Source organism: Paroedura picta, chromosome 6 (genome assembly GCF_049243985.1).
Source record: "Paroedura picta isolate Pp20150507F chromosome 6, Ppicta_v3.0, whole genome shotgun sequence".
NCBI lineage: Eukaryota > Metazoa > Chordata > Lepidosauria > Squamata > Gekkonidae > Paroedura > Paroedura picta.
In genome coordinates, this window is record NC_135374.1 from 59,708,462 (window position 1) to 59,996,819 (window position 288,358).

The 288,358-nt window shown below is 41.5% G+C and overlaps 7 protein-coding genes across 13 annotated transcripts; 4 read left to right on the top strand and 3 right to left on the bottom strand.

The window, feature by feature from the left end:
- The first annotated feature begins 10,558 nt into the window (after positions 1-10,558).
- On the top strand, positions 10,559-92,885 carry DOP1B (DOP1 leucine zipper like protein B). Of its 2 annotated transcripts, none has more exons than XM_077342657.1 (37): positions 10,559-10,712; positions 15,506-15,676; positions 24,081-24,262; positions 24,389-24,559; positions 28,340-28,529; positions 30,220-30,318; positions 36,355-36,478; positions 38,235-38,344; positions 38,744-38,858; positions 41,417-41,537; positions 43,823-43,942; positions 48,658-48,763; positions 49,015-49,206; positions 51,459-52,149; positions 52,493-52,764; positions 53,432-53,584; positions 55,529-55,629; positions 58,570-58,760; positions 59,199-60,813; positions 61,255-61,366; positions 61,897-62,082; positions 65,068-65,193; positions 66,747-66,881; positions 67,909-67,964; positions 69,458-69,562; positions 69,653-69,719; positions 71,838-71,982; positions 73,509-73,591; positions 74,251-74,360; positions 74,986-75,132; positions 76,132-76,193; positions 76,378-76,506; positions 80,021-80,157; positions 80,348-80,403; positions 83,057-83,215; positions 86,703-86,832; positions 89,292-92,885. In XM_077342657.1, the coding sequence occupies exons 2-37, from the start codon at positions 15,539-15,541 to the stop codon at positions 89,544-89,546; spliced, it is 6,891 nt and encodes a 2,296-aa protein (XP_077198772.1). In that variant the 5' UTR covers positions 10,559-10,712; positions 15,506-15,538; the 3' UTR covers positions 89,547-92,885. The 2 variants fall into 2 exon arrangements, with proteins under 2 accessions (XP_077198772.1, XP_077198773.1); XM_077342658.1 differs by lacking the exon at positions 10,559-10,712 and adding an exon at positions 11,411-11,431.
- Positions 92,886-101,590: 8,705 nt separating this feature from the next.
- On the top strand, positions 101,591-139,719 carry MORC3 (MORC family CW-type zinc finger 3). Its single transcript, XM_077342659.1, has 17 exons — positions 101,591-101,701; positions 112,360-112,432; positions 115,853-115,985; positions 117,012-117,226; positions 118,398-118,545; positions 120,454-120,604; positions 123,695-123,826; positions 125,393-125,512; positions 127,144-127,241; positions 129,300-129,401; positions 129,527-129,649; positions 129,745-129,813; positions 132,117-132,159; positions 133,969-134,141; positions 134,285-135,128; positions 136,760-136,911; positions 138,659-139,719. The coding sequence occupies exons 1-17, from the start codon at positions 101,660-101,662 to the stop codon at positions 138,810-138,812; spliced, it is 2,772 nt and encodes a 923-aa protein (XP_077198774.1). The 5' UTR covers positions 101,591-101,659; the 3' UTR covers positions 138,813-139,719.
- A 2,403-nt stretch (positions 139,720-142,122) lies between these two features.
- Positions 142,123-158,544, top strand: CHAF1B (chromatin assembly factor 1 subunit B). 3 transcript variants are annotated; one of them, XM_077342662.1, is made up of 14 exons: positions 142,123-142,144; positions 143,444-143,571; positions 144,037-144,169; positions 144,522-144,639; positions 146,345-146,448; positions 147,201-147,297; positions 147,537-147,621; positions 149,755-149,848; positions 151,064-151,133; positions 151,219-151,310; positions 151,996-152,152; positions 153,265-153,684; positions 156,829-156,914; positions 157,897-158,544. In XM_077342662.1, the coding sequence occupies exons 2-14, from the start codon at positions 143,446-143,448 to the stop codon at positions 157,998-158,000; spliced, it is 1,686 nt and encodes a 561-aa protein (XP_077198777.1). In that variant the 5' UTR covers positions 142,123-142,144; positions 143,444-143,445; the 3' UTR covers positions 158,001-158,544. The 3 variants fall into 3 exon arrangements, with proteins under 3 accessions (XP_077198777.1, XP_077198776.1, XP_077198775.1); XM_077342661.1 differs by lacking the exon at positions 142,123-142,144 and adding an exon at positions 142,370-142,546; XM_077342660.1 differs by lacking the exon at positions 142,123-142,144 and adding an exon at positions 142,651-142,812.
- A 10,790-nt stretch (positions 158,545-169,334) lies between these two features.
- On the bottom strand, positions 169,335-171,503 carry CLDN14 (claudin 14). The gene is made up of 2 exons (XM_077344246.1): positions 171,459-171,503; positions 169,335-170,670 (listed from the first exon to the last, which is right to left on the bottom strand). The coding sequence occupies exon 2, from the start codon at positions 170,552-170,554 to the stop codon at positions 169,847-169,849; it is 708 nt and encodes a 235-aa protein (XP_077200361.1). The 5' UTR covers positions 170,555-170,670; positions 171,459-171,503; the 3' UTR covers positions 169,335-169,846.
- A 76,803-nt stretch (positions 171,504-248,306) lies between these two features.
- On the top strand, positions 248,307-259,952 carry LOC143839922 (uncharacterized). 4 transcript variants are annotated; one of them, XM_077342665.1, is made up of 5 exons: positions 248,307-248,719; positions 248,824-250,669; positions 250,788-250,931; positions 251,038-251,112; positions 253,593-259,952. In XM_077342665.1, the coding sequence occupies exons 2-5, from the start codon at positions 250,642-250,644 to the stop codon at positions 257,738-257,740; spliced, it is 4,395 nt and encodes a 1,464-aa protein (XP_077198780.1). In that variant the 5' UTR covers positions 248,307-248,719; positions 248,824-250,641; the 3' UTR covers positions 257,741-259,952. The 4 variants fall into 4 exon arrangements, with proteins under 4 accessions (XP_077198780.1, XP_077198781.1, XP_077198779.1 ...); XM_077342666.1 differs by having other exon boundaries at positions 248,849-250,669; XM_077342664.1 differs by having other exon boundaries at positions 248,307-250,669.
- A 218-nt stretch (positions 259,953-260,170) lies between these two features.
- LOC143840823 (uncharacterized protein F54H12.2-like) lies at positions 260,171-261,487 on the bottom strand. The gene has a single exon (XM_077344297.1). It carries the CDS (start codon positions 261,485-261,487, stop codon positions 260,171-260,173), a length of 1,317 nt encoding a protein of 438 aa, XP_077200412.1.
- A 1,328-nt stretch (positions 261,488-262,815) lies between these two features.
- Positions 262,816-265,192, bottom strand: LOC143840699 (uncharacterized). Its single transcript, XM_077344247.1, has 3 exons — positions 264,790-265,192; positions 264,344-264,703; positions 262,816-264,246 (listed from the first exon to the last, which is right to left on the bottom strand). The coding sequence occupies exons 1-3, from the start codon at positions 265,189-265,191 to the stop codon at positions 263,992-263,994; spliced, it is 1,017 nt and encodes a 338-aa protein (XP_077200362.1). The 5' UTR covers position 265,192; the 3' UTR covers positions 262,816-263,991.
- Between the last annotated feature and the right edge of the window lie 23,166 nt (positions 265,193-288,358).

Consider the following 288,358-nt stretch of genomic DNA (forward strand, 5'->3'; position numbering starts at 1 on the left):
ATTAGATGTGTCATCTTATTGATTGCATTAACTACACAACGTAATCTACCTTGAGATACAATGAGAAATATGGTAATGAAATTGTTATTAGGATGTTTAGCCAGAGGGGAAAGACAGTAACTATGCCAAGAGTGAAGATTTTGTCAAGCAGTAAACAAGTTCTACAAATGGTCACCTCTAAACTTATAGATTACAAAGACTCGGGCAACGTAAACATGGCTACTTCATCACAGCAATGATCACAGTTAAATGCACAGTCATTTGCAGCTATAGTGAAATCTATGACCTTAAGTTTTTTTTAAAAGTTAGAGCTTAAAACTTTGTTTTAAAAATGCTAATTGACCTATTGCTAAAATTTAGGATTGGTAATTGACGTTACTAAAACCAAGTACCATAGCAATATGTTAATTACTATTTTTTTAAAAATCCAGAGAAAGCCCTTCTGTAGTATGTACAGGGGTGGGGGGCTAGGAAAATGGTTCCTGATGTTGGCAGGAGCTGTAAAAAGTGCACCTTCCCATCCAAATAGTGTGCAGAGACTCTCAGAATGTCAGTTCTCAAAAGGTAGCACCAAATTGAGCTTGGAAAAAATCACAGTAAATATTTTTAAAGGTCTTTCAGGAACATCTGTTTAGATAGCAGAAGTCTTTCTATTTCTCTCCCACAACATGGGTTCTTGTTGTCATTGGGCTTCTGTCTGCACAAGTCGCATTAAAAAGAGGAATTAGGCAGAGCTGCTAGATCTCCCGTTTTATATAAAACACGAGCTTCAAAGCCCGTTCCTAAGAATGGGCCTTGCAAGGGTCCCCCTTGCAGCCAGATCAAGTAGGGCGGGGGCTGGCCAGCTCATTAGCAGACCCGGGACAGAGCTCCCGTAGCAGACAGCCAGCAGGCCCTCATCAGCAGGCCCTGCTTAGCAAGCCAAGAGGCCCTCATTAGCAGGCCCTCCACAACACTTTGCCCTGGGCTGCTGGCTCCAGGCACTGAGGTGCGTCTGAGAGCAAAGAGGCTAGAGTTCAAGGAGGTAGAGCGGGAGCTGCAGGGGCAGGGCTAATCAGGGTCCAGTTGGCTGCACCCTGATTGGCCCTATTCCAACTTGGACAGCCGGACACGTTCCACCCCCCAGGCTGTTTCACAAATATATAGAGGAACCATGGATAAGGATAAATGTAAAATTTAGCCTAAAAGGATATACAAGATGTAGATGTAAAAGGTATGAATAGAGTGGTGAGCTGAAAGCATTGTTATGTATAGATTATCTCTTTTTGAAATTCAATAAAGTTTAATTACTTAGATACTTTTAGTGATGTTAGAACACGATCAGAGAGAAAGCTATGCTGGACATCAATGACTTACAGAGTATCTGAATCCTGTGTGACTTCCTGAAGAAGTATGGAGGCTTGAATGTGCTCATCAACAATGCTGGGATTAATTTCAAAGATAAAGCAGTACATAATTGATCTGACAAGTCTTTCCCAACTGCTGATTAGTAGGGAGTCCTCAATATAGTTTACTGAGTAGTGAAAAAAAAATCTAGTATGCATGTGCTCAGGGGAACTTGTATTGATTTATATGTCATACTAGCAAAAAAGCCCATTGTATCCTAAATACAATGGGCGCTAGGAAGCTGGAGTAAAAGGTGGCTTACCAGTTGCGGCGTCTTCTGGCTGGCGGCCATTTTCTTGATGTTGGCTGCGTGTATTCCGAAGCAGGGGGCTCAGTTGTGCTGCGGCTTGAAGCGGCGAGAAGCGCTTTGCACCTCTCGCTGCGTGAAGCCGCTGGGTAGGGAGCCCCCGGCAGACGCGCTTCGCGCCTCCGTCGCATCAGGCCGCCGGCAAGGAAGCAACTGCGAGCCGCGCTTCGTGCGGCTCGCAGTTGCTTCCTTGTGAGTGGGGTGGGGATTGGCTCGGCCGATGGTCTGTCCAGAGGAAGGGGCCAATCGGCACCCTTCCTCATCCCGGACCAAACCCGCCCTAACTCCTCCTACACAGCCCTTACGGCTTTATTTAGTCCGCGGCGCCGGCTGTGTTAAGATTGGTACGTTCTCTCCACTTCCATGAACATGTTTAGGGTCAGTATTACCTATTTAAGCTTCTTTTATATGAGAAAATCCTGGAGATCTATGGCATCTTCCTATATTTGCTATATTTACAAACATACAAGCAAAGTATGACTGAGGAAAACAGGATTCCTAGCTTAGGAAGAAGACCCAACAGAGATTAAATCAGAAAAACTTTCAAGGCAGCATCCCAGTTTTATCTAACTCTACTTAGGTACTACATGCTTTGTGTCTTTCCAAAAGCATACTACTGTCTCTTACATACGTCAACTGGAACTTCCTCTGCCCCACCTATGTAGGTGAATTCCTTATTTAGAGAGTCATTCAAAAGCAACCTTCTTTTGTTAACACTCCTATAATACCTATCAAAAGACTGTTTACGTGTGATAGACCCTCCAATAGCATTAGCCGTAGCATTGGATAGACCCTCCAATAGCATTGTAAAGTTGAAGTTGTATGCAGACACTCACTACCTGATTGGTCCTCCCTGAGACTATGCCATCAATAGGGAGTAGGCATTCTGCCATTGAGGGCCAATCAGTTCAAATTCCACTCTGCCAATCAAGGCCAATCAATTCAAATTGCAATCTGTCAGTGAGGGCCTGAGCCAATTAAGCAATACTAGCTATGTGCTGGACGAGAGCCCAAGTCTAAAAGGCACCAGACTATGTCAGCAAGACAGTTACTGACTGCAGAGTAACTGTGAGTAATGACAGAGTGAGGACTCAGAGGTTGCTGACAGCCTGTATTAACTTGAGGCTGAGAGTCTTGGGTTGTGGACACAAGCTGTGACCTGATTCTTCTGCTGATGCCCTTGGATTGCCTAAAGGAATCTTTGACTCAATGGATTCAGTTAAGACATTCATTGCATTTTGTCTGTCCCTTGGCATTCTGTTTTTAAAATACTAAAAATTTTAAAATTACCTCTGCCTCCCTTGTAGCTCATCTGTGCTTCCTTCCAGCAGAGAGCTGAAACCTGAGACCAACACAAGAGGCAAAGGAAGCAGCTGGCTTCCCTTCCTTCCCTGGGCTGCACACTCCCAGAGAGGCCCATTCAGGTATGGATTGAGTTGTCTGAGTGCAATTTGAACTGATTGTCCCTCATTGGCAGATTGCAATTTCAACTGATTGTACCTCATTGACAGAGTGTAATTTGCACTGCTTGGCCCTAATTGGCAGAGTGCAGTTTGAGCTGATTGGCCCTCACTAGCAGAGTGGTATCTCCCTATTGGCAGCACACTCCTAGGACCAATCAGGTAGGAAATAAGTTGGCTGCACGCAATTTCAACTTTATAATGTTTAGTGATAGTGATTTACTGAGTTATGTGATCGTAAGCAATTTTACATGTACTCATATGGTTACCTCTAGTAAGTAGGTGAGTGCCATACACAAATTATTTTTATTTGAGGAAATCAAGTGTATCATTTCCACTATATGATCTTGTGTCTGTTTGTGCCTTTTGAAATAATTCCTGCATTTCCTTTCCCTTGCAAAAAGATTATGATCCCACCCCATCTATATATATATATATATATATATTAAAAGAGTGACTGGTACTTCTCATAACGTGCTGAACATTCAAACGACCCCAGAGTGAGCCGCACCCGCCAGGATCCTTCTAAACGTTTGGCATGCCAGGAGAAGTCCCCCACCCTCACGAGGTGCAGAGAGAGGCCTCTCTGCATCCCACAGGGACTGCACTAGGGCCAGGGAGCCAGGCAGACACGTTCACGATTGGGAGATGTGCTGCCCCCGTAAGTCCCTGCCCCCATTGAGCACAGAGAGAATGCTCTCTGCATTCCAGGGAAGTGCTACCAGGCCTCTCCTGAAGGGGAGAGGCACTGCCTGGCTCCTTGAGTCCCCCACTGCCACGGGGCACTGAGAAAAGCCTCTTTGTGCCCACCAAAGCCCCTACCTTGTACCTGGTACATTCCTCAACACACCAGGCTTCCCTTCTAGTTTCATAAAATCGCTGAAACTTCTATGAGATTAGAAATATTTGCAAGGTGTTATTATTATTATTATTACCATTAATAATAAAGCTAAAAGGTAAGTCCTACACTCTTAGTAGTAACAAACTTTGCCACCAGGAGGCAATGACTCTCTTTTGTTCACCTCATGTAGCTACTGAGCTCAATTTGCTTCATTCCACATGCCATAAAATATTCCTAGAGCAGGACCGTACATTCCAGTTTAACAATTCTGTGATCCATGAATTCTTTTTGTGTGTGTTGCTTACTGTTGCTGCCATTAACTGAGTTATATTCATTGTTTGTACAGGTATTCCACTTTGTTAGTTGACATTATTTAAAAATTATGTTACTGGGATCCATTTTGATCAGGTATGATAAATTAGGGTTATATCAGACTTAAAAAAAATATTTTATAAGTACCATTGTTAATCTCCCATTTTCTCATTCTCTGGTTTACACTTCTTGTGATAACTGCAATGTGGGTGAGGCTGAAAGAAAATATCTGATATCCTGATTCTGTCAGCACTTTAACTGTTGTGGCACAAGTCTTAGCTGTTACCTCAGGAGCTAAATGCCAACCAAGAAAAGCAGAAAAGGATGAGGCAACTGGAAGAGAATTTTTGTTCTAACTGACATGTGATTTCACCAGTGTTAACCCTAAGGGGCTTGCCTGGCAAAACTTAAGGTTGAGAACAAGGCACCTCAATAGTTATACCCAAAGAGCAACTTGATCACTGTTCCTGCTAGGAACTCTTTAGTTGCATCAGCACAAATATAGGCTATTGTGACCAAAGCCTTGAAGGTGTGGTGAAATGTAGCAAGGAGGCCCAGAGTAAATGGGGGGGGGTGTGTGGAATTGCAGCTCCATGGGTTAAACAAAGACACTCAAGCCCACTTTGCTTCAGACGTCTTTATTGGGGATGTCCAGTTATGCCACTGTTGGTCACAGTTAACCTTCCTGGGCTGTTAACAATGCTCCCTAGTGCTTTTCCAGTACAGTCTTACCTGGGTCTCTTGGTCTCCAGCCACTCCCACCAGCATCTCACACTCCCACAGCATCTTCAGTGTACAGCCCAATAATTAGACTAGCCCTTCCTGCAGCAGTCCCCACCAGCCTGACTCCTGGCCTCAATCACATCTCAGTCCAAATAGGATTCCCTCCTCATGCACAGATGCTGCACATAGTCACAGACATTTTTCCTGTGCAAGAGAAAGGAGAACAGTATCCTCTAGCACTGGCAGTTCTGAGTCCGATCTCTGTAGCTTTATCTCTTAACACATTTATTGTGATATTCAAGTGGGTAGCCGTGTTGGTCTGAGGCAGCACAACAAAACAAAATTGGAGTCCAGTGGCACCTTTAAGACCACCAAAGATTTATTCACTAAATAAATCTTTGTTGGTCTTAAAGTAGCCACTGGACTCTGATTTTACATTTATTGTGAGTGTGACATAAGCTTTCCCAACAACAAGCATTACTCATTCAAGTTGTTGTTGAAATGCATAAAATCAGGCTTCTCTAACTACATGGCTAACAGAGCTATGGACACAGAGATCTTATAGGGGGGCTAGATTTGAGAGATGGTATCTGTTGTTTGTACAAGGGACTCATGAGATCATGATTACATCATGAGACAGGCCATGACAGAAATGAAGAAAAGAAGTAGATGTAGGAAACACATCCTCATCTTTTCCTAAAGACAATATTTTTCTTATTATATCCCCCAACCCTTTGGCCTTCTAAAGTACTTCGTCTTCAGCAAGGAGAGGCTAAGGGGTTTAAACCTTCCAGAAAATTATACCTTTTCAATCCCTCAGCCCAAATCCAAATTTTGGGGAGAGTGGGGTGGAAGATGAGGATGGGAGTTTGACAGTGGGTGTTCGCTAGTGAGTAAAAGGCATTCTGCCCATGCTCAGGCAAGTATTCCTTCACACACACGTTACAGAAAGTTGATTCACAAATAATGAGTACAAAAAGATTCTAGGTTTAGGGGAAATGGCCATTGCCCAAAACTTACACAAAAAAGCAGAGACCATTAAGCTTGTGAAATTTGAATATATCAGTAATTATTTGTACCTTAGACTGGTCAGGAGCTGTACCTAAAGCAATCCAAAGTGGTCACTATCACATCTATAAACTGAATTGGATGGGCATAACTAGTCTTTTCCTGCAGGCCTAGGGGATGTCTTCCATGAGGTATAGAATTATGATCTGATCCATCCACAGCTCCAGAAAGATGCCAACAGCAAAACATTTGCAATGATATTATCACAGAAGAGGAGCTTGTGGAACTCACAGATAAATTTGTGGATGATACCAAAAAGGGACTACATGAGCAGGAGGGATGGCCAAATGCTCCTTATGGAGTGTCAAAAACTGGAGCGACAGTTTTGTCTAGAATTTATGCAAGGCTGTTGGAGGAGACAAGAACAACTGATGGTATTCTACTCAATGCTTATTACCCTTGCTGGGTCAGGACTGCAAATCTCCAGATGAAGGAGCAAAGACTCCAGTTTGCTTAGCACCTATGCCCTCCAATGCTGATGGGCTGCCCTCATGGCCAGTTTATTAGTGAAAAAAATGGTTCAACCTCGATGAACTTCTCTGTGTGAGAACCATGGTTGTGAAAGATTCAAGTAGAGATCAAATCCCTATTCTGCCCTAAAGCTCACTGGGTTGTGGTCTGCCATGTTCCTTATCTCTAGATTTTAAGTTTTAGCTGTGGTTATTTAATAAAATGGGAAATCTATTTGAAACCAGCTTCCAGTTATAGCAACATATGCTAATACAGCTGAACATATCTTGCAGATATCCCTGAAAATAAATTATATGACTGAGTCTGACAATCACAGATATCTTCCACTGGGGTTATTTTCCTAAGATTCAATGCTGTTGGGGAGTAGGCTTTCCTTACTTCTATATAACATCATAGTACAGTTGTAAGAAACTAGAAAGAGTTTTGTATTTATGGTTTACTGGAATTTATACTTTTCAAAAACTATCCTCACTTGAATTTATGCTGTCTTTTAGTTGACATGCAATGTTAGCCTGCATCCAGTATAATTTAATTTATGTGTTTCTTATTAGTAGTTGATCTTCATTTTATGGAATGCAAGGCTGAAATCATAAATGTGTGGGTGAGCATATCTGAGTGCGATTGTGTCCAACTGAAGGTCATTCAGAGACAAATGACCACAAGCATATGACTGTTCCATTGTCTGCTGCAAATGCAGGCAATAAAAGCAGGTACTTTTTCCTGTTTGCAGGGAATACAAAAGGACATTGTGTATGCATCTCCAATCTCAGCTCTTCCAACATGGTGTCTTGGCAATTGTTCTAGAAACCTCTGGCCAAGATATTGGAATTGCCCCTGGATTCGGCCCAATTAGGTCCCCAGTATTGGCCCACTGCACCCTTCTGATCAGAGAGAAAGGAGGAGTTTTCACAAAAAAACTGTAGTATCACCCATCTAGATCTTGCTGATTACCAACCATATTCCTGTAACAGAAGACAGAAACCACACAGAGCCTGAGACTCAAAAGAGTACGATACCAGCAATGGGGCAGGGAGAGGCAATATCTCATTGACTGTCTGTTGGGATTCTCCTATTTAAATTGCATTAGCTGCCTATAAAGCTTTCCTAGGTTTGGATAGAGGTGCCCCTGTGTATAAGTAGCATACAATGAAGTGCTTTTGGATTTCCTTGATGTGAATAAATATTTTTTCTGCATTCAGGAACTTACTGCCTGACTTTCCCTCTGCCCCCCTTCCTCACCTCTGAGGGAAAGTCCTCCTGGGTCAGGGTGGATTTGGGAAGAGGTCTGACCACTCTTTTAACTCATTTTGTCTGTTCCTGGGCTCTCTACAGAGGTAAAAAAAAAAGCTGTTAGCACTGCTCAGAGGCACAAACAGTTGCTGCTTGACACTCTTTGAAAAGGCAGCACTGAGAGAGGATTTATAGGGTGTGGAGAAGCCCACAGTTTGGAAATATTTCTGTACCCTCCTCAGTGACCCCTGTGGGGCAGAGTGCCAGGTGTGCCACACCCATTTCCAGAGAGGCGCAAACCCCCAACACTTCTGCCATTCTCTGTTCACAACATACTTGCAATATGATGAAGAAGGAAGAACAAGCAGCATTGGTTTTTATACCCCACTTTTCACTGTCTGAAGGAGTCTCAAAGTGGCTTACAATTGCCTTCCCTTTCTCTCTCCACAACAGACACCCTGTGAGGTGGGGGGGCGGGGGGCGGACAGAGCTTCTGACAGGCCTGCTCAGTCAAAACAGCCCAGTCAGGGCTGTGATGAGCCCAAGGTCACTCAGCTGGCTGCCTATGGAGGAGCAGGGAATCAAACCCAGCTTGCCAGATTAGAAGCCACTGCTTTTAACCATATACCACATTAGCTGCCAGAGAAAAGAGTGGCGATCAGCAGGAAGAAGAGGCCCACTCTCTCTCAGAAGCAGAGGGAAAGCAAAAAGCCCCTCCAAGAAAGGAGCCTTGCACTCAAGCTACTGTGGCTGAGAGGTGGGATCTTCAAAGAGGTGGGATCTTCTGTAATCAAAACCAGATGCTCATCCATTGAACTACAGCCCTTTCTCATGCATAAAGCTTCCACCATCAATTTGGAGTTGGTAATCAGGACTTGAAAAATGTTTGCATTGACTACTGTTAAGTTCACTCATGCTGTGAACTTCTCAAAGGCACAGTGTGACTGGGTATATATATCTGGGATCATTTACTAGTGACTGGGCTCTCTGTCCTCCACAGCTCCATGCCCAAAGGTCTGGAAGCTTCCAAACCTGGAACTGGCTATCTTACCCCCTATCCCCTACTGGTAGTCAGAAAGGACCTGGCAACCCTAGTTCTGACATGCAGGCACAATGGACATTCCACAGAAATAAACTATGGAAAAGTGGGAGCTGTAGTAAAATGTGAATTAAGCCAGACAGATAACTACCATTTCGTGAAGCTGTCATACAGAATTTATTTATGAAAAAAAATTCCTTGTGATTCAAGGTAGTTTACAATTGATTTACCCATTATATAGAAATATAGCAACTAGGATTTGAGTGCCAATCAGTAATGGAAGCAAAACATACAGAGGGAAGAATTTCAGTGGAGCTGAGGCAGAGCTTTGGCTGCTTCATGTGGCTGCTTCACCCACAGCACACTACCTAAATAAGTGGGCTATATAAGGCTCCAGTCTTTCACACAACTAATAGGAAGCAAGTCTAAAAAATGCAGCAAGATGAATTCTGGATAAACATGCTTAGTGTTGCACCTCTTTATGGTATCCCAGTTACTTTCTGAAAACTTGTTCCAAACTTTCCTCTGAAGGCTATGGTTGCTGAGAAATGATGGGAATGCATTCTGGATAATGCCTCTGCAGAGGCACTATTGTATCTCTGTGGTCATCAGTGTTTAGATTGTGTGTCCTTCAGGACAGCAATCTCTCTTTTTTGTTTATGCATGCCTAGAGCATAGATAACATACCATACACATTTTATTTAATAAATTATTCACAAGCTTCAGGATGGATCACAGCTGGGGTCAGGGACTGAACAAAGTGTGATCTGGCTCACATCAAAATTCATTAGGTAAAGGTAAAGGTATCCCCTGTGCAAGCACTGGGTCATGTCTGACCCTTGGGGTGATGCCCTCTAGCGTTTTCATGGCAGACTCAATACAGGGTGGTTTGCCAGTGCCTTCCCCAGTCATTACTCCCCCCCCCCCAGCAAGCTGGGTACTCATTTTACCGACCTTGGAAGGATGGAAGGCTGAATCAATCTTGAGCCAGCTGCTGGGATTGAACTCCCAGCCTCATGGGCAGAACTTTCAGACTGCATGTCTGCTGCCTTATCATTCTGCACCACAAGAGGTTCTCACATTTCATTAAGAATAGATAAATGTGGGACAATGAAGAAAGCTAACTGGAAGAAAGTAGATTGGGGAGAGTTTTACCGATACTGTGGACTGCCAAAAAGTGGGTTCTAGACCAAAGGAATTCACCCTAGAAAGTAAAATGGCTAAACTATGCTACTTGAATCAGATTAGAAGACAAGAGTCACTATCAATGATAAGGCGTTTTGGAGGTCATTAATTCATAGGGTCGCCATTAGTCAGAAGCGATTTGATGGCACTTTCATTATTCAGGATAACCGTTCTGTTTTACAGCAGCGGTTTGTCCCCTGGGACTTCTGCAGAGCCATTGCTCTCCTTTCTCTTCACTCTGCTCCGACCAGCAGATGGAACTAGAGATACGTCCATATACACCCAAGCCTCTGGAATATACCATCCTTGAGGCAGGCGGGGAAACTTTATATTTGTGTCTGTCTCCGAGCAGATCATCAGCCAAAAATCATCACCAAAGCGTTGGGGCTGGAACACTTTGGGAAAGGACGCGTGTGTCTTGTCCATATTCTGTTGCTTTTCCAAACGTCCACACGCTCCTCGGTGGTATTGGCCCACCTTGAAAGGCAAAAAAATGCCGCACTTTCCCGGGCCTGGTCGCCACAGCAACGGGGCGTTCCATTCTCCTCTCCCGGGCCTGCCCCCTCGCGGCTAGCCCCCGGCTTCCGCCCCGCCCCGCCTCTGTTCGGTACACGTCGCCGCAGCGGGAGCAACTGAGGCGCCGCCGTCCGAATTAGTGGGGCATTTCGTCTGTACTTGCTCCTTCAGACGGTGAGTAGGGGAGAAGCAGTTGCAACACGGAGGAAGTCTACTCAGCAGAGCAATGTGTCCAACTTGTTTATATCCTGGGTAATGATGGTCCCGAGAAGCTGCTTGGAAGGGGAGCCCTTTCTAAAGCGGCACCGTCTCGGCGGATCCAGCACATTCTGATGCTCTCAAACCGGAGGAGCAACCCCTCCGCACCTCCTTCCATTTCTGATCTCTCGCCCGTTATCCCAATTGCACCTGTGGAGGCAAGGGGGTCGGTGCGGGAGGGCCTGTTTCCCCACACGCACGCCGTGTCTGTGTTTGGGGCGTGTTTCACAGTTCCTGGGAGTCTCCCCGGGTGCTGCAGTAGCTGGGTGTTAGACCAGCGGTTATGTTGACACTGATATTTCACAGCTGTTGGGTGGGGGTTGCCGCGAAGTAGCCTGTTTAAAGGAAATGCGGGGGAGACCAGGAGGCAGTTCCAGCCTGGTCAGTGCACTGGCCTTTTCGCGGTTCTTCACACACGCACCTCAGGGCACGCCTGTACAGCGCAGCTGAAGCGGAGGCAACCGTGTTGAGGTGGACCGCGGAAACGGCTGTTTTCAGCCTCAGTAAATAGACTCTAGAACTGGTTGGTCTTCTGCAGGGCAGGGCATCAGTACTGGGAACTGCAGTGATGGGGGGGGGGTAGCCGTGTTGCAGCAAAACCCAGCAGGGTTCTTATGGCAGGTTTTGTTTGTCAGGTAAGCATTTGTGGAATAGAGCCCTGCGCATCAGTCGTATTGCAGTCTCTTGTTCTGGAAGAAAAATGGTAGTGAAAGGGTAGTACAGCTTATTACAGATAGCTATGGATAAATATGTTGCCAACCATTGCAAAGGTCTTTGTCACTTTAAAACAAATATTGGGTATCTGTTTTAATATGCATTTTATTTGATTATGCTTGTATTTTATTTTTCCTTTGATATTTATTCCCCTGTGCTTTGCATTTCCTTTCCACATTCCCTTTCCAAGTTAGGGAACAGACCCCAAGAATACCAGGGGCAGGGGCTCATGGGAATTGTAGTCCATGGACATCTGGAGGACCACAGGTTGACTACCCCTGATCTAGTGGACTGTGTGTTGTTCTGTCCTTTTTTAAACAGTTGTAGGGCAAAGAAGATTTTCTTACATCAGTGCAACTAAGATGTTTGACTTGAATGTTGGTGTTGCACACGTTCAAATATCCACTTAGCTCTGAAGCTTATCGGGTGACTCATGCTTACCACAGCCTAGCACCATATTGGACTGTTGTGGGAGTATGCAAAAAAAGGGAGTGCAGAACTGTATAGAAATGTATAATACAGGTTTCAGAGTGGATCCTTGGAATGGGACAGCTGCACGAAGACAGGTATCCAAAAAGCTGCCTTAAGAGTGAGTAAGGGCTTGGAAGTGCCCCAGTTGATACTTAGTTTTTCAAAAAGCAAATTTCGAAGCCACACTGCAAACTACTTTTGACAACACTTTTCATTTCAAAAGCTTTTCCTGAATTGGTTGCTGTTTACTAATTTGCTTATACCCCATCTTTTTCCATAATGGGAGCCCAAGGTGGCTCCTATTGTTATCCTCTCCTCCATTTTATCTTCACAACAACCCTATGGAGTAGGCTAGGCTGCATGTATGACTGACAAGGTCACTCAGGAAGTTTCCATGGAGATTTAAACCTGACTCTTCAACTGTTGTTTAAGAAATGAAAGTCAAGGGCCTGTTGGACATGCATAATTAGTCTGAGGTGGGGAGTTATATCCTGACTGTAGTCTTCAGAGCTGCAGTCTGGGTACCCTTTGTTTAACCTTAAGTCATTTCATTGTTATCAGCTGTATTGAGCAAAATATGTAATGTAGTTCATATGTTCTGTATGCCACCTAAAAGATTAATACTTTGAGCAAGTCAATCTGGAATCATATTTGACTTTCTTAGTCTTACCAATGTATGCTGAGGATACCAGACAGTCAATTCCAGTGATACAAATCGATGCTTAAACTTAGTAGACAACAGACCTACATTTAAATCAAGGCAAATAATTCAGACAGGGTCTAAGATAGTGGTCCCCAACCCCCGGTCCACGGCCCGGTGTCAGGCCGCAAGAGCTTCGGCGCTGGGCAGCGGCTCCCTCTTCCCGCCCCCCCACAGCAAGAAGCTTGCCAGGCCGCAAGCAAATCGGCTGCCGAAATGGCCAGTTAGCTTGTGGCCTGGCAAGCTTCTTGCTGCGGGAGGAGGGGAGAGAGGGAAGCGCGGCCACCGGCACGCTGGCGGCGCAAACGAGCATGTGCGCCCAACGGGGCCGCAAACGCACACGTGTGGCAGTTTCACGCATGTGCACATGCACAGAGTCACCACACATGCACATTTGCACCCACGACGGGAGCGCAAATGTGCACGCGCATTGGCCTCGCGCATGTGCACTAAACTGCCGCATGTGCGCATTTGCAGCCCCATCGGGTGCAAACACGCATGTACGGCAGGTCCATGCATGCGCGTTTGCTTGGGGGTGCCGCGTATGTGCGGGGGCCCGGGTCGCCCTCCCCCCACCCCTTGGCAGCGGTCCGCAACCTGAAAAAGGTTGCAGACCGGGGGTCTAAGAGATTGCCGTTTCTGCCACTACTCATATTAAGGTGTTTATAAAGTCCAAGTTTTTTTCTTTCTTCAGTAGTTATTTCTGTATTGTTGGTTGATACCTAACATTGTGGAACTGTCAATTAATATTCACTTGAAAACTTCTACTAAACAATATGTTACTGTGTAAACACAGGAAAGTAACTCCTATTTACATTTGATTGTGCTATTGTTAAGAGTTAATGATTAACTTGGTTGCTAAAACCTGAGGAAAATATTTAGCATTTGCTTCCATGTGGCCTTATACATCCAGATCACTTCAGCTTCATGACAGTTATGTGGCTGAGGCTACAATCCTAAATTTGTTTACTAGAGACATTTAAACAATATTTTCCCTCCACCTACATGTAGTACTGCAGTTCTGTATGTCATATTTTATATACAGGAACAAAATTAATTAATACTGCATCTTACTGTCTACAACCAATCAGTAGTGATGGAACAGTATCCATAAAAATTTGGTAAGTCTGTCATTAGTGCCTAAGGTCAGAAAACTTCATTATTAAATTCTGGAAAGGTATTTGCTTTTATTTCATTAGAAGACTGAATGAAAACTCTTAAGAGAATTATTTTTCATATATATGAACACAGTTTAGAAAATTTGTAGCCAGTGACCTCATCACTACAGTTGCTTAACTTCAGCCCTACGCCTCCATCATAATGTTTTAATTTATTTCACAAAATATTCCATTTAATAGTGAAGGTTTCTGACCTTAGGTACTAATGACAGGCTTAACAAATGTTTATATGGATATTATTTCATTTTTTCTACTGATTGGCTTTAGATAGTAAGATGCAGTAAGTATGTGTTGTAGCTGCCTATTTTGTTTCTGTATATAAAGTATGACATACATCATTGTAATAGCACATGTGTGCGGAGGAAAATACATATTTTAATATCAACATACAATTTACACATTTTCAGGCTTTAGTCATTACTTAGTCATTAATTGGGAGGACTGGCAAGTACTCCAGAAGATAGAGACAGAGTTCAACGAGATCTGAACACAATGGAAAAATGGACAAATGAGAACAAGATGCAATTTAATAAAGATAAGTGTAAAGTTCTGCATCTAGGTCAGAAAAATGAAAAACATGCCTACTGGATGGGGCATACACTTCTAGGTAACACTGTGTGTGAACGAGACCTTGGGGTACTTGTGGATTGTAAGCTAAACGTGAGCAGGCAGTGTGATGCAGCAGTAAAAATGGCAAATGCCGTTTTGGGCAGTATCAACAGGGGCATCACATCAAAATCACAAGATGTCATAATCCCATTGTATACGGCACTGGTCAGACCACACTTGGAGTACTGTGTGCAGTTCTGGAGGCCTCATTTCAAGAAGGACGTAGATAAAATTGAAAGGGTACAGAGGAGAGAGACGAGGATGATCTAGGGCTAAGTGACCAAGCCCTATGAAGATAGGTTGAGGGACTTGTGAATGTTCAGCTTGGAGAAAAGGAGGTTGAGAGGGGACATGATAGCCCTCTTTAAGTATTTGAAATGTTGTCACTCGGAGGAGGGCAGGATGCTGTTCCCGTTGGCTGCAGAGGAGAGGACATGCAGTAATGAGTTTAAACTACAAGTACAATGATATAGGCTAGATAGCAGGGAAAAAAATTCACAGTCAGAGTAGTTCAGCAGTGGAATAGGCCTTGGAGGTGGTGAGCTCCCCCTCACTGGCAGTCTTCAAGCAAAGGTTGGATACACACTTTTCTTGGATGCTTTGGGCTGATCCTGAGTTGAGCAGGGGGTTGGACTAGATGGCCTGTATGGCCCCTTCCAACTCTATGATTATTAGCTGGAAAACTAAAGTTTATGCTGGAAAGTAAAGCATTTTAGTTCAAGTAAACAATACTCTGAATTTCTTTGGTAAAATAATTTATGAATGAACCTGATATCTCTCAGGTTCCCCATAGAACAATGGATAATTCTTGCAAGTCAAAGCATTGTTTGTACTGAGCTACAGCCTTAAAGCTGTATTGTTGCAACTTCTTTGTGGAACTAACCTTCCAGTGTGATACACAAAGTGTTAACTTATTTCTAAATGTTCACTTTACATTTACTGTCTCTCATTAGGAATATTTACACATGTACTTGGCAAACAATGAGTTCAGTATGTCAGATGACATTGTTTTTTGTTTCACTGTTTGTTTGTTTTAGCTTACCAGCCTGCTTTGGCTATGAAAATCTAAAATGGATCCTGAAGAACAGGAGCTGCTTGGTGATTATAGATACAGAAATTATTCCTCAGCGATTGACAAAGCATTGAGGAACTTTGAATCTTCAAGTGAGTGGGCAGATCTTATATCATCTCTTGGAAAACTCAACAAGGTAAATATCTAATTTTTAGCAAAGCTTGTTAAAATTGAAAGTTATGGTTGGATACATTCTAAGTTTTCTGTCAATGGTTTCCATTGTCCACCCTTTGTAGCGCACAGATATCCACAAAATGCCTCTTTTAGTAGATGGTAGACCCTTAGGAATGACTTGAGGGCTATCTGAAGCAGAAATAAGGAATGTTTTACTCTAGTATGTTGTTAGCCATCCTGAGCCTTCAGAAAAGGCCAGCATAGAAATATAAAATAAATATATAAATAAAGGCAGGATTTAACATTTTGGTTTTATCCCAAGGAAAATTTAAAAATGAAAGTAATATACTTATCCTCATTTTAAATTAATGATTTTTAGTAGTATCTTTGTATCTTGTAGGTACGACAAACCATTGATCTTTCACGAGGCACACTACTCATTATTCTGCCCTGTGTTGTTACATTAACTTCCTAAATTTAGCTCATGGAGAAATAGAACTGGAAAATGCAGTCTATGGAACTAGCAATGGAAAGCTCTTTTATTGCTTGAAATTATAGTTAAAACTTTATCTCTTTGTATGTATACAATAGACCCAAACTGTTTTGAAGCAGCTTTTAATCAAAAAGCCATACAGTTGTGGAATGTGTTCCTCCATTCATCTCTCCTTCCCTTTATTTTAGTAAAATTACACAATGGCATTCTGCAGAGGTAATAGCAAACCATGATTTACATTGTGTGAATGAATGGGGGATCCGTAAACATTCTTACCTTCTTCCTATCTATGTGTGCAGTCAGAAAATGAATTATGTCCACTGCTGCGACAGTGTCATTTTTTACTCTTAACCATGAAAGAAGAAAAGGGCTGCGCCAACTTATTAAACAAAGAAAGTGTGTGTGTATGTGGGGGGGGGGGGAGATCATGCTTGTAAGGAAAGAAGTGTTAACCCAGATAATATTTGGTTTGTCTGTGCACAACGTACACACTATCTGATTGTCCCTCAGTGGGAATTGTGCGCTGCACTTCGTCATGGGTGCCATGACTATGGCAGCCTAGCTCCTGTGGCTGGGCTGCCAAACTCCAAAGCCTCCTGGCCACCGGGGAATGGGGGAGGCTGCTGGCTGTGGCCACTGCACTGGCTATGGTGGCTCAGCACCCATGGATGGGCCACCAGATTCCCAGGCCTTTTGTCCACCAGTGAGCCAGAGAGGCCAGGAAGCCACAGCACTCTGCAGGAGCCCTCCTGCCTGCTGCCCCTTTCAAAGTCCGTTTTCAGAACTTTGATACGTGGGACTTGCCTTGTGGGGTTCTCCAAGGCTCAGTCCTGTGCTCCATGCTATTCAACTAATGTGTAAAGCCCTTACAGGAAAGCATTAATGATTTTGAAGTGTATTGTCATCAGTTTGCTGATGATATCCACTTTAATATTTGTTTATCCACATTGCACAATGTTTCTATGAAAGTCCTGATCTTTTACTTTACTGCTTTGGTTAAATGGCAAAAAGTGAAAAAAATCCATCTAAAAAATCCCATAAGACAGAAATAGTATTATCTGGAAAGGCTGAGGTCTTGAACAGTGGGCTTCCCATTTTTGATGAGATCCAGCTGACACCCCCTGACTCTGTTAAGAGTTTATAGGAGTATATGTAAGTATGATAAATAAATATGGGATCCAGCACCATCAGTGGAGAAGCAAGTCAATGCTGCTTTAAAAAAAAAGACACTCTTCCAGCTACATTTAGCTCATAAGATGACATCTGACCTTAGATTTGGCCACATGAATCCATGCTGGTTATGTTCAAGCTAAACTGTTTTAATACCCTCAATATCAGTGGTTCTCAACCTTCCTAATGACACGACCCTTTAATATAGTTCCTCATGTTGTTAGGGTGACCCCCAACCATAAGATTATGCAAGTGTTCTTTCACAGAAATTAAACCGAAACTGACCAATGGCATAAAGATCCATTATTCACGATTGTATGTAAACTGTTTATTTCCCCGGGGGTTTTCAGTCCAGTTCTGCCTCACCATGCCGATCTTGCTCTTTTCTGCTGCTCCAGACAAACACTCTCTCGATTTACCCCGCAGGACTGTTGTGTGGATGACACCCATCCCCCCTGGCCAGGCTGCTTGCCCTACTGCGACCCCTGTGAAAGGGTCGTTTGACCTCCAAAGGAGTCCCAACCCCCAGGTTGAGAACCACTGCTCTATATGGATCTGCCCTTAAAATCAACTTGGAAACTCTAGTTGATATAGAATGCTGCATCCTGGCTACTTCTGGCATCAGGTAGAAGGTGCCTATCAACCATTCTGCAGTCATTCCATTGCTCACCAATCAGTTACTGGGTTTAATTCGAGGTTCTGGTTATCATCTACAGCAGGGGTAGTCAAACTGCGGCCCTCCAGATGTCCATGGACCCACATATCTTCAGGACTGCCTGTCATAATAACTATGTCACAAAAGTTTCATGAAGGTACCATCCTGCAAAGGGTTAGCATTGGCTTGTGCCGTGAGCAGATAACTGTTGAGGATGTGAAGAAGGCCCCTACACTTCTATAATTTTTCTGAATGTGCAAAATAGAATTGAGGAGGTTGCTTTGATAAGGAATAGTACTGTAGTCTATTGCAGTTTTATTTCACTGCTTTGTCTTCTAGCTTTGTAACCCACGTTTTGCATTGTGACATGGCATGCCTTAGGCACTTCTACTAAGGGTAGAAAGATCTATCCCCCCAAATTAAATAAAATATAGTTTCCTTCATACCTCTGAACTATACATACTATACTTAATCTATTCTAGGAAACCTCTTGAAATGTACAACAATGTAGTAGATCTGGTTATCAGGTTCTTTTACTGACATCAGTCCATCTGCTGCATGTTTTCTAATCTTCTTAATCTTCTTAGTGTGGATTCAGACCCAACACTCTTGTCACACTTCATTTCAGTTTTGTCCTTCAGTATCTTAGAAGAAATCATTGTGTTTGCACACACGCATACCTCCTACAAGAATTGCTAGCAAGGGGTTGTATCTACTTCTATAGTACTAAATGCAGGATTTTTGCTGTTATTCTATCCCCTCGCTCTCTTCTGCCCTCTTTTTAAAAAATTAGATCTCGGTTTCCCAGGAAATCACTGGTGGGGCGGGAGGGTCTTTTGAGATGGGGCTGTGAATTAGCCAGCTTTAGTTTCATCAGTTGAATTACAGTCTAACTAAAATCAGAGTCCAGTAGCACCTTTAAGACCAACAAAGATTTATTCACAGCATGAGCTTTCGAGTGCAAGCACTCTTTGTCAGAGGGGACATGATAGCCCTCTTTAAGTATTTGAAAGGTTGTCACTTGGAGGAGGGCAGGATGCTGTTTCCGTTGGCTGCAGAGGAGAGGACACGCAGTAATGGGTTTAAATTACAAGTACAACAATATAGGCTAGATATCAGGAAAAAAAATTTCACAGTCAGAGTAGTTCAGCAGTGTAATAGGCTGCCTAAGGAGGTGGTGAACTCCCCCTCACTGGCAGTCTTCAAGCAAAGGTTGGATACACACTTTTCTTGGATGCTTTAGGATGCTTAGGGCTGATCCTCCATTGAGCAGGGGGTTGGACTAGATGGCCTGTATGGCCCCTTCCGACTCTATGATTCTATGATTATGATCTTCTTACATGACAGGGAATATATAGCAAAAATCAATTCTGTTACATCTGTGTCACAACCAAATAAAGCCAATGATAATCCTTTGTCAAAACAGCCAATCGATCCCCTAGAATTCAGTGTACTTTACAAAGAGAAACCAAACTGCTGTTTGTTGTTGTTGTTGTTAGGTGCGAAGTCGTGTCCGACCCATCGCAACCCCATGGACAATGATCCTCCAGGCCTTCCTGTCTTCTACCATTCCCCGGAGTCCATTTAAATTTGCAACAACTGCTTCAGGGACTCCATCCAGCCACCTCATTCTCTGTCGTCCCCTTCTGCCCTCAATCATTCCCAGCATTAGGCTCTTCTCCAGGGAGTCCTTCCTTCTCATGAGGTGGCCAAAGTATTTGAGCTTCATCTTCAGGATCTGGCCTTCTAAGGAGCAGGCAGGGCTGATCTCCTTTAGGACTGACTGGTTTGTTTGCCTTGCAGTCCAAGGGACTCAGAATTACAGAATCATAGAGTTGGAAGGGGCCATACAGGCCACCTAGTCCAACCCAAAGACTCGCAAGAGTCTTCTCCAGCACCAGAGTTCAAAAGCCTCAATTCTTTGACGCTCGGCCTTTCTTATGGTTCAACTTTCACAGCTATACATTGCAACTGGAAAGACCATAGCCTTGACTAGACGCACTTTCATTGGCAGGGTGATGCCTCTGCTTTTTAGGATGCTGTCTAGATTTGTCATAGCTTTCCTCCCTAGGAGCAAGCATCTTTTAATTTCTTTGCTGCAGTCCCCATCTGCAGTAATCTTGGAGCCCAGGAAAATAAAATCTGTCACTACCTCCATTTCTTCCCCATCTATTTGCCAGGAATTGAGAGGGCCAGTGCCATGATCATTGTTTTCTTGATGAGTTTCAAGCCAACTTTTGCACTCTCCTCCTTCACCGGCATCAAGAGGCTCTTTAGTTCCTCTTCGCTTTCTGCCATTAGAGTGGTATCTGAGGTTGTTGATATTTCTCCCTGCAATTTGTGACTCATCTAAGCCTGCCTTTCTCATTATGTGCTCCGCATACAAGTTAAATAGGCAAGGCGACAGTATACAGCCTTGCCGAACTCCTTTCTCAATTTTGAACCAATCAGTGATTCCATGCCCGGTTCTCACTGTTGCTTCTTGACCTGCATATAGGTTTCTCAAGAGATAAGATGCTCTGGTATTTCCATCTGGCATATTGAGTGTAGTACTTTTACTGCATCATCATTTAAGATTTTGAATAGTTCAACTGGAATGCTGTCACTTCCACTAGCTTTATTGTTGCTCAACTGAGTGACTTAGCATGTGCTTAGCATGTGCTAAGTCACTGTCAGTATTTAGAATTACAGTATTTATAGAATCTTCAGAAGATCACTTTATTTATGTAGAGCTAAATTAATGGGGGAAAGTTATGCAAGGCTATTGTTGATAGAAAGTAGTGGTAGCTTTTGATTTGAAACATACATACTAGGAACGGGGTAGGGATGGAATCTTTTCCCTAGTTTCAAAGGGTGAGAGTTCATAGAGCCACAGTCCAGTCACCTCACTTCCTGGTCACTTCAGAATACTGACTGTAATATTTAGTGATTGGGGCTGGTAGCCTCAGGAGTTTCACTTGACTGATTAGTACCCATGGAGGGATAGGTATAAAACTGAACTGTTTTCACTAATTTCCAGTGCCAAAGTTCTCCATAGGGACAAAATTACACTCTTCATAGATGAACAATAATAACCAATGGCACTTTTCAACTGAATGCTGGAAGTAGTGGTTAGCTTTTTTAATGTCAGTGAACAGCTCTAAAAGTTTTCTAGGCCTTCCCACCTCATTCAATTGATTTTTGTGTAGAAGTTATTAAAGAATAATAAACTTCCTTTAGGTTTGGTGAAAATTGCATTGTAGTCGTCACAGGGTGAGGGTGATTACTTTTTAAAGATCAGGGCCTCCGGATTCCCATCACTGTCTAAAGTCATCAGTATGGGTCCATTGGCTGGAACAACAGGGCTAAGTTTAGAAGGGCTGGAGAATTTGACTATGCCGCCATCTGTTTGTTGTTTTGTATAGGGTTTTTATGGGGTTTTATATTGTAATTGTATCGTTTTATCTGTAAATTGCCACACGACAGCTATTGCTGATAGTGGCGGTATAGAAACAAATATTAAATAAATAAATAAGAACTTGGGTCAAGGTTTATTTCAACTGTGGCTCTATAGAATCATTTGCTTTCTAAAAGCTGACCTTAAGATAATGTATGGACATACAACCGTTTTACTATAAAAACAAGTTTAAGTGCATTGATTATTTTTAGAAAAATAGTGGGTAGAGGCCTCCATGGGGTGTGTGCAGCTTGTCGCATGCTTTGAAAGGGAGCAAATATATAAAAGAGCCTCTTGTGGCGCAGAGTGGTAAGGCAGCCATCTGAAAGCTTTGCCCATGAGGCTGGGAGTACGATCCCAGCAGCCGGCTCAAGGTTGACTCAGCCTTCCATCCTTCCGAGGTCGGTAAAATGAGTACCCAGCTTGCTGGGGGGTAAACGGTAATGACTGGGGAAGGCACTGGCAAACCACCCCGTATTGAGTCTGCCATGAAAACGCTAGAGGGCGTCACCGCAAGGGTCAGACATGACTCGGTGCTTGCACAGGGGATACCTTTACCTTTACCTTTTTAAGAGGAGAGCCCGGTGGCCCATAAAAACTTTAAAATCAAAATGGAACTCCCTGCTTTTCTGATGATTTATAACTGCTCAGCTGAAGCTTGTGTTTAATTTTGTGTGCTGATAGCCAAAGATTTATCTTTGTCCAGGTTGAGAACCAGTTATACTTGATGCACCTACAACATATTGGTGGAAGTAAAGTGCAGGGTATGCATTGTCATCAGAGAGTTCTGCCTTTTACTTTCAGAGTGAAGACAATCCACGTGACTGCTTGGAATTTAGTACAGTTTGGTGCTGGCTAAATTGACATTTATTGTTATGAATGCAGGAGGGACTTTTCAGTCTGAGTGTCCAAATCATGTCAGCCTTAGCACAATGCTAAGGTCTTAGGCTCTTTTCAATTCAGATGTCAATACACTTCCTTATGTACTTAATAGCTGGCGTTAGCGCTGCTGTTTGCTGCCATCTCTTTATTTTCAAGATGCATGTTAAAACTAAAACACACATATTCTGTGAAGTATGGGGGGAAAGTTCCCTGTTTTTTTCTGAGGATTTAACAATTTTAATCTCTAGCAGAATGAGAGTCTTGTGGTGCATTAGACCAACAAATTCATTGTGGCATACATTTTCATGACAAGCAGGGGAGTGGTTATATCCAACAGTAGAGAAAATAGCAACACCAAAAAATTACCATTAATTTAAAATGCATATTTATACTGAATTCCTAATGCACACAGAGAGATTTTCTTTCTGATAAAACAAAGGGACTATGATTTGTTAATGTGAAGCTTTTGTTTGATACACAACAATCCATCTATGTGAATTGACAGGTATATGAAAACTGGATGTAGAGGTAGGCTGCATTCATATATTAAACAAGCTTCAACTGAACTGCTGTAAGGCAGGAACATAGTGTACAGTTGTGCCTGCAGGAACCCTTCAGCATTCTCTAGTGTGTGAAGCTGGGTTGAATTCTTCCCAATTCACCATGATGCCTACGTGCAAGAAGGTTAATGAGAAGGTTAATGAGGCTCTATCCCCATCCATTGCTGGTGTTCTGGGGGACGGGGGGAACTTGGCAACCCTAGATGCATTGGAGTGTTCTGTTTGCATTTCTCTTTGTAAATGGTTGTTAGACACTAGTTTGCACTATATTCATGCAATATACTTTGCTGAATACATTCTTACAGCAACAGACAGAATATAACAATCTGCCTTAAAATTTTTTTTATTTTTATATGATTTAATAACAATGTTTGCTGTAGAAGTTAGACTTTCATCAAGCTGAGGGGGTGCAGATGTGTGTGACTTGTTCAGTCTAGCTTGCAGAAGTAGCCAACCAAACCCTCAAACTACTAGCCATCTGAAGTAGCTTAATTCTCTTGGAATTGCAAGATCTGTAATGTGCATAATTCAGCAGTTTGTGAAGAGTGTCATACATGGGGCATGGGAGGAGATGTGTAGATCAGGAGCTCCTGGTATTTTTGAACCAATCTCCTCTTGTGTCCTGATTTGCTCATTTGAGCACATTGAGCACTACTTCTTCATTTGAGCACATTTCCCCCCTGCTTGCCTCCAGAACACACTGAATGGATGCAGAACAACTGTTAGACAGTTAGTTAGGACTCTCTCTCTTCTCTTTCTTTACAAATTTGGTTTCTCTTCTCAAAACTATTTTATTCTTTTAAGCAGCTTGGTGCACTGCATTCTTCGCATATTAAACTCTGCCAACGAAGTCGTATAGATACATATTTGAAAATTAACTAAGCCTACAAACACCTGTCTAAATTTGTAAAACAATAACTTTGAAATTATTGCTAAACTTGCCGTTTGTAATGAGCAGCTCTCTAGTTATGTACTGCTTGCATATGGCTGCATAGCCACAGCATTCTCCTATTCATCCAGCTGTGTTGGTACACTGGGGGACTATTGAGTGTTGTACAAGGAAGACTTTAAAAGTAGTTGAGTATGTGGTTATAAACATGGTCATGATATATCCATGTCTTGAAAACATTGACTTCATTGAAAGCATCAGTTCTCAAAAATTCCATTAGAAATATTCTGCTAAGCGCACATTTACAGTATACCCTTCCTCAATATTTTGTCTGTTTACAGGCCCTTCAAAGTAATTTGAAGTACTCCCTTTTACCAAGACGCTTGATTATCAGCAAGAGATTGTCCCAGTGTTTGCATCCAGCTTTACCTAGTGGAGTGCATTTAAAGGCACTAGAGACATATGAGATCATATTTAAAATTATTGGGACCAAATGGCTTGCAAAGGACTTATTCCTCTACAGGTAAGGGTTTTCTTTTTTTTATTTAAAGAGATTAGATTGGAATTAAGCTTGATATAATTAATCTGCTTGTTGGTACTTTTTTCCTCTTTTGAAAATTAAGTTTTCTTTTTTTTTCTCCTCCCCCAGCTCAGGCTTGTTTCCCCTGCTGGCAAATGCAGCAATGTCAGTTAGACCGGTTCTCCTTGGTCTATATGAGAAATACTTCCTTCCTTTACAGAAGTCTCTCCTGCCAAGTCTTCAAGCCTTCATAACTGGACTTTTGCCTGGTTTGGAGGAAGGGTCAGAAATTTATGACAGGTTAGCATCATGTACTCATAGGAAAAAAATCCGATTATATACTAACATATTTCTGTTTATTTGTGCAGTGTTCACAGTCTTTTGTGTGATTGAACAATGTAAGTAACTGCAATAGATGCAAGAAGGATGGGAGCATGTAGTTCTGGAGTTGCTATGTTCTTTCAGTATCTGGAAGTGGCCACAGAAATGGCATTTGATGGCAGAATCATAAATGCAAGCAAAGCTTCCACCCTCAAACAAGGGGACAGTTGTAATATACAGTAAAAAAAAAATGCTGTAGCAGCAAGAACCATTTAAACAGCCAAGTCTTTTCCTAACTGCAATAGAAGAGTTGATTGTTTTTATCCCACTTCTCTCCATCCTAAGGAGCTTCAGACAGTCTCACAATCTCTTCCTAGAACAGTCACCTTATGAGGTAGGTGGGGCTGGGAGAGTTTTGACTAACCAAAGATCACCCAGTAGACTTCATGTGGAAGAGTAGGGAATTAAATATATGGAGGAATAGGGAATTAAATTCTCTACTCCTTTATACAAAGCCTGCTGGGTTACCTTCAGCCAATTGGCTGCTCTTAACCACTACATGCTGGCTCTCTGTAATGGGCACCTGGATCTCTGTAATTGACAGTCGGTCTCCAAGGTCTGAAGATTTTTTTTTCCACAGTCTTGTTTGCTTGTTTTTCTGTGATCTTATGCTTGCAAAGCATATTGAAGTGATATTTGGCATTAAAGTTTTGTATAGCTTCATGTAATTTTCCCTGGAATCCTTACAGCTGTATAGCTTGGCACTCATAATGCAAATAAGAGGTTGAGACTGAGGCAGTGACTTATCTAAAGTTTCTGTTATGACACTTGCACTAGAGACATATGGCTCACACGTGAGTCACCTCCCTCAATCACTTTTGTCATTTGCTGAGCCAAGAAGTCTCTCCTTTATACCTTTCCTGTTTGGAAGAGAAAGCATCTCAATTCCATGTATTTTTTAATTCACAGAATATAATTGTGGCCCTAATGTTTGGTTTTTTCTCAAAATCCGTTACTAGTTCATGCATTTTTAAAGAATTTACTATGCAGTAGTCTAAGGAATTGATAGTTTGAAGGAAATTTTGAAAATTCTAAGACTAATTTTTACCATTATTCACAAGAATGATGCTACTGTCCATGAGTCTCCAAGAAGCTTTTCATTTCCCCAAAATGTAGAGTTCTTCCCTCTTAGGATTTCCATTGATTGGTGGGGCGAACATCATATTTAAAGAAGGGGAAAAAGACGTGTTACAAATGTCAGTTCTTGCTGTTTACTTAAAGGGATTCTGGCTATTTACTTTATTCAAAACTGTGAGCAATTATTGTGGTGACATACATTCTGTCTTTCTCCCACCAATGTTCTTCTGAAAGGGAAGAGGTTCAAAGAGAAACAGCCATAAGTCTTTGTTTTGTTTTTTTGCAATCAGATAGTGTTGCTGCTTCAACACAGCTTTGTCTGTTTATTGCCTTCTGTATCATCTGTATGACATAGTGGTCCAATAAAGCTCCATTTACCCTTTCTCCATCTTTGGTACATTTTTTCTCAAACCTGCTTTTCTGTGGTCTTTTAGGGGGAAATGCAATCTTAAATGCATTTTTAGTTGATTTGGACAGGAAAGTATATAATATCCATTGGGGGGTTATTGTTTTAATTGGGGTTGGGTAGTTTTATTTCATTCCTGTCTTTCTGAATTGTAAGTTTTAGTGAGCTTTAGTGGCCAAGAGTGGCGACTAATAAAATAAATAAATAAATAAATAAAATAGTCCAATTTGCATTGACAATTTTCTTTTCCTCAACCCCTTTGACTTTTTTTTTTAATTGCTGGATAGGTAAAGCATTACAACTGTCTGTTGTCACAATCTACCAGCTCCTCTACATTTTTAGATTTTATTATTTTTACAGTAAGCCCTTTTTGTTACTTTTCTCTTATATTTCTGTCTGTAACCCAGTGTGTAGAGACCCTTGAAAAACAATTGAGGCTGGGATTTCAGAGGATCTGATTTACTGTGGTTGATATTCGAATGATCTAGCAATTGCCTTTTAAAAGAAAAAAGGCTCTCTGGCAGAATGGGAAATGGGGGAAGGGTGACCATGGGGAGCTAAAATTGAGAAAGGGCAGTATTTAACTGCAGTGTGGTCATTCTGTTGTTGCTCTGAATGCCTGTGAAACAAGAGATTCATGGAGAATAGCCAACACATAAAAGCAATGTATCACTCAGGAATTTGGGCTCAATTCTTTGCTTTTCATGGACAAACATGTGTCGAGACGTGCGTTTTACCATCTATGCTGGGCCTGCCAACTGGCTCCCTATCTGACTTGGGGAGGACCTTGCCATAGTAACTTATGCAATGTCATTTTGAGACGGTACTACTGTAACACGCTCTACACAGGGTTACCTTTGAAGATGCTTTGAAACTGCAGTGGTCAGGAACAAAGGTACCAAATTGCTGATTGAAGTCTCCTAGTCAGAGCATATAATGCCTATCCTATGGCAGCTGAACTAGCTCTCAGTTAGTGTCTGGGGCCAGTTCAAAATGTTGATACCTACTTTTAAAGCCATAAATGGCCTAGCCCCTACTATGGGATGAATCTCCAGGCATGAAGCTCCCTGTCTTCATCAATCTTCATCTCAGCATTTATTCACAAACAGGTGTTAAAAAGCTTTTAGCTCATTCCCTCACCAATGCCGGGATCAGATAGCTGATCAATGACTGATCTCCTTTCTCTGGCATCGAGGACAGAAGGTAGCATTAGGAGAGAGCTCATCAAGCCATCACTAACTGGCTTACAGAGTCCCACAGGGGACAGTTCTCTCTCCAATTCTATTCAACATCTTTATGCGCCCTTTTGCTCAACTAGTGCAGAGGTTTCGGCTGGTGACACCCTGCTCTTCCTCTTGATGGATAGCCGCCCTGACTCTCCCCCAGAAACATTAGCCAGCTGCCTGGACCAGGTGGCTTTAGCAGAATTGTCTGAAGCTCAACTCTTCAAAGATGGAGGTCCTGTGGCTGGGCAGGAAAAGTCCAAGTGAGGAAGTGCGCCTACCCAACCTGGATGGAGTGCAGCTATCAGTGGCCCACTCTGCCAGGAACCTGGGGGTGATTCTTGATGCCTCCCTTTCAGTGGAGGCTCAGATCACGATGGTAGCATGACTGGCATTTTACCACCTTTGCCAAGCCAAACTTCTAGCGCCCTACTTGGCCCCAGAACACCTAGCCACAGTGATCCACCTGACAGTCAGGTGGATTGATTGGACTTCTGCAATTCACACTATGCTGGCCTGCCCTTATCCTTGATCCGGAAACTACAACTGGTCTAGAACGCAGCTGCCAGGGTCTTCACAGCAACACCTCGGAGGTCCCGCATCTAGTCCATCATATAAGTTTCATCTAAAGTCTGTTTTTTAAACAAAGAAACCTTACACCCATGATTTAACATTTCTTATGTGGTATTGCTCAGGTCCCACCTAACCATTGTCCTTTGGTTTATTAATTGGGAGTAGTATTCCTGAGAAGTTGACAGAATAACAAGAGGAAAAGTACAGAATTAATTCTCTAGACAGTTAAAGTTAACTCTGTGTTCATGTGGGAGTCAGCTCTTCTTGGCAAAGCATAGCAATATGTCTTAATGGCTGAATTACCTAACAGGTTTTTAAGTTTTCACATCAGTGGAATCTGACAGCATCAGAAATATTTTTATACAGTATTATATAAAGACACTTGTTCACTTATTAATTATATTTTTTCTTAATTAATAGAACCGATTCTTTACTTGTGAAGTTGTCTCTCCTAATTGGTAAAGAGGTGTTCTACTCAGCCTTGTGGGGGAGTGTCCTGGTCAGCCCTTCCATAAGGCTGCCTGCGTCCCTTTTTGCTGTTAGTCATATCAACAGAGAACTGTGTGGAAAATATCAGAATTATATGCTGGGAATTGATGCTAAGTTAACGGTAAGTGACACATGTGGATGGGATATATAACTAAACTATAGACAGTGCAGATTAAATAGGCAAATTCTGAATTAATTATGTTTTAAAATAATTACTTTTATTCTTTTGCTGATTTAATACTGATTAACAGTTACAGACTTACATGGAGTCAAGGATCTCTGTGTTGAAGAAATCCCACTTCTTCCCACTCCTTGCTTTGAAGGGGAAAGGAAGCTTCAGGTCGTCCATTCAAAAGATGAAATGCTAAAAGGAGCACTCCAAATATTATTCTACCTTCTTCCTTTCCCTGGCAGCTGCTTTAGAAGGGAAGGAAGGGCTATTTTTCCTTTTACCCCTCAGGAACTGTTGGGCAAGGGATTTGTCAGTGTTTGTATAGGGGGAGGAGTAAATTAGTTATGGTAACTTCCCTTTGCTCAAGCTTTTAACTCCATGCTCTGAACTATTGCCTAGATATTCCCTAGTAGCAGAGGAAAATGTGGATGGAGTTGGCTTTTGTGAACAGTGCGTTCTTTATCAGTAGTGCTCAAGGTCCACATTATGTTGTGTAGCTAAAGCCCAGCATGAGGGAGAACTTCATATGTTAAAGCATCAATGAAATGTTTATATTCGAATAATGGGCCAAGGCCACAGGTCCTGTAGAATATTCCAGTGTGTTCCTTCCAACGGTGCTCTTGGCCAGTGGTCCCCAACCTTTTTCGGGCTGGGAACCGGGGGGGGAGAGGGCGGACCAGGGGGGAGCGAGGCTCTGGCGCTTGCGCATGGGTGGGCGCAAACACGCAGGCGTGGTAGCTCTGCGTTGGTGCGTTTGCCCCCGCTGGTGCCTCCCCCCCACGCGCAGTGCTCACTTCATTGGGGCCCGGAAGCGCCGCGCCGTGGGGGTGGAAGGGAGGCGCGCCCACTTGCGCGCTGGCACCTGCGCCTCTCTCCTCCCTGCCGCGGCCTGGTACCGAGGGCTCCACAGCCCAGTACCAGTTCGCAGCCTGGGGGTTGGGGAAGACTGCTGGGCAACTTCAAAGCATTTCAGGAGCCACTGACCAGCATTCTTTTCGAAGCACAGATCTCAGAATGTGTCCTTTCATAAAAATACTCATTGAAATTGTGAATCCAGCTTATGAACAGTAAGTTCAGAAACACTACCTTTTCAGTGTAGGGACTACACCAGATGTTTTTGTCTTCTTTATAGGTAGAAACCCAATTAATTATGTTAGGATTTGTGGAGTTAACTTAAAAGATTACAGGAGCAATTTTCCTTTCATTACTTTTTGTATCATGAAGAAATTAGTCAACATTTTGGCACTTTACAGTATATAACTTGAGTTTGAAAGGTTAAAGTCCCTTTTTAGTCTACCAGAATAAACCTGAAAATAATGTCTAGAAAAACTAAGTTGTTATAGTATTTTGAATTTAGTGCAAGTGGTTTGTTTTTTAGTATTTTACAAGAATATTGATATATTTGTGCCACTTGTGGTTGTGTTAAGTCTGACTTGGTTTTCTCTTTACTCAGAGATGCCAGTCTTGTAAAGCTTAGAGTGTGGAGATATAAAAGGTAATATAAAAGGGGCTTTTTTACCTCCTGAAGACCTGAAAAACTTTGGATTTGCTCAGGAAATGCAGTCAGGCAATTTGAATGATGTTGAATCAACTTTGTTAGATGAAATGCAATTTCTTCCTTTTTTACTGTTCACTGCAGGTCAAAGCTCTTTGTGCGGCCATGCTGGATTCAAATGTTCTTGTACAAAGAAACACTTTGGAGGTGGTTCTCTTCTTCTTCCCCCTTTACACATCTTTGGTAAGCATTAGTTGAGGTGCAGTATAAGGTATACTTTACAGGCACATAAATGCTAAGAACCATTTGTAGGATCAGTGCTGAATCACCAGATCTGGTATTTGTTATTTATTTAAAGCATGTATCCTACATTCTCCTCCTGGGGCGAGGACATCTTGCTGGGTGAGATTCCACCGTCGGGTCAAGGGAGGCAGGAACTTAACAGTTCTTCTTCCGGTCCCTAGGTGGCACTCACCCGGCCTCTTCAGTTCGGTTTCTGCCTCGGAGGGAGAGCAGTTGAGCTGGAAGATCCGAATAGATTTTACCCTCAAATCTTTCCTATTTCTACCTATTTCTATCTACCTTACCTTGTTTGTGAATACCTAAGTGTGTGTCAGTCTCCGTTTGTCTCTCCTCTTAAAAAAAAAAAAAAACCTCCCCACCCCGTTAAAGACTCGGCTCTGGGAAAGGCCGTTAATGGCAAACCTCCCAGCGAAGCCCCATTGCCAGGCCTCCCTGACTCAGAAAGGGAGGAATATGGGGACTTGGCCAAGCAAAGACCCTCCTGGCCCACTAAAGCAGCGCGCAAAAGACCCCATTGGAGCCCTGATAGGGAGGATTATCCTTCTACAGCAGATGAGTCCTCAGTAAACGAAGATGGGGAATTTTTATCTGATGAAGAAGTGATTGAAATTATGGAATTACCTGAGGTGTCCAAAAGATTTTTTAAACCAGAAGACTATCAGTATCTGCTATCAAAATGCCTTAATGCATTGGACCTAAAATGGAAACAGGGGACGGAGGATCCAGAGGATCAGGACCCTAGAAGGCCTTATGGCAATAAAGAATACTTTCCCCCAGAGGAGGATGTTCCTAGAAACTTTCCACTACCAGTATTTTTTGAGAAAAAATTCAGAGCAGAATGGCAAAAGCCCATGGCAAACAGGCAGTTACCAGCGTATGCAAAAAAGCTGTATACTATGCCTGATTACTCAGAGGAAATCTTAAGAACCCCGATTGTGAATGCCCCGGTAGTAGGGCTGCAATCCTATGGTCTTCTCTTGGAAGATGGCCAGGGATCTTTAAGGGATATAATGGATAGGAAGGCGGATTTTGCCTTACGTAAAACTCATGAAACCTTAGCAATGTCTCTAAGAGCATCTTCAATAGTGTCAATTGTATCCAGAGCCACAATCATGTGGGTCAAGAAGCTAATTCAGCTGTTGCCGGAACCAGATAAGAGAGTGGCAGAAGGAATGAACAGAGTGCTAAAAGCAGCTTGTTTTTCAGCAGACGCCACCCTGGACGCATCCATCTTCAACGCCAGAGCCATGGCCACAGCGGCAGCTGCGAGAAGGACACTGTGGCTGAGAGCATGGCAGGCAGACGCAAAAGCAAAATCAATCGTCACTGCTTATCCATTTCATGGATCCAAACTGTTCGGGGAGTCTTTGGACAAGGTCCTGGTGGAGACACGTGATAAAAAGCGCGTAATGCCAAGGAACTTGAGAAGAACGGATAGACGGTTCTCCCAACTCGCAGGTAACTCCTTTCGTGCCTTCGGCTCATATAACAGGCAAAGACAAGACAGGAGATCTAGCTGGTCCAACACCAGACAGAACTTCAGGGGTGGCTACTCCAACAGGTTCCAGAGGGGAAACCATCCTCCAAAGCAGGAAAGAGACGGAAAGCCTCACAAGGCGTGACTCCCTCATCCCGGTGGGAGGAAGACTAGCCCTATTCTTGGAGCAGTGGACAAGATACCAGGCAGACAGCTGGTCGTTGGAAATCATAGAAAAGGGCTACGCCATAGAATTCCTCAAGTTCCCACCAAACCACTTCGTCCAATCACCCTTCCCAAAATCAAAACCAAAGCTGGAAAGAGCCCAAGCCGCCATACAACATCTGATCAACATCGGAGCCATAGAACCCGTACCTCATGGCGAGGAAAGGACGGGAGTGTACTCGGTGTTCTTCACAGTACCCAAATCCAACGGGGATTGGCGAGCTGTGTTAGACCTAAAATTCCTGAATCGCTTCATCAAGCTTCGCTACTTCAGAATGGAAACTCTCAAATCCATCTCGGAGGCGATACAAAAAGGAGAGTACCTTACATCGCTAGACCTCACGGAAGCGTACCTGCACATTCCGATCCGAAGACGTCACAAGAAGTTCCTCAGGTTCTGCGTGGGTCAGAACCACTATCAGTACAGGGCTTTACCGTTTGGACTCTCGACAGCACCCAGAGTTTCCTCGAAGCTGTTAATCGCCCCGGTAGCCTACTTACGGAAGCAAGGAATTCACCTGCATCCATATTTAGACGACCTGTTACTAAGGGCCCAGTCCCTCCAGCAAGCAAACAGCCACACCGCAATTGCGTTGCAAATCCTTCGAGACTTTGGGTTCATCGTGAACCTTCAGAATTGCTCGCTAACCCCGTCCCAGTCCCTTAGACATCTGGGGGTACTGATCGACACGGTGACATCCAGACTCTTCATGACAGAAGGAAAAATACAAAAAAATCAAAAACCTGGCAAATCAGATAATAAGAGGAAGATCATCGTCCCTAATGACGCTGGCAAGTATGATGGGCGTCTTGGTGTCGAACCTCTGCACAGTGGAATGGGGAAGACTGCATTCTCGCCAGCTTCAGAGCTTGTTACAACCATTCCAACACCAGATCTCCATAAAACTGGACAAGAAAGTGAAGGTTAACCTGTCAAAAGGAAAGCTATTCGGTCCCAGATGGGAAAAGCAACTGTTCACGGACGCGGGTCTGAGAGGTTGGGGAGCCACGCTGGAGGGCCAATCAGCCCAGGGAAAATGGTCCTCAGAAGAGTCAAAACTCCCAATAAATGTCCTGGAAATGAAGGCGGTCTCCAGAGCTCTACAACACTTCCGATGTCGAATAAAAAACACTCATGTGTTGGTGAGAACGGACAACGTAGCAACCAAAGCCTACCTGAACAACCAGAGCGGATCCAGGTCCTCAAGCCTTCACAGGGAAGCCATGCAGGCCTTGTGTTGGGCGGAGACCAACCTGTTATCAATAAGGGCAGAATACATAAAAGGAAAAGAAAACGTCCAAGCAGACTGGCTGAGCAGAGCGACGGTGTCCGCAGCGGAATGGCGTCTGAAGCCTGAAATCTTCGCCTGGATAACGTCAATCTTTGGTCAGCCCAAGCTGGACCTGTTTGCAACAATGGAGAACAGCCAGATGCCCAGGTTCTTTTCCAGATACTTCCATCCGTCAGCGGAAAAGACGGATGCTCTGCTGGCCCAGTGGCCAAAGGGCTTGCTCTACGCCTTTCCACCGTTTCCGGTGATCACACGCCTACTCGCAAGGATAAAAGAGCTCAAGGCGGAGGTGATACTAATAGCTCCGAAGTGGCCTCGTCGGCCGTGGTTTTCAACCCTGGTGTGCCTGTCAGTGCGGGAGCCACTGCAGATTCCAGTACAGCCGGATATGCTCCAACAAGGTCCCATTTGGCATCCAGACCCGGAATGGCTCCAACTGACCGCCTGGAGGTTGAGCGGGACTGTTTAGTCACGGAAGGCTACAGTACTGAAGTAGTGGAGACGATTATGGCTTCCAGGCGCCAGTCCACTAACAGAATCTACAATGCCTCATGGAAGGCATTCGTTCGCTGGTGCCGGCGGAAGAAGGTGGATCACCTGGCTCCAAGGTTGCAAGACGTATTGCAGTTCCTCCAAGATGGTCTGGCACAAAGACTGAAGGTGGCGACTCTTCGGCGACAAGTGGCTGCCTTAGTATCTGTCCTTCCAAATTTTAAGGGCAAGCCGATTTCGAGGCACCCTCATATCCGCTTCCTAAAAGGGGCCACCCAAATCCAAGGCCCAATTACCCATGGATTCCCCACTTGGAATCTGAATAAGGTTTTAACGGGAATGACGAGACACCCCTTTGAGCCCATAATGGATATTTCATTAAAACATCTGAGGATGAAGACAATATTCCTTACAGCAGTGACTTCAGCCAGAAGGATATCAGAACTGGCAGCTCTATCGGTCAGGAAAGAACTCTGCATCTTTCACAAGGATAAAGTGGTACTAAGAACAGATCCAGCCTTCAAACCGAAGGTGCTGTCCAATTTTCATCTTAACCAAGATTTGGTCTTACTGCCCTTTTGTCCAAACCCGGTCCATCCGAAGGAGATAACTTGGCACAACCTGAATTTGCGGCGCTCCTTAAAAGCTTATATTATCAGAACAGAGAATATAAGAAGGTCTGACTCGTTATTTGTGTCCATTGCAGCCCCAAACCAGGGCTCGAAGCTGTCCAACAGGGCTATCGGTAGTTGCCTCAGGGCAGCTATTGCGGAAGCGTACGTGGCTCAGAAGTTAACTCCGCCACCTGGTGTCACGGCTCACTCAGTACGGAGTACGGCAACGTCAGCGGCCTTGTTCGGTAGGGCATCAATTCTCGAAATATGCAGACCAGCAACATGGGCCAACGCCTCGACATTCATTCGCCATTACAAGATAGACGCTTACAGCTCAGCGGAAGCTGCATTTGGGCGAAGAGTGCTGCAAAACGTGATTAATGCGGATGACGATGGCCCACCCTGATTCTACGGACTGCTATGGGAGGTCCCAGCAAGATGTCCTCGCCCCAGGAGGAGAATGACCATTGAATACATACCGAGAAGGGTCCTTCTCTCCTGGGATATAAGAGGACATCTTGATCCCTCCCTTCCATCGTCAAATTAAAGAAAAGAATACTTAGTCGTAAGGCATTTGGAAGTTGCCTCAGAGCAGAGTTTTCGACATGTCATAACGTGTTTCTTCCATGTTTCTGATTGTGATGTGTCTCTAGTTCTTCTTCTGTTTAGGAGGTTCCTAGGTTATATGTTTGTGGTTATATATGCCTAAAATGCGAACAGCTATGGCAGTGGGCGAACTGAAGAGGCCGGGTGAGTGCCACCTAGGGACCGGAAGAAGAACTGTTAAGTTCCTGCCTCCCTTGATCTGACGGTGGAATCTCACCCAGCAAGATGTCCTCTTATACCCCAGGAGAGAAGGACCCTTCTCGGTATGTATTCAATGGTCATTCTCAACCAGAAAAAGATAAAATAATAGTTTAACTGTACCTATAATTGTTTCCTTCTTTTTTCTTTTTCTTTCTTTTTGGTAATAGAATTTATCTTAAAGATGACAGTTGTAACAGCATTGGCATCCTGTATCTAAAAACAGTAGGGAATATATGTCTGTGCATTGGGAAAGAGAGAGAAAAAGTTTGGTGGCAGAGCTATGCTTTATGGTACCATTATTCCTCTACAGTTTCAGGCAGATTTAATTTTTTGGAACTTGTTTTGTAAATAAGAAATTGATTCCCATCACTAAAGAATTCTAAACATTCTTCTCCTGTCTGTTTTTGTTGGGGGCAATTTCCCTCCTTTCATTGCATGCCTCCATTTTGCCCATCATGCTGCTACTGAACATCGGATCAAACTGGACACTTCCTTCCTGTGCTTTAATTGTAATAATGCTGCTTCTTGCATTTCCCGCATTTGGGTTGCCCCTCTGTTACCAGATCTTCATACATTTCTTATGTATGCAGATACATCTAGGCTCACTCAAAGAAGGGAAGGGGGAGATCTGTTTTCTCAATATCTGCACAGATAATTGTATTGCCTTCTGGGATAAATACCAGGATAAAATGGTAGCTTTTCAAGAAGTTCACTGCCGCGTATGGCTCCCAAAGCATCATACTGCTTTACCTTTATTAAACTAAATTTATTATGGAGTGAGTCAATAAATAAATTAAAAGATGGGAAGGCTGAAAATGGTGGTAACTTACTCTTTTTCATGAAAGATAAAAAAGCCTTTGATATTACCAGGCATTTCTGTTATACCCTGGACATGAAGAATACCTACTTATTATAGTTCTGCCAAATTTCAAAGAATTGCAAGCTTACTCATTATCTCTAAATTGTTAGTATTTTCTCCATGGTATTATGGTTTTATTTGTTACTGGATTTCCTTTTTTGCTTGTAAAAAGTACAAATAAAGTTGATTTGTTTCTGTTCCTTTTTTTAGGATCCCAGCGAAAGTGCTATACCATTGTCTAGGTCTGATTTAGTCTGTCTTCTCTCGGCAGCTGCCCAAACTCTCTTAAGAAGAGATATGTCCTTGAACAGAAGGTTATATGCATGGTTGTTAGGTACTGCACATATAGTAGCGCTGTCTTTATGTTGTGCTTGAGTGGATCTAAATCACTGCCGTTAAAATGCAGCAGGTTTGAGTCCAGCAGCAGGTTAGAGATTAATAGAATTTTTGAAGTATGTGCTTTTTGAGAGTCTCTAAGGTGCTGCTTGATTTAAATCTAGTTGTTCTGCTGCAAATCTGCACAGCTACCTTCTGAAACGATCTTTTGAAATGTATCAGTGTTTAAAAGAGGGATTTACCTTGAAATACTGAAGCTTAATGTTTATTAAGTTATAAAATATAATTTGCAGGTTTCATCTGACACATACTGTCTTAATGGACAGCTTGTCACTGATTAAAATGGCTTCTTTACAGAATTGTTATCATGTGTGCTCTGCACAATAGTTCCAGAGGGCCTACAAGACAAAGTTGTTCCGCTAGGCCTATGGTTGAGGGCAGGTATCTAACACTGAATGAACACTGGTCTCCCTATCCAAAAAAACCCCACTCTGACCAACATAACCAACCATCAGAAAAGTTTTTAAAAGGCAGTTTAAAATTAATCTATTTAAATTTATCTGTAACCATTAGTGCCCCTTATATTTGTGAAAAGGCACTAAGGGAAGAGCGCTGACCAGGTAGGTGTATGGGACACATACACCGGTGTCCAAACACTGTTTCTGGCTCCGCAGGCCAATCTGCATGCACCCAGCAAAGTTGGGCACCTGCAGATTGGGCCAGCTCCTATGGCACCCGCCCCCAGGGCGCTCTCCCCAGGCGCGGAGGCTGACCAGGCTGCTGCTCCCAACGCCTGCCAGTGCGGCCACCTGCCACCAACTTCGCCCATGCTGCCAGCACCTCAGGCTGATCAGTGGAGGAGGACAGCAGTGCCACACTGTCCTTCCTGGCCGAGTAGGAGCCAGGGAGCCCCATGGCCAGCCAAGCCCACCGCTCTGGCCACTCGCCAGCCCGGACGCCTGCTCGCCACCTCACCCACACTGACACTGTGCCACACAGGTAGGCGATACCACGGCCGCTGTGCCCTCCCCCCACTAGTGCCTGTTGCATCCCTGGGTGCAACGGGCTTTATGGCTAGTGTGTGAGTGAGTGTGTGTGTATATATATAGTTGTGTTTTTTTGCATGTTCACCACCTGAACCACCTGGGAAGGATGGGTTAAAATAATAGTTTATTATTATTAAAGTCAGATGAATACACAGTGTATCTTTAATTAATGCCACATATCTATGCTTTTTACTGTATGAAATATGACTTACATAATGAATCTGTTTCACAGAAAAATTATAATTTGTATACAAGTCTGTTTAGCACTGCCTCTCAAGAATTCCATTTTCATAAATCACAGGTTTGGTTTCCTGTAGGCTGCATTCAGACCTTTAGCTTAACCAGAAACAAAACTTTATATGAACTTAGAAATATTGCCAGGGTTATATGCATACGTGGCTCCTTCCTCTGTCTCACCTCCATCCTTCCATGGTGGTTTAAGTAAATGCAGGTATCCATGATCTACCATTGCAGGAATGTAGCTTTACCACTGTGCTTGCTTTTAAGTGGATCCTACTACAAATCATAATAAGAGCCTATGATTTCTACTGAACTTAACTGGTACACTCATGATGTGAAGGAGAGCTGCCAGGGTGTGGGGAGGGAGAAATTTGTTCATCTTTTCTGTAATTGCCTGTGATATTAACCTGGAAATAAAGTAGTCATAATATGCGAACAGCTTTCCATATTTCTCTGTTTCATTCTTAGGTTCTGATATCAAAGGAGGTTCTTTTGTTCCAGATTCTTCTGTTCCAATGTCCTTAGAAGACCATGCAGTCTATTTTTTTGAAAAATATTCCAGAGATCTTCTAGTTGAAGTAGGTATATACATGTACAATATTCCTTCAAGGGTGTAACCATTATTACAATGCATATTAATAGAAAGTTCAAAGATTTGCTTATTCTACTGAAATATACATATGATGATGCTGAAATCCATCAAATCCCTACCTCTAAATCATGTTTGGTTGAGAGCAAAAGTGAATTGGGCCACATACTGGGAAAAGGGGGAAAGCTCACTCTCACTCTGATAGTCTTTTTGTGATGAATTTCCTCCCATCATACCCTTACTTTCAACCATCTGAGGACATTGACCCGGAAGCAGGCAAAAAGGAAACTAATGTCAAAACTAAGTTGGATGTTCCATATAAGGGGCGAGAATCCTTGTCGGTTGATTTTTTGCTTATGGTATTTATATTTTAATACTGTTTCAACAGGGATTGATTGAAATCTTACATCAGAAGTTTGTAGACTGTGACATAGAGGAACAGCACCATGCATATTTGAAACCTTTTCGTATTCTCATCAGCCTACTTGACAAACCTGAAATAGGTAAGAAATATCTCTAAAGAGAATATATGGGAGGTGGGCATGATCTCTTGGGCCTCAGTGGCATTCCCCAGATGCTTTGCTAGTCAGAGGCCCATATTTACTTAGGGACTCAAGACAGAATAGGGATTTTGTAAGTGTACTATCCATTCTGCTGCCCATCAGTGTCTCAGCCTGAGCTGACAGAGACAATATTGGGCTTGGCATTTAGTGCCCTGTTTGTTGTCCTTGGCCAAGGGTGTCCCAGGAGCAGCTCAGGTCTTCATGATCTCAGTGACAAGTACAGGGCTGTCCTGGAGCATTCTGGTGCTTACACATACAGTGGGTCATTAACGTGATGTGTTTTTTTCTGGGCATAAAGTACATTGTTTTGTAAAGGTGGAGTTCTCCACTCTGCTCCACTCTGTGATTTAGACTCTTGGACACTCTGAACCTTCTCCTTAACAACTAAGTCCATCATGAATAGGTGCCTGGATAAGGTAGTGGTATATATGAGGGCCAATAAAGACGAGACTGAGGTGCTGTTGGTCAGTGGAAAAGCTGCTTTGGGGACTGTGGAGCCAACCTGTTTGGGGAATGGGTTCGACAGCCTCTGAGGGAACAGTTTTATAGTTCAGGGGTGCAACTTGAATCCTTTCTAAGGTTAGAGGCTTAAGTCTCCATATCATATAACACCTTTTATCAGTTCCTACTGGTTTGACAGCTATGGCCATTCCTCAAAAAGCATGATTTGACTATAGTGATCCATGCTGATTGCATTGAAGTTAGAAGCTGACTTTGAAAATGGTTTGGAAACATCAGTTGGTATAAACTGCTGGCCAGGCTACTGTCAACACTTGGGTACAGGTGTCATTTCATCCTGTCCTATAAGATGTGCCCTAGTACCCATCCATTTTTAGGCACAGTTCATGGCCATATGTGGTCAGGGTCCCACGTAACTCAAGGACCATCTGCTGGCCTATAGTTCCTGAAAAGTGATGCACTCTATTCATTCAAACAGATGGGTAATCCCTGGCCCCAAAGAAATCCATCTGGCCTAGACCAGAGCCAGGGCCTTTTTAACTATGGCCCCAGCCTGGTGGAATGAGCTTCCAAATTAAATCAGGGACTTAATGGAGCTTAAATAGTTCCATAGCACCTGCAAAATGGAGCTCTTCTGCCAGGTTTTGGGTTGAGGCCAGTAATGAGAGGGAGGCCTCCCTGAAACCTGGTACCATTCTTGCCAGGTTGCTCTGATGCTCTAAATGTCCCCAAGTTTATGATCATAGTTTGACTACTGCCAGCCTTCTAATCTGTTGTGGTTGCCTTTAGTGGATAATGCTCCTAGTTTTTATGATTGAAATTGACTGGGTTTGTTTGTTTTTTGTTTGTTTTATTATTGTAAATTGTTTCAGTGTACCTTTTCATTCTTACTTGCTCTATGTACACCACTTCAAGACATCATAGTGAGGGGTGGTATATAAATTAAATGAATGAATAAATAAATAAATAATTAAAGTACTGGTTCTTACCTTGAAGGCCTTAAATGGCTTGGGCCAGGGTACCTGTAGGACTGTCTCCTCCTATGCTACTCACATCCCACCCCCACTCCTTTTCAGCTGTGCTTCTCAAGATTTGCTCTCTGTGGTTCCACATTCAGAGGCAGGTGGCAACTAGATGCTGGGAATTTCTGTGGTGGCTTTTTGACTTTGAAATGCTCTTCTCCTTGAGGCTCACCTGGCATTTTCTTTCCCTTTTTTTCGTGCCAGGCTAAAACACACCTTTTTCCCCAGGATTTAAATTCAGTATTTATCTTAACTAACTTTTTAATGGTCTACTTCTGTTTTATGGATGGGTTTTATGCAGCCCCTGTCCAATGGGTTTGTTTTTAATACTGTGATTTTTAATTCTAAGTTACCCCAAGCAGGACTCTAAAGAGGTGGCATAGAAATATTATAAATCAATACAGAATTAAAGTATGTTACATTGTGGTGAATTCCAGATATCTGCATCTAGGTTACCTAGCTGTCTGTTGAAGGCAAGATTGATATCTGGCAGTTCTCTTTCTCTTGAAAGATGACTCAACAATAGAAAATAGCTGAGAAAGCCTCATGCATGTGAAGAAGGCCAGGAAAGGGAGGTGACAGGAACCCAGTCAGAACACTCTGACACAGCAGAGAATAAGGCAGGGAGCCAAGCAGAGGCAGGAAGGAGCACAGTCAGAAGGCAAGGCTGATCTTGGACTTGGGAAGGCCAGAATGTAGGACACTAAGTGGCAACCCTGAGCAGCAGGGGAAAGAGCAGGGCAGGGAGGCAGGCCAGCAGCAGGGGAAAGAGGCAGGGAAGGCTTCCCTTTGCTTTTATAGTCTCCTAGGTGGTGCAGCTGGAAGAAAATTAGAGGGGGCCAGGGCATGCTATAAAAGGGAAGGGAACATACTTGTTGAGGGAGGAAGTAAGAGGCTGAGCTCAGATGGCTGGGGTGAGGGAGATATTTTGAACTGTCAAGAAAAATGTATTTAATGTTCAGGAATGTAATTTAATTATAATAGGACTTTGGATTAATTTTTTTTCTCTTGTTGCAGGACCACCAGTTGTTGGTGATGTGTTTCTTGAAGTGATCCGAGCCTTTTACTCTTATTGCAAGGATACACTAGGTTCTGATCTTAAACTTAGCTACAGTCAGAATGGCAGTCTCCTTTCAAGGTATAGTTTCTAGTTCAAATCGATTGATTACACAAACTCATTAATTCTACTAAGTTAATAAAGTACTATTCAAGATCATTTATCTTGCTAAGTAAATAAAGAACAATAGAGGTTGGGATTCAGACAGGCATTTTCCTGGAACTACCACAAACAAAGTTTCTAACCTCTTTTTATATCTACAAACCAGGTGTGTGAGCCCAATTCAAGTCTAGTACATGGGAAGGATTTTTTTTACCCTCCTCCACCCCTTCCCTTTTTCCTGATCTGAATTGACTGCAAAATCCCATTGTGTGTGCAGCCAGCGTGGTGTAGTGGTTAAGAGTGGCAGCTTCTAATCTGGCAAGCTGAGTTTGATTCCCCACTCTTCCACATGCAGCCAGCTTGGTGACCTTGGGGTTGTCATAGCCCTGATAGTGCTGTTTTCACAGAGCAGTAATATCAGTTCTCTCTCAGCCCTGCCTACTTCACATGGTGTAGGGGGTGGACGTGAAAGCAATTTTAAGCTGCTTTGAGACTTTATTGTTATTGAAAAACAGGGTATAAAAACCAACTTTTCTCCTTAAACATAAAAGGACACAGGGAAAATGCTCAAAACCTCTCTTCTCCCTATACTGTAGTCCTGATCTGAATCAGACCTGATTTTTAGGGAATTAAATATTGGAAATTCTATTAATGGATCTCCGATAATGACACTAATGTTTTGAGTCATCTTTTCCACGAGTTTCTGAGCTAACCACAAGTTGTGTCATATAAAGGCTTTCTGCCTTTAGAAATTATTTTTAATGTGTTTTAAGGGAACCATTGAAATCAACTAGTTTGATTTAAAGCTTAGAACTAGCAATGCCTGTAGTCACCATGATTCAGATTGATTACAGAGTCTGTGGAACTATAATTTCATGGTCTCTTACCTTAAACAGGTGAATTCATGTTGAATTTGACTTGGTCTTGTTCCCTCTTAAGCCCAGCCTTGTTCTGATATAGTTCTCACTGTGGGGCCTCCATTGTACTTAGTGCTTTGGAAGTGACCCAATGAAAAGGCTTAATGGGGAATACAGTTCCCTCCTCTGCTATACAACAAACCTATACCTTAACTATCAGCAGGGTTTATAAGAATCCATGGGAGCTAAAACTTTTGCTGATCTCTGCAATGTGCAGCAAAACCTAGATGCAAGTATCAATTCTTGTGGCCCGATTAGAATTTCAGAATTTACAGAATCCTAATCATCTGTGATCTCTTCATCTGACACTCTGCTGTGACAGCACCAAAAGTCTAATGGGGGTATGGGGAATTGAGGCCTCCCTTATATAAATATGAATGTGAAAGAAGGCAGCTCTCAAAGAGGGCTAGTCCTGGGTGTAAGCTGCACGGAGCTTATATTGCAATTCCAGGCCGATTCAGTCCCTGCCGTCTACACAGAATGCAATTTCCGTTTTGAATTGGGGCGATTTAAATATTCCCTCTGCAACAAACATGATTGATCCGGAGTGACCCTACCTTTTCTTTGTGATTTCCTGGAGTGCTTTTAACCCTGGATAAATTAAAAATCGCATTCCTAAAACGTGCAGCTGTTTCCATTTCCCTGAGCTAAAAGCTGCCGAGCCTCCAATTGGTAAGGGAGTCCATTCAAATGCTTCCGGTTACGAAACTTTCCTCTCAAGATGTATTGTTTCTCTTTGTTTCCCTCTGGAATTTGTTTTCTCTGGATTTGCCTCTTCTCTGAAAAGCTGCTGGTTAGCTGGCTTTCGTTTTTCTTTTTTAATGAACGTTATTGCAAAACCGGGGAGGGGAGGGGAGGGGAGGGGAGGGGGTGGTGTTTACCTTCCGGTGCCTGCAATTTAGACAAGCCTCCAGCTGATTCTCCACCGGCAGTCAAACGGAGGAGAAAACCTCCGCCCTCTCCAAATCAAGTGCAGAGCACTTTCTGTTTCAAATTGGGGGGAAATAATCAGGAAGACCCAAGCTCAAATCGATCTGAATTCAACAGGAATAAATAAAGTGCAGATTCAGCCCTGGGATGACCTTTGGAGAGTTTGGCTTAGCCTATAATGGCTGAGTATTCTCCCTTATTCCCTCTCTCTTCTCACTACTTAGAACCAGTTAATTCTCGCACTATGTAAAGGTGAAAGATTTAAGAGGTTTTGATCTTTAAATATTTAAAGTTGTGTTAAAGCTCTTCAAAATGTATTCAATATTGTTGTCCTTAGAACCCTTTGCTTGACAGTTCAGAATTTTTAAAATTACTGCTTGGCTATTTTATCATCCTTTTATTGACTCTGTATCCTAGTGCAATCAAAGAAAACAAGAATGCCTCTGAGATTGTAAAAACTGTCAACCTGTTGATCACATCCTTAAGCACTGATTTCCTCTGGGATTATATGACTAGATGTTTTGAAGACTGCTTCAGGTAGCTATGCATTTTATATTTTTGCTTGAATAACGGTGGAGTCGAACTAAGGGCGAGTGATTATGCTTATTCCAATAGCAAAAATAAAGTGTTTATTGCTTTGCTTATTTTTTGCTTATTTTTTGCTGATTTGTCTTGTTGGTCTAATCCAAAGTTAACTGTGAGCTAGGCAATCTTAATAGTGGTGTGGAGACCAAGATAAGTTGACTTTTTCAAGCTCCTGTTACCAGAAATGCTTAGAATTCATTTGCAAACTGTCCAAAAATTCACTCACAAAATGTCAATGACAGGGGATCTTTGGTTTGTGCGTTGGTCACTTAGAGCAGTGGTCCCTAACCTTTTTATCACCGGGGACCACTCAACGCCGGGGACCACTCACCGAGGACCACTCAATGAGGCCCGGGGGGGGGGGGAGTTTACTCCTCTACTCTCAATCACTGCCCTAACGCTCTCTGATCACTATGGTAATGTTTAAACATCTCTTCAAAATAAGATACAGACACGCCACAACAATGAACATAAGGAACATTTTATTTTCATGGAAATTTTAACTCATGACAATGACAAATCAATGGGAACCCTGAGCTTGTTTCTCTGCAACGAGATAGTCCCATCTGGGAGTGATGGGGGACAATGACACCCAAAGTGTATTGTAAAGGGCCGGGGGGGTGAAATAAAGGGCCGGGGGGAGAAGGCGTCCTTTGGGGCCCACCTCCAATTAGTCGAAGGACCACATGTGGTCGGCGCTCCACAGGTTGGGGATCGCTAACTTAGAGGAGGGCAGGGAAAGGTTCCTATTGGCAGCAGAGGATGTGTGTAGAATGATATTGACTAGGTATGGGGGGGGAATTCACAGTTAGAGTAGTTCAGCGGTGGAATAGGTTGCCTAAGGAGGTGGTGAGTTCCCCTTCACTGACAGTCTTCAAGCAGTGGCTGGACAGATACATATCCTAGATGCTTTAGGCTGATCCTGCATTCAGCAGAGAGTTGGACTAGATGGTCTATATGTGTCCCCTTTCAGCTCTATAATTCTATGATTCTATAAATGAACATAAGCTAGGGCAACATTTCAGGAAGGGGCTTGGGGTGACAGGCAGTGAGAGCAATAAGACTTTACTGAACACAAAGAAAAATAGGAATATTTAGGTACATAAGTTGGAAGAGCAATGTAAAATAAAATTGGTGGAATTTCTGAACTGCAGATAACTAGATGACATCCATAAGTCACACAAGCCTTTATTGCTTTGCTAATTTTTAAAACCATGGAGAGTTTTGTTGTGGAAAATATAATCAGTCTCTCATACCTTTTGGAACTATCTTGCAGTGGTCCCCAACCCCCGGTCCGGGGACCGGAACCGGTACGTGGATCAGTCCGTACCAGGCCGTGGCTCCTCCTCATCCTCCCTGGCTGCTGCCTCAGGGGCTGCCCTGCCACTCTGCTGCCGGCTCACCTTTGGTGCTCTCCAGCGGCCGCCATGGCTGGGGCTCCCCCTCAGTGTGGCACTGCGCAGCTGCTGCCAGCGGGCGGCGGGAAGACAGGGGCGCTGGCGGAAAAGCAAGTGGAGCAGGGGCGGTAACGTCCCTTGGCAGAAGACTACCCCCCCCCCCGGGGGGGCCTCAGTAAAATTGTCATGCGTTGACCAGTCCCCGGTGATAAAAAGCTTGGGGCCACTGTCTTATAGTCTACAAAATCAGCAAATTTGTAAGCAACAAGCAAATCTGATAACTCTTAGTGGAAGCTGTCCCAGTTATGCTAGGTATTCCTCCCTCAGGGTGATCTAGAAAGTCAGAACTAATCCTTTGTATGACCATACTATCCACAGAGATAGGGGCGAGATTGGAGAACAAAGGATGCTGGTTCTTTATGATTGGTGCTTTAGTAAAGGAGTAGGCCCTCAGAATAAGGAAGTAATAAGACTGAGCTCAGACCATGGAAGAGAGAGGGAGCATGGAGATCTAGTCTAGGGGAGGAAGAGGACCTAGGCGAGCAGCTTAAAGAAGCAGAGCAGAAAGTTTCATACATTGCCTGGTCCAAGAGGCTTAATGTGGTTGAATAATTTCAGATGGGGGGCGGCATGTGGACAGAATGTGCCTCTGTTTAGTGCTTTAAGTGGAAGAACAATCTCTGGGGAACAGATTGACCTTAATTTTCCCTTTGCTGGGATATTATTTTAAACTGTTTTCTGACAGGTGATTACTGTTGAGGCCAAATTGTATTGAATTTTAGTGGCATTTTTGGAATATTTCTGTCATTGGGCCATGTTTCCAGAATTCTGTTTGTAGTTGGAGAGTTTTTGGATCCTCTCTAATCTGGGGGAAGTCAAAATCTTGACTGTCGTTTGTTGCCATAGATTTTTAAAAGGTAAAATGGAAAATGGTCATAAAGAGGGTGGATGATAGATGCCAAACGGGGGAATGGGGAAGGAGGGGCAATTGAATTTCCTGGGTGTGATTTGAGATACCTGATTACTTAATTAACAAGGGCTAGGAAATGTATGATTGTCGGTACCAGCCGACAGCTGATAGCCCCTGGAAAAAGATTCAGAGTCGGTGTGCCTTTTCATCTAGGTAGGAGCTGAGGGGAGTCCGAGCAGAGATTCCCCGTCTGGGAATTGAGCGCGCTTCAGACTCCCCCTCTCCTTCCTCCTTTATTGTTACAGTCTTAATCCCCCTGTAGTCTGTGTGTCAACCTCAGATATGCAGATGATACCACTCTAATGGCAGAAAGTAAAGAGGAACTAAAGAGCCTGTTGATGCAGGTGAAGGAGGAGAGTGCAAAAGTTGGCTTGAAACTCAACATCAAGAAAACAAAGATCATGGCATCCGGCCCTCTCAATTCCTGGCAAATAGATGGGGAAGAAATGGAGATAGTGACAGATTTTATTTTCCCGGGCTCCAAGATCACTGCAGATGGGGACTGCAGCAAAGAAATTAAAAGACGCTTGCTCCTGGGGAGGAAAGCTATGGCAAATCTAGACAGCATCCTAAAAAGCAGAGACATCACCCTGCCAACTAAAGTGTGTTTAGTCAAGGCTATGGTATTCCCAGTTGCAATGTATGGCTGCGAGAGTTGGACCATAAGGAAGGCCGAGCGTCAAAGAGTTGAGGCTTTTGAACTCTGGTGCTGGAGAAGACTCTTGCGAGTCCCTTGGACTGCAAGGCGAACAAACCGGTCAGTCCTAGAGGAGATCAACCCTGACTGCTCTTTAGAAGGCCAGATCCTGAAGATGAAACTCAAATACTTTGGCCACCTCATGAGAAGGAAGGACTCCCTGGAGAAGAGCCTAATGCTGGGAGCAATTGAGGGCAAAAGAAGAAGGGGACGACAGAGGATGAGGTGGCTGGATGGAGTCACTGAAGCAGTAGGTGCGAACTTAAATGGACTCCGGGGAATGGTTGAGGACAGGAAGGCCTGGAGGATCATTGTCCATGGGGTCGCGATGAGTCGGACACGACTTCGCACATAACAACAACTCTGTGCGTATGCTTATCTATACTACAAGGTTATACATTAACATACATTAAGCCTAAACATACATTCAGCCCCCATGGCATTCCCCTTTCCTATATGGAGTTGTTTTTCAGTCTTCTGGACTTTAGGACACATAGCTCTGTTCCTGCCAACGTGGCAGTATTTTTCCATACTCTGCACAATTTCCTTCGGTCACTCAGCGGTCAAAATGGCTCCGCTTTGGTTCAGTACGCTGAATGATTCCCACATATGATGGCCCTAGCTTTAGTTGTGATTTGATTTCTAGGGCAGGTTGCATTGTAAGGCAGATTCTTGGAGGTTTGTTGAAGGTAGATTTTTGTTCTGTAAGTTTCAACACAAAAGTATTGAACTGCTGGGGGTGCTATCCAGGCCCCCAGGGGAACCCGGGTACTCTCTTATGACTTTAGAGTCTAGTTGACTATAGCATGATCTCAATTTCTCAGATCTGTATCAAACATAGAATCACCTGCCATCTCAGATGGCATATGATTTGGTTATGGAGATGACCCCAAAACATGGCTCCTGACGGGCTTCTTTCGGGAATACACTCTCCAACTCTTGATTTTTATCCTGCTTTCCCATGAAATGAAAGACAACACTTGGCTATTCATTGAAATGTATAATGTGTGTTCATATTTAGATGTCCAGGTTTTTAAGGTTGTGAGAAGCAGAGAGACGAGTCACAAATACACAGACATATTCAGTTCATATTATAGTCCTCTAAAATCTTAGAAATCAATTAATGTTTACTACAGATTCTCAGTTACATGGTCTGCTCTGAAGTATAAGGTTTCCACAGCTTGTTATTTAGAGCCATAAGTGCTGAAAGTTTTAATGAAAACTTGGAGGGAGGGGGATTTCCACAGAGCCATGTCCATTGTTACAAGTGATTGTTTGGAGGAGAGAATGCTGAATTTCTTTAATAAGGTTGGTTTTATTTTACAAAATGCAGACACGTCTACATTATTTTCCCACAAGAATTATAAAGTAACTGAAGACATACTTGCTGGCCCTTCCATGCATTCAGAAGATTATTTCTAGATGTAATGTCCAAAATTAGACTTGTCTTTAAAAAGGACTCATTGAGATGTTCTTGTAACCCTTGTTAGTTCGTTGGTTGGATACTTAAGGTCATCTTTACATTGCCATTTCTATTAAAAGTATTTTACAGTCCAGTATTGATTAAATTATTGTTTTGTATACTTTCTCATTTGAATTGCAGAAATAAGTCTGTACCAACGCACCTTCTGCCTAAGAACAGCAGTACTTTTGCAACGATTTCAGAGCTCTGCACTCTACTAGTGTTTCTCCTGGATGTCATACCATTGGTAAATCGAAATATAGTATATATAATTAGTATTGTACTGACTGCATCTAGAAGTAATTTTATATTAGTCTGCTATCTAGTGCACAGCTTTGAAATATGTTTCCACATTTTCGTACTCTAAAGGTTTTCCCATCTTTGAAGGGATGAAGGACCTGTAAATTCTAGGAAGCCTATATTTGGAATATATAGGAATACGTTTTTAAATGTACTACATTTAAATATTTAATGAGGTGAAATCCCTTTTTTTGGTAGGAACTTTATTCAGAAGTGCAGACTTTGTATCTGCCACAGATGCTCAGCTATATGGTGCAATCTCTCCTTGAAAACATGGAAACTCTAAGTTTGCCAGAGCTCACTCATGCGTTAAGGACATGCTTCAAGGTGCTTAGCAAAGTGCAGATGCCTCCTGCCTACCTAGGTACTGAAACAGGAAGCTCAGACACGGTGGGTATTAGTATGCGTGCTGATATCTATTTAAGACATTTATTAATCAACAGTTTTGATTAACCTGTTAGCAGAGATATTGTTTTGTGGTGTAAGGGGACACTTCACACTGCTTTTAGAGTGAACATCAGATATGTGGTGTAGTGGTTAAGAGTGGTCGTTTCTAATCTGACAAGCCAGGTTTGATTCCCTGCTATTCCACATGCAGCCAGCTAAATCACCTTGGGCTCATCACAGCCCTGACAGTGTTGTTCTGACCAAGCAGTCCTGTCAGAGCTCTCTCGGCCTCACCTGCTTCACAGTATGTCTGTCATGGGGAGAGGAAAGGAAGGCAATTGTAAGCCACTTTTAGGCTCCTTCAGACATAGAGTGGGGTATAAAAGCCAAGTCTTCTAAAAAGTATGTGTACCATAACTTAGAGAGCCTCTTGTGGCGCAGAGTGGTAAGGCAGCCGTCTGAAAGCTTTGCCCATAAGGCTGGGAGTTCAATCCCAGCAGCCGGCTCAAGGTTGACTCAGCCTTCCATCCTTCCGAGGTCGGTGAAATGAGTACCCAGCTTGCTGGGGGGTAAACGGTCATGACTGGGGAAGGCACTGGCAAACCACCCCGTATTGAGTCTGCCATGAAAACGCTAGAGGGCGTCACCCCAAGGGTCAGACATGACTCGGTGCTTGCACAGGGGATACCTTTACCTTTACCTTTACCATAACTTACGAATGGCGAGTGTTCATTATGACCTCTCTGGTTGGAGGGCTGATGCCTGTTAGTTTTTCCATTAGTTAGTCTTAAATGCTGTTGGGTTAATACATCTCACATATATTGAGCAGCAAGGGAGTTCTAGCATAACACTGTTTCAGAGGGTATCTGTGTTGGTTTACAGTAGAACAGCTAGATTCAAGTCCAGTAGGACCTTGGAGATCAACAAGAGTTTTGAAGAAGCTACTTTCATTAGGTACTTTATGAAGGGAGCTTTTACTCTCAAAAGATCATGCTCTCAAAGCCTTGTTGGTTTCTAAAATGCAGTGTTCCAGTACCTATGATGGAGGGTGTAATATCAGCATGAATAGCATTCTGATCTTTAGGTAAATTGTATTAAAGTGACTGTGACTGTAAATGTACCTAGGATTGTAGCAGCATAAAGATCAGCTTTCAGCTTCTTGAAAGAAGATAAGATACTGTTTATTTTCAGCTATTTCTGTGTAAGATGATTGATGTATTAAAGCAACTGATATCAGAGTTAGATTTATTCATTTATCATATGCCAGGAGCCTAGCCAGGAGATCTGAGGATTGTCTGGCAGGCAGGCAAGGGACGTTCAGAGGTGGTTTGTGATTTCCTGCCTCCGCATCATGACATCTAGTGGTCCTTGCAGGAATTGCCACTGAAATTCTTGGAAGTCTCCCATAGACCCATTATGCACGGGGGTTTTAGCGCACATTCGGGGTGGAATGGTGGCGACTAAAATCACGGTTAATGCACGGTGCCGGCTGCAACCGGCTGCAGCTTCGGTGCATGCCGCCGAAAAAGCCACGTTCGCGAAACGCGGAAGAAAGCACAGCTTCCGGGTGACCGGGGCGCAAGCAGAAGTGGCGCCGGGATCACCGCGTGCATAATCGGTTACTCTGGGTTTTGCCGCCGTCGCGCCCTGCCCTGTGCATAACCTGTGTGCGTCGCGTCTTCCCCCTCCGCGTTTTCCATGTGACCCGAAATCGCCGTTTTGGCGGCCGTGCATAATGGGCCATACAAGTCAGGGTCAACTCTGCTTAGATTTGAAGCTCTAACAGGATCGGGCTTGCCTGGGTTATCCAGATCAGAACATCAGAGTTAGAAACTAGCAGAAACAAACCTGAGTTTGTTTGTTTGCTGTTGACCTGTCAAAGCTGCTAATAGATTCTGCTGTAATCAGCACTTTCAACTGATACTGTGATATGTTGGTATAAAAATGTATAGGAATTCCTTCTCTTTCTTATATTGTGCGTGTGTGTTCCTGTGTATGTATAATTAGACCAAGGAGCTCCCAACGTGTTTTTTTCATTTTGTTATCCATAAGAACCTGAGGAGATAGGCTAGCTTAAGAGAAAATGAGAGATTGAAATGCTAGGTTCAATTATGAATAAACATTAGCTTGAGTTCCACTCTATAAATAAACTGTAAACAGGAATTTTAAAAATCTGTTCCCACTTAATTTGAGTGTTCATATAAAGTTAATAAATCCATGTTTAGAATGAAACACACTGTCTTTTCTAATTTCAGAGCCCTGTCAAGGAAGAGAATCATGAACTAACTTCAGAAACCAAAGTTCTCCTGAATGAAGATGATGTTCCTTTTCCTCCACTCAGGTCTGAAGACAGCGGCATAGAACTTAGTGCTTCATCCCCAGAGCTGTCAAAACACTTGAGAATGCCAAGGGTAACTTCTGAGAGAGACGATGTCTGGAAAAAGGGTGGAAACATGCAGAAGACAGTGTACTGTGTCCAGGAGTTAGTTGCAAAGTTCGCTAGTAAATACGTATTTGGGGTTCATTTGCAAGATTCCAGTAATGGTAGTGTTTCTACAGAGTATACAACTGAACAGGAGAAAAAAGAAAACCAATACCAAGTAACTAAAAATGCTGGCAAGAAAAGGAGCTCATGGGACTCAAAGCAAATCACTGTGCCTCAGTTTAAGCAGATATTATCAGATTTGTTCACAGTTCGAGGATCACCTTTTAAACAGAAAGGGCTGGCATCTCAGTGTTCTTTAGACAACCTTGATAGTCAAAGGAGAAAAGAAGAGGAAGAGTGGGACATTGACCAAGTCATGCTAGATTTGGGAGACACAAGAGAGGACTGCAGAGAGGCCTTTGCTGCTACGTGCTTCCTCTTATTGGACTGCACCACGTTTCCTGTTTATCTTTCTGAGGAAGAAACTGAACAGCTCTATTCTTCCCTTTTTCAAGTGCCTGGTAAGAGGAACTTCTGGTTACTGAATTTTCAGGAGCCTTCAGTTACAAAATAATGTGTTAAAAATCTATGTTGCAAGCAAGGGAACTCCATGGAAATTGCATACAATCGTATAAGACATTAGGCTGTAAATTAATAAATGTGGTAATAGGGTATATTGAACAGCGGAAAGACACACATATCCTATTGTAGATTGGTCAGTATGCAGGGATGAATTGTCCTGGATTGGGCTACTATATTGTATATGCCGGGTAGAAGTAGATGTTCAGGTTTCTTGTGAGCTTTTTTTCCATATGAAGGATGGCAAATGGGTTATAGTTTTTCTATTTTTCTGTTTTTCTTCAGGAGGTTGTGAATCCAGTTCCCCCCTGTGGCTCAAATCCCTAATGACCATATGCTGCTGTGTAAATGACTGCCATATTCAGAATCTGTCCATCTCTGTCCTGTTGGATCTAATCAACCATTCTCAGTCATTAGCACTGGTGATTGAAGACAGAATAAAGCGTTATAAAATACCTGGGAAAAATCCTTTCTTCGGAAGACTGCAGATGGTCACAGTTCCTCCTGTTGCTCCTGGAGTTCTAAAGCTGATTTCAGAAAAAACTGATTTCTATCAGGTCTTGCACTTGATCTTTTCAGTATGTGCTTTCTGTAGGTGTATGTGGTCTAGAGCAGGGGTAGTCAACCTGTGGTCCTCCAGATGTCCATGGACTACAATTCCCATAAGCCCCTGCCAGCATTTGGGAATTGTAGTCCATGGACATCTGGAGGGCCACAGGTTGACTACCCCTGATCTAGAGGACACTTGTCCTGTATCGCACTATTGTTGTTACTATTCTGTAGATAATATGCAGTCCCTTCCCATACATGTTGACTCAGACTTCTGACTTAGCACAGCTCAGGCTGCTCCCAACTAAGTGTGCCAATAATTGAGGTCTGTGTAATATGGGATAATACTCAGCTAGAGAGAAAAATATAACCTGAAAGCACATAAATTTTGCTGAAGATATGCAGGTTGTCCTGTATGAAATTTCTCAAATTATTTTGCTTTCTAATTGCAGGTTTCTGTGTCATGTAAATAAAAAATACTACATTTAATAATGGAAGTAACATTGCCTTTTGGCATATCTAATGCTTTTGGCTTATCTAATGGTTGACTCTGGTATTATTTGCGTTGCTTGTTTGCATGTGTAAACATTGTGCGGTGTGATTGCATATTGTATAGGAAAACATGAAATGCAGAATATCCTAACAGTCTTAAACTGATTTCTGATTTTATTCCAGAGAGTTGCTCAGGTGCTTTGGAATCAACTAAACAAAGAGACAAGAGAACATCACAATACTTGTGTAGAACTTTTCTTCCGCCTGCACTGTCTTGCTCCATCTGCTAATATTTGTGAAGATATTATCTGCCATGCATTACTGGATCATGATAAAGTAAGGCTTATTGATCAATGCCTTATTAAACATTGTACAATCTGATGTAGTGTTCCAGCTTTCAGAATCACTTCCTTCAGTTACCTTTAAGACAAACTGATCATTTTTCACCCCTTCCCCCAGGAAGGGGATCAGTTTAAGAAATAGACAGAGATACCAAGTATTAAATGCTGTTTTATATATTAAATGATGTAAAAGTAAAGCTCAAATTGCTTGTTTCCCAGAAATCATAATATGCAAAGTGATACCTGGTCTGTCTGGACATACCTTCTGATTACTATCTTGCCTCACCAATATTTTCCTAAAAACTGAGTAGCAGCTTGATACAGTAAAGAGTGTGTGATTCTCTGTAAGATTTATGCTTCCAAAAGCATGCTCAATCACAACTCAGTAGAGCTCCACCTTGAAAAATAAAGAACCCCATATCAGATTTCTAGCTTTAAATAAAAATTTAAAACATACTTTTTATGTTAGGATCATGTTAGAATCAACCACAATATAACAAACAGTGTGTGGCCTTCAAGCTCCCAAAAAAACTTTCATAGGTTGATTGTATGTAAGGTAAGAAATGTAGGTAAGAGATTTTTAAGGGCATGAGAGGAACGTCCCTTTTCTCCAGTTTGTAAAATGTTAAAATGGAATGCAAATAATATTGCACTAAACTGGATGACATAGTGCTGGTTGAATCCTAGGTTTCAGGATGCACCAAAGGCCATTGGACCGAAATGCAGAATAGGAGAGGAGGAGACATACTATAAAAAGGCTGCAGTGACTTGGTTATCTCCCCAGTACTAATCAAAATATTCAGATCTCTTGAAGAACAGAAAGTAGAAGAAAAATGTGGCAGTCCTTAGATCAGCAAAGCAACCTAATTAAAATAAAACTTTTATAAAGATATACTCATTTCTTTGTAATGAAACCTGCTAGCAATTTTACAAAATGACCATAAGTATATCAGTTCCTAGCACAGCCAAATCTGTGGATACTTAAATCTGAAGCTTGGAACTGTGAACAGACAACAGACCTTTTTACAAAATTGGAAGAAACGTTGCAGAAAAATCTGAAACCTTAAAAAAAATACCCTGAGGAGAAAACACACCCCCCCTCAAAAAAAATTATTGAACTAGTTCCTGTAGCTTTACAATACGGTACTCTCAGTGGATGTCACTAGGGGACTATACAGTATTGCCAGTATTCAGGCTTAAGGGAAAGGCAGGAGGGGGAGGGGCATGGTCAGTTCCACAGCTGTTTTGGTTTTTGAGCAGTTTGAATAGCCCAGCTTAGCCAGAGCTTGGGAGCTAAACAGGGTTGGCCACAGTCAGTGCTGGGATGGAGACCACCAAGGAAGACTGATGCTGCTATGCAGAGGATAGTGGCAATCCATCTATGCTCGTCTCTTGCCTTGAACACCCTGTGCATGAGAGTCACCATGAATTGGTTGTAACTCACTGGGACATTGTTTTCGACCTTTGAGTGAGGTGTCATTGTGGTCAGAGCCAGGCAACTTGTGAAGCTCACCTAGGACTTGAAGAGGCTCCTGCAAGTCCTTTCAGGTTACCCACTGGGCCACCAGGAATGTCCCAGTGACTGGTACCACACAACCAGGCCATAGTTATCACAGTTAGAGGCTGCTTGGGGAGGGAAGGAGGGAAAGCCAAAGATGTGGGGTGGTCAGATAAAGGTAGATTGGCTTGATGGGTGGGGAGGAAACAAAGTAGGGAAAAGGGAGGGGCCAATGGAGCTTCCTGGAGGTGAAATAGTGGGGAAGGGGAAAATTAGATTCCTCCCCCACCGGTACAATTCAAATTTTACACTGTTAGACAGATTATATATGGCAATTAAATGATGTTCTTTGCATTGATATTTCAGAAATTTGAGAGAATACATAGAAGTAACATGAACATATTCTTGTTCTAATAGTTTTTGGTTTCATTCATGCTTAAGGGAACAAGGCTGGAGGCACTGTTTCGATTTTCTATCATGTGGCATTTGACTAGAGAAATCCAGAGCAGCAGAGTCACTTCCCACAATCGATCCTTTGATAGGTATTGCTGTATTTAATTTATATCTTGATGAAACCATACCTTTGCATCTACTTTTGCTAATTGAGCTGAAAGGGGCTAAAGTGTCACATTCACCAAAAATATACCTAAACCGAAAATCAATGTTCAGTTTCTTTTTAGTTGATTAATACAGTCTTATCCAGAGCCTTTTTACGATCTAATGTGAGGGCCACTTCCATGACCAAAGGCTAGGGATGGCATGGGCACAAACTAGTTCATGAACTAAAGGACATGAACTGAAGCAGTCCTCTCACTGACAAAATGAGTGACTGTCCAAGTGTGAGAAGCTTTTCTTGGAAGGCCCTCCTCCTCTTCCCCCTGCTGTGAGGGAGTAGACCTTTTCTTCCTTCCACTGGTCATTGCTCTTTCCTACAGTGGTGACATAGGCTTGGCAACTTTTACAGGTGCCTGAGGAGGACACGTGTTTGGGGGATTGCACTCCTGCAGACCCTCCTCCATAGGGTCACTGGGGATAATACATAATGTTTCCAAATTGCAGGCTGTAAACAGGGCCCCAGAACTGGAGCAAGTAGGAGCTGCTAATTGTCAGTGGTGAATTGAGAGGTCAGCAGATACACCGTGTGCAGTGGCAGAGGATTTGACTGAGTTAATGTTGAGGGAGTACCTTGCCACATTTCCCAAGGCTGCTAACACCCATCCGTTGGAATACTGGTCTGTCATCTAGACCAATCTCTTTTGCAAGGCCGAGTCTCCTCTCCTGCTCTTCCGCCAGTGTCCAAAGCAAGTACATATTCACCCATCTGGGAGACATTCCCAGGCCCCACCACTGCAATAGAAAGCCATTGCTGAAAACAATTGGTATACTAAACCTGGGGTTTATATAGGCATTCCCCACCATCCACTAACAAATACAAATTTTGCCCAGTAAAGTCCTTTCCCACAAAATACAGACTCTAATCAACAAAGGCAAAAGACAAAAAATTGGCACCTAACTGCTACCAAACAGTTGAAATCTTCTGGCTCAAGCCAAAATCTGCATAGATAACCCAGCAAGGACAGAGCCTGGGAACAGAAGGAAGTGGGGGAAGTAAGAGCCAGAAAAGCAAAATGGGAAGGAGACCGGAGTCTGCAAGCAAGTGGCCTAGCATTGTCATGGAGTCCATGGTAGAGCCCTTTCTATTGTACAATTCACAATAGGTGATCTTTTTCTTGTACAATGTGTTCCACTGATGCTGAATAAACCAGAGGATCTATGTGTTTGTGCCTGAGGGCCTGAGAATGTAGAGGGCATACCTCTCTGGGTTCCAGTGCTTGCCAGGGATCTCTGTCAAAACTCTGGGAATGTCTGCCTTTCTGTCCTTCAGAGCCCACGTGGGAGTGGCCCTTTCAGCTCAACATGTGGAGGAATAGATGGTAGGGTGAGGTTCCCTGGACATTTGGTGAATGTAGCTTGGTGGGGTTCCATTCTATACACTTTTGAACCTGTGCCCGACATTTTCCTTAAAAGCAGTTTCCTGGGGGCATCTTCTTTAGGAGCACATAACTGGGGCCACATAAATTCAGTCTGCTTATAACTTTGAGGGCATGTAGACAAGCCTCAGGAGGATGTCCCCTGTGAGTTTGATGTCCAGCTTGTATGGGCTCCATTCGATATACTTGCACCTTTTCTGGTTCTGGTGGTGGCCTGGTGGAATGCTATCCCAACTGAGATCAGGGGTCTATGGGATTTAAAACAGTTCTGCAGGGCCTGAAAGACAGAGCTGTTCCACCAGACCTATAGTTGAGGCCTATAAAGACCACCAATGAGCTGACCTCCCTACATAAATGATAACATCTACATGCCTACTCGGTGTTACCATCAAAGCACCCCACCACCCCCTCCCTTTCTGTTGGAGAGAAGGCAATGAGTTCTGATTACATAAGTAGGTTTACATTAAAACTAAACATTTAAACTTTCAATTATTGCTTTCTGTTGCATAGAAATTTGAAAGCACTGTCCTGGGGGCAGATTCGGACCCCATAAATCCAATCTTCATCAAACATGGAGGATGTGTAGAGGAGACTCAGAGATCCCCTGCAAGCTTGGTGGTCTCTAGTATGCTGTAGAGGGCATTCTACCACATCACTAATCTTGTGTACTGAAATTGGCATCGTAAAATTTGTAAGGGTTTGTGAGGTATTTTCCTGGTTCATGCCCATCCCTACCTAGGTACACAGAGGTAAACATACATACAATATGCATGTGCTTTTTCTTCATCTTGGAAACATTCTGTATTGTTAAATTTCAATTTATTTATTTCGTCATATTTATAGGCTGCTGTTTCTGGCCAGCCAGTTCATGGCAGCTAACATATTCAAAATACAAAGTTAAAATTTAATCAACACAATACATTAAAACAACATAAAAATTCCCCCCACTCCCCACCCATATAATCCCCCTGATTGCCAATGCCCAATAAAAGGAGATGCTAACCAGATGGCGATCCCGGGTGACATTGGATGGAGAGGTCCAAGATATCCCCTCAGCCTGACCTCAACCAAAAGCCTGGTGGAAGACCTCCATTTTCCAGGCCCTGCGGAACTGCATCAGCTCTGACAGGGCCCATAGCTCTTCCAGGAGCTTATTCCACCAAGCGGGGGCCAGGGCCAAAAAGGCCGTGGCCCTGCTCGAGGCCAGGCAAACCTCGTGTGGGCCGAGGATTACCAATCTGTTTTTCTTCAAAGAGTGAAGTGCCCTGCGAGGGGCATAAGGAGTAAGATGGTCTCTCAGATGCACTGGGCCCAAACGCAGATGTCCTTAAAAGTCAGCAACAGAACCTGTGACATGTTCAAATGGTGGAATTTTTAATAGTAAAGTTGTCCAAATTTGTCATTCCTTGAATCATACCCAGCCCTTCACTCAAAGTGATCACATAGCTCCAGCGTTGATGCCTTGTATTAATATTACTGTATCTGTTGCAGGTCCCTGTTTGTTGTATTGGACAGTCTTAACTGTTCAGATGGGGCCATTGGTGCTGCAGCACAGGGTTGGCTGGTAAGAGCACTCTCACTTAATGACGTTGCACGAATCCTTGAACCAGTTTTATTGTTGCTGCTTCATCCCAAGACACAACGTACCTCCATTCACTGTATCAAGCAGAAAAGAACTGCAGGTAAGATTGTACTCCTTCAGTCGAATTGTTCTTACTTTCCTTTCAAAAAGGGGATTCAAACTTGAGCCATTAACTGTTCAGATTTAATGGCTGTTAGTTTCAGTATTGTAATCAAGATGGTGTTTTAACATACCAATATCGCAACATTAGGGCAGTGGCAAGAGACTTTATTTAGAGCCGCCATCTGCTGAAACAGCAAGTGATTCAGGTGAAAAGAAAGATCAGTGATTCAAAAGTGAAATTAGTCCTAGGCAGGAAGGTCTCTGACTATACCCTCTCCTTGTTGATTTTAATGTGTATGGTCTGTGAATTGTCTTAACCTTTTTAGATGTCTTGTGTCCTGTATGGAAGGCGTCAGGATTTAAAATGTTAAATACATTTAAATAAATAAAATTAATATATCATTAACTTTAAAAACAATTATTATGTTTTTTTCAGAAGATATGCATCACTGGTTTAGCAAAAAAAGGCCCTATTTCCATGAGTCACTGGGAACCACAGAACTATATGAAAGCAGTTCGGAAGAACATTTTATGTTGCGGCAGTTTACAGCTGTAGACAGGGAAGCTATTTGGGCTGAAGTTGAAAAAGACCCAGACAAATTTCCACAAAAAAATGAACCATTTGTAAATGATCACTCTCAGTGTTCAGAATCCCCACAGGAGATGGGTGAAGAGGAAGACAGTGAACATACCGAGTCTGCTGATACCAGCACAGGGCCTACAGACAGTGATAATACATCATCTTTTTCTCCTTCTCTGGATCAGCAAGACATAAGTAATGAGGAGAACTTTGAGGGCAAAGAAGGTATGAAAAATGTTAGCTCCTCTGACATTTACCCTCCTGACAGTTCCAAATCCAGTACTGCGCTAAACCTTGTGCGAGCAGATTCTGAGAGAACTCAAGCATCGGAATCGCTCTCAAGCGATGAGGAGGTAGATTTGGAGTTACAAGCACTTCGCATATCTAGATTGCAAAAACAGCAGAAGGAAAAGCAGGAGATAATTGTGGCTCTGTTCAAGCATATTCTGTTGTATTTGCAGCCATATGATTCCAAGAGGGTGTTATATGCTTTTTCTGTTCTTGAAGCAGTGCTAAAAACAAACCCTAGAGAATTTATTGAAGCTGTGGCCACCACTAGCATGGATACTAGTTCTACAGCCCATCTCAATCTCATCTACAATCTTCTAGCCCGTCACCAGGAAGCTCTTGTGGGACAGAGTTTCTATGGGAAACTTCAAACTCAGTCACCAACTATGTGTCCCCATTCTTTATTGATAGAACTGCTGACTTATCTCTGTCTGAGTTTTTTGCGCTCCTATTATCCTTGTTACTTGAAGGTGACCCACAAAGATGTGCTTGGCAATAGGGATGTCCAAGTCAAAAGCGTTGAAGTCTTAATCAGGATAATGACACAGCTGGTTTCAGTGGCCAGATTGACAGAAGGCAAGAACATGGAATTCATACGCATCCTACTTAGCAGATGCCAAGTTCAAGAGTTTGTCCTCCTTTCTCTGTCTGCTTCCATGTATATAAGTCAGAAGCGGTATGAATGCATGACAGCTGAAGAAACAAGTGTCTTAAATAAAGAGGTCCTCATGGAGGAGAGTCTCATCAATTTTGGACATGATCAGATCTGGAGTGAGCATCCTTTACAGATTGAACTGCTGAAACTTCTGCAAGTATTAATAGTTCTGGAGCATCATCTTGGACAGACTCAGGAGGAAGTAGAGAACCAGCCAGGTTTATCTAAGGAATGGCAAAAGGCACTTAACTTTCAGGAGGCAATTGGTGCTATGCAGTATGTGCACCCGCACCCTATAACATCTCAAGGATTGTTTGTGTCTGCTGTAGTTCGAGGTTTGCAACCAGATTATGGGTATGGAATGCATCCTGCTTGGGTTGGCTTAGTTGCACATTCCCTCCCATACTTTGGGAAATCTTTGGGGTGGACAGTGGCACCATTTATTGTACAGATATGTAAGAACCTGGATGAACTTGTCAAACAGTATGAACATGAAACCCTGAAGCTATCAGCAAAGGTGTCTGTAAGGTATGTAGAAGCCTGTTCACAAGGGCTTGTATTCATGTTTTGTTGTTTAGTGTACCATTATTTACATGCCTCCCCCCAGAAAGCTAACTATTGCTTTGAGTACTCTAAAATGACAGCTATCTGTAGAAAACTAGTAGTAGGACAGCTAATATGATCTATATGAGAGGCTTGTTGATAGTATCATGCAAAATCAGAATGTACAACTATGGTTAACTTTAAAAGAATGAAAGCACTCTGATCATTTAGTTACCATTTTTATTTTAACTGTAGTAAGCAGTGCTTGTTTCCTGGCAAGCAAATATGTAGCTGATAACTGAGACAGCACCCTCACTCACTCACACCACCCAAGCTAACTGGATGGGACCAGAGAAGGGGGACGAAGATATAAAATTGTTTAGAATATTGAAATGATTAATTGAATTTTAATTCTGTTTCCTAAAGCATAAATTCTAAGAAAGAAAACATTACACCAGATTATCCTCTAACTCTTTTGGAAGGTCTAACTACTATTGGGCACTTTTGTCTATTGGATTATTCAAACCAAACCAAAAAGGTAACTATAATTTTTAAAATTTGCTGTGAAATATGTTTGGTCAGAAAGTAACAGTATGTGTATAGAAGTCTTATTGGGTTGGCATCATGCAATTCTCATGATAGGAAAAGACTAGATAGCAGAAACAGTCTTTGAAGGTTAGATTAGAAGAAGAGTTGTTTTTTTTACGCCATTTTTCACTACGAGGTGGAGTCTCAAAGAATCTTACAATTGCCTTCCCTTCTTCTCTCCACACTCCTGTGACACCCTGTGAGGTACCTGTGAGGTAGGTGGGGCAGAGAGAGCTCTGATAGGTCTTGTCTGTGAGAATAGTACTATCAGGACTGTGACTAGCCAGAGGTCACTCAGCTGGCTTAACTGATACTAAATTAGTTTATGCATTTTTATATTTTGAGAAGCTGTATGGTAATCACTTGTTAGTAGAGTTGTTTGAGCAGCCGTGACAAATATTTGACAACATATTTGAGTCTAATCTGGCAATTGTTGCCTGTGTTCTGCAATCAATAACAAGAATTGTTTTGTCTTCCTAGTCATCACTTAGTGTTGACCCTACAAACCTAAGGAATGCCAGGAATGCCATTTTGGAAGAGCTGCCATGTATCATCAATACTATGTCCCTTCTTTGGGGTGTCATAAAAAAGGAAGAGACTCAGAAAAGACCAGTTGACATCCTTGGAATAAAAGGCTCTGCTTCAGTGTACTTTAAGTCAACAAAAGTATGAAACCTTTGATTAAGTGCAAGTGTTGCTTAGTAATCTTTGAAGGGAGGGTGTCATTAGAAAACTAGTCTCATCAGTTTCTAAACTTAAATATATGTGCCAAAATAGGACTGGCTTATGACTTGGATCATTATAGCTTTCACTTTGCTTTGAATGTCATTGCGTTTTACCTCATCAACAGGGACAGGGGAAATGTTCTCTTGAAAGAGGAATTCAGCACCTGGGTAGCTTGTCTTGTACCCTGTAGCAAAGGAGTATGACTTTCATAAGGATCACTTCAAATTGAATGATTAAAGGTGCCTGGAGTTGGTGTGGGGCAGGAGGACAGAAAGATTGTCTTAAATGTCTCTTCCTACCATTATCTCTGCCAGTTTATTAAGCATCTGGAAAAGTCATAATAACCTTGTACAACATTTTTTCTGTACTGATGTTTCATTGTTGAGGAGTCAGGAACCCAAAAGTTGAGCCGCAAAACAATTTTAAAAAATCACTACAAATATTTATTAAACAAAATGCACCAATAATATATTAAAAACAAAGTAAAAACAACACATACCTAACTGCATATGACAAAATAGACCGAACGTGTTTCGATCCACAGGGGTCTTCCTAAGTGGTCAGTATATTGTGTGAAATGCTTCCTTGTATAAGATCAAAATCTAAAGGCTTGCTGGGTGGCAAAGAAAAATCTGTTTGGCGTAGCTCCCAACTAGTGTTTCTAAGGTATCTGATTTGGAGCCCACCTACTAAAGTATGTATTATCTGAGGCCATCACTCAGCTCTTGCCTAATTCTACATCAAGAGTGCATTTCCATGTGTGTCAGAAAAAGCTTATACCATTGTCGAGGAGGCCATCTGGTGACAAATCCTTTGCTAAGCATTATTTTTTGCAAATATTACTAATATCAGCAATCGAGCAAAGGTGATAATAAAACAAAGGATCTTGGATATCCACTGCCAACAAGACTTCCGTAAAGTAAAAAATCCACTTTTCCCAATGCCTCCACTTAATAATTTGAGGCCATTACCTTATCTATTTATCCCAGACCATAGGAGATCGTTTACACTTCTCCGATATAACATGCTTCCATCCACTTTTAGGGAAGGCTTATTCAAAAAAATACATGTATGCATCTGTAAGGATGGGAGTATTGAGACATCAGAACACGTATTACTCCAATGTAGGTTATACGAGCAAATCAGGAGAGAACTTACTTTGCCATCCCCACAGAATAGATCCAACTCGGAGGCGATTAAAGCCATGTTATCAGATAAATGACCTGAAATAACTTCTGTTGCCAGATTTGCATGGAGGACAATCAAAACAAGGAAGAGCTGGGTGAATTTGGAACAACGTAGATAGAGATAGAGATAGTCTCAATTGCTTGAGATGATGTTTGTGAATTTTAAAATGTAATTTTGTTGATTCTTTTAGCTGATTCTTTTAAATTTTATACTATTTTAATTACCAATGAATACTTTATGTACATTGTAATTTAATTACTGGTCTAGCACTGTAATAAAGCACAAGTAGTACTAATACTAGCTTCAAAGCCCGTTCCTAACAACAGGCCTTGAAAGGGTCCCCTCCCCAGGCCCTCGGCCAGGCAGCTTAAGGTGGCTTTGGACTGCAGCTTGCAGCTGGATCAAGTGGGGCGGGCGGGGGTTGGCCAGCTCGTTAGCAGGCCGACAGAGCTCCTTAGCAGGCAGTCAGTAGGCCCTCGTTAGCAGGCCCAGTCTAGCAGGCCAGGAGGCCCTCATTGGCAGGCCCTGCTTAGTAGGCCAAGAGGCACTCGTTAGCAGACCCTCTACCACAACCCTTTGCCCAGGACCCTCTCCCCTTACCTGCTGCTGGCTCCAGGCACTGAGGCGCGTCTGAGAGCAAAGAGGCTAGAGTCCAGGGATGGAAGGTGGGAGCTGCAGGGGCAGGGCCAATCAAGGTGCAACCAGCTGATTGGCCTTATTGAGACCAGGCATAACCAACAGCGACTGAAGGGCCCCTGCTCCCCTCCCTCCCAGAACTCCACCAGAGTGCTCTGGACCTGTTTGCACTGTTTGTATTGTTTACATTGTTTATATTGTTACAACTATCAGTTATTAATATTGTTATGGTTATTCATACGTTATGGATTATTTCATGTATTGTTCATATGTTCCCTGTAAACCGGCCTGAGCCTCCGGGGAGGGTGTTATATAAATATAAATAACTTGGACAGCCGGACACGTTCCACCCCCTAGGCTGTTCCACAAATATATAGAGGAACCATGGATAAGGATAATCTGAATGAAAAATCCAAATAGGTAGCTGCTGAAGGTATCTTCACCATTTTTTCTATAGATTATTCGAAATGGTAAAACACTGACTCCAATTTGTTTGATGATTTTTAGTTTATTCAGAAATCCCCTCGCTTCTAGATCTAGTATGTATGCCCTGAATTCATTAATTTACTTTATACATAAATATAATACTTATAGTATCCATATGTGGCACAATTCTTCACATCCCTTCTAAATGTCAGCTAGTAAACTCTTCTTTAGTATGGTACCCATGGGTGCCAAAGTGCCTGCCAACATCTTTCCTGATACCCACAAAATGTTTTAGAAAGTGGGTGTGGCCATGTGGGACTCCTGCCCAGCTGGGCTTCTGTTTGGCCACTGGAGATCTGATTAGTTGTACAGATTAAAATAATGCTGTGTTAGTAGGAGTTGCCACCACAGTGCTGGCTTTGTTTTCTCTTAATCCTCTTTCGCAATGGATTTTTAAAATTATCCATCTCTTCCTCTGCACTTTGGTTTTCTCCCTGTGTCTGGTTCTGCTTCCTACAGCAGCCATTTTGTAGTTTCTCCCACCACTCTGCATCATACTTCCAAAGACTTTAAAAGGTTGGGATGTCTGTTCTACTTTATCACATTTTGTATGATGGTTAAAACTAATCTGAATTAATTCCACAAGAAATGTTAGTCTTGTTTTGTTTTTAATAGATTTTAAAGACTAAAATCCTGGAGTTTTTAAATCCCCTGACTGGGCAGCTTGGCATGCAGCTGGTTTCTGCTGTAGCAGCAGTGTGGAGCAGCAAAAAATCTCATAAACATAAAAGCAAAACAAAGGTAAAATAAATCTTTAATACAATCTTGATGTTATAGTTAACTATCAATTGCCTACTCTGTTGGAATTGGAGGTGAGCAAGGGAAGACAATGAGAGTTTCAGATGACTCTGCTGCTAAGCAAATTGGAAAATAGTCAGAATATTCATCTGTGGAAGTATCAGCAAGATTCCAATTCTGTGTTCAAAAAGCATGTGCATTATTTATGTAATGAATAAGTTTGCAGTCTTCAGTGCATAGATGTTGAGTTCTTAAGTTTTACATAAGCAAGCAAATTTTTTTGACTTTAACTGTTTTGAAGTAAAGTCAGAGTTTCTCTGAAAAAACAAAGGCATTGCACAGAAATATTCAAAATGTCCTCATAAATGAGTTCAGGATTGGTTTTTATGTGCTTCTGTGAACAGGTACACAAAGAGGACCCTGATTGAGTGGAAAGGCAACATTAAAATGTTTTAAACTACAGGGAAGTGAAAAGCAGAAGGCTTTTTACTGTTGAACTAAGCTATGGTGCTGGTAATGTCTGGGGAACCTTATTAATGTTGATATATTTAAAGCTGAACCCTTCTGTTCTGTGACCAGTTAGGAAGGAACCAGTAGAAGAAACACACCTGCCAACATGGATGTCATACAACCTACTGCTACACAGAACATGAGGAACTTGATGCCTCCCTCTCCATGGAGGATCAAGTCACCAAACTAGCTTAGCATTTTCCCATGTATGCCAGGCTAGGTTACTAGCACCCTAGCTGGCCCCAGATCACTTAGCTACAGTTATCCACGCAACAGTCAACCAGATTGGACTTCTGTAACTCGCTCTGTGTGGGCCTTCCCATGTCCCTACTCCATACATTACAGCTGGTTCAAACTGCAGTTGCCAGATTCCTCACTGGAGCACCATTGAGTGCTCATATTCACCCTGTCCTTAGGCAGCTGCATTGTCTCCCACTGGAGTACTGCATTAGGTTCAAGGCTATTTGTAGTCTGGGCCCAGCATAATTGAGTGACTGTCTCGCTAAACATGTCCCCTGAAGAGCATTATGCTCTGCCAACAGGCTGGTAGTTCCTGGCCAAATAGAGGTTTGCCTGGCCTCAACGATGGCCAGGACATTTTTGGTCCTGACCTCCGCCTGGTGGAATGAGCTCCCAAAAGATACACATGACCTGTCAGAGCTTAATCAGTTCTGCAGGGCCTGAAAAATGGAGCTCTTTCACCAGGCATTTGATTGAAGCTGGGCAGCCAGAAACTCCCAAGAAGCCCCCTTTCCCCCCTCAGAACACTCTTCCTTGTAACATCTGGAGTGATGAATAAGGGGTGATCCTATAAATCGAATAATAAATAAAATAATTTTCAAGTAAAGTTGCTGAAGAATTAAGGAGCGATGGTACCCTGATGACCTCTCTTTTAGAAAATCCATAGTCCACTGAGTCATATCTCTGAATGCTAACATTGACTCTTAAAACAAATCCTTCTATCTACAATATAGATGGCATTGAGCGATTATTTCTGAAAATGTATGTAGAGTTCTTTTAATGCTTTGTAATACCCTTTGTTGCAGATCCCTTCTGTACCTAGAACATCTCAACTTATACTAGTTGATCTAGTTTGTGCACTCAATACTCTGAAGACTGACACTATATTGCAGCTTGTAAAAGAAGTTGTCAAGAAGCCATCACAGATCAAAGGTGAAGAGGTAATAGTTTATCGAATCTGTTAATCTGAGATAATGAGTTGCCATTGCCGATCAGTCTCTTACATTCAGGCAGACAAAATGTTTAATGTTTAATTAATCTTGTGTCAAAAAAGATATTCCCAAGACCACCCTTATCTGAAAAGGAGAATTCTGTAAATTATATTAATGAAGTAATTTATGATGGGCTTTAAAAAGTTGAAAGAAAGCTCTTAAGTATATTGCCTGGCTACATAATATATTGTTCTGAGAATGCTCAGTTGAACCTTAAATTCTGAGGCATGTGGAGGCCAATGCAGTTTAGGGTTGTAGAGAGAGGGAGCTTAAGCCTTTCATGGGGTAAATAATGGTTCCCTGTGCTTGAAGGTCATGAAAATAGCACAGGCAGTGGGGTGTTAAGCTCCTTTTCCATGTATGCGCAAGTTCTGGTCTGAATAGGGTTACCACATATGAAATCTAAGTTTCAGTCAGGAGCTTCCAGTTCTTGTCTACTTGGCAGGGCCTGAGAGCAGATTTGGGAATAGTGTATGATACAGCTAGGCATTCATCAGTGAATAAAAGACCATATAAACACAAGTTAGGATAATCACTGTTTTAGGCACTTGTACAAGTACTTGAGGGTTGTACAAGGTTACATATAAGATGGTGTCATTAAAATCTGACCTGGATGGCCTGAGTGTGTGGGGCTTCCCCCCGGAAGTGACAAGCTAGGAGCAAAACAGCAGAATTGAAAAGGAGAGAGGAGCAGCAGGAGAAGCATGTGTTAAAAAATGATCCACTCCAGGTGTCAAATACACTAGGAACATTACTGTCTCCAGATATGCTCAACTGATATGTTCATGCTTCAGCTTGTCATACTCCATAAAATAAGGATCAGCTGATAATAATAAATAGTTAGTGAGTGCAAGTGAGCATTGCATGTTGGTTAGAATAAAGCATAAATTCAACTCCTTCTAGTTTGATAAGTGCCACTGAGTCCCTTCTGTGGTCAGGATTTAGGCCTTACATTGAGGATTTTGTTTTTTTACAGAAATCTTCTCTAGTAGATATCCCTGTGCTCCAGTTCTGCTATGCTTTCATACAAAGGTAAATGAGTTTTATTTTTTATTTTTAAATAAAAAGTTTTAATCAGTAAAAAATTGAATCCAAAGCTTTACAGATTTAGCTGCATTTTTGTAAACAAATCATGTAGACGTTAAATTCATTTCACCATGCTAGTCAGAATGAAGTTCCATTTATTGAAGTTATAGTTAACTATATGCATTCCTTTACTTTCTCCAACCATTCCTATTTATTTGGAGTTATGTTCCTTTCCCAATATCCAGCAAAAACTAATCTTGCAGAAATTATAGCATATTGAATGTCCTTGGAGAAAAAAAATGATTTTCTTTTAGCTTCTTTGTGTGTATGAGGAAATCTGAGGGATTTGGGAAGGTTTAACTTGGAGAAGAGGAGGTTGAGATGGGTATATGATGGCTCTCTTTAAGTATTTGAAAGGTTGTCACTTAGAGGAGGGCAGGGAATGGTACCTGTTGACAGCAGAGGATAGACCCAGTAGCAATGGGTTTAAGTCTTGTGTATTGACTAGATATTGGGAACAAAATTTCACAGTAGTTTAGCAGTGGAATTAGCTGCCCAAGGAGGTAGTGAGCTCCCCCTCACTGGCGATCTTTAAGCAGCAGCTGGACAGGTACTTATCCTGGGCAGAGTCTGGACTTACTTTGTTTATTCCATTGTCAATCCTGCTGAATTCAGATCGCTTTGAACTCAAGTCTTCCTCTCCCCCCCTCCCCATTGAAACAGGAAAGTGTTCTGCACGTGGTTAGGGAGGCTCAGAAGAGGGGGGGAGGCAAATGGAGACTCTTTCTTTGTTTTCTTGAAGTGGGGAGAGGATCCAAGAAGTCAGAGGAGGGAGGAAAAAATCCTTTCTTTTCTTGAAGGGGGGGGGGGGGTAAGAGGATCCAAGAAGGCAGGAAAAAAAATCCAAGACCAACAGAAGTTGAGAGAAAATAGGGGCTTCTCCTTTAAGGCAGGTTTATCACATGACCACCTGTGGCCAGTCATGGGTTCCCTACCACGGAGGAGAGCCCAGATTCAAAACAATGCAATTTTAAAATATATTGAGCATTAAAAGCACTCCAAGATATCGCACAATAAAGGTAGGGTCACTCCAGATCAATCCTTCTTGCTGCAGAAGGAAAATTTAAATCACCCCAAATCAAAACGGAAATCACATTCTGTGTAGAGGGCAGGGACTGAATCGAGCTGGGGTTGGAATAAAAGCTCCGTGCAGTATACACCCTGGATGCTTTAGGCTGATCCTGCATTGAGCAGGGGGTTGGACTAGATGGCCTGTATGACCCCTTCCAACTGTAATTCTATAGCTGCAAAAAGTTGCAGTAGTTAATGAGTATTCCACAGTATATCCTATTATCTAGAGTCAGCGTCTCTTGGTATATTTTTTTTAATCTCTCTCTTTACTAAGATACTCAATGACAGATAATTAAATATTGTGTTGCTTTTTGTTTTCTGTATATGTGGCTTTTATGAGCCATTACTGACTTTCAGGTGTCTTTCAGACTTCCAGCCTCAGCTTTGCAGGAGAACTTCCAGTCATTGTTAGGAGTGCTGAAAGAATCAGTACAATTAAATTTGGCTCCACCTGGTTACTTCTTGTTGCTCAGGTATGGTCATAACAAATAACAATTGATGTAAAAAAATGCACTAATCACTACAGTTGTTCAGTGTGCTAATTTTAGCTTTTTCTTCCACAGCACCCTAAATGATTTTGTAACTAGAATTCCAACCCAGGAGAATAAGAAGGATCAGAAAGATCTGCAGGTATTCCATGGCATATACTGAGCATCTTCTTCCAGAGTAAGGGAAAGGGGGATAGGTCAGTGGAGGCTGTAATTAGCTCCTGTTCCTTAAAGTTTGTTAACCAGTTGGAAGGAAACATGGTGTGGTAGCAAAACCAAATTAATTGACCATTTAGTGTTTAGTTACTAACAGCCAAGCAAGTTTAACAAGAAAAAGGTCAATCTTAAGGGAAATTCTCCTTAGTGTCATATCAAAGTCTAAAGTTTGGCAGCTCCACAGATAATTTCTTCCACTGTTCCTGGGTCCTTGATATGGACAGTATTTTTCTGAAATCTGGGCATTTGAGTTTTGAACTTAGGGCACTCTTGGTTCTTCCGTTCGTGATTCTTTCCTACCAGAGCAGCACAGGTAGAAATCAGAGTCCAGGGATTCAGGACTTGGCACTTGCTGAAGCAGTTGCCGTAGCAAAAAAACAAAATACTTCCTGCTAGGCAAACACTAACATAGCAGCATCACAAGGGTGCAGCTCAGGGTGTTTTTAGAAGCAGCCTGACTAATCCCTGCTGGGCAAAAAGAACCCAGCCCTGTGATGCATACCAGGAAGGCATGTCTCAGCAATCCAGCCTGTCAGATTTATAGAATTTCATGCTTCTAGTGGATGGACAGCTGGCAAATTGGAACAGCTGAAACTGATGTCCTGTGGTATAATAATAATAACCATAATAAAAAAATAAAATGTATATCCTACCCTTCCTCAAGGGGTCAGGACCGGTAACAGCACAAGCATAACAAGAAACAATAATATCAGACAATAACAATAAAATAAACAATAATTACTATTAAAATCTTAAAATATAATTTATATGCATTCTAAAAACACATATATTCTAAAATGCTGCCTCCTCCTCTCTGGTGACAGGGGAGTATATCTACCCGAAGGAGCCTCAAAGCAGCTTACAATCACCTTCCCTTTCCTCTCCAAATGCCCAGATTTCAACAGACATCATCTGAGGTGGGTGAGGCTGAGGGAGACCTGATATCACTGCTCGGGCAGAACAGCTCTATCTGTGCTGTGGGGAGCCCAAGGTCACCCAGCTGGTTGCATGTGGGGGAGCGCGGAATCAAACCCAGTTTGCCAGATTAGAAGTCCACACTCCTAACCACTATACCAAGTCTAGCAGATCCATCCCGAACCAGTATTCATGGAAAGAATCAATCAATAACCAAAGGGTCCAGTACTGCAACTGTTCAAGAGACTTACTCCTGAGTCAACACATAACTACTATTCCTACCACTGAGCCCCCGCCCTCCCCACGCACATGCTGAAAGTTTAGTTTCATCAATTCTGTTAATTTTTACACACGTAGAAGTTACTTGGCTACAAACTGACCTTCTTATGGAATTATGTCCTTTTTCACTGCCTCACTGTAAGCATGAAGTACCCAAATGTTTAATCAAAACAAGCAAAATTTTCTTGCAGTTATGCAACAAATATAACATCTAATATCATAATGTCATGATATCTGCCTTAGTGCATTTTTATCTCACTTCAAGGCACTCAGAGCAGCATAACATCCTCATTTATTTAGGACTTATATGTAGAGTTCTGATCTGTGGCTTGGCTGAAGCTGCAGTTGATAGAGCAATGGCTGCTCCCATTGAATTTGTAGTAAACCCTATTCATAAAAAATAGGACAACTGTAATGTTTTCCTTCCATCAAGTGATCAGTTTCTTCGTTTCACTGTTAAAATAATGAAATAGTATTAGAAATAGTTCCTTAGAACTCATCTGTTATGATCTAATTGGCTCATTTCAGTTTCCAAGAGGATCTTCCATTGAACTTTCAGATTTCCATTACCCTTTCAGGTTTCATAGCCACAGAACCTGCTGGCTTCATAGCCATAATCATAATCAACCACAGATTACTGGCTTTTGTCATTTAGACAAATTCTTATCCACCATGACATATAATGAGAGACTAGACACTAGCAAACAGTTCAGGTATAGCCATATTTGTGATTTTTACATTTTGTGTGCTTTATTACACTAAAATAAATACCCCTTTATGTAGTGGATAGTATTTATTTTAGTCAATTTCTGAATGCTTTCTTCTTAGTTGGTTTTGTTTGCTTAATCAGGAGGTGACCCAGAAAATCTTGGAAGCTGTGGGGAACATTGCTGGTTCTTCCTTGGAACAGACTAGTTGGCTGAGCAGGAACCTTGAAGTGAAAGCACAGCCTCAGATCTCTTTAGATGAGTCTAATGTTGAAGATGAATTATGTGGTAAGAAAACTATTTGGACAAACTAGTGAACAAATGCCACGAATGATCAGAGCAGTCCCTGTGCCAAGGCTACCATGTCAGGGCATCTCCTTACACATGCAGAGCTGGAGCACAGCACTGGGGAAAGACCAAAACTTTCCAGTCTGTTGTCTGCACAACTCTCCAGATTAATATAGTGAAATCTTCTATATTGTCTTGTAGTGTGGGGGACTGATCATAAACTGGGGAAGGAGATGATAATAGAAGAGTAGCCAGGGTAAAAAGACATAATAGATTAAAATGGGGAAGAAAAGCACAAGAGAGAAAGAGAATGAGTCTTTGCCTGTCGTGCAAATGTTTTTGTAGCAGTGGAAGATGTCTATATATCTTTAACCGCTCCTGCAGTATTAAATAAAAGGGTATGGCCACCTGGGGAGGAGTTAGGGCGGGCCCTGTCCAGGATAAAAACTCAGAGGGCCCAATCAGGAGCCGCAAAGCGGCTCCTGATTGGGCCCTCTGAGTGTCCATCCAGGGCCAAGCAGCCAATGGGGAGGCACGCGAAGTGCCTTCCTATTGGCCCCTCACCAGGACAGACCAAATTTCCATTCACCCAGCCCAGTCTGGCTGCCAGTCTGCTCCTGACCACCGCAGGGAGAGGAGGTCAGCAGGGCTGCCAAGGGGGATGAGAACACAAGCTGCGCCAGCCCTTTTTGCCCCAAGGCCGTCCTAACTGTCATGTCCAACTGCAAATTGCCTCAGAACCCTGACAGAGCTGGCAGGAGGCTGCAGAGTGCTCCCCTCTAGCGTCCGTTGTATTCTTGGAGACAATGGGCTTTGGCCCTAGTAATATAATAAATAGATGAGTTACAGCATTTGAGTGGCATGTTACGCTGTTTTATGGACCTCAGTTCATCTGGGCTCTAGTGGTAAAGCCCATGCATCATATTTCACATTTGAATCACTATTGGACCAAGGGAGTAAAATTGAGGTGTCCATTGGTGGATTCAGGTTTTACACTAATTGGTGCAAGTTGAAGATCTGAGATCCTATGGGTACAGGGGTCAGGATCCAGGCTAATTGGGTGTTTCTGTAATGGGTGATTAATGATCAGGAGCGGAGGTAATGTCCTTATCTGGCCGATAATTGTGCTGTCTAGAAAAGCATTTGCAAGTGAGATACAAATGACTTTAATTGCGGACCTAGTTCATTGTATATGAGCCTTGAGATATGAGGAGTTCAGGGAAGTTTCAAAGGAGCCTGTGTTGATGTCTTCCTGTTACCTTTCAATGTGTTAAAAGAACTTTCTTGCTGTGAATCCTGTTTTATAACGCCTTGAGTCCTTGAGATGCAAAACCAAAAAGATGCGTTTCTCCCCATCTCTGGTGCAAAATTGACCAGAATGTCCTATCTCAGGTCACAGGCTTCCAATCTAAGGAAATGTCCATGCCTCTGGTTTCTGTTGAAAGAGAGAGAGAGTGCTTCCCCACTGCTTCTCTCTGTGTTGCCTTCCACCAAATAGAAACAGTAAAGTATCACTTCTTCTGCAGATGCTTCAACAGTCCCTTCCTCCATGGTCTCTGCCTCTGCCCCATCTGTGTACAGTGTTCAGGCCCTCTCTCTCCTTGCAGAGGTGAGTCTTGTTTCCATTGGGCAAATGGTGCTTGCAGTACTTTTGCCCTCTTCTGCACCCAGCTGTGGAAATGCTGCATTCACATCCAGGGCTAAATTTTAAACAGAGTAGTTTATTGAATGAAGTAGACATGGGAGGTAGCATTTAGGTCATCTTGTTGTTGTTTTTCATGGGCATAGTATGTTGAAAAGACAGCATTTTTCCAGTTTTCATCAGCGTCACATATTTCATTCTGTCCCCCCACACTTAATTGTATTTTTTCATTTCTGGATGCTGTTTCAGATTTTGTGTATTTCTTTTACTTTTTTTGTCATTTAAAAAATCGGTACCAATTTTATTTTAATTTATAAAATGGAACTACATATAGTTTATATTGTCACTTTAAAAATTAACTCAGTTTTAAGTTCTCATGGAGTATTGAGCCCACTTTTGCAGATGCAGTGTAGTGCCTCACCACAGGCAGATCTTTTATGTGTGAAACAATAAAAGAAGGCAGGACCAAGGGATGATGAAATGTAGTAAGTACATTGTGAAATATAACAATGTACAATTCAAATCTAATCAAGGAAAGTACAGGAACTGTTCACTAGTTCTGCTCAGCTAACTAACTCCTGTAATAGTTAAGGACACTTCATTAATATGGAACACTGTTTCTATAGGTTCTCGCTTCTCTCCTGGATATGGTCTATCGTAGTGATGAGAAAGAGAAAGCAGTGCCATTGATATCACGATTGCTCTATTATGTGTTTCCTTACTTACGCAATCACAGGTAAATAGCTTTTTCCTGTAAATAATCTGTAACACACTCGGACAGGTACATATCTATGAACACCTTTTAAGCTACTTCCATGCTGTGCTGGTCAGGTGAACTTAGTGTATATTACCCACTGCCAAATTTTGCATTAACCAGAGAGTCAAGCCATGTGCATAACTGTCCCCCAGTTCTACCCATTGAATGATATAAAAGGCTATCTGGTCAATAAAGCAATACCTAATACAGACTGCAGTAACAGAAATAGGGGTAAAGAGTGGAAACGTGTATACCTTACAGGTATCTCTCTCTAGTTGACACTACTGGAGTCTGATTCTATGTACAGTAATTCTTGGATAATTCATCAAGGCTGTAGCTTATTTTCAAATACTATAAATACTAAATATGATGAACCCATCACGCTAGGGCTAATATTCTTTTGTCTTTAGGAAAACAGTGCCTGTAACTTCTTGTTTTTAATTTAATACTATAAACAGAAAATAAAAAGAACAACGAAGCCTATAACTACTGTAAATATCCATTCTTCCATAAAAGGCAATTACAGGCTATAATTTCTCCATAAAACAAGCATCTTTTTGTCTCCCTTGCTGAGTGCATTAATTTTTTGTTGTGTTGTTAACAGTGCCTACAATCTTCCTAGCTTCCGTGCTGGTTCTCAGTTGCTTAGTTCTCTAAGTGGCTATGCCTATACCAAGCGAGCATGGAAAAAAGATGTTCTAGAACTCTATATGGATCCAGCTTTTTTCCAGATGGACACTTCATGCATTCAGTAAGAAATATAATTGGGGCAATCTTGTGTGTCTGTCTTTTTTTTCCTTAATAAACTAACTAGCAGATTTGTGAGTTTTCATGAAACTGTAAAATACTTTCCATTTGAAACCTCTCTATAGAATAATTTGCCAGTAGTCTTATTTAATTAAAGAATGTGCTTTATTAAATCTCCTACAATTCCATACTCTGCGTGTTCTTCAACCTTAAAAATGGCAATTGTCTTTTAGTGTTCCATACCACCCCCAAGAAAGAAATTAATTGCAGTGTATATAGGATGAAACTGAGAGTTACAGTTTCAGAATTTTAAAATTATTTTGTTCCTGGAGTCTTTTTTTGCTGTTTTGTTCCTGTACTGCCAAAGGAATATAATGAAGTATAGATTTTTCTTCTTTGAGGCTTCTGCCATGATCAATGAAACCCTCAGGTTTCTTATGAGTGCCCTCTCCAAGGTTTCAGGGGATCTTTCTGATTGATGTGTCATGCAGCACATAAATCTGTAATAAGTGTGGGCAATTCAGCAAAATTGTCCCCCACATGTTGCAGCGGAATAATCCTTGTGCAATAGGGAAGCCAATTTTGCCCATATGGGAGAGCCCTAAGTAGAGGCAGTCAGGGGAAGGAAAATGAAGAAAAACTTTATCCACAAGTTCCTCTCATGATCCATCCGGTGGGTGCAGCCAACAGACAACTGTTTAAAAATATAAGATTTGACATTAAATATTAATTGGTTCTCTTTCATGGCAGCTTTATAGAAGCCAAAATGGTCTAATCAAAAGTGAGTTGCTTCGCGTAGCAAATTGTATGTGTACTTTTCTGATAGATGCATATGTCTGTCCAGTCAGGTGCTTTAGTCACTATATGAAGGATTTCTGCAACTTGCTTACAGTATTGAAATCACTTAGAATGTAGAAAATGTATTTAAGCAGTCGTGAAGGGAAAGGTTACAGAGTTTATGCTTGACTGCACTAATTTTTACTTGATTTGTCTTATCCTGCAGTTGGCGATCCATTATTGATCATTTTCTTACACATGAAAAAACTATGTTTAAAGACTTGATGAGTAAGTATTCACCAAAAATTGATTGTCTTTTAATGCAATACTAAGTTAAATCAACAAGAACATGGTGAACTGCTTAACTGTTCAAACTGCTATAGAATATTTTTGTTTTTGCTTGTTTATTAGATAATCAATGATTATTTCATAAAAAGTTGCAATTTAATGCCAAGATTATTCTTAATCATAGGTATGCAGAGCAGTTCTTTGAAACTTTACCCGAGTTTTGAACAAAAGGCAATGTTGTTGAAGCGTCAAGCATTTGCTGTTTTCAGTGGAGAAATTGATCAATATCACCTTTACCTGCCTTTGATACAAGGTGAGAGTGGTCTATTATTATATACAATAAAAGTACTATGAAAAATTTGCTGTTTGTTTGGTGATCTCCTAAGGATTATTTGTTCGGTGTTCTGCTAAGTTCCGCAGAGCCTGTAAGACGCAGCTCTTCTGCCAGGCTTTTGGTTGGGGACAGTAAATTAGATAACATCTACCGGGGCCACCCATCAAAACCACCTCTGGACTGCAATCTAGTAATAAGAGAGCTGAGTGATATAGTATCTGTCTGATCAATACTGCCATTGTTGAACAATCCAATTTTAGTTTAAATCTTATTTTATTGTACGTTTTGTTAATGTTATTATGGCCATATATTGTACGCTGCTCTGAGCCAGTACACTGGGAGGGCAGTATGGAAATCAAATAATGATAATAATAATGATAGTGAAAGGGATTGAAGATAAAGCAACTATTATTATAATACCTTTGTATTTTGTGGCATTCTTTAGAATACTGTGTACAATTCTAGTCATCGCATGTTAAAAAAAGATATCAGTGTGCTAGAAAAGATGCACAGAATTACAATGGAGCATTTGAGGTCTCTAGTTTAGAAAAAGGCAACTGTCGGGAGAGACAAGAGAGCTTTATTAAAGGTCTTGTGCAGAGAAAGAAGATAGAGAGGCTTCTTTACATATATTTAATAATACCAGAATTCAAGATCACCCAGGAATGTACTTGGTTAGTTGATTCAGGATGTCCAACAAAAAGAAATTCTTCACACAATCTTACATAATTTACTTCCACAATAAATGGTGATACTAATTGCTGGGTGGGTAATTGCAGTGGGAAGCTGCTACTTTCATCTGTTCCTGAACTTTCCAGGTGCACATCTGCTGTGAAAAACAGAATAATCAACTGGGCCTTTAATGTGATCTGTTATAGATCTTGTGCAGTCTTCCTAGAAACAATAGTATAGTCAAGCAGATGTTCCAGTTAGGCAGTGAAGCACATTGTTTATAAAAGCAAGGTTTAATTGAAGAAGGAAGCAAAGTTTAGCAAGTTGTTGCTCAACTGATACTGCAGCTTAGCTCTGTGCTGAGCTTGCCAATATGTGGTTTTCTGGCTGGCCTCATTTTCTGCATAGGCAAATAAATGAATCTTCCTTTAGAATAACCATGTTTCTTTCAGGAAACTACCCAACAAAGAACTTTACTGTTACACAGTTGCATGACATGACATTAATTGCAGTTCTGCATGTTTGCCCAGTGTTAATGGATGCCTATACCCCTGAAAAAAGCTGTCCTTGTAAAGTCAGCTTTGTTGAATGCTTTATGGTGTCCAGTTTCCTGGAGCCCAGTTTTCAGTTACGCCATTTTATAAATTAACTAACTTCAAAGCCCGTTTGAAGGCGTCCGGATTGGCCCATGTGCTCAGGTCCTGGAGGCGGACGCTCCAGGGACTGGCCCAATTGGGCCACTGACCCGGACAGGGTGGCTGTCCAGGCCTGGACAGGGTCGCCTACATGGCTCTTTAAAAAATAAGAGCCACTAATGGTTAAGATATAGCAAACTTATAAATCCAGACTGTCTTTCAGTCAGTCAGTCAGTCAGTCAGTAACCTTTTATTGGCATAAAATGTATAAGACATATAAAAATAGGGTTTAAAATTTCAACAAAATAATAAAATGGGGTTACATAACCAAACAGATCTTAAAATGATTAAATAAACTATAAAAGATAAAATACAAGGTAGACAGCATATTATAAAAGCATCTTAGATAAAACTCTGGCAACTAAAATGGTTATCTCTGGGTCTTTGTCAGAGAGCAGAAATTGCAAGGTCATAGATTTACTTACAGAAGGCTTGTTTCCCAGCAAAGCAACAAAGCTGTCATCCCGACACTGCTCATATAAGGGGCAATCTAACAAAATGTGTGAGACAGAATCAGGGCAACCAGAACCACACGGACAGAGTCTCGCATGGTATGGGATATGGTGGAATCTTCCCTCTAAGACCTTTGAGGGGAGAGCATTCATTCGTGCCAGGAGAAAAGCTCTTCTCAGGGGTGGGACATCAAGGAGATGCAAATATGTAGGCATAATATTTCTCTGCATAGTGATGCCAAAGAATGCTGGTGAGCAGACTCGAGGCTGGGTAGGTATGAGTTCCTGCTGCTCATGGTCTAATATTCTCTGTTTAATAATCCGGAAGATACATTTTTCTTCCAGAGGTAGTAGGGAGTTCAGATCGATGCCAATGGAGACTAATTTTTGTTCAATAGCCTGGAACCATTGAAATTTAAGAGGGTCACTTTTTAGACAAGTTAAAAGGCTGCCAGTTTCTATTCTAAAAAACAGTCTGACCCAAAATTTAAAAGTAGCTATCCAGGCCCTTGTCTCTACCCTAATTTGGCCAAATTCTGCGCAAATGGCATGGTAGGGGACACAGTTGGGAACCCCTGCAATTTGCCTATAGAAAGCAGATTGAACACCCTCAATAGATTTATTAAAGGCAGGAACCCATAAGGGGCATCCAAACAGGAGCTGGGGCATTACTTTGGCATTAAAAATTTTAATTGCTGCAGGGATAAATTGGTTACCTTTCGCAGAGAAAAAGAACTGTTTTATCAAGGAAGATGAGGATTTGGCCAGATTGATAGCTCGTTGGCAGTGGGGGCTCCATTTCTGGTTATACTGGAAGGTAACACCTAGATACTTAAATATTTTGACTTGTTCTATTGAAGTGCCTCCAATAGACGAAGTCATTGCAGCTCTTAGAGAAAGCCAAAACTTTTGTTTTACCATAGTTAATTACTAACTTATTATCTTGGCAATATTAGTAAAAGGTGGATAAGTATCGTTGTAAGCCAACCCTTGTATATGAGAGTATTGTAGTATCGTCGGCATACAACAACAAAGGAATATGCTGGGACCCAAGTTTTGGGGGATGACCATTAATAGGTTCCAGTTTTAACGCTAAATCATTAATGAATAAATTAAACAACAAGGGGGCCAGAATACAGCCTTGCTTAACTCCAATGGTCATTGAGATCTTAGAGGTTAAGTCTCCCTTTGAAGAATACCGGACTTGGCAGGAGGTGGACACATAAAGTTTTTGGATGAGAAACACAAGTCTCGGTTCTGTCTTTCAAAGTCTCAAGAAAATAATGGTTTGGATCCTATATTTATTTCTGCAGTAAGAGTAGTTAGCATCTAATGCTGGAAAAATATGCTCTGTAGTGGAGGAGCATGTTGTACAAGTGGAAGGAAAGTAAAAGATCCAAGCTTAAGATATTTATCTCTGCATCCTCTGTATAGCAAAATATGTAGATGGAAGAATATAAGTAAAATAGTAAAAATAGAAGTAAAATATCAGAAGTTATTTTGTTACTAAAAATGGCAGCCTGAAATTATTTCATTTCAGACTTATCAGAGGTCTACTAATTTTCAACAACAAACACAATTATTAGGGCAAGATCCTATAACTAAAACATATTTTAGTAGTTTTGATTCATTGCACTCAATTCACTTGTGCTAATTCCTGTAAATTTATTCCAGAGAGACTGACTGACAACTTGCGTGTTGGACAAACTTCTATAGTTGCTGCCCAGATGTTCCTGTTTTTCAGAGTTTTGTTGCTGAGAATTTCACCTCAGCATCTAACCTCATTATGGCCAATTATGGTGACAGAGCTGGTAAGGAATAATTTTTATAAACTAGTCAATATAATACTAGCCCTCCTCCCAAACAAAATAAGTATGTCTTTTTCCTTCTAATGTACAAAGCATATGTGCATGTATGTTCATAATGTAATATATAATTTGTTTTAAATTTTAGGGGTGCATATACTAATACTTGATTTTTTCCCTCCCTCATTTCTATCAGATTCAAACTTTTATGCAACTGGAGGAGGATTTAGCAGAAGAAGAAGAACCTGTGAAGTAAGCAATAGTTTGTGAATGTAATTCTCAAATACTGAGACAAAAAGAGAAAACAAACAATTTTGACAGAACTTTTTGCTATGGTAGCTTTGGCTACCACTAACAGCAATGTTACTTGTTTTTTAAAGTCTACTGCTAACCAAGACTTTAACATTGCATAGATACTGGAGAGAATTACAGCAGAATATAAAGTAAGATGATTCACATTGATTATTAACAGCTGAATGTATTTACTGAATTAACTCAAAAATTTAGCCAGTCAAACATTCTCAGTCTAACCTACCTAACAGAGTTAAATGTGTGAGAGTTAAATGGAGGAGAGGATTATATGAGCTGCACTGGGTCTCCTTTGTGCAGAAATGTAGGATCAGTAAATAAATAATAGATATGGATGAAGATAAAGAAGAAGATAAAAGATTAGGTATGAAGGAAGCAGAGAAAAGAGGATATGGGAGATGCCCGGGGGGGGACAGGAAGTAGTGTGGGGGAGGGGATACAGTGAGGTTCCTCCTGCAAGTCATTGCAAGTTCCTGATCACGCAACTGGGCATGGCTCAGTCAACACCACACATTTCAGTTTTCCTGAGGATAGGCTGCTGGGGGAGGGAAGAAAGGAGAGCTGAACATAAAGCTAGGTTGGCTGGTGGGTGAGAAGGAGAAAACAAGGCAGCAGAAAGGAAGAGGCTGTGTGGGCTGCCAGCGAAGGGGAAGCAAAAATACCAAGGGGAAAATGAGATGCCTCCTGCAAGTCCTTGTGGGTGCCCAGTCTTATTGTTTGGTTTGTAAAGTCCTTAGAGATTTTATGGTCAGAATACTAGGTTCAAAGCATTGGTACTTACCTTAGAAGCCCTAAACTGTCTGGGACCTTCGTATGTGTGAGACCACCTACTCCCCTATATATCTCAAAGGAGTCTCCACTCCAGCACACAAAATCTGCTAAAGGTCCCTGGTAGGGTTGTGCGATTCGGCCACCAAAGCAGCCGTTCCCGCCCGTAACAGCCAGCACTGCGCCTCCCCGCCTGCGGCGTGGTGCTGGCTGCTATGGGCGGGAACGGCTGCTTCAGCGGCCATATCATCCAACCCTAGTCCTTGGCCCCTAGAGAGATAGTTGACCTCAACCAGCCTGGTAGGACATACTTCTGAGCAAGATCAGGGCCTTGTGGGCACATAAAGCAGTTCTGCAGAGCTTGGCAGACAGAGTTGTTCCACCAGGTTTAAGCTTGAGGCGCATAGAACATCAATGTAATTGTCCTCCCTAAATACATCTGGATGTACACAGATGGACATATGCAGTAACATCTGGCTGCCACAGGAACAACTTGCTTGTAACACTTTATTTCCCACACAGACACTTTTTGAGAAAGCGCAGTTTTCTCCTAGGCATTAATGAACCACACCTGTAAGTTTCTGATTTTAAGGAATTTAGGAATTTTAAATTTAATTGAATTTTAGGATTATGTCTTGTGAATGTATCTTACATGTTATAAACTACCCTGAGCCCTTGGGGAAGGATGGTATATACATTATATATAAATGTTTTAGTAGAAACTGGGAAGTTGTAAGATTAATTTCTGCAATTATATTTAAAAGTGTGGAACAGAATAGTACCCTGATTATTTTATTGTAAGGTATGAAGTCTCTTGAGTGAAAAGGAAATAGTCAAATTGGCATGAACAGAAATTTAAATCCTATAGTTACTATTGTTATTAATAGAAAAATGGCAAGCATCTGAAAACTTTGTCTCCTCTGTGGTGGTGCTGGTCCATATCATAGTGAACAGCAGCCATTTATACAGGATAAGATTATATAACTGGAATGATGTTGCCCTTCTCTCAACAAATCTATCAAATGCTTCTCATTTACTTTGTCACTAGCTTTTGTAATAGCGCTAAGGGGCTAATAGCATTTCATTCATATGTATATTACATCATCCTTTTTTTAGTTAACACGCAGCTCCAGGTACTTGCTATTTTAAGTAGTATGCTTACCTCCTTATCCAAATCCTCTAAGGGTGAACAAATTGAAACTAAACCATGAAAAGACCTCATAAGAGCCTCTTGTGGCGCAGAGTGGTAAGGCAGCCGTCTGAAAGCTTTGCCCATGAGGCTGGGAGTTCAATCCCAGCAGCCGGCTCAAGGTTGACTCAGCCTTCCATCCTTCCGAGGTCGGTAAAATGAGTACCCAGCTTGCTGGGGGGTAAAACGGTAATGACTGGGGAAGGCACTGGCAAACCACCCCGTATTGAGTCTGCCATGAAAACGCTGGAGGGCGTCACCCCAGGGGTCAGACATGACTCGGTGCTTTCACAGGGGATACCTTTACCTTTACCTTTTAATCCTGAATTATATTGTGCTTCCCACTTTTGATGGAGTTCAGCTGACCCCTTGCTGTGGAATTTTGCATCATTCAGTCTGTCATGTTAATACTTATTCTTTGCTTCAGTTCTGTTTTCAGACTTCTGATTAGTTCTGCAACCATAATCCTATTGCATCGTATATTGGGTGTCCCATCCATTAATTATGTTGACTCACACTTTGATTCCAAGTTTAAAAAGTGGACTATAAATAACATTAATAGATAAGGTAAATAAAATGTAGCTTACAAGGGTTTGCTTGTTCTTAAATCTCTGTTTTGCTTATTTATGAATCTTACAGAAGCAATAGCAAACTAAGTAAACAGAAAGTGTCAGGAGATGGCAATGGTCCCTTACTCAGTGACATACAGCAGAATGAACTGACCTTATATTTATCAGCCTGTAAATTCTTGGACACAGCGCTTTCTTTTCCACCTGATAAGATGCAGTTATTTCAAATGTAAGTGTGCTAATTTTTTATTAATATCACAGTCAAATGGTATAGATTATAGGTTCATGAAATGAAGGGATGCATGGGATCCTGTAAGTGTAAGAAGGTCCATGGTAGAGTTAGTTACTTTCATTGAATGTATGATTACAGTGAAGTTTGACTGTAGCAACAGTTCATTCAAATAAATAGCTCCATTAGAGATGCAGAGATAATCAGCTAGCATATGTGCACTAAAGACATACAATAATGTACTTTGTGAAATGTTTTAGGCAGAGTATTTACATTAGCTTTCAGAATCCAGTGTCCATGCACACAGTACTGGATCCTGCAATGTGTCATGTGAGTGATATGGGATCGGTAGGGAAGCATTTGCATTCCCCCTGAACTTAAAAGTGAAAGTACTTTTGGGGAAGGAATTCAGCTGTGTTGGAATTCATATGGAGATTTGATACCATCAGACATAGGTTTTACAGGGACTGGGCGTGGTCAGCTTCTTACAAAAGGTGATTGCCTTTCTTACAGGACACTATTAAGATTCATCCTGCTTAGATAACTTAGATAACTCAGCCACAAATGAAGGAAGTGTGCTTGCACACAAAAGTTGATCCTAAAGATGACACTGGATTCAAACTTCGTTCTGCTGCTTCAGATTAACATGGCTACCTCCTGAATCTGTCAGCCCAATCTAGAGAGATCCGCACCCACTGTGATTGAATCTTGTTAGAACTATGCTTTAGTGTGTATAGATCTAACAAGATTCACCTATTCAGTTGTAGCCATGTATCATATCTGACAAAGTGTGAATGCACACAAAATCTTATAACTTGAATAAAAAGTAATTTGTTTTAACGATGCCACTGGTCCACATGTTTTGGAAAGCAGTTCCTCCCAATCTCTTCTGATGTTTGCTGCATTGAATATATATCTCTCTCTGTTTCAGGCAACTGAATGTATTGCTTCATACATTTGGCAGACTGGGCTGTGGCTCATAAAAGTTTAGGCCAGAACAAATGGGTCACAAGACTGCTTTTGCTACATTTTTATATAAGATTATTATTACAGGCCTCCAGTTATTTCACAGTGACAAACACAACAAACTCATATAGATGCATGTACAGAGAATACTTAGAGCCTCTTGTGGTGCAGAGTGGTAAGGCAGCCGCCTGAAAGCTTTGCCCATGAGGTTGGGAGTTCAATCCCAGCAGCCGGCTCAAGGTTGACTCAGCCTTCCATCCTTCCGAGGTCGGTAAAATGAGTACCCAGCTTGCTGGGGGGTAAATGGTAATGACTGGGGAAGGCACTGGCAAACCACCCCGTATTGAGTCTGCCATGAAAACGCTAGAGGGCGTCACCCCAAGGGTCAGACATGACTCGGTGCTTGCACAGGGGATACCTTTACCTTTACAGAGAATACTTAATACACATTTTCCCTACATAACAAGTTTGTATCTGAGTGAATGAATTGTCTTGCCTCCTAACTTCATCAGTAAAAACTGGACTGCAGTATGTCCTCTGTCTTCATATATTAACCAACATTCAGCAATGGATTTGGGACCCACTTCCAGGAATCAGAAGGCAGAGTAAATCTGATTAGCCCTTGGTCTCACTAAGGTTTTCATCAATCACATTATACATCAACTCCTGGAAGGCTTTTCTGAGACAACATTCTGGACCTGAAATCTCAGTTTCCTCTTGCTTTGTGCATGATGGCAAATTTCTTTGCAGAATTGTTTGGATTTTGATATTAGATCTACAACCCTTAAGAGAGCAATCCCTGCTCTGTATAGCATTCTCTAAAAAGTAAAGGTCTCTGTGTGGTCATCAGCTGTGTAATTAATAAAGTATGTATTTATGTATGTTTTAACGTGTTGTAAATCGTATTGAGCCCTAAGGGAGAAAAACAGCTTGGTGTAGTGGTTAAGACCAGCACCCTCTAATCTGGAGATCCAGGTTTGATTTCCCCATTCCTTCACATTCAGCCAATGGGCTAGTCACAGTTCTGTTAGAGCTGTTCTTACAGAGTGGTTCTATCAGAGCTCTCTCAGCCCCACCTACCTCACAGGTTGTCTGTGTGGGAAGAGGAAAGGAAGGTGATTGTAAGCTGCTTTGAGGCTCTTTCAGATAGTGAAAAACAGGATATAAAAGCCAACTTTTCTAAAAAATCAAATAATAATAATTAAAATGTTCTGACAATTTCTATTCCTCCTGTCCAGCATATTTCTTCATGGAGTTCAAATGTGGTCCTATGAACTCTGACATACTTCTCTGAAGGTGTTTTTCTTGTTCCAGGTAGCATATTATCTAGCTAGGAGGTGCTTTGAATTTGTAAGGTGTTTTATAATTTCCAACACAAAGTTGAATCACAACCAGATCCTTTCTTAATTCCAAATTATAATGCTAATTATCACAGACCCAGAAATTCATAATTACTTAGCTTATTTCTACAAAGGAGGATTTGCATATTCTGGATGTGTGTTGGGCTTTCAACTCTTTTTGGATCACACAAAGTCTACAAGAAAAGTTGTCAACCTATTACTCCTTCCATGAGTCATTGTTGGAGAGAAAATTTTCTGTTTGCACATTATCCCAAGCGGGGGTCATCAACCCCCAGTCCACTGGGCCGCGAAGGCCCTTGGTACCAGGCCCGGCTAGCTTCTCGCTGCGAGGGGGGGAGGTTGGGGACCGCTGATCCCAAGGATTCCCAAGGACTAAGGGAGGCTATAACTTCTTTAAAACATTTATCAGCCACCTTTCTTCCTTGTGGAGCTCAAGGCAACTCACAATATAAATATAGCATTGGTCTATACATCTTCTGACTTTTCCATGCAAGAGGATTTCCTAGTGTATTCTCTCAAAGGAGTGGCCACTTCTGCTACCCCCTAAAATAGAATTATTGAAGTACTGCATTAGTTCATGCATTATTGATAGATATCACCTCTTCTGTAGGGAGTTACACTTAGGAAGAAATGTACTGCAGAGAGTCCTCGAGCCATGAGGAACTATTGTTCTTTTACCAAAGATTTTTCCTGCCTTAGGATCTTCCATTGCTGAATTAACTCCTACTGGGATGAAAGAAAATTCTTATCTGATGAATTTGTTCTTGTTGTGATTAGGCATTCATTCAGTGCACCATAAAGAGTTACACAAATCCTCAGATATTTGACCTCAATGGTTTGTGGGGATCTCCAGTTCTTGGCCTTTCTCTTATTGCAGCAGGGGCCTTTTTCTCTTGAAAATTAATTTTGTTTTTAAAAGTATCTACAACAAAGTGGTCATTCTTTCACCATGTTCTTGTAACAAAGTATTACAATATCCTGTTCATGGCCTACTACAGGACAAATAATTTACTCTGTCTCCCAGTACAAAGAGACAGGACCTAATCCAGTGCTAAATGAACTTTTATCCATGAGAAGTACAGACATTTACCAGAATCCTACCCACCCCAAAGCCAGAATTTCCATGTTTGATTCTTTGCTCAAAATTCTTTTCCATTTAGGTACAGGTGGGCGTTTGTTCCAGAAGTGGACACACAGACTTACAACATGACTTCAGATCTAATGGAAAATCACCAGGAATACAAACCACATATTGTTAGAATCCTGGATTTACTCAAGCTGAAATATGGGGTAACTAAACTTCATTATTTCCTTGTTATTATTATTAATATAAAACTCTTGATTAAGCTTAAATTTCCAGACTCCATCCCAATATGTATTGGCCATGCAGGAAGTCCAGCCATTATCTTCAGTGGCAGGGCTTAGTGCCCCATCCCCCTATTCATGTATTCCTGGGGAAGAGAAATGTCCCTCAGCACTCTTGTGAGCCTCTTGTGCACAATGCAGAAGTAGCCAGAGAGTGGGTTTTACATATAATACATAAGGATTCCTTCCTGGATATATAGCCGTGTGAACAGTATGTGAAGGAAGGACCACATTGTATTGCTTTTTTCTTCCTAGTGTAACATTGCATTGGAATGCAGGTCTAGTCCAGTATCTGAAGATTTATGTTACAGACATCCCTTTAAAAATTTAGCAATAGCAGAAGCTTTGCATGGGGTGCAGTACTTCCTGATTGCAGTATAAATAGGACAGCATATTATTGTTCACCAGTTAGAGTTACCAACTTATAAGTGGAACATGGAATTCTTCAGGAATTTCACCTGATTTCCAGATTATTCAGATCAAGAGCTGTAAAGAAATCAGCTGTTTAGGAGGGTGGACTCTATGGCATCACATCCCTGCTGAGCTCTCGAAGATCTCTGGCAATCTCCAAAGCTGCAGTTGGCAACCCTATCACTAATTGCTAGTTAAAAATAGATGTATATGCAAGGAGAAGAAGAAGAAGAGTTGGTTCTTATATGCCGCTTTTCCCTACCCGAAGGAGGCTCAAAGCGGCTTACAGTCGCCTTCCCATTCCTCTCCCCACAACAGACACCCTGTGGGGTGGGTGAGGCTGAGAGAGCCCTGATATCGCTGCTTGGTCAGAACAGTTTTATCAGTGCTTTGGCGAGCCCAAGGTCACCCAGCTGGTTGCATGTGGGGGAGTGCAGAATCGAACCCGGCATGCCAGATTAGAAGTCCGCACTCCTAACCACTACACTAAACTGGACAAGTACATACTTTAAAGAAAAGAAATAAAAAGGAAGCTAAAGAGAACATTTTCCACAAATAGCAGAGCATTTCTGTAGAGCAAAAAGAAACTTATAGTTTGTCATTTTAAGTGTTAGAATGAAAAACAGTCCAAATGTTAATGTTAAACAAAGGGAAGAAGCTGCTTTGTCACCCAACTTGGCAATGGTTCTTTTATTAGGATTTGGAAACAATAAGCACGGCAGTAGATAGGAAAAATTGCTATATTTTATTGATTGTAATTAGCAGGCAGTTGTGTGGACCCCTTGGCCAAAAAGTGTACAGTGCACAGCCATGCCTGTACTGAGCTCCCAATTCCAAGCTAATTCCTCCCTTTTTATGCCTGAGCTTAGGTGGTAAACTTTTTTCTGACACACATGAGATATACTCTCTATGCAGAGTAAAACAATAGCTGAGAGTGGTGTTCCTAGATATTACATATCTTAGAAGGTGGGGCTCCAAAAAGAAACACTATGCCAGTACTTGTTGGGCCTACACCTAACAGATTTCCCTTGACCACCCAGCTATACTTCATAACTGGTTTTAGATAAGAGTGCCTTATTTAATATTATTGACCACTGAGGAAGACCCAGTAGGGTCGAAACGTTCATGTGCAGTTACATCTGTATAGTTTATTATATAGTTTTTACTTTGTTTTTAAGCTAATATTGATGTACTTTAATAAATAATTGTTAAAATTTTATATTGTTTTAATAGCTCAACATTTGATTTCCTGACTTTGTTAAAGTTGGGCTTTCGTTCCCTTTTTGGTTTTGCATAGCAAGTGAATTCTAGCCAACTCAGGACCTTCCTTAAATTTTCCCAACTACAAAGGATTTATATAAACATGTTTTTGTGAGCAATACTACTTCCTTATCAGTATGATTCAACAAGAGAAACAATACACAAGGGAATGGAAGAAATACATATGTATGATGTGGGGAAAGACAAGGCCTGTCACTAAACTCCTTGTCACAATATCTTCTGCATCATTGCCTATACAGAAGTCCAGGATTAAAACTTTTTAAAAAGCTTTCTCATCCATAAACTGGAAGAAATTATATGTTATCCAGTGAGTGCTTAAAAATATCTGCCATAGGGATAGACAAGAACCAACTCACGAGCCAAAATTTGGCTCAAGGTTGGCTCAGAGCCCCCAAACCAACATTCATGGAAGATACCTTCCCCAAACATTTACGAGAGTTTTGTCCAGTTGTTTGAGGCCATTTGCATCTGACCGACATCATCAAACTTCTCTTTGAGTTCCAAGACTGGTCTAGCAGCTGCAACCAAAAGTGTACAGCTGTTTTGTTAAAAAATATATGTACTAGTCCTGTAGGCTGTCAGCCATTAATATAGTGCATGTTATCTGTATTCAATACATTCATCAATTTACACTGTATGTTGCATTGTCAGCTAACATGTCTCAACAGCGCTGGTTTTGTATGTTTTTGCAGGAACTGAATACCAATGGGAGAACAACAAAATATGAATTCCCACTTCTGGATCTCCATTCTATATCCAGCATCACACAATTAATGCCATTCTTCAGGATACTGAGTTGTGTTTTTAAAACTGAAAACAGCAGGTCCCTTGATACATGTAACTCAGTGTCTCTTAAAACAAACTGTTCCTTTGGAAGTAGCGCAAAAACCTTGAAGCTTCTAGAAGGCTATGTGGAACAGGATTTTATAGAAAATATGGAAAGTTAATTTACTCTAAAAAGACAGTATAATTATTGAAGCAAGTAGCTGCAACAAGGCTCAGCTTCATTGATGAGGCATTTTAAAGTTTACAGATTTCATTTCAGGTTTTTTTTCATACTGATGTGGGCCACAGCTGTCCTGTTTTTGATGAACAATAATATTTTGCCCTCAGGTTTTATTAAAGTGGATTAGCATCGCAATTTGCACATTTCTAAAAGGGAGGGTTTTTAAACTTTTAAAGTATGATTTGCTCCTCCTGAAGTCAATATTTATCCAAGGATGTTTAAATGGGCTTGCAGATTTATTTATAGAACACTTTTAAGGCAAATAAATAACAATGATAGATGTTGGGTGAAGGAACTGTTCTGAAGATGTTTTAGTATTAAATATGTAAACCAGGGATTCCCAAACAGGTTCGCAGGAGCTTTGGGGGGGGGGAGGGATCCATGGCCTTTCCCCTCCTGCCTTGACCACAAGCTAGTGAACTGGCTGCCTCCACCTGGAGGATTCAGTGAGTAGGCCATGGGTGTAAAAATCAAAGGGGGAAGAGTCAGTTGTGGTGTGGTATTGGGGGTCTGGGCTGTCTTCTCACTTCCTGCCCTTTTTTCCAACCTACATAAGGAAGAGCCACAATAGGAGCAGTAAAGGCAGGATGTTAGCCTTCATTCCTAGTCAATCTAAGGCAGGTAATGGAATTGTTTAACCTTGCCCATCAGAGGCAATAGTGGAATACACACTTTGTTTGAAAAACACACCACTGAAGCAGTTCTTCAGAGAGGATTTGGTTTAACAGAATACAGAATAATTCATCATACAATATTTGAAACTAAACATCTGAATAAATGTGAACATTTCAAGCATCATATGGCAATACTTTTATTGCGGAATGAACTGACACAAACGCCCTACCACATTTTTATTTCACCATGGCAAAATGAAGCAAACGCACCCTAGGTTACTAACGATCCAGCTTGGTCTAAAGGCCCTAATATTCAAGCAAAATATCAGTATTTTTCTCACCTATCCAGGGTCCTTAGAAGTTACTCCAAGTTTCTTCCCTTGGTGAACCTGAGAAGACAAAGAATATAGGAAACAGACCACAGGCACACCTTTGATCAGTTTCCAAAAGACTACCTTTCCCTCAGTTTCAGCTCTTTTATGGAATTTCTAAGGTCTCCTCCCATCTTCAACATCCAACCAAATCCCCTCAAATGGCAAATGACCATATCTGGATTCCTTGATCTTTTCCTTCAAACCTAATCAAATGGCTACAGGCCATCCTAGGGTGGCTACCACTGTTTATCAACATATTCCAGCTTTTCTCAACTTTTTTACCATTGAGAAATCCCTGAAACATTCTTCAAGCTCTGAGAAATCCCAGAAGTGGTGCAATCATGCAGAATATGGTAGGGAAGCATAGCTGTGTGCTGCCCACTTTGGGCTCCTCCCCACCACCTCCATCATTGGCCATTTTTAGAGAGGGGGTCAGGTTGACATGACCGTATATGGCCATATCACTGATAAATGTTTAACAAATTTTTAAAAAATTAAAAATGAATTAACATCCATCCATTTGGGAAACCTTTCCATATATAGATAGATAGATATAGATGCACACACACACACACACACACACATCCCTATAAGAGGGCATTTCTGTCTCTTTTTAAGATGTTAGAACAGCTACCCATTTTCCCTGGCCACTTGCCCTTAATGGATCCTGGGTTTTATCAGTTCTGACACTTGGGCTCTGCAGCCCTTCATCAAACTGACATGTTTTTCTGTTAAGCACCTTCATAGAGGAATATTAGCACTTGTATAGACAAGTTTCCTGTAAAACTAACGGATCTCTGACTAAGCCTCTCTCTATAATTCCACTAGGCCCCATATGGAGCCTGCTTACCGCTCCATTTTGTGCAGACTCAATGTGGCCTAACGGGAGAGAGAATGAAAGGAGGACAAAGGCTGTGGGTGGTTAAGTCATTTCTGGGGGCATGACATGGAGGTGTGGGAAGCTGACACCACTTCTGGAGGGCCTCAAAACCTGAACATTTATTTCAGGAGCTCTTCCACAGTCAAAAGGTTGAAAAAGGCTGTACTAAAAATTGCAAGGATATAGGTTTTTCTGATATAAGATGTTAAAATAATATGTTGCTGTTTTTTGATATAAGTGTGTAATATATATACATACAGCCTTTTAAATTAGCTATCATACTTGCCTTCAGTTGCAAGCCGAAGCACAGCTACCAAAATGTGGGCCTCACTAACCCAAATGTGATTTTATTTTGAATAAAACTTTGTGGGATTGGGCTGTGGACTATATTACATAGTATTTCCATGATTGTGCTTCTAAAATTCCAAAGTAAAAACATTTGCTTGTAATCTCTTTTTAGATTGGTTTGAAAGTTATTGTTGCCTTTTACAATTGCTGAAAGAGTGCTTCATAATTATGGGTCTAAAAGAATGTTAGAAGACTGTGCATCAGGACAAGACAGATACTGAAAGTATCTATAGTGGAGGTGGTGGTAAGTCAAGTCACAATTGATTTATGGCAACCCCATAGGGTTGTCAAGGCAAGAGACGTTCAGAGGTGGTTTGTCATAGCCTGCCTCTACCTCACGACTCTGCTATTCCTTGGAGGTCTCCCATGCAATTATTAGCCAGGGCTGATCCTGATTAGCTTATGAGATCTGATGAGATATGGTTAGTTTCAGCTATCCAGGTTCGGTGGAGGTATGTATGCCTCTGTGTGTGAGCATGTGTGTAGTAATATGCTGCAATAGAAGTACTTAATTTTCTAAGAAAATGGCTTACAGCAGCCTTGTAAATTACTTGTACAGCTATACTTTTTAGGTGTTGGATGACTCTTGGTATATTAGCCAGCTTGGTATAAGCGGTTAAGAGTAGCGGCTTCTAATCTGGAGAGCCGGGTTTGAGTCTGGTCTTCCACGTGCAGCCAGCTGGATGACCTTGGGCTAGTCACAGTCCTATTAGAACTGTTTTCACAGAGCAATTCTGTCAGAGCTCTCTCAGCCCCACCTACCTCACAGGGTGTCTGTTGTGGGGAGAGGGAGGGAAGGCAATTGGAAGCCGTTTTGAGACTCTTGGTAGTGAAAAGCAGGGTATCGAAACCAATGCTGCTGCTTTTTTTCTACTGTAACTGTTTGAGGGAAAGGCTCTCGGTTCCAGTCTCATATTAATGGCTGTACTCCAGTACAGTTATTATCTTAACTGTTAAAGACCATGTGGGAATTTTTTTTGTTAAATGAAGTATGTCAATATCTACAAGTAAAAAGAACTGATCACTAGCAAGAAATCTACGTATTAAAATTTGAAAATATGGTAGTCTTTTCTTTGTGATTATTGTTCTGTTTTCATGTATTTATAACTATCAATGTGAATAGTATTACTTCTTGAGTATGTCCTTTTTGTTATTTATCTAGCACTTTCATCATGGGCACAGTTCCACCTAACATTGTTTACTTTTGTGTCCATTGACTTCCACAATAGTGAGACTTCAAGCGCTTAACTCTGACTAGATGGTGCCTTGTTTGTACAACATTTGTACAAAGGATAGCCAAATTAGAGAGGTTCTCATTAAAGATTGCTTATAAGTGCCACAACTTGCAAACAACCTGATTTCAGTGAGAGTACTTGCTAAAAGAGGGATGATGACAGAGGCAGCACCTCACTAACTGAAGTTAAGACCAATTTTTTCATGCTTCTGTTTCCCCAGATCTGTTCCATTTCTTTTGCAAGAGACAATAGTCTTTGTGAGATACACATTACTTTACACATTCCCATTGGAAAGTGCCCTGTGCATTAGTTGGCCATGCTCCTAAGATGATTACTCTGCACTCCAAAGAGTTTGCCGTTTCATCTGCTATCAAGCAGATTCTCAAGATACACAGCTCTTACTAGCCACTTTCATAACACCTTTGAACCACACAGGTTCTTTCCACTCAGATCTGTTTTGGGGTATGCTACACCCAGGATTGTTCGGAGTTTGGCATGACTGGATCAACTTGCATTTTCTGCAACAAAGGAGGATTATTTAATGCTTTTATGTTTGTAGAATTACAGTTTTAAAAGTGAGGATTGGATATTCTCTCAATTATTGAGTCTCTACCTACCTTGCAGTATTGATAGAATTTACATTCCATTTGCTAGCAAAGTTATACTCAAAATCCTACAAGCTAGGCTCCAGCAATATGTAGACCAAGAACTTCCAGAAGTACAGGCAGGATTTCGAAGAGGTAGAGGAACTAGAGATCAAATTGCCAACATATGCTGGATCATGGAGGTGGCTAGGGAGTTCTAGAAGAACATCTACTTCTGCTTCATTGACTATGCTAAAGCCTTTTATTGTGTGGAGCATAACAAATTGTAGCAAGTTCTTAAAGAGATGGGGATACCAGAGCATCTTATCTGTCTTTTGAGAAACCTATATGCAGGTCAAGAATCAACAGTGAGAACCAGGAATGGAATCACTGATTGGTTCAAAATTGAGAAAGTTTGGCAAGGCTGTATACTGTCGCCTTGCCTATTTAACTTGTATGTGGAGCAAATAATGAGAAGCGGGCTTAGATGAGTCACAAATTGGGATCAAGATTGCAGGGAGAAATATCAACGACCTCAGATATGCAGATGATACCACTAATGGCAGAAAACGAAGAGAAACTAAAGAGCCTTTTGATACGGGTGAAGGAGGAGAGTGCAAAAGTTGGTTTGAAACTCAACATCAAGAAAAAGAAGATCATGGCATCCGGCCCTCTCAATTCCTGGCAAATAGATGGGGAGGAAATGGAGGTAGTGACAGATTTTATTTTCCTGGGCTCCAAGATCACTGCAGATGGGGATTGCAGCAAAGAAATTAAAAGACGCTCCTGGGGAGGAAAGTCATGGCAAATCTAGACAGCATCCTAAAAAGCAGAGACATCACCCTACCAACAAAAGTGCATCTAGTCAAGGCTATGGTCTTCCCAGTTGCAACTTATGGCTGTGAAAGTTGGACCATAAGGAAGGCCGAGCGTCAAAGAATTGAGGCTTTTGAACCCTGGTGATGGAGAAGACTCTATCAAGTCCCTCGGACTGCAAGGCGAACAAACCGGTCAGTCCTAGAGGAGGTCAGCCCTGCCTGCTCCTTAGAAGGCCAGATACTGAAGATGAAACTCAAATACTTTGGCTATCTCATGAGAAGGAAGGACTCCCTGGAGAAGAGCCTAATGCTGAGAGCAATTGAGGGCAAAAGAAGAAGGGGACGACAGAGAATGAGGTGGCTGGATGGAGTCACTGAACTTAAATGGACTCCAGAGAATGGTAGAGGACAGGAAGGCCTGGAGGACCATTGTCCATGGGGTCGCGATGGGTCGGACACAACTTCGCACCTAACAACAACAAATTGATAGAATGTTTTATTGGGCTTCTAGAATAACTACATCAATATCATTAAGTAGCAGCAAAATACTTTTAGGAACCTGAATTGGATTAGGAATAGCAATCTAGGGAATCTCTAATTGAAAATTGTCAGCCTATCATCACAATACAATTCATAAAATCCTTTGAAACACTTTTCTACTTCATTTATTCCCAATGGCAACTCAAAGTGACTTATATTGTTCTCTTGTCCATTTATCCTGAAAACCACTCCTAGAAGTAGGTTAAGTTGTGTGTGCGACTGGCAGAAGGCCACTTAAGCAATTATAAATCTGTAGTGTGCTTTTTTCCTGTTCTAAGCTAAGTAGTGTCCTTTCTATACTGCTGTCTTCATCCAGGCTAAGGTGGCTAGCAGATTGAAAACATGCATAATTAAAATATATTTTAAAACAATTAAAAAATTAAAAATTAAAATATGTATACAATACAATAAAATACTCACATTTCAAAATGGCAAGATAGATCACCGAGGGAGTATCAGCCAAAAAGTCTTCACACACTGGTGGAATAATGCAACAGAAGGGGACAGACAACAGTTTCAGGCTTCTTATAAGCAATGTAATATGACTTACAACCTGAGTATTCAACATGACATATTTAAAAGGACCTATTAAATGCCAGGATGCCAAGATGCCTAGCATTTTCCACAATTTTGTATTCCACATTTTTGTATTGCCTTTCCAACCAATTAGGGTCAACAGGTACAAATATTTAAAAATTAAAATACTGTTAAAATATAAAATACTGTTAAAATATAAAATTCAATTAAGCACAACACTAGAAACAGTTACAAGTACATAATAACGACATAAAGGCAAAAATGTTTTATTCAAGGTATAAGCTTTTGTGTGCATGCACACTTCTTCGGAAACAACTTAAAATTTCCTCACCAGTTACATATGGGTAGAGGAAGGAGGGGGATTAATTGCCAGGATTAATTGCTTGTTGCATGCATAAGAAACTGGGTGATTATAGCTGAGATTGGATTAAGGCAGATAAAACCTGTGAATTAGCATACAGATACTAGTTAATGGTTGTAAATTAGCATACAGATCTATTGAGGATGTAAGAGTAAAGTTTGAGTGCAGTGGTCCCTTTAAGACCAACAAAGTTAGTTTCTAGGTGTAAATGAGAATTGAGTGACTTAGCATGCATAGTGACACAAGATCTCTGTTAAACCCTGGAGGTTCCTTGTCCTGAATTTAATAACTTCCACATGGAGCCAGTTGGGTAACTTTGGGCTAATCACAGTTCTCTTAGAGCTGTTCTTACAGTTTTCTTGAGAGCTATCTCAGCCCCATCTACCTGACAGGATGTTGTAAGGAAAGGAAAAGTGTTTGTAAGCCCATTTGAGATTCCTCTGGGTAGTGAAAAGCCAAGTCTAAAAAAACATCTTCATTGGGTCCAGGACTGCTAGCAACCACCTAGTGACTTGATACCTCATGATTTCCATTGCTCACTGAGGCCCAGCTGCTTGCTACTGTTCAGCAGTAGCAACCACACAAAAGGCACTACGGTGTAGTGACCAGAGTTTCAGAATAGGATCTATAACCTCAGGTCTGAATCCCCACTCTACCATGGAAAGTTGTTGGGATATTTGGGGCCATTCCCACACACTCAGCCAAACCTTCTAAGTAGGGTTGTTGTCGCAGTAAAATGGAAAATAATAGTATAAGATGTTTTGGCCCATGTTGTGGGGAAAGGTAAGAGATAAACATGGTGAATAATAAATATAGCTGAAGATATTCAGGCAAAAGATAGATGGGTGAGAAGGAAGCAAGAAAAGGGGGTTGTCAGAAGGAGAGACGTGTGTGTGTGTGAGAGAAAGAGTGGTTACTGTTACAAGTCCTTGCAGGAATTCCAATATACAACCTGTCTTATGGACTGCACTGCACAACTGGCCCATAGTTTTCCTGAGGAGAGTTTGCCTAAAGAAGGGAAAGAGGTAAAACTGACAACAGTGGAGCAGATGAAGGGAAGTAGCTGGTGGGTAGGACTAAAAAAGGAAGCAGGAAAGAGAAAACAGTAAGAAAGTAAAAGCCAGATCTACACAGATCTTCATGGGTCCTCTACTTTTAAAAACAACTCTTAACAAATCTGGTATCAAATCACATGTGGAAGACACAGCTACAAACCCGACCACAAAAAAAAGAAAAAATCCAAACTTTTTTGTTTGGATCCACATGAATTAATCTGATTTTTACCTTGAAATAAAACCAGCTTAATTCTGTAGACTGTGGCTTAGACTATAGGCAGCACCTCAAGAATCAAGCATCCACGGCATCGTAGTGCTGCAACAGAGCAAAAATATTGTTGAAAAACATGGATTCTCATATATTCAAATGAGTAGCCGTGTTGGTCTGAAGTAGCACAATAAAATCAGAGTCCAGTAGCACCTTCGTCTTAGTCTGACGAAGAGTGCTTGCATTCGAAAGCTCACGCCTTGAATAAATCTTCGTTGGTCTTAAAAGGTGCTACTGGACTTTGATTTTATGGATTCTCATGGATCTTCATGATTTTTACACTAGATTATCCCAAACTTACCATAAGATCACCTTTCTATTGATAGCTACAGCATACACCACAAACATCTCAGATCCACACCTTCATGGCAATGCCACAGGGAAGAACGTGGTTCCAAATCACGGATCCTTGGGGTTTTTGCATCCAGTCCCCCACCTTCCCCATATGATCCCCTCTTCTATCAATAGTCGCAGCATACACCACAAGCATCATGGATCCATGACTCTGTGGCAATACCAGGCAGCAAAAACATTCACAGAAGCAATATCCAGCAAGCCCTGAAAACAAATCCCCAGGACTCAATGCCAACTGACAGGCGCAGTCACTAAAGTACCCATCAGGAAAACCATGGGGCTAAGAATCACTAAACAGTTTACAGCAGCAGTGAGGAAACATGAAACCAGAGGAGGGTGCGTGCATTAGCAAGAACAGAGAACAACCACCAAACTGCACCCTGCCTGCCAGTACCTGGCAGCAGAACAAACACACCCACAACATAGCCCTCACTTCCCCCGTGGAGGAGCTCTGACTTGCCTAAGTGCTACAGTCATCCCTCATCACAGGCTCTCCCCATCCCACCCCAGCAGACAAGAATGTTCATGTTCTTATCAGCCCAATTTAACACTGCTGGGCTGGTGAGTGATCATGACCACACCACCATCTACATCACCTCTGTGCTGAGGGTGTGCTCTTGAGTTCCATGTAGGTTTCCTGGTGGGCTCATAGTGACTCAGATCCAGATTTGCTGTGGAGATTGGGGGTACGGGACTGTTTTCAAGGATGTGAGAAATGCTTTTCACCCCAACAACCCATCACACACTAAGAGGGGATACAGTCACAGCAAGCCTGTGCTCATCTCAGGCCTCATCGAAGCTCAGTGGTGAGAAGGTCAGTTGCTCAAAATTATTAGGCTCCAGGTGCAAATGATGTGTGCAGACAATGTCGGCCACATGAGAAAATGCCCACTCGCTCTGAATGCTCATTGGAGGACATGACAGGAAGGCCTGGGCCACATGAGAGGTCCAGCCTGGCCAACTCCAGCATGGCCCAGTATCTCAGTGGACAGATGTTCTGCAACTCCTGGGGCTCCCCAAAGTAAACTGTCACTACTGCACTGTCTGTTACGCTCCCAGAAGAGGAGCCAGGTTGAGCCACCCCATCGTCCAACTTGCATTGATTGGTGGTGTATTCCTCGGGGCAAAGGCTAGCCACCAGAGCAGGTGGAGGAGCAGCAGCCAAGCTTCTTTCTCCACCCCCACCCCCAGCTTCCAACCTTGCCCTTTTGGACATCTGCTACATCAGCTTTCCCCAGCCCCTGGTCCGAAGACCGGGACCGGTCCGTGGATCAATCGGTACCAGGCCGTGGCACCTCCTCATCTTCCTCCTTGGCTGCTGCCTTGGGGCTGCCCTGCCACTCTGCCGCTGGCTCACCTTTGATGCTCTCTGGCGGCCACCATGGCTGGGGCTAATTATCATGGATGCTTCATCCTGATCCTGCATTGAGCAGGGGGCTGGACTAGATGACCTTTAGGTAGTCTTCCAAGTCTATCCTTCTGTGATTCTAGGTAGTGAATATGGGTGACCAAGTGCAAAAAAATAGAGGAACTATCAAGATCTGTACTTCAAAACTACATTTTTTGCCATGGCACCACCGTACAACAATGGATCAATGATTTTTGTGCTGCTCTCAGTAGTTATTGAACATGATATATGATTGGACAATAAATACAGTGTGACCAAATGCAAATATCGTTAGGATCCATGCTGATCCATGGTTTGTAAATATATTTTTGCACTGTGGTGGCACCACAGAGTGGTGGCTTTATTACTTTCTGAGTGTCATCTGGGGCCATGAATATTAGTAGCAATTAGATAAAGATAATATTCAATTTAGTGATGCCAATAAGCAGTGGATTCATGATTTCTGTGTTGTCCTCTGTTGGTTTGGAGATGAAAAGTGACTGTGAGTCTTGGCTGAACCAACACAAAAATTCTTAGGATCCAAGAATGGAATTTCACCATGCAACAGCATCAAGTAGTGGATCCATATTTCTTGCATTGGAATATGAGGCAAAGAAAACAGTATGTGGTGTTTTGAGTGATGCAACACGCAAGCTATAAGGATCCTTGAGGATACCATGGACTAAATTTTAGCAGAGCCAGAGAGATGTGGATTTGGAGATTTCTATGGAGATTTCTATGGTGCGCAGAGTGGTAAGGCAGCAGACATGCAGTCTAAAGCTCTGCCCATGAGGCTGGGAGTTCAATCCCAGCAGCCGGCTCAAGGTTGACTCAGCCTTCCATCCTTCCGAGGTCGGTAAAATGAGTACCCAGTTTGCTGGGGGGTAAATGGTAATGATTGGGGAAGGCACTGGCAAACCACCCCGTATTGAGTCTGCCATGAAAACGCTAGAGGGCTTCACCCCAAGGGTCAGACATGACTCGGTGCTTGCACAGGGGATACCTTTACCTTTTACCTATAGTGTTAAAAGTGACATAGCCATATGTGATTGGGTAATGATTTGGGGGTGACCAAAAGTAAAGCTCCAGAGTATCCATGTTGAATCCATGCATTGGAACCATAGTTTTGATCCATGCTGTTGTCACGAAGGTGTGGATCCATGATTTTGGGGGTGCAAGTTGTGGCGATGGACCTGATAAAAGATTCAATAGTGAGTTTGGGGTGACCAGATGCAAAAACCCGGAGGATCCACGTGGATCCATGCTTCAGAACTGTCTTTTTGCTCCCTGGTGTAGCCATGAAGGTGTGGATCCCTACGTTTTGTGGTACATGCTGTGGCTATTGATGGTGAGTTTGGGGTGTTGTTAGGTGCGAAGTCGTGTCCGACCCATCGCAATCTGATGGTGAGTTTGGGGTAGCCCATTACAAAAAACCTAAAGATCTGTGCTTCAGAACCATGATTTCCCCCATGGCATCACCATGAAGGCACGGATCTGTGATTATTGTGGTGTATGCAAAGGCTATCGATAGGTGATCTGATGGTGAGGTTGGGGTGGCCCAGTACAAAAATCATGAGGATCCATGTATTTCAACCAAGTTTTTGCCCCATTGCAGTGCCACGATTCTGTGGATGCATAATTTTTGTGGTGCTGCTTAGAGTCTAAGACATGGTGTACAGAATGAAGGTGGTTTTATTTCGTTCCAGTATAAAAATCATATCCATTCACGAGGATCCGTTTGAAGTCATCCGACTTTTACCCACGCCCACAAGTAGATGTGAAATCCTCCACTGCTGCCGCCTGTTTTTCAATATGTCTAGTTCACAGCATTGCCCAATCTGGAGAGTCATAGCCAGTGCCTGGAGCCATGAACAGACAAAAACATTTCCCCACAAGCCTTAGAAAAGACCCTGGTATTCAGAAAAATCTGAAATCTAGAGGAAAAAATGGGGGTTGAAGTAAATCAAAAATAGAGTGGAAGGCAGATAAAAGAAAGGTCGGTTGGTGAGTGAGAAGGAAACAGGCAAAAGAGTAAAGGATATGGACACTGCCAGGAGGTCAGCAACTGGACAAAGGAAGAAAGTGGAAATATGAGGGAAGTGAAGTGACTCCTCCAAGTCTTTGCAAGATCACTGCCTGGTTTATTTACATACTACAATTCTGTCATAGGTAAAATGTAAAGGTATCCCCTGTGCAAGCACCGTGTCATGTTTGACCCTTGGGGTGATGCCCTCTAGCGTTTTCATGGCAGACTCAATACGGGGTGGTTCTGTCATAGTGTTGCATAATAATAAATAAATAATTGTAAGGAACTGTGAAGGGTTTAGGGTTAGATTTTGTAACTATAATAACAAAATAATACTAAACAGGAAGGCTGGGAAATGAGTCTGGCACCAAATTTTTCATATTGAAATATATATCGCTACACGTGGCTAAAGAGAAAATATAAATAGTCGTATTAAAGGGAAATGCAAAACGTAACGCAGATGGATTTCTGCTGAACCCAAACGTATCCAATAAAAGTATGCCATCTTCCCCACTGGGCTCACCATCAAAACCAAAACGACAAGAAAAAGTCCAATTGCACTGATCCAGGCTCCGCCCCCGGAAGTGCCTTAAATCGGAGAAAAGAGGGTTGGGTAGGAGGAAGATTTTTTTTCCCCTCCTTTCCTTGCTGCGGCTTTTGTATTCGAGCTAAAATGGCGGCGGTGCAAGCAAAGAGTGGGATCCTGCTCAGCTCGGTGAGAGGGGACGGGTCGGGGTGGAATCCGTGCTGGGAGGGAAAATAATTTTTGCTACTCGCAACGAGAAGGCGAGCGACAGGGTTGAGCGCTGATTTCTTTTGCTTCCCGTGCATGTTTGGGGGTGGAGTTGGTTTCTCTTTCGCCCTCTTAAGTTTCGGTTGTCGTTGTCTGTTTTGTGGCTCGCTGCTGGAGATGGTCGTCGGCGGGGAAGTTAAATCGCCCCCCCCCTCCCCAGTGCGAGATTCCCAAGGGGAGAAATTCTCTTCTGCTTCTGTTGAGGGAGAGGCTCTTCCTTTTCCAGGGTTCTTATATTCAAGAGTTGTATAAGAAAAGGAAAATAATACTCGGTGTGGGTTATTCTGAGTGCGGGGAGAACCTGCTGGTGGTGAAATTTTAAATATTGTGTAGCCTTTAAAGGCGTGGGGGCTTTTCTTGGTGTCTGGCTCTAACAGAATAGTTGCTTCATCTTCGCATAGGCTTCTTATTGCCTGTAGAACCTGGTTCCTTGTGCAGTTACAAACTCTTGTGCTTAAATGTGGTTATAATATTTAAAAGACCTACATGCAATGTGGCTTCGGGGGAGCCGAAATGAGAATTTGAAGGAAGCGAGACATGGGAATGGTAAAACATGCCTGGCTTTTAGCTTTCGCTTTGTAGCACTGGAGGAGGAGTTAACAGAGGCGGGCCTTAAGCAGTTGTGTTAATACACTGAAGGAAAGGAATGTGTCCGTTTTAAAAATGAAACCCTTGATCCGTCTGGCCTGGTGTTCGGAGTCTGATAATGGCTCTTTGAGGACCTCCTGCAGTGGACTTTCCCAGTTCTGTCACCTTGTAATAGAAGATACTAGCTGTTGGGTTGGAGACCATTATGTCCAAAGCATATGCCCTGCTACTGAGCTGTGGTTTTTGCTCGGCACATGGGGTACTTAATTTGTACGGAATTACACCAACTTGCTGAAGAAAGTCAGAGTGTCAGGTTAGTGGAAGTCAGAGTTCCCACCTCCGTTTATTTTATTTTCTCCCTACATCTTTGTCCTGCCATTCGTTCAAGGATTTTGCAGTCTGTAGTAGGCACATGGTGTCTCAAATGAGAGGGAGTGATTCTTGAAGCCCTCAGGAGATCATGTCTGGGCAACATTGGCTCTTAATCCCAAAAGCTCTGGGACTGTTAAATCCTATGCCCTGCTACAGACCTATGGTTTCCTTGGAAGGGTCTACATGCTGAAGTCTCTCTTAATTATTTCTTCAAAGTGTCTGCCATTAATCACTAACATTTCTATTGCCCCAGTGTTTTTGTGAGCAACTATTGAACTGATATGTCTTTCTAGCAAAGAATTATCATGCTGAATATTTTGGATGTTGTGATGCTGTTTACTAATTTGCCAGTAATTTACTTTCTCCTTATATCTGTACTCTGATGATCCCTGTTCCATTGTCTGAAGAAATGTGAAAGCTCACACCTTGAATAAATCTTTGTTGGTCTTAAAGGTGCCATGGGACTCAAATTTTGTTAAGCTGAAGGATGGTTTAGTTTCCTGCATGTGAGGACTGTGAGACATTGAGAACTGCCTACTGGTAGTAAAAAGTACTTGAACAGAATGTAAACATAAGAATTGATTTAAAACACACATCAGTGTTTGACATGATGTAGTTGCTATTGTAATTAATTTCTCTGCTTTGTAGGGCTGCAATCCGTATCACATTAAGCCCAAGGGGCAGGCTACAGTTCTGATATTCTATAGCTGCTTGCCTAAATAACCAATTCAAAAGTATGAGGGAACACCTCTATTGTACAAGCTCTGATAAAGAATCACCAGTCCACATTGAAGACAGATGCAAGTAGCAGCTGTTGGGGCGGGAGAAGTGTTGCTGGTACTTTCCCAAAGGTGCTATATGCCCCTTATCTATTCTCAGAATACTCACGTTAATGAGGAACATATAGAAGTTATGTATTTTAAATCGCTGTTTGGCCTTGGATTGTTAGGATTAAATGTGATCACCCTATTGTTTTAACATTAAAAAGATCTAAAGTGTTTTGTTTAGGCTGAATATCAGTTCACACTTATTGTTCTTTGTTCTTATGTAAACCGCCCTGAGCCTCCGAGGAGGGCGGTATATAAATATAATAAATAAATAAAATAGTGACCACCATGTGATTGCCTCAGGAATCATAATGCAGCTGCTGAGTTTTCAGTAATCTGTAGGAGGTTATACAATTTTGGCCAATGGCCAGTATTGCTAGAAGGTACCTCATGCTCTAAAACAACTTGTCAGCATATTGTCTTAGTGCAGATGGCTGTTTCCTTCGCATCTTTTTCACCTGTAAGTTGGTGAGGAATGGGATGGCAATGATCAGATGGTTCTGACTGCTGACCCAAACTATTGTAGTGGTACTCCTCCTCCTCTGATAGGGCGAGGAAATCCTCTGGGTGATTTCCACGGTTCCATCAGAGAGGCAGGATTTATTCAAATTCTTCTTCCTGTTTATGCTCGGTGGGAGTCACCCAAGCTCACTTTGTTTCCTGCCTCAGCATAGTCAGGAAGCCCTTCTTTATATTCTAATCTATTTCTATTATAATTCTAAATTATATCTAAGACTCTTGTAGCTGGCAGAATGCTATTATTATAATTGTTCAGGGTAGCTGGAGTAAAGAGCAAAGAGAAACAAGCCACTAGAGGTACACTCTCCAAACTGAGAGCAGATGGCCATACAGAGCCACGATACAGCAAGCGTTCTCCCTTTGGACATGGAAATGGAAGCCCCAATGACTGGGGCAGAGGCTGAAAAGTCGATGGGCGCATCCTCTCGGACAAGGAGGCTTCCCAATTAGTGGCAAAACACTGCAGGAAAGAGGGAAGTATCTTAAGAAGTGTGCTGAGAAAGAGGGTGGCCATTTTGTAGATGCAGGAGACTCGGAGCACAAAAAGCCTCGCCCGAGACTGATTCAGAAGAGGAAGACACAGTAAGTGCCTCCAGGCATAAGGAAATGTCTAATGATTTAATTGAAAGAATTATAAGAAGGTTGAGTTCTGAATTGTATGCAAAAAATGAGTAGATTGCCATCTACTGGCTGCAGCCAGGAGAGTGAAGCAGGAGAACACCGGGAGAGATCCTGGAGAAATAATAAGCAGCCCAAAAGCATGTTTACTGTAGTCCCTCCAGAAGACAGTACACAGTCTGATGTGGAGGAGTCCTCCAAAGGAGACATGGAGTTGTATAAGGGGAGGATAATGTGGAGAAAATGATACTTCCAGAACATAATAAGCGCTTTTTCAATCCTGATGATTATCAGTATGTGTTGGGAAGATGCATGGCTGAACTAAATATTAAGCAGTCTCCAGCAGGAGGAGTTGGAAAGCAGTGTTACATCTGAAGTATTTAAACAACTTCATAAAAACAAGATTCAGAATGGAGACATTAAAATTCATAACACAGTCCATGCAAAAAGGAGACCTGCTGATGTCTCTAGATGTAAGGAAGCATATCTCCAGTATTAGAAAGACACAGGAAATATCTGAGGGTCTGTGTTCAAGAGGAGCGGTTTCAATACAGTGCTCTTCCATGCAACCTCTCAATGGCCCCATGGATTTTCTAAAAGCTGGTGGTAATTTCAGTAGCAGTATTAAGAGGAATGAGAGTACATCTGCACGCCTAATTTACAATTATATCAGGAAAGTCTTCGTACGTTGGTATAGAAGTAAGGAAGTAAAGTAAAGGTAAAGGTATCCCCTGTGCAAGCACCGAGTCATGTCTGACCCTTGGGGTGACGCCCTCCAGCGTTTTCATGGCAGACTCAATACGGGGTGGTTTGCCAGTGCCTTCCCCAGTCATTACCGTTTACCCCCCAGCAAGCTGGGTACTCATTTTACCAACCTCGGAAGGATGGAAGGCTGAGTCAACCTTGAGCCGGCTGCTGGGATTGAACTCCCAGCCTCATGGGCAAAGCTTACAGACAGCTGCCTTACCACTCTGCGCCACAAGAGGCTCTGAAGTAAGGAAGTAAGGAAGTAGACTTTGTCAAAGTCAGGGATAAAGAAATTAAAAGCAGTAACCTTAAGGAGACAGGTAGCAGCATCAACAGCAGTTCTGCCATTAATTAATGGCAAGTTCCTATCATGGCATCAACACATCATCATTAGTTTGCTAATTCTATATATTTTTCTTTTTGTTAAGTATGGTATATAGTTAACAGAGTGAGAGTTAAGTTATAGAACCTGTAGAAGTTCCTGAACTGAGCTTGGATGACTCCCACCAAGCACAAACAGGAAGATAAGTCCTGCCTCCCTGATGGAATGGTGGAAATCACCCAGAGGATGTCCTCTTTTTCCCCTCAGAGGAGAAGGACTCTTCACAGTAGGTATCCAATCATCGTTTTGTGAGTGACTCCCAGATGTACATTTAGCTATAGGTTCTCATTTTCCTGCCATATCACACATAACAAAATACTATAAGCTATGAGCTACCTGGAACCTTAACATTCAGAGGTATACTGTCTTTGAATGCTATAAGCTATCTGGAACATTATACTGTGTTAATGTAAACTGTTTTAATCCTGTTTATGAATTGTTGTAAGATGCCCTGAGCCCTTTGAGAAAGGGCAACATATAAATTATACTAAAAATAAATAAGCTACCTGGAACCTTAATATTCAGAGGTATATTGCCTTTGAATTCTAGTTATGGAGAGCTCTTTATTCCTACATGCCAGCCATCCAAGGTTTACCACTGAAATGGACTGTTGGTCTGTTCCAGGAGGGCTACTTTTATATAATCCACCCTCTGACTGTAATGGCCACTCTTTGGCCAGTTGATGCTTTGTGAACTTCCATTGCAAACACTCCCATCAAGTGGAGAGTAACTGTTACCCCACTTCCTTGGAAAAGCCTCACTGGAGAGAAAGTTGCTGCTCTGGTTGTTCATTCTCTCAGGCAGTACCTTTTCCTTGTTTCAGTTTCAACTGCAGGCAAGAACAATTGTCTATTGCAAAGCAGGCGCACTTGGAGCTTGTTACCATCATACAAAATGTCATAGCTTTATAGATTCTTTGGTAGGTAGTATAAGGAACAGTGACACTGTGTATTTAAGACCAGCAGTTCTATCGTCTTAGCACTTGTTCTGGATTGCTTAAGATACTAAAATCCTAACTCAAACCCAAGTATGATATATCACAATATATCACATTGATTATTTATTACATTTGTATACCGCCCTCCCCTGTGGTTCACATGGAATGTATGAAGTAATACATTGAACTCGGTTTCTGTTTCAAATAGAATAGAATACAATAATAGTAACAATAACAACAGAAGATAACAGAACAACAATCAAAGAGGTCCATGGTTCAGTTCAGTACATGGATTCCTGGGAGGGAGGTTCAGGGGCCCAGCAGGTGTTGCTGATTCCGGTCGACCTCAACCATATGCCTGACAGATTTCCATCAGAGCCCTGGTCTCCTTTGGGAGCTCATTCCACTAGGTGAGGCCCAGGACAGAGAAAGCCCTGGTTGAGGTCAGTCAGGCTTTTGGGCCAGGGTGATGGTCACAGAGTGCAAAGCTCTTTGAAGGGTGTAGGCAGAAATGCAGTCCCTCAGGCACATTGGGCCTGACCGTATATGGCCTTGAAGGGAATTACCAGAACCTTTAGCCTGATCTGGAATGTGATTGGTAGCCAGTGTAGTTGATGGAGGATGGACCAGATGTGGAACCTCCATGGTGTTACTGTGAGGACCCTGGCTGACTGCATGTAGAGAGGGAGTGGGGAATCAAACTCGGTTCTCCACATTAGAGGCCTCTGCTCTTAACCACTACATCAAGCTGGAGTAACTAATAAATAGGAATAACTAATAATACATTAAGAACCTCTTGTGGCGCAGAGTGGTAAGGCAGCCATCTGAAAGCTTTGCCCATGGGGCTGGGAGTTCAATCCCAGCAGCCGGCTCAAGGTTGACTCAGCCTTCCATCCTTCCGAGGTTCGTAAAACGAATGCCCAGCTTGCTGGGGGGTAAACGGTAATGACTGGGGAAGGCACTGGCAAACCACCCCTTATTGAGTCTGCCATGAAAACGCTAGAGAGCGTCACCCCAAGGTTCAGACATGACCCAGTGCTGGCACAGGGAATACCTTTACCTACTTAATAATACATTCTCCTAATTTTTCTAACTTTTTATTAAAATGTTTATACTTTTAATCTGCCATTCAAAAGTCTTAGCAAGCAAGCAGGCCTTGTAGCATCTCCTGAAGATCTCCAAGAAGTCTCTCCCTCCACCTCTTCAGAGAGTTCATTCTACAGAGCTGGAACCATGCGGGAAAAGACCAAGCCTCTGGTTGAAGCCAGAAGATCCACCCTCAGTGGTGGAGTAATCAGCAGATGGCTGCCTTAGTAACATAGTGGGTGCATAGGGACAGAGGCTGATGATCCTTGACCCAAAAGATCAGAACCAGGGCCTCTTCTGTCCTGACCACTACCTGGTAGAGCTGAGGGCCCTGTCGGAACTGGCCCAGTTCCACAGGACCTGCAAGACAGAGCTCTTTGGTCAGGCATTTGGTTGGGGCCAATAAACACCAACGCTGCCTGGGCCCCCTTCGGGCCTTCGGGGAGGGCGGTATATAAATCTAAATAAATAAATAAATATCCCCTGAGACTAATCCAAGTGATGATTGGAAGCGTTAAAAGAATTAGTAGCTGATGGCTCACTGATTATATGATGGTTTTAATGTTATATGATTTTAACAAGGTTTAACTACATTAATTATAAAGGTTGACTTTAATACATTTCTTATGATTATATTGTGTTTTTATGAGTTTTTGTAATAGCTGACTGGGGTGGAAACCACCCTGACCTGGCTTGCTGGTGAAGGAGGGAGGCAGTCAAGAGATCTCAATAATAAATAAGTAAAATGTGATTGATATCTGTAACTGATATTAATCAAGTTACGTCCCTGGTCTTTGTTTAAGCCTTGGGAAATGCAGTCAATTTATTGGATGAATTCTGGTTTCATACAGCAGCCTCCCTTGAGAACTTTTGTTGAAGAATGATGACTTTTAGATCAGAAGCATTTTCCCAACAAAAGAACTTCCAAAGGAGACTGCAGCTAAATTAGGATTTGAACAACAACAAAAATAGATTCTATTTCCTAAAATACAAAAAAGATCTGAGATCCTTTATCTATTATAGATGTTAATCTGTTTAACTGTGGTCACAATATGTTTCTTGATTAGTATGAATTTAACATTATTATACACCCTACACCAGTGGCCCCCAACCCCCGGTCCGGGGACCGGTCCACGGATCAGTTGGTACCGGGCCATGGCTCCTCCTCGTCCTCCTCCCTGGTTGCTGCCTCAAGCGCTGCCCCGCTACTCTGCTGCCGGCTCACCTTTGGTGAGTGCTGCCCCACTACTCTCCAGCTGCCGCCATGGCTGGGGCTCCCCCTTGGCGTGGCACTGTGCAACTGCTGCTGGCAGCGCTCCCCAGCGGGCTGCAGGAAGTCAGGGGCACTGGCGGGAAAGCAAGTGGAGAAGGAGCTCAGGCGGTGGCAACATCCCTCATAAAAAGACTATTCCCCCCTGGGCCTCGGTAAAATTGTCAAACGTTGACCGGTCCCCAGTGATAAAAAGGTTGGGGACCACTGCCCTACACTATTTGGATTCTTGCAGAACCTTGAAGACTGACATTTTAATTCTAGCATGAGCTTTCCTAGAACCCACTTCATCAGATGGATCCTCAGATGGCAGGTTCTGTTTATGGAACGCAAATATTTATTTGATAAAAAATGTTTGCATTCTACACTCAGGCTGCCAATTGAGGATTCATCTGATGGACTCTAGGAAAGTGAATGGTTCTCTCCTATTGCTACCCTCTGTCTACAACCCCGAAGAAAAGATCGTGATCTAACATGTCAAATGCTGCCAAGAGGTCAAATAGTATTAGCAGCGCTGACCTGCCTTGGTCCGGCTGGCAGCAGAAGTCATCCATCAGAGTGACCATTTGTGTCTCAACCCCATGGCCAGGCTGGAAGCCCAGCTGGGCTGGGTCTAGAACCAAAGCTTCCCGAAATGCAGTCAGTTGGTCTGCGACAGCTCTTTCCACTACCTTCCCTAGAAACACCAAGTGGGAGACAGGGCAGTAGTTGGCGGGCTCCTGCAGATCCAGAGATGATTTCTTCAGCAGAGGCCAAACCACTACCTCCTTCAGGCCCTCCAGGAATTCTCCATTTGAAAGAGAGAGGATAATTATATCCTGGAGGGGGGCTCCTATCCTTGCATCTGATCTTTTGATAAGCCATGATGTGGCAAGTGGTAGGCCTCGTCCAAGTCAGTATCCTGACCAGTCAGCAAGAATCATCTGAAGTCCTCTAGTGTATCCTTCAGAGGCAGCCAAGGGGCCTCTAGTTCCTTTTCTGTATCTGAAGTTGGTGGAAGGTCATGGTGGAGTGTCAAGACTATCTGCAAAGTTGCTCGCAAATGCTTCATGGCTAATGTCCAATTTGTCTCTGATTTGGCATCCTTCCTCAAGGATGGTGAGCGATCAAACTATCCTAAATAATTGTGCTGAGCATGAGTTTCCTGATGCTATGGAAATCAAGTAAAATTTACGTTTTATTGACTTTAGAGTCATCTCATAGGTTTTCATCACAAGTTTTCCTCCAAACTTGCTCTAGCTGAGTTCCTGCTTAAATTCATGGACATCTGCAGTATACCAAGGGGCTCACTTTTGACAGGGACAGAAAGTGCATTTGGGGGGGGAGTGATCTCATCGATGACAGTCAGCATCCTGTCTTGCCAGTTGCTGACTAGCTTGTTTAGAGATGCGTAGAGAGGCATTGGGTATTCCAGAACATTCAAGAATCCATTAGGATCTATAAGTCTCTTCAGGGCCCATTATGCACGGCGATTTCGGGTCACATGGAAAATGCGGAGGGGGAAGACGCGAAGCAAACTGGTTATGCACGACGGCAAAACCTGGAGCGGCGGGTGTCAAGGCATCGATGCGGAGCCAAGGGCAAGCGAGGCGAGCGCACCGCTGCGTTGGCAAGAGGCGGAGGCCAGGAAGGGCGGAAGCAGCCTGCGCAGGCGCAGCCCTGCCGGGTTTGTCAGGCACGGTGGGGGAGGGAGCATGTTTACTCCCTTAGTTTACTCCCAGTTCGCCTCTCCCCGTCTTTGCTGCCCCGGTTCCTCTGCCCTTTTATATTGTTTCCCCTACTTTAAGCTTTGTATTGTATATTTGTGCTTTGTTCATTCACACTGTTTTATAAGGTTTTTGTATTTTCTTTGAGACCTCGCCTCCGTTCTCGTTTGTGGTTGAGGTGTGTGTTTGGGAATGGGTGGGAGGCGGGTGGCTGGCCTCTCTGCCGTCCTTAGCCGCGGCGATCTCCTCGCCCCCCTCCACTGTGAGCTCTCCGTCCGCCTTTCCGTCCGTGTTCCCTTGGGTTCCCCCCGGCCTGCGCCGCCATTCGTTCCGGCAGCTGCTTGAGCGGTCGCGCGGCCTCCGACCCTCCGGCCTCCCCGATTATGCACGCTGCCTCCGGTTGCGCCCTGGTCGCCCGGGAAGCTGCGCTTTCTTCCGCGTTCTGCTAACGCGACTTTTTTGGCGCCATGCACCGAATCTGTGGCCGGTTGCAGCCGACTCTGTGCGTTATTGGTGATTTTAGTCGCCGCCATTCCACCCTGAATGCGCACTAAAACCCCCGTGCATAGTGGGTCCAGGTGAGCCAAAATGTGCTTGCCACCCAACTGAGGACGGGGAGGTATTCTTAGCTGGGACTTCAGTGTGTACTGTTCTGACTATGGAACACGGTTAGGTGCTATCAGCTCCACTTCTGGTCCTGTGCCAAAAATCATATCCAGGGTGTGGCCTGCCTGGTGGGTGGGGCCAGTGACAAATTGTGAGAGAGCCAATGTCAAAACAACAAAAGAGGGAACAAAGTAACCCAACCTGTCTAAACAAGCTAGGAACATAAAAGGTTTAACAGCAGCAGAGTAAGTATTAAATATCTTGGAAACACAAAGGTTGGACATGCAAAGCTGCAAATGTTAGCAGCAGCAACATGCAGACAGGCTGACTTTCTAGTCCAGCTGCATTAAGAAACTGTGGCATAATTATGTAGAATATGGTTGGGAAGCATAGCTGTGTACATGCCTACTTGGCGCTCCTTCCCTTCCTACCCCCTTCAGGCCCATCGTTGGCCATTTTGAGAGGGGGGGGGTGTGGGTCAACATGACCATATAAGATCATATCACTTAATAAAAATGTAATACCCATTTGAGAAACCCTTCCAGGGCTGTTAAGAAATCCCTGGCTGAGAAAGCCTGACCTAGAACATTCCCTCTACCTGATCTTCTTAGATACAGTGAAGGAGCAGCAGAGGTTGGGGAGGGGAAGATAAGGGTAAAAGGAGCAGATGTTTTCCCTTTGCCCTCCTTTCTCCTTGGAAAATTTTCTTTCCCTAATTTTGTATTGTATATTTACAAATGAATTAGCCAAAAAGACACATGGTAATGCAATTACGAGACTTTATTGTTAATTTAAATTTGCAGATCCATGTAATAAAAACATGTGTGTGATTACCAACTTGGAGTAGAACTTTGAGCATCAGAACACCAATTTTTATTGTATGTTGAATTGTTTTCATTTAATATTTTCTCTTTAATTTCAGTTGTGTCCAAAGTATCTGCATACAAATTCTACAAGTCACACATGGCCTTTCAGTGCTGTGGCTGAACTTATAGGTATGTGAACAACGTTTTACTTACTTAGTTCAAGGTATTAATTTAGTGTGCGAGTCATATACATAGCCACTGCTTTTTGGGGAATTGGATGGGATCCTATTGTTTTGCCCGTTAAGAATCCCATGTGTGATTTAACACGCTATTGGCCTAATGAATATACTCATAATTTGCTTGAACATAGTAAAGCTCTTAGGTTAGGTTGAAAGTATTCTTCTATTTAGCCCATGTAACAACACTGTTGTTGGTCGGGAAGGGTGTTTTTTTGTCACTTTCTTCCTATCACTTTGTCCCCCTTCTTGTTGATTACCTGATCACCACTACTTGTGAGCAGAATTTCAGGGGCTTAACTAGGACCCAGGAGGACATTCTACTTCCTACAGCAGGGGTAGTCAACCTGTGGTTGACTACCCCTGTCCTACAGTATGCTTGTGATCTGGATCACTGATGTGAGTTTTCTAGAAAAAATTAAATAGGAAAATGTTCCATAAAATTATCCAGTGCCCTAAACAGAGCAAGGTCTGCTTTGACATGCTTCTAACGTAATTTTAGTAAACAGGATCTCAGATTAATTTTATGTCCCAATAGCAACAAGTATTTGAACTGAAATAATGTGGTTGGGTGGGGAAGGCACTGGCAAACCACCCCGTATTGAGTCTGCCATGAAATCGCTAGAGGGCGTCACCCCAAGGGTCAGACATGACTCGGTGCTTGTACAGGGGATACCTTTTACCTTTACCTTTTAATGTGGTTGGGGGGGGTTAAGAGTGCTTTAAATATTATATTCAAAATAGATCTGAGGCTTTATGTGGAAATTATTTTATTGGAATATACTCATAAAAATCTAAAGGCAACATAGCATGTGCTTCCCTAACACTGTTTTTAAGTGGGAAAAATTATGAAGGCGCTACAAATTTTGACACATTAAGTATAGTACATCTAGAGGATTGTGCGTGAACCATAGCTAGGGTTACCATGTGCCTGTTGGGAGGGAGAGAGATCCCACAATTCACCAGCACTGCAGTGTTCTGTGGGAGAAAGAATTTTTTTAAACCACTGTTGGCTCTCAGTTCCTTCTTCTCCAGCTGATTCTCTCAAGTCTACATGAGGCAGGGAAACATCCCCCCACTTCTTATAGATCCTGAAGACAGCTTCTGCTGTGGTGCAATTTAAACGTTGCCACAACAGAAACCCTCCCAGCCAGGTCTTCATTGGGCCGGGGGAGACCTCCCTACCATATGCATATCCTGGGAACAGCCACTCCTGTGCTGCAGTTTAAACCATGCCACAGGAAAAACCTGGACTGCCTCATGGTTGGAGTGGCTTTAAAAAATAATTTTTCCAAAATTCCATATTAACAGTGGAGTTTGGTGCAGATCATGTGCCTCTGAGGCCCTGGCCCACAAGTTGCCAGAATGGCCGATTGTCACGAGTTTGAAGAGCCCGTGTTGGGTTATCCCAGGCCTTGGTTAGGGCTCGTTGTTTTTTGGACTTAGTCAGGCTGTAAAATTTCTTTCTGGCTTCGAAATATTCTTTGAACCCTTCGGGTGTGTTTATATGTTTAACTAAACAGTTTCCTCAGCTTCTGTTTCTCAACCTTACAGTGTTTATCAAATCAGCTATGTGCAGAATCAGAGGGATGTGATTTTTGGCAGGGAGACTTGTTCAGGCACAGTTTGGCAGACTGAATAGCAAGGGTCAAGAAGTTTTGAAGGGCATCGTTGATGGTGCTAGCCGCTACCACACAGTGGCAGAGTGCAAGTGAGGCATTTTTGTCGCTCCTCAGATTTGGTGAGATATAATCTGTGAGATATAATCTGTTCGGCTGTGGCGTGAGCGGACAGAGGTTCGGGGCAGTTTGAGCTTGTTAAGATTAGGGTTAGTGGAAGATAATCACTCTCTGTGCGTATGTCAACGTGGAAGTTGATGATGTTTCCTTTCAGAATAGAAGGAATTTGGGGGCTTCTATACCGCCATTCCCTGGAAGGCCTCACGGCGGTTCACAATAAAACATTAAAATGATGATAATATAATGATAATATAATCGATGACACTTGCTCCACATCTTGACCTAAACGTGAACTCACCTGGCATGTCTCCTATACTGCGTCCATTTAATAGAATTTTATTTGCAGGGAGACAAAGATCAATCAGATGATGTGCTGCTTTATTTAGCTCCTTGTCTTTGGAAATCTTTGGAAATCACAAGAGCCTCTTGTGGCGCAGAGTGGTAAGCAGCAGAAATGCTGTCTGAAGCTGTCTGACCATGAGGCTGGGAGTTCGATCCCAGCAGCCGGCTCAAGGTTGACTCAGCCTTCCATCCTTCTGAGGTCGGTAAAATGAGTACCCAGCTTGGTGCTGGGGGGTAAACGGTAATGACTGGGGAAGGCACTGGCAAACCACCCCGTATTGAGTCTGCAATGAAAATGCTAGAGGGCGTCACCCCAAGGGTCAGACATGACCTGGTGCTTGCACAGGGGATACCTTTACCTTTACCTTTGGAAATCTGGGTGAAAGAGAGGGTATCTGAGCAGATTTCATTTGGGTTTAAACCAATATTGTTACATAGTTCCATATCGTTTGCACCCAGCCTTGCATTGGAATCTCCACCAATTATTATAAGTGCCTTAAGAAATTTTTGTTCAAGGGTTGTTATATAGTTTGACAGGCGGGTCCAGTTGTCTTCTAGTTGAGATGGCTCATCTGTGGGGGGCATGTAAACGTTTACCAAAATAATACAAGCTTTCACTGCCTCGAGGTAGGTTGCCTGAGTCTGTGGAACATGTTCTCCTCCTTTGTGAGCAACACAACCATCTTAGAGAACGTTACATATATCCTCTCATGCGGGTGAGCAAGATTCACAGTCCCTCAACAATAGCGCACTCTCTTTTACTGGATCACAATCCTCAAGTAGCCGAAGGCATTACAAAATTCCTCCATGGGATTTTCTGCAAGTGATCTGGGATTTGAATTGCTTTGTCTTTTATATAGATGTTCTGCTATGATTATGCCAATAAAGGTGTTTAACTTTGTCTTTGAAATCATTTTCCCCCCTCAGGTCTATTGGACCTGGAAAAAAAAAATCAGGATTAAAAAAAAATCCCACATTTTCTAGGTCCAGTAGACCCAAATTGGAAAAACCTGGGTTTTTTTTCACACACCTAGTGACATCATGCCTGTCTGGGAACTGCTTGAAGTTTCCAATGAATCCTAGAGAACCCTCGCTGGGTTTTGCCATCTCTAACTGTCCCTTTCCTGGTTGCTCCTAGAGAAGTTGAAGGAGGAAAAATTCTAGAGGCTCCTATCATGAAAATGTGCATAAGTTGGAAGTTAAGTGTGACCAGAAAGAAGCTGAGTAGTTAAGTCTAGGTCAAAGGGATTCAAAGTTGAATAAGTAAATATGTTTGCACTAATTATCCTCAGATAATGCTTATGATCCAGATGTGAATGCAAAACAGATGTGGATCGACAAAACAATTATAAATGAATGTACATGTTTGACATTCATGGACAATGGAAATGGTATGAATGCGGACAAGCTACATAAGATGCTGAGGTAAGGGCTTTTATTGGTGTTCAACCGTTCTTCTGCATTCAAGAAAGCAAACCCAATGTTTTAATTGAAGCTGGGAACAGATACAAGAACAACCATCAGCAGTTTTTTATGATATAAAAGTATTTTGCAGAAAGAGGAGGAGCCCACTGTGGGAGCAAAATGCCTTCATCTGGAAGAATGTAGTAGATGAATTATATGAGTGGGATTGTCTTGTTCCAACTGCATCCTAAATGCTCTGTATGTAGCACGAGGATCAACCGAAATCTAAAATTTACATTGCCATGAATAAATCAATTTCTCAAAACTAATATATTAAGGTCCCTTCAGTATTGTTGCCACAAGAATCTAAAAAGTATACTAAGAAGGATTTAAGGAATAATTAATTTGAAGGAGGTCAGACTGATATTCCTAACAAGCATTTTAATCACTAGTAAGGTCCCATAAGGGAATGTAATTAATGATAAACGGTGCTTCTCATACAACTAGAGGCCAAGCCCATTGCATTCAGAAATACAATGGGCGCTAGATTAGGGGGGTGGAGTGGAAGAACACTGCGGACGGCCTCCCCTTCCCCACAGGACCTGGAAAGGCTACAGGCAGCTGCTATGGAACTCACAGGCAGGGGCAGCTCTCATGCGGCAGGGAACTGCAGCCTCCAAGCCTCAGAGAGAAGCAGAAGGAGGAGGGGGGCGGTCAGTGGTAGGGGACAGAACATCCTGAGTGGATGTTAAGTGCTGAGTAGCACGTAAGCAATGAGACATGTTCCTCCTCCAAGGCCTTACCATAAATATTAAGTAGAACAGATATTTCTTCATAAACTGATTAACAAGTGACACACTTGCATTTCCTTTAGAGTTAGAAGAGGAACTCTCTCCTGAATTGTGGGCTATTGGGCAACCAGTATATTAAACTTGGCAAGAGATTCTGTTTGTAAAAGCAAATGTTTAAATTAACACCAATATGCCTCATTATATTGCTTTTATTGAAAAAGTACAATGTGAATCCATTTTTCCTCTCTAATTTCAGCTTTGGCTTCAGTGAAAAAGTTCCCGTGAATGGTCATGTCCCAGTTGGATTGTACGGAAATGGATTTAAATCAGGTTCAATGCGCCTCGGGAAAGATGCAATTGTATTCACCAAGAATGAAGATGTTATGAGTGTGGGCATGTTGTCACAGACCTTTTTGGCAATTACAAAAGCAGAGCATGTGATGGTTCCCATAATATCATTCAACAGGAAAAATATCCTTTTAGTAATTCCCCCCCCCCCAGCAAAATTCTAGTTCAAATCAATGAACTTCAGAAGGTGGATTTTAATTTATTAGTTGCTGATGGGTGTATATCTTTTTCCTGCAGAGCCCAAGGGTTCCCAGGAGGTCTGTCAGCCATTCAGGTACTGACCAGACACAGATGTATCTACTTGGAATAGTTTATTAGTTTTCATTTCTCTTTATTAGGGATCACATTTCTCTTTAATAGGATCAAAAATGCGTACTGTTTTCCCCCTCCTCTATTATATCCTTATCAGCCCTGTGATGTAAGACAGACAGAAAAGTCAGTATGACTGACCTGAGGTTACCCCCACAAGCTTTGATGGCAGAGTGGGAATTCAGAAGTGGTCTTTCCTGGCCTCTTGACCATGCTGACAAAGTGGTATTCAAAATCCGTGTCCAAGCAATGTACCATTTTGCTGTATATATCTGCCAGCTATACTATGGGATCTGCTTACCCAGGTACCCATTTATGTTATCAAGAGGTTGTTGTAGACAGGTTTACCAAAAGAAGAGATTCAATCTTGGACAAGTTACAAGGAGATGTGTACTCCCATCCTTCGGTTAATTAATTTTCTTCTCCCTGCCTGCCTGAAAGAAAAATGGTGACATTAGCCTCTTGGAGAGGTGAAACTGGGTATATGTTTTTATATTGTATGGTTTTAATGGGATTTTTAATGTTTGTAACTCGCCTTGGGCCTACGGGGAGAGACGAGGAATAAATCTAATAAATAAATAATTAAATAAATATTGAGGTGAGCCAAGCTTTACCTATGCTCTGATTTTCCAAATGGATTCAGAAACATAGTAATGCTAGTGTTGCCACATGATCGGAGCTCTAATACTCCAACTGTGCCTGATCATGTCAGAGCTTGGAAGCTGCACAGCATCAACCATGGTTAGTATTTGGTTTGGAAACCAGCAAGAAAAACCAGGGTTGCTTTGCAGGGGAAGGCAATAGTAAGCCACCCCCACTCATCTCTTGCCTTGAAAGACCTGGTCTTTCTAGACGTCAATTACAGTTGCAAGAGGGAAGTTTTTAAGGGACTTAAATGGTTTCCATCCTTGCTTAGAAAGAGTTCTGGTGAAAGGTTACACCCAGATTTTTAAAAAGAAAGAAATGTATTCTTAACCTCACTTACGACAAGTAATGAATCCAGAGGGATCCGCGGCCAGCTTGAAGGCTATCCTGACACACTCCCTGTTTCCAACTGAAAAGGAGCTTCTTGCAGAGCTGGATGCCATCATAGGGAGAAAAGGAACAAGAATCATCATTTGGAACCTTCGAAGGTACAATGTAGTTGTTTAATTCTGTTGCTAGTAATACAAGCTTACAACCTGTGAATTTGGTAAGACTACAAGTGAGCCACCGTAAAGAATCTAAAACCTTGATTGCTTTTCTGCTTGCATAAAATAACAAGTTCCTGAGGTGAAAAAATATTGAGATGAGAAGACACCATGTAAGATGTTTGTATCTTTTAAAGTGTGTACCTTCATATCGTTTAAAATATCTTTTAAGAAGTTATGAATAGCCTTTATATCCTTTAAATACATCTTGTAAAAAGTTATGAATAGCACAAGGGGGCAAAGTGAGAGTCTGCAGTAGAGAGAATTTATAGAAATGGTCACATCTTTCTCAGAAATCTTAATGGTATCTTTGAGTTTTCAGAACTGTCCCGTTATACACTATATTTATTTATTTTAAATTTATTTTAAACAGAAGAATAAGTTTTTAAAAACACAAGCACATTTAAGAAAAACAAATTAGTAAAGAAAAATAGGATGCACGGGATAAAGCCAGCACCAAACTATGGGCTTGTAAGTGAAAAATACAGGGTAGTGTAAGATACTTCAGCCCAACAAAAGGTGGCAGAGATTCCAAGCAGCCAAGAACCAGGTTTTTGTTAGTCCATAACTGTTTTTGCATTGCTGAATATGCAGGACTCATCTAAGTATTGTTTGACTTCCTCTCTGCTTAAAGCTAATGGGAGTCACTTTCCCTAGCAAGATCATATGTTGCTGACGTTTGAATAGAAGGATAACAAGCATTTTCATCGACTAGGATGAGAAACCGTGTTGTGTTTTTATTCATATATAAATTAATGTTTAGCCATATCTGTGTCCCTATATTCAGTAGGCTATTGCCAGTGGAAGCAGTATATAAGAATGAATATGAGCTTATGTAGAAAGGCCTCCAGGATTTCAGTGGCTGTGGAATAGCCTTGCACATGTACTTCTGTACAAGTTTGACATAGTGCTTAATTACCGCATATTTTATGATGGCAGTTACAATATGCTATGAAGCTATCTTATCTTTATTCTGTTGAGATTTGTTCTCAAGGGCAGGAGTGAGAGCTTCTTGTTACCCAGCCTGCTGGCATACTTTTATTAGCATAATAATTATCAAACCTGTTCATTATTAAAAGTATCTAGAGAGGAAGGAGTGACAGTGGCGGTGCTCTAAAAAAGTGAATGCTTTAATATACTTTAAATACTATCAAACCCAGTCAACTGCCTGGTCTCAGCAGTAGTGGGATTCATAAGAACAACTTGATAGTTTGACTGATTTGGGGCCCATAAACTGTACTTATGGGATCGGAAAGTGTAATGCATTGAGGTAGCTTTTGCTAACTAGGCTCAGATCCTTTGGTTTTCATCGCCTGCCTGTGTATAAATATGGAGTCAAATGGTAAAAATAGGCCACACTAAATGCTGATGGATACTTACAATATGTTCTTAATCTAAGCCTTTGGCAGACTTTGAAAGGTGTATCTCTTCTTAGGATCACACTGTCAGTCATGTTAGTACTTCCTTAACTATTAAAATTCTGTCCCAGGAGTAGTAGTACAATCCAATGCAAAGCGACTCCACTCTAAGCCTACCAAAATTCAGGTTAGGATTGTACTGCAAGTCTAGTAAATGGTGTTTAATTCATTTCATGTCTCTGTGGCTCTGCAGTTATTCAGCGTTGTCTGTGGCCATCAAAGCAGCAGTTCTCTCTGGTGAATTCAGAAAGCAACTGCTGCACTTGCTTAAGCTTTCAAGATGGAAAATATTTACAGAAAAAAGTTTGACTAATAGTTTATATGTTGGTTATGGCATATTCCCGAGACCAAAGATACTGTCAGAGGACCACCAATTATCCATTTGTGTGCAAAATAATTCTTAAGTTTGATTTATTTGAATTTTATTCCACAGAGAGAAAAATGAACAAACAGAATTTGATTTTGATACAGATAAATACGATATTAGAATTCCTGCAGATTTAGATGATGTTACAGGAAAAAGAGGTTATAAAAAGCAAGAGAGACAAGACCAAATTGTTCCTGAAAGTGACTATTCATTACGGGTATGTATCATCACATTTTTTTAAACTATTAGCTTTGATGTTATGCTTCAGTATGTATGCTTTTTAACTTTCTTTTGGGATCTAATCCTCAAAAATATTTAACTGATTCTCTGTTCCTTTGAATATTCGAATTCCATTGTGAAAATAATGGACCTCCTTGCTGGTCTTAGTATTTCATGATATACCTTAATATTTTCCTTATTCCTTTTGATGGTTCTGAGTAATGAGAATAGAATGATGAACACTATGAAAATGAATACCCAAGCTTAAGAAATTAGTTACAAATATTTCAGTTACGAATATTGTTCTTAATCATTTCTGTGCTAGTATTTAGAACAAAAGTGCATTTCTTTTTTTACTTGTCTTAACAAACAATAACTTAATTTTTAAAATGTATTTTATTATATTATTCATGATAAAAGAAAGACAGAAATTTAAAAAGACCTGAGATGATCATCACCTTATGACAATCTCCAACTTAATCATCTGATCTTACCTAACATAAAAAATGGTCACATAGTCCAAATAATAGTGCCACCGACCTTGGAATATTTCCCAAGGTCTTCCATTCATCGTTAGTTTAGCCATCTTACAAAGTTCCCCCATTTTATCCATCCAGTCTGTTACTTTAGATAAATTTGGTTGTTTCCAGCACTGAACAATTAATAGTCTCACTGCCATCATAGCATTAAAAAAAACGTATTTAACATCCACTGGTAATTGGGGGGGACACTTAATAACATATACTTAGCATACATAGGAAACTTAAGTTTTAACATCTTTTGTAACATGTCCTAAATTCTAACCCAGAATTCTTTAACTTTCTCACAACAAAAAGAACTGTTTCATAGCATCTCCAGGATTTATGATTATGCTGATTTGACATTCTGCTTATCCCTTTAGGAGCTGCATGCTATCTATAAAATATTTTATACCAAATTTCCCTCAGTGTTTGACATTTAGTGAGCTTTACATTTTTCCCACCATAGTTCCCACCATTTCACCAAAGATACGTTATTATGCAAAATTTTCATCTACTTAATACATTTTAAAATCTGTTTGACCTCAGTTTTAAATTTTAACAGCTTGTATGTTTGACCTTGCATGTGGGGTTTGCCTTGTACCACTGTATTTTCAGACTCTGTCATTGTCCTGATTGGCATTGTCAAATCTCTAAATTCAAATTTCAGCTTTACTATTGTTTGAATGTATTCAAACCAGTCACTACAGTTTCCTTTTTTCAGTCGCTCCCAAGTTTTAATCTGCTTAGTATTGGTTAGTAAGTCTTTGTATCTTAAGCAGTTTTCTTGTGTTGAAGCTTGTTCAAGTAGACTTCTACTGGGGATACATCGTATCAAGAAAAAATAACTTTCCAGAGGCTACCCTTTCAAATGTGCAGGGCAATAAAATTGGGAGCACTGTGTCTTCATTTAATTAAATAGAAAGTGCCATTTTCCTGTTCAGTTTGCAAGTTGGGGAGTATTGTTATTGTTCTGGAAAGTGATGCTGAGAAAAATTCTGTCTTAATAAATATAAACAATACAAGAGGATACACAGTATCAATAGTCGGAACCAGATGCAAGGTACAAACCTGTGTATGGAATAGGCTGTACGATAAAGTATTCTAAAGAATAATTTCAAAATGGATTGAAGTACATCTTCAAATCTTCTCATTTTCATCCCATTTCTAAATTGATAATTTAATATCTCAGTGTATGGCATTATAGTATGACAAGTACATTGGTTATGAACTTCATTCCACTTGTTCAGATACTAAAAAATTAACATTCTAAAATATTGGCAACATAGTCACACCACATTTATCAAGAAAAGTGCTTAAATATTGCAAATCCATATCTCACCATACATATATTCCTCTAGACCCAAGTCTAATAAATCATTCAACTTCAGTACCGTAAAAGGAAACACCAGAACCTTGTATAATCCGTCATTATTGTCCAATTCAAATATCAAAGTAAAAAGGAAAAATATATAATTATCTTGCCGCCAATGTACAGAACTTCTCTAATGATCTAATTACAATAGTGCTCCAAGCTGGTAACCATATGCATGGTAAAAGTCAGCATTATTATATTGAATTGACAGTAACACAGCTTAAATGGGCAAATCACATACACCTGTCTCCAACTGAGACTTACAGGCTTGGCTCTGGCACAACAATTAACAGGTAACCTAGACCCCAACAGAAACTTACACATTTATTCTTTACTACATCAATCTTCCAGCAACACAAACACTTCTAAGAATTTCACAGGAAGCATGTATAATCTGTTATTGAATTTAGACCCTCTGGAGCACATGATCTTAATCTGCACATCATCCTGTTTTTTTAATAATAGCCAGATTTCACAGTATCCAAAATAAAGAACCTAAAGTCATCCCTTGTATGTTTCTGAGTGAAGTGTAATATAAGCAGAGTTTCTTCCTTAAGCATGCCTAATTTTTGATTTGTGCTCACAAATTCTAGCCTGTGTTGGACATCATGTTTTCCAACATAGATTTTGTCATAGTGTTACAGTTGGAAATATGAGTGATGGATTTCTGAAAATTGATTCCTGGTCCTATGTATGAGTTGAAGAATACTCTGCTCCATAGCTGCTCCACAGGAGTGGAAATATTGGAACTGAGAATTATTGGAAAGATTTTTGCAGTTTCATATATTGTAGACGAAGTGCTGAAAACATTAGACATTTTTATCAGGTTACTAATTATCTGCTTGCATCCCTCCACTGGAGTCCGTAATGACACTGCTGACCAATCACAGAGCAGCAAAGTTATCTCATCTGGCTGCTTGGTCATTTTCAGAATCTGTTTTAAATAATCAGGACATTTACGTAAATTGCATGCAAAAGTTATACATTCCTTTTTAATGTTCATCCATGTGACTTGTATTTCGGGTTCTTAAAGTTTTTTTTTTAATTTTCTTTTAGGTACAAAAATGGTGGTAGTATTTCTAGGCCCATCCCAGGGCACCATTAGATCTAGATGTGCCCAATGACTTACTGGATATCCTGTTTATATTTAGCTTGTGAACTATGAAAAAATAACAAGATTTTCACTTGTTTTTAGGCTTATTGCAGTATTTTGTATTTGAAGCCAAGAATGCAAATTATTATAAGAGGACAAAAAGTGCAAACACAGCTGGTTTCCAAAAGCCTTGCCTATATAGAACGGGATGTTTATAGGCCCAAATTTTTGGCTGTATCCTTTACTACAGTGTTCAGTGTGACTAAATACAGTGAAACTTGTTTCTCCTCGCTTTAGTTGTTGTCCAGATGCAATTAGGTTTAGTGCAAGATTTGAAGTATCCTTCCTGGCAACAGTGTTGCCATCATGAATTGCTTTGGAGGCGAAACAAATCAAGGTGGGATGCTTCATCGTTCATAGCTTACTTTTTTAGGAAGAGCTGACACTGTACAACTCTTGGATTCTTAGCAGTGGCCATTTGGGTCTGAGCTTCTACTATACAAAAGGATTCCTGCCTTGTCTAAAATTGAAAGCTTTTGTAACCTTTGGTATGTAGACTCTTGAAAGTCCTTCAGACTTCTTATATAGTAAACATACCATGATTAATATGTAATGAGCGCTTAGCTACAAGCTGATAGATAGCTGAACAACAGAAGTTAATAGAAAACTGGCTATAGGCACTGGTTAGAATTTAAGGGAGTAAAAAGTTTTGCCAGTTTTTGATAGTTGAAGAAAAGTCAAATGATGTAATGGCTGCCAATCGAATTGAAATTAGTTGGACTTGAGGTTTAGGATTGGGGTAATGCTTTACAAGCATATTTTCGTGTTCTTAAATTTCAGTTTACTTAATCTGGTATTAATCTTGTATATTTATTTGACAAACCACTCAGATAGGCCAGGAAGAGCTAGTGTAATACGGTATTAGATGTTGGCAGTTTTGAAAACAAAATAAATCAGCATATTTAGAATTATCATTATTATTATTATATTTGGATTTGGATGGATTTATCCCCGCCACTCCCGAAGTCAGTCTGGCTCATGGCGATTTACAGTAAAAGGATAAAACGTGCAATACAATATAATAAAAAATACAATAAACTAGAAACAACAATAAACCTTGATGGCAAAAAACAGTCTAAAAAAACCCTCCCCCAATCAATCTCCAGTAGCAACTATTATCCTCGGGAGAAAAAAATTATGCCCAGTTATCAAGGGCAGTGCCTCTACAGGCCTCTGTAGTGGCCTATATAGGGAAACACCCGATCTTCCTGGCCTGGCCCCAACCAAATTGCCTTGCGGAAGAGCTCCTGTCTTGCAGGCCCTGCTCCATCAGGACCCTCAGCTCTTCCGGGAGATCAATCCACCAGGTCGGGGCCAGGACTGAAAAAAGCTCTGGTCGACGCCAGTTGAACCACCACCAGCAAATTCATACCCACAGAGAGGAGAGCCCTGAGGGGGGGATAAGGAGACAAGCGGTCTATCAGATAAGCGGGGCCCAGGCTGCAGATGGCCTTAAAGGTCAGAACCAAAATGTTGAACCATAATACTCCATATTATTTCCCATATGTTTAGTAATTGGGTAATAAGTAATATGAATGGATGCTATACTCAAGCCCCCATTTGTGATTATTGAAAGTTGTTGGTGCTCTCTAGTGTAATAATAATTCTTGTTCTTCCAGAAAATTATAGTTCAGTTTACAAATACAACAGGTTGGGCATTTAAAAAAAAAAGCATTCCTGAAAGTGCAGCTGAGAATGTGAAGAGAGAGTATGAATATTTTCCCTAACATCCACAAACAGCCTAAAACTGTGAGAATAACTTTTGGATTCAATTGTCGAAATAAAGATCATTATGGAATGATGATGTACCACAGAAACAGACTAATTAAGGCTTATGAAAGAGTTGGTTATCAGCAAAAGGTGAGAATAATTATGCATACTAAGCTATGACTGTACCTTCATGAATTTTCATTAAACGTTGCTAAATTAAGTGATAGTAATAATTGCATATTTTTGCTGTAAAGTCCCAAGATTAGAGCCAATCCTTCTTGCAAATAGAATACGTACACAGAAGGGATTTGTGTCACTACTTCCTTACTGCAGTAGCTATCTGCACCTCCTCTCCGCCAAATAACTGCTCATTTGGGTCCTTGTACGAGTAATGAGTGGAGTGTCAATTAGGGCTGTGCACGTACCAGCTGCCTCAGCTTTGGCAGAAGCTGCCGTGGGCTGCCTCGGAGATCTCCAAAGCCTTGGAAATCTCCAAGGGGGTGCTTTGGAACCCATTAAAGGGCCACAGAACCAAGGAGAGCAGCAGCTCCTGCTTGGCCGTCGGGGTCCAGGGTGGGCATGGACAGGGCTTGCGCAGGGACAGCCCCGACACTCTGGCCCTTGTGGTGTGCCAGCCGCAGCAGAGCCCGGCCTCTAGGTGAGCTATGTGTAGGGTGAGGGAGTGGAGGGGGGCAGGCAGGCACGATGGTGGCGTCATCCTCTTCTGGGGAGGGAAACAGGGCACCTTTGTGTTATGCCCTAAGCACCTCGGAGTGCCCACTTTGGGTATGTACGGGCATAGGATTTTGCGCTTCAGACCGCCTCGGTGCGATCTGTCTCCAAGGCAGCTGGGCTTCCAAGATTTTTCAGCCTTGGCAGCCTCGGCGGCCTAGTGGCAATTCACACGAGGCAAGAGTGGAATAAAAATGTGCTAGGTAGTTTGCTATCATGTCCAGATCAACAAATACCTCTTCTAAATCAAAATCGGAAAGTACAGTTTCAGACTCTGTTTTGTAGGGCAGGTACAAGCCATAGTTGGCTGAAATAGTTAGTTATAGCAGAAATTTTAAATCTTGAGGTTAGCTGACTGAAAGTAAAACTAATCTAGAGAGAGTAGAATGAAAGCATATTAGTCTATAGTTTTTCAGTCTTGAGCCATTGATTAAATCCAGTTCTTTTCATTAAGAAGTCATATTTTTATCTGCCTTTTTTCAAAATATTGAGAAGTTTCAAAAATTCTGTTGCTTTCAGTGAGGAGTTATCCCAGTAGAAATTTTGTGGTATCCCATTAGTACAGTCAGTGTCTTAGGAAGGGCACAAGTCTTCCTTCCCTTCATGCATCAGCCTGGGTTTTCCCCTCCTTCCTTTTTCTAAATCATATAATGATGTGATTTTTTTGCTATCCAGAATTGCAATTTATCTACCCATTTCTTACTGTATGGAAATCTTTATAGCCCCCTTTTCTCCTAAGGAGAGGCATCCTCTTTAGTTCTGTGGTGTTAAAATGAATCATGCCAGTCTTCAACTAGAATCAATAGAACCTTCTGGTTGGCGTTCAGAGTAAATGATCTGCCTGTTCCATCTAACATGGTACCAATTTTTCTATGATTGACACCACCTTACCAGTGTCTCTGTGTTAATGGTAACCTTTGAAGTGAAATACTGGAGTAAAATAGATACTCATCCTTATAAAGTATGCTTTGTAAAACCTATATTTCCCAGTGACTATTTACTACTCTACATTCATTTTTTGTTGTGTATGTTTTTTTTTAATTTGGCAGGCAAATAACATGGGTGTTGGGGTTGTTGGAATTATAGAATGCAACTTCCTAAAGCCAACCCATAATAAACAAGATTTTGATTATACAAACGAGTACAGGTAAATGTTTATTTCACACAGATATATAACAAAGTATTCTATGGCATATTATAAGTAATGTTTGTATACAAGTTTTCAGTTGGAAGCTTGTCTTTCTGAAATATTTAAAAAATTGCAAGTTCCCAATGGTAAAACAAGATTTGCAGCAATGACTAGCATAATTTGCCAGGATTTATTTATTTTATTAATTTTATATTTGTACTTATTGCCACTCCTGGGTCTAGCCCGGTTGTGGTGGTTTACATAAAAGTCTAAAAAGCCCACATAAAACAATGCATACAACTATCCAGATGGTGACAAAGCTCAATCTGCAGGACACCCCCCACGCCCACCCCGGTCTCTATTCACGTAGCCAACAGCCATTCAGTAGATGATTTCAGATGATAAATGACAACAGGGCCCCCCTCCCCCGGCCTATATATGGGGAGAGAGCCATTCTTCCTAGCCCAGCTTCAACCAAATGGCTGGTGGAAGAGCTCAACAAGTAGATTCCTACATGCAGAGCAAACAGCCCTGTGAGGGGCATAAAGAGACAAGTGGTCCTTTAGATCAGGGGTAGTCAACCTGTGGTCCTCCAGATGTTCATGGACTGCCAGCAAATGCTGGCAGGGACTCGTGGGAATTATAGTCCTTGAACATCTGTTGGACCACAGGTTGACTACCCCTGCTTTAGATAAGTGGGGGCCCAGGCAGCGAATGGCTTTAAAGGTAAGAACCAAAACCTCGAACCTGATCCTGAAGCTGATCGGCAGCCAAAGCAGCTGCCTCAGCATAGCCTGGATATGGGACCTCCAAGGTGACCTCATGAGAACCCTAGCAGCTGCATTTTGCACCTGCTATAATTTCAGGGTCAGAGACAAGGGAAGGCCCACGTAAAGCGAGTTACAGAAGTCTAACCTGGATCACCATGGCCATGTGGTCTGAGGACAGGTAGGGTGCTAATATCCTAGTATGGCGCAGATAGAAAATACCGCTTGGGCTACTTTCATGATCTGGGACCTCCATAGGTAAGGAGGCCTAAAAAATCACTCCCAAATTCCTGGCCACAAGCATTGCCATAAGCCTGTACGCTTTAAGATTTTGTGAGCCAAAGCTCACCTCATCAGATACCATTACCTTATTTTCTGCAGTTGTTTTTAACTCAGAACTTTTACTCACCAAAGCTTATACGCTGGAAAATTTTGTTAGCTACTAGACTCAAATTCTATTCTGCTATTACAGACTAAAACTGAAAAGATGAGCAGTTTTTGTAATTAGACATAAGGAAGAACATATTCTATACAGTAATTGTCAGCAGTTGATATTCCTGACTAATCTACCATCACCTCAGCCTCTTCAGTTGCCTGAGCAGCAACAAAAGAGGGCTACTGCTGGCAATAGATACAATCCAACCCCCTGCAGGCTGGCAGTTTTTGAGAGCAGATGAGCTCTGGCCTTTCCCAAACTAGTATTTCCAGAAAAACTGCTTGCTAATAAGAGCCATGTAGCATAACAAACTGTATAGAGACTTAAAATGTTCATAAACATCCAGATTTCTATTGAGGACACAGTTGAATTGAATGTTCATTTGCATTTTTACTGTTTTTATTAACATTTTACCCTGCCTGTAGGTATACTGTATAAATATGAAACTCCCTGATTACAGCAGAAGGCATGCCATCCCTTCTGGCTTTCAGTGGAAGATTGTTTTTTTGTTCCTAGGCATTCATACATGTATTCATGTCTTTATCATTTAAAATACCTTTAAAATTAAATTCCTTTTATGACTTAATTGCCTTTGTTTGTACTATAAAATTAGAGTCCAGTAGCGCCTTTTAAGACCAACAAAGGCATGTATGAGATCTATAATCCGATTTAAATATATAGTAGCTTGTTTATTTTGAAATGAATAAGTTCTGTATCTGTATTAAGCACAGTACATTCCTAGTATGTCCACCTCAATTAAGAGATTTTTTTATTTCTATTACAACTTCCTTTCTATGTCAGTTGTTTAAATCTTGTTTCTTGTTAAAAAAAACAAAATGTGTATTTATGAGAAACATTGTATTTGTTCGTTAGACTTACAATCCATGCGCTTGGTGAGAAGCTTAATGATTATTGGAATGAGATGCAAGCAAAGAAAAAAGATTATCCTCTAGAAGTGCTAGTCGAAGATATCCAGTAAGTTTAATTTTTATATATTATGTATATATGATGATATATATGATATGATATGATAAATCTGTGTTTCCCTTTAAATCAGTATAAATGCATTTGACTTGTTCTGATATCATGGTTTTTACTAGGAAACGACCCGATCAGACCTGGGTTCAATGTGATTCATGCCTAAAATGGAGAAAGCTTCCAGATGGAATAGATCATTTGCCAGAGAAGTGGTATTGTTCATATAACCCTGACCCTCAGTTCAGGTAAGAAAATAATTGAAATCAAGCTGTTCATGTCTTGGATTCTACTTCTATACACTGGATTAAAACCAAAGGTTTCTTATCTCTCTCCTTATCAGGAATTGTAATGTGCCTGAAGAACCTGAAGATGATGATTTAATACCATATGAAAAAACGTTTAAAAAAAAGTGAGTATGTAAATAAAAATATTTTCTAGCAGTTGTTAAAATATTTTCTAATACTGCATTTTGAGTTAGCTGTCATGCTTACTAGCCTGAAGCTAATTTGGTTTTGAAAGGATATGGTCTGCATAAGACATACTAAAAAAAGAAGCCATGTCTGTAGAATGCGTTTGAAACATTAGAAAACTCCTGATTTACTTTGCATATAAAGAAGAAGAAGAGTTGGTTCTTATATGCCACTTTTCCCTACCTCAAGGCTCAAAGCGGCTTACAGTCGCCTTCCCATTCCTCTCCCCACAACAGACACCCTGTGGGGTGGGTGAGGCTGAGAGAGCGCTGATATCACTGCCTGGTCAGAACAGTTTTTTATCAGTGCCGAGACAAGCCCAAGGTCACCCAGCTGGTAGCATGTGGGGGAGCACAGAATCGAACCTGGCATGCCAGATTAGAAGTCCACACTCCTAACCACTACACCAAACTGGCTGGTTTGGTGTAGTGGCAAACCAGCAAACCAAAATAGATTATTACAAATCTTATTGCTGTCTTTCAAGAGTGAAATGTATGTTAATTAATTTCATTGACATTTTGTAGACAATTTCATAATATTTAGTACTGCAGGTTGTCCCAAACTCACTTCTGCTTGTTAACTCTTGTATTTGCATGCTAATTTGTGGCCAGTCACAAGATTTATCAGCTGCTTTAATCCAATCCAGGGCCTGCAAGACGGAGCTCTTCCGCCAGGCATACGGTTGGGGCCGGTGTGGGGCCCCCTATTCAATCTGAGATCCCCATGTCCTTCTGTCCATCTGTTAATAAATAGATCTGTCTCCCCACTCTCACCAGAAAGACAGTCAGAAAGCTGGCCCTTTAGTTTTAGTTTTTTCCGCTTGCTGTCTTATCACCTTTAGTAATTGTAATTATGGGTTTTTATAGGTTTTATTGTGTTTTTATTCTTTTATTATGTGAGCCACCGTGAGCCCAATCGAGAACAGTGGTATATAAATTTAAATAGTAAATACATAATAATAATATACTTACCTCTTAGTTACTTGTGCATCTTAACTAGCCCTTCCTAGCAACTAACTCTCCCCTTCTACCTTGAGGAAAATTGTTTCTATGTTATCTGAAGAGGTGTTCATGCACACAAAAGCTTATACCCAGAATTAAATTTTGTTGGTCTTAAAGGTGACACTGTACTCATACTCCTCTACTTTTAAGAGGGTTTTTTACACTATAGATTTATAATGTGGCTTGTTCCACTGGAACAAGTGAAACAGCAAACTGGGACAGTGACTGTGGTAAATTCTGACACTGAATACCCTGGATGGAAAGCTATATTCTATAGCAGGCTTTTTCAACAAACCATTGGGTTTCTTGATGGCCTTGGAAGGCTTTTCCAAATGAGTTGGTTAATTCATTTTTAATATATTTTTAGAATGTATTAAACATTTATCTGGTGATATGACCATATATAGTCATGTTAACCCCCTTCCCAAAACGGCCAATGATGGGACTAGAATGGTTGGGAAGGGGAGGGCCCTGGGTGGGTGTGTACACAGCTATGCTTCTCAACCATATTATGTATAATCGTGCCACTTCTAGAGAAATCTAGAGAAATAGAAGTTTGCCCAGAGGGCCTTACATTCCCCTCTGATGAGTGTGGTGCTGCAGCCCCAATTATCCATTTTGGGGCTTCTGAGGCTAGTTGCATACTCTGCCACTGAGATAAGATGGCCACTAGAGGTCCTTGTATCATTGGGAGCCTGGCACACTGCTGCCAATGTGGCCATCTTTTTGGCTCGTTTCACCAGGGTTAGATCTGACCAGACGCAAGTCGGTCACGTTTGGCATATCCACCAGCCTCGTGGTCTCCTGTTTCTGTTGCAACTTAGGGTGCTGTCAGGTCTTTGTTGGAGGGAAAGGCATCCATTCTCTAAGCCATGATTGGCTTCTCCAAGAGAAGCCTTTTCTCTCTCCCTGGCTCTTTCCCTAAATGTTCGGGAAGCCCAGCCTAGGGCAAAGCTGCAAAACTCTAAGAATGAAGAGAGGCAGAGGAAAGAGAACCATAGTAAAAAAAAAAGTAGGTATAAAGGAGAATATTTTTTCCCCCTGGGAAATACTTCTGAGAAATAATCAAATATATCTGAGTAAGACGTAGGATGCATTATAATTCAAAGCAACAAAATGTGTCCAAACTACATATCAAAAACCAAGCTAATAAAATTAATTGAAAATTCATAAAGTATTAAATTGATGTTGGCAAGTAAGCATGTATTTAATATTCACAGTACTTCTCTCTTTCAATACAGAGACAGGGAGAAATTAAAGAAAAGACTCGAAATGAGCCAACAGGTAAGTAACTAATCATTTTGAAATATTATCCTATCAGTGCAATTACTTTAATGGTTTGGTTTGAGTTCAAACCACTGTTATCTCCTTAACCTTGGCATTTTATATTGAAGAAACAATTTAAATAATTGATATTATGGCTGATATTGCTCACTGAAGAAAATATTACTGATGGTTTAGTAAACTATTGTACAGTAGTCTACAGCAGTGGTCCCCAACTTTTTTATCACCGGGGACCACTCAACGCCGAGGATCACTCACCGGGGACCACTCAACGCCGGGGACCACTCAATGCCTTATACTGAGGCCCGGTTGGGGGGGGGGTAGTTTACTCCTCTACTCTCAACAACTGCCCTAACGCTCTCTGATCGCTATGGTAATGTTTAAACATCTCTTCAAAATAAGATACAGACACGCCACAACAATGAACATAAGGAACATTTTATTTTCATGGAAATTTTAACTCATGACAATGACAAATCAATGGGAACCCTGAGCTTGTTTCTCTGCAATGAGATGGTCCCATCTGGGAGTGATGGGAGACAATGACACCCAAAGTGTGTTGTAAAGCAATGGTCCCCAACCTTTTTGAGGCTGGGGACCGGCAGGGCAACTGCCCACCCGCGCACTGATTGGCGGTTTTGGCAAAGAATTATTGTGTTGCTGTATTTGGATGTGTGACACAGTTTACTAATTTAACAGAATTAATTTTTGCTATATATTCCTACTGTCATCTAGGGAGTCCTTAGTCTAAGGAAGAGTGCTTGCACTCGAAAGCTCACGCCTTGAATAAATCTTTGTTGGTCTTAAAAGGCGCTACTAGACTCTGATTTTATTATTAAAAACTTAATATCATATGCTTTGAATGTGTAAAACACTATTTTTGTAGCAGTTTTTTTTAGTATTCCCCAAATTTTCCTGTTTATCTATTTTTCTTTTAAAAAAGGTCCTCATGTTGGGGGTATGTGGTAGGGTGTGGGATTTTAACTTTCTTTTCTGAGCCTTCACATGTCCCAAGTGCTCACAAGAAGCAGAAGAGATGGGACAGCATTCCAAAAGAGACATGTGTAGGGAAATAAAAAACGGGCAGTGTCAGGGGGGCAAGCCAAGTTGCAGAGAGCCAGAGGATTTGAGAGAGCAAAAGTTTATAGAGGGGCACTGGATCAGGGAATAGCAATTCTGTAATGAGGATGAGATTAGTAAGGAAATGTGTGCTGGTGTTTCAGTTAGAGGCAGTCCACAATTGTCTGACGAGAGCAAAAGGACAGAATACAAACCCGGAGAAAAAGGAGTTCCAAGAAATATACAAAAGTTGACCTTGGTATAGCAGTACGAATCCTAAGAAATGTTATCTTCTAGGTTTTATAGCAATCTGTGTGTAATAGTTTGAGGTTGACCAAACCAGCAACATCTGCTGGGCCCCCCAGAATCCCCTCCCCATGAATTCTCCTGAACTACCAACCTATGGGACCATGGTTGATAACGTTGTTACCACTGATGTTGGAATGGTTGTATTGAAGTGTGGTTGAAATTGTTGTTACTGGTTGCTGAGACTACTGTTACTGTTGTGTTGTTTGAAGTTGTTGTACTGGGCTTATCCACGTTCCATGTAAACTGCCCCAAGCCGTCAGGGAGGGCAGTATGGGAGAGGTGGTATATAAACATAAATAAATAAATATAAATAAATAAATAAATACAATAAATATTTTTAAATGGTGCCTGAAGAAAATTAATTATTTAATTAGCCAACCTAAAATCTGCCTAATGTATTTGACTATTTGAGGCTCTAATTTAATTCTACTTTTTCTGCAGATCTATAATGAAATGTTTATACAAACGTCTTCTGCTTTGGCAAATATGTCACCAGAAACAAGCGAAAGTCTTTCAAGATTGCATACAGAGACTCCAAATGCTTCTATCACAAAAACTCATGCCACAGCAAAGAATATGCCACTACCTTTACCTCATTCTGATCCTGAAAGCAGGTTAGTCATTAAATCACAAGATCTCTCAAATATCCCATTTTATATCCCATTTACACTGTTTTTCTACTAAAATTAATTTTTTGAAGTTAACTTTTTGAGGAAAAATGCTTCAATGTCATTTCTGTCCCATTTTGTTTGTGTAGTTTTAAACGAAAGCTTACTGACTCTATGGCGCAGCTACCTTATAAGCTCACTCGACTGACTTGCCACACATTAGAGAGTAACAAGGATGATCCTGATGACGATGTCATCATCTTGGAAGAGAACAGTACTCCAAAGCCTTCGGGAACAGATTGTGATATCACAATAGTCAAAGTTGAGGGTGGCGTTGTGGATATTATGGATCATATTGATCTTCAGGAAAAAAGCTCCAAGAACAAAGATGCTAGTTCAGAAGCTAAAAGTTCTAAAGGAAATGCAGCAACGCAAACTGACAAGGAACAACTCGTGGTTAAGAAGGAAGAAATAGACAATACAAGTGATCATCTATCAAGATCAGAATCTGAATTAACTCTGTTAGAACCTCCTAATGTCTTGGAGACTACTCCTATGGATGTTGACTTCAGTATAAATGAACTAAGAATTCAGCTGCAATTAGCAAATGAAGAAAAAGAAAAATACCAGCAACAGTGTGATACACTATTCAAGCAGATAAAGATGTTAGAACAGAAAATAATTGAAATGAATGATAAAAGTGTGAAAAGGGAAATGTGCAATCAGACAACAGAAACAGACAATGTGGCACCAGATGAACTAGCAAATATTAAAGGTAAAAGTCCAGAAGAGATACTGATCATCCATGAACAGGCATTACAGGAGATGAGGAGGCTGAAAGAACAGTGTAATACACTCCAGAGTTTAAAATCTGAGTGCTGTAAATGTAGTAATGAGAATAAAAGTGAAGTAGATGATATGGCCGTGCAACTTGATGACGTTTTCAGACAACTGGATAAATGCAGTATTGAAAGAGACCAATATAAAAGTGAGGTAAGTTTGATAAAACAGTACATAGAAAAGGAAATAATGTTTAAGGAAAGAATCTTTCTATACCTAATAAGTTTTAGTGATAGCAGCAAACTTTTCTACAAGAATAAGTTCATTGAGTTGCAATTGGTATAAACTGTATACAACTTTTCATGTACATGCACACTTCTCAGATACATTGAAAATGACTTCACCAAGGGAGGTGAGTAGGGGTGGGAAGGGGCCCCAAGTGGGTTTGAACACAGCCATGCTTCCCAGCCATGGGGCAGGGAGAGGTAGTTGCCAGGAAAGGCTAATTGGAGCTAAGAAGTATAAGTAACTCAGCGATACGTATAGCTAGGATAGGATTAAAGCAGTTGGTAAAACCCATGAAAAGCAGAAAATAGCATCCAGATTATAAGAGTTAACACAGTGAGAACTGAGTGACTTAGATCTATAGTGATATAAGAACTCATTATCGCTGTTAAGTCTTGGGAGGGTCCATTATTCTGTGTTGTAATAACTTGTAATTCAGCAATCTCCCATTCTAGTGTGTTTCTGAAATTCCTTTTTAATAAGAGCTAGTTTTTATATGCCGCTTTTCTCTACCAGGAGTCTGAGAGTGACTTACAATTGCCTTCCCTTTCCCCTCCCCACAACAGACACCCTGTGAGGTAGGTGAGGTTGAGAGAGCCCTGATATTACTGCTTGGTCAGAATAGCTTTATCAGTGCTGTGATGAGACAAAGGTCACCCAACTGGTTGCATGTGGGGGAGTGGGGAATCAAACCCAGCTTGCCAGATTAGAAGCCACCACTCTTAACCACTACACCAAGCTGGCTCACACAACTACTTTGAGGGACCCTGTTGAATGTTCAGGGAGGTTGAAATGTTCTCATATGGGTTTCTCAATTTTTTATTCTTGATGTCAGATTTATGCCCATTTATCTTTTGGTGCAGGGTTTGATTTGTTTGCCCTATGTAGATAACTGAAGGGCATTAATGACAGATATAGTATCAGAAGATGAGCAAGTGAGAGAAGGTGTGTCTGAACAGTGTCAGAAGATGAACAAACCTGAGATGGTGTAGTTGTTAGATCCAGCGATTCTGTTGTGTGGCTATATGTGGCAAAGTCAGCATCTTGGTTTATTGCAAGCTGCGGTACCATTGTTAATATAATGTTAAGATAAATATACAACTAAAAGAAAAATGAAATATGGTACATGCTTAGCTAAAGCCCTACAAATTGGAACATTTCTACACCTCTCCTTCAAACTGACTAAGTTGAAATGTATTCCCAAAATGATTACGGTACACCCTGAGTTCTCTAGAAGTCTTAAAAACTGAAAATCTAAATGTTAAAAACCATATTTGCCTCATAGTAAAGGAAGTACTGTAGCACCAAACACATGGGAAGATAAGCTTCAGCTATCATAACTTTTGTTGCTTCTTCACAATCTTCAATGCTGCTTGTATTAGAGGATAGGGAGGTCTGTAGAATCCACACTGCACATGCAAGAGATGTAATATAATATGGCTCGGTCAAATATTTTATTACATGTTTCATTTATTCAGAATGGATGAAATAGTTTGTTATAATAAGTATTCCAATTTTGTTGTGTGATTTCAAAAATATAAACCTTTTACCTCTTTCAGATTGAGTTACTAGAAATGGAAAAAACACAGCTGGGTTTTCAGTGTGAAGAACTTAAAGCAGAAGTTGCACAACTAAAATCTTCAATACCACATGCAAATGATCCTGTAGCCAGTAATCTCGAAGATCCTATACATTATTCTGATGAGGAAAGGTACTTCTTTACTGTTAGATAATTGCATGGAAAAGCATGATGAACTGGTCATTATGATTAACATCTGTCAGATATTGTCCTATAGTTTATAACAAGTTTCATCTAAAGGTTTTTAAAATGTCAAACAATCAGCAAATTTCTTGGGCATTGAGTAATGTATAGTACCAGTAAGGGGTGGTGTACAAATTATCTTAACACAGCCCGCGGCGCCATGGGCGCCGCAGACTAAATAAAGCCGTAAGGGCTTAGGGGGAGGAGTTAGGGCGGGCTTGGTCCGGGATGAGGAAGGGTGCCGATTGGCCCCGCCGATTCCCACCCTGGCGAAAAGGGAGCGCGGCTTGCAGTTGCTCCCTTGCCGGCGGCCTGACGCATCGGGAGGTGCAAAGCGCCTCCCATGCGTCAGGCCGCCGGCAAGGGAGCCCCCGGCGGGCGGCTGGCGGGGGCTCCCTTGCCTAATGGCCACCGAAAACCAGATACCGCCGAGGAGTGGCTGCACACAGCACCAGGCCGCCAGGGAGCCGCTGCACGATGCCACGGCCTCCCTTCTCCGCCGCCGAGACAAGGACGCCGCGCCACCGCCGCCCGCCTCCTCTTTCAGGTAGGCTTCCTTTCCTCATGCTACTCTCGCCTGTCCCTCGCTCTGCCCCCGCCTGCTAGCGCCTATTGTATTTCTTATACAATGGGCTTTTTTCCTAGTATAAATATAAATTAAGTAGGTAGGTAGATGATAGATAGATGAGAGAGAGAGAAGACTTATTACAGAAGTCCTGGGCATATATGTTCTCTGGCACATAGGCCCCCGTTGCCCAATGTGAATGAAGAATGAAGTCTAAAACATTCAATTCTCCCTAATGGCTGAGCACTGCAAGGCTATATGGGTAATGGCAAGATAACTGTCTTTCACAGAAGTTTTTCTGCCATTGCTTAAAAGCAAGCATTAAGAATAGCTTCTAATCACGGTGGAAACTGTAAATGGATATTAGCACCCTACCTGTCCTCAGAACACTTGGCTACATTGATCAATGCAATGGTTACTTCCAGAGTAAACTTCTGTAACTTGTACAAACTGCGGCTGCGAGGGTCCTCAATCAGTCATCTTGGAGGGCTCATATCTAGCCCGTACTTCATCAACTGTACTGGTTACCCGATCAAATTCAAGGTTTTAGTTCTGACCTTTAAGGCTATATGCGGCCTGGGTCCTACCTATCTAAGTGACCAGTTATTTGCTTATGCCCCCCTCGGGGTTCTTTGCTCTGTGGGTATGAATTTGCTGGCTGTCCTGGGGCCCCAGACATTCGCCAAGCCTCGATCAGGGCCAGGGCCTTTTCAGTCCCAACCTTGTGAAATGAGCTCCTGGAAGATCTGAGGGCCCTGACAGAACTATCTAGGTTCTGCAGGGCCTGCGAGATGGAGCTCTTCCACCAGCGTTTGGTTGAGGCCAGAGGTGATGATAACTGGAGTTATCAACTGTGGGTCCTGCCCTAGTTATGGGTTGAGATCAGCCCCCGAGTTTACACCATCTGGGGACATTATACTGATCCTGAGGCTGGGACTGAGAGACTTTTAGTTAAGTCTATGCCGCCATTTATTGTTTGTTCTTATAATTTTTATTGGATTTATGGGGTTTTATTGTGATATTGTTTTAATATTGTAAACCGAGACTGCAATTGCCATGAGTGGGCAGTATATAAAATGAAGTATAAATAAATAAATACGTAAAATTAATATGTTCAACATTATCTTGTAGCCTGAAACTGAGATCCCTTCGAGTTAATGTGGGACAGCTACTGGCAACCATAATACCTGATTTTGATCTGCAACAAATGAATTACAACGTTGATGTGGTTGATAAAATCCTAGGACAAGTTGTAGCACATATGCACGAGATCAGCAGTTCTTAATTTATCCTTTTCATTCATAACCTACTTTATTCTGTCTTCTGTTTTATTGTTATTGTATAAAATTCCCAACCTATAAAAACTGAATGTTGATTTTGTTTAAAGCATAATGTGAAAATTCCACGTGTCACCATGGATAAGACTGTATTACTACTCTGGCATCTAAAACATTGCTTACAGATGCTTTTAATTTTTATAATGTATCCAAAAGTTGTTGTTTACCATTTTGTTTTGTTTTTTAAAAGAACCCTAACAATATTGGCAAGTAATATTTCTCCAACTTGACTGGTGTTTTTATGGTGGCCTACAAGTATTTCTGATCCTTGATGCTAATTATGTATTATATAATGATAAAAGTATTGCAAAATTGTTTTATGAAACTGACTAAAAGAAGATACATTTAATTTTTATGCTTAATTTTATAATGAATTTGAAAGTGACCACAAATGCAGTCATATGCATCTTATTTTTCCTTTAAAATGGAGCACTGATATTGGCAATTACTATTTTTCTCAAATTAATTGTTTAAGATTAGGTACCTCATTATGCTAATCAGAGCATTGCAAAAAGTTTCAGTAGTTGTTTAATGTTCATCAACATGTTTATATGATTTGAAGGACTTATTTTTCCACACTTTTCTAATTTTATATTTGAAATGTTTTTTTGTTACTTACCTTATACTTCAATACATGAATGTACTGTAAAAACTCGGTAAAATAAATCTTGGCTGTATGGAGAATATAACTTAAATTTATACTGTACATTTACGCTTTGAAGAAAAGTGAATAAATGAAAAGTTTTTTATTTACATGAAATGAGAAATGTATATTTTGTACTAAATGAAGGGAAATACGTTCTGGTTTGGATGACTAGTAGAAACTGTAGCTAAATAAATGCAAAACATCATAAATACCTGCTTAATTTTCCTTGTTTTCTTTAACAATACTCACTTTGTTCTCAACCCAGGAACCAAGATGTCAACCCTACTAAGCCACAACATTGAAAAAGTCAAACTCTGTGCCTCGACTTAGCTGGGTAGACATATTGGTCTGAAGCAGAATGAAGTTTCAGTGTGGTCTGAAGAAATGTGTGCACATAAAAGCTTATACCCAGAATAAAACTTTGCTGGTTTTAAAGGTGTTACTGGACTCAAACTGCATTCTGTGCTGGGGATAATTAGTAAAGGAGTTGAAGGCCAGATTATAATCCCCCTGTGGTAAGATTTACCAGGCCCCAGGTGGTGGCTGGGGATCTCCAGTAATTACTGCTGGTCTCCAGGGTTGTCATATCGGTTCATCTGGATACAATAAGTTCTTGAAAAGTGGAATTTGCCACCAGAGCATATAGTGATGACCACAGCCATAGACAGCTTCATGGAGAATAGGTCTTATCAGTGGTTACTAGCCATGGTGACTAAAAGGAATTTCCACACTGAGAGTCAGTAAACCTCCTAGCAGTGCTAGGAGGCAACATCGGGAAAGTCTCGGGTTTATGCCCTACTGTTGGACCTCCAGAGAAACAGGTTGACCACTGTGAAAGAAGATGCTGGACTAGATTATTATTTAATGTATTCCCTGCCACACCTGAAGACGGCTTGTGGTGGGTTACAAAACGTCCAGTAAAAAAAATCCCATTTAAATGGACAGAAAACATTCAAAACAAGAACAGGCAACATGGCAAAATACCACCCTCCACCCTCCCCTTTACCTCTAGATAATGCTGGTTGTAGCTTGACACTAGGGGAGCCCCCCAATGATCTTCTTCACTGCCCACAGGCTCAACTGTTGACCTGGTGGAAGAGCTCCATTTTGCAGGCCCTGTGGTACAGGTTGGGGCCAGGACCGAAAAGACCCTGGTCCCAGTCGAGGCCAGGAACGACCAGTAAATTATCACCTGCAGAGCACAAGGCTCTGCTGGGGGCATAGGGAGATAGGTGGTCCTTCAGGTATGTGGGTCCCACTGCGTAGAGCCTTATCGGTTAAAACCAAAAGCTTGAACCAGATCTGGCCACAACCGGCAACCAGTGCAGCTGCATCAGCCCTGGCTGGATGCAGGCCCTCCATGATATGCCTGTGAGGACTCTAGCAGCTGTGTTTTGTGCCAGTAAGTAACCTAGCAGTTGCATTTTGCACCAGATGGACCACTGGTCCGCTCCTGCAGTGCTCTTAAATTTTTATGGGAGAATGTTATGGATCTCGATTGATGAAGCAGTAAATTGATTTGCTCAGTACAAACAAACTGATATAGTGTGATAATATGAAGTTGTTTCCTTATAAAGCAAACCCTCTGAAATCTCTGATTTTACAGATATGTACTTCTTACAAATATAAATCCCACAGAAAAGTTAAAGTCCTTTTTATTTTGGTGGCCAATCTTAATTTCTGAGTGTTCTAGCTGTCAGGTCTGTTAGAAATCCCTGTCATAAATTAGCCTGAGTGTCTCCATGACAGTTAGATTGCTTGGTGCCTGGGAGCCCCAGGTCCTATATCATGCATGTTAGTTAAAAGTGAAACTATGTTATTATAGCCATTATCTCTGAATGTACTTTTCTGTGAGGCCTCTCGGCTAGGTCTGGTTCTGCTAACCATAACATCTTATCTCAGCTTGAAGACAGCCAAGGACATGTGAAAGTAACACTGTTTTTAATTGCATTTGTCTCCTCTTTCTCTCCTCCCCTCCCTTGGGAACTTTCAAGTTTTGGGCGGGAGAATTGTATTGATAAGGAGAAGCAAATCTGTCCTCAGGCAGATTTGACTTCTCTAGTCTAGGTGTATGAAGTACTTTTCATTAAACTTTCTATTTCTAAGAAGTTGTTTGTGAGTCCTTGCAACGTCTGACACTAGCATGTATCCAAGATTCTGACTGATTGCAGCTGGCACTGCTGCAAGTGGTGGGAAACACATTGAAACAAAATTTAACTAAAACTCGAAGTCATTGGCAGGATCTGTAGGGATGGGTCAGGTTGGAACAGAGTTTATATGGACATTCTTAATACTCAGCTTTAGAACAGCTATGATCTTCCTATCCTGAGGGCGGGGGATGGGGGGAGAAAACAAAAACCTCCCTTTAGCAAGATATTTAAGCAAAGGTTATATTCTGCATTTCAAAGAAAGTTTTCCCAGTGCTTATGAGAACTGCATTTAGACATTCGCTGGTCGCTCGTTCCAATTGATGACGTCCCACGGTTAAATTCTATCCAGACTGCGAAGTGTTATAAGCGAACACCAACCTAAGAAGGCAGCACTGCATCTGCATTAAAGAAAGTTTAAGAAAATGATTCGGGGAAAGCTGCTTTTTTTGTTCCCTTGAAACCTCTAGGCTGCTGAACAGTGCTGGTGAGCTCGAAACATTGCCCAGTGTTCTGTGACATTGTGGTTCCCCCTAATAAAACAGGTCATGGACATGGACTTTCGTCGCTGCGACAACTGCTGCCCGGCTGTCCTTCAGAGACAAAACCTCCTCCAATGGATGAATCGCTGGTGCTGGGGAAGCGAGCAAACCCAGCCAACGAGGTCTCAGCTTTGGCAGTGGGGTTTTCACTCGGAAAACACTGACACCAGCCCGCCCCAGAGCAGAGGACGCCGCCGGAGACTCTCTCGCCGCGCCGAGCCAGGAAACGAGGGCGGCGTGGCCGTTTCTCCTTCCGGCTCCTGGGGCGCAGGCGCGAGCGCGGGAACCGGGAGTTGCGCTTGAGTTGCCTGCAAACTTCTCTGGGTTCCCGGCTCGCCTTTTTGGAGGTCTGTGCCTTGGGGACGGGATGGGCCAGCGCAGAGTGTCGCCCCGAACACCGTCCCGTGTTCCGACGGAGGGAGGGAGGGAGGGAGGGGTTGCGGGGATTAATGAATGGCGTGTCTCATATTGCAGCCACCATGAACGGAAATGGGAAGGAGTCTTGGCGGGACTGAGACGGGTTCGGGAGAGCCTTGTGGGGGCTGTTGAGGGATGGGGGAGAGAGCATTTCTTCGGTTTCGTCTGGTGACTGGAGAGAAGCAAAAGAAGGGATGTGGGTATTTTTTCATTCGCACTTGTCTATGTAAGAAGCAGAGAGAGGCTCGATAGGGATATGACTGTAGACCGCTTTGGCAAACAAATCAGTCTTCCTTCTCGGATGTAATTCTTCGTCAGTATCGATCCTCCTCCTTTCTAGTGGTGTCTGATAGTGGAGGGCTGTGTACAGAAGAGATGGGATAGGAAAGGGGTGTGTGCAGGGGAGGGAGGTCTACACTGCAGGGAGGTGGGGTGGAATTGGCTTGGAAGTCAGTTACAAATCTCAACCCTAAATTTGGAGGGGGGAGGGTGACTGTAAGCAACCCATGACCACTCAGCCCGCCCACCTCTGTTTTTAATAGGGAGATTACAGCATCCGACTTGCAGAGCAGTTGTGAGATGACCCAGATGAAGTGCTTTGTATATGGAAGGAAAGGAAGTTGGTGCTTACTATTACTCTGATTCCTGGTTCAATTTTTCTCCAGTATGATCTTTTTTTTTTTTGCTTTGCCAGGAATTGTTCAACATCATTTGTCTTCTATTGCTTATGAAAACCACTGCACCTGATATTATTGGGTGTAATATACCCTTTAAGGTTTATCACAATAAAAGGCAAAATGTCCCAAAAATCTATTTTTGCTTTTCAGGGATGAAAGTGATCACTTGTGAAATTGCATGGCACAATAAAGAGCCAGTGTATAGCTTAGACTTCCAGCATGGAACAGATGGGAAGATCAATCGGCTGGCTTCTGCTGGAGTGGACACTACTGTTCGTGTGAGTTACCAGTGTCTATAGTTATGTGGTTAAATATTGGTCAGATATTTGGAACAAAAATGAACTACTGTAAGAAGGCAAAAATCTACTTATGTTCTAATCATGCAAGTTTCCTTTTTATGAGCTGTTTTAAGAAGCAGATATATTTAATAAGCTGGAGAGGTGCCTTATTCTTGAAAATGATGAAGGAAATTGTTATGAAATCTGTTTTGAAGTTCATTAGCATCTTGTGTTAAAAGGGCATATATTACAATCTGGATGACATGGTACATGGTTTAGTGAACACAGTAGTTACTGAATTTTAGTTTAAGAAATGACTGAGAATTAATTGCATTGTTGTAAAATGGGTGACCTGACAAATAGCTGTGTGCAGATTATAAATACAAACACATTTTGGTATGTAAGCAGCAATCATTTGCATATTTTATATTTCTCTGTTCTATGGCTTTAATCTTGTATAAATAGATATGGAAAGTAGAAAAAGGACCAGATGGGAAGGCAATTGTGGAATTTTTGTCCAACCTGGCTCGCCATACCAAAGCTGTGAATGTTGTACGTTTTGCTCCCAATGGTGAGATTCTGGCTTCTGGTGGAGATGGTGAGTATAAAGCCAGTACTAGACCACTAAAGTGATTTATGATATTTCCTCTTGCATATGATTGACATATGAAACAAGAAAATAATGGTCTTGTTTTGACAACTGGGCATTTGAAAGACAGAAATTATTTGCTTCACTGCGAAATTGGTTGAAAGATCACAGACCAAACAATTAATCTGGAAAATCACCAAAAAAGTCTGAGAAGATAATCTCATTTTGGCCACTGTTTCTAAGGTTTAAAATCCAAAACATTTCAAAAAGTGGGGGGAGGGGTTTGTCAGGTATTTTATGTGATCCACTATCATGCTAAAATAGTGGGCAGAATACTTCATTTGCAAATTTATTTTTGCAGATGCTGCAATATTGTTGTGGAAGCTAAATGATAACAAAGAACTAGAGCCAGTGGCATTTCAAGATGATGATGATAACCAGCTGAATAAAGAAAATTGGACTGTAATTAAAACTTTAAGGTAAATCTTAACAGCATTTGATTGATTTTCATTCTTACTTCTGCCAAAAGCAGTCAAAAAGCCCAGTATTTGAGGTAGCCTCCCCCTTCCAGATTGCTTTGCTTTGATCTTTATGTTATTAAGTGTTTTAGGATCATAGTGTTGTTTTGTGCTGTACTCTTATGAATCGCCTCTTCCTATAGCATAGCCTGTTAAGGTAGAAGCAGGCTATGGTTCATTGAAAGTTGCAACCAAATAAATATTAGTTTTTCTGTCATTCTGAATAAAGATGTCCTGTGTCTTAAAGGGAAAGAATTTGTACTGTTGGAAGCACTCTATGCCCGGAGAAAAAAATTAGCATGGGTGAAACAATTCCCACATCCTAAAAACTGTGCCTGGCTGTATATTGTACATGCACAATGTCCTTATGCTGCTGTGGAATGTCTGTTCCAGTAGTAGCTAGTTCATGTGTGTGTGGGGAAATTGCTGGTTTTATATAAAAGATAGTACAGGGCTTCTTACAGAATTGTGCATGTTTAGGAAATATTTTTCATCAGCTAGCTACTTTCTTTTCCCTAATCTAGCTATAATGGAGAAGAATGGAGAGTGAGCTACTGGAGGACAGAGGTAGGAAAGAGGGAGGATGGTGAGCATTAGGGTAAGGGAAGGTGTAAGATAATTGGAGGCAAGGGGAAGCAAGCACTAGTTTAAGGTACTTTGACCCCTTTGAATAGTCAACCACTATATTACAAACTGCTTTAGAACATCTCTCAAGTTCAGAAGTAGTTTTTCTTGGGGGATTCTGCCCTTTGAAAATCTGCTAGGTGGATAAAAGTCATTTTATTCTGTGCTGGCTGTCCATTCCTGCTCTTTTTTTTTTTAAGGTGCTGGTAAACCAGCTTTTATTGAAGTTTGCATAAGAAAGGAGAAAATAAGAAAAGATACATAAAACATAGATTACAATCCATTATGCCCATTCCTGCTCTGTGCTTGTCCTTTGTGTCTCTCAATGGCATTAACGGCAGAGAAGGAATGGGGAGACTAGTCTATATTTTTACTTGGTGATAGGTTTCCATACAGTAAAATGAATCACTGTACTATGGCAGCATTGGATGTAATGTGGCTGGAGAGAAATTCCTCACCTAGGGCAATTTTTACTTAGTAATTATTTACCAATTATATATCCAGCTTTTCTGTCCTTACAGGGGCCACCAAGGCAGCTACCAATTCACCTTTTAAACCCATTGAAACTCAGCCTTCCAAATCATACCATTACAACTATAAAAAACAGAGTTACGGTGCATACTAAATATAAAAACAGCAATTAAAACTCTGGTTAGGAAGGAGGGTTTATTGAGGCAATGCCAAACAAAACCGTCTTAGTCCACTGCTGGAAGACTCTGTAAGAGAAAGGAGTAGACAAACCCTGGGGAGAGAGTTCCTCAGTTTTAGAACCATGACCAAGAAAGCACTCTCCTTCCTTGCAACGCACCTGGTCTTAGAAGGTGAGGTTTCTTGAGGCATGGCTTCTGAAGGAGACTGTAGTGGTTGGGCAGATTCATACTTGACACAGGTGACCAGACAATGGCAAATATAAAAGGGATTGCTTTGTGTTTTCACAATAGATACTCTTCAGGTGGCCAGGAATCTTTTAATAATATTTCTGTGCTCTCATTCATGATTGTCTTCCTCTTTATTAGACACTCTCTATTGTGCTTGATTCCAGAGGCCACTTAGAAGATGTGTATGATATTTGCTGGACTCCTGACGGAAATTATATGGCATCTGCATCAGTTGACAACACAGCTATAATGTGGGATGTCAGTAAAGGTAATTGTTAAGATCATGTTTTTATGCAAAAGCATCTTCCACTTTTTGAGGGCCAAATCAGATCAGGCATTGGGATTCAATTAATAGAATTCTGTGGTTTTAGGTGTTATTTAATTATCAGGTATGTAGGAGTCCAATTCTGTCGGGAATATAAAAGGGGGGGTTATTTATTTTCATTAGATTTTTTTTACTTATTCCTCCCCCCCCTCCCGGACACACATGCAGTTCCATTTGCATTACTTGAAATGACTACTTTATGTCAGACATATATGTACTGATGTCCACCTTTGGCCAGCAGTTCTCATGAGCCTTGAAAAAGCAATGCTCAGGGCTGGAAGACATAAGTAAATAAAAAGCCATGCAACACAGAAGGGGGGGGGAAGCAAAACTGACCCTCTCTTCCTCTTCTGTCAGAGGAACCTCAGAAGCCCCACTGAAAGAAAATGCAGATGAGCAATTTTACCTGACTTCCTTTCCTCAGCAAAAGTGCCATATTGTATGGCTTTTTGTCCATGCAGATCCTCCCCATCACTTTTCTAAGGTTTGCAGGTAGCTACTCAGGGAGAGGAGAACTGAGAAAAACCTGTTTCTACAACTACTGTCTAGAATCCATTTTTGCGTGTCAGTCTTGGGCACCTGTTTGTAAAATGGGAAGCATGCTCAGTCGCATAGATGATTAATATAATGTGTAGAAATCATATCTTCAGCTGCTTTTCCTAATGACTAAACAAATAACTCTATGCTTTTACTAGGTCAAAAAGTTTCAATATTTAATGAACACAAAAGTTATGTGCAAGGAGTAACATGGGATCCTGTAGGGCAGTACATTGCAACTCTTAGTTGCGATAGGTGAGTTACTATTGTTTGGAAGGTATTTGATTTATTGATATTATTGTTTTATGGAATGCCTAAAATATGTAATACTTAAATGGCTACCTTCAAGAATTAAATTGGTTGGTTGGTTAGTTTAAAGCACCAGTTTCCTCTTGGGAAACACAAGTTTTAGAAGGCGGGTGCTGAAATAATCCTACACATAATGCATACGATGAGAAGTACACTTTTTATAATTAATATTTCCTGTTTTTTAGGGTGTTAAGAGTATATAATACACAGACTAAGCGTGTCGCATTTAATATTACCAAAATGCCATCAGGAGGAGGATCTGAAGGAGAGGTCAGTAATCTTTTTTTTTTCCTTAAGATGTTTCTGTCTCAAATTAAATCCTGACTGGGGGGGGGTTCATTAGAAATCTTGTTGTTACCAGATGAACACTCAGGGTATCTGTTGGAGTGAGCTCTGACTCTCAAAAGTATGCTGGAATAAATTTCATTAATCTTTTAAGGTGCCACTGGACTCCAGTATAGTTTTGTTGCTACAGAACATCACTGAAAAACAAATTTGTATAGTTACAAGCACGGAGGGTATTTCTGTCTCTGCTTCGTTCTGCTGTTCTTTCTAGCCTTCTGTGTCCTGTAGATTGTGGAAGGAAGCATTGAAGACCACAGAAGAAGAGTGTTTTCAGATACGGTTATTGATAATGACATAAATAGTAGTTAGAGTTTTCAGAATAGCTCTTTCCATTCTGCCCTGTTATAACTGTAGAGAATAAGAATCTTCTGCCTTTCCCTAATCTTCACCCATTAAAACTTTTATCATTATTGAAAGGGAGGTGCAGGACAAGCAATATGCATGAAAGTACCAAAGTTTGTGGTAGAGCTGTATCAGTAAGGGTTGCTTCACATTGTAATTTTCCCAGGACATAATCAGTGTAGGAATTATTATGGCATGAAAAACCACTGGCAATGTGATTCACATAATGTGGCAAACTATTTTATACACAAAGTTAACCTGTAAAATTTAATGAGTGCAGCGATCCAAATAGGATGGCCTACTGCTGGGGGGGGATCTTTCCCTTTTAATAGAGGCTTAATAGGAAATTATTTACTGGCTGATGTTAAAAGCTTTCCCCACACAAAGCCTCTATTAAAAGGACTTGATATTTTTATCCAGGCCTTAGCAATCGTAAATGCAAAAAACAGCAACATGACCTAATCTGGAGTATAAATTATAAGGCCCAACTTTGACATTGACTATGTAAGTAAAGTGTGATGTTTTCAGTTACCAGGTTTCTAAGGTACATAAAGATGTTTTTTACAATGTTATTGTTAAAAGGTGAGAAGTGGTTCAGTGTGACAGAGAGACTGCTTTAAGTCATACAGCAATGATCCCAGACATGGTGGTCAGGGGGAACCATGGTATTTGCTGTTGAGTTTCCTGGCACCTGATTGCCTTTTTCTCCAAGGCAAAGAGCCAATCCTAGCTTTCCAGTCAGAGGTGTTAATGAGTAGGGGTGGGCACAAACCAAACCATGACACAAAATTTGTGGTGATGGGTCTACTTTTAAAGCAGTTCATGGATGGAGCAGAAAGCAGGGGTTTAAATGACCTCTCTCTTTGAACTCCTGCTTTCTCTGCCCCATGAAAGCAGCTGAGTGATGGGGAGGCATTCCCCACTGCTTAAGTGTTTCAGGCTGTCTTCTGCAGCCCCTTTAAACTGTAAAGAAACTGAAGAAGACAGCTGAAAAACAGCTGAGCTGAACACAGTCTCCCCACTGGTCAGCTGTTTCAGGTTGTCTTCTGCAGTTCCTTTACCTGGGCACATTTACAAGAGCTGCACAAGGGAGCCCAAAAAAAGCTTAACCCTCAGAGCATATGATGTGTTTGGTAGGAAAACCTGCACATGTGTGGCACCATTCAGGGCTGGATGCCCCATTTTGAAGCTTTTAAGCTAGAAAGTATTTCTCCATGGCTGGCCTGCACATGCACAGTCCCAATGTGTATCTGCTCAGAAGACATTGATGAACAACAGTTACAACGCTGCTTTTAGGACTTTCAGAAAATCTTGTTCAAAGGGACTGCAGAGTTTGTGGGGCCACTCATGGTTCAGTTCATGGTTTGGCCATGAATCAATCCACATTTTCCCAATTGGTGCCTATCCCTATTCACAAGAGCCCAGTAGGTATCATTTTTTGTCTGCTGGAGCAATAATTTTGAAACGACACAGGAGGATGATTGGGTTGGAACTTTGCAACATGTTATTATTATCCCAGCCCCAGCCGCAGCCATTTTTTATGGTCTCCACTGCCTGTTCTCAAAATTCCATAGACTCGGGGAGGGGGCGGGATTAGGGTTACAACTATAGAGTATGCTGCCTAGCTTGTTGAATAAAGAGAACCACAAAGGATCCACTTAGCTGCTTGCACTGTAAATAAGAATAACTGGATTTTTTTATTGTGAAATTTTTCAGGTGAAGAGCTATAGAATGTTTCATGATGACAGCATGAAGTCGTTCTTTCGGAGGCTTACTTTTACGCCTGATGGTTCTCTGCTGCTTGCTCCTGGTGCGTGCAGGTTCTTCTATGGCTTCATAGTAGTTTGCTGTAGAAGAGGATAATTTGTACTTCTTTTGCAAACAGCAGCTCATGTATGAAGATTTTTTTGCAAGCTCACCTCTCTCTCTCTCTCTTCCTTGCTTCCCCTCCAGACCTGTTGATAGTGTGCACTCATGCACTAGTAACAATATACATTGGTGTTGCTGTACAAGTATAAGATATGAAACAGTAGTGGAAGATTTCATTTCCCCTCATTTATGCCACATCTAACCATGCTGTCCCATCTGAATAATACTAGCAGAACATACATGGCTTCCCCTTCCCAGCTTGATTCTTTCATTTCCCTTAATCAATACGCAGGATTCAGTATTTGCAGCAGAGAGCCTGTCCACTTATATATGAGCCAAAATTCCTTGCAGGAAGTGGTATGTGATACCAAACTCAGAGAGATTTCATTAAAGTAAAACATACTTGCACTTGTGAAGTAGTCAGCCCTTTAAAGAGTTAATTCATTACTTACAGTGTAATCCTAAACAAGTGACACATTTCTGAGTCCAATGAAGTCTACTAACTTGTTTGTTTATTATTTTATTTATATCCCACCACTCCCATAACATGGCTTGTGGTGGGTTACAATCATAAATATACATTAAAACTTAGGATCTTAGAAGGCTGTAGCTCAGTTTAAGATTGCAGTGTCAATCACTGTCATCATCAATCTGTAGTCATCAGGGGAACCTGATGCTTTCATTCACATCAAGCTTTAGAGCAGTGGTCTCCAACCTTTTTATCACCGGGGACCGGTCAACGCTTGACAATTTTACTGAGGCCCGGGGGGGGGGGTAGTCTTTTGCCGAGGGACGTCGCCACCACCAGCTGAGCCCCTGCTCCACTTGCTTTCCTGCCGATGTCCCTGACTTCCCGCCGCCCACTGGGGGGCGCTGCCAGCAGCAGCTGCGCAGTGCCACACCAAGGGGGAGCCCCAGCCATGGCGGCCGCTGAAAAGCACCAAAGGTGAACCTGTGGCAGAGTGGCAGGGCATCCCCTGAGGCAGCAGCCAGGGAGGAGGATAAGAAGGAGCCACAGCCCGGTACCAACTGATCTACGGACCGGTACCAGTCCCCGGACTGGGGGTTGGGGACCACTGCTTTAGAGGATCTTTCAACAGTTGTTTGAAGAGTTAAGTGCAAAACTAATATTTTGGCATTTCTTCACCTTTCTCAGCTGGCTGTGTGGAATCAGGAGAAAATGTAACAAACACCACTTACGTATTTTCTAGAAAAAATCTGAAAAGGTAGAGCTTTATTCGCATGTACAGTTGCCCACATTTTAAAATTGAGATAAGTGTAATTTCCTAAAAAGCTGCTGTTTCTTGTTAGGCCTGTAGCACATTTGCCTTGTCCTGGAAAGGCAACTCTAGCAGTTCGTTGCTGCCCTGTCTACTTTGAGCTGAGAGCTGCACTTAGCAAAGGTATTGTAAACACTTTGGGAGAAAATATTGTTTTACATATGTATTAAAAGGTATCAGCGAGTGTATTATTTATATCCTATTTTAGACAGCTCTTTTGAGTTGCTTAATGCAGTGCTTCCTCATAAATGCATGTTGCAGATACTACAAGATGTGTAATACTCTTGCCCTTGTGTATTTTAGTTGAGATATTGTTTTTAGTATGTAATGCTACAGAAATTGGTTAAATAGGTTGCAAGGAGGGAGGGCATAAGGAAATATTGCACAGGCTCAGGATCAAAAGTGATGCTGAAGGAAGCTGTACATACATATGAGTCATTTGAATCTTTAGAATGGGAAGGGGATTCCTGATTTTGCAGAAGTACTGTACATGAAAATGGAGAATTAAAGGCCAACACATTCTTTAATTACATCTTCTTTCAGTATGGAATTGGGGGTTATTTATGATTCAGTAATATGTAAGAACAGCGTATACTACTGATGTAGAGGAGTCTGTGCAAAAAAAATTAATATGAAAGCCATATGGTTTCTTGATGCCAATGGAAAGATTTGTGTTTGTTTCCAGTTGTATGGGAGAATTCAAAAGAGGCAGAAACATCTTTTGAGGTTCAAATTCTAAAATCACATTACAAAAGCCTGATCATATGAATAGAAAATTGTTTTAATTTTAAAACTTTTTGTATTTTAGAGGATACTTCCCAGAAAATTGGTCTAATAAATCTGCCTTATCGGTTAGTTTTTGCTGTTGCTTCAGAGGATTCTGTACTTTTCTATGACACACAGCAGTCTTTTCCTTTTGGTTATGTATCCAATATACATTACCATACTCTGAGTGACATTTCTTGGTAAGTGAATAAGGTACTTCTTGTTGGAATAGACTGAACTTGTAGACCCATGTAGTAACGGGACTTCCAGCTGTTTGAAGCTTGCATTCTTTGCATCATCCAAAATATTACAGATACTACTCTTCTATCTAGAGTAGAAATAAATCCAGAATTTGATTCAAGAGTATCGGAGAGCTAATTTAATATCAGTGGCAGTATATCAGAGGATAATTTCTTGCTCAGATTTATTTGCATATAAACAGTACAGTGATGGATTGCAGTGCATGTATTTTGTTTGGAATCATCTTGGTAATAATTTTCAGGCATGTTCTGAAAGCTGTCACTGGATTCAGCAATCATTACAACCTATCTAACTTCAATGATGGGAAATGGAATCTGCTTTTGACTTGGGGATTTCCTGACTTGATTTTATAGCAGTGTCACTTACGATCTAAGTCTCAACAACAATCATATCTACATTCTCTGAGGCTCCAAGTTGCTGATTTGTGCATAAAGGACTGGATGGTTGAGGTTAGCAGGCTCTAACATGACACTGCATCATTTTCCTGGGTGACCTGGGGCTCGCCCCAGTACTGATCAAGCTGTTCTGACCGAGCAGTAATATCAGAGCTCACTCAACCTCACCTGCCTCACATGGGCCCATTATGCACGGCCGCCGAAACGGCGATTTCGGGTCACATGGAAAACGCGGAGGGGGAAGACGCGACGCATACTGGTTATACACGGGGCGGGGCGCGACGGCGGCAAAACCCAGAGTAACCGATTATGCACGCGCCGATCCGGGCGCCGCTTCTGGTTGCGCCCCGCTCACCCGGAAGCTGCGCTTTCTTCCGCGTTTCACTGACGCGGCTTTTTCGGCGGCATGCACCGAAGCTGCATCCGGTTGCAGCCTGCTCCGTGCGTTATCCGTGATTTTAGTCGCCGCCATTCCACCCCGAATGTGCGCTAAAACCCCCGTGCATAATGGGTCATGGTGTCTCTTGTGGGGAGAGGAAAGGGAAGGCAAATGTAAACCGCTTTGAAACTCCTTTGGGTAGAGAAAAGTAGCATATAAGAACAAACTCTTATTCTTTTTCTTCTTCTGTTTCTCTGTTTCCATGAATAAATGCCAGGTCTAGTGATGGATCCTTCCTTGCTATTTCTTCTACGGATGGATATTGTTCTTTTGTGACTTTTGAAGAAGGTGAACTTGGAATACCACTGAAAGAAAAACCAATTTTAATCTGTAGAACTCCCAACACAGCAGAGAAGAAAATTAAAAAGGGCCACTCTCCCACTGTTGTTTCCCCAGTCCTTAAACCAGTAGATGCCACGCCTCCAAACAAAACCACGGATCCAAGCAGCCCTACTGTACAAACCAAGACTTCAGTCAATGTTAAAGACTCACCTTCAACTCCTGTTAGTGTTAGAAATATTATAGTATCTTCCTCTGAAGAGAAAAAAGGCATCCAGCCTTCTGGCCACAGCTCGAAAGTAAACCAATCCAGGAGGATTCCACTAAATACTCTACAAGCGTGGAGTAAGGCACCAAGGTAATGCACTGGATGGTGTTTCAAAAAACTGGCATGTCTAAATTGAGGCAGATTTGTTTCTGTGGGTTCTTTAATATGGCTTTCAGGTTTATTTTCTTAAATTTGAGAAAAGCTGCTGAGAAAATCTAATATAATTTTAAAATAAGCATGGTTTATGACCAAGTTATCTTAAGCACAGTCCTCTCCCATATGTTCTGGACTGGGAATTAAGATCACAGGGAGAGATGCTCCTAACTGTCCCACTCATCTAAGAAGCTCATCCTGGAAGCCCCACAATTATGGGCCGACCTCCCCAGGCACATTCATAGCCCTCTCATGTTTGAACTCCAGGAGGCAGCTGAAGATACGTTTAATTGGGTCTGCATTTGACTAGTTTCATTTATTTCTATTGGAAGTCCTATTTGGAGATTTTAAATTGTAGATTGTATGTGTGTGTGTGTGTGTGTGTGTGTATATATATTCATAAAGATAGAAATATAGAAATGAGACAGTATAAGTTGTTAATACAAAGAACAGTAAAATATAGTCTTCATTTGTTATACTTACACCCCCTCCATTAAGTGCCTCTCTTTACTTAAGCTTTGAGTTTAGGCTGGGAGGCACTGCGAAGATATATTTAATAATACAGATTCAGCTTACATGGGCAATCTAAGACCCCACGTTAACTACACAATGGTATGAACTTTTGCCCAAAACTTATAAGCTTTTTCACATTTCCACCACATTTAGGAAAAGAAGCCTACTTTGTTACCACATTTCCAACATTTGTTAACATAGTTTTTAGCAATTTTAACAGTCACTTTTGGTGTCACATATCACCTATAAAACATTTTATACTTGACACAGTCTAAGAGCCATCATGACAGATATTCAACACCATATTTTCAGATTTGATTTAAATGCTTAACATCGAACATTTCTTGTAGAACAGTATGAACTTTGGCCCTATAACAATACCCTAATAAAGAAGAAAAAAATGGGGAAAACCCCACTTTATCATGACATTTCCAACACTAACAATTATATTGCCTTAAAAGTGTACAGAAGAAGAATAAAGAAAAGATTTCAAACATTGTTTCTCCTTTCCCTTGCCCAGTCTTCTATAATACAAATTCAGCTTACATAGGAAATCTAAGACCCCACGTTAACTACACAATGGTATGAACTTTTGCCCAAAACTTATCAGCTTTTTTACATTTCCACCACATTTAGGAAAAGAGGCCTACTTAGTTACCATATTTCCAAACAGTCACTTTTGGTGTCACATACCACCTATAAAATATTTTATACTTGACACAGTCTAAGAGCCATCCTGACAGATATTCAACACCATATTTTCAGATTTGAATTAAATGCTTAACATTGAACATTTCTTGTAGAACAGTATGAACTTTAGCCCTATAACAATACACTAATAAAGAAGAAAAAAGGGGGGGGGAATCCACTTTTTCATGACATTTCCAGCACTTACAATTATATTTCCTTAAAAGTGTACAGAAGAAGAATAAAGAAAAGATTTCAAACATTGCTTATCCTTTCCCTTCCCCAGTCTTCTTAAGGGGGTTTCATATTGAGGCTTGCTGCATCTTGTTGTTCCCATAGACTTATATTCTGTCTAGTTAGACTTTGGCGTAGAAAGTGCAGTTATACTCTTTTCCGCAGAATATTCACCGATGAATCTTGAGGCAGTTGTACCTCCTGGACTCCGATATCAATACAATTTTTTTCCTGAGAAGCTCCTTTAAATCAATTACTTTCAAAACAGATCAATGTATCTTTTGGTTGATTCTTGTGTACTGTTACTTTGAAATGGCTGTATGCCTTTTTAAGAAGGGTGACCTTATCTGGGCTGCGAGGCTCCAACATCCCCTTTTCCATCTCCAAAATTTCAGATTTCTCTTCTGCTGATGATTTCCCACCTTGTTTAGTGCTGTCATCAACCACTGTTATTGATCCATCATTCCTGTTAGAAACTTTTTCGTCGCCATCTTGGATCTCCTTGAAAATATTCTTAAGCAAACCTTCTGTAGATGCTTTCAAATCTTGGGTTTGTTTCTCTATTAAATGGGCCATTCTTTTTAACATAGACATGTTTTAGGCTTATAAGTCAGCTACCAATCTCAGACAATTTTGCAAATAGCCAGTAGAGGTCCTATACAGTCCTAGGCAAAAGCGAAAGTCTGTTTATTTCTCTGACGTTCTTCAGTGTAGGATGAAAAAAAACAAAAAAAGAAACAACAGAATACCAAAAAACAGCACGGAAATTAAAAACAGAGCAATTCAGAACTAAAGCACTTTCAGCAAGTTGAATTTAGTATAGCCAAACAAGGTGACCTTTAAGAGCTGGTCGCACATCAAGATTTCCTGGCACTAGTAGATGATGTTTTGAAGTCAGTGAAGCCAATAGTCTCATCCTGGAGCAGAGTTCTCGTGGGATCTTCCCAGTCACTCTTATCTCTTCAGAAACCAAAACAATTGCAATAAAAACTATTGCTAGTTAATCTAAGTCCTCTTCTTCTACTTAAGAAAATTAGCCTGCCCCAAATCGAGGTGGCTACTCAGGCAGAACGAGGAGGAGGGAGAGAGAGAGAGGCGAAAAGAGCCTCGGACAGAGAGAATACTTGCTGTAATTTATTGAAGTGTTGAGGCTGCCAGATGCTGTCCTCCACTCAGTCACTTGCAGCATTCACTTGCAGTAAATAAATCGTAGAGGAGGGTTAAAGCAGTTTCTTTTGAGAGAGAAAGAAAGAAAAGTAGTCCAAGATAGAATATGGCGGTCGTCCTCTTGACCTGAAACGCTGACAGCCTGTAATCCGGGGAGATAAACTCCTTAAAGGATTGGAGACAGCCCCAAGAGTTCACTAGGACTTCCTGGGTAGAAAAAGTGAGGTGGGGTTTGCGTACCCCTCCTCTTTTCTGCCAATTGCTTCCACAACTGGCCCCTGTCAGGCTCCAGTGATTGCACTGCAATCCACTCAGGACGACATCTTTAGCAACACCCCCTAAATTGTAGATTTTTTATGTGTTTTGTAATAGTAGCTTTATTTGTATTTTAAGCTGCCTTGAGTTATGCAAAATAGAAAAGTAGCTAATGAATGTTTTGAATAAATAAATATTTATTTACATTTTCCCTTTATTTCTTAGGAGGGTTGCTTTGATTCCTCTAAAAGCAGATACTCCAGACTCCGGAAATACAATCTCTACACCTTCCACAGAAACAGTTCAACATGGTAAAGCAACTTGATATTGATAGCCTATCAAGAAATATAAAAGAGTTTTTAATTGGTTTTGACCCAATTACTAGCACCATATGAACAATCATGGAATACTGTAGTTGGGACAGTTATTTCCCCTGCCTTCCTCTTTCCTCCTAGTACTGCTTGAACTATCTGGCAATTTCTTGGCTTTCAAAAATTATATATTGTCATTGTCAGGAGAGAAGAAAATGTGCCTTGAGAACAGAGGTTTGATTACCAGTCGAGGGACAATTTAGATACTCAGATTGGGCATCAGACATCTTCAGGGGGTGACAGATGAGTGGGGGAAACAGGAAGACCATTTGGGCTTGCGTTTCATTTTTTGGTCTTTTTGTCGAAAGCCAAGATGGGTTGATTTTAATATCTCTGGAATCCTAAAAATCAGTAGTCCAGAACTCCATATGATTGGCCAGTACTGAAGTTGGTGGGGACTTCCAAGGGTATGGTTGGTCCTGACAAGACACTCCCAAACTGGGAGGAAAGGACACCATGCCAATGTGGGTTTTCACTTTTCGTCAAGAAGGTAAGGTTTGACAAAAAGTTTTTGCCTCCCTATTTCCACTTTCTAGGACGGGAACATAAAGTCTCTCTGTAAGTAAAATTATTTTTGCTGTTAAGTGACAGCTGACGTATGGCAACCCTAGAGGGTTTTCAAGACAAGAGGCATTCAGAGGGGGTTTGCTATTGCCTTGCCTTCATACCCTCATTGAATCAGATTCAGAAAACAGTGTCTTCTGCTTGAACAAACTAATTTTCAGACTAAATGCAGAGTTTGTTGATTGAAATGGAGCAGCAAGCTATTGTTTGCCACAAACATTAAGAAGTAACCAGTATTATGAATGTCATACTTCTATTATTTTCATGGAACAACTGGAAGATAACCATTGCTATCCCACGATTTTTAATATTCATAAACAGAAAAGATACTGACTGATTTTCCCCCTCAATATTTCAGAGAGACCCTCACCACCTGAGGACCCTCTTGAAAATCCACCAGCACCTAAGCGTCTGAAGACTGATGAAGCTGCTTGTTCTGGACTGCTCAAAGATAAAGTTTAAAACCACTAATATAGTGTGCTATCTGGATGCCTTGCTTTCTACAAGCCACAGTTGTCTAAGTAATAGATTCACAACACCCAAGTCATTAGAAATGATCACAAAATAACATAGCAAATAAAAACTCAAGTTGAATTTAAATATTTAATAGAAAATGTTGTGATGGATGCAAATATTGCCTGAATTCTGCTGTGTTCTCAAAAAAGATGTCTGAATTAAGTTACACATTTTGGACTTGATGGTGATTAATACACAACTATCTAAGCTAATCGTAGGAGAAATGTATTACGCTGTGTTGCATTTTCTAAGCATGCAGCCGATCCCAGACCTTTATGTGGACGTGATTCATACTCTGTTGAATGGGACTTGATCTCATGCTGATGTCTAGATACAAATATAACTTCAGTCCAGCCTCATATGAACTCTTGGTGTTAGGCACTTATTATTCTTAGTATTTGCTCATTAATTCTACCTTGCTTTTTAAAACTGATTTGCACCACCTAATTTTGAAATAAAAGCTTTAGAATAATAAATCCTATTCTTCCTAGTTAATCTCTTGGCACTAATTTTCTTATTCAACTTAACTCCATACAGTCCCAAACCATAATAATGCTTGCAGGCAAATAAAAACAAACTGCACCATTGCTAAAGGAGACGTTGCCAGCGTTCTAGGAATGGCATGTCACTCTAGAGAGAACATCTGCCTAAACTCTGAATCACAAAATCTGGACAAGCATTATGGGTTGTTTCCATGACCTCAGCAGCATTGGGTAGTTGTGTGTGTATGCACTTAAGCTAGTGCTTGGACTTGGGAACTGCTAAATGTAATGGTCGAGTGGCTAGGTAGACAGCAGGAGCTGCCCCTGGAAAAGAGCATGGTCAGCTCCAGAGACATGCGCAAAAATTACTTAAACTAACAATTTAAAAGGTCTTGGCTTGATGAGGACTCCATGTGCCCAGAAGCTATGCAGTGCTCTGATCAGGAGAGTATCAGTGAAAGGGGAAAAGGAAATGGAGGGGAAATCCACCTGCTTGAGAATCCTGGAGGAGGAAATTTTAAGTGTAGAGTGGGAATTTCAGATTATCCCTACCTTCCCATGTTTGTGGGTTCCTGATTTGCTAGAATAAATGCCTAAAGAATTTGTGAATAATTTTTTTAAAAATCCTGTATGTAAGAATATAGAAAACAGGGTTGTATGGGTTGTTGCCCTATTAGCCAGGAGAGAAACATGTCCAACAAGAATTAACAGAAAAATAAGACCTCTTTCGGTATGGAGCTCTGCCCACAGGTTAAAAACACGTGTGTATATATTGCTTTAGTTTTGGCTTTTGCTACCGAACAAGATGGTAAGCTACTTTTCTTGACCACTGAGTGTCACTCTTCCACAGGAGAAAGACAATTTGGGAGCTAAGCAGAAGCCCACTTTGCTACTTTTTGGTTTGTTCTAAATTGAAACCTGAGTAAATCAAGATGTTAGCTGGCATTTACTGTGCAATGCTGTTTTAAACAACAGTGATGCAAAAACAGCTTTATTCTCTTGAGATTTAGGGTGGGGACCATTCACTGTCACTTTCTCCTACCTTGTAGTGATTTTCATTCAATGCCAGTCATGCAGTCAGATTCATAATATCTTGTTCTGTAGCCAGTAAATGGCATTCATCCTGACTTTATTTCTATAGTACTGGCCCACATGACTCGGAAATAAATCTTTTAGAAGACAAGGGGGTGATAGTTACTTTCATATAGAAAGAAGCAGGTTAATAGAGTACTACAGCAAGGGAATCTGCAAGTACTATACCATACTGACTTTCATGGGTGACAGGTGTTGAACCAGGGCAAATGGCTGGGCCTGGGAGAGTCCTACTAGTTGAGTAGTATCATGTCACCTGATGTTTGCTGCCTGGTCTGGCCTCAATGGGTCCTTCCTCAAGGCCAAAATAGCCATGGAAAGGACTGCCTTTTACTGATAGCATCCAAGCCTTGAAGGCCTGCAATACTTTTCTGGTTGCCTAATAGCCACAGAGAGCATTCTTTCCTTAAAGCTACAGGGTCTGCTTCTACTATTCAGACATTAACCCCCCACACCTTTTTTTAAAAATATATATTTCACAATTTTTTTTGCCAACCTGGGACTTTTTCCAAGTTGTAGATACATCTGTACCCTTCGATGCAGTTCATCTGGCCCATAGGACTTTGTTTTATTTAAAGATATACCAGGTGTTTATGAACTACCCCTACAGTGATCCTATGCTGCAACTCCTTTCCCTTATCATGTGATATGATTTTGCTGTATTGAGCATGATTCCCCTCAAAAGAGTACTGCGGAGAAGTAGGAATTGAGCAGTTCAGCCCTTTCTCCACCACCTGTTACAATTTCATTTTCTTGTCCCTGCAATGGTCCCACCATGATCTTATTGTTTTTCTTATTTTGAACATCCCTAAAGAACCTGTTTTTGTTGTGTTTAGCATTTTTTACTAGCCTAATCTCATACTAAAGCTCTCTAACGCCCTCCCTATAAGCATTGGTTATTTGTTTATATTCTTCCTTGGTTATAAGGCCCTCCTTCCATTTCCTAAATGAGTCTTTTATTGCTCAAGTATGCAAAACTCCACATCTCCGATGTAATGGGCTGAGTCTCTCCTGTGCACTGCAACTGCCAGTATTCATATCTTTGCACTATGTAGGTGGTTTTAAATTTGTGATTTACTGCACAAATGAGTCTGGCCTTTGTTCTCTGGATAAAGACTAACTAGTCCGTAATTTGTGGGTTCATTTCCAGGTCAGTGAAGTTAATACAATTAAAGCTTAGTATGAAGAATGTGTCCTAGATATTCACTTTTGCTGTTCCCCTTCACTCTTCTAGCCACTGTCAAAGAAGCCTGGAAAGTAAATAACTCTAAGCCTAGGAGACGAATATACCAGAACTGCAGTCTGTGGAAGTTTAACAAATGAGTTCAGGTCTCTCCAGACTGTAGAAAGTGCTGGGAGGGGGGGGGGAGTACTAGCTGCGAAACCAGCCTATCTCTGATGTATTTTGAGTTTATGTACTATGGTTTTTATTATATCAAAGTTTGGGTCCAGTAGCACCCTTAAGACCAACAACATTTCATTCTGGGTCTTTTTATTTATTTATACTGTGTAAGCTGTCCTAGGAATACATAGTACTGAAAGACATGATATGAGAACTTTTAAGTAAGATAAGTAAATGTTCCTTTTTTATTCTGGTTCATGGGGATTTGCTGGTGTTTGTGCTCCCATTGGCTGTATTATCTTCCTTCCTAAAGTCCTGTTTAGTTTTTAGGTTATATTTTTAAAGTGTATTTTCCTGTTATTTTAGAATTCAATGTAAGGTATGTTGACATCTGTAAGATGCAGAAGTAGTGTGTAAATATCTAAAATAAATAGTAAACATTCCATATGAGACATTGGCTTTCAAGTTAGACTAATTAGACTGGGTAATCTTTCAGCCCTTCTAGGAAGTAGGCCCAGAAAAGTGCAACCATTTTTTTTTATAGACTGGTATGCTCTGAGCAAAGGAGGCCACTTGAGGGAACCAGATAATTTGCCAGACAGTTGAACCATAAATATTAAAAATAGGACCCAGCAACATTTATGCGACACAGACCATTTCACGCAAGGCTCTCCATTAAACTTTGGTAAATAGAGTCCATTTTTTATGACAACCAGGCAAGGTGGCATTTTATTGCCAAAATAATTATCATCTTTACCAATTTTTTTTTGCAGGATTATTTTCTCAATGAGCACATTTAATATGAAACATGCAGCTTGCTCCAATAAGAACATATACATATTTTAACAGCCTAGTCTTGTCCAAAATTTACTTGGTTTGGCAAGGAATACTTGAAAGAGGAAACATTGAGCTGCAATTACAGTTGGCGAAAGTACACTAGGCAATATTGAACAGCTGTGGATGCCTGTTTCTCTGCAGTAAAGAAGGCTGTTAAAATTCTGACATGACTTTGATACTTTTTAATTTTCTTTCTACAGCAAGCCCAAATATTCTGTTAATGACTTTTCATACAGTTATTTATTTTTAGAGCAAGAGACTAGCCAAACACAGCAGGTATTTAGCATTCCACTCAGACCAACTAGGCTTGTTGTGTTGAAATACTTGGGGATTCTGTGATTAACTACCACCGAATGTTAAATATGGGGAATAAATTTGATGGTCAAAAACCCCAGCTAATTTAGCTCACCTACTCTGTTAATTAACCCTAATATAACATGCAATTTTATTAATTATTTACCAGTTCATCTAGCTTTTCTCCTTCTCTAATTTGTTTTTTTCTTCATATTTTAATTGATACTGATTTAATTGGTTTTATTGTAGTTTTGTCTATTTATACTGCTTTTACCATTTGTCTTAAGCTTTTATTTTAATTTTAATTTTTATGATTGTAAGCTGCCTCACCGATCTCTATTTGTTGAGGCAGGGTATAAATATTTAAATTATAAATATGACTATGATCATTTCAATATAGGTTCCCAAATTGTCACAAAGTGAGCCAGAGCTGTGGCTGGAATGTATGACCTCATGATAGTGCTTCCCTTTGTCAGGTATGAGAACATAGAGAAGGATGATCATAGGCAAATTTTAGAGCTTCCTAGAATTCCATATTTGATCATTTTCTTATGAAATTAATTCATTGAAATTTATTGAAAACTGTTTTCATTCAGTAGAAAATAAGGCTGCTTTGGCCAGTGAATAATTTTCTTTCGTTGTCTGTATGTGTATTTATGTGCTTTATAGGGGGGATTAATTTATGTAACCCTCACTGAATCTATAGGATAGGACAGGTAATAAACGGATAATAAATCAATAAAATAATAGGTCTATTTTATCATCTATTGGATCTCTTCTAGTTCTGAAATAGAGAATAGTTGAAAGCAGATAATAATGTGCATTATGTATGCAAAATACCTAATTTATATCATAATTCAATCTCATTTCATAGTGATGAATCAGGACATTGTAATTACAAGATTTACAAATATGTGTTTCAAGTAGGGCTGCCAATCATGTGTTGTCTGTAATACTTAAAGGTACCTTCATCATGATGAGATACCAAATATCTTTCTACAGACACTGAAATATTCAGTTACCATTGCTTATTATTTCTAGTTTCCCACATTCAGCTCTTTGATATCTGAGGATCAAGCAACCCCAATAAGGAACAAAAACTACTATTAGCCAACAGCCATTGTAAATATCCATTCCTTCTATTGTGACTTATTTTACAGCTATTCTCTTACCATAAAATTTTATTGGATATTTGCTAGCATATCCTAGAGTTGTTCCACCTGATTTAAAAGTCCAAACTAGCAATTCTTGGAGGGATAGAGATTTTATGGGCATTTCTCAGTTTCCTCCCGTGTTAAGAGTCTGCAGTACATGTTCTCAGTGCAAAATGTAATATTTTAGGATTGCTGAAAGCAAATTGTATATGATCACCAAGATGAGGACTGGCCTACTGTTACAAGGTGGCTTTCTCCTAACTATTTGAATGGATGGAGTTGCCTTGGTAAAATATAGCAAGGAAGGCTGTTTTAGCTTCCCACATAACATTCTATCACTGGATTACATAGATAGAAGACCAACACCCTAGCCAGTTGAACATGAAGATGCATTACTATAACCACATGCATAGTGATTCATTGGTAATTACATTCCTCAATTATACATACTGCATGTTTTTTATTTAGGATACATTTTAAAATCTGGGCAGGCCTACACACCAATCACTTTATCATACACTGTTTTTTCCCTTTTCAACTTGTGAGAAGGTGCTACTGGCTTTTGTGAAAAAAATCACTCTGCAGTATATAACTGGTATTTATACAACTATAGAGGAAGCTTGCCATATCCTCCCACATATTTTGCATTTGTATATTATATCTTAGTCAAATCTAAGTTGATCAAAAATACTGGATTCCCCCCTCCAAATTAATTTACATAGGGTCAGAGTCAAAATCACAATAAACAGAGATAACTATCAGGAAAAATAATAAGACATATCAATATAATCATAAACCAGTATGGGCACAAATACATGCAGATATAAAGAAGTGGAGTTTTTACTAGAAATATGTTGGTGAAAATGTCTTTATTCCAAAATCATCTTATTTATTTTATGTTTTTCCCTGGCACATCTCAGATAAGATACTAAAGAAATACCAAAGATAAATAGACTATTTTTCAAACTAAAAAACCAAGAACTATTACTTTAAGATATCAATCACCAAAACAGAGGCTAGGGAATTCCAAATATTTCATTAAATTATTAGTCATATCAATTAAGGTATATCATTCCCTTTCTATCACTTTCTAATGAACTAAATAGACTAAATATTGATAGCCATAATTCATCAGAATTAGGGTGTCATCAAGTTGTATTTTCTAAAACTTTGGACAGAAATATGACGAGTTCAAAGATTTGTAGTTTCCTTAGATATTTATTTTCAGCTTTGTTTACAGCACTAAAATCCTTATTGCGGCATATTCAAAGAAACCGGAACTCTATAAAAGGCTGGTGGAAAGTAGCTTTATTGTCTAAATATACATAGGTTGCAAAGAAATAATTTGTAATGTGCATATAAATTTTGGGAACATCAGTCAATCACTTGAAATAAATTCCATGTTCCTATTATTTAGTCCTTTATTCTTTGGTAGTGTAGCTCCTTTTAAACTGTTCTTTTGTAGTGTAGCTCCTTTTAAACTGTTCTTTTGTAGTGTAGCTCCTTTTAAACTGTTCACTGTGGTATTAATTTTTTTTAATTCAGCAATCTGAGACTACTGATAGTCGCACATTGCTAGAAAAAAATTTAAAATGACAGGAAATTGAGCTTGTACATTGAAGGGGGAAGGATAGTGAAGGTGCAAAGTGGGTGGAACAACATTGATGTGAGTGGGGGAGTGACCTTTTGCAAAAGAGCACAACAGAATATGTCCAAGGGATTATGTACAATTTTGGATTATCTTAGTCCTGGAAGCAAAACTTCCAACGGAAAAATGAGCAGAAAGGCATTCTCAGAAAACGCAGGGAAACAGCAACTACAAAGTGAACTGAATTCTGAAGGGAGGAAAATCAATGCAGAATGACAAAGAAAACCCAATAAACGTGCATGGTGAACGTGAGGGGAAATGCCCATGCATAATATACCTAGACATCAACTGTGTCACCTCCATTCCCTAGGAAGCCCAGAAGTGTCTTACCTGAAGGTCTTACCCCTACGTATTGTCTGAAGCCAACCAATTTATTACGAGGGATGGATCTTACGTATTTTTTTTGTTGGACTTGACCATATGTGCCATAAAAATGTAATTCCAAGTACTGGAGATACAAACTTTTGAAATGAAGCTCTGCTGTGTGCTCACTACAAATCCCCATGGGCTGGGAGGGTATAGAGGAAAACTCATTGTCAAATTGGAGAGCTGGCAGTGCTGTACTGGGCAGATGCCCCCATGCTACCTGACGGATGGGACAATCCGCTTCCCCGGCCTGTTCCTGCCACCAATGCTATGATCCTGGGCCCCAGTTTAAAAACACAAAGCAGCTGGGTGTTGCAAGCTCTCCTCTGCCCCTGAAGCCACTTTGGAGGGGGAGGGGGAAGATGTTGAACTAATCTTCACTAGCTGAGGAAACAGGGCAATGATAACCCAGATGCAAGGCCAAGCAAAGCCTAAGCTGCCTGTGCAGCAGTGGCTGCCTCTGGCCAAGGCTATCAGGTGATCCGTGATGGGGTGATACTGGAGGTTCAGCCAGAGATTATCAGCAAGCCATGCCACTCCCATGCAGTGGCAGGCTGAAGGCCACCAGATTGTCTGATGGAGGAGTGAGTACCATGCCCACAAAACCACCCAGTGACCAGTATAGTGGGAAATCACTGGCACCATCCGCCCATCTAAGGCTGAACACCATGGGGAAGGGAACCAGTGACTTTGTGGCAGAACTAGGCCCCCAGTGTGTGGAAGAAACTGCCAAAGAACACCCCCATGGGCCAAAGCACGGCCACCACCTAGGTGGTTAACACAGCAACAGTGCTGGCTGCTAGGAGGATTGTCTGGACCCCCACCCCATGTGCAAACTACGAATCCCACGGCCATCAGGGACAGCATTCCTGGGGCTGCAGGCTGAAAGCAGCTGCAGATACTCCCAACCTACCAGAGAGGCTGCCACAAGTGAAGGGCTTCTGCTTAACTGCTGCAGACAAGGTTGTTCCGCCATGCTGAAGCCACAATCAAAGTAGCTAATCTCCCTCCCTCTCCCAGCAACCTCCTCTTCTGTCTATTACACAGATTGTTCATGGTCCAGAGAAGAACCCTGAATAGGGCAGTTCCAACACCTGGGCCTTATGTTTGACACACCCGTTGATGAAGTGAGCACATTTGCCCTTTTTCATAAGAATCATAATTTGAAATATGCCAATTCAGACGGTCAACCCGCCACGAGCCGCAAGGGAGTGGCGGGCTATAAATCCAATAAATCTAATAATAATAATAATAATAATAATAATAATAATAATAATAATAATTTCAAATTTTAAGGAAGGTGTCATCTCTGCCTGCTGGTCATTCAGGAGAGGTGTGAAAACTGTTTGTATTCTATTCATTCTTTGTGTATTGCAGGACTGAATCATGGCTTTGCTCCAGCATAAATTAATCCTAGTTTCTACGGTATTGATTCTTGTCTACACTGGTGCATACACTAGAAGATATGTGTATAATAAACCTATTTAAATTTAACATTGACTTTCTATAACTTATTAATGCAAATAAACTCAAAGAGGTTGTTTTTCCTTAAAATCTATTATGTGCAAATCTCCTCACTGGGACAATCACATGAGCCCTGTGCTGGTTCACTTCAGAGAAGAATCTTTCCCACTTTGTTGATCTGTCCAGTCTTGCAATTAATTCTTTGTGGATGTTTTGGTTCACTTTTAGTGAACTACCTGATCCATCCCCTCACAGTAGAATACTGATAGTCACTGTGTGAGCAAATGTTTTTACAAGTGGGCCACATTTAGCAGAGCATTCCTCCATCCATAGGATTTCGTCAGCGATGTTGAAGTGTGTATTTATTATGCTAATAACCCGTTACAGCTACATATGAAAGATATAGCTTTAGCTATAGTGTTTCTTGCATGCAGACCATAGGCACCAGCAGTCACCTTTCTTGAATAATGAATTTTCTTTTCAGATTTTAAAAAACAAAATAGCTTTACAGTGTAACTTTTAAAGCTGTGATGTACAGAGCTGCTGACATAAAAACAAAGGAAAAGCTGCAGTCCATATTCATTTTTAATGTGAGGATTAGGAAACAAAAAATTACCATTTTATTTATATCCTACTGCATTTAATGACAGCATTAAAACATATACAAAAGTTTAAACTTTAAAACATTCTAATTACTGCAATTCATCTCCCTGACTAAGTCCCAAATTGGGGGGGGGGGAGTTTGGCAGGAGCTGATCTTCCATCTCCCTCCTCCCCTAGCGGTTTGTTCTGTCCACTCTAGAGAAAAGAAATCTCATCCTGTCTCAAAACCAGAGCAGATGGAAGCTGTTCAGTTGTTTCCTGAATGCGGAGAAAATGGAGACATGTATCCTTGTACATAAAGCATAAGTGAGCAATATTAAAGGAACAAAGTTACAACAGAGATTGGACTGGGAAGACTGAGATTCAAATTCCCACTTTGCCATTAAGCCAACTGGATTACTTTGGGCCAGCCTTGAAAGAAGAAAATGGCTTTTATCCTTGAGCAAAGCAAAGTTTATGTGATCCTGTCTCCTTCTGTACCCCTCTCCCATATGTTGCACCTAGATTTCAGAAGATCCTCAGAAACAGCAGAGGACATAACGGGGTTCAGCAAAGGACAGAGGACATGTATTGATTGTTGTAAATGAATTGCATTGTATAGACTAAAAATATTTTTTAAACTTTCCCCAAAGCTTTAAAATACTTAACGCATAATACATTGTGAACATTGTGTAGAAAGCTTCAGATTAATTATATAGTCTCTATTCTTCCCAAAAGTGTGAAATCAGAATTCTATGACCAGTCATTATTAAAAGCTTGCTTCACTTGGAATATCATACAAACATTATAATACTCACAGGCCAAACAGATCACAGAATTAGGTAGATGGATTCCCGAACTGACATATGCATGCAGCGCATCTAAACTAGCTAATATGTCATGTGAAATTGGAGGTGGTCCACTGATACCTTCATCAGCTAGACTGAGCTTTAATTAACTTATAACAATTGAGGGCTATCTGTACAAACATTTGAGCTAAATTTAAATAAACGTAATCTATTCTCATTAACGCAGTTCCCCAAATTATTTAATTGCAAAATCCAATGCACACTCAAATGCATCACTTTTCTCCAAAATAAGGTGCACATTTTTAACTGTTGTATGTTTGAAAATAAGTATGGAATAGAAAATCTTATTAACAAGGCACTGACCCAAGCAATCACTGCTGATTTGTGATCATTGCAATTACTTTTAAACATGTACTGGACTGGCCCAAAGTTATTGCTGGCTGGGAATGTAACAACAAAAGGCCACATCCAAAATGTCTTCGGAGGGACCTTATGTAAAGCTTGCTTCATTACAGTGCTCTTTGACCTGGGTATAATTTTTAATAAAATGTGAGACTTTGCAGTATGAGTGACACAACTGAAAGTAAAAGATGGGCCTAAAGTGATGTGACACCACTACAAATGGGGCAGCCACTCCCAGCTAATTTGCAAAAGATGTGAAAGAGCTGAGGAGTGCCACATCATCAAGAGGTCTGTCAGAGAAGGAGGTTCTCCTGGGCAGAGGCCCCAACATAGAAGGCTCTCCAGAGAGGTTTTGCAGGATGCTTCTGTACAGTTGGTGGTTGCCATCTCCTCCAACTGCAACCTCATATGTCACTCATACGAAATAGTAATTTTGTGAGCACATCTGCATTAGAACCAGTGTTATCAAGAGTGCTCTTTCACTTACTGTTCAGTTTCTAGGACTATAGCATCAACATGAAAGGAATATTACTGCATATCAAGGCATTATATAATTTTCACATTTGCAGCACAGCTCATATGTTGGAATTTATGTCTCCTTGTCTGAGAATGGTAAAGCACCAGAGACCAGATGTGTGGTACTTCTGTGCCACAGCAGGGAGAAGAAGATGGCTGCTGAGCCAAATTAGTGTCTCAGTACCATATCGGAGTACTAACTGTTCCTTTATACTAAAACCTTTATATCTACTGGCACCTAAGCCAGAAATCTCAGTTTTTAGAATAAGATCAAAGGAGATGGTTATTGCAAACAAGTCAGATTTTTTTTGCAAAAACAAATTACTACAAGAAATGTAAACAATGTTATTAATAGTATGGTTTATTTTTAAAAAGGGCAGAAATGAGAAATTCATTTGTGAGTACCTGAAATTTACTCTCAAGCCTATGGAAGAAGATATTCATGAAAATGTAGCTAGTGATCTATTATTATAGCAATGCTTGTTATAGGCTAAGATTAAAACAGTGAACTTTACATGTATTATTTGCATATGTATGGACATATTTAAACATTTAAAAATGTAAACAAAGTATACAGAGCAGAAGTTAATGTTTATACCATTGCTTTAATTCCGTATATGCAGAAGTCTGCGTTCTCCAGAATACTAATACATTTCTTTTAATTTCTAGTTTCAAAGCAACTTTTAAAAAAATGTTCTTTACAATAAAAGGAAAACTGTGGTAAACATTGTATGAATAAAGCCTTATTTCCACATATGCATTCATTATAAATACAGCAGCAACATACAAGCGAAATCCAGTAAATCACACGTAGTCATTTAACCTGTAACCACTGCGGGAAGCAGATGCTAGTGACGAAGTATGGTTTGCCTTGAAGACTGTGGGTGGTTGACAGGAGGGAGCTGCCCTTGCATGTCTGGAGCGTGGGTGGTATACTACGTTGCTCCTTGTACGTTGGCAGGAAGCACAAAGGATAGCTCCTCCAATTATGCTCAGTGAAGCAGAGACAAAGCCAATGTAAAGGGCTTGTCCAATCTCATACTTCATCCCATTGGGCAGCATTGGGTTGTAGAAATCAGTCACCACATCACTGGTTGACCAAGAAATTGGGATCAGACAGGTAAGCCCAGCCAGTACGAAAAGGATTCCACCCAAGATGGCGATTGCATTTTTGGCAGAGGACCCTTTGGCACATTGGGTGCACTTCATGCCGATGGCTGAGACCACACCTGCCAAGATGGAAAGAACACAGGAAATCACCATCAGGGCACGAGCTGCTTGAAGGTCATGAGGCAAGGCAAGTGGAGAACGATGGAGCTGACATTGGTAGATCCCAGTGCTGTGCCAGACACACTCCATCCAGAGACCCTTCATGTATGCCACAGCTGTGATGATGTTGGTTCCCACGTGTGCTGTTTTCCACCAGTGAGGCAAAATAGTAGCAGTTATTGTTCCAGCCAGTCCAAGAAGACTGAGAAAGAAGCCCAGTAACTGAACAGCCATTCCAGCCATGTTAATGTTTGTCCTGGGTATTCTGTTGGGTACAGTATCTTTGCAGTGGCTCCTTCTGGAAACGCAGCTTCTCCTGGGAGATATATGGCAGGTTTGCTTTGACACCTTCTGGATGCCTAATAAAGAGGTAATTGCGGAACAAGAAGTTAAACATTATCTAAGTGTATTACTCCAGTGACCAGTAAGGTGCATTCCAGAAGCAGTTAGCATGATTATTAGCATATTTAACCCTCTTTAATGCACCCTGTGAAAACTGTGGGAAAGTAATTGCTCCTTGTTATTTACAAGAGCTTTTTCTATTCCAAAATGAAGGATAAAGAATTATGATACATAATTTTTTCCCCAAAACACTTTTTTCCTGTATTCACAGCAGGCTTTATAAAATACTTCCTTTAAAAAACAAAACAGAACAAAAAAGATTAGAATATTCACAAGTGTTAACTCATGAAACAGAAAAGATTTATGAAGTAGGTGCCTGAAAGCTACTTGGCATTATGAAAACATTTCCAAAAGGTCATAGTGGGATTATAAAAACAATGTTGCTGTGTTTGTTCAAACTGAAAAGTAACCAGAGCTATTTTTTTAAAAACCTCTAGAAAAGGAGAACAAGTAGTGGATTAAAGCTGCCTTTCCCACTTGCCAATATTTCTTGAGGTGGTGTTGTTTTAATAAAAGAACTTGAAGAGGGAATGATTTTCATTAGGCCCTGTGGAGACTCAGGTTATAGCTTTAATCTAGATGACAGCATGTGAACCCAGATGTGTATCTTGCAGTTTCGGAGGTGTGGAACCTTCACGGTTATAGAAAGCATCCTATAATAAATTCAAGCTGAAACCCCATGAAGGAAATAGAGGGCCTTCCACCTGTGTAAATCTTAGTTCCAGTCACCTCAAGTAATGGTTACCTTGCCAAGTGCCTAGAATAGCTCTGCATGCCTGTGCGCCTGTTGGTGCGGTCAAGAACCTTTACAGTTAAGCCTTCTGGAAGTAACAATTGAATAGTCATCAAACAATAAATGAAATCAAAGGAAAACAGCAAACAGTTTAGCCCCAAAGTAGAAATACTCATGCATGTAAAAAAATCTATTCCACATCAACTGAATAGACTCAACAAATTCCTGTTTATCATAACCTCATCTAATTCATTGTCTCATTCGAATGAGTGAAGTCTTGCATTCCACTCATACGAACATTCAAAGCTGCCTTATGCTGTCAGAACAGTAGTCCATGTAGCTCAGTATGGTCTGTGGATGTTAAAATACCTATTAATTTGGCTTATTTTTTATATACCAGCCATGAGCAGGGAGCCAGTTTTTCATCTGTCAGTTCAGATGTCTACAAGCATTTAAAAGAAGTATTATTGATTGTTATCTGTGTTTTCAAAGTTATTTGGTGTCTGTAGTATCTCTTCTACACACAAATATAATTAATTACCAACCATCCATCCATGACTCTGGCTATATATGATTCCTCTTGTTACAGGAACACAGCAACAAAGTTGTCCATCACCTATTCAGGACAGGTGGACAGATCACTTATCTCATAAGAGATCTCTGCAGCATGCTTACCTATTAAACATGTTTGCTGCATAGACACCAAATATGGAAAGCTTCACATGGGAGAATTCAGGGACCTTCTACTCAACAATACTTTCTGATTCTTCAGCAATATGTTAAAGTTTACAAACCACACCAGTTCAGTTCAAAAATATTCAGACAGCATTCTATGCATGAGCAAGAAGAGATCTGACAATTTATAAGCAGTACATGTTCCATGTCTGCTGTTATTCATTATAATCCAAGTCATAATCCAATACAACTCAGGATATATATAAATGAGCAAAATGAAAATGTATACAATATTAAACAGTGGCTATTTAGTTGCCTGTACTTGAGAGATTCCATTGTACACTGAGATTCCATTGCTGGTGATGCTGTTTTCTGTATATCATTTTACGTAATAAAATAATAATCCATGCACATATATATGTTGATTTAGGTATTCCTACAGAATTTTATAATGGCAGATGAATACTGTAGTTCTATCACCTAAGTTTTTGTTTTACTATATTGCTTAGGAAATACATTTATGCACATCTGTATTTGATCATGATGACCATAATCTTGTTCACACTTATCCATTCTCAACTTCCATTGAAATTAATGTATATATTAAACTGATTTCAGTGTGCCTTATATAACTGGACTGTGGTCTTCATATTTATTTCAGATTTTGTATTGGAATCCAATTGGGTTCCATCTTCTGCTCCATTTCCATCTATCTGCTATGTAAACCCCATGTTACTAGGCATTCTAAAGAATATGAGCTCAAATAAATAAATGCACACACCCTTTACATTCATAGGATAATTTTCCACTTAAGACAAGTACCATTAACTCAGTTTGATGGTTGGGAAAAGTAACCCTTGAGAAATTGTCAGACTTACCCCAAAGTACGTAGGAAATTCATGGGTGACCTGGAGGTATCTTTTTGCATTCTGATCCAGTGTCCTAACTGCCAGATTATGCTTATCTTTCAATTGCAGGTGTCTTATGCTCCAGTTTCTTTTCTTGACAATGATTTCGTACATCCATCTAGGTACACTCCTGGATATCACCTTTGCTAATTAATCAAATATTAGATCATATCTGTATGTATTGTGTGTGGTGCACAATTTGAGAACTCATCTTGATTCTTCATGAAAAGGCCTTTCAAGGTCAGGCTTTAAGCTTTGTTGCTAATCCCAAAGAGAATAGAATATAAAAACTAAATGCGATTTACTCCATTAGTCACAGGAAGCAGGCTCCATGTTTAATGGAGGTCATGATACTCAACAGCTTGGCAGCATCTATTTTTAGAAATCATTAAGGTGTTATTTTTGAATTCTAGCTACTGAGGTCTTTCTAATTTTGGAAACGGGTGTTAATTGGCCTCACTTGTTTGACGTCATGTTTTCCATAGTCCCTTCCTTATAGGTCCTGCCAGCTGCTATGGGTCTTAAGGTTCACTTCAACTACTGAGGGACAGCTTTCCACTCTCCACTTAATAGTGACAAAATAACTGCACATTAACACATGTATCTCAAAGAACATCAGTACCTTGTAAAAGTATTGCCATCTGTACATTTTCTTGTAGCCTGACATATATCTAACAAGACTGGCAATGTTTCTGCTACATAGTCACAGACTATGTAAAAAGACACAGCTTAATAAAGGAGATTATCAAGGAGCAAGTGCATACGTGACAGGGAATTGATACACAGAGAACACTTTGACGATGGGGCATAAGGAAAACTATAATCTGAAATGCCATGTAGAATGTCAAAATCTGTGCAGCCATTGATTATCGCAATAATATATGACATGCATTTAAAAACTCTATTGTGCACACTCCATGGCAAAAGCATATGAGGTCAATTATATCCATTGCGTGAGATGTTTTTTGTTCATTTAACACCCTTCCTCCGAAAAAAGGCTGACTTCCAGTAAGAAACTATTCCAAGTCTGCACATCTTCTCTCCTTACAAAGACAATAATTCAATATACAATGGGAAAATCTTCCATTACACTCACTTGATAAATACAAATTAAATAAATATTACTATAATGATCATATTTGAGCCAAATTAGACATGACAACATCCCTACATCTTACTTGAGTTGCTGCCATTTTACAGCCTATACTGAGCATTTAAAAATACCAAAGGGGTTGTCCCACAGTGCTGTGGGATAAGGTACTCTTGTTCTTCCTATGCCTTCTCAGGTGCTGGAATAACCAAGGAGGGGAGGCCACAGCCATTTTGGCACTTCAAAAGGTGCAGAGGAAAATAAGAGTGACTTGCCCAGTGGCACTGAGTAACTGATCAGGATCAGGCCTTCTCAGTATTTTTAAAGGGTCAGCATGAGGCTTTAAAATGACAGCAATGTCCCTTGGTCTTTTCAATAGAAGGGCCTGATCCTTCTTGTCTAGACATTTCAGAAATCATGATTAAGTGTAATACATTAAATATAAGGAGGAGAGTTTGACTTGTATAGTTGTGCATTTTAACAACAACAATAATTTTCATACTGATTTCAAGTATTTTTATACTCTACTAACAGTTAACAAGAAATCAGTCTTGTGAAAAACTACAAAATTGCACAAGCAGTTCAATTTTATACAGTTTAGGAACTCCACTCATCAAAGCAAGGACCAAACCACACATGATGAAAAATATCTCTAACAGGTTATCCCAACATTAAAAAAAACTATTTAAAAGATACAGAAAGTTCCAGGTCCCCCTGATCTACATTTGTACACCTGGAGGTGCAAGTTTTTGTCAGTCTTCAGTCTGAGAGAAGTGAAGACTTGCAGAGAAGAATAGGAGTGAACTCGCACAACTATGGGGACATGAATATGTAATACATTGTCCTTAGCAGGACTGTGTCTCCTCTCATGCTCCACCATGACATCTCTGCTTATCTTTTCAGTGCCATAAGCAGGGCCACCCTGCAAATGGGCAAGATGAGCAGCCTCCTGCCCATACTTGTACTTTCTCTGCTGTGGCCCCTGCCTTGTCGCATGGCCTGTCTGCGGAGGTCAGGAGGGCTCCCATGTTGCTGTTCTTCTGCAAGCTATGTAAAATGGAATTGTTCAGGAAAGCTTTTCTCCAAAGTAATTGGGGTACACTATAACAGAATATTTCAGAACAGTTCTTTATAAAGAGAAAGGAGATGGCAGAGTATACCAATGCGTGAAGGATGTATTATCAGGGCCATTTCGCACGGCTTCAAAATAGCACAATGGTTGCTAATTGGAAACGCTACTAATTTGCCATAACCCACGACGTCGTAGACAATCTGCAACAATCCTGAAACCGACCCGCAAAAAGCGCTTCGTTGTGGCGCTTTCAGGGGAATCCAGAAAAGTGGATTCACCCTCCGGATAGCGATACACTCCTGCAACCAATCTGCAACAGTAGCGCTAAAGACCTGTGCGTTACCATTGTTGCTGGTTCTTCAAAGTCCCTCCCCCTGGCTCTCTCCTCCAAACTTCCGGCGAAGCGATCGCCATTTTTTTTTCTCCGAGCGAGCGGGGATAAATGCACCGGCGAGCCTCTTTCTGTTTAGAGGCTTCCCTGGCTTCAGTCCTTCACCTTTAGTCACTAAGCACAAACCACTTAAAAGCCCGTTTGCTGAAATAAAGTCCCTTTATTTTTTACACATAAATTCAGCCGAAAATTGGGCCCGTGAGAAGGGGGGGGGAATTTTTTTTTATCACTCGAGGCAGCGTGCAAACGATCATACAATCAAACGACAGCTCACATTAGGCAGCTGGATGGGTCTCTCCGTAGCAACGAATCTACCTAGATTCGTTGCTATGGGTCGGTTTTTTTTTTTAAAAAACCTTTCTTAAAGGGAAAGGGGCTGTTTGGGAGCATGCTAACGGCTGCCCATTGGCTGCTTGACGGCCAGGGGCGGGACGAGCTTGGCAATAGCGCTTCCTTTCTAGCGATTTCTGCCGAGACCGGAAGCCTGTGGGAAACGCTAAAAAACGCAACTGATTCCACTACAAAGGCAGGTATGCATAACGACGAATTCCACTATTTTAAATGGCGATTTTTCATTCCGCAAACAATTTGCAACAAAGATCCCCGTGCGAAAAGGCCCTCAGTTTACTGTTGTCGCTTCATTGATGCAGTGACATTTTTTTCTTCATTTTATCCACATTCTGAATAATGCTTTTCTCAATCAGATTTTGACAATCCGAGTCCACTGGTCATTCAGGGCCCATTCCGCACACATAAGAGAAAGCACTTTCAATGTGCTTTGGCAGCTGGATTTTCCTGTGCAGAACAGGGAAACCTACTTCGAAAGTGCATTGAAAGTCCTTTATCTATTGTGTGCAGAATAGGCCAAGGTCACCCCACATTGATTGTACTTACATGATATGCATGTTAACTTTGTCCCTACATACACTCGGTTAATCCTGTCAGGGGACTTTTAGCTACACCATCTTGCATATATTCACTTGCCTTACCCTTAATATATGCCACCTTGTGCCAACAGTGCCCATTTATGATCTACATTGGACAAACATATTCTCACCCATTGGCAGAAGCTACAGTTGGGAGAGGGTCCCCTGTCAGTTTTCATTGGTTAGCAACTAACCAAGTAAGCCCTGTATGTCCAACCACTTCTATCAAAGAGAGAAGTTGCCAATATGTACACAAAATGGATTTCCAAAACTTGTTCCATTTATTTTTTTGAGTACAAGGCTTCAGGTGTTATTCTTCAACCTAAGAAACCAGCATCCTAAATAATTACTATTTCCTCACAGATTTCCAGTACTTATTCATCTATATCTCTATTTCTTAAGTGCAGCCTCCATCTGTGGATATCTAAATCTGTAATTTGGGATCACATTGACACTAAACAGACACTGCCATGGCTAGCCCCAGTGGCCTGGAGCCACACTAGGGCCTAGTCTGCACAGATAATGCACTTTCAATTCACTTTATAAGTAGATTTTCCTGTTCTGCACAGGAAAATCCAGCTGCCACATTGAAAGTGCATTATCCTATGTGTACGGAATAGGCCCTGGTTTGGTGATGGGTGAGCCTCTCTGGGGCTAGAGCAGCTTCCAAGAACCACAGTTGCCACAGCTGGGGGAGATTGATGGAGAAGGATAGGGCAAAAGTGAGGGAAGGTACTTTGACAGATAATGGAAACGGAGAAATAGGGAAGGGAAAAGAAAGAACTGGGGACATTTGACAGAAGGGGAGTGGATGAGCAATAGGAGGAATATTGCTGGAGAAAAGGAGAAAGAGTAGAACAGTCTTCCCCAACCCCCGGGCTATGGACCGGTACTGGGCCGTGGCAGGGGGGAGGGAGGCGCAGGTGTACCAGCGGGCACGCCTCCCTCCCCCCGTGGCACGGTGCTCGTTCCCGGGCCCCAGCGCAGCAAGCACCGCACTGCAGGGGGGAGGCGCGATCGCTCCCACGACTCTCTCTCCCCCCAGTCTCTGGACCTCCCTCTCCCACCCCCAGTCCCTAGCCAGAAAAAGGTTGTGGACCACTGGGGTAGAAGACAAAGGGGGGAGGGATGTACACTCCCCCCAGAGTTTTTTGTGGGTCCCTACTTGTTAATCTCTGTTAGGAAAAGTTGACTCAGCTTGGTGTAGTGGTTAAGAGTGGCAGTTTCTAATCTGGCAAGCCAGGTTTGATTCCCCTCTCCTCCACTTGTAGCCAGCTGGGCTCATCACAACACTGATAAAACTGTTCTGACTGAGCAGTAATATCAGGGCTCTCTCAGCCTCATGTACCTCACAGGGTGTCTGTTGTGAGGAGAGGAAAGGGAAGGTGACTGTAAGCCACTTTGAGACTCCTTCGGGTAGAGAAAAAGAGGCATATAAGAACCAACTCTTCTTCACACTAGGAAGTCACACACACACTCACACATACATAACCAGTGGTGAGCACAATACTAGGGGAGTTCTGGGTTCAAATCCTCACTTAACAATGCTCACTGCCTGAACTTTGGCCAGTCACTCTCTCTAATCCTGTCCTACCTCACAGGTTTGTTATGAGAAGACAGGAGTGTGAAAATGCTACCCTTTGAGCACCTTAGAGAAAGGATGAAATTATGACAGACACACATGAAAAATTTCCTCTTAGGATTCAGTTGCAATAGAGGTTTATGACAAGTTCATGATTTAATTATATCTTTACATACACGTCTCTGAATTGGCATGTCTTGAAATGGCAAATACTTTCTTGAATGCCTGTTAGAGTAAATATGTATGGTAGTTTGAATGCACCCATTTTTCCTTTTGTGCAATATCATCCCTAATCCTCCCATTCTCCTCAAGGCTAATATAATCCATGGTTGATAATCTGCATATAATTTTCATTGCCACTTTTACTGCATTCAGCACTGCCAATGGGATTACAGTACACATGTTTTCAGTTGCTGCACAGTCTCTGATTCTCACCCTGAAGGAAGGAGTTACACTTGAATCACACGTTTATTATATTTGGCCTCATTGTCATTGATCTTTCTCCATATAATAAAATGCATTAAACCTCCCATCGGAGATCCATTCAACCTTCCCATAATGTACTACCATTATTTAACCACTTTAAAAATTCACACACTTACAACTCTCATAAAATTGTTATTTAATTCTTGATATTTTAGACCCAGCTGTGATTATTCAATCTAGTTTAGGTTTTATAAAACACCAGCCAGGTAAAATCCCACTGAGCAATACAGCTCATTTATAAGGAGTGGCGTTTTTGCAATACCAAGACAATACCCGTTCTTACATCTGCCTTATCTAAACACTGCCTATTTAAGTTTTTCATGGTAAATGAAATCACAGCATGCTGATGTGAGAAAGACATCTGGGCCAGAAGCATCACTCCGTATTTTTAAACATTTTATGAACCGGATCTGTATTCTTAATTTTGTTTCTTTGTCACAGAGCTGTGGTTGGTTTGGTGGGGTGGGGGAGGGAATATAGCAGTAGGGGCTTCTTTGCTACTAAAACTAAAATTTAAAATATTGAATGAACGATCACTTTTTAAATATATCAGTTACATTGATCACATGTACTGGTGATGCAATTTTTCTAGTTTACAGTTCAATTCTTCACTTGTTTTCAGAGGGCAAAGGCAAGCTTGTGAAAGCTTTGCAAAATGTGAAAATTATGTCCCAGTGCAACTTTTTCCAAGTACTATTTTTTATGCTGATAGTTTTTGAACTCATGCTTTCTAACATAAAAATGATCTAGTGACAGATAAGTATTTTTGCAGTACTATAACTATTCAAAGAAGTCAAAAGTAGGCAACATATACCTGACCACTTATTCCAGACTAATTCGACTGAATAAAGTAAATTACTTTTGAATTTTCTTGTTTTATGCAACCATGAATGCAAATGAATTTAAGAAGGTAGCTACAGACATTGAATGCAGCTATCATTTATTGATGTAGATCAGCTGTCCCTAACCCCCAGTATGGGGACCGGGACCAGGACCGGGACTGGTCTGTGGATCATTCGGTACTGGGCTGCAGCTCCTCCTCATCCTCCTCCCCGGCTGCTGCCTCAGGAGCTGCCCTGCCACTCTGCCGCCAGCTCACCATTGGTGTTCCCCGGCGGCCACCATGGCTGGGGCTCCCCCTTGGCATGGCACTGCGCAGCTGCTGCTGGCAGTGCCCCACAGTGGGTGGCGGGAAGTCGGGGTGCCGGCAAGTGGAGTAGAGGTTCAGGTGGCGGCGGTGACATCCCTCAGACTACCCCCCCTCCCCAGGCCTCAGTAAAATTGTCAAGTGTTGACCAGTCCCCCGTGATAAAAAGGTTGGGGACCACTGATGTAGACTATTCTACTACTTATACATGAACAGAAAAGTCATGGAGATCTACATTTAATACTGCTTATGGTACTTTGAAGTCAAATCAACAAATATAATAGCTAACAGTAGATGCTGGAGATGACAAACCAAAGAATCTAATTTCCTACTCATGTAGGACTATGAAATTATGTCAGACTATTGGAACAAAGGGCCTCTTGTGGCACAGAGTGGTAAGCAGCAGAAATACTGTCTAAAGCGATGTCCATGAGGTTGGGAGTTCGACCCCAGCAGCCGGCTTAAGGTTGACTCAGCCTTCCATCCTTCTCAGGCCGGTAAATGAGTTCCCAGCTTGCTGGGGGGTAAAATGGTAATGACTGGGGAAGGCACTGGCAAGGCCACCCTGTATTGAGTCTGCCATGAAAACGCTGGAGGGCATCACCCCAAGGGTCAGGCATGACTCGGTGCTTGCACAGGGGATACCTTTACCTTTACCTATTGGAACAAAATTATAGGAAACAACTGGAATTATATAGTTATATACAGGATAAGCAATTTAATGAAATTACACCAGAAATTGTATGAAAAAGAAAAACAGAAAGATCAGCCTGCCTCTGTTAGTGTCAAAATTTTTATAGCAAGAGCTAAGAAAAAAGGAGTATTAAAAATGTCTCTTGGAGGGCGGCTTAAAAAGAGGAATCTGTATGAAGACATTAACTGAAAAAAGTTCATTAGATATTGTGTTTTAGAGTAGAACAATAATCATTGCATTTGCAGATATTCTCAATGGAAAATAATAATAATAATAATAATAATAATACAGAAGTAACAAAAGTAATTTTAAAATATATCTCAGAACCATAGTACAATCATCTCTGATGTAATAAAGAATTTGTAACATGCTATTGCTTATATCAGCTTTTCTCAACTTTTTACCATTGACAAACCCCTGAAGCAGTGGTCCCTTCTTATCACTGGGGACCACTCAACGCCGGGGATCACTCACCGTGGACCACTCAATGCCTTTTACTGAGGCCCGGTGGGGGGGGGCGTAGTTTACTCCTCTACTCTCAACCACTGCCCTAACGCTCTCTGATCGCTATGGTAATGTTTAAACATCCCTTCAAAATAAGATACAGACACGCCACAACAATGAACATAAGGAACATTTTATTTTCATGGAAATTTTAACTCATGACAATGACAAATCAATGGGAACCCTGAGCTTGTTTCTCTGCAATGAGATAGTCCCATCTGGGAGTGATGGGAGACAATGACACCTGAAGTGTGTTGTAAAGGGCCGGGGGGATGAAGTAAAGGGCTGGGGGGGGGAGAAGGCGTCCTTCGGGGCCCACCTCCAATTAGTCGAAGGACCACATGTGGTCCGCAGCCCATAGGTTGGGGAACGCTACCCTGAAGCATTCTTCAGGCTTTGAGGAACTCCAGAAGGTGCAATGGTGAATAATATGGTTGGTAAGCATAGCTGTATACATGCCCACCTGGGGGCCCTTCCCCTTCTCTACCCCTCCAGGCCCATCACTGGCCATTTTGGGAAGGGAGAACAGATTGACATGACCATACATTGATAAATGTTTAACAAATTTTAAAAAATATATAGAAAATAAATTAACTCCTTCCCATTTGGGAAACTCAAGGTCCATCAAGAAAACCCAGGGTTTCACAAAACCCTGTTGAGAAAACCTGGGCTATACTATAGGTTAATGTTATTCTGTTAGTATTTTTGTATTTCTATAACCTGTAATGAAAAGAAAAGGAGATGCTGAGCAAGGATAACTATCAATATCGTGACGGAGGCTGAAGTATCAGAGAACCAGGAAACAAAGAGTTGAACCATAGAATCATAGAGTTGGAAGGGGCCACACAGGCCATCTAGTCCAACCCCCTGCTCAACACAGGATCAGCCCAAAGCATCCTAAAGCATCCAAGAAAAGTGTGTATCCAACCTTTGCTTGAAGACTGCCAGTGAGGGGGAGCTCACCACCTCCTTAGGCAGCCTATTCCACTGTTGAACTACTCTGACTGTTAAATTTCCCCCCCTGATATCTAGCCTCGTTGTACTTGTAGTTTAAACCCATTACTGCATGTCCTTTCCTCTGAAGCAAATGGGAACAGCATCCTGCCCTCCTCCAAATGACAACCTTTCAAATACTTAAAGAGGCTTATCATATCCCCTCTCAACCTCCTTTTCTCCAGGTTGAACATTCCCAAGTCCCTCAACCTATCTTCATAGGGCTTGGTCCCTTGGCCCCAGATCATCCTCGTCGCTCTCCTCTGTACTCTTTCAATTTTATCTACGTCCTTCTTGAAGTGAGGCCTCCAGAACTGCACACAGTACTCCAGGTGTGGTCTGACCAGTGCCGTATACAATGGGACTATGACATCTTGTGATTTTTATGTGATGCCCCTGTTGATACTGCCCAAAATGTCATTTGCCTTTTTTACCACTGCATCACACTGCCTGCTCATGTTTAGTTTACAATCCACAAGTACCCCAAGGTCTCATTCACACACAGTGTTACCAAGAAGTGTATCCCCCATCCAGTAGGTATGTTTTTAATTTTTCTGACCCAGATGCAGAATTTTACACTTATCTATATTAAATTGCATCTTGTTCTCATTTGCCCATTTTTCTATTGTGTTCAGATCTTGTTGAACTCTTGTCTCTATCTTCTGGAGTATTTGCCAGTCCTCCCATTTTGGTGTCATCTGCAAACTTGATGAATAGTCCCTCCACCCCCTCATCTAGATCATTAATAAATATGTTAAAAAGTACTGGACCGAGCACTGAGCCCTGAGGTACCCCGCTTCTTACCTCCCTCCAGTCTGAAGAAACACCATTGACAACAACGCTTTGAGTGCGGTTCTCTAACCAATTCCCTTTCCACCTAACTATCTGAAAATCCAGATTGTAGTCCTTCAATTTATCCATCAGAACATCATGGGGAACCTTATCAAAAGCTTTACTAAAATCCAAGTAAACAACATCAACCGAATTTTCATGATCCAGCAAACCTGTCACTTGGTCAAAAAAGGAAACCAGGTTCGTCTGACAGAACCTGCTGGAGACAAATCCATGCTGACTTCCTTGGATCACCAAATTGTCCTCCAGTTGTTTGCAGATCGCTCCCTTTAATATCTGCTCCATTATCTTCCCCACAACAGAGGTCAGACTCACTGGTCTGTAGTTTCCCGGGTCATCCTTCCTCCCTTTTTTGAAGATCGGAATAACGTTTGCTCTCTTCCAGTCCTCCGGGACATCTCCAATCCTTAAAAAGGTCCCGAAGATGATAGACAAGGGTTGTGCAAGTTCTCTGGAAAGTTCTTTGAGCACTCTCGGGTGCATTTCATCCAGCCCAGGGGATTTGAACTCATCCAGTTACTCAACCAGTTAGACTGTTGGTTGAATTTCAAATCACGCTTAAGGTTTTGGTAATCACCTTCAAGGTCATACATTGTCTGGGCCATGTGTATTTGAGGGACTGCCTCTCAGCTTATGCCCTCCCTCCAAAAGCTCTACACTCCTTGAGCGCCAATAAACTGGTAATCACTACCCCCAAAGAGGCATGCATGATCTCAGCTTCACTGCCATCTCATAGATCTTCATAAATGGCATGTACGATGTTCTCAATACTTCATAGTGAGTTTACCTACAAGCTCACTCTAGCTATCTCAGTTCCCATTTCATCTCACAAAGCTCCTCTGTGTACCAGGGAGCTTGCTTTGGATAGGGTTGGAGAAGGTATCTGGGGGGTGATTTCATCAATGGTAGTCAGCATTCAGTTGTGCCAATCACTTACTACCTCATCTACGGAAGTGCTGGGAGGTATCAGGTCAGCATTCAGGAATCCATTTGGATCCATAAGTCTCCTTGGGTGAATCTGCTTGGCAACCAACTGGGGTGGGGGTGGTATTCGCAGCCAGGCCTTCAGCGTTTAGTGGTCTGACTATGGGATGGTATTCACAGTTGTCAGCTTTACTTCCAGCCCTGCACCAATTATAGGCTCCAGGGTGTGGACTGTTTGATGGGTGGGGCCAGTGACAAATTCTTAGAGCCCTACTGTCAGTCATGGCTGACCACGGTCTAGCTGATGTTGGTGTCGGCCAAGATCTAACCCCTTTCCACAGGTCGGCAGCTTGGCATGGATAATGAAGTCTCCCAGGATCAGTAATCTGGGTAACCACCTTCAGCAGGGCTAGCAGGGCATCTAGTGGTGTGTTGGGTACGCAGTACACCGCTCAAATGCCCAAGCTCTCAGCTGCATCCCACCTGATGCCAAAACATTCTATGCCTGAGATCAACAGCACAGGGTGGGCTTTGAAGGAGTAATCCTCCTAGATGAGAACAGCCACCCCTCCCCCACCCCATAGTCTATGACTGATGGAGGATGGAGAATCCAGCAGGGGCCAGTTATTTTAGGGTGATAGTTTCACCCCCTCTGACCCAGGTTTCTATCATGCATGCCAGGTCTACTTTGTATGCTGTAATGTAGTTTTACAGTATGGTGATTTTGTTATTTATTGACCTGACATTGCAGAGCATCAGTGTTGTAGGTTGTTTCTCTGTGTGCTGAGGGACGGGATGGGGATTAGAAGGGGCCTGAGTGTCTATATCTCATGCCTCTTCTCTGATACCATCTCCTCCCACTACCATTTCCCTTCTTTACCACTGCATTACTCTGACTGCTCATATTTATCTTATAGTCCACAAGTCCAAGATTACATCTGCATGCACTGTTACCCAGAAATGTATCTCCCATCCAGTATGCATGTTCTCATTTTTGTGACCCAGAAGTAGAACTCTACACTTCTCCTTATTGAATTGCATTTTGTTCTAATTTGCCTATTTTTCCAACATGTTCAGATCTCATTGAACTCTATCTCTATCTTCTGAGGAGTTCACTACTCCCAATTTGATGTCATTCACAAATTTAATGAGGTGTCCCTATACTTCCTTGTCCAGATCATTGATAAAAATGTTGAAAAGTACTGGACCCAGTACCAAACCCTGTGGCACTCTGCTGCTCACTTCTCTCCACTCTCATAAAATACCATTGACAACCACTCTCTAGCAGTTCCCTACCCACCTAACCATCTGTAAATCCAGTATATAGTTCTCCAGTTTACCCAGTTTTGAGCAATATAGTAGGTTAGCTCAAAATCCAAAGGAAAGCAAGTATGGCAGGAAAGGGTCAGATGCAAAGAGAGAAGGAATGGAGAGAAGGAATGGATGGAGAGAAGGAATGGATGGCTACACAGGAGAGAGAGAGAGAGCAAAGAGGTGGAGGAGTGAAGAAGAGGTGTATGAAGGAAAGGAGAGTGCAGGAGTGCAGAGATGGACTTGGGATGTGTCTGATACAACACTCAGCTTTGGGGTTGATGAATAGTACTGCAGAAGATGGTGCTTCAGGGTGCTTTAACAGCCCCCATGTCCACAAATTTGATATCCAACTCAATACAACTATGAGAACTATCAGTGGATGTATTAAACCTACTCCAACCTATTGCCTGCGTACATTGTGCCAGATTGCTCCCCTGTATTTCCAAAGGCAAGATGCTCTTCTTTATGTTCAATAGGGACAAATGCAAAGTTCTACATTTAGGTAGGAAAAACCAAATATACCAATATAGGAAGGGGGAGACATGTCTTGGCAGTAACATGTGCGAAAAGGATCTAGGAGTCTTAGTAGACCATACATTGAACATGAGTTAGCAGTGTGATACGGTGGCCAAAAAGGCAAATGGGATTTTGGGCTGTATCAAACGAGTATCATGTCCAGATCACGGGAGGTGATGGTACTGTTTTACTCTGCTCTGGTTCAGCCTCACTGGGAGTACTGTGTCCAGTTTTGGGTACCACAGTTGAAGAGGGATGTAGACAAACTGGAGCATATCCAGAGGATGGCAACAAAGATGGTGAGGGGTTTGGAGACCAAGATATATGAAGAAAGGTTGGGGGAGCTTGGTCTGTTTAGCCTGGAGAGGAGATGACTGAGAGGGGATCTGATAACCATCTTCAAGTATTTAAAAGAGTGCCATATGGGGGATGGAACAGAGTTGTACTCTTTTGTTCTGGAGGGACAGACCAGAACCAATGGGATGAAATTAATTCAAAAGAAATTCCATCTAAACATCGGGAAGAAGTTCCTGACAGTTAGAGCGGTTTCTTAGTGGAACAGGCTTCCTCAGGAAGTGGTGGATTCTCCAACTTTGGACATTTTTAAACAGAGGCTAGATAGCCATCTGACAGAGAGGCTGATTCTGTGAAGGCTCAAGGGGGTGGCAGGTTAAAGTGGATGAGCAATAGGGTTGTGAGTGTTCTGCATAGTGCAGGGGGTTGGACTAGATGACCCATGAGATCCCTTCCAATATTATTTTATGACCTTAGAGACTATACTCAGGACAATGTATATCTATGGCTGAAATCTAGGAATATTAAAACAAGGGGCAAAAATGCTCAAAGGGATCCTAAAACTTTCTTTAGTACTGAAGGTGAGTCTCCCAGTTACTCTGGAGGGCAATCAGGTCCCACTCAACTCAATGTATCTCAGTGGTCCCCAACCTTTTTATCACTGGGGACCGGTCAATGCTTGACAATTTTACTGAGGCCTGGGGAGGGGGGGGTAGTCTGAGGGATGCCACATCGAGGGGGAGCCCCAACCATGGTAGCCGCCAGAGAGCACCAATGGTGAGCCGGCAGCAGAGTGGCAGGGCAGCTCCTGAGGCAGCAGCCGGGGAGGAGGACAAGGAGGAGCTGTGGCATGGTACCGACTGATCCACGGACCAGTAACATTCCCTAAACAAGGGGTTTGGGACCGGTGATCTATCTCATCTCATGAGACAGATGAGATGGATTTTCAGAAACAAATTCTATAGTTTCAAGACAGGTAGTTCTTAATTATTCTAAACACTCTTTTTCAGATGAGGAGCTTAAACTGTTATCCTGAGGTTTAAATTTTGTTCCTACACCAATTTACAACTCTTTTATTTGTTAGATTTGTTAAATTTTATTTTATTTTTCAAACCAGGAAAGACATATTTAAAGTTAAATGCACCCTCAAACGCTATCATTTTTTAAAAAGCAAACCTACTCAGGAGAATCCTATCATATTTAGACCTAAATCTTTTGGTTGTCCCCGGCCACAGGAAGGCATGCCTGGACTCAACTACGGCCGGGGCCTTTTCAGTCCTGGCCCCCACCTCGCGGAATGAGCTCCTGGAGGAGCAGCAGGCATTTGGGAGCTTTCGGTGTTCTACAGGGCCTGCAAAATGAAGCTCTTCCACCAGGTTTATGGTTCAGGCTGGCACAGCAAGGTAGATCTGATGGGCCCCCCAGTGCTAAGAGGGTAAGCCTTTAACATTGTCATCCATGCTCCCTCTTCCCACTCCTCTATATAGATTTGGGAGGGGGGTTAGTGGGTTGAAGACTGCCATGGTTTTTAGGAGTCTTCCAGACACACATACATATTGTATGTGTGTCTGGAATGGTTTTAATGGGGTTTTTACTGGGTTTTTATATGGATGAATTGTAACCCACCGTGAGCTGGTTTGGGAGTGGCAGGTAATAAGTTTAAATAATAAATAATAAACAATAAATAAATCCAGGTACTGAAGTGGCTGAGATTACCGCATTTGAAAAGCTTATTCTCGAAGATCTTTCATTTATTGAAAAAAGCAGGCAAGGTAGTGTTACCATAAAGATAGCGCATAATGGAAGAGTGCCTCACACAGGCCCATTATGCACGGGGGGGATAGCGCACATTCGGGGTGGAATGGTGGCGACTAAAATCACCGATAACACACGGAGCCGGCTGCAACTGGCCGCAGATTCGGTGCATGCCGCCAAAAAAGCCGTGTTAGTGAAACGCGGAAGAAAGCGCAGCTTCCGGGTGACTGGGGCTCAACAAGAAGCGGCGCCGGGGTCACCGCGTGCATAATTGGTTACTCCGGGTTTTGCCGCTGTTGCGTCCCATCCCGTGCATAAGCGGTTTGCTTCGCTTCTTCCCCCTCCGCGTTTTCCATGTGACCCGAAATCGCCGTTTTGGCGGCCGTGCATAATGGGCCACAGAGACACCTTCACACACAGAAGCCCGTGACTGGATTCTGAGCAGGTTAGTATATGCAGAAACCAGCCTGGTAGAGACTGACTATGGAGTCAGCAGGGTCTCTCAACAAACCTAGGAAGCCAGGCCAGGTCTCCATCTTGTTTGGGCTTCACTAAATCTCTTCCCTTGGCTAGAAGAGCCAGGCCAGATTTCCATCTGGTTTGAGCTGGACTAGAACCTTATCTTACATTTCCTCCTTGCCCAACTGACTGAGCTAAATGTGCATATTATCTAAATCAGTGGTTCCCAACCTTTTTATCACTGGGGACCACTCAACGTTGGGGACCACTCAACGCCTTTTACTGAGGCCCGGTTGGGGGGGGGTATTTTACTCCTCTACTCTCAACCACTGCCCTAACGCTCTCTGATCGTTATGGTAATGTTTAAACATCCCTTAAAAATAAGATACAGACACGCCACAACAATGAACATAAGGAACATTTTATTTTCATGGAAATTTTAACTCATGACAATGACAAATCAATGGGAACCCTGAGCTTGTTTCTCTGCAACGAGATAGTCCCATCTGGGAGTGATGGGAGACAATGACACCCGAAGTGTGTTGTAAAGGGCCGGGGGGGGGGCAGAAGGCGTCCTTCGGGGCCCACCTCCAATTAGTCAAAGGACCACATGTGGTCCACGGCCCACAGGTTGGGGATCGCTAATCTAAATCACACCCCCCCCCAGCCAAAGACCATTAGACTATCTACAGGAATGGAATATCCCTTCCAGGTACTAACTGCAATTTTGTCTCTCTTGTCCAGTGTAATTTCTGCCTAGCAGCATGTCTTCACCTAGTCCTTCCTGATTAAACAAGACTGGGCAATTAGCGACACATTATACCTAGCCAAGGTATTGTTCTACTTGATGAGATTACTCCATATCTCCCACTCTAGTGACTACACAGTTCAAACACACCCATCAGATAGTCATAATATCAGAGACCAATCATCAATCACGGATCTCCTAGTGGGCAGTCACTGGGGCTGGCCCGGGAATTTCAAACATTATATCAAGGCTTGCGCACACCCCAGGCCTGTGTGTGTGTGTGTTGCTGTTCCCTCCACACCCGGCATCCTGTCCACCCCTGATGTCATCAACCTTGTGTTCTGGCTGCTTGGATCCATGAAAGGTGCAGTATCTGGAACTTGTCCCCCTGTAGAACTTAGTGTATGTATGGTTTTGCTTATGTGTGTGTTTTGAATATACCCTGATATTTTTCCCAAATAAATCCCCCTGAGTGTAAGCTTAATTGTCTTCTTCATCTAAGAAGGGTTTCTTCCAGGGAAAGGACCCCGTAAAAATTGGTAGTAAAAATCCTGTGTTACCCAGCCTCTAGCTATATTCATGATTTCCCAGCAATTTGGGTAACAGTAGGAAGTACAATCTGACATTATGGGTAAAAAAAATCCTTAGTGACTTAGGCAAAGATTATCATGATTAAACCAGTGGATAAGGAAGGTATTGTTATTATGGATATGACAAATTATGAACAGGAAATCCAACATCAACTTAGTGTCACTAAAAATTATAAAATGATTTCATATGACAATTTCTCAAATTGCCTGAACAGTGATTCAAGAGGGTTTAAGTTCTGCTTATTTTCCTACAGGAAGTTCAATATCTAGAGAATAAATAAGCATGGATCTTTAACTTGTACATCCCCAAGATTCATAAAGATGTTTTTTTTTCCAATTCCTGGCAGACAAGTCATCACAGTAAGAATTCTGTCCTCAAACTGCTTGCAAAATTTCTTGACTACCATCTACAAAAATTACTTCCCCAGACACCAGCACTATAACTATCATACAGCAATTGCAGATTCCACAGGGATCAATCCCTGGGACCTTGGATGTGGGGGCTTTATATATAAATATACCACATGAAGAGGCTAGAATAGAGATGGGAAAGTACTTGAATGCTCACGCTGATCTCAGATCACCTATTCATTTCTACTTGATATTTTGGATACTATTTTTTTAAATAATATTTTTTCAATGTAAGAATCAGTTATACATACAAAATAATGGTAATCTTGTCATCAATCCTTATTTTCATCCATTTTTACTGTCAATTTCTAGATGATATCTTTCTTGTTTATTTAGAAGCATCATATTTAGATTTGTTTATTAATTGGACCAGTCAACAACACTCAACAATTAAATTCATGGTCAGTTCTGACATAAGGAATTTACCTTTCCTTGATAGGTCACAAGTATAGAGCAAGATACCCTGGTGGGTTCATTTTATAGCAAATCTTATAGTAAGGAATACTTTACTCAATTTCTAGTCTTTCCTTCCTTTATACCTAAGGAAAAGTTTATGGGATGGACAGTTTTTGCAACATTAATAGATCAATACACAAACTAGCTCCTATGAACAGCTTTGGGGTAACCCCTCTCCATAACTGGGGTCTACAATAAAAATTGTAGACCCCAGTAATGGAGAGGGGCTACCCCAAAGCGATTATTGAACAAGCTAAGAGTACAGCTAGCACAATTTCTAGGGATTCTCTACTTAAATACAAATAATGCAAATCACAGGACAAAATTATTGGTTAATTCAAATTCTCTTATCATACCAATCAAATTAGAGGGATCATTTTTAGGCATTGGCACGTTTCTGAATAGCAGAACCCACCTTTAATTGTCCTTAGATGTTCTAAAAATATTTGTAGACTTATATTGAACTGAGAACACAGGCAAACAGCATCAGAACGATTAATACCACATGGTGTGTTAAAATGTGGTATATGTCAGTCATGTAAGCTGGTGAAAGAAATTGACAAGTATGACTTTTCTAATGTGAATTTCACTGTAAAACTTAGAGAATTTTCTAACTGTAACTTCTGCAATGTGATATATTGTTTAATCTGTAAATGTAACTTGATTTATATAGGAATGTCTACAATACCTTTGAAAAGTAGGATTTTAGAGCATCAATAGCATATTAGAAATAGAGTAAGTGAAGCTCCACTTTCCAACCTACACACACACACAGTAAAATAAAGTCTTCAAAAGTTCCTAGTATAAGTACTGAGGGGAATTGATGGCTGCCTGGCATGAGCTAACAGGCTAACATTTAAAAAGGACTGGGCCACATGCTTCAGAGTCTGCAAGAGCTTTGCACACCAAACAAACTGCAAAGGGAAAGCTGGGAGGAGGGACTCACAGCCACATTGCAAAGCTGGGGAGGGAGGTGGGATGAGAGAGGGAGACTCCTTTCTCATTGGCAGAAACAGCAACTGGGAGTGGGCCCTCAGAAACCAGACCCAACTCTTTAAAAATGAGTATCTAGTTTGGCCTTCAGTCATAAACTCATAGGGTGAGCTTGAGCTTGTAAATTTCACTTAACCTAACCTACCTCACAGGGTTGTTGTAAAGATGAGAAGGGGAGAATCTTATATGCCACCCTGAGTTATTTGGAGGAAGGGCATGATAAAATGTAATAAATAAAATGTACATATTCTCCCAATACAATTAGCTAGCTCAATATGCAAACTTATTTTGTGTATGTTTAAAATTTTTTAAACAATATGTTAATTATAAAAGAAAGCCCATTGAACAAAACTTCTATCTGAAATGCTGAAGAGCTACAATTAGAATTATGCATGACCACACTTCCTGACTCTTCCACCTCCTCACTTCCTAACACTTCTATCTCAAATGGCAGCCACAAACTTTATTAAGAATACCAAAGTTGGGTTCCCCTGATTTAAGTTATACCTGAGTGTCCCAGACTTGGAAGAACTGTGGTTTTCTATAGTAATTATTTTTTTTGTTCATATCCTGGTTTTTGTTCCTCTTCTTAAAATGTATTTACCATTTTTTCATCAATATATTTACCAAATGGTGCCAATTTAAAGTGCTGAAACTGGTAATTTTCTGTTAGGCAATTATTCCATGTTGTGTTGTAATAGACAGCTTCCACCCTTAAAGGAAGACACTTCTTGATTTTATAGAAATGGATTTTCTTTTATTTTGTGAATAAGGGAAATTACTAGAGAATTAAAAAGTTACCATAGATTCTGATAGGCTATGTACAGAAAATGTGAACCTTTTTGTTTTACCTTGAATCTCAGGACTGAGCAGCTGTTGAGATCTTCACAGGATGTGATAGATTTGAGGATGCATAAAACAGAAAGAAAAGGGGATTAGATCATTTAGGTTAAAAAAAAACGTTAAATGATCCTTGGAACTCCTGGGAAACATTTATTGATTCTTTTGTATATTCCACATTCCCCTTAAATGATTTCATCCCCTTACTTCCCTTAAGCACATCAGTTAGTCTGAGAAGGCTTTTGCTTTATGAAACCTGTTGGCACACAAATAGGTTGTGCTTCTCATGTGGCTGTAATTGGGGAAAAACTGATACAGTTCTTGTAACTCCTTGGAGCCAGTTAGTCTAGAGCTTTCAGCATCAGCAGATCATCCTGCTAGGGTATCTCCTGTGGGCTAATTGCTGTGGCAACGTAGGCTTTAGTCCTGTTTCATAAAACGGGATATGTGTGACATGGGGCTTTCCCTGCTAATTTAATGAGCAGCAGTAAGGTTCTGGGAAGATTCATTTACTGCGTAAAAGCTACAGCTGTAATACTGGAAGACAACCAGGGCAATCCACAAAGCACTCCTGCTGAGAATCCTCTGTTCTTTTCAATGAGGTTCCGACACAATCTGCATTTATAGAGGCAGCACAGCAGCAATGACTGGCAGAAGGCACTCAACACTGGATGGCAGCGCAGTCTCCACACCTGTGAACTGATGGGAGGATTAGAAGTTAATTCTGTCATGCAGTCAATTGGTTGCCGCATTTCACTTGGTTGAAGTTTTCTGGAGACCACACATTTTATTTTTCAACTAAAGATTTGAGACGCTCACCCTAATTAATTTTAATTCAGAAAGGGATAGCAACTCCTAGTTTTTGCCATTTTTGCAAAAGGTAGCAACATAATTGACCTTTCAGTTGACCCTCATGTTCCATCCTTTGTGGGCATCAAATCCCTTCTTTGAGGAAGTGCCAATGCCGTGGGTTTCTATATAGCCAGCCAACAGCAACTGGAAGATGGAAAATGTTCCACAGCTCAGGGAAGTCAGCTTTGATTGCTCCTGCATTTGAAAACAAACAAAAAAAAGCCAGTTGAGCCCCTGCCTCCAGCTGCTTTGTATGGAGAGATTCTGGAGAAGACAGCTGGAAGAAGACAATGAAGTGAATCATTTCCTTCTCATAATTCATGAGGGTAGGAAGCAACTTTGAATCTTGGGTTTCCTTTCAGAAGATGAACCTAGTTTGGACTGCATGAGTGTAAACTCTCTGCAGAAGTCAAATGCATTCTGAGTATTGGCACTTCCTTTCCACAAGCCTAAGAAATGCCATCACATCACTGGAACAAGAAAGAATGGGAAACAGATACAGAACACTGGGTCTATTGCTATTGGCTCAGACTCCTGGGCATGGTATAGTGGTGGGTTCCTGAAAAGTTCCTCCTTTGCAGATATTTACAGAAGCATCAATGGCAGTCAAGCGGGCTGCACTTAAATGAATGAAAAATAAACGTACAAAACCATATTTCCCCCATTCTGTGGAACACAGTAAAAGTGTCTCCTGTTCCTTTCAGCACCTAAACTAGATACATTCATCAGTTCATGAAACGGCATTGGCATATGGTTTAAGGAGACATGCATTCAAAGGAAATGGACCTATGTTACCCAATACTTTCCAAATTAAATAAATACCCCTGTCACTGTATATATTTTTGAAGGCTGAGGTGGAAGGAGTATGAATAATTTTTCTCATATACTGTACTAAGCCCTTTGGAAGACCCCTGCTTTCACAAGAGCCAGTTCTTTTTATAGCACCAAACACTTCCTTTTATTTAACACAAAATCCCTTAGAATGTTATTGGCTTCCCATGGCAACCGCCTCCATTTGGATCTGCACAGGTGATTTAATAGAGTTAACAAATTTGCTTAGAGAGGAAGGATTGTGTATCATTTAACGTTTAACAAATGATTACAGGATATGCAGGTTTAGCGCTTGATGGGTTTCTTCAGCTGCAATTGCACAGAAGGGATGGGAACACATTTCTAAACACTAAGGGCTGCTTTGTCAGAGGGGTTTTCTCTGTTTTGCATGTATCTATTAGCATAATTGGAAGTGTGAACATTAACATACTGGGAATTGTGTTAAGGTCCCTCTCATCAGTGAAGTCTTTTATACCCTTGCAATGAGTAAGAGTTTGCAAACCAAACATTTTAAAAAACGTTCTTTACTAGAACTAATTAAATTACTTTTTAGCTCCTGAACTGGATTTCATTTCTATTTTTAATATATAAATTCTTTCCCAATAAGGGCTAGAGAGTTACTTTTAGAAAAATGAAGGCAAAAGGTGTCAGAATCTTCAGTGAATATTTCCAGGGCTGTAGAAAAGTGCCTTGTTCACGAACCATGACCTGGCTGTATAGAAAAAGGAAGCAATATGCTCAAAGAAAAAAAGAGATAGATTAGCTATCACAAATCTTGTAACTAAGATCGTAATAAAAATATTGTGTGTTACAAAAGCTTTTGCCACAATAAATAGTCTTTGAGGTGCTACAGAGTCCTTTGTCAGTGTGATTCATGAAGTTTTACACCCCAGTGGCATCCCCTAGAACGTCCTCCATACATTAAGGAGAGGCTGTAAAACAATGGACGCCTCAGCTCAGGTGACATTTTTGCATAAGAATGAAAACTGCATCAGGACATCTAAAAAATATTTCCCCTTATATCTGTGATTCCAACTTGACCTGGTGTGGCTTGCTGGAGTTAACATTTAACATGGAGCCGACAGCAATTCTCCACAAGCATGCTCTGTATTTTTCTTTGACAGGGCACAGTCTCCATGCCTCCTTTCTTATTTTACTTTCAGTGGGACTGCTGTTCTTATTCTGGCCCAGAAGATGAAAACATTGACTGTGATTGGGGTTAATTAGACACCTGTTTAAATCCCACATGTACTAACAGTTGAATAAATCCTGTTGGCTTTCAAGCTCAGATGTCTGTGAAGAGACTTGGGTGATGACTTAGGGGACAGATTTACCTATTCTAGGCCCCAATCCAGAAAAACAATTAATATATAATTCTGCCTTTAAACCAAATGAGCATTTCAAGTGATGTCATTGTGAAAGCGAGACACATAGTTAAGTGCTTTCCTGGATCAGGGCCATAATACATAACCGATAGATTGTGAAACTTTACAGTACCTGTGAATACAAAAAGCCAGGACACCATTACTCCTGGCATTAAACATGTATTTATGTGGGGCTTTTTTGTCTACCCATTCACCATTATTTTTCTCAGATAAAGCAAACTTCAGTATTAAAGAGAAAACATTAGCAAGTACTAAAAGTAATGTCATTCATTATAGCAATAAGCTCTCATAAAAGTCAGGAAATTTAGGAGGGTAAGGTTTCTCCTTCAATGTTAGTCCAGCAGGGATGAAAGGACCCAAACTCACCATATGCTCTGTTCTGCTCAGGACCAGATTTATTCTCTTGGGCTGAGGCTGGAAACTCTCCGTTTAATTAGGAGCACCCAAGAGGTGGGCTAGGCTATATTTTACTAGCAGAGCATAGAGATTATCTGCATAGCTGTAATCATAAAACATAAAGAGTGGCTCTTATAATTTGATCCTATGAATATTCTCTCAGATACACACCCCAATGTTTTCCATAGGAGCTTTTTCTGGCACATCAGTAAGATTGTAGCCTTAGAGATTTTCAGCAATCCAGAAAAATGCCATTCTAGCATTCCTAAAGTCTTGGTGAATGACAAATGTTTTACCCCCAAAAATGGCACTTAATGAGCAGATCCGAATGTAATCCTGTTTGCCACACAGTTTGTGAATCTTCAGAAACTGCTATTCCCCCTCCCATGGAAGGCAATTTGCAGTTATCCAATGAGGAACCTCAGGATTTGAGTCTGCTTCCTCCTCCATTCCCACCTCAAGTGGTGTCATCATAGAGACATATCAATTCTGCCTACTACGTGCCTCTCATACAACCCAACCCCACTCTTCCCTGTGTATTTTTTAAAATTGTGAGCATGATCATTTTACAATGTGAACTTGTCCTAATAATAGTGCACGGTTTTAGGGAACTTCCAAAAAGATATCCTATGGAGTTTTGTTTTTTCCCTGATTTTTCTCTGATATTAATATGAGAAGATTCCTTCAAGACAGAACATATGTTAGCAGCTGTTTGGGGTTGTTAAGCTGTCAAGAACTAAACATTCCTTCCCCTCCAGCATCTAAATGCCCTTTCATGATTTAAGGTGCAACTGGACAGTTCATTCTCTCACCACAATCCCTCTCATCAGAACTCCATGCTATTCAAGAGATGTGATTAAAGTTGTCATTTTCCTGTTTCCTAGGTAAATGGTACTGTGAAGCAGGTAGTTGGTTCACAAAGCATTGTTTCTTTGCTGAGCCCTGATTTGATATTTTCATAGAATCATAGAATCATAGAGTTGGAAGGGGCCATACAGGCCATCTAGTCCAACCCCCTGCTCAACGCAGGATTAGCCCTAAGCATCCTAAAGCATCCAAGAAAAGTGTGTATCCAACCTTTGCTTGAAGACTGCCAGTGAGGGGGAGCTCACCACCTCCTTAGGCAGCCTATTCCACTGCTGAACTACTCTGACTGTGAAAAACTTTTTCCTGATATCTAGCCTATATCGTTGTACTTGAAGTTTAAACCCATTACTGCGTGTCCTTTCCTCTGCAGCCAGCAGAAACAGCATCCTGCCCTCCTCCAAGTGACAACCTTTCAAATACTTAAAGAGGGCTATCATGTCCCCTCTCAACCTCCTTTTCTCCAGGCTGAACATTCCCAAGTCCCTCAACCTATCTTCATAGGGCTTGGTCCCTTGGCCCCAGATCATCTTCGTCGCTCTCCTCTGTACCCTTTCAATTTTATCGATGTCCTTCTTGAAGTGAGGCCTCCAGAACTGCACACAGTACTCCAGGTGTGGTCTGACCAGTGCCGTATACAATGGGACTATGACATCTTGTGATTTTGATGTGATGCCTCTGTTGATACAGCCCAAAATGGCATTTGCCTTTTTTACCGCTGCATCACACTGCCTGCTCATGTTTAGTTTACAATCCACAAGTACCCCAAGGTCTCGTTCACACACAGTGCTACCTAGAAGCGTATCCCCCATCCAGTAGGCATGCTTTTCATTTTTCTGACCCAGATGCAGAACTTTACACTTATCTTTATTAAATTGCATCTTGTTCTCATTTGCCCATTTTTCCATTGTGTTCAGATCTCGTTGAACTCTGTCTCTATCTTCCGGAGTATTTGCCAGTCCTCCCAATTTGGTGTCATCTGCAAACTTGATGAGTAGTCCCTCCACCCCCTCATCTAGATCATTAATAAATATGTTAAAAAGTACCGGGCCGAGCACCGAACCCTGAGGTACCCCGCTACTCACCTCTCTCCAGTCTGATGAAACACCATTGACAACAACTCTTTGAGTGCGGTTCTCTAACCAATTCCCTATCCACCTAACGATCTGAAAATCCAGATTGCAGTCCTTCAACTTATTTTGTTAGGCAAATTTTCATTTTTAAAGGTTTAGTTCATGCCACTCTACTGTTCTTAACTTTTATGCTGATAAACAGTTATGTAATGCTGATCAACATGCTTTGTCTTCACTCATGCAAGGTGATTAAGTGCACATCAACATGAGACCCCCTTCCCTGTAATAGGAATTTAGGGATGGCACGGGGGGGGGGTGTCATAATAAATATTTGCTCGTACAGGAAGGGAATAAAAAGCAACTAAAACACAAAATTGAACTTCAGGCAGGGGGACTCACAACCTGTGAGTGACTGCAAGCTAAGAAATTGTGGCTGAAATTTTTAATTGCATTATGATGCAAGTGCATTATTGCGCATCTACTGACTAAATAAAAAGGGGGGATGCATGACCAGAGGCAGAACTGCCCCCTCTCCCAACAAAAGTGCATGCAGTGATTGGAATTCTGACCAGTGACAGAAGAAAAACATAGATGCAGAATGTCAAGTGCAAATTTATAGTCTACATTTAGAATCTGATGCAATGAAAACACTCTGGCAAATCATAACTGCGGAAATAGTCTCACAAGCACATTTATTTTCATATGTAGATATGTATTTTCATATGGACTTCAGTGTTTGCTTTTTGCCATCAAGTTGAAGTCATCTTATGGTAACTCCCATTACATCTACTGCCCCCCCCCCAATCAAAGCCACCTCTGAACTGCAATCTAATTCTAAGAGAATTCAGTAATATAATAGCCATCCGGTTGATGGGACAATGTTGCATAATTTAATTTTAGTTTAAATTTTATTTTATTGTATGTTTTTCATTAATGTCATTATGTTTACATGTTGTACACTGCCCTGAGCCGGTCTGCTGGGAGGGCAGTATAGAAATCAAATTATTAACAACAATGTTGTTTTCTAGGCAAGAGAATCAGTTTGCCATTGTCTCCTTTGCATAGCAACCCTGGGCTCATATGGACCCATTATGCACGGGGGTTTTAGCGCACATTCGGGGTGGAATGGCGGCGACTAAAATCACGGATAACGCACGGAGCCGGCTGCAACCGGCTGCAGCTTCGGTGCATGCCGCCGAAAAAGCCGTGTCAGTGAAACGCGGAAGAAAGCGCAGCTTCCGGGTGAGCGGGGCGCAACCAGAAGCGGCGCCCGGATCGGCGCGTGCATAATCGGTTACTCTGGGTTTTGCCGCCGTCGCGCCCCGCCCCGTGCATAACCGGTATGCGTCGCGTCTTCCCCCTCCGCGTTTTCCACGTGACCCGAAATCGCCGTTTCGGCGGCCGTGCATAATGGGCCATGGTGGTCTCCCATCCAGGTACTAACCAAGTGCTGACCCAGCTTAGCTTCCAAAGAACAGGCAAGATTGGATTAGCCTGGGTTATCATGATCAGGGCAGCTGGCTTCGAGCCTTCCAATTGGTCCAAAGATTGGACTGGCCCCACCCACTCTCCACCCACCTACGCCTTAGCTTTTTATATTATACAGCAAAACTATTCCAGATATTAAAATTTGAAAGATCTGATGACTTCCATAGAAGTCTAGTTGAATTAATTAAGCATTTTAGCCTTGCATGTTTAGTGAGAAGGAAGTCTCACTGTGTTTTAGAATATCGATCTACTATTTGCATAGATACTTTATGTAAAATCCCCACCTGGCCCTGTTCATATAATCATAGAAGGGACCACCAGGGGCATCTAGACCAACTCGCAGCAGAATGTAGGAAACTCACAACTATCTGTACTATTGAAAATACAATAATGTTATTTTATGCTTCATTCGTATTACTGACAGGTAGATCCCAACCAAAGTTGAAGCAGATAAACTAATTGTATTATTCAATCAGTGTTTTTAATCTTTAAAAGCATATTTTGCTATCCTTTCATTTCAGCTGCAATAAACCACATGTAACGTTATCAGTTTAAGAAAACCAGAGTTTCAAATAAAGCTAGAATGGTTAGAGTGGTTCACGAATAGAATCTACAGAGCCATCCTACTAACGTAACAGTTTTCAAGTGATAGTCCAAAAATGTAACAAGTTCACTTTTTAAAGTTTAATTTTTTTAAGCCAAAGTTTGCATTAGAATAGTTAATTGATGAATGTTCATTAATTTTCTAGAACAAATATTTTATTAGAAGAAGAAGAAGAAGAAGAAGAAGAAGAAGAAGAAGAAGAAGAAGAAGAAGAAGAAGAAGAAGAAGAAGAAGAGTTGGTTCTTATATGCCGCTTTTTTCTACCTGAAGGAGGCTCAAAGCGGCTTATAGTCGCCTTCCCATTCCTCTCCCCACAACAGACACCCTGTGAGGTGGGTGAGGCTGAGAGAGCCCTGATATCACTGCTCAGTCAGAACAGTTTTATCAGTGCTGTGCCAGCCCAAGCTCACTCAGCTGGTTGCATGTGGGGGAGCGCAGAATCAAACCCAGCATGTCAGATTAGAAGTCCACACTCCTAACCACTGCACCAAACTGGCTCTCTTTTATTTTATTAGGCAATTGATCTAATAAAAACTAGATATCACCTATCAGATTTTAGCAAAAAATAATCTGCCTGTAGGCGAGTTAACTAAAGCTTCCAATTCAGTCTTATGTACAACAGCACATGAAGATCTCTTCCCTCCTTCACATGCAGGATTTTCCCTTCTGTGTTCTTTCTTGCTGAGCAGCCCCTTTATCTATTTTCTTCTTATTTGTTTGCCTATGACTGACTGATCCATCGATTGACTGATTGATGTTAACCCAGCCCAGGGAACTGAGAGAAGAGACAAAATCACCTTCTTATATTCAGCTTTTGAAATGACACACAAGAAGCTTTTGAAAGTTCAAAATAAAATTTAAAAAATGTTTTATTTAACTTGGAGGAGAAAAGGACAGATGGAATCAAGTGGAGTATATATGAAGTAAACATATAATAAAATTGAGGTAACACCAGATAATTTGTTGCCAACAAGTGTTTCTGCTATTCTACAAGGTCTTTAAAACTTTGAGGAGAGAAGCATTCTTTTCAATTTCTGCTTAAACACTCAAGCATAGACTTCAGAGTTTAACCAACATGTGAAGTTTAGAAGGCAGGAACATACAATCAAGTTCCCCAAATCCTTCTTTAAACACAGACCAGGGACCACTCTTCTTTTCTAGAAGTTATTTTCCTTCTTAACTGGGCAGGGATCACTTCTGTTTATTAGAAGCTATTTCCCTTTTTTTGTTTGAACAAGGATCCTGTTTGATCCACACTCTTAGCCTCTTCCCCAGAGCACATTCAATGCTTAAATTAGTCTTCTTGAACTGTCAATTTCTAAAGCAATTCTCTCAACAGAATTCCATTTGAACAGTATGTCACTCAAAGTTCTCAGACTCTGTTAGGCATTAACCCTTGATGGTCCATCGCACAGCACATGCAGTCTTAACCAACAGGTTGTATGATGAATCTTTTATATACTGGTAATTTCCTTTGTGTGTTCATAGCAGTAATCTATCCTGCAGGATCATTTCCCAAGTTATTTGTAGATGACCCAGTGATCAATTAGTCATCACACTCAGGATCTTTGCATAAGTACACTTGGCTTCTTCTGGAAAAGAAAACAAAGAATCTCAGACTGTTTCTGGGAGATTGCCAGTTTCCCATTGAGTGCTAGCAAGTGTTCCCCCTCTTCCTGGAAAAGACCTATGTCTGGTATTATATTTTCATACCTTTAAAGACCTTTGTATGGCCTTTGTGATCACAGACATGTCTTTGTTAAAAATAGTTGAGCTTTTGCTTTCATTTCTTGAGATGTTGGCATGTGACTGATAAAACCTAAGAGAACAATTTATTTTAGTCTAGCAATCCCTTGCAATGCAAGAGCTCCAAATATATATATTTTGTGCCTGCAGAGTCTTCACAATTTGCTTTGCTTTGGTGTACCTGTAGCTCCAGACATTATATATGACAGAGAGTTGTTAGACTGTTCACAGGGTATAACATTCTGCAAAGATGTCAACTTGTGTGGGCATCACTATGTCACTAATGTCAAAATGCTAATATGAATTAACTCAAATTACTTTCTCTTTCTGCGGTCTAAAGACCAGTATATGTTCCAAAGGCTGCAACGGATAACATAACAGGATCACAACATTCACTTATAGGGAAAGGTCAGTTGGTGGGACGGACGGGTGTTTAAAACCACATCCACACCTACTGAATGCCTATGTTGCTGTCGCCACTACCTGTCCCTGCCAAGTTTACTCACTGCTAGAGCGCAGCTAGGGAAAATTCAGCCAAAATGGCCTGGTATGCAGATGAGAATTAGGAAGCAGAGGAACAGTTATCCACTTAAATCCTATTGGTTAATTCACCTTTACAAGCCGCCATCTGATGCGATAGTATAATGGGAAGTGCTTATCATCCTATTAACACACAGCTATATAGTTGTTGCAATTCCTCATATCCAGCATAGTCACATGAACACTGTCTCCTGCAGAAACCAGTTTTGATCTAGTTGAAATGTAACCTTTTCAGAGTTGAGTCGATCTCAGATCAACTTACAAATGTCAGGTGGGTTGTGTGAGGACTTGTTAGGCTCAGACAGCAGGACAGACTAGGAAGAGTCATTCTGTATCATATTGCTATTTTTATTGAGTTGGTACTCTGTAGTTACTCAAGTATTCTACATTCAATGGTAAGTCTTTTCATGGGCATGGATTGCTGATGTAGATGAGAGTAACATTAGATATGAAAAACCAATCATATGATTAAGCCAAGAACGATTCCACATGTAAAACACGTGCTGCCTCCTGCTTGCAAAAATGCAGTTGGAAGCTGTGGAGCTGAACGGGGGCATTCCCCCCTGCCCCCACTGTGGTGAGAGGGCGGCATGTTGCTCCCCTGCCAGCGAGCAGGGGGACTGCTGCTGAGGCGCTTCCATGTTGCACACATGTGGCCATTGCGGCAAGTTGGACCGCGTACACCAGGGGAGCCCCTCCCCGTGGGCATGCGGGGAATGTTGGGGCATCCCACCCCAGCAGAATGACAGCAGCCTGGTGTGGCTGCCGCTGTGCATAATTGGTCATAGTGAGTCATCTCTGAAGTGCTATGGTAATTTCAAACAGTGCTACTTTCCCCCTTCATCCTTTGTGCTGCATGATCTTCAGCTGACTTTTTTTTTTTAGTAGTTTATGTTGAGTGCTATAGTGCTAAACCAATATAGCACTTAGGCACTATAGCGACACCACTGAGACGCCTTTACTCCATCTTCCCTGTAGGTTGGGGGAGGAGGTCTGGCTCCTTCGATTTCGCACGAGGCCAGCCTGACCTAGCCCTCACTGAAACCCGCAGTAGCTCCGGGAACGTAGAAGAATTCGCTTTCCCTTACCACGGTCTTTCCGAGGGCCTGGGTCGGGCCAGGACTGGCCGGTGCCCGGGATGGTGGCGACATTGGGCATAATCAGAGATTTGCCCTGAAGCCATCAGCTCGGGCAGTCCACCCCATGCATAATTGGTCTACTGGAAGGAAATGCATTGTATGATCCCTTGTCCCTATATCACTTATTCAAAACAACTAATAACATCTGGTTTAGAACACTAATATGAAAATCTTCATTACATACTGTAGGTGGAAGTGGCAATGTAGAAAGCATTATGGACATTTTAAATCACACACAGCTCAACCAAGCTTTGCTAACCTGATGGAGGCAAGTTTGTATGAAGAGGTAAATAAATTCTTCTAGCAGCTGGTTACTGAGTCTGTCTGAAATGACAGGAAAAAATCCATTAGCAAATAGTTGCTAAAATGGAATTCAAAGGCAGTTTGAAAATGGCTAGTATTAATATATTAAAAATGGCATAGTTACTATAAGTAGCAGCAACATATTGATGCATCTTATCCAGTGAATCCTTCTCACTATATGGAGAATTTGTGCACCAGCTACAAACACCACAGAAAAATCAGGTTATGGGAAGGAAACTTCCCATGCAGTTTGGAGAAGATTCTAAGTCATTTCTGGATTTCATCTAGAGTTTCTGTGCTGAAACTGCCTACCTCCATGTGTATAAGATAAGACTATTTCTTAGTCATCAATAAACAGCAAATGAATGAAAATTGCTTTCACAAATGTAAAACTAAATACAAAAACAAACTGTTGAATTAAATTTGATTTGGGAACCACAGAATATATTGCAGTGTTCAAAACAAAAGTAGATTATAGATTCAGGCTTTGCAAACTGTCTCTGTTTCCATGAATGTAATAACCCAGAAACCTGACCAGGCACATCTGTACAACATGCCTTTTAGTTAGGACTGTTTTCATTACACCATATATTGTTTTGGCTTATACCAAATTGTTCAGAAGGGGGAAACTCTTTATGGGCAGTGAATGAAACTGGAAAGTGGTGGGAGCTGGAGTTAGGAAGGAAGACGAAACAGAATAATGTGAAAAATCATCCAGCCATCATCACAGATGTAATGCTTATTTTCATACATACTATGAAAGTTATATTCAGCCCCTGGTTCTGTCATTATATTACTCATTTTCCACAAATATAAATAAAGAATGCAAAGTGAAGTTGGAAAGAGAAGGGGAAAGATACATAGATCTTATATTGCTTAGGTGTACCAAAACCAGAAACTAACTTCTAGGAAGAATTATGAAGGAAATGCCCGAGGAAGAAGGAGCCCAAGAATATTTTAACTCATCCTTGCACATAAGTCAAGAGAGAGAAACATGTCTGCGAGCCATAGAAACCTTTTCTGTTCACTACCATGCACCGCTATAACTATAGCCTACTAGAAATAAAATTAATAAAAATAAACAAACATCATACAAACCCACTCACCATTTTCATGGAGATAAGGGGGAAGGGAACTGGTTTTGTACGCATAAAGCAAGTTTGGGAAATTACATATCTGTAAATCGCTCTGTGGGAATGGTAAGAATAAAGCCATAAGGCTTAGGTGGGAGGAGAAAGGGGCGGGGTGAGTCTGGGATAAAAGCTCCCGATTGGCCCCTTGGCCTGTCCTAGATGCGATGGCCCTGCTCGGGGGGGGGGGTGACTGGTGGAGGCTTCAGCGTGGCCAAAGGAGCAGGTCTGCCATGTCAGAGATGTGGTGGGCCTGCTCCTTTGTCCGCCCCGAAGCAGGGGACTTACCTGGCAGGGGGGCAGGGGAAAGGCTGAATAGCTTTCATGAATAGCTTTTTTGCATAGCAAAAGCACCAGAACTGGGAGGTGATCTGGGACATAGGTGGAAGAGCTAGTTAACTCTTATTCTTTAGCCCATTTTCCTGATAGTCTCAGAGAGAGAGAGAGAGAGAGAGAGAGAGAGAGAGAGAGAGAGAGAGAGAGAGGAGAGAGAGGGAGAGAGAGAGAGAGATCTATTTTAATCTATTTTAATATAGAATCACAGAATCATAGAGTTGGAAGGGGCCATACAGACCATCTAGTCCAACCCCCTGCTCAACGCAGGATCAGCCCTAAGCATCCGAAAGCATCCAAGAAAAGTGTGTATCCAACCTTTGCTTGAAGACTGCCAGTGAGGGGGAGCTCACCACCTCCCTAGGCAGCCTATTCCACCGCTGAACTATATGCTGTATGTAGCTTTTTTACACCAGAAAAACTACAAAGAGCAGCTCCAGAAAGGCTACTGAAGTCCAGAACAGATTGCAAATGAAAGGGTTTTGATGATCTCCCCACACCATACTCTCGAATGAATCCTTTCCCCCCCAGTTTAACAGCTTATTTACAGTTTCCCAAATTTCTGAGTTAAAAAAGAACATGTCACGTCTAGTTTGGCTGCTAGAGTTTCTAATATAATATTGTGGGAGTTCCAGAAAAAACATGTAATCCACTTTCATCACTGCATGTCTTTCAGGAGAAATATTATTCTTGCCACATTATTTTTCATGCACTTCAAAACACTGTTGCTTTTAAAACTAACTGCAGAAATGTTTGATAATGTTGATGACTGAGTTTCTGGTCAATATCATTTGGAGCTTTAAAGAAAATCTTCACAGAAATTTAAATTTTGCAGAGGTCTAGTCCTTCTTGAACTGGGTGTTTCCTGTCTGGAAAATAACCTATCTACTGGATAGTACTTAATGTGCTTAAGATGCAATGAATCAAGCTTGAAGGATACTGCTTCCAAATAATAGAACTAACAATTTCTCTTTCTTTCTTTCTTTCTTTCTTTCTTTCTTTCTTTCTTTCTTTCTTTCTTTCTTTCTTTCTTTCTTTCTTTCTTTCTTTCTTTCTTTCTTTCTTTCTTTCTTTCTTTCTTTCTTTCTTTCTTTCTTTCAGTACTTTTCATTTTACCAAACCTAGACTGCAACTAGCTCAAATTGAGACAAATCAGTAGAGTAAAACAGTAGAGTTTGGTTAATAGCAACCTCATGTTATTATATATAGATAAAATATGAAAAGGGAACTCAAACTGCATTCCCAGCACTATGAGCTTCTTTTATACATAAATATCTGTTGCATGCCAGCAAATCATTCTAAAATATCTTTTGGTTGGCTGGCCTAGTTGCTGCCACCTTTGGGGGAATGTAGTGCTCTGCAGCAGCTGCCTGAGAAGTTGTGCTGTATCTCTCTTGGGGACTGGTCAGAGAGAGATCTTTTATATTGCATCACACACTTTCTCTCCATCAGAAAGAGGTGGTAGGAATGAGGGAGGAAGAGGAAAAGAAGGAGGAGAAGAGCTGGTATTTTATTACTTGTTTTTCACTACCCAAAGAAGTCCCAAAGCAGCTTACAAACAACTTTCTCTTTCCATCCCCACAGTAGGTAGAGAAGGTAGAGAAAAAATATTTTATCCCCTTCTCACAATACAAGAACTTGTGAGCAAATCAATGAAATTAATGTGCAGCAAGTTTAGAACAGATAAAAGGAAGTATTACTACACCCAAAGAGTAATCAACAGGTGGAATTCATTACTGCAAAAAGTGGTGGTAGCTATAGACAGCTTTAAGAGGGGATTGGATAAGCATATGGAGCGAAATGAATATTGAGGATATAAGCAAGTCTAAATGCCAATACTTTGTAGTCAGTCCTGCTGGTCAATAAAATAGATTTAGCTCTTGTTCAAGAAACTCATCTTGATAATGAAAATCAAGCCCACCACAGAGTGAAAATTCTAGGATATAATGTACTTGTTGATTGGGCTGAAGAACATGGTTTGCATCTCATTTTCAATACTAGAAACAGAGGCACCTTCAATTCAGCAGCTTGGAATAGAGAGTTCAACCCTGATTTAACACATATATCATCTGACTGGAGAAGTCAGCCATTGCATATATCCAGATCTGTTCTTGAGGCTTTCCCACACAGTCAGCATTCACCTGTAATCATTGAGCTAGGAATTAGAATTGGACCTATAAGAGGTAGACACCATCTTACCAATGTAGCAACAAAATATGCACCCAAAATACACAACAAGAATATCCCAACAAATATGGAAAACAAAACAATAGCCCACAGACTGGAAACACTCAATTTACATTCCAATTCCAATGGAGATGTCAAAGACTGTAGCAACTATCACTTTAATTTTTCAAGAGAGTATGATGGTCAAAGTCTTACAGGAAATAGAATGAGAAATGCCAGATGTCCAAGCTGGATTCAGAAAAGGAAGAGGCAGTAGAGATCATATTGCAAATTTGCAATGATTACTAAGCATACAAAAGAATTTCAAGAGAAAATCAGCTTGTGTCTCATAGATTACAGCAAAGCTTTTGACTGTGGGTTCATGAAAACCTATGGGTGGGAGGCAGCATCGGATTGTGTTGATGTACAACCTGTACTCTAGACAAGATGTTACTGTTATGACAGAATATGGAAAAACAGAATGGGTTCTGGTTGGTAAAGGTGCCAGTCTGGGATGCATTTCATTTTCCTATCTCTCCAGTCTATATGAAGAACATATCGTAAGGAAAGATTAATTAAATTTAGATGAAAGTGAAGTGAAAACTGGTGGAAAGAAGATTTGAGGTGCAAATGATACCACATTACTGGCAGAAAATAATGAAGACTTAAAAAAACTACTGAAGATGGTTAAAGCAGAAAGTGCCAAAGCAGGATTACAGCTGAACTTCAAGAAGGCAAATGTAATGTCTACTGATAAATTACATAACTTGAAGGTTGACAACAAAATTGAAATTGTTAAAGATTTATAATTCCTCGGCTTCATTAAAAGAAACCATAAGGAGACTGAGAAGACAAGGGTCACTGGAAAAGACAATAATTCTAGGAAAAGTTGAAAACAGCAGGAAAAGGGGAAGACCCAACATGAAATGACATTGACTCAGTCAAGGAAACCATGCCCTCCCATATGCAAGACCTGAGCAAGGCTGTTAACAATAGGGTGCTTGGAAGCCATTAATTCATAGAGTTGCTGTATGTTGCATAATGACTTGATGACACTTAACACACACAACAATCTCACAGATCTAGGGACTAGCATAATGTTAAATAAAAATACTTCTAGATATTGTTTCTTTAAATTCATATTAAATGTTTTGTTTAATTTAGAGTAATTCTACAGTTGTCCAGTAGATGGCACCGTGATCTTAGTTGTGAATTTTGCTGTGAACTCAGCTGATCACAAGGAATTATGTCATCAGCATACATGAAGACAGAGATCATCCTATCCCCAGTTTGGAAAAGGATAAACTCTTTCATGTAGTAATGCTTTTGATACATAAACTGAATAATAAGAGAACAAGAAAGAATCCCCGTGAAAGAAGTTATTAGGTTTGCTAGAAACCCTTCAATATTTCATCCTAAAAAACATCCTCTTAGGCTGATTCCACACAGGCGGAAAAGGCCAGGGCGATGTCACTATGGATTTGATGTTGCCGCCAGGCCGCCACCCTCCCAGCCCTGGTACAGATCGGGCCCCAGTAGCCCTGCATTAAGGGAATGTAGATTCTTCACATTATCTTTTGGCGTTTTGGGGGCCAATGGAGCCCCTCCCATGGCACGCCCATCTGAATGGGAAAACCCGGCTCCTCCTCATCCTAGAGGCTGTCAGGAAGCAAAAAATGGCCTGGACAGCTTCTCTGTGCCTCATAGTGCCATGGGGCAAACCAGGGCTTAAAAAAAAAAATCATGCCATCCCACCTTCCTGCGAAATAACCCACCACGTGTGACAGAACCTTCCTGCTGTGGCTGTGTCCGCTGCAGGGCACATTTCAACACTGGAGCAGATTTGGCATTGAAATGTGTCCCCTGTGGGGACACAGAATGCTGCAAGGCATGTAGCTCCACAGCCATGCACCAGCAGTGGCGCAGCGTGCTGCTGCCATGCAGAATGGGCCTTAGTGAACTCCAGTTAACAAAAATCAGCATTGGTCCACATTGAGTAAAGTAAGCTTTTGCCATATGTTATTTCAAAGTATAAAGTCAAAAGTCAACAGCAGATCTATTAATTCTCATAAAATTAATGACAAATACAATATTTAGCCAGTCCATCACCCCCAGACCACCCTTTCGTTGTTCCAGGACCTGCTATTTGGGAACCTTTTACCTAGTGGTGCCAAGGATTGAACCAAGTAGCACCCCTCTCCATTGGAGTAAGAGTCACTTTAATTGAAAAGAGGCTCCTTAGAGTGGAGGAAAGCTTCTTGGAAGATGGTTGGATCTACCAGACTTTTAGGTAATGTGTCAATAATTAATGCTCTGTCTCCTTTTCTGTAGATGGGGAGCACTACAGTTCTTTCACAATACTTCCAATGTGTTGACAATAATGACATTTCATTGTGTAAGTGCTCCCCATGAGTCCTGGCCCTGTGCTAGTGGAATGAGCTCGCAGGAGAGCTGAGGGCACTAACTGAGCTGTTAAAGTTCTGCAGGGCCTGTAAAACAGAGCTCTTCCACCAGGTCTATGGCTGAGGCCATGTTAGCAAGATCAATGGGTCCCCCTCAGGCTTTGCTATAATATCTAACACAGGTAGGAGGGATCTTGCCACCTTAGTAATTTTTGGATTAATGCTGTTTTAGGGTTGGGTTTTAATGGGGATATTTTTATATGTAACCCGCCTTGAGTCCCAGGAGGAAGGCAGGCTATAAATTTAATAAATAAGTGCCATTAGTCATGGAGAACATTCCTTTTGGATCATCTAGCCATGAAACTACAACTTCTGTTTCATTGAGTGTTTTCTACTGAATTGTTCGCATACAATTTTAGATGTATTAGATGTATTTAGATTTTATTTATCCTAATAGCATCAGTAATGTTATAAACCTCTCCAAGCATTCCTTAGAGAAGTAGTTCATAAATATATAATAAGTAGCTATAGGGGTGTTACTGTTGTTAGTTGTAGACCGCTTTTGTTGTTGAGTATGAAAATGAGTTAGTAGTTTCATGAAGGAAATTTTAAATACTTACTTAATTTATTTCATCAGACTTTAGCCTTTGTGTACTCCTCATCAAAATGGCTGACCAATGGGGCTGAGTAACTTAAGGGAACTGGCAGGCAGAGATCTGTGTTCATGTATTCCATTATCGAAATAGGACACATGCTGACTGATAACTGAATACAGAAGAGCTTATTCTTTCCTGGCCATATACTCTACAGCATGTAAATGTCCAAGCATCTTTTTAAAAATCCCTGAGCATAATAATAATGAGCCTAAAATGACAAATCAGAGCTTCCTCAATGGCAAGTGATCATCTGTAGGTCTTGAAGTAATCCTAAAGTCTGAACATGCTGAATAGTATAACACTTTGTCTCTGAGGGTGACAAAAAGGTGGAATTTCTTTCAGGCTCTACAAACAAAATTCTCATTTAATAACTTACGAGCATATTTGGAAATCAATTTGCAGTGGGAGATTCCTGCTGCGTACATCTCCTTGGAGACATTGGTAAGGCGTTTTCATCTTCACCTCAATAATATACCAGCTGCTAATACAGCATCTTGCTCATTCTTTCCTACTTGAGGATTAGTTTGCCAATAACACCTTAGCCTCAGGGTAATTACTTACTAAAGACGTTTTTAAAAGCATCTTGATCCAGCCAACATTTGCAGGAAAACAGAGGTGAATTACCTGGAAGAAACAGGCATTAATGTGTATTATTCTGGGATTGTTTAAAACCATAGGCTTATACTTGGCACAATCAAGCTTGTCACAAACGCTTTAACCTTCTGTCGAGCAGAAATCAATGCAGCCGGTGGTAAGCATGTTGGGTTCTGAGGAGGGAGACCCAGGTTCCAGTCCCCTCTCAATCATGACTCAATGACCTTGAGTCAGCCACTCTTTCACTGCCTAGCCTATCTCAGAGGGCTGTTGTGAAGATTAAATGGAGCCACTTGTACTGAGTGCCTTGAAGGATGGGTAGGGTAAAAATATTCAAGGAAGTGCACCAATGAGGCAGAAGGATGGAAGACTGAAGTATAACTTTCCAAACACACACAGCCCTGCAAAGTTTCTTGCAACAGGACAATGCTGTAATTAGAAAAAAGACATTTCCACATCAGTCAGTTTATTCTTCAACTCTGCCTTATTCCATGAAATAATTTCTAATCGTTTTTAATTTGGATATTAATATAACATTCCTGTGATCAATGATTTTGACATTATTGAATATTTTTACATTGTTCATAATTACATTACTGTATTGTTGCATTTATGGCATCTAGCTCAAGCATGCATAAGAAACCGGGTTATTGGGGTGAGGGTTGTCAGATTGGTTTTATTGTATGGTTTTATTGTTATTTTTACTGTTGTACACTGCCACAATCCAGCTGGCCAAGAGCGGCAGTTAACAAATAAAATTCATCAGCATGATCTTCATGATACACTAAAGCATTAATCACAGAAGACAAATCCTAAACTATCCTAATGTGATGGGTTCAGACTTAACTGTATTACAGCTGTACAAAAGTGTAACATCATAAGTTTTTTTAGGCAAGATTATTTCAGTGTTTTCCCCCTTGCAGTGTTTTCATCTAAGAACAAACCGCAGCTTATAAAATAGCTTTTTATGGCTTTACCTTACAGAAGCTCCAGCAGCTGACTCTGTGGATGAATTTGTGAAGACTGTTCTAGAGATCTGTAACTGACAGATATCTAAACCAGTGTTTTTAGGTCCCACAGTATTTTTGGTAACTAACAGGTGTCACTGGAACAGGAATCAGGTGGATTTAATTAGAAGTTGGTCTATATATTTATTTATTTTCATGTATTTATTAAATTTATATACTGCTCTCATAATGGGGGAGACTAATGAAATCTCTTAAAACAGAACCTTCTTCTATTTATTGTTCTGCCCAAATATCTAAGATTGCTGATATTGTCATTGGGTCCTGGTAAATTATAAAGGAAGAACTTGACAAGTTTCCAGAGATGACAATCCCTAAAGCTAGATGTTTTATTTGTACCAGAGGCCATAAAATTTGTGAAATACTCTGCACTCCTTGATCTCCTTTGCATTAATGCTTGAGTAGACGATGCGGTAAAAGTGCTACACTCAATATGCCAGCAAATTTGAAAAAATTAACAGTGACCACAGGATTGGAAAAGGTCAGTTTACATTCCAATCTCAAAGAAGGGCAATGCCAAAGAATGTTCAAACTACCGCACCATTGCACTCATTTCTCATGCTAGCAAAATTATGCTCAGAATCCTATAAGCTAGGCTCCAGCAATATGTGGACCAAGAATTTACAGAAGTACAGGCAGGATTTCGAAGAGGCAGAGTAATTAGAGATCAAATTGCCAACATACACTGGATAATGGAGAAAGCTAGGGAGTTCCAGAAGAACATTTACTTCTGCTTCATTGACCATGCTAAAGCCTTTGATTATGTGGAGCACAACAAATTGTGGCAAGTTCTTAAAGAGATGGGAATACCAGAGCACCTTATCCGTCTCTTGAGAAACCTATATGCAGGTCAAGAAGCAACAGTGAGAACCGGGCATGGAATCACTGATTGCTTCAAAATTGAGAAAGGAATTCAGCAAGGCTGTATACTGTCGCCTTGCCTATCTAACTTGTATGCGGAGCACATGATGAGAAATTGGGATCAAGATTGCAGGCAGAAATATCAACTACATCAGATATGCAGATGATACCACTCTAATGGCAGAAAGCGAAGAGGAACTAAAGAGCCTTTTAATGCCGGGGAAGGAGGAGAAAGCAAAAGTTGGCTTGAAACTCAATATCAACAAAACAGAGATCATGGCATCGGAGAGATCAGAGATCATGGCATCAGCCTGGACTGCTCCTTAGAGGGCCAGATAATGAAGATAAAACTCAAATACTTTGGCCATCTCATGAGAAGGAAGGACTCCCTGGAGAAGAGCCTAATGCTGGGAGCGATCGAGGGCAAAAGAAGAAAGGGACGACAGAGAATGAGGTGGCTGGATGGAGTGACTGAAGCAGTCAGTGAGAGGTTAAATGGACTCTGGGGCAGTGGTCCCCAACCCCCAGTCTGGGGACCGGTACCAGTCCGTGGATCAGTCGGTCCCAGGCCGCGGCTCCTCCTCCACCTCCTCCCCGGCTGCTGCCTCGGAGGCTGCCCTGCCACTCTGCCGCTGGCTCACCTTTGATGCTCTCCAGCAGTCGCCATGGCTGGGGCTCCCCCTCGGCGTGGCACTGAGTAGCTGCTGCTGCCCGTGCCCCCCAGCGGGCAGCGGGAAGTCAGGGCGCTGGCGGGAAAGCAAGTGGAGCAGAGGCTCAGGTGTTGGTGGCAACATCTCTCAGCAAAAGACTACCCCTCCCCCAGGGCCTCATTAAAATTGTCAAGCGTTGACCGGTCCCCAGTGATAAAAAGGTTGCGGACCACTGCTCTGGGGAATGGTAGACGACAGGAAGGCCTGGAGAATCATTGTCCATGGGGTTGCGATGGGTCAGACGTAACTTCGCACCTAACAACAACAACAGATGCAAACATTCAGGTAGGCCCAAGTTATGGCTTGAAGATGTGGTGTAACCAGCTTGCTAGAGCTAAGCAAGTACAACTCTTTTCAGTATTCATATAGGAAACAGAACACATAAACAAGCATTCATTTGTGTGTATTCACACAAAAACATCTTTGAATATCCCATTACAAGACTATTATATTTATCATGCTTTATTCTATGTGTGTGTAAAGTGCCAACATGCTGCAGCCAACTTATATTGACCCCCAGCAAGGGTCTTGCAAGTGAGAAGCAAAGGTGGTTTGTTATGACTTTCCTCTACTGAGCCTTCCTTGGTGATCTTTTCCAACTACTATCCCCGCTTAGCTGCTGACCTTTAAATGGGTTTAATATGCTAAAATTACTGCCTCTCACCTCTAAGCACAATTGACACATGAAGTCAAAGGCTGTCATTTTGGAAGTAAATGGATAGCTTTCCCACTAACTCCAGCTTTTGAGCAAAGGATGAAAACATGACAACTCCCATTTAAACATAGTGGTAATATATGTCACAATATCAGCTGTATCTGGGAGAAACCTTTCACAAGGCTGCTGGTAGCATGGGTGGTAACATATGCATCAGAATGAGATTCCAAATATTGCAGTTTTGTGTTGGGATGATAACTTTGGGTTATCTCGAGCAAACCAAAAGTTACAAGGAAAGCCAAACGTCATGCATTTTACATGTGTGCATTATATTTTAATAAATGGTTGCTGTTTAAGAGGAAAGTGCTTTGCTTAGATTGCCACAAGGTTTTATAGCCTTGCCTGTTAGACTCAAAACAGACAAGACTCTAAGAAAGCTGTGATTATTTCCCACTGCAAGCAGAGAATGCAACCACAAAGTTTTATAAAAACCTCACTCTAGTTCTCCCCAATATTCTCTCACCTCTCAGTGGATATTAAACAGGACAACAATAAAAACAACTCCCCCCCCCAAAAAAAGAAGCAAAAGAGGACAGAGCAGAAGAGAGGATTAGCAGACCCTGCTTGAATCACCCTGCCACTGCCCCTCCTGCATTCCTTCCAATCAATTGGGACAAAAACAGCTGGTATGTTTCTCTTATTTCCAAACATCCAAACATCTTATTTCCAATATCAAAACATCTAACACTTACTGTTTTGTAAATATGAAATTTGAGATTGGGGTGGGGACAAGTATACATTTCTTGGGGAGAGGTTGCAAACCCTTAATGTCCCCACAAATCAGGGGACCATCCTTAGTCACCAGCTTTGGGCAAGCTGTGCATTTGAAAATGGAGACAGAGATTCTTCTACCTGCACTTCATTCTAGCAGACCTTTAAATCCTTGTGGCTCTTCTCCCCCCCCCCTTCCTCTGTCTATAAACTATTGTTTTTTTTTCTTCTTTTTGCAGAAATGTGGGGAAACCAGCATTATGAGTTGAATGCTAGTTTTTGATACTTGAGAGAAAGAAATTGACAATTATTATTATTAATTATTAATCAAAAATGTAATGGAGCCATTTCCTCCCCCCATTCTGACAGCTGCCTCCATCCCTCACTTGCCTTCTGAGCTCCATTTCACAAATGGAGTTGGTGTGGGGGGGGACTGAGGGATGGCTCTGGGCAAAATGTTTGGATGAACAAAGTTGGGGAGAACTAAAATCTCAACATAAAAGAACAAGATCAGGGAGACAGGCTGCTTCCTGCTTGGTTTGATCAGACCTTTTCCTATAAGCCTTCCCCCTGTTTTTATGAGACTCTTATCAGAGGTGCTTCCTACAGCCACTCTGAAATCTTATGCTCCTCACACTGTCTTTGCCTGCTTCTGTGCACCCCTTTCCCCAGGGTGAGGCAGTAAGGCCCAAAGCCTGTGGCTGCAGCTTCAGCCCATGCCCATGTGTGTTCTTTCCCCTCCCCTTTGTGCACTGGTATAGCAGAGAGGAGAGGGTGGAGGTGAACCAGAGAGCCACAGCTGGAGAGGCTGCCTCACCTCACCTTGCCTGCCCTGATCATCTCCAGTCTGTGGCCAACAAAGGCAGAAATGGCAGAAATGGCCATTCAAGAGTAATCAAAACAGCTTGAAGAAATGGCTTCATGTTATCATAAACACGTCCATCATTATTTAGACAGAGAAGAGAGAAGAGAGCTGGGGTTTTGTACCCCACTTTTTACTACCCAAAGGAATCTCAAACTGGCTTAGAGTTGCCTACCTTTCCTCTCCCCACAACAGGAATCCTGTGAGGTAGATGAGGCTGAAAGAGCTCTGAGAACTGTGACTGGCCCACTGCATAGGGAAGAGTAGGTAATCAAACCTAGTTCCCCAGATTAGAGCCCCCCCCCCAACCAAATCCCACCTTTTTCATACTTTGCTATGTGGTGCAGAGATTTTACTCTCAACACACAGGTGGAAACTACAAAGAAAAGGGTTCTGTGCAGAGCTATCAGAAGTAAGCTATTCCATGTTGTCCACCATCAAAATCCAGAGAAAACTTTGAGAGCACAAAGGGCCTTTGACGATTACTGAATTAAGGCAGCACAATAAGAAGCAAGAGGACAAGGAAGGAGTAAAAGCATCTGATGGACTTTTTCTCCAAATGTGGCCCAATCTCCCCACTTATCATCCACCCAACATGTTAGCTTGCCATAGATTTAAGAGACAGACATGTTATAAAATGAATTTTGTCTTGAAATTCAGTCTTTAGACCATGTATGGTCAGCTGTGACCATATTAATTTTCAGCAACTCCTAGCCTAGGGCTCAACTTAAAATAAAGTTACCATTAATTCCTTGCTACGTTCTTCCAAATGTTTTTCCACCATCTGTTTAGATCAGCCTTTTCCAACTTTTGTACTATTGAGAAACCCCTGAAACTTTCTTCAGGCTTCAAGAACCCCCCCCCCCCAGAAGTGGTGCAATCATGCAGAATGTGATTGGGAAGTATAGCTGTGTACATGCCCACCAGGGACCCTCCGCACCCCACTCCAGGCCCACAATTGGCCTTTTTGGGAAGGGTGTGTCTATATGACAATATATGGTCATAACACCCGATAAATATTTAACCAATTATAAAAATGTATCAAAAATAAATTAACTCCCATCTATTTGGGAAATCCTTCCAGGGTCATTAAGAAACTCCAGGGTTTGATAAAACCCTGGTTGAGAAAGCCTGGCTTAGACTAACTGGTGAAGTCCTGTTCCAGGTCCTCCTCCTCTCAAAGTGAAATCTGTCAATGAACACTGAGTTTTTACTATGGCACTCTAGTTAAGAAACTAGTGCAATCCTAAGCAGAGTTATATCCAAAATTCAGTTACTTCAGTGGATTTTAAAACATGACTTTTCTTGATTGCATTGTTATACTCAGGTCATTCTACACATTAGGAAGGCAAGGAAAATGTTTTTATATCAACAAGTATAAAAAGAATAGGGACATGGTAGGACCATTGCGGGGACAAGAAAGTGACATTGTAACAGGTGATGAAGAGAGGGCTGAACTGCTCAATTCCTACTTCTCCTCAGTCTTCTCTTGCAAGGAGATTCATGCTCAATGTGGCAAAATCTTTGAGCCACATTGAGGGATGGGAGTTGTGGCTTAGGATCACTGTGGGGGTAGTCCATAAACACCTAGTTTCTTTAAATGAAACCAAATCTTATGGGCCAGAAGAATTGCATCCAAGGATACTAAAAGAACTTGTGAATCTAATTTCTGAGCCTCTGTCCATTCTTTTGACAATTCTTGGAGAACAGGTGAAGTATCAGAAGATTGGAGGTGTGCAAATGTTTTCCCCATCTTCAAGAAAGGGGGAAAGTATCCAGGTGTCTAAACTGTCAGTAGTTGACATCTATAGCTGGCAAAATATTAGAATATATCATCAAGCAGTCGGTCCTTGAGTAGCTAGAACGGATGGATATAATTACTGTAATTACTACTTCCGCACATCGAAAAAAATATCATTCAGTCAGTTTGGTGTAGTGGTTAGGAGTGTGGACTTCTAATCTGGCATGCCAGGTTCGATTCTGCGCTCCCCCACATGCAACCAGCTGGGTGACCTTGGGCTCGCCACGGCACTGATAAAGCTGTTCTGACCGAGCAGTGATATCAGCGCTCTCTCAGCCTCACTCACCCCACAGGGTGTCTGTTGTGGGGAGAGGAATGGGAAGGCAACTGTAAGCCGCTTTGAGCCTCCTTCGGGTAGGGAAAAGCGGCATATAAGAACCAACTCTTCTTCTTCTTCTTCTTCATAATGGCGTGACGATAAATATTATCACGCCTCCAGGCATTCCTTACCTTAGAATCATAGAATCATAGAATCATAGAGTTGGAAGGGGCCATACAGGCCATCTAGTGCAACCCCCTGCTCAACGCAGGATTAGCCCTAAGCATCCTAAAGCATCCAAGAAAAGTGTGTATCCAACCTTTGCTTGAAGACTGCCAAGTGAGGGGGACCTCACCACCTCCTTAGGCAGCCTATTCCACTGCTGAACTACTCTGACTGTGAAAAAATTTTTCCCGATATCTAGCCTATATCATTGTACTTGAAGTTTAAACCCATTACTGCGTGTCCTCTCCTCTGCAGCCAACAGAAACAGCATCCTGCCCTCCTCGAAGTGACAACCTTTCAAATACTTAAGGAGGGCTATCATGTCCCCTCTCAACCTCCTTTTCTCCAGGCTGAACATTCCCAAGTCCCTCAACCTATCTTCATAGGGCTTGGTCCCTTGGCCCCAGATCATCTTCGTCGCTCTCCTCTGTACCCTTTCAATTTTATCTACGTCCTTCTTGAAGTGAGGCCTCCAGAACTGCACACAGTACTCCAGGTGTGGTCTGACCAGTGCCGTATACAATGGGACTATGACATCTTGTGATTTTGATGTGATGCCTCTGTTGATACAGCCCAAAATGGCATTTGCCTTTTTTACCGCTGCATCACACTGCCTGCTCATGTTTAGTTTACAATCCACAAGTACCCCTAGATCTCGTTCACACACAGTGTTACCTAGAAGCGTATCCCCCATCCAGTAGGCATGCTTTTCATTTTTCTGACCCAGATGCAGAACTTTACACTTATCTTTATTAAATTGCATCTTGTTCTCATTTGCCCATTTTTCCATTGTGTTCAGATCTTGTTGAACTCTGTCTCTATCTTCCGGAGTATTTGCCAGTCCTCCCAATTTGGTGTCATCTGCAAACTTGATGAGTAGTCCCTCCACCCCCTCATCTAGATCATTAATAAATATGTTAAAAAGTACCGGGCCGAGCACCGAGCCCTGAGGTACCCCGCTACTCACCTCTCTCCAGTCTGATGAAACACCATTGACAACAACTCTTTGAGTGCGGTTCTCTAACCAATTCCCTATCCACCTAACTATCTGAAAATCCAGATTGCAGTCCTTCAACTTATCCATCAGAACATCATGGGGAACCTTGTCAAAAGCTTTACTAAAATCCAAGTAAATGACATCAACCGAATTTCCCCGATCCAGCAAACCTGTTACTTGGTCAAAAAAGGAAACTAGGTTGGTCTGGCAGGACCTGTTGGAGACAAATCCATGCTGACTTCCTTGGATCACCAAATTGTCCTCCAGATGTTTGCAGATCACTCCCTTTAATATCTGCTCCATTATCTTCCCCACAACAGAGGTCAGACTCACTGGTCTGTAGTTTCCCAGGTCATCCTTCCTCCCTTTTTTGAAGATCGGAATAACATTTGCTGTCTTCCAGTCCTCCGGGACATCTCCAGTCCTTAAAGAGGTTCCGAAGATGATGGACAAGGGCTGTGCAAGTTCTCTGGAAAGTTCTTTGAGTACTCTCGGGTGCATTTCAGGGGATTTGAACTCATCCAGTGCAGCTAAATGCCTCTCGACAACCTCTCTATCCATGTTAACCTGCCACCCAGACCCTATCCTTTGGCTACGGCCATCTCTAGATGTGCCTAAACACTTTGACCTGTGGGAAAAAACAGATGTACCTTGTTGCTGTCTTGCTTCCATCTGCCACCTTTTTGTGCTCTGTACACTTCACATTGCCTGCTGGAAATGGCGAAAGAAAGCAATGCATTTTAAACATGAATCTCTTCCACCTGTCAATCAACCCAGGCAGCCAATCCCCTTTCTCAATGTTTTAAAGGGCCCGTGATGCCTCCTAATTTTTTTAATTCAATACTTTTCCATTGAAACACTTATACATCTGATCATAGACACATAGCACTTTTTTATTGCCACCCTTATGGAATCACAAGTCTTGTTACTTAAAAATAAATCTCATTCCTGATTGGGGGGGGAGAGACTTTAGAGAGGCATGCTTTGTGTGACAACTAGAGGGAAATTATTTTTGGCTTTGCCTGCATGCTTATATGCTATTCATTGTTCCAGGAAGTTCACTTAAAAAAATATCCCATCCCTGGGAGAAGGGAGAGGGAGGCGGATGCGAGGGCAGGACATTGGAGGCAGAGATAGTGCTTCTTTGCCTCCACACATTTTTTTTGTTGGTGGCCTGCTGGTTGCTCTCCTCTAGCTGGTGCTTTTTAGGTTGGGGAATCCACTTTATGCGATTCTCCAACTAGCGCTTTAAAATGGAGGATGTAGCCAGCCGTTTGCTGCCTGGATGCTGGCAATGTCATGAAGAGTGCCCAGAATATAATGACTACCTAAGGCAGTGGTTTTTAACCTTCCTAATGCTGCAACCCTTTAATACAGTTCCTAATACAGTTGTGGTAACCCCCAACCATAAGATTATGCCAGTGTTCTTTCACAGAAATTAAATCGAAACAATGGCATGAAGATCCATTGTTCATGGTTGTATATAAATTGGTTATAAATTGTATATAAATTGGCTGGTGCCTTCAGAAGGGCGGCAACAGTGGCAGCAACCCCCCCCCCCCCCACAAGCTGCTCGTTCTGTTGCAACCCCTGTGAAAGGGTCATTCAACCCCCAAATGGGTCCTGACCCCCAGGTTGAGAACCACTGACCTAAGGTAAGGATTTTGCTACATTTAACAGGTGTGGAAAGGCCCTAAGTGTCAGCATGGCTTTCTCAAGAACAAGTCATGTCAAACTAACCTTATCTCTTTTTTGAGAAATTAACTACCTTCCTAGATCAGGAGAATACTGTGGACATAATTTATCTTGATTTCAGTAAGGCTTTTGAGAAGGGACCATATGATATTCTTATTAACAAGTTGGTAAAATGTGGTATGGATCCTATTACTGTTAGGTGGATCAAGGACTGGTAGACAGATTGCACCCAAAGTGTGCTTGTAAATGATTTGTCATCTTCTTGGAGAGGAGTGATAAGTGGAGTGCCTCAGGGATCTGTCCTGGGGCGTGTGTTGTTCAACATATTTATAAATGATTTGGATGAAGGAATAGAGGGAGTACTTATTAAATTTACAAACAATACTAAACTGGGAGGGGTAGCAAACACAACAGAAGACAGAATCAGAATACAGGATGATCTTGACAGGCTAGAAAACTGGGCTAAAATGAATTTAAATGGTGATAAATGTAAAGTTCTTCATTAAATAGGAAAAATCATATGCATCACTATAGGATGGGTGTAGTGTCTTGGCAGTAGTGTGTGTGAAAAGGATTTGAGGTCCTTAGTAGAACATGTACTGAACATGAGCCAGGAGTGTGTCTCGGTGGCTAAAAAGGCAAATGGAATTTGGGGCTATATTAAAAGAAGTATAGTATCCAGATCACGCAAGGCATTGTTACTGTTGTTACTCCGCTCTAGTAAGACCTTACTTGGAATACTGTGTTCAGTTTTGAGCACCACAACTGAAGAAAGATGTAGACAAACTGGAGCATGTACAGAGGAGGGCAAAAAAGATGGTGAGGAGTTTGGAGACCAAATCATATGAGGAAAGTTTAAGGGGGATTGGTCTGTTTAGCCTGGAGAGAAGGCACCTAAGAGGCGATATGATAACCATCTTCAAATACTTGAAAGGCTGTTATTTAGAAGATGGAGCAGAGTTGTTTTCTGTTGCCCCAGAAGCTCAGACCAGAGTCAATGGGTTAAAATTAATTGAAAAGAATTTTCAGCTAAACGTCAGCTAAAGTTCCTGACAGTTAGAGTGGTTCCTCAGTGGAACAGGCATCCTAGGAGGCGGTGGGTTCTCCTTCTTGGGAAGCTTTTAAGCAGATACTAAATAGTCATCTAACAGAAATAATGTTTTTATGAACTTAGGCAGATTGTGAGTGGGTGGGCAGGAAGGGATATGCTAGTGTTTGTCTCTTGTGGCACTTCGTTGCATACCCAGGGAATTGCTGATCACCACTGAGGGATAGTAGGTGAATTCCCTCCAGCCCAGGCTGGATGCTAGAGATTTTTGGTGGAGGGGATCACTTGAGCATGATATTAAGGTCACTGTGGGTGGGCAGGTAGTTGTGAGTTCTTGCATTATGCCGGGTTGGACTAGATGACCCTTGAGATCCCATTCCAATTCTATGATTCTATGATTCTATTTTTGTATGAACATTTATTTTTTAATATTGGCTTTTATAGTTTGATTTCATAATGAACTGGTGTATTTTAAAACACAAACCATCTTTAAAATGCATGTTGAATATAAAGACAGATAATACATTTGATAATAAATAATATTCTATGGCTATTGGTATAGCAATTGTTTGAAAACATCTTTCTTTTTCATTTTAGAATTCACTGGTGCTGATTTTAAGGAAACCAAAACTTCAGACAAAAAGCATAATAGAATCAACTTATTCAATGATTCAATAGATTTTCTGTTCTTGGGGAGAAATAGAGAAGAACTGGAACTGATTCACACATCCTGAATATGTTGCTGAATTAGTTCACACATACTTAATATGTATAATAAAATGGCTTTAAAATATAAGTTAACATTGTAAATATGTGATCTTTCCCCCCACTTGCCCCCTGGATTCAAACTATAACACAATGTCATGTGTATCACTAGAGGGCAGTGAGGATGGAGGTCTACACATGGAAACAGCTGCTCTTAATAACTGCTTGGCAAAAAAGCATACGAGAGAACAAGAAGAACAGGAGAAACATCTGTAGAATATTCAGAAGACCACCAATAGTGAAGACGGGAAGAGGTGGGAAATGGTGCAGCTCTATTCTCAAAGGAATAGCATATCCAGTCTCTCCTTATGTGCATACTCACAGCCAGTTTTACAACTTAGCTATGCTAAAGTACTTGGATATAAAATGATTTGGTTGACTTCCACAGCACCAAATTGGCTAATGTTCAGATACTGCATCTGAACTAAGTTGTGGACAGGGCTATAAGCCTCTACTTAATTTATTGCAAGAGGCAGCCAGAAATAGTTCTATTTATTTAAACAAATAAACAAACAGAAGACTTTATGCTGCTTGAGATCATAATATTGTGCTCCATGTCCTGTTTCTGTTTGCACAACTAACCAACAAGCTGTCTAGTACAAGGAATATCTCATGCACACTTGTAAAAAAGAATGAAAAGTTAAACTGTGTTGGACAAAGTGATAGCTACCGCTAGTTTTCAGGCCTGGAGCTAGAGCCCGCTGCTGATACCATTTTTGGTGCCATTTATGTGGGAAATTTATGTGGGACACATTCAGTCCTTTGGCAGGAAGCTGAATGAAAGTTTATATCAAAAGTTCTTGCTATGGAGCCCTTGTATTAAATCACATGTAGCCATGCTGTAATTATAGTAATGACCGAAAATCCCTTTCCTAGGGATAAGACATGTTGAATAGTGATATTCTGAGCAGACCTCTCTTAGTTCAATTATTTAAACCAGTCAGTGTAGACATATTTTCTGAGTTGTATCATTTTTTCTTCGAAATTACATTACATATTCGTCATATTACATATTACAGTCACATTGTCCCAAATAAAATGTGATGTGATGTTAGTAATATGTAATGTAATTTTGAATTAACTCTCTGGTCTCAGGACAAGATACTTGTCAGCACAGCTTGTCACTTGCAGGGATGCTTCAAGGCTTGGGTGGAGACGGATGGGGCCAGTAACTAGTCTCTTTTAATTATTTCTTTTCACAACTGGGAAAGTGTCTAGCATTAATTACTATTGTGGACAGTTTTATTTCTCCAATGTTTTTGTGAACTGAACTGAAAACAAGTAAACTCAAAAGGACTGATTAGCTGTTTTAGCAAAGAATTATCATATGGCTTAATATGGCTTAATTTGGATATTATGGCACAGATTACTAATTGGCCACGATTTACTTTTGCCTTATAACTGTACGCTTATGATCCTTGTTCCATTTAGTCTGAGGAAGAATGCATGCACTCAAAAGCTCATGCCTTGAATAAATCTTTGTTGGTCTTAAAGTTGCTATTGGACTCAATTTTTATTATACATTTTCTATGTTAGAGACTCCACAATACATACCTAGTTTGAGTGTCTAGTACAAATATAATTCTTAATAAAATAACTGTGGGCTTGGTGGTCTAAAAATAAATTAATCAAATGTACATCCTTGAGGGATAGTATTCAAATATGAACCTCCTGAAGTGTCAAAACTTAGCTCAGCTACTTTTATTTGACCTAATTTTTTTGTTAACTACGTTGTTCATATATTTATTTATTTATTTAATTTTTGTATACCGCTGCTCTCAAATTGACTCGTGGTTGTTCACAATAAAACAATAAAAACCAGTAAGACCCCTAAAATCCTTTAAAAAGCCTTTAATACATTAAGCATTAGACATCAAACATTAAAAATGGCGATAAAGGAGTTCTATATCACACCCCCGTGTCCAACTTGAGGTCAAGTTCTCTCGTTCTCTCATAGGGAGCGAGGGTCCTGATCTAACCAGCAATAGGGATCCCCCGCTGGTAACTCTGGCACCCCGCCATGGCCTCAACCATATGCCTTGCAGAAGAGCTCCATCTTACAGGCCCTGTGGAAAGCTGACAACTCTGACAGGGCCCGTAGCTCTGCTGGGAGCTAATTCCACCAGGTTGGGGCCAGGGCTGAAAAAGCCCTGGCCCTGGGTGAGGCCAGATGAACGTCCCTTTACAATATACTTGTGAGGAAAGCTAAGGTAAAGCATCATGATCAGGCAAAGATTTGACCCCAAGTATCTACTAGTCCAAATGCAGTACTACCTACTACACCAGATTGGTTCTGACTTGTAGAATTTCATGAGGATAACTGATGAATTTTCATTGTTTATTTTTAAAGTATCAGAGCTGACGTATGTGCTGCCCTACCAGGCAGTACCAACATGGCTGGGTGGTTGTGCCAGAGCAGAGGGCCTGCCAAAATTCAGAGCCCAGTCCAGGAGATTGGGAGCAAGGGAAGTCAGAGTTTACCATATAGCAGGGTGGGAACAGAGGTCAAGCAAAGCTGGGGCTGAAGAGCCAGAGCATGGCTATAGAGGAAGGGAAGGCAATTGTAAGCTGCTTTGGTAGTGAAAGCAAGGTGTAAAAACCAACTCTTCATCTTCTTAATATAGGGATGGGCATGAACCAAGGTACACAACAAATTTCCCCACAGAATTCCCTGGTTTGTGTCCCCTTCACCCACCCTGCAGTCAGGCTAAAATGGCTGCAAACCATTTATCAATCAATTCACTTAGGCAGTGAAATGGAGGGTGTAAAGGCCTGCCTGCCATTTAAAGCTAACAACTGACAGGTATACCTAACTGCTGTCAACTTGAAATGGCCATTTTAATGGTATGTTTCATTCCCCCTCTCTCCAGGTCTAAGCAGGAGCTATTACAATGGATTGCTGAAATGGCTTGCAGTCATTTTAGCCTAACAGCAGGGTGGGAGCTCCTTTCTACTGGCAGCCTGAAATGGCTGGCAGCCATTTTAATGGTCACTTCTCCTTCACCTCCCTTGAAAGGGAGCGGGAGCAAATCAGACGAGCCCAAATTGAACTAGTTGTTTCAGGGCTTTGGGCTAAGTTCAGTTTGAGTATGTGGTTCATGAAAAGCCTGAACTTCGAACCAAACCACAATTTTCAGATTAATGCCCATCCCTATTTTTATGTGCCCAGCCACTATGAATTGCTGCAACTGACATAGAAAAGACTTTTGACTGTGCTTGCTTCAACATGGATGCAGGGAAATAAATACCAGATAGTAAGCTAAGTATTTCTTATTTTGTGCTGATGGTCTTGAAAGTCTTGTATTGTATTGATTAAAATTTGCATTTGACCTTTGTTCTAAATTTCCATAACAAATATTTTAAATTAATAAAATGTTTCATTTATTTGCACACCCTACCCCGTATACCCATGAGGCTGTTCTGATCCAAGACATATGTCGTAACACTATATTCAGAACTTGGCTGTAATCTGACTTGAGGTAGATCCCATTGAAAGTAGTAGGGTATGGCCCACATCATTCAACAGCTGCAATTGTCCATCAACCCTACTGACTTCTGAACTATCACTGTGCAGTAGCATCCATCACTGTCCATTCTCTATCTCTCACTGGCAATGGAAGGACTGAACCAATCTTGGGAGGACTGGACCATTATGGGAGAGCTGGGCCTGCCATTATCATAATGCTGCAGTGTACTACAGAGCTGGGTGAAGCTATGGTAGTCTAAGCAACAGTAGCCTTCATTGTCTGCCTGCCTGCCAGCCTGCCCTTATCTACATAAGGAGGTAGAGAAGAAGTTTCTGGCAGGCCCAAACTCTGGAATTCTCTCCCCAAGGAGACTTGTCTGTCTCCTGTGGCCATTTTTCACCAGCAGGTGATTATTTTTTGTTTTGTTTCATTTGACGTTCCTTCAGTGATCCCTCCTTCCCGCTAATGATTTCATTGTTGTTTTATATTTTGGTATTCATCTTAAAGGTAAAGGTATCCCCTGTGCAAGCACCTAGTCATGTCTGACCCTTGGGGTGACGCCCTCTAGCGTTTTCATGGCAGACTCAATACGGGGTGGTTTGCCAGTGCCTTCCCCAGTCATTACCGTTTACCCCCCAGCAAGCTGGGTACTCATTTTACCAACCTCGGAAGGATGGAAGGCTGAGTCAACCTTGAGCCGGCTGCTGGGATCGAACTCCCAACCTCATGGGCAGAGCTTTCAGACGGCTGCCTTACCACTCTGCGCCACAAGAGGCTCTTTGGTATTCATCTTAGCAGTAGTTTTAATCATCTTAATGATAGGAGGGTGTTGATTTTAATGGTTTCTAAAGTTTGTTTTACAAGGTATGTTTTAATTTGTTAGCAGCTTTAGTGGCCCTTATCAGGGCAGGAAGGCAAAATATGAATTTCGTAAAATAAACATAAATAAAATATTAAAATAAAATTTGAAAAATAAAAATATATAAAATAAATATTTTCCAGGACTCCCAAAAGCCTGGATCCAGACCAATAAGGAAACAGTTCAATGGTTCAGCATATTCTGCTATCAGTCTGGCACAAATAATGACAGGAGAAATGGCCCCCGTCAATAAACATTCCTTCAAGAGAGAATCAAAGGGCAAATATCAAATGGATCACCGCCTCTATTTGTAACATTTGTGCCATTTTATTATTGAACTGTCCACTGCAAACAATGTTATGTGCTTTTCAGCATAAAGCAAGAAGGAAAAAGCCTCAGATTCCTGTCCCAAGGAGTTTAAAATGTAGCTTGATGATGAAGAAAGAACAGAGGGAGATAAAGATGCAAGAGTAACAAGGTCTGTGAGCAATTAAGCGACATGAGTTTAATCTTCCTCATGGCTGTAGTAAAGACTGGTGAGATGACCTCTATGGTAAATACAAACTAACACAAGTTTCAGATACCATGATGAAGAGACGCAGAAAAGACTGCGGGTTTGACCATGCAGAGATAATACCAGTCTGCGCTGTAAATTTGGTACCCTATGCAGAGGTGTGAAAAGCAACGATGTATTGAGCGAGGGATCACTGGCTTTTCCTCCATGCATAAGAGGCCCAAGTCAATTAGTGCTGTCTATTTTCTATGTCATTTTCAAAAGAAATAAGTAACTTCCATGAAACACTCTGGAGACAAAGAGTGCATGAAAATATAATGTGAGTCTGAAAATTATGAATGGATCTGTCTTATGTGCTTAAGCTTGGTGGAACCAGAGCCTATGACAAATAAAGTGGTAAAGTGTCCTGCTGACTGCTAAATACCCCCTTCAGTGGGGCTTAACTGTTAGGATATTGTTCTGCCCAAGTTCTCATGCAGACTTTGAAGAAGTAACTTTCCTCTCCTGAAAGGGGCGTGGCAGGTGTGTGTCTGTGTACACTTTAGTGTACACTAAAGTACACTTTAGATTCTGGGGGAGAGAGAAAAAGAAGCAGAAATACTCTGCAGTGAGTTGGCATCTTATGATGCATCTTACAGTGCTGGATATCTGTCTCTTTTGAATTTTATGTGCCTCTCAGGGTTACTTCTTTGCCCCACTTGTGCTTTACTGGTATATTTACAAATCTAACCAGCAAATCTTACAAAAATGCCATAAGTCTCCACTGCTCTCTACTCCAAAGGGAACCCATTTGGGTAAATGCTGCCCTGGTAGCTTCTAGTTCATCAGAAGCGCATGTAAAATATTTTGTGCGGCCATTATAGAGAGAACTGCAAACATCTATAAATTTGCAAGGTATTCATCGTTAGTCTCAACTAGATATTTGTAACATCCTCCAGACACTGTATTTTCACAGTCTTGAGACCTGGCTGTGGTTCCAAAGGCAAATGACCAAAATATGCTCCAACTACAGCTGAAATCTGTTCAACAAAAGTTGGAGTGGGTAACTCAGATACAGTGATGCTAAACTATAGTTCTCCCAAACCATTAGGGTTACCCTGACTTGCATTTCTGCAGGCCAAATCAAGAAATCCAACCAAGTTGTTATGAACCCCTTTTGAGATAAGTAAAAAATGTCATTGAGAGGGTTTAGAATGGACTGACATGTTTAAGTGGGTTGGCCCCCTTGAAATAGCTATTGAAACAGTACACTGTTAACAATGTCCATAAGCATTCAGCTGTTACTCCCTAAATAAAAACAGGCCATTTCATCTATTAGTTAATAAATAAAACCAGTGCTGGTAACCATGAAATAACTGTGGGCATTCTTGAAATGATGAGTAAATTGCAATATTTAGAGGGAAAGTTGGTTGTTCGTTACAAATGCAATAACTTTCTTGGCCTAGACCACCCTGTCAGCATGTCAGCTTTAAAATATTACTTTTGGAACACATGAAAAATTGCCAACTTCTCACCATGGAGTTTTGATTTATGGCTAGTTCCTCAGAAATTGATTAGTTTATTTTATTTTGTTAACTGGAATGAATGATGGATATTAAAAAAAAACACTTAGGCTCGGATTCACTGCAAATGAGATATTTTTAAAGGGACTTGTTTGGTTGTTGCCAGAATAATTGGACATTACTATTACCTTTCTACCATGCGTGAATGATAGGTCTCTAGAGGGCTTAAATGGCTTTAGATGATGTTTCTTTAGTACTTCAGTGTTGTTCATCTGCACTATTCATACAGGAGGTTTTACCAGATGGTCCATCAGCCTCACAATGACATTTCCTATTATTGGCCAATGGGAAAATAATTTGATTGCAAATCACTTTTGTAAAGTAACTTTCTACTGATTCATCCATTGACCAAAATCAAAGAACTAATGCTTGTACTACGTGTAAAAACTATTTTCCCACTAATATTTCTGCAGACAGGATTTGTCCCAGCTAGCTGTTTAATATCTTTCATTACTTAATATATTTTATAACATGAGTCCAAGCAGACCATCAAAAATGCTGGAGGCTTCTTGTTTATACTTGTCTACATAAAAGTGTTCCAAAAACCAGGTACAATAGTCCAATTCATGAAGTACCAATTAAGGGCATTTTTACATCTGGGTCTTGAATATTTTCAATAAAGCACTGTGTAATGAGATGTATGGGGAAGAATATATAATCAATAAAGCATATGAACATTTCAAAGTGGCTTGTTAAGTTCATGTGTGAAAACAGTATAATCTTTAGGGCTTGTTAGAATTATACATTTTAATTTGAATGACTGGAAGAATTTTTGCAGCCATCAAGGCATAGGACAACTTGGACAGAGCTGTGAAAATCAATCAAATCACTTCCACTGCTTACTTTAGGTATATTCCGGATATTCCAGCCTTTTTCAATACCTCTGTGTGACTGACTAAGAAACATGAAGAGCCTTGTGCCAGTAGGACTTTTTTAGAGACAATATAGTGGCCCTGTCAGCTTTTGGGTGTGATAGACACATTGTGAAGGCGGGTTCCTGAATATAATTAATTGAGGAAATTCACAACATAATGATGCATATCATATGGTGAGCATTCTTCAATGTCATGATAAAGGGATAGGCAATTTAGCTTGAATAAGCCTAAACATATCTGGATCAGTGCTGATTTGGGTAATTTTCAGATTATCTAAAGAAAAAAAACATTCTTAACTTTTTTTGCCCGTGTATACACTTTTGTTGTATCACAATATCAAATATCTCAAGTTATTCTATGAGATATAGAGTCATCCTTAATATTTATAATCATATCTTTGTTTTGAATCTTTTTTCAATGTAAATTTTCCATTGCTTCCATTCAACGTCAAAGTCTGAGGTATATCTGCCTTCTACATGGATAGTTAATTTTGCAAAACTGGCTAATTCCATCACTTTACATTGCCATTCATGAATTGTGGGTATTTCTTCTAACTTTCATTTTCTTGCCCATCCCTATACTTTCAATTGGCCAAATCAGTGATATTCAAATTGCAATTTGCTGATTCAGATGTGATTTGGCAACGTGGACACTCCATTATAGCCTATGGGAGTTATTTTGAGGAAAGTCTCCAGTAGCCCCCCACCCCAACTCCAGCCATAGAATAAACAAAAAAGGTAAAATTTCCCATTGATTTTAATGGTGTCATAGATTGTAATGGTATCAAGTCAATTTGGCCCAACCAAAATCTCTGAATCCAAATATCCAAAGAGATTTGGTTGGACTCTGAAAAGTACCCCAAAAAGGTTCTGAGCACATTCCTAGCAGAGGAGCCCATTTGATTGAGACCATGACATCACTGCTTAGGAGACAAAATATCTACCATTGCTTTGAGGTTAGATCATATGGAGTTATATCCCACTGAGCTCCCTCCTTTCCCCAAATATGATTTCCCCAGTCTCCATCCCCAAATCTCAAGGAATTTCCCAAGACAGAGCTAGCAAACCTAGTCCTCCCCCCATCTTTATGTGATCACCTGGTCATCTGCAGGACTGACAGCAGAAAGGAAGTGGCTGGGTGAGTTCAACAACTGGGTGTGATCAACAATGCTGATTTTGGAACATCACTAATCATGGGTAGGGAGAGCACATAAGCCAACTTCCTATGTGCAGTCACTCCTGCAGATGCTTGTATGGAGGTATGGAGGTAGGAGTTGTGACCAGTACACTGATTCCCCATGCATTCAGTAAATATGGGACAGTTGTGTGTACCAAACTTCTGTCTAACCATTTTGGGAATAGTTTTTTTACATGTTGATGCAAAGATGGGTATGATAAAGGACCAAAATAGTAGGTATCTAACAGAAGCAGAAGATATTTTTAAAAGGTGGCAAAATTATACAGAAGAACTATACAAGAGTGAGCTTAACATCCCTGATAACTGCGAGTGGGTAGTCACTGAACTGGAGCCAGACATCCTGGAATGTGAAGTCAAATGGGCCTTAGGAAGTCTGAGCAACAATAAAGCTAGTGGAGGTGACAGCATTCCAGTCGAACTATTCAAAATCTTAAAAGACGATGCAGTAAAAGTGCTACACTCAATATGCCAGCAAATTTGGAAAACTCAACAGTGGACGCAGGACTGGAAAAGGTCAGTTTACATTCCAATCCCAAACAAAGGCAACGCCAAAGAATGTTCAAACTACTGTACCTTTGTACTCATTTCTCATGCCAGCAAAGTTATGCTCAAAATCCTAAAAGCTGGTTCCAGCAATATGTGGACCAAGAACTTCCAGAAGTACAGGCAGGATTTCAAAGAGGCAGAGGAACTAGAGATCAAATTGCCAACATACGCTGGATCATGGAGAAAGCTAGGGAGTTCCAGAAGAACATTAACTTCTGCTTCATTGACTATGCTAAAGCCTTTGATTGTGTGGAGCACAACAAATTGTGGCAAGTTCTTAAAGAGTTGGGAATACCAGAGCATCTTATCTGTCTCTTGAGAAACCTATATGCAGGTCAAGAAGCAACAGTGAGCACCAGGCATGGAATCCCTGATTGGTTCCAAATTGAGAAAGGAGTTCAGCAAGGCTGTATACTGTCCCCTTGCCTATTTAACTTGTATGTGGAGCATATCATGAGAAAGTCGGGCTTAGATGAGTCACAAATTGGGATCAAGATTGCAGGCTCAGATATCATCAAAAAAACAAAGATCATGACATCCGGCCCTCTCAATTCCTGGCAAATAGATGGTGAAGAAATGGAAGTAGTGACAGATTTTATTTTCCTGGGCTCCAAGATCACTGCAGATGGGGACTGCAGCAAAGAAATTAAAAGATGCTTACTCCTGGGGAGGAAAGCTATGGCAAATCTAGACAGCATCCTAAGCAGAGACATCACCCTGCCAATGAAAGTGCGTCTAGTCAAGGCTATGGCCTTCCCAGTTGCAATGTATGGCTGTGAAAGTTGGACCATAAGGAAGGCCGAGCATCAAAGAATTGAGGCTTTTGAACTCTGGTGCTGGAGAAGACTCTTGCGAGTCCCTTGGACTGCAAGGTGAACAAACCGGTCAGTCCTAGAGGAGATCAGCCCTGCCTGCTCCTTAAAAAGCCAGATCTTGAAGATGAAACTGAAATATTTTGGCCACCTCATGAAAAGGAAGGACTCCCTGGAGAAGTGCCTAATGCTGTGAGTAATTGAGGGCAAAAGAAGAACGGGACGACAGAGAATGAGGTGGCTGGATGGAGCCACTGAAGCAGTTGGTGCAAACTTAAGTGGACTTCAAGGAATGGTAGAGGACAGGAAGGCCTGGAGAATCATTGTCCATGGGGTCACGATGGGTTGGACACGACTTCGCACCTAACAACATCAACAAATATGTATAGATATGCACACACAATTTTTGAAAAGCTTGAATATATTCAGGACAAGTGCTGATAATGTTTTTTTTTAATAAAACAAACAGAAATAGGAATCACTTCACAGTGATGCCCTAGCATTTCAATACAACCTTATTTTTAAAACTGTTTTTTCTCCATTTTCTCTTCAGCCTTATAGAGACATAAATATAGTGCAGGTGTGGGAAAAATAATAGATTATGATCATGTCAGTTAATCCTGCCCCTCAGTACATCCATCCACTGGATTTCAAGTTTACATACAGAGCTATGTACATAAAATACAATCATGTAGACCCAAATGATGTAATCTATATACTACAACAACCCCCTAGTGTTTCTGGCACATTTGAAGTTGGCCACAGACCAAATAATGTGAGAGGGAGAGCCCAAAGGGTTTTCAGAGGGCTCTTGTAACTGAACTGATGAAATACCCATTTTGTCACATTTAATATCATTAATTGCTAGTAAGTTCAACCTTTATCAATGAAAATAAAAAGAAATAATGTAATATGTTCCTTTGTGTGTACTTGAATTAATGCATTCAAGAAAAAAAATGGAGGCACATGCTTCTCTTGGTCAAATGTTCCAGAAATCTGTCTTGCAAATATATAAGACTAGATATGTTGAACATAGTTAATTCTTAGCTTAGGCCTTTTTTAGTCTAGCTCATTGCGCAAGGGAGCCCTGGAAACCGAGAAGAGCTTCTAAAAGAGCCGTGGCCAGAAAATGTTGAGAATGGCTGCATTACAGCACTGGACTAAACAGATTTTGCAGTTCAGGTCTACTGTAGGTCCACATGATGCACTGGGTTTACATAAGGTCTCTGTACAAATTAAAGGCACAATAATGATTGAAGATTTGATGGAGTCTGGGGAGGGAGCTCAGCAGAGATTTGATCTCATAGATTCCACTCTTCAGAGTTGACTGCCTTAGAGATCAGCCTCCACCTGGATGGTTAGCAATTTTAAGTGAAACAAGAATACTGAGTGACTTGATGAGATTGGATGGCCAGCATTAAGTTATTATTCCTTAATACACACATAAATTATTAAGAGCTATTGAAATATAGATACAGAACAAGATCATACTTTGAAATGCAGACATGATCTACTGCAATGTATTTCAGAGCTTTTCCATATGCCACTGCATCCTTCAGCAGTAGCAGATTGTCCCTTGCCTCTTCTTTCCCCAGTGCTCTGCCATGAACCAAGGGTTGGGAGATAAGAAACACAGGATTTTAAAAATATTTTAATAGATATATTGATTAGAATTTTTAAAAAATTGAAGTGGCACATTCCATTCTGCCATCTCAGGCCCTACTTCTTTGTTCCCACTTCATTTTGCCACATGTACAGATTTGGTTTCAGTGTGAATAAGTATTGACAGATGGGAGATTGAATAGCTGGTGGAGGGGGGGTATTTGTCATTACTTCAACATGACTATCCTTTGGAATCATGGCTTCTTCTTAGTGAAAAGGAATCCCTTTTTGTCTTATTCATTACATTCAGGAAAGTGCTGCTTTGACAAGAAAAAAAACATTTCCCTTCCCTCTTGTGCACATGGAATATAAATAACATGAACAGGAAGGAGCTGACAAGTCCCATCAATCATGTGTGCAGGTATATATTTTATTTTGTAAATTGTTTTAATATATCTCAAAAAACATTCACCAAGGTCCTAGTTATTAAAGGAGTTTGCACATACATGTTTATTTTCTTTTTCTAAGTAGCTTTTTTTTAAAAAATGAGGCAATCCATATAAAATTAAGAGATTTTAACTCTACGATCCTGGATATGTACTTCCACATGAAGCCTCATCAGTCCCAAGTAAATGAGCCCATTAATGCCCAGTAGGTCAAGTTGAAATGGCTCCTCCACCTGTAACAGTTTCTGGTCAAATCCCTTGACAGTGGCTAGTAGCAAGTGTTACAGACACTCTGTGGTATCTGTAATATTAGAGGCCCTACCGGAGCACCTGGCATGGCATGTATGTCTGCGCTGTTACAGATTTTTGTTAGCAACAGCTATCAAAAGAAGCCCACCCATTAGGCAAGAGCCTAACTTTTCAACAATATGTTACCTAACCCAGTCCATTTTACCAGCTCTGGATAGGGAGGAAAGAGCTTTACCATGCTTAATCTGATGGCATATTATCCAATAGGAACTGCGAAACATGCTATGACACTATTCCATAAATCAGAAGTGCCAAAATCTCTGGCATTCCCTTGACCCTTCGTAAGGGTAGTCCTCTTCTTCTGCACCATAATAGAACTCAGGGGCTTTTTGCACGCCTTCAAAATAGCACAATGATTGCCAATTGAAAACGCTACTGATTTGCTGTTATGCACAACATCGTCGACAATCTGCCACACACCTGAAACCAATCTGCAAAAAGCGCTTCCTTGTAGCGCTTTCAGGGAAATCCCCAAAAGTGGATTCACCCTCCAGAAAGCGATACACTCCTGCAACCAATCTGCAACACTAGCGAAAAAGACCTGTGCGTTAACATTGTTGCGGTTTCTACAAAGTCCCTCCCCCTGGCTCTCTTCTCTGATCTTCCGGCGAAGCGATCGCCATTTTTTTTTTCTCCGAGCGAGCGGGGATAAACGCACCAGCGAGCCTCTTTCAGTTTAGAGGCTTCCCTGGCTTCAGTCCCTCCCCTTCAGTCACTAAGCACAAAGAACAGAGAAGCCCGTTTGCTGATGTATTGTCCCTTTATTTTTTACACATTCATTCAGCCGAAAATCGGGCCCGTGAGAGGGGGGGAGGGGGGATTTTTTTTTCACTCTGAGGGAGCGTGGCAACGATCAAACGACAGCTCAAACACACCAGGCAGCTGGATGGGTCTCTCCGTTGCAACGAATTAACACAGATTCGTTGCAATGGGTCTGTTTTTTTTTTTTTTTTAAAAACTTTCTTAAAGGGAAAGGGGCTGTTTGGGAGCATGCTAACGGCTGCCCATTGGCTGCTTGACAGCCAGGGGCGGGACGAGCTCGGCAATAGCGCTTCCTTTCTAGCGATTTCTGCCGAGACCGGAAGCCTGTGGGAAACGCTACAAAACGCAACTGGATTCCACTACAAAGGCAGGTATGCATAACGACGAATTCCACTATTTTAAATGGCGATTTTTCATTCAGTGACCAATTTGCTACAAAGATCCCGGTGCGTAAAGCCCCTCAGTGTAATCCCTTTGTTCTGGTGCATTCCAAAGGCTACTAACAATTTCACTCACACAGATGCACAGCAGCAGTGCAGAACCACTACACAATCACAGTAGCCAAAAGGTAAACTAGGAGTAGGACTACAATGATTCAGAATCTAGAACGTATAATGTTGAGGACATGGCATGGAGGATCATGGGTCCCTCCAGGACAGAAGAAGAGTCTATATTAGGCCAGAAGAGTCTGGAAGAGTCTATATTAGGCCAGACCATTGCCAGGTGGAACCATCATAATCTGTTGATGCCCCATAATGCACCGTAGGGGGATTAGTTAGTTGGGTGGTGGGATGCTGCTGGGGTGTGAGTTATATGTTTAATTATGGACGAAGCCCATTGTACTTGTAAATACAACAGGCTATAGGTGTGCTTTTGGGGCCAGGGGGAAGGCTTCCTTTCCCCCCCCCCTCGGCAGCCTTTCCCCCGGGCCCAGAAGCACACCCATGGCCTCCTCAAAGGCTAGACTCTGAAGCATTTTACGATTTTGAAGTCCCACCTCCAAAACTCCAAGAATATTTCCAAACTAGGGGTAGCCTGGAGAGCTCCTGGAATTACAGCTCATCTTCATAATATAAAGATCAGCCCCCCAGGCAGAAAGGGCTACTTTGGACAGGGTTGTGGTAGAGAAGAAATATTTAAGGCCTCCCACACAGGTTGTTGTTGAATTGAAAGACTTGAGGCCTACTGCACAGGATTGTTGTGCAGATGAAACAAGAGACAAAAGAACCTCTGCAACAGCATCCAGTTTCATCTGCAAAATAACGCTGTGCAGTGGCCTCAAATCTGCAGAGAGTTGCAAAGAAGAAATACACATGGCTTGACTGTGTCTAACCCCTGGCCAGAGCAGTATTTTAAGTGAAAAGGGGCTTTTCTATGGCCTCCCTGTCAGCCGTTTGGCAGAAGGAGAAATCCCCCCCTCAAAAGGAATGCCCACCCCCATGCACTGAGGCTCCCCTGAGTTGCTCTCGTAAATGCCTCCCTCCCCTTAGTAAGAGGCAGTTAAAGGCTCCTTCCCAGCAGGCTTGAAGGGAGGGAGGGGGAGGGAGTGCAGTCACCAGCCTCCTGCCAGCTCTGTTAGGGTTCTGAGGCAATTTACAGTTGGATATGACAGTTAAGACAGCCTTGGGGTGAAAAGGGCTGGCGCATCCTGTCCAAGTCTCTGTTCTCATCCCCCTTGGCAGCCCTACTGACCTCCTCTCCCTGTGGTGGTCAGGAGCAGACTGGCAGCGATGTCTCCAGATTGCCCCTGGCTGGGCTGGGTGGGCGGGTGGACTGGATGGAACTCTGGTCTGTCTTGGTGAGGGCTCAATCGGAAGGTCCTTTGCACCTTCCGATTGGTCCCTCACTCAACTGGCTGGAACTCTGGTCAGGGTGAGGGGCCAATTAGCACCTTCCGCTATCCTGTACTGGCCCTGCCCCTTTCTCCTCCCACTTAGGCCTTAACCAATTATTTATACCATTTCCAGCAGTTTACAGATGGGGTCATCATAATTGTTATGTGGGGTTTCATTCTGTAACCCTCCGCGAGACAGTTCATTGATAGCAATGGATAACAAATTCAATAATAATAATAATAATAATAATAATAATAATAATAATAATAATAAAACTTAGTAATCTTGTTTGGATGGCAAAGAACCTGCCTTGTATTCTTTATTCAGTTCAAAGTTCATTTGTATTACTTCTGTGACAGTCAATATTTTAAAACATGCCACTGTCATTTCTGTATTGCATAACTGTCCAAATAAGGCTAAATTAACTTGCCAACATGGGTTTAAAGTGCAATAAAATGAGAAAGATGAATATAGTGCTGAAATATGAACTGTCAGTAAAAATCAGCCACAAACCCTATGAGTTTTCTTTAAAGAACACGAACAGTAAGCTTTCACATAAATGTCCCTGTTTTTCAGCATTTAGTGCCTTCTCCCCTATTCTCTTCATTATATTATTATTTAAAAAATACAAATTCACTGAGGAGGAAAGGTGCAGAACTACAGTCACTGGATCGCAGAGCATTGATCCTATGTTCTGAACTCTGCCTGCATGCACCCAGCTCACTCACACATAAACTCTGTTCAGAAGACCCCAGTTTATCTTGTTTTATTTTTTATTTCTTCTATTTCTATACTTCCCTCCCTTGCAGCTCAGGGTGGTTTACATAGGGATAGTCCAGGATAATTCATAATACTGGGTAAAACAACAATAATAGTGATTTCAATAACTGATGATAAAAATTTCTATAGCATTTCCATATAACAATTCCAGTGCTAATGTTGACAATGTTAACTTGCTAACTATGATTCCATCATTAGATCAGTTCAGGATTCAGTACATGGGTAGGGTTTTTTCAGGGAGAAGGGCCCAGTTGATATTTTTGGTTTGGTTGGCCTCAGCTAAATGCCTGGCTGAAGAGCTCTGTTTTGCAAACCCTGCAAAACTGTGGAAGTTCAGGAAGGGGCCTGATCTCTTCTGAAAGCTCATTCCACCAGGTGGGGGCCAGGGCAGAGAAAGCTCTGGCCCTGGTTGAGGTCAGACATGCTTCTTTGGGAGCAGGGGTCACCAGCCAGTTGGAAGTGGCAGAGCTTAGAGCTCTTTGGGGGGTGTAGGCTGTGAGGCAGTCCCTCAGGTACACTGGGCCAAGACTGCATATGGCACTAAAGGTGATTATCAGAACCAAGTGTGATCCAGAATTTGACTGGCAACCAGTGCAATTGTTGGAGAGCGGGTCACCTCTATAACAATCAGGAGTGGGGTTAATTATTTCTTTATTAAAACATTTATAGCCCACCTTTCCTCTTGGTTCAAGGTGGCTTGCAATAATAACTAAAACACCCTCAGCTAAAACTGCAAATAAATAACAAGCATGATTCCCAGTGTGTTGATTCCATGCAACATGTAATTTCCAGAGATTTTATCTTGGCAACAAGGCACTAATTCTTTTTCTTTTCAGGAGAAAATCTCTTAACTTCAGGTGGCCTTATGATTCAGACAGTTTTTTTTGCATGAAAGTAGTTCAGGTCCCTTTGAAACCAAGCAAACCCTGAGAAAAGAGATGCCATGATGGAAAATAGCAATTGCCAATCTGGGGAAATACTGAGCAGAAGAGCATGTTGCATCAGTGGACATTTCCTTGCATAGAAGGAAAGGACTGCCATTAGAAGAACAGATCGATGGGATATGACCCAAGATATTTCCACGTTATGTTCTGAGAACAATAGACTTTTGCAAGTCCTCCAGATTATGACAATCCCCCCCCAAAAAAAGTTTAATGTCACTACTGTATATATATCACTAGGAACAGACAAGTAGCAGCTGGTTTAATCATTTTCAAATATTTTTCTCAAACAGAGAATGTAGCCTTCCTTGGAATTTCTGAAGTTTGCTAATGGTAAAAAATGGAAGAAGTGATAAAGTTACTACATTCATCAGTCATCCACCCCAAAACATTTGCAACTGATTATATTTTTCAGAGCTGGCACCGAGTCATAAGACTCTCTGTAAGCAACTTTATGTTCTGTGCCAAATGGAAGAAAAGTAGAAGGTAATTCTGAAGCATGTGCTCAGAAAATATACTTCCATGTAATGAAAAAGAATGACGAGCAGTAGTTTAATTTAGTTTAGTTTAATAAGGCATCCAAGCTAGACCACAAGATTTCAGTATTAAGATTGCAATAAAATGGCTTGTGTGTGTTCTACTTTCTGTTTTACTATCTATTGGGTACTGCTGAGATACATTTATGTAGTGCCCTGTCCTGTTCTAAATGGAATGTTTACCATAAAAACAGGAGCCAGACACTGGAAGTCTATCTCATGCAAAAGGAGCAGTGTTTATTGCCAAGGCTGCTTACAAACCTTAGATGTGTTCCATTTTCTCTTTTCTTTCTACTATGACTCTGTTGGATACATTTGAATTTTCAGAAGGTCTAGTATCTTGAACCTTGGCTATCTTCCTCCCACAAACATCTTTCCAGAGCACAAGCATTCCATTAAGAACCTTTAGCATAGCTTTGATACAGGACTCATTTCTGCATTGTCAGGGATGCTTCATAGAGTACTTTTTCAGGCATACCTATAAAACACCTGAATATATCATTTTAACTATGATAAACACCTGATAGGGGCCAGGAAACAAAACTAGTCTTAGATTCTTATCAAGCTTTGCCATCATACAATTTGTGAAATGTCCCTTAGTATGAATATGAACAGAGCACCTGGTTGCTTAAAGAATAAAATAGTTTATTTTATTCAGAAGAGAAACAAGTATGTATAGAAAGAGGAGAGAAGAAACCTAAATAACTGTTAGTTGTTGTCTGCAGTCATTCTTCTGTTGATCAACTGTTGTTCCAAGGCAAGCAGGGAGGAAGTTCCTCAAAAAGCAGGAAGTCTCCTGTTGAACCAATCAGAACACTCGAGGAGATAATTTGAAAATCATCAGGAATTTCCTGTCCTGTGTTCCTCTGATGCCGCCGGCCCACTGTATTAAGTATATTGCAGATCTTGCCTATTCCAATAAGTTCTGTTGTTTCAAGCATGGACATCATTGGAAGGGAGAAAAATACTTAAAATATACTATATATCTCAACTAAATAAGCTAGCAGAATAAACTTTACCCGTATTTCTCAAGTTTCAGCCTGGGCAAAAAAATATTCAAAGAAGTCCCCCTCTTTGACATAATCTATACTACAATGAATAGAGAGAACAAGGGGGGAGGGACTAGGTAAGAGAACTAGGTATTGAATGTGTTAAGTTCTTTCTGCAGTCTCACAGATATGCCATGGCATGACTTCAGATTCTCCTTGGTCACACAGATACAAACAGGAAAAATGCAGAGTTCTACATGTGTGTCAGAAATGCAGGGCCAGAGCCAAAAGGGGGGAGGTTAATCATCAGCCATTAAGAACCAACATTTCTGCCTGCCAGCATAGCTCCATCTTGAATTTTGTTTTCTGGTTGCTTTAGAGTGTGATGGAATGCTGGAAACTGTTATTTATATATATCACTAACAGCCCAGTTAAAAGACTCAGCAAGTTTAACAGGGCTTAAATTCCCGGTAATAAGTTCTGTGAGGGCTATTCCACACGATTTAAATGTAGCAGAAGTCTTACCTTTGGTAAACGCTACTAATTCAAGGTTCCACATGACGTCGCACACAATCTGCAACACTCCTGCAACACTCCCGCAAAAAGCGCTTCGTTGTAGCACTTTACGGGAAATCGGGAAAAGTGGATTCCCCCTGAGAAAACGGCTACACTTCTGTGCACAAGCTGTAACAAACCAGAGAAAGGCATGTGCGCTCTCAATGTAGCGGTAGAAAGAAAGTCCCTCCCCCGCTCTCGCCGCTGAACTTCCGGCGAAGCGATCACCATTTTTTTCCCTTAGACTGGGAAAGCAACGAACGAGCGAGGCTTCTCCGGCTAAAGTCCCTCCACAGAAGTGATTAAAAGTTAAACAAAGCTCCCTACTGCAAGTGTCTTTAAAGTTCCCAAGCACAATACAGCCCCTTGTTCGACGCTGCCCATAATTTCGGCCACAAATCTTGCCCATGGGGGGGGGGGGATTTTTTTTTTAACTTGAGGAGCCTGTAAATGATTAAGTGCCAGCTCCTATGCCTGTGGAAAAGGTCTTTCTGATACACTGAAGGAACTAATATGCGTTGCTACAGGTGTTTTCGGGTTTTTAAAAAAGAGTTCTTAAAGGGAAGCACTAACACAACAGTTAATTGGCTGTTAAGGGGCGTGAGGAAGCGTGGACAAATATCGCCTCCCCTATTGCGATTTTGGTGAGACCGGAAACTTGTGTGTTACGAGAACTGCGCTAGTGGGAGAGCCTTTTTTCGCTAGAAACGGCTGTGTGCGTTACCACGATCTGCCGCTTTTGCCTGCAGTGCTTTTCAATAGCGCACAGATTTAGCCACATTGCCCTTTGTGTGGAATGGCCCTGAGTTTTGCAGTTTGATCACTGATATAGTGCTTTTTGTTTTATTCCAATATTTATTTAATTCATATATACCCTACCTTTCTACCTGCTGAGGACTCGAAATAGTTTACATCATCATTATTATTAGCTTAACAGAATGTCCTTCTCTGTAAGCGGGCTTGAAGTAATTTACAACATAAATTAAAACATTCGTAGTCAGATAAAACATCCTTAAATCAAAACTCCCAGTCCAAGCCCAACCCACTCCAACTGTCTTCTGTCTGGCCTGCAGATTGGCCATTGGCCAGGAACATATGCCAAGCCAAGGAAAAAGAGAGGGGGAAAACCTGGAGAGAAGAGGCAGGAGGCCCATGTGATCATACACCACCCTGGCCTCAGCGATAGGTCTGATGGAAGAGTGCTATCTTACGGGCCATGTGAAACTGTGATAGCTCAGTCAGGGCCCTGATCTCAGACAGCCATTCATTCCACCAGGCCAGGCGGATCACTTTGGGGTCATCTTTTGTCTCTCCTCCATTTTCTCCTCACAACAACGCTGTCTGTATCTAATCTGGTGGTGGTGCAAACTTCCATCAAGTCACATCTGATTTATGGTGACCTCATGGGGTTTTCAAGGCAAGAGATGTCCAGAGGTTGTTTGCCATTGCCTGCCTTTGGGTCATGACCCTGATATTCCTGGTGGTATCCCATCCAAATAGTAGCCAGGGCCGATACTGCTTAGCTTCCATGATCTGGCAGGACTCACTTTATTTTATTTATTATATTTATATTACTTACATTATATTACTTACTTACATTGCAGTCTGACTTTCTCACTAGAACTCAGTAGAGTTACAATATTGTTGCAATAGGAACAGCAAAAAACATAATAAAGATTGCAGTACAACTCAATTACAAAAAATGATGCAATAAAAACAGTGTATATCGACACAACTGTCAAGATGTACCACCTTTGTCATACATACATACATACATACATACATACATACATACATACATACATACATACATACATACATACATACATACATACATACATACTTTAAGGTGACCAGATTGTCCCACTTTTGGAGGGACATCTGGGGGTACCTGGTAACTTGATGAATTCTGTGTTGTTTTAAAAAAAGAGCTGTATTTACACCAGGAAACATCTTTTATTTTACTGTGTTTTTAGTGACCTGAGACGTGGTGGATTAATACAGCACCCCACCTCCTTGCTAAAAAGCATAAAGCAAAATTACTGCATGGCCAATCATTTCTCCTTTGAGACTGGAGCCAAACATTTTTTGTGGTGTTTCAGTGAAACCGGACACTTCCACTCCAGTGGCTAGTAAAGTCACAAAGAAAAGAGAGCAGTTATGTGACCAAACTTTTATTTTCTGAGCATAGCTAGAATTTCAGCCTTTCTGCACAAGTCCTTGCTCTTACAATTTATTAGTGATTTTATGTTGTCGGTTTTATTGAATGATTTAGATAGTCCTGACTTGATCTTTTCCAAATGTGTGCCACAATATTCAGCTACATGCAAAAGTGTTTTTATATTCTCACTTTCACGGAGCCAAAACTTTGAAATCTAGATGAGGCTATGATGGTGCTTCGTATAACTTTTTATTTGCAAAATGAATTTGAGAAGTTATGTTTAGCCTGGCCTCAGCAACCTTTCTGAGAAGATTATAAATGAGAATGTCTTATGTTCGTCGGTACTAAAAGTCGGAAGACATATGTCTGCCATCGGGAAGGAGGAGGATACCCAGCTGCCTAAGAACTATTAAGCTCTTGGGAGTGTGAAGGTTAGGACAAAAGGAAATAGAGAATATTAAAGATGCAGGAACTACATTTTCTCATTCACATAGTGAACCAGAGTCCTGGATTTCATCAACTACTATAACTCCAATTTGAGCAAAAGTTGACCAGTATTAGAAAAACTACTCAACTGATGGATGGATGGATGGATGGATTGATGGATGGATAATGAACTCTATTCCTCTTCAGTAAAAGGAATAGACTTGTGGGAGAGAAGTTACTTTTTGCAATAATAATCCTAGGCAGAGTTTTTCAATGAAAAGAATCCCATCTGGGACAATATAGATATTCCAGAGCTGTCAGGATCCAATTAATGAATGCCAAAGAATCTTACCTTAAAAGATCAATATTTATGTGCAGTCACATTTTGAACTGTTTAACTTAGCTCTTAAAGTACAATAAAAGTACAATAAAATGTTAAACTGAATTGGGCCTATCTTTAAGAAATTCCTTTGTTTTGTTGTCAATTTAATTAAACATAACAGAAGAGAAGTAAAATAGCTTATACAGAAGCATAGTTCATGTGTCCTAACCATATCTTTTTGTATATCCTTATAACCCCATATTACCTCTTGCAAATGCATTTTTCCCGATGTTACTTTGTTTTGGATGACATGTTGAAATGACCATTTAATACAAGCCCATAGAACTGCTAAAAATGTTCAATATCAGAACAACCATCTGACATGAAGGAAGTCCAGTTCTGGGAGAGCAGGAGGAGCAGCCCATCCTGCAAGCTGCGTTTCATGAATGTAAAGCCAAAACACAAAACACAAAACAAGGCTACCCTTTTCCTAGCACTATTTATATCTTGAGGCTAAAGTTGGGCATGGATATGATTTTAAAAAGCCTTGATGCGATTGATGTGATTAATGTGGAATATTAAATGTACTGGGCAGAGAATGCCAGCATGATGCCACTGGAGTTGGTGCAAGCCATCAATATGCAGTGATGGCTGGGGAAGCCCTTAGGAGGGGTATTTCCCACTCAAAGACAAAAAGGTGCTAACAGTCTACCTGAATAGGTACTTAATTGCTTATGAAAGTTTGACTTTCCTGGGATAGGCTTGGATCAGAATTTGGAATAGGGGTGTTTGCTTTGGATGGAGTGGAAAGGAAAGCCATTAAGCCAAAGATGGAATGACCAGACCTTCTGGGGCAGTCCATAATCTTGCAGATATCACATTAGCAACAAAGGGCCCCTCCCAGGTTTACTGCAAGGTTGCCTGCTGGACAAAATGGTGTCTGGTTAGAGTGTACCTTTTCCCATAACTGTTTGCATGCAGATATTGGTATTCAGTATTGGGCTGAAACTGACACATTCTGGTATGTTTCCAATCCAAGCCACAGTGGGGTGGCAGGCATGCTTAACGAAGAGTGTTTGTTGGCAAACTTGCCCTCATAGGAGCACTTTGCTGTAGTGGTTCCAGTTCCATTTTATTGATTGGTGCCAAAGGGTAGTGATGGGGGAACACTCCTCAGCCTTGTGCTGATATAAAAATATTCTGCTATTCATCAGTAATATATCCAACAAGGTTTGAGAAGTCAATCTGATTTGTCTGGGGCTGCACTTAGAGCTCCTTTAAAAGCAGATCAGCAGCTTCAGGTGCAGTTAGATCTATGCTTACAAATGGAAATTCAGGTCTCTTCTCTGTTAGATAGCCCACATTAGCTGGTTTGCTAGGTGTGACCCTTTCTTGAAAAGTATTATTTGGCCACAGCTACCCATACTGTGATCACGTGTACTTTATATGAAGACAGTTTAGAAATGTCAAGTTGGTAGAGAATGTAGTGGTAAGACTACTCACTAGAGCAAACTATCCCACCAGTATTACAAGAACTATGCTTGCTGCTGATTTGCATCTGTATACAGTTCAAAAGTAATGTTGTCTTTCTGTTGAATCTCAGGACAGCCTGGGACCTGGGTAATTAAGAAGCAGAGTTGGTTTTTATATCCCACTTTTCACTGTCCAAAGCAGTCTTACAATCACCTTCTGTTCCTCTCTCCACAACAGACACCCTGTGAGGTAGGTGAGGCTGAGAGAATTCTGAGAGAAACTGCTCTGTGAGAACAGCTCTAACAGAACTGCGACCAGCCCAAGGTCACCCGGCTTGCTGCATGTGGAAGAGTAGGGAATCTCCAGATAAGAAACTGCTGTTTTTAATCACTACCCCAAGGAAAGTAGGCAGATTGTGAGTGGGTGGGCAGAAAGGGATGTGCCAGTGTTTGTCTCTTGTGGTCCTTCCTTGCATACGCAGGGAATTTCTGATTGCCACTGTGAGATGGTAGGTGAATTTGCTCCAGGCCAGGCTGAATTCTGGAGATATTTTTGGTGTGTTTGGGGGGATCACTTGGGCACGAAACTGGGTGGGCGGGTAGTTGTAAGTTCCTGCATTGTGCAGGGGGTTGGACTAGATGACACTGGAGGTACCTTCCAACTCTATGATTCTATGATTGTCTAATAAGAGCCCTTCATTTATGCTAAGGCTGTGTTTGAATGTCCTCGCCACCTGGAGGAAGGTAGCCACAGCAACCCGGACCATCCCTGTTGTGACGGCTCAGCTATGGAACTTCCCCCTGGTGCCTTGCCTGTTTATTTTCCAGAACCAGCTTCTTCCCCTCCCCCTACCACAAGTTCTCTGACTGGCAGGCTTGCTTCTTCTATCAATATATATTTTTTAAATTATCACTACTATTATCCTCTAGATATATTTGCTCCTGATGCTTTGGTATGTGTGAGGATCTTAATGTGTGAGAGCTGGTTATTTTAACTCTTGATTGTGTACTGCTTATTGTAAAAACTGAAAACGGCCTTGAGAGCCAATCTGCCGCGGGTCATACTAAATGAGATGCTGACTATTGGTTAGAGTTGATACATCATCATTTGAGGGGAGAAAAAGAGAAGGAAGCCAACTTGACTCTTGAGCTTCCTCATTGGGTAAATTCCCTCCCAGGAGGGGGGGAAGGAATCCAGTTTTAACAGGATTTACAAACCATGCAGCAAACAGGCAGTGCATTCAGATATGCATCTGGATAGCGAGATTTCAGTGCTTGTGATTCTGAGGAACATTAAGGTGGTCAATGTGCCATTTTTAGTGGGTGTGGTACTTCAGTGAGGTACAGTGCCAGAGAATCCATCCTTCAAAGCAGCCCTATATTTTCTCCAGGAAACTCATCTGTGTAGTATGGAAATGAGCTGTAATTTCAGGGGATCCTCTGGTCCTACCTGGAGGTTGAAATCCATGTGGGATTGAAATCCATGTACACAGCTGTATATAAGGGAAAGTCATACATTTACAAAATGGAGGACATATCTGGGTAAAGTAGGCATAATGTGTGTGATCCAGCCCAAGTTAAAGTTACTTAATATTAGATGGCTTCAATTAGATAAATCAACAGGAATTAAAAGGTATTTAAATTATTTCTGCAGCATTGATATCTAGTCTAGATTTCATTTGGCTAAGTATTTCTAAAAATATCCTGAAAAAAATGGCATGTGAGCATACGCTTACAATTCCTAAATTTTGATATTTTGGTATTTCTTATATAATCTACTCATAATTCATCTAGTACTCTTTCAAAAAGGTCTATGTGAAAGAACTGAGCCAGGCAGATTGCCCTTCTTCTCTCCCCCACCCCTATCAGAATGTACAATTTCCCCCTCAGCTTTGAAAGCACAGCAGTGGCTGGATGCTTCATCACAGATGCTTTAGACTGATCCTGCATTGAGCCAGGGGGGTTGAGTAGATGGCCTGTATGGCTCCTTCCAACACATGATTCTATTGATTTGAACAGGTCAAGTGACACTCCGCAGGTTTATAACTTTCACTGAGTAGACAGAGCATGTATCCCAGATGATGGCCCCTTAGGCAGAACTAAGGAACCAACATCTAGGCCATCTTGCTATTGCCAGTACTCCAGGGAACTCATTCCTGGCCTAGCCATGTTGTTAGGTCTAGATTTAAGGAAAAGAGTACCTAGAGGTTCTGGGCTCCCCCAAAAATGAGGTTTCTCATAGAGTTGGTGAGTAGTACTAAGGGTATACCATTCATCAAGACAGGTGCCCCAGCCAATGAGCGTGCAGTATTTTCTGACCAATGAGAGCGCAGAGGAGGCGGGACTAAGGCGGGTGTAAGGGCCTGCCCACGTGGTCAGGTTGGCCCCTCCCCCCTGGAAAAAAAAAATGGGTGGGGTTGGAATTATGTCTTGTTGTAGCCTGAGTCTTGGTTTAATTAAAACAAGCAGATTAATATTGGATCTTTGATGCTAAAAACCAACCCTGCAGGGTGGGCTCTTGTAAGGATTTACAAGAAGTGTCTCCCTGCAGAGGCACATAGGGCGAAAAAGCAATCACGATGTCCCATAGTTGGTACTTGGACATTGCTCAAAGTTTTTATCCTTGTTAATTTCAAAACGTATCATAGCCTGCATAAAATAAGCAGGTTAATTTTGTATCTTTGATGCTAAAAGCCAGCCCCGCAGAGCGGGGCTTGTACGGTTTTACACATAGGGAATGCTCTGGGACTCCAAACGGGTTCTCTGTGTGGCTGAAAAAAGTCTCAGAGAGTGTGCCAGGGGGATGGTAGGTGGGTTGTTGTTTTTTTTTTGGGGGGGGGGGAGGGCTCGGGGGGTGCATTTCATCCCTTCTACACTCAGTATCCAACTATGGCTTGATTAAAATAACAAAATGGATAAATTTTGGATCTTTGATGCTAAAAGCCAGCCCTGCAGAGCGGAGCTTGTACGGTTTTATACATAGGGAATGCTCTGGGACTCCAAAGGGGTTCTCTGTGTGGCTGGAAAAAGTCTCAGAGAGTGTGCCAGGGGGCTGGTAGGTTGGGGGGGGGGTGTGGGGGTGTAAATATGCTACAGGTCTCCTTTGCCATAACGGGCATATCCGGGGGGGCGTCTGAATGCGCCAATGAGCGTGCGGGGGTTGGCTGCGGGTCGCCTTTAAAATGGGAGAGAGGGATGGCACCCTGGGTGCTTTCTGCTACTGCTGCTGTTGCTGCTCTCTTTGCCCCATGGAAACACCAGCATCAGTTTTGGAGCCCGCGAACCCTGCCGCCCCGATGAAACGAAAAGCAAGACTGAGACGACGCCACCATAGTGGGGACTCTGACAAGGAGAATATACCACCAGGTATTGCCAAGCGTCTTTTCACTATGGAGGCAAAAGAGGAAGAAGGCGTGAATGTGTGTACAGAGGCCAAGAGAAAATATGAGGGTGCACAGTTCACCGAGAGTTGCCCCTCCATGAACCAACAGGTGCAGAATATGTTTGAGGTGCGTATTAACAGAGTCTTTGGTGTTTTTTAGTATATGTAGGGGACAACTGTGGGGCAAAAATCATGAACGGGTTTTCAAAATTTATTTTGTTTGTATTTTAGAAATGTCCCCTTTTGGGTTTGACAGGAGCCGTGACCCCGTTTCACAGAACCATGCGCGAATACTCAGGATTGGCTGATGAAGACATCACTTTCAGCAATCTGCAGAAACGATCCATGATGACAAATATTTTAAGGGCTACACTTTGTTCTATTATTAAGAGGTGTTCAATGGATCTTCGACATACAAAATGTGAAGGGTGTGTTCTAGATTTGGGTAACCAAGAGGGGCACGAATGCTTGAACTGGGGGAGTGAATTTTATGATGAGACTTTAAAAAATGTGTGCAAACGTTTGAACACTGGTCCTCTAATTTATGTCATCACTGTAATTGCATGTTCTCTGGAATGTTTCACAATGAATCAGAATCACATTATATCGCTGAGCAGAATGATAGCTAGTATACATGATTCGCCAGCCCCTGGGGAGGCCTTGAGCTGTCTTTTGCAGAAATGTCACCCAAAATTTTTGTCTCTAGCTGATCTGTTTTTGAATAAAACATTCTACAACCATGACTGCTTATCAGCCTTCCTGTGATGTGTATAAATGTATATTTAAAAGATCACTTGTTATAAAATAAAAACCATTTGGACACCAACTGTGACGTGTTCTCTTTTGTCCAACATAGCCTAGCAAACGTTGGGTTTTAAATTTTCTACTGAGATGGCCGTAGCAAAAAAGGCGAGGACCAGCAGCTCTCACCACAGCTTCTAAAATGCTTTTCAATTACACACAGGGTTGGAGGGGGGGGGGGGTGGGATAGGATGAGGCCTCTGGGTCTGTTTTAGTATTGATAAGAGATCCCTCTGAGAAAAACAGGGTGTGTGTCTTAACGGTTCCTCCAGAGTGTCCACTCTTCTGAAAAAAGAAAAAACAGACCCTCCCCCCTCCCTCCCTACAAACCCAATAATGGGTTTGCAAAACCTCGAGCTCCCCCTATACACCAAATCCTAAAATGAAGTGTAGCGGGATAATTGTATCTTAAAGGCATGGACTTTAAGATTCTGCTATTTTAATAACAGGTTATACATTCAGCTAAACTATGAATATATAATCTTCATCACATTCCCCGGGTATTTCACCAACAACATGTGGTTCCAGAGACCACGTGGGTCTTGCAAGCACTTCTCTGTTTTGGAGCTGCTTCACCAGTCAGTTTAGCAAAACCCCGCAGGGGTGTGTTGCAAAGTAGGCTAACAAATGTGGAAAACGTCTGCATTTCAAATTAAATGCAAAACACCTTTTTCAATTGCATTTTGAGTTGCCTTAAAACAAAGCAGGCTTGGAGGGGGCATGAAGATTCAGTTATCTTAGATGCCTGTGTATGTGTGTGCGTGTGTGGAGGGGAGGGGGGGGGGGATAGGCTGAGACCTCAGGGGGTGTTTTAGTACTGATAAGAGATCCCACCGAGAAAAGCTGGGTGTGTGTCTTAACGGTTCCTCCAACGTGTCCACTCTTCTGAAAAAAGCAGGCAACCCCCTCCCCCCTTCAAACCCAATAGTAGCTTTGCAAAACCCCAACACTGCCCCCTCCACACACGCACACACACACACAAAATAATAAATGCCACAACACAGACAGCATAAAAGAATACAGACCTTACCATTCCCTTCCCATAATTATCCTAATCACTCTGTGTTTAATCATGAAATGTATTCATTGATTTGAGTTTTATACAACATTTAAACAAACTACACTCCCACGTGGTTCTCGATAACAAGATAAGGGGGGAGTGACGTGTATGAAACTGCTGACTTAAAAGAGGAGATCACTGTGCTGTTCTGTACCCCGCCTGCCCTCATTGTCAGAAGAATACCAGGAATGGACTCACAACTAGAAGCCCTCGAAGGTAATTGAAACAACCCCCCCCCCCTCCCACCCACCCCCACTCCCACCCCCCACCCCCTCTCAATACATTTTAATATTTCCTCTCTCTTTCTTTTATATTTCATTTCTTTGCTTTTTAGATTTATTTAATAGTGGCGATTTAAATATGATTATTCCAATGTGCCAGGCTGAACAGCCCTCCACAGTGGAGGACCGTGCCAGAACCATTCAGACTGTTGCTGAAATCCACAAAAGGCCACAGAATAGCAATACTGATGACATAGGTACCTGGGGAGCATTTTGTCTGTCTGCATGTTTGTAATATTGGTGTTAAAAAAAAAAAAAGAGCTGCATGAATTTGATGATTTTCCTCTCTATATTAATTTAAAGTGGTCATATCTGAAGGTGAAAGTACTACTCCAAGACAGAGACAGGCACATGTAATGCCCGCTGGTGGAGAAACAGGTAAGATATTAAAAATCAACCTGTTAAACTACCTTTAAAATAAAATATTAACAGAAATGGTGTGTACGTGTATATGCGTGTGTGAAAGAGAGTGAGAGAGAGAGCTTTCATGATTGAATGTAATACATCTTGTCATAAAGGGGGTGTTGTATCTACAAGGCATTTATCCAGCGTGTTAATAAATGCAGCTTGTACAAGCCACGTGATGCAGAAAGATGTGCATGCTTGCAGATCAGTAATTGTATGCAGTACCATTCTAATGCATGGGGTGTGGGGCTTTAGTCTTTTTATTCTCTGGGGATTCTACTAATAGTTTTTAATAATTCAACTTTTTATTTGAAGCAAATTTTAAAGATTCCTATTCAATTTTAAAAGTTATATAGGCCCTCTATTGCAAGCACTGTTTTAAAATACAGCATGTCATAAAGGGGTGTTGTATCTACAAGGCATTTATCCAGTGTGCTAATAAATGCAGCCTGTACAAGCCACGTGATGCAGAAAGATGTGCATGCTTGCAGATCAGTAATTGTATGCAGTACCATTCTAATGCATGGGGTGTGGGGCTTTAGTCTTTTTATTCTAAATCTGGGGATCCTACTAATAGTTTTTAATAATTCAACTTTTTATTTGAAGCAAATTTTAAAGATGCCTATTCAATTTTAAATGTTATATAGGCCCTCTATTGCAAGCACTGTTTTAAAATACAGCATGTCATAAAGGGGTGTTGTATCTACAAGGCATTTATCCAGTGTGTTAATAAATGCAGCTTGTACAAGCCACGTGATGCAGAAAGATGTGCATGCTTGCAGATCAGTAATTGTATGCAGTACCATTCTAATGCATGGGGTGTGGGGCTTTAGTCTTTTTATTCTAAATCTGGGGATCCTACTAATAGTTTTTAATAATTCAACTTTTTATTTGAAGCAAATTTTAAAGATGCCTATTCAATTTTAAACGTTATATAGGCCCTCTATTGCAAGCACTGTTTTAAAATACAGCATGTCATAAAGGGGTGTTGTATCTACAAGGCATTTATCCAGTGTGTTAATAAATGCAGCTTGTACAAGCCACGTGATGCAGAAAGATGTGCATGCTTGCAGATCAGTAATTGTATGCAGTACCATTCTAATGCATGGGGTGTGGGGCTTTAGTCTTTTTATTCTAAATCTGGGGATCCTACTAATAGTTTTTAATAATTCAACTTTTTATTTGAAGCAAATTTTAAAGATGCCTATTCAATTTTAAACGTTATATAGGCCCTCTATTGCAAGCACTGTTTTAAAATACAGCATGTCATAAAGGGGTGTTGTATCTACAAGGCATTTATCCAGTGTGCTAATAAATGCAGCTTGTACAAGCCACGTGATGCAGAAAGATGTGCATGCTTGCAGATCAGTAATTGTATGCAGTACCATTCTAATGCATGGGGGTGTGGGGCTTTAGTCTTTTTATTCTAAATCTGGGGATCCTACTAATAGTTTTTAATAATTCAACTTTTTATTTGAAGCAAATTTTAAAGATGCCTATTCATTTTTAAACGTTATATAGGCCCTCTATTGCAAGCACTGTTTTAAAATACAGCATGTCATAAAGGGGTGTTGTATCTACAAGGCATTTATCCAGTGTGTTAATAAATGCAGCTTGTACAAGCCACGTGATGCAGAAAGATGTGCATGCTTGCAGATCAGTAATTGTATGCAGTACCATTCTAATGCATGGGGTGTGGGGCTTTAGTCTTTTTATTCTAAATCTGGGGATCCTACTAATAGTTTTTAATAATTCAACTTTTTATTTGAAGCAAATTTTAAAGATGCCTATTCAATTTTAAACGTTATATAGGCCCTCTATTGCAAGCACTGTTTTAAAATACAGCATGTCATAAAGGGGTGTTGTATCTACAAGGCATTTATCCAGTGTGCTAATAAATGCAGCTTGTACAAGCCACGTGATGCAGAAAGATGTGCATGCTTGCAGATCAGTAATTGTATGCAGTACCATTCTAATGCATGGGGTGTGGGGCTTTAGTCTTTTTATTCTAAATCTGGGGATCCTACTAATAGTTTTTAATAATTCAACTTTTTATTTGAAGCAAATTTTAAAGATGCCTATTCATTTTTAAACGTTATATAGGCCCTCTATTGCAAGCACTGTTTTAAAATACAGCATGTCATAAAGGGGTGTTGTATCTACAAGGCATTTATCCAGTGTGTTAATAAATGCAGCTTGTACAAGCCACGTGATGCAGAAAGATGTGCATGCTTGCAGATCAGTAATTGTATGCAGTACCATTCTAATGCATGGGGTGTGGGGCTTTAGTCTTTTTATTCTAACTCTGGGGATCCTACTAATAGTTTTTAATAATTCAACTTTTTATTTGAAGCAAATTTTAAAGATGCCTATTCAATTTTAAATGTTATATAGGCCCTCTATTGCAAGCACTGTTTTAAAATACATAATTCTGTTCTGTGTTTGTTTCCTAGAAGTTATTCCTGGAACTTCTCATGCCGCACCACCAAAGCAGACTAGAAGCAGACACCAGAAGCGCCCCCCAGCAGCCGATACGCAGGCCCCTCCCAAATCAAAGAAAAGGAAGCAGGACATTAGAACTGATGAAGATGAATCTAAAAAGATAAAAGAGTTTCTCCTGTTTGTCTGTGACACTGTGACCAAAATGAAGGACAAAGAAATCCTCATAGAAAAAGAGCGTGCGGCTTTGCAGGCTCAAGCTGACCATATGGAAACAATGACACGCAAATTTGCAAGCGAGCTTATTAAAACAAATAAACAGTATGTTTCCCTTGCAGCTACCACACAGGGAGGGGGGGCCCTACCTCAGAATCTCTCTGAAGCATCACAAGGGGAAATAAATGATCCATCAGGGGCATCCACAGCGCACCATGCTGTCAGTCCCGATACAGATGAGGGTGGAGGGAGTGAAAGCGAAGTTCTAATGGGGTCTTTGAACTCACCAATTCCCCCCCAAGTGTATGTGGAGCGGGTCAGATCCTGGCAGAGGCCGTATGAAAGGTTTCGTTCTCTGGTTGTTAGTGAAGAATTCCGCTTTGTTAATTTAAACAGAGTGGTTTCTTTTGCAAATGCTATTGATGAGGTCTCAAGGGGGGTTCAAGAAATTTTGGATGATATTAATGATCGCATCGAGGAGGGGGATGCTGTCCAGATGAGATTAGATGGGGAAGGGTTTCAAAACCCCCTCTTTTCATTTAAGAAATCAAAGGACCACATGGATGCTTCTGAGTTTCTTGATTTTGTTGCAAGCATGCTTCAGAGTAACAGAGAGATTCTTTTAAATGATACATTGCGCTTAACTGTTACTATATCACAGCCTCCCCGGGGGGGTGCTCTCAGAAAAATCAAATCCATCCCTTACAGTTCTATTGTTGAAAGAAAGAGGCGCTTCCTAATAGATTTTAGTAGTGATAGCCACAACCTCTGCTTTGCTGCGGGGCTCATAGGTGTTATGAAAAGAAATGAGAATCAGAATGACGCTACATTGTTAGAAGCAGCTAGGAAATTACATTCAGAATTGGGATGGTCTACACAGAAAAAAGTGGGACTGAATGACATAGCGATAGTTGAAGATCATTTAAAAGTAAATATTCAAGTGGTGCTGTGTTCAGACAAGGGGTGGCATATTTTTAAAACACAGCCTCAGAGATATCCAGACAGCCATTTCATACTTCTCCATAATGAACATTTCTACGGTGTGATTAATATTAAAGCATTTATGGGGTCAAGAAATTTTTGCCAACACTGCCACCATATATACAATCACAAACATAACTGCTCTGCATTCTGCAGAATGTGTGCTACTTCAGAGTGTAAAACAATCCTGGGGACACCACGGAAATGCCCAAACTGTTGTCTGTATTGCAGCAGTGACTATTGCTTAAAGAGGCATTGCGAATTGGCTGTAGAAAATGAAATTGATTGCCCCTCTAGGTTCTGGTGTAGCAAATGCAGATGTTACAGGGGCATGGAACATAAATATGAGGAGTGTTTCGGTAGAAGATGTAAACAATGTGGGGGAAGGCTGGAAAAAGGTGAAGATTACCATGACAGGTGTTACTTAGAGCCTTTGAAAAAACCATCTGTTTCATCAAAGTATATATTTTACGATTTTGAATGCACACAAGAAAATGGGGAGCATTGTCCCAATTATGCCTTTGCAAAAGCTTTTGGCGCAGACCCTAAATGGGCCGCTTGTGGTAAATCATGGGAGTTTAAGGGTGAAACATGCTTGTATGAGTTTGTTAAAACATTTACCACCAAAAAATACTTTAGGCATTGCACTTTCATAGCACATAATGCCAAAGGGTATGATTCTCACTTTATTGTAAAACAATTGATTTTAGAGAGGCTGGATCCAGAACTAATTGCAGTGGGGGGAAAGTTAATGTGTGTGACTATCAAAAGTCTCGACATAAAATTCATTGATTCTTTGAATCACCTACCCATGGCCCTGGCAAAACTTCCTAAAGCTCTAGGATTTCAAGGGTGCAAGGGTTACTTTCCACACTTTTTCAACAAGCGTGAAAATCAGAATTATGTGGGGCCGTTGCCACCCATTGAATGCTATGGGGTAGATCAGATGATGACTCATGATCGTGATGCTTTTTTAAAATGGTATGGGGAAAACAAATCAATGACTTTTGATTTCCAAAAAGAACTAGCTTTTTATTGCAAGTTAGATGTGCACATACTGGAACAAGCCTGCACTCTATATAGAGAAGAGATTATGAACATGACATACAAAGACTATCGCTGCATAGATCCGTTACAATACCTCACACTGGCGGGTGTCTGCTTGGCTATGTACAGGTTTAATTTCTTGGCTCCCATGTCTGTGGCTATTCCCCCACCTGACGAATATCACAGGGAGACAAAGAGGTTTTCATCCTCATCCATTCAATGGCTCTGCTACATAGAGCAAACTGAAAACATTCAAATTCGTCACGCCCTGAAGGGTGGGGAATACAGGGTAGGTAAAATGTATCTGGATGGATATTCGTGCGTTAATGGTAAGAAGACAGCTTATGAATTTCAGGGTTGTTATCATCACGGCTGTTTAATCTGTTATGAGCCACAACGCTTCAATAAATTAATAGGGAAAACATTTGATCAGCTTTACTCCGCTACCCGGAAGAGGTGTGATGAACTTAAAAGAATGGGGTTTGAAGTCAGGAGCATTTGGGAGCATGAGTGGAATCATCTAAAAAACACTGACGAGTCTGTGAAAGCATTCCTTAAGGCAGCCCAGTTTCCTGACCCCCTACACCCTAGAGACGCACTCTTTGGGGGGAGGACTAATGCCATAACACTCTACTACAAAGTAGAGCCTGGGGAAAAGATCCTTTATTATGATTTCACCAGCCTGTACCCCTTTGTGAATGCTAGGAAAATGTACCCTCTAGGGCATCCCGTGATTATTCAGAGCCATTTTGGTCCCCTTCAAAGCTACTTCGGATTTGCAAAAGTTAAAATTTACCCTCCCAGGGGTCTCTTTTTCCCCGTGTTACCTTACAGGGTGAGGGGAAAGCTCTTTTTTACACTATGCAGGACCTGTGCTGAAACAAATCAACAGGAATCATGTCAGCATAGCAATGAAGAAAGGGCACTGGAAGGCACATTTTGCACACCCGAATTACATGTTGCCCTGAGGTTGGGCTACAAAGTTGTGAAAATCTTTGAGGTTTGGCATTTTGAGAGGAAGTCTGACCAGCTGTTTTCACAGTACATAAAAAGACATCTTAGGCAGAAACAGGAAGCTTCAGGGTACCCGTCGTGGTGTGTAACTGCTGCCGATAAGGAAAAGTACATTTCTGATTTTCAGAAAAATGAGGGTGTCCTTCTGCGACCCTCCCATATAACCACAAACCCCGCCAAGAGGCAGATTGCCAAACTATTTCTCAATTCTCTGTGGGGTAAATTTGCACAGAGAACAAACTTGCCAACCACTGAGATTGTGAGAGACACCGATCGTTTTTTTGAACTGATATTTTCTGAAAATTACGAGACTACAGGCTGTAGTTTCATTAGCGATGATGCAGCCTGTGTGTCTTGGAAACACGCAAAGGACCGTATGACACCATCAGGCAACACAAATGTCTACATCGCAGCCTTCACCACGGCTTATGCAAGGCTTGAACTCTATGACCTCCTAGATAAATTAGGGAGTAGATGTTTGTATCATGACACTGATTCGGTGATATTTGTGAGTGGTGAGGGTGACTGGAATCCCCCTTTGGGGGATTATTTAGGCGAACTGACGAGCGAAGTCCCCGCGGGGGTTCATATAACAGAGTTTGTTTCAGCGGGGCCCAAGACTTATGCTTACCGGCTGTCAAATGGAGAGATATTTCTTAAAGTAAAAGGTATAACTCTGAATTCTGCCAATAGGGAGAAGATAACTTTTGAGAGTTTGAAGGATCTTGTTTTCACGCACGTTTCTGGCTCTGAGCCTGGGAAAATTACTGTGAGCCATCCAGGAATCGTAAGAGGGAGAAATAACTTTGTCATTAAAACAAAAAATCTTACAAAAACCCAAAAAGTGGTTTATGACAAGCGTGTGCTTAAGGAGGAGTTTAAGAGTGTGCCATACGGCTTTTGAAATGGATACACGATGGCGTCACCCCTTCTCAGCTATCCTTGCAGGCCCCAGCAACTGTGGGAAAAGCTATTTTATAAAGTGCTTACTTTTGAATGCAAAGTCTACACTTTCTGTTATGCCTGAAAATATTGTCTGGTTCTATTCGATGAAGCAGTTATTATACGATGAACTGCGTACTCGTTATGGCTTTATCAAGTTTGTAGAAGGCTTGCCCTCAAGCTTGAATGATGATGAGCTGCTGCCTCCTAATAAAATAAATCTTGTTATCGTGGATGACTTGATGGCGTGTGCTTCTGATAGTGCAGAGCTCGAAAATGCTTTTACCAAGTATGTCCACCACAGAAATTTAAGTATTATTTACATAGTGCAGAATTTATTCTGCCAGGGCAAAAGCAGTAGAACTATCAATTTGAATGCCAAGTACATTGTTTTATTTAAAAATCCACGTGACAAATTACAGATTGCAACTCTGGCGCGCCAGATGTACCCGGGGAAAGCAGCCTTTTTTATGGATGCTTATGAAGATGCCACAGCAAAACCCTATGGTTATCTGTTGGTAGATTTAAATGCAACTACGCCAGAGTCTTACAGGCTACGCACTGGCATGTTCCCCCCCGATTGGCCCGCATCTTACGTTATCAAAAAATCAGCAGTAGGGAAGTTCAAAAGGCGGTGACGTGGGGGCTCCCTCTATCCTTTGAGGAGCTGGGGTCCTGCAACTGCACAAGAATGTCTGCGTGCTTAAAAAGAAACGGGACTCTTTTGAAAATAGTCTCCAAATCACCACGGCGTCTCAGGAATGCTATTTTGTGTGCGGCCCCGAATGATCTAATCAAGGCTATCAGCGAGATCTCTCTAAATATATTAAAGGGTGTGATTCCATTGACACCGAGGCAGAAGGTCGTGTTGAGGAAAAAGCGTGCAGTGATCAAATCTCTAAGCAGCTCTAAAACGCCGCTTACAAAGAAACGACGTGTCGTGAAGCAGTTTGGCGGGTTTATAGGATCCCTGTTGGGCTTTGCCATCCCACTAATCGGAAGCCTTTTAACATCATCCTAATGGAGCATGCGGAGAAAATGTACTTGGTTCCGAGTCAACAATTAGAGCGGTTAAATATTCACAGACCTCGGGAAGATGAAAGCATCAGGCAGTCGGTTGTACATTCGCTGGATAATGACATGAAATCTGTTTTAGAGAGGGGGGACCTGTCTGAATATGAGAAAGCAAAACTCTATGCATCTCTCCTTCAGAAATATCTAACGCACATGAGAATGGGGGAAGAAGAAAAAACCAAGCTGAATCTGTATCTACATCAACCCGAGACAACGCCCGGCATTAATGAAAAAAATGCCCAAGTTATCGAAGAGGTTTTAGAAAGTCTAAACCCCAGATACAGGGCCAGAGCACGCGTGCTGCTAAAGAAAATGGACCAGAACAGGAAAGTAGCCTCTTGGGATGAAAGAGGTACTTTTCTTTACAGAGGGACACCCGTCATAGGGAGCCACGTGTTGGATCTCATAAAGGCTATTACCCAAACCCATGTTCCCTCTTCAGCCCCCCCACCTAAAGGTCTGGATGTGTTTATGACAGCTCTGGCGGAGCTCAACATACCATCTTCTGTGGCTGGGGCATCCGCCACTAGAAAAATGTTAGAAGACCTGAAAAGCTCTCCATCTCGATTTCTAAAGCACTCGCCTGTTAAGTTTGCTCCTGTTATTTCTTCTAAAAAACAAAAAGTTTCACCCCTTTCTGCCCCTTCTAAAAGAAAAAAACAAAGATTGACAAACTGGCTAACGGGAGAAGAAGAATAATAAACGACATTTCTGAAAAAGCATTTCTCTGGTTCTGGTTATTTCGCCGGTAAAAATACAACGAATCGGTTTATATTTTTCAAGAGCTTTTTATTAGAAGCTGCAAGAAACACATGCTTGGGTATGGGTGTACATGTTTTGTAAAGACCTCGAATTATTCCGGATTTTCACAAAACTCTTGACCATGCGGTCATTCTGCACATGGCTGGGAGAATACATCTTCACAATAGTATCAAAGGGCTCTCCCCTGCAGCGATGATGTAGAAAAAACAAACAGTGGTGCCCGCATGTTGTAGACAGGGGTCCTTGGAGCATATTCCGCTGAAAACGAATCTCATTCGAGTTCTTTTTTAAAAAATCCATAATAGTCTGGGGAAAGAGCGGGCTAGAGGGTGGATTCCCGTAAGAGTCAAAAAACTCGGCTGTGTTATGACTTGGGAGGTATATCGCCAGCCAGTGTTCTCCAGGGAGGTCGTGCGGGTGTGTATTCACTACTAAAGATACCGGTCTCCATGTCAGTCTTTTAGGCGGGAGCTGGTCACTCGGGAAGATGTCCAAGAAGGTTTTTCGAGTGTTAGGGTTGTTTAGCAAGGCTCGTGATAACTGAATTGTGTCCATATTACATGTAGTCAAAAAGCACGTTGCGACTGTGGTTGATTTCAATCACGTTGTCAAACACCCCGTACACAATCAAATTCACCGTCTGTGGCAATGCCGTAGCAAAACGTATTTCTGCCCTCAAGTTCCCTGTTTTAATCAGAGAGTAATGGTCTGCACACTCCTGGTCTGGAGACAAGTCAAAAGCAAAGAGAGTGTACCCGTCCCCAAACTCATCACGGTTTATTAGGAGAGGTCTATCCTGAAGGTGCTTCCCTGCTGTTTGCACAAGACTCATGTATTCTCTCACGCTGTTTCCTGCTGCAAAGTCAGGCTGGAAGGGTTTGGCGGGGATCTGCTCTCCATCCATGTACAAGGCTACAAAGTTTATGCCGTAATGCTTAAAGTGAAAAGGGTTTTTTCTGAAACTCCCGCTGAAAGCGTCGTTATCCACTAGGCCCATGACCACCATTTTGGGGAGCTGGCCAAGAAATAAGTTGTCTTGGTTGCTCACACGGGCCCCGGCGGGGATACTGAATACCTTCATGCTGGCCCGGTCCACCGGGTATTTTGCAGGTGTTGTCAGCAGCGCTTCAGCATGGGCAATCCGTATGCCTGGAGCTACTTTCACTTTTTTCACAAAGACGGATGCAGACTCTATGTGAAGTTTAAAGCGTACTCCGTCTCCAGCCCCGCTCATTAGGCAGAAAGAGTCTTTGTTGCGTGTCAGTTTGATTTTCACATCCACTCCATTTAACAGCAATTTTTCTTGAAAAAATATGTCTGCATGGAGGTGACCTAGAAGGTCTACCACACGGCTTGCAGCGGTCAGTGTTGCTCTCTTGGAAAACCCTTCGTTGGTAGGATTTGCTAAGACAGTGGACTCAAGCTGTCCCGCTGTATCCTTGTAAAAGGCTCCTGCAGAAAATTGGGTAGCTAGGGTTTCCCCGCTGTAGTTGAGCATCGCTTCGATAAATGCTCTGTATGGATAACAGTTGTTACTCTGGCTGATGAGGCGGTCACCTATGGTGACATCCAGCTGGCTGAAAATGGAAGCGATCGGATAGTTCACCAGTGCCACTCTAGCGTCATTAGCAATGTCTGTGCCATCTTCTTGAGTAATTTTACATTTCACATACAAGATGGTGTTATTTAAATCGATGTAATCTTCGCCATTCCCCGCTATGTAAAACTCTAGAGGTGTCGATCCAGCAAGGGCTGAAAGAGGCGGAACTTCGATATACAGGCTTTTTTCAATACAGGTCTGCGTCGGGGCTATCTGGAACAGGTCCAGTTCTGACTTTACACACTCTCCCGACCCGCAGTGGATGAATGCCATAACTTTTTATAGAACGTCCTTGAGACCCCTGCGTCGCTTCTTCTTCTTTTTAGCCTTCTGCTTCTTCCCTTTCCTCTTACTCGCAGCACTCTGCTTCTTAGTTTCTCTGCGGGTTCTTTTAACAGGCCTAGGAGCCCCCTTGCGTATATCTTTTGCTTTTCTTTTCACCCCGCTCCTTCTTTTAAGATACAGAAAGCCTGACCCTTCCTGGGGTGCAATTTTTTTCATAACACTGTGGGTAACACGCCCCACAACATCCTGCGCAATATTACGCGCTGCTGTTTTCAAGTGTGGCCTGACAACATCCACACCTTTTCTAAAAAGTGGTACAGCCAGCCTGAAAAGATGACGGAAAATCCCCCCCACTCCTCTCCCGTACATAACGGGGGCTCCGTGAAATCCCGGGAGACCATTACCAGCCTGGGATTGATAATAGCTTCTAAACATTGACGGATCCCCGTAATCTTTCACAATCACCATTTTTTCCTCTGTCGTAAGTGCAACCTTACAATGACCTTCCCGTAGCGAAATGAGACGTGACGGTTCTGATCGGTCTTTATTTCTATGCTGATAGTTTCGATGTGATGTCTATTGATCGCGACATAGTGGGGTTTGTCATAGGTGATCGTGGTAAAGTCATGAATTGCTCCTCGTACAGGAACACAACGTAAAAGCGGGGCTGCTGTATCTCCCACTAACTGGTGGTCTACGATGTCTGTATAGATGTACAAAGAATTAAACCCCCCAGTAATATCAGGGGAAAATATAGCTTTTTTAACAATTTTTCCGATTGGAAGCCCCAATATGGCAGCTAGTTGATCATCAAATGAGAAAGTGTAATCTTGGGCCCCGTTAAATCTGATTCTCCCTGCCACATCGTCATAAAAGAAATGCACCGTGGGGCGCGGTCCCGGCGCTTTCAGTATAAGCGCATTCATGGCATCTAAGAGCCGAGGAATGTTATCATAATATCCCTGGCGCAGATGATAGCTCCACTTCTTATCCAACTTGCCATCATCAAAAACTATAAACGTCTGGGGATGAGTGATGGTGAACCACGTGTGGGGGTACTGAATTTCACCCAGACCCACCTCCCACTCTCCACGCAAATCCAGAGGTTTAAATAGACGCACCGTGAAAGATGCGCTGTTGTTTTCCGGAAAGAGATCCAATGAAGCATTGCTGGGTAGGGTTATGTAAAATCCGTCTTCCTCCATCCCTTTTGCTTTGGCCTCGGCGCTCTCACCCCGTGCCGCTAAATTTAAGGCACTAACCCCCCCCACACACACCAAAAAAAAACTATGAAAAACTTCTTTCTGGTGCTGTAATGTCTTCAGCTGCCACCCAGCTGTTAAATTTAGTCGGCCACCCTTTCCATTTCACTAAGCAAAACTTCTTTTTCTTGTTTGTTCTGGTTTCTATAATTTTCTCAATCCTGTATATTCGGTCTTTCCAGTTGGTCACTTTCTGCACTTCCTCTGGATAAAACCTCCCTAATATACGCTCACCGTCAAAATCTTTCAGTTGATACATAGACCTATCACCCCCACTGACCACCGCTTCTATAATAAAAATTTCATCTGTGAAAGTCTGTTCATAACCCTTCTCAAATCTGCCTTTTGTTCTAGAGACTCGCACACGGTCCCCTTTTTTAAATTGGAGTGCGGGTTCTTTTTGGAGAGCCCCTGAGACTGCCCCATATACCCGTCTCCAAACGGACAGTGCGTTAGAAGGGTTGACATCGATGGGCCTTGCCTGGATAGTTCTGTGGTAGCTGTGGTTATAGCTTTTGATCAGATCAGGTAGCACGTCCATATACTTAAATGTGTTATTGGCTGTAAAATAGCGCCACATCTTAGCCTTTAAAGTTCTGTTAAACCTCTCCACCACTGCCGCCTTCACCTCGTTGTTGGTGACAAAGTGGTAAATACCATGTTGTTTTAATACCCCTCTCAGTTTTTTATTTAGAAATTCTTTCCCTGCATCTGTTTGTAACTTCTTTGGGAGTCTGCCAAAACTAAATAGCGTTTTAAAGGCACCAGAGACCTCAGAAGCGCTCTTGTCTTTCAGAGCCACAGCCCAGGCGTGTTTAGACAGTATGTCTATCACTGTTAAAATGTATTTGAATCCACCATTGTATCCAGAATATTTTTGCATATCCACAAGGTCCGCCTGCCATTGTTCATCTATATCACCAGTGATTACCTTGTTTCTTTTAAAATGCACTTTGGCCGTTTTATGCAATGCGTATGCATCCTGATCGGCGAGCCATGATTCCACATCTTTTCTACTTCCCCTATACCCCCTCTTAGAAGCAGCCCTAAAAAGTGATTCGACACCTCCAAGACTTCCAGCCTCCCCCGGGCTATAATATAGACCTTTTAATATACCAACATCTCGAACCATGATGCCTTAGTCTCTTTTATCACAATGAATACATTTTTTATTAGACATTGAATATACAGCTTGTGTGAATCCCCACACGTGCTACCCCGCCCCCATCGTCAGATGGACTTCCGGGTTTTGCCGTCATCTTCCCGCATTAGGCTGTTCTCTTCACAATGTTTCTGCTTTTCACCACCGGCACATTCCGTCACTTTAAGGAATATATATGGGGTTTCCGCTTTTATCTCAAGCACCTTTAACCCCGAAATTTCTTTAGCCAGGGTGATGAAACCACAGCGCCAGCAACAGGCGGGGTTTATATCGGCATGAACGCTACTAGCCAGAATGTTAAAATCAATAGTACTGTCCCACACCTGTGTTAAAAGAAAAAACATTTTTTTATAAAAGTTCTATTTTTCTAAAATTTATCATACCAGCTTCAGAGTTCTTTTTTTTTTTTGTCACACTTACATCGGGCAATAAAGTCTGAACGCAGGCCCGCATCTCTTCCTCATCCTTTATAGAAGCGCCACCCCTCGGTGGCTCTGGTGTCTGCGCCCGTGATGGCGGTGGTTCTTTCATACCTTCTGCCGTGTCATCAGTTGTATCGACCCCTGAATCTCCCATTTTTTCAACCTCATCACTGCTTGATGCTTCTTCATCCGAATCAGAGGAATCCTCATCTTCAGTGGAGTAACTCTTTCCCAGACAACTGTGCTCTTGACAGTATGCAATTTCCGCACAGTAGCTACAGCATCCGCCCCACACTCTCGAGTGGGCAACCGTCACTATGTCTTCAAACACCCGGGGGTCCACATCGTAGTTATCTAACTGTAAGATATTTTTAAAAATCATGTTTTGTTCTCACCCGATATAACATTCCCCACCCTTGTCCCAACCCCGCTCTCACTACTTACAGCCGGTATTAAAACCGTCACACACGTTGGTGCATCTTCAGGTCTACCTTTCGGGGCAGGACTCTTAATCATCTCACACACAGCATCTAGAGATACGTGGTATTCTTTACAAGCCGTCAATAAACCTTGTGATGGTTCTACAGTTGCAGCTCCCCCATCATCATGTGTAACATCGCTGCATGTAGCTTCTGGAGGCTCACGCATTTCTTCATAAATTGTTTCTTCAGCAATCTCACGCTCTATAGGCTGTGGGTTCATTTCCTCATAAATTTGCTCTTCCACGGCCTCCGACCCCGTCGGCATCGGGTTCATTTCCTCATAAATTGGCTCTTCCACGGGGTAAAGAGAGCAGCAACAGCAGCAGTAGCAGAAAGCACCCAGGGTGCCATCCCTCTCTCCCATTTTAAAGGCGACCCGCAGCCAACCCCCGCACGCTCATTGGCGCATTCAGACGCCCCCCCCCCCGGATATGCCCGTTATGGCAAAGGAGACCTGTAGCATATTTACACCCCCACACCCCCCCCCCAACCTACCAGCCCCCTGGCACACTCTCTGAGACTTTTTCCAGCCACACAGAGAACCCCTTTGGAGTCCCAGAGCATTCCCTATGTATAAAACCGTACAAGCTCCGCTCTGCAGGGCTGGCTTTTAGCATCAAAGATCCAAAATTTATCCATTTTGTTATTTTAATCAAGCCATAGTTGGATACTGAGTGTAGAAGGGATGAAATGCACCCCCCGAGCCCTCCCCCCCCCCCAAAAAAAAACAACAACCCACCTACCATCCCCCTGGCACACTCTCTGAGACTTTTTTCAGCCACACAGAGAACCCGTTTGGAGTCCCAGAGCATTCCCTATGTGTAAAACCGTACAAGCCCCGCTCTGCGGGGCTGGCTTTTAGCATCAAAGATACAAAATTAACCTGCTTATTTTATGCAGGCTATGATACGTTTTGAAATTAACAAGGATAAAAACTTTGAGCAATGTCCAAGTACCAACTATGGGACATCGTGATTGCTTTTTCGCCCTATGTGCCTCTGCAGGGAGACACTTCTTGTAAATCCTTACAAGAGCCCACCCTGCAGGGTTGGTTTTTAGCATCAAAGATCCAATATTAATCTGCTTGTTTTAATTAAACCAAGACTCAGGCTACAACAAGACATAATTCCAACCCCACCCATTTTTTTTTTCCAGGGGGGAGGGGCCAACCTGACCACGTGGGCAGGCCCTTACACCCGCCTTAGTCCCGCCTCCTCTGCGCTCTCATTGGTCAGAAAATACTGCACGCTCATTGGCTGGGGCACCTGTCTTGATGAATGGTATACCCTTAGTACTACTTTGGTGCAAGGCTTCTAGGAATGAGATGTGAGTGGGAAAGATAAGGACCAGAGCAGGAGACAGTGAGAGTGAATATCTAAACAGGACTCACTTGCCTTTGGAGCAACTTTATATCAGTACAACAGCCTGCAATTTTCAGTAGATTATATTTCTCCTACATTACCATTTTTTAATTTAGAGAATGTATATACTGGTGGCCTACTTCAGGTGACTCACAAGGTGAAAATATAATAAAATCAAGCCAGGAACATAAAAACGACATAAAACAACATTCAGCAGGAGCTTCCCAGTCTGGCACTGGCAGTGGCCAGGAGGCAACTCTATAAGGAACAAGAAAACTGGTAACTGTTGGCAGGGTTTAAATACACAAAGAGAAGGAAAGCAGGAAGGCTGCTTAAAAGAATAACGTAGTTTTATTATGAAGAGAAACAACTTTGCAGAGAAAGATGGGGGAGAGTCCTTGTAGTCTAGTCTAACTGCCCTAGATATTAATTCTGCCTGTTCAGGAGGCAAGCAGGGAGGACGTGACTCCAAAGAGCAGGAAGTTTCCAAACGAGCCAATCAGTACACTGGAGGAGACTATTTGAAAAATATCAGGAAATTCCTAATCTAACTTTACTACCTGATTGACCTGAGACTAGAAGTATGACCATCTTCTCTTTCCAAGGATGCCATACAACAAAGTAACCACCAGCCCAGCCTGTCTTCCTTCCCAAACAAGTCTTTAGCTCAACACACAATAAAGCAACGTTCGTTCTGATTCTGCTTATATTTGATTGTATGGATTGTTTTATCAAGTTTTATCACTGAAAGTAACACCTTTACCAGTCAAGTTCTAATTTTCTGTGGCTTTCTTGTAGAGCACGGTTTTTGTTCCTCTTCGCCCTCTTTCCTCTGTTCGTATCCCATTGACACACTTGGAGGCCGATCAGACATGACTGTTTCTGCTACATCAGGGTATGTTCAATTCTGGATCCCCTCAGGCGATTCCACTATCCCAGGTTGAGTCTTGCTTTTGGTTTTCCCAAGCCTTGGGGCTTTGCCTTCTTGTACATCCAATGACAAACTCCTTATTCATTTCCTCCAACAAGATGAGTGGTAGAATGCAAGTGAGAGGTTGGCCTCCAGTGAGGGGAAGGGTATCAATAAGGGGCATGCATTGTGGAGCAAGGAGGCCTACCCCTTCTCTTAAGATGCAAGGACCCTTCCCAGTGGAGGCTTGCCCAGTGCTAAAAAAGGAGGAGCCCCTCGCAGTTCATTATTCCCCCCCTGTGAGTCCCACAAGTTCTACTTTGGGTAGTGTGGCAGGCAAGAATACAGAGGAGTGTTCAACATCACAGGTGCATAGTCTTTTTCCAGACTCCAAAGAGGAGTGATTCCGTGAGCAGCCCAAGGAGCAGCAGTTGCTCATGCTGTTTCTGGAGGAGGAGCCTTACTCTGCAGAGCTGGGGGATAGGGACTGGAGAACCCCACATCAAAAGCCACCATGTCTGCATCTGCCTCAAACACCCTTAGGCCCATCCTCGAGGACAAGTGGTGGATCTCATTCACAGCCCCTTAGACCAACTCGCAGTCCCAAATTGGATTCCAGGTTTCAGCTAGATCTTTGGCACCACTTCCAAATAATTCCTAGTGACTCCTGTGTTGTGGACTGCAGGATTTGCAAGGCCCACATGCACTGTGGGATATACCCAAGCCATCTTTCCTCCTCCACTCTCCACCAGCACTTGCAGCGTATCCACCCCACTGTTCTTCCTGTGCAGCAGAGACCAATTCCTGCTGGGAGCAAAAGACTGATATCCTCTCCTCATGGACAATGTGCATGCGCGAAACTGCCGTGCACACGCGTTTGTAGCCCCATCAGCACAAATTCCTAATCTAACTTTACTACCTGATTGCAGGGGCTGCATGCAGGGGCTGCCGTGCATGCAGGGGCTGCTGCGCATGCAGGGGATGCCACGCATGCGCAGTGCCCAGATCGCCCTCCCCCCCACTGGTCCGCAACCCCAAAAAAGTTGCGGACCACTGCTATATATTATTTTATGCCCTTGCTCTTTGATTTATATTGGGAAAAGCACTCGAGCAATAAGAACTCGCCTGAGCGAGCATAAGTCTTGATTAAAAAATGGCATTCTTTCTGCCCCTATTGTTGAACATTGCATAATTAAAAATCATAAATGGGAACAATTGCGTTGTTATATCTTTTTAAAGTTTGAAATAGAAAGCTTCAAGAGACTAAGGTTAAGGTTAAGGTATCCCGTGTGCAAGAACCGGGTCATGTCTGACCCTTGGGGTGATGCCCTCCAGCGTTTTCATGGCAGACTCAATACGGGGTGGTTTGCCAGTGCCTTCCCTAGTCATTACCATTTACCCCCCAGCAAGCTGGGTACTAACTTTATTGACCTCGGAAGGATGGAAGGCTGAGTCAACCTTGAGCCGGCTGCTGGGATTGAACTCCCAGCCTCATGGGCAGACAGCTTTAGACAGCATTTCTGCTGCCTTACCACTCTGCGCCACACAAGGCTCGTTTCAAGAGACTAGATGCCAATAAATTACTAGAACAGGAAGAAACTCGAGCTATCTTCAAAATTGGCACTATAGAACCAAATGGGTTAAACTGTTTGTTGGATTTTCATTGCTTTCAATAACTATCTTTACTTATCTGGTGTTTTACCGTGTCCCAGCTGTGGGCAATTATAGATAGTATTTAGTATCTCCATCACCCTTATTCAGATGCATCTGGAACGCCATTAGCTAGGAGTAGCTGCGGTTAATATGACCTTGTAAGTCCCTGTTTTGTTTTTGTTTTTCTAAAAATTTAAAATGACATTAATAACATAGGCTGCTGCACTTTAGTAATATATAAGATTCTTATTATTATAATTGAAATGTCTTATTTTTGTTCCAGATACTCTGTCCAAGAGACAAGTATTTACTTATATGAAGTTTGCTTGAAACACTAATAGTATGTATTCATTACATTTCTATGGGTATTATATTTATTTACTAATAATTATCGTTGTACAACTACTAAATTCATATTTGTATTTCCTAAGCTTGAAAGAGTGGCTGGGCATTGGGGAGGTGTACCAGGGCTATGTCATCACAGATGTGGGTTCAAACATGTTGTCTACAGTTCGGAATGTCATGATGGGAAACATTGTGTGCATGGTTCACATTTTGCATCTCGTAGTCATGGAGGCCCTTGGACAGGGGAGTGTGGTGAAGTCCACATGGGATGATGCCACTTTGGAAATGTGATCATTTTTGGAGACTTGTCAGCACCCAGTCTATACGGATGTTATATGTCAGCCAGGCAGAGATGGGCTCTCCAGAGCACAAGCTACTCCAGGACATGCCCACCCGATTGGATTCCACATATTTGATGATACGGCATCTGGTGGACCAGAGAGCCTTTGTGCAGGATGAATTCCATAATGCATGGTGAAGAGGAGCTGCCTCTCACCCAGATGGTCCATGTCCTTAAGCCGTTCCAGGACACCACCGACGTCCTCAACGCTAATACAGCTAGTTTGGGACAGGTGATTCCCCTCATCGGTGGCCTGCATTGGACATGCTGAGTCTTTCAACAGATCTCCTGTCACAGATGCAGTCCTTGGTGCACAGGTTGCAGAGCAGTGTCGAGATCTACTTGCATCCTATGTATGAGAAGGAGTTTAGGCTTGCTTGCATCTGTGACTCACACATAAAAGAAAGTATTGGTTTCCTCAATTCTGAACTTGGTGGAGGCAGAACATTCCTCTTCCCAGTCATCCTTTCTTGAAGAAGGTTACTCCAATGTTAGGGAGGGACAATGCTGGTCCTTGGTAGTCTCTTGTGGGATAGCCAGCATCAGGCAGCCCATGGCAGCTATTGAGGAGGACTCCACCTATGTCAGGGTCACAGCATACCTTGGAGAGCCCCCCGAGCCCCCATTCTAATCACTTGGAATACTGGTCACAGAAGGCCGCCATGTGACCTGATATTCCCACTCTAGCTGTGAATCTTCTGTCCTGCCAGGCCACCGGCGTTCAGAGAGAACATGTGTTCTCCAATATGGGAGACATAATTTACCCATGGCACCCACACCTGGACCCGTCGATGGTGGAAGAGTTTGCATTTCTGTCTATCAATCTCCCCTTGCTCAGATACCCACCTGTTGACCTAGACAATGCAGACTGAAGGACATGTCATGTTGACCACAGCATCCTGTTCTCCTCTCACCCATTTCCATGTGCACTGAACAGCTCCTCTAGCCACAATGGCCATTGAAAGCTGGGATTGCCATGACAACAAGTGATCCATAGTTCACCATCTAGTGAGATGGTCCCCCAACAACTCCAAAACCAAAAAAGGAACACAACCCAACCTTAACAGGTAGGAACTCAGAAGCTGAGCTGTACAATAAAATAATGTAAAAATGTTGCTTATTTTGTTGTTGTTAGGTGCGAAGCTGTGTCTGACCGAAGTCATGTCCATTGCTTATTTTAGTGCACAATTAAAAATAGAATAAAAACTACATAAAACTATACAGAACTAACAGCACATAAGACCAAATGCATTTCGACCCTACTGGGTCTTCCTCAGTGGTCAGAACTGTGACAATACATTCTATATAAAATATTTATACTAAACTCATTATAAAGTGTAGCTGAGTGGTTGAATGGGATCTGTAAATTATGGCTCCAACCAATATATGTAAATTTTAGACCTTTTGGAGACCACTTCCTATGGCATATGGCTAGGCTCACCATTCTTCGCTCACCATATAATTCTGTGCCGAGAGTGTATCTCATGTGCGTCAGAAAAAAGCTATCATAACAGCTAAACAGTTAACCAACTCAAATGAAACCAAAGGTTCATGAAAGGAGAGGGGTTCCATGACATCCCCCTGACCCGCAACCACCCACAAATCCAACAAACTTCCATTGTCCAGGTTCATGCACACCTCTATTCTGTACCAGCAGCAATTTCCAGCTCAAGGAAAAGGGAAGGCCTGGTATAGAGCAAGTTGTAGAAATCAATCCTAGAGGTGACTGTTGCATGAATCTTGAAGAAGAAAATGCAGTATTACACACTCAAAATGGTTAAAAATTACCAAATGCAACACATGACACAAAATTGGATTAGAGGCTCACCCAAATTGTCAGCCTGTTTTTAAAATATGAGTGCTGCCCTATCTAGAAATGGGAGAAACTCCACGATAGGCTAATCCATCACTAATCCATAAGGCTTCCATTTTGCCCTGAATCTTCAGGTTAGTGCTCCTCACCTAGCCTCTTACAGATTCCAAACAGTTGTTTAGAATTCATATTGCTTTACCAGGTACAACTGTAATGAAAAAAGAGTGGAGTGTCATCCACATAATTGGTGAAAACACACTACAGAACCCCATATGACCTCTACCAGACTTGAAAGTGGTGGCAAGGGGAATCAGCCCAGATAAACCTCATAGCCTCGATGCCATATTATAAACGTAACATATTGTTCCGGTTATATGGAACATTTATTTTAATTTGTAATCTGCTGAGATATTTTGCATATAGTATAATCTTTCTATTGAAATACTCAATGTATATGTAACTCTCCCTATAGTGAACAGCAACAGTTAGGTGAATAGTTGGAACACTGCCCAGATTTGGGGAGGGGCTTGTTTTGATTACAGACTCCATAGCATTTTATAGAAGGTCTCAAGAGATCCATAATGTCCAGGTAGAGCAGATGGGAACTTGGCCTCCATAAGCAAATTTTATTGGATTCCTTCCTTAAAAGGATAAAGTACTAATTCAAGTCAGCTGGAAATTCAACCTTTTGGAATACCCCACCCTAAACCACTACAAATATTTTAGACCACTAATTCATGTAATTTCACATTTGAATGTTGCATTGTTCCAAATAGTAAGATTTTCTAAGGCCATCAAAAGATCTAGTTGTTGGTCTCAGAATATGTATAGTTCAACTCCCTTTCAAAGAAAAATACTTTTTGATATAAATTAGTTATTTCATCAGGATGTTACTTAGTCATGTTTCCTGAAACTCTGAACAAATATATTCCCTTGGATCTAATCTTATAAGCAAACAAACAAAATAGAGAAAGACAGATATTCACCTTGTCAATGAAACTAATTAATATATTCACTTGGTACACATACAAAAAAGCTTTCAGGATAAGAGGCCCTGGGCCAAAATACACCTGATACCACGGATCTGCAAATGGTTTCCCCAACTTAATTTAGCTGTAAAATCAGACCCTTGGGAAAGAGAGTACAATATGGATCAAGGCCACAACAGAGAGGAGTGGGAGTTAACTTTTTGCCCACAATATTTTCATTGACTGAAAATGCCACCTGAGTTGCCTTTAGCCCCATTTGGTAAAAAGGAAAAAAAAAAAGGCTAAAAGGATCACAGACACTGGAGGCCCCAAGCTGACCTATATCTTCTAGCCAACATCATTACCACAGTGTATGATTTTTTTTTCAGAAAAAGTTCTTCAATCCTTTCCTTCTTTAGAGTATGGTTCTTCCATTGAAGTCCATGAATTCTAACCATAGTTGTCTTAAGTTGTCTCACATTATCTTTTAGGGATATATCTAAAAAGAATGGAGCTTCTGTTACTTTCAAGATTTGAAAGTCGGACTATAAGAACAGGTGCTGATTTTTCCAACACTACAGGAGAAACTTCAGCTAGAAAACTGTTGTTTCAACTGAGGGTGGGGGGGGGGGGGTGATATTCAAAATCTTTTCTATAATCTGTTGCAACATATTCTTATTCATTTAGACAATAATTAAAATGTTCTGTTGATTTGTTTGACAATATTGTTTGATAATAGTTGACTTATAACAGACATTCCCTAAAATCAAGAAAAAAAAACTGTTTGTTTGGTTAGTAATAGATATTCCTTAAAAATCAAGCTGAAAACCTCAATTTCTTCTAAAATGTTTTTCTTCTCTATGCCAAACATGAGATTACATTAGTATTTTCACCTGTATGCCCTAAGTAACAAAAAAACACAATGCAAAGTAATCATATTGGTAACTGAGTGAGTTACTGGATCAAAATGTTAACTTTCCTAAAGTAGATTATCTTTAATAGAAGTTTAATAAATGCTTTAAAAATCTTATCCAAGATTTCTGGAAATATTGTGGATAAACAAATTGTGATGTGTTTATGTTACATTATAAGATTTTGCTTTAGACCCATAATTAAGTGGTACTAAAGGGTGTGTGTTCTTTGAGCTGACCACACAAAAAGTGTGCAATTTTTAAATGTTTCATGACCACTTCACCACTAAACATTTTAGTGGCATATTGATCTGGTTATTTGTGTAGCACTCTTACCAATAAGATGTGGAGGGAACCAACCATCCTGCTGTGAAAGTGGCAGGAAATGACCATTTCAAACGTGTGTGACCATGCATGGGAAGAGGCTACCACAAATATGACAACCTACCGAATACTGCAAAGTGCAAATCCAGTCTTCTGCCTTCACACAGTTTTGCTGAAAAGAAAAGCCTGGCTAACAAAAATCAACAAAGCAACTTGTAACAAGAAAGTGATTTAATTTTGGATATAGGGAAGCTTAAAAGACAACCGGTATCGAGCAAAGCCATCTCTGGAGGACACAGCCTGGGGTAAATGGATATATTCATTCCCAGCACAGCCTCCTTCTCGGCTGATTACAAGTCTCCACTAGTGTTTGCAAGACAGATTATCCATTCTCCTCGTATATAAGAGACACTGTTCAAAGAGGTTGGAACGCAGCTGCCTCTTTACAGACTTTACCTAGTTTTCAAAAGGATAAGGATCATGTGACTGGGATGTATGCCTCTGCAATAGAAAATCTAAATTAATCTTCATAGAAAATGAAGAGTCTTGTTTGGATCTAGCAGAAAAGAAGAGCCACTTGTAGGTGAAATCTTCTTAAGACCAAAGTGAAACTTTCAGGGAATCCTGTGAAAATTCTGGCTGCAAGACTTCCTAGGCATGGCAAACAAAAGAAATTAGCTTTTAGAATAAAAGGTTCTGGGTTTAAATTTAAAAGTTTTTATTATGAGAGCCACTGCACTGGCAACTGTCTGAGAATGCTGCATCTAATCCTCCTATGTTGCTACTGCAATAGCTTTGGCTGGGTGTTTTTGTATTTATCCTTATAGAGCCTTACATCTTTCCATTTTCCCCTTCTTTTGCTTCCACACTGGAGAACAGACAAAAGAGAAGTTCACTAGATTGCATTTGACATTTAATAAAATAAATCAGTTTCATTTAAAATGTTCAGTTTGCTTTTCTATCTTATTCATATATTTTTAATCCCTGTTCCTCCTTTTGGAAGCTTTCAAATGATTCTGGGCTATAGAATGTGAACATAAAGAATAGAGAATCCCCAAAATTTTCGAAGAGATATTCACATGATGAAAGCAATTAAAATTATCTACGCAGTAAAATGGAAAGCAGACACTTGTCCACACTTAGAAAAATGGGAAAATAAACTTGCTGAGTATGCAGTGATGGTGAAATTAACAATTTATTTGAGAAACAGATGTTACAAAATTTGAGGAGAGATGGAATATATATTATGCAAATAGGAGTCAAATTTAAAATGAGAAATAGTCTAAAATGCTGTATGGAATTATATTGCATTGAAGAAACAAAACAAGAATCACTTCTTAACGTAACATGTTGAATATATAAAAGAAAGCGGATTTGGGGAAAGAAACATTTTCAGTTATAGGATATACAATAGTCCTTCCTTTTGTATTTTTGCTATATTGCCTGATTGCCCCAAGTAATAGCAAGTATATAGAAAAAGCAAAAATATTCAGTTTGCATATGTAGCAACAGTGAAATGAATAATCCAGCTGAAAAACAAGATAGTTACAAAATTCAAAATGTAAAATGTTGAATATAAATGTATCCAAACAGAAGTTTTATTGAACTATATAAACAATGTTCCAAAAATCTTTCAATCTAATGAAGGGGGTGTTGGAAAGACATATTTTCTATTTCTTGCCTATGCCCCTCGACACCCAAACAAAAATGCGTCTAGTCAAGGCTATGGTCTCCCCAGTTGCAATGTAAGCTGTGAAAGTTGGACCATAAGGAAGGACAAGAATCAAAGAATTGAGGCTTTTGAACTCTGGTGCTGGAGAAGACTCTTGCGAGTCCCTTGGACTGCAAGGCGAACAAACCGGTCAGTCCTAGAGGAGATCAGCCTGGACTGCTCCTTAGAAGGCCAGATCCTGAAGATGAAACTCAAATACTTTGGCCACCTCATGAGAAGGAAGGACTCCCTGGAGAAGAGCCTAATGCTGGGAGCGATTGAGGGCAAAAGAAGAAGGGGACAACAGAGAATGAGGTGGCTGGATGGAGTCACTGAAGAAGTAGGTGCAAACTTAAATGGACTCTGGGGAATGGTAGAGGATAGGAAGGCCTGGAAGATCAATGCCCCTCGAAGAGCTCTACACTCCACCACTGTTAACTGGCTAATAATCCCTGGCTCTGAAGAAGTCCACTTGGCCTCAACCAGGGTCAGAGTTTTCTCCATCCTGGCCCCCACCTGGTGGAATGAGGTCCCAGAGGAGATCAGGGCCCTGACAGAAATAAAACTGTTCCACAGGGCCAGGCATTTGGTTGAGGCTGACCAAAATCAGTAACATCTACAGGGCTGCTGCACCCTCCCTCCCATACACCCATTCTGAACCTTGGACCTAGAATCATAGAATAATAATAATAGAGTTGGAAGGGACCTCATGGGTCATCTAATCCAACCCCCTGAACTATGCAGGACACTCACATCCCAATCGCTCATCTACTGTGACCTGCCACCCCTTTGTGCCTTCACGGAATCAGCCTCTCCGTCAGCCTCTCCGTCAGACCTGTTCAATTTTGTTTGTTTGTTTGTTTGTTTATGCCGCCGCTCCACGACAGGTCTCACGGCAGTTCACAACATAAAACAATAAAATCCCAATTTATCCAATTTACAGAATAAAACAATATCACAAAGATGGTGGTATATCGTTATTTAATCCTACCCACCTTGTTTAGGGTGGGGTCCTGATCTTTTTTGTTATAGACTGTTCCCCTCTGTTGTAGTTGCTAATGTTAATGTCATTATTGTTGCAGTTCATTCATATGTTATGTAGAAACTAAGTTCCATGCATTGTTTATGTACCATGTAAACCACCCTGAGCCTCAGGGGAAGGGGGCATATAAATAAACAGACAAATAAATACATTTTGCTCTATGTAGTCAGTCACCTTTTGATATACATAATAATGACAAATAATCATTTTTCTTCAAGTCTCTTAACCTCTTTTACCGATTATGCATGGCAGCAGATGGGCTGGGCCGCTGTCAATTCCTAGCAGTGGGGCAGCAGAAGATTTTTCAAAAGATTTTTAACAACTAATCCAAACAACATTGTCTCAATTATTTATCCTACTCTAAGCCATATTAACAAGACCATCTCTTGATATTTCTCAAATGTTTTATCCAGAACAAATTAAATATACGTGATAAGTCTCCGGAACCAATCCATCCTTTCTTTTCTCCCCACCATATATAAAGCTGCCTTGTATCACATCTGATTCAGCATGATCAATTTACTATTGTTTTTTTTTTTTGGGGGGGGGGGTTGATGGGCAATGGCTTTCCAAGGTCTGAGGTCACTGGATACAATACTGACCTGCATCTCATATGGTCATAATCATTGGATTTGGTCAACTGAGCAGGGCTGTTGCTTCCTGATCTTCACTGTTACGGCATTTAACCTCAGTGCATACATTCCCTAATTCGTGCAGCGTGGGGCACCATATGTTGTTCAGTTCTTAATGATCTGGAGAAAACTGCATCCAGCCACATGGGGAAACAAAATACAGACAGAGCATCTGCATCGTAGGTGAAAACAGAAAAAGGTGGATTTTACAAATGTATTTAATGCAAGGAGCAAACTGAATTCCAGGCCTCTGCTTTCTTGACTCAACAGCCATCTCTTTGAAATCCAGCAGAGTCTCCCGTCCAAAGATTAGGACAAATATACAATGAAAGGTTGTTGAGAGACAAATGAGGACAGCAGTTTAAAATGTCTAAGCTTCCTGAGAAGGGTGGAGAATTGTTTTTCTTAGACAAAAGCTTCACAAAGCAAAATGCATAAATTCATTGCTGATTGGGACTGTATAAGAGCATTACAAAACAGGTACATTAGTGGGATAACGTCATGCATGTGACTCAAGCTATTCACACACAGCAGCAGCAAAACCCTTTATTTGTTTAAACAAAATTCTCAAACAATGGCTCTGCTTGCTTCAGCAAGCATGGCTTACTGTTAATGCCAGGGTCTTGTAATTATTATTTCAAATGCAGGTTTTCCCTGACTGACAATGTTTGAATGGATGCTTCTCACTGCAGCACCTACCAATTTTGCCCTGCATTTTTTATGGCAAAAGCTCAATGCTGCCTTTTAAAATGTGGATGAGTACTGCTATACCCAAAACAGATAGCATTTCATTACAGAACAGACTGATATTACTTTCAGTATTTTTGTGATCAGTACTATATGGTCGGAGGGGTGTGCACAAATGTGTGTGATATAATGTCTGAACTAGATAAATATTCCAGGACAGGAAACCCCAGTTTGGTGTCTTCTGACATCTTTCCTGGTGTCCACCAAGTGTGTTTAGAAAGTGGGTAGGGCCAGCTGGTACTTTTGCTCAGCACAGTTTTTCATTGGCCATTGGAGACCTGATTGCCCATTTCATTAAGGATATTGTGTGTAGCTTTGAATGTAGTTTTGAATGTAGTTTTGCAGATTAAAAAAACACTTTGATTTGGCAACAGCTGCCACCACAGCATAAGAATCTTCACTGCATGACTGAAGGAAACAGAAAATATCTGTTAAAACATACTAATTACAAAAATTGACCTGTTAAACAGAGCTTATGCCTGAAACATTAGAGAACTACTAACAGGGTTATGCATAACTCCACCCCCTGACATTTTGTGGTTGGTTTTGCCTCTTCTAGTTCAGTTCTGGACTGCAAATATCAGTTCCTTTGGAAAAAATGTATGCTTTAGAGGGTGGACTTTATGGCACTAAACTGAGGTCCCTGTCCTCCCCAAATATCCAATTTTCCAGCCTGGGTTGGGAAACTCTAACCCCCATCCCCCACTGGTGGCCAGTGGGGAACTGGCAAGCCTATTTGGCAGCCATTTGGGGCTTGGCTCTACCTCCTAAGGCAGCCATGTTGTGGTTCTGCTGCCCACCACCCTGTGTCAGCATTAGGAGTGCTAGAGTCCCTCTGAATGCTAGCTAGATCCAGATTATGGAGGACTGGAACCACAGTGGAATACAATTCCATAGAGTCTACCTTCTAAATCATCTATTTTCTTTGAGAGAAATGCTCTCTGGTCTGAACTGTGATTCTGGGGGGTCCCCAGGTACTACCTGGAGGCCAGCAAGCCGAGTCGGATTTCAAAGGTAGTTGCCGGATCAAAAAGATTGGGGACCTCTGCTCCAGGTCTTCAGATCTCCATAACATTCCTAAAAACTGCCTTGCCAGAAGAAGTTTCATCCTATCCTCATTCCTACAGCAACTGTATAATACTAGGGGCCATTCCGCACTCGTTCAAAATTGCACAATGGTTGCAAATTGAAATCGCTACTGTTTTGCTGTTATGCACAATGTCATTGACAATCTGCAACACTCCTGAAACCGATCCGCAAAAAGCGCTTCATTGTAGCGCTTTCAGGGAAATCCTAAAAAGTGGATTCACCCTCCGGAAAGCGCTACACTCTTGCAACCAATCTGCAACACTAGCGGGAAAGTTCTGTGCGTTACCATTGTTGTGGTTTCTGCAAAGTCCCTCCCCCTAGCTCTCTTCTCTGATCTTCCGGCGAAGCGATCACCATTTTTTTTTTCTCGGAGCAAGCAGAGATTAACGCACCGGCGAGCCTTCGTTTACCCAGCGAGGCTTCCCTGGCTGCAGTCCCTCCCCAGAGCTGTTTTAAGTCACCAAGCTCAAAGCAACACACAGCCCCGTTTGCTGGTTTATTTTCCCTTTATTTTTCACTGTATTTTCGGCTGAAAATCGTGCCCGTGCGGGGTGGATATTTTTTTTTCACTCGGGGGGAGAGTGGCAACGATGAAACGGCAGCTCAAACACCACTTGCTAGCTAGATGGGTCTCTCCGTTGCAACGAATCAACGTTGATTCATTGCAACATGTGTTTTTTTTTAAACCTTCCTTAAAGGGAAAGGGTTTTTTTGGGAGCATGATAACGGCCGCCCATTGGCTGCTTGACAGCCAGGGGCGTGACAAAGCTCGGCAATATCGCTTCCTGGCTAGCGATTTTTGCCGAGACCGGAAACCTGTGGGAAACGATAGAAACGCAACTGGATTCCACTACAAAGACAGGTATGCATAACGACGAATTCCACAATTTAAAATGGCGTTTTTTTGTTCCGCTACCAATTTGCTACATAGATCCTGATGCGGAATGGCCCTAGGTATCTAGAGGCTCCACCTCTGCTCACTTCACTCCCCTGTTCTAAAGCTCCTTGGTCTCATGATATTTATAATGGAAAGTTGAATAATGAATGAGCAGTTGTGCCTCCTGCCAAAAAGAACTGCAGCAATACCAAAAGCAACAGTGATCACCTCTTTTTGCAAACTTTAATTTGATTCATAACAAATGTTATATCCCACCATTCTCCCCAATGAGGAATCTATTGTGTACTGCCTCTCTAAGGGGCTAACCCAGAAGGCCTCAGTGCAATCAGAAGAAAATCAGTTCAATTTACTGCTAGTAAGCTACAAGACTGCTGTGCCTATATAAACTGTTCAGGAACAAGCTAGGACAATCCTGGGCCCAACAGAGAAGAAAGTGTTGTAGCTAAGTATTGAGGGTTTCCTTTCTGTTCAAGCAAAGTTACATGCTTTGAAGTTCAGTGTTAAATAATAAGCTACTAAGAAACTGGGTAGGGACGTCTCAATTTTGTATGCAAAACAATCTTGTGGGGCAGGTGTAGCTGAGACTGTGATTGGCCCAAAGTCAACAACTAACTTTCTATGGCAGAGGGGATGTTTGAAGCCGGATCTCTTCCATCTTAGTCTGGCACTCTAATCGCTGTACGATGCAGGGTCTGATAGGTCAGTGAATCTGCTAAATCCCCTTTGTTTTGTTAGATGGGATATTCCCCACACTCCCTCTGTGCTAGCTTTTCATGATTAAACCTTTGCTTTCAATACAAATATCAGAAGGTTTTGGAGGGGAGATTATCTTTGTGGGAATGGAACAATTCCCTTCATGTTTGGCACTGAAATTTCACCACCCTCACAAAACCGGTGTCCAGTTTTGCAACTCCTTTTTGCAGTTTTGGATAAACGATGCTTGACAACCATCGCTTACAATTAAAAACACAGGAGGGGGGGTCGTGGGATTGTGTGGGCCATGCTGAAGCAACTGTAAACAAAATAAATGTCATACCTGACCTTTCTTCCCTATGGGGACTCAGTGTGGCTTTCATTTTTCCCTCATCCATTTTATCCTCACCAGCTCTGAGAGGTAAGTCTGGCTTAGAGTGTGACTGGGCCAAAGCCAGGCAACAAGTTCCTTGTTCCAAGTTCCTTGAATACAGATTCACACCTGGATCTCCTTCTGCCTACTCTGACAATCTAGCTACTGCACCACAAAGGCTCTGATAGCTGAGTCAGGGTAGTGATTAACCCCCCTGTGTTTTTTTCATTGAAGGGATATTTTTCACCCTTTCTGTCTCTACTGCTGGCCCTTTCCTGGCTTCTTGTGAGTAAACCTTGCCTCATTGCAATAAGCAGTATTCATTTGAGGCATTGCAGGTCCCGCCATCATCCTGAATTCAGTGACCAGTATTGAGACTTTTATCTGTACTATTGATTGAATTATGCCTGCCACAGTCAACCATAGTTTCCAGGGCAAAGTTGCAGGAGTGGGGAGGGGGGCTGGAAATAACCAAGGCCAGGACGGTCTGATTACCTTTGTTTTGGTCACAGCAACTCCCATAATCATCCTGAAGCTAGAGGCAAATTTTGAGGCTCATAAATTTAATTGTGGATGACTCATCTCAGCTACAGACAACCATTGTTTCCCATGCAAAAAGCAGGGGTGTGGGGGTTTCTGGGGACTGTATGGGTCAGCATGTTCCAATTCCTTTTGTTTTTGGCACTGCAACTCCCACTATCATTCTCAATCCATTGGACAATTTTGAGGGGCTTAGCTTTATTTCCTGAGGAGTTGCGCCTGCCACAGACAGACAGAGCCTTTTATTTATAGGAACTCTATACCACACAACCCAAGTATAGATTATCCAGATGTTTTACCTTGCAGTTGTATTCCAGATTTCTCACTCTGCTTTCTTTCATCATTTTGTTCCTATTCACTTACTTCTCACTAATTACTCACTCACCATCCATCTCTTGGGCTCTGGCCCATTAATAAAAACACAAAATAAGCAAGAAAAGCAAATCTCAATGATCAGAAAAATACATAAATGCATTAAAATTATACTCTGAACCGCTTTACCGTAGCAGTTCAAAAACAGCTCATACAATGTAGGCTCCAGAAGGTGATCCGGGCAGCGAGTGGGAGCTGGGAGGGAGGGCCTGGGACACCGGTGGGTTCCTGCCACTCCCGAGCCTCTCTGGTGCACATAAATGTGACTGTTGTTGAAGTGGGGCAGAAGGCAGAAGAAAGCCACTTTTCAAATGAATTTGCGCTGTAGTCAAAGTATTACATTTCAGTCACAGGAACGGGAAAGTGCAAAAACCAATTTAATGATGTTCAAAATTGTTCAGGCTCAAATTTCTGAATGCTTCTAGTGGAAGTTACTTCTTGTGGGACTATTTTTTTTCCTGTAATTCTGGATGCTTTATGGGAGAGATGATCAGTTGGTAGTTCACAACCAAAACCTGGCTTGCAAAACATTTTAAGTGGTCTTCCTTGATCATACCAAATTTTAAACCAAATGTGGGAAGAATGTTTTCCCAGAGATAGTTAGGCAAAGGAAATTGTTCTTAAACTTTATGTCTCAGAAAGAAAATACAACCCATGTTAATGGTATCTTCATTAAAGTTTTCTATATAATGGTTTGGTCAAGCTGAAGGACACAGGGCATTTTCGCACTTCAGTAAAAATAGTCTTAAGCTAGCTGAATTGCAAAGAGTTAAATTTTATCACTCTTCCCAGCTCCTCCTCACCTTTTTGCTGTCTCACCTTTGTCTGCCGCCTTTTCACACGTCTCACCATCCACGTCTGCTGCTGGAAAGGGCAGAAGAGAGCAACACGCCTTATATGTGCCTGTCAGTCAAGTCAGGCAACCAATCCCCTTCCTCCATATTTTGAAGCATTTTAAAGGTCCTGCGATGCCCACTAATTTTTTTCCCAAAAATTCATACTTCTCCACTGCAATGCCTATGCATGGAATCATAGGTGCCTAGTGCTTTTTTAAAGCCACCCCATATGGAATCACAAGTCCTTTGATATCTTTTAAAATTAATATCATTCCTGATTTGGGGGGGGGAACTTTCAAGAGGCACACTTTGTATTACAACTTCGAAAAAAAATATTATTTTATTCTGGCATCACCTACACCGTGTCCGCCTATTCGTTGCTCCAGGCACTTCGCCATTTTAACAAGAAATACCCATCCCCAGGAACAAGGGAGAGGGAGGCAGATGAGAGGACAGGACGAAGCAGGCAACTTTAGTGCATTTGAGCCTCCATACCTTCCTTCTGCTGGTTGTTCTCCAGTAGCTAGTGCTTTTTGGTTGGCGAATCCACTTTATGCGAAACCCCAACTCACGCTTTAAAATGGAGGATGTAGCGAGCTGTTAGCTGGCCAGATGCTGGATGTGGGTGACATCATGTGGAGCTGCCAGAATATAATGCCTACATTAGGTAAGCATTTCACTATATTTATCGCATGCAGAAAAGCCTACATTATTCATAACAATGAATCCCTATCAGTTAGGCACGCACTGACCTTATTATAGCATTTGGCCAGCATTGAAAGAGTCCTCATGACCGTTTCCACACTGGAAACTTCACTGCCTCAGCTCCCGTGAGGGAGCACAAATCTGGGGCGGATTAGGTACACCAAGCCAAATGCTCCCTGCTGTGGGAGCAGAAAAAGATAGGGCAATCTGCCACAGCCCAGACTCCTGCTTACAGTTGGCACAAAGCGTCCAGTGCAGAATCGGTCAGGTGGCAAGAAACACTTGCAGCTTCCAAACTGCTGTATGTAGAACAAACAGTCCCCAGTCCCTACTAAGGATACAGCATTTACCAGATTGTTTTTTATCCAAGTTGATGCTTTTTATCCAAGTTATACAACCCAAAATTCTTCCTGTGAACTTTTCCAAGCTATTTAAAATGGAAGTGCCTCACTTAACTGGTACTTATCATCTGCCCTTATCTTGTTGACTGGTCTGCAATAAATCATTAAATGAATCCATTATCCCGTCATTAAGTTAATGCAAACTGTGTGCATGAATACCTTTTTTGTAGATGATTCCCATCAATAGATCTCTCTTTTCTACTAATTTTGTTTATCTATGTTTTCTTCTGACATTGAATAGTTCTGGCTCCTTTCCAGCATCTAAGATAGCGCTAATGTACAAAACATATATAGTTTAATTATACATTCAGAAGTGCTAAAATGTCCTTTAAAAACCACAGTCCTATGGTTCTGCATATGAGTACTGAATCCTAATATAAAACAAATGACCAATCATATAAATATAGGTTAAAAGGTACAAATTATATCCATATACAAGACCCAAGATGAAACAGTTTATGGCTAAAAGCCTTCCTCAGTGGTAAAATTTAAACTGAGCAATCCATAAATTTAACAAATTTAACAAAAATAGAAGAAGAAGAAGAAGAAGAAGAATAGAACACAAATATACATAAATCTCATTATACACATAATGGACCTGAAATGAAAAGAGGGATAATTATCTATATTTCTGTTAAACAACAAACCTTAAAAAAATATTTTGAAATATATGGAACATGGATAACTACCTTATACACACTGAGAGGTTCACCTGTGGAGTAAGTGGTTATAAGTATTCTTAAGATGCAACATGGACAAGTCATCAAGATGTACAACATTTCATATACCCAGAGTACCCAACATGAGGATCCAGAAGGACTCCCTTTTCTTCATAAGTTGAATTTGTTGCAAAGAGTGCAGTTTTCTGTGCCCCAGAAATTAAGAGCCTTATCTGTATGTCCCAAGCACATTAAATGCTTCACACATGAAGCCAACAATTTTTATTGTCTGATGCAGCTTCTGTGTCCAGAGATTCTCACTTGGCCAGTGTGTCTAGCTATATTTTAGTCTCTCTCTCCCTCTCTCCCTCTCTCTCTCTCTTTCTTTCTCTCTCTCTCTTGTCTCAACTTTTTTGGTTACCTTTCTGGTGTCAGCTTCTTTCTTTCTTTCTTTCTTTTCTTGCACTCTGCTTCCCAGCTCTTCCATTGCATCCCAGTGGAAGGTATTGGTTGGGGAGGAGGACTGCCTGTGCCAGGTTGTTGATCTGCAAATAACAGGTGCATGGAGGCTTCATTAATTTATTAATGCCTAGGAATGAAAGTGGGTAGGGGGCCCCACAAGTTTCCTTGTCATTACACTACTGAACAGAGATTTTGTAGACTAGTCCTTCTCCATCGCTATGCTGTTCTACTAACTGAACGGAGCTGAAACTGACACTCCATCCTCGGTTGGGTTTAGCAGTCTCACATCCTGGCAGGGATTATAATCTGATGATTGGGACTCTAGTGCTGCAATTGTTCAGATTTCTTGCACCCACCCAGGAGCCTTATCCTGAGAGACTGAGCCTTGGTATGGGGATACTTGTGCCATGGCCTGGTGGTGTGGGCACTGGCTTTTCTCTGGTTCCAACCAGCATACTTATGCAGAGTGTTTCTGTACCCTGGTGTCCGTGTACATACCAAGCATTGACTGGATTGTGCCAACATCTTGCGCTCTTTCTGTCTTTTGTGACAAATAATCCAACAAGAGTAATTCCCTGCAGATTGAAGGAAAACTTCATCAATTTTATTAGTTTGCCTCACTATGTCTATTCAGAGAATCTAACTGCCAGCGTCTTATGGCACTATACTACAGTTCTTGCTTGATAAAATACAGTGTGTCATAAATTGCCTAATGTTTAAGACAATGTATTGTGTTCTGGTGAAAGGGCAGCCCAGTGTATAACTCTAGTCTGTTTCCCAGTCCCAACAGAAAATGAACACATAATGCAAACATTGTGTGCTCTTTTTTATAACAGGAATTGTAAGAAAATACTTGCTACCTGAGATATTTCTGTAACTCAGTGGAGCAAGCAGTCTAGCATGTGGATTATGTTACATTTAGAGCTGATCCTACTTTTGTAACACACACTAAACAGCAAAATGCAGGAGTCTCGGGTTTAATAAAACACAAACTTTCAGCCACGCAAAGAGCCAATAAAGACTTGAGCATCCTGTGCATGATCAGCATACTAATTGCTGCATGAATAAATCCTGAGGTTTAGCTGTTTTAAAAGGCAAACAAAATCTTCACAGAAGCCAGAAAGAGTATTTACTAAGAAAATGTAGTCTATGTATACCTGTAACAGTGAATATATGAATGAATAATAATTTACAGCTTGTTGATCTGAATGTGTTTTGAAAAATTAAGGCAAAACAACAACTCACACTACATGTTCAAAGTGACCATTATCTTCCGATTGTTCCAATACTTGGTAAAACTAATGATGCTTGGACTTCAAGTAGGGTTTTTCTAAAAGGAATTGTGTCAGAATCAGAGGCATGATGCTGTGAAATGCTTTGCACTGACATATGCTTTGCAATTGTTGTGTGATTGTACTTTTTCATCCAAAAGCATTCAGGTATGGCAATATGGTTCAGGGTCGAGTATAAACTTTACACATGCAACATAGCAATGCTAAAACCTTAGAACCTGGATTCCAAGGTTAATGAGCAACCTATGGGAAAATGAACTGTACCACTTGGGCTTTAAATGACACCTTGTTAGTATCAACCATTGAGTAGTCTCTGAATCTCATGATGAAAACAGACACTGCATTCACAACTATTTTATGAACTAACGTGGAATTCACAGTATTAATGACAAGGATTGGTTTCCCTTGGCACTCCTTGGAAACAAAGAAGGCATAAGGCTTAATTGGGTGGCCACATTTGGGACAGCCAATAAGATCATGTGCATTTTTTGCTATGTGCATTGTGGCCATACTTCCTCTGTGCAGGAATATAATAACTGATGACCAACCTACCCTCCCTTTAACATCACAGGATTAGCTGGTCGTTTTTGGGCCCAAGCAGGAATTTCTGAGGGTTCTTTTGATTGGATATTGAAAAGCAGTCCAAATGAAGAAACACCATTGGTTTGTTGTAGAAATACACCCAAAGCAAACAAAACCAATAGGCAAAAGGTTGTGTCTTCTTCAGATTTATTAAATCCTAAATAATTTTGCAACCAGAACGGGGTCCCAGGTATTCGATCCCGCTTTCGATTGCTTCATCATATAACATCACCAGTATTACAGGTACAGGATATCACATCGGCAATAGCTCTTCAGTAAAGGGGTCACGTCTTCAATTGGGGCACAATCATTTGAGGCACAATTGGGGCAGGGTACATGCATGATTATGTGTGATTGCTTTCCCACAGCTTCATTTCTGCCACCTACCCACCTGAACAACAGCATTCGCACACATGCAAAAACACAAACACTTTCTCCAGATTCTTTTTGTTAAAACTCAGTTGACTAAATAAGAGGGTTGAGTGGCTTGGCTCTGCTTTCTTGGCCAATATTTTGGGGCCTAAAGTTTGTTAACAAGAAAAGCAGGAGAACTATTCCGAAAGGAAAAACAAGTGCAAGTGCATGCACAGTGCCTAATGAAGACAGTAGTGATTTTTCAGAAGACCTATAATTTTGAAACCAGGGATTCATGGGAACTCCAGAGGGGGTCCGTGGCCTTTCCACCCCTGCCTAAATGTTTTTCATCACGAACTAGGGAACTGACTGCCTGCACCTGGACGGCTTGGTGAGTATGCCATGGGTATAAAAATCAAGGGGTGGCGGGTCAGTTGTGGCATGATAAGGGGAGTCTGGACTGTCTTCTCAGCTCCTGCCCTTCTTTCTGGCCTACATGAGGCAAAGCCACCACTGTAGTAGTAAAGATAGAGGGAGGGAGTGAAAGGAAGGTGGAGGCTGCGGATGGTTATGACACTGCCGGGGGTGTGGCAGCGAGGCATGGCCAGCTGACATCACTTCTGGAGGTCCTTGAAGCCTGAAAATTTATTCCAGGGCCTCCTTTATGTCCAAAGGCTGAACAGGACTGTCCTAGACAACCAGACACCTCTAATCTTGCATCAGAATGAAGAGCTGCACAATCAACAGCTGATTGGTTGTCTTCACATGCTAATGACTCATGACATAAGCAAGCCTAAATTTGCCCAGGCATGGTGTTCAGTTTGAACTGAAACATTGACATGATCTGTTGAAGGGCTTGACTTTCATGTGAATAGTTTGGTAGGTCTGAATGCTGATCATATTTGTTTCAAAAATTCATACCCACGTATTGTGGGCATCTTCAAATTACCATCAATGATTGCTAATATTTCTATGCTGCCTCTTCATAGTCCTGCTTAAAGCAGGTTACCATTAAAAACATAGTATAAAATACAAGCATTAGATGTAAGCAGCATACAAATTGTCTGTAAAACAGACCAGACCATTAAAAAGTTGTTTTTTTCATCTGTGCTTTAACCTGGCACTAAAAGAAATTTGGCAATAGGCACGCCTCAAGGGGGAGAATGTCCCAAAGGCAAACTGCCAACACAGAAAATGCCCTGTGTTTAGTTGCAAGCTATCTCACGTGGGGCCATGGTAAGGATGGGAAGTATGGACACGATGGGAGAGAACGGTCCTGCAAAATACCCTGATCCTAAGCCACTTAGAGCCTTAAAGGTAAACACTAGTACTTTGAATTGTGTTCAGAACAGATGGTTAGCTAGCTGTCATAAAAGTCTTCAAAACAGTCTATGGAGCCCATCCTTCATCTATCATATTCAGTACTAGCCCTATTCACAAGCTACATTGAATGAACATACATACTGCTTGTTCATGCATACTTCTGTTTGTAAGAAGGAGCCAATGCATTTTCCTTTA

Bases quoted from the DNA above. Each gene is read 5' to 3' on its own strand.
- DOP1B (XM_077342657.1), top strand. From the start codon at position 15,539: ATGGATCCTGAAGAACAGGAGCTGCTTGGTGATTATAGATACAGAAAT. The intron at 74,361-74,985 runs GTAAATAGCTTT...TGTTGTTAACAG, and splicing joins CCTTACTTACGCAATCACAG to TGCCTACAATCTTCCTAGCT. The intron at 76,194-76,377 runs GTAAGTATTCAC...TCTTAATCATAG, and splicing joins TATGTTTAAAGACTTGATGA to GTATGCAGAGCAGTTCTTTG.
- MORC3 (XM_077342659.1), top strand. From the start codon at position 101,660: ATGGCGGCGGTGCAAGCAAAGAGTGGGATCCTGCTCAGCTCG. The intron at 117,227-118,397 runs ATATCCTTTTAG...AACCTCACTTAC, and splicing joins AATATCATTCAACAGGAAAA to GACAAGTAATGAATCCAGAG. The intron at 129,814-132,116 runs GTGAGTATGTAA...CTTTCAATACAG, and splicing joins GAAAAAACGTTTAAAAAAAA to AGACAGGGAGAAATTAAAGA.
- CHAF1B (XM_077342660.1), top strand. From the start codon at position 142,752: ATGGGGGAGAGAGCATTTCTTCGGTTTCGTCTGGTGACTGGAGAGAAG. The intron at 147,298-147,536 runs GTGAGTTACTAT...CCTGTTTTTTAG, and splicing joins GCAACTCTTAGTTGCGATAG to GGTGTTAAGAGTATATAATA. The intron at 151,311-151,995 runs GTATTGTAAACA...TTTGTATTTTAG, and splicing joins GAGAGCTGCACTTAGCAAAG to AGGATACTTCCCAGAAAATT.
- CLDN14 (XM_077344246.1), bottom strand. From the start codon at position 170,554: ATGGCTGGAATGGCTGTTCAGTTACTGGGCTTCTTTCTCAGTCTTCTT.
- LOC143839922 (XM_077342664.1), top strand. From the start codon at position 250,642: ATGGACTCACAACTAGAAGCCCTCGAAG. The intron at 250,670-250,787 runs GTAATTGAAACA...TTTGCTTTTTAG, and splicing joins ACAACTAGAAGCCCTCGAAG to ATTTATTTAATAGTGGCGAT. The intron at 250,932-251,037 runs GTACCTGGGGAG...ATTAATTTAAAG, and splicing joins TAGCAATACTGATGACATAG to TGGTCATATCTGAAGGTGAA.
- LOC143840823 (XM_077344297.1), bottom strand. From the start codon at position 261,487: ATGGCATTCATCCACTGCGGGTCGGGAGAGTGTGTAAAGTCAGAACTG.
- LOC143840699 (XM_077344247.1), bottom strand. From the start codon at position 265,191: ATGGGAGAGAGGGATGGCACCCTGGGTGCTTTCTGCTACTGCTGCTGT. The intron at 264,704-264,789 runs GTAAGTAGTGAG...AATATCTTACAG, and splicing joins TGACGGTTTTAATACCGGCT to TTAGATAACTACGATGTGGA. The intron at 264,247-264,343 runs GTAAGTGTGACA...CTTTTAACACAG, and splicing joins TTCAGACTTTATTGCCCGAT to GTGTGGGACAGTACTATTGA.